The sequence below is a fragment of the Danio rerio genome, chromosome 12 (assembly GCF_049306965.1).
Source record: "Danio rerio strain Tuebingen ecotype United States chromosome 12, GRCz12tu, whole genome shotgun sequence".
Lineage (NCBI taxonomy): Eukaryota > Metazoa > Chordata > Actinopteri > Cypriniformes > Danionidae > Danio > Danio rerio.
The window spans coordinates 17,185,960-17,474,317 of NC_133187.1; the positions used below are offsets into that span (position 1 = coordinate 17,185,960).

General features: G+C 36.8%; 3 protein-coding genes across 15 annotated transcripts; all 3 read left to right on the forward strand.

Annotated features, from left to right (window-relative positions):
* The first annotated feature begins 14,122 nt into the window (after positions 1–14,122).
* On the forward strand, positions 14,123–58,901 carry plcd3b (phospholipase C, delta 3b). Of its 4 annotated transcripts, none has more exons than XM_073918324.1 (16): positions 14,123–14,245; positions 17,643–17,729; positions 18,738–18,905; positions 28,889–29,117; positions 30,619–30,748; positions 31,328–31,553; positions 34,420–34,621; positions 35,088–35,229; positions 49,906–50,058; positions 51,934–52,056; positions 52,878–53,028; positions 53,380–53,496; positions 53,591–53,769; positions 55,252–55,387; positions 57,259–57,408; positions 57,491–58,901. In XM_073918324.1, the coding sequence occupies exons 2-16, from the start codon at positions 17,660–17,662 to the stop codon at positions 57,622–57,624; spliced, it is 2,310 nt and encodes a 769-aa protein (XP_073774425.1). In that variant the 5' UTR covers positions 14,123–14,245; positions 17,643–17,659; the 3' UTR covers positions 57,625–58,901. The 4 variants fall into 4 exon arrangements, with proteins under 4 accessions (XP_073774425.1, XP_073774424.1, XP_005156186.1 ...); XM_073918323.1 differs by lacking the exon at positions 14,123–14,245 and adding an exon at positions 17,201–17,567; XM_005156129.6 differs by lacking the exon at positions 14,123–14,245 and having other exon boundaries at positions 17,201–17,729.
* A 2,556-nt stretch (positions 58,902–61,457) lies between these two features.
* Positions 61,458–116,767, forward strand: nmt1b (N-myristoyltransferase 1b). Of its 5 annotated transcripts, none has more exons than NM_001162849.1 (12): positions 61,458–61,563; positions 61,640–61,748; positions 61,850–61,994; positions 62,069–62,187; positions 64,100–64,197; positions 64,285–64,401; positions 64,485–64,655; positions 64,758–64,866; positions 68,395–68,565; positions 68,655–68,822; positions 70,450–70,587; positions 70,667–70,792. In NM_001162849.1, the coding sequence occupies exons 1-12, from the start codon at positions 61,514–61,516 to the stop codon at positions 70,685–70,687; spliced, it is 1,416 nt and encodes a 471-aa protein (NP_001156321.1). In that variant the 5' UTR covers positions 61,458–61,513; the 3' UTR covers positions 70,688–70,792. The 5 variants fall into 5 exon arrangements, 4 of the variants coding, with proteins under 4 accessions (NP_001156321.1, XP_073773807.1, XP_073773808.1 ...); XR_012387635.1 differs by having other exon boundaries at positions 61,472–61,563; positions 64,485–64,651; positions 70,667–70,793; XM_073917706.1 differs by lacking the exon at positions 70,667–70,792 and adding an exon at positions 116,252–116,767 and having other exon boundaries at positions 61,472–61,563.
* Positions 84,923–218,183, forward strand: svild (supervillin d). Of its 6 annotated transcripts, none has more exons than XM_021480277.2 (27): positions 84,923–85,185; positions 135,226–135,260; positions 149,865–149,917; positions 152,594–152,673; positions 162,608–162,752; positions 165,970–166,412; positions 168,270–168,405; positions 179,712–179,859; positions 180,058–180,141; positions 180,265–180,345; positions 180,436–180,619; positions 186,184–186,356; positions 186,619–186,774; positions 186,846–186,982; positions 189,396–189,543; positions 192,944–193,089; positions 193,221–193,396; positions 195,031–195,172; positions 195,253–195,550; positions 197,522–197,779; positions 197,870–198,077; positions 198,189–198,322; positions 200,786–200,941; positions 203,131–203,274; positions 212,865–212,977; positions 214,253–214,408; positions 217,515–218,183. In XM_021480277.2, exons 3-27 carry the CDS (start codon positions 149,900–149,902, stop codon positions 217,599–217,601), a joined length of 3,951 nt encoding a protein of 1,316 aa, XP_021335952.1. In that variant the 5' UTR covers positions 84,923–85,185; positions 135,226–135,260; positions 149,865–149,899; the 3' UTR covers positions 217,602–218,183. The 6 variants fall into 6 exon arrangements, with proteins under 6 accessions (XP_021335952.1, XP_073774420.1, XP_073774419.1 ...); XM_073918319.1 differs by having other exon boundaries at positions 195,034–195,172; XM_073918318.1 differs by lacking the exon at positions 84,923–85,185 and adding an exon at positions 116,252–116,767 and having other exon boundaries at positions 195,034–195,172.
* The last annotated feature ends 70,175 nt before the right edge of the window (positions 218,184–288,358 follow it).

Sequence of the window (288,358 nt, forward strand, 5' to 3'; positions counted from 1 at the left end):
CGCGCTAACCAGGCAGGCAGAGCTCTCGCTAATGGACTCATCGCTACAATCGCTGACGTACCAGCAGTGGGGCAGCGCGGAGTGGGTGTGCTGATCCGGGAAGCTCGCGGGTCCCACGGAAAAGCTGGAGGTGAGATATTTGCTCTCACTCCAAACCCAAGCTCCGGAGGGGAGGCTCGAGGGGTGGGAGAAAGGAGACCGTCCTCCCAGCGCTCGTGAGCCACTGGCGAAACGCACCGAATCTGCAAGCTAGAAAGCATAGCGTCCCAGACTGGCAGATTTCGGGCTGTCACATCTGGGGAAGTGAAAAGTGCCCTTTCATAATGTTTTCATGGCAGTAAAAAGTGCCGTTGGAAATGGGGCCCCGCCCTCCAGCGGGGAAAGAGCAAGTTCCCTCTTCTCCAGATGGCCTGTCCCAGGGGCGCTTCGCGGTCCGTTGCCGGACTTAGCGGCGTTCTGGGCAGGGGGGCTGCCTGCTTCCGAGGTGCCCGACGCGCTCGCTTCGCCGGAGGCGTGTGCGGGGGCGGAGCAGCTCTCGTAGGCGGGCGCCTTCGGCGAGGAGCAGGTATGAATGGCACGGCGGGCGGAGCGGGCTACGGACCGCCGATAAGACATCACCCACCAACTGCTCTCTCACCGCCTTGAATTCCTGGGTGAATTCACAGACAGTGTCGCCGAACCTGGCTGGGGATATGGGGAAGTCAAGAAAGCGGACTTTGTCGACTTTGCGCATATCAGCCAGGGGTGGCGCTCCTGGACCACTAATGTGGACATAGTCCTCCCCAACGCACACGCAGCGGACTCAGTAGTCCGAAGAGCTAAGTCTGCGGCGGTGCGAAGCTCGTAAGCCTGGGTTGGACCCACCCTCGTGCTGCTCGGCCAGCGCCTGCGCTTGGTAGCGCTGGTAGGTGGCTATCGCATGCAAGGCGGAAGCAGCCTGGCCCGCAGCTATGTAAGCTCTAGCTCCGAGGGAGGTAGATAACTTACAGGCTTTGGATGGGAGACGAGGCGGACCCCGCCAAGAAGAGGCGCCGCGCGGATTTACCGCCATCGCGCACTCAACCTGAGGAATCGCCACATACCCCCTGGCTGTTTCACCGTCAAGAGTGGTTAGGGTGGAGGAACACGCAGCACGAGCAGAAAAAAGTGCTTTACAAGACCGCGTGAGCCTACTGTGCACCTCCGGGAAGAAGGGAACGCCCCTCTAGTCGGTCCGGCCGCGGAGCTGGGGGATAAACCATCTCCAACCCACGGCCGAAGCAGCCCGGGAAAGCACGGCTAACATGTCCGTTTCAGGATCCGTAGTGACAGCGCTCACCAGCCCGAAGGGGGCGAGCGGGTCTGGATCATCATCGGACAATGAAAGCCCACCCTCCGATGCCGCGGTGGACATCTGGTCTCCGGTGTCATCGGGCGTAAGGGCTACCATCTGTTAGACGGATCGCTTCCCCCGCCCGAAGCTTGGATAGAGCGCTTAGAGGAGCGGGAGGTCCGCGGGCCCGTGGGCGACGGATTATCTCTCGCTGAAACCCTCAGATCTGCCCGAGTGCCCGCTGCAGAGCAGGGGACAACTGGGGTGGTTCACCCTTTTGCAAAGGCTAACCGCGATCTTGCGCAACAGTCATGGCATCGCAATGACGACATGAACTGCCCGCGAGCAGCGCATTAACATGCTGGACCCCCAGACATGCAACGCAGTGCCCGCGCCCATCATCCGAGGACAGGAAACCACCGCATCCAGAAACGCACAGTCGGAGCGCCGTCCTGATAAGGACGTGCTGCACGACTGTGTTGCTCTTTCTGTGAAGTTTGCAACTTTATACGCACCGCTCTGGAGGACCGGACCCAAAGAACGCCAGGCAAGGGAGAAACCCAGCTCGACCGTCTGCCACTGCGTGTACACACTCTGGACCGGGAGAATGCTCTCGTTCGCTCAGAATCGCTGGTCACAGCAGGAGGAACCCTCATCGACTCGATCAGAAAGTCTCTGAAGCGAAAAGGATAGCGTCTGCTGGTGCCAGGTGAGCTTATATACTCAGTTGATTGCTTATGCCGCTCACCTGCGCAGGCTTGCGCTGCCAATTCATTCTTAATTGGCCCGTTCAATACTCTTTCAGACGAGTAGCTTCTGAACCGAACCTCCCAATGCGTGGATTTTACAATCAAATCCACTTATAGTGCTGAAGTTCCCCCCGAAGGGGAACTGCAATTTTGTGTATCCCTGACACATTTGGAGTTGTGGAAAACTGTGATGTGCTGTCTGTCCTTGACACATTCGTCCTGTATCAAAACTGACCATTATTTTATTCTACTCATTCGAAATGGACACTTTATAGTCATCTGAAGAGTAATAACGCCCCATTAATCCAGATCACTGCAGTAACAAGTCTTCATATGAGGTATGCATATAGTATGTGATGTCCTGTAAAAGAAATGACTGTTCTTTTTTCTACTTATTAGAAATGAGGTGTTTGTAGCAATCTAAAAGGTAACAATGTCCCAATTCTCCAAAACGATGCAGTAACAAGTCTTCGTCTGAGATATGCATATAGCATTGCATGTCCTGTACGACTGATCAATGTTTTCTTCTACTTAGTAGAAATTGGGTCATTATAGAACTTTCTGCAGTAAGAAGTCTTCATATGTACAAGAACTGATGATTTTATGTACTTATTAGAAATTGGGTGTTTATATCCATCTGAAAAGTAATAATGTCCCAATTCTCCAAAAAACTGAAGTAACAAGTGTTCATGTGAAGTACGCTTATAATATAGGATGTCCTGCATAAGAGCTGACCATTGTTTTCTTCTACTTACAAGAAATTGGGTCTTTGAAACACTTTAAATTATGTTAAACCTCATTTCTCAAAAACCCTGCTGTAATAAGGTTTTTATGTGAAGTAAACATTTAGTATGGGAAGTCCTGTACCATAAATAATCATTGTTTTTTTATACTTTTTAGAAATGGGGTCTTTATAACATTTTGAATTATAATAATACTCAATTGTTCAGTAAAAAGGTTCCATGTGAAGTACAGATATAGTATGGGATGTCATGTATAAAAACTGACATTGTTTTTTTTTTTCAACTTATTTGAATTGGGGTCTTTATAACACTTTATAATATGTTAATACCTAATTTTTCCAAAACACTGGAGTAAAAAGGTTTCAGGTCAAGTACACACATAGTATGGGATGTCCTGAATAAGAACTAACCACTGTTTTTTTTCTAATTATTTGAAATGCGGTCTTTATAGCACTTTATAATATTTTAATACCCAATTTCTCCAAAACGCTGCAGTAAAAAGGTTTCATGTCAAGTGCAGAAAGTATAGGATGTCCTGTATAAGAACTGACCATTGTTTTTTCTACTTATTTGAAATGGGGTTTTTATATTACTTTATATTATTATGTTAATACCCCATTTCTCCAAAACAGTGCAGTAAAAAGGTTTCATGTGAAGTACACACGTAGTATGGGATGTCCTGTATAAGAACTGACCATTGTTTTTTTCTACTTATTAAAAATGTTTTTTTTTATAGAACTTTATATGTTAAAACCCCGTGTCTCCAAATGATGCAGTAAAAAGGCTTTTTGTGAAGTGCACATATAGTATGGGATGTCCTGTATAAGAACTAACCATTATTTTTTTCTACTTATTTGAAATGTGGTCTTTATTGCACTTTATATTAGGTTAATACCCCATTTCTTTAAAATGCTGCAGTAAAAAGGTTTCATGTGAAGTACATATATAGTATTGGATGTCCTGTATGAGAACTGACCAATGTTTTCTTTTTTACTTATTTAAAATTGGGTTTTTATATCACCTTATTTTATGCAAATATCACATTTCTTCTAAACAGTGCAGTGAGAAGTTTTTATGTCGAAGACGCATATAGTATGGCATGTCCTGTTTTAGAACTGACCAATGTTTTTTTCTGCTTATTTGAAATGCGGTTCTTATAGCACTTTATAATATGTTAATACCCGATTTTTTAAAATGCGGCAGTAAAAAGGTTTCCTGTTAAGTACACAAAGTATAGGATGTCCTGTAAAAGAACTGACCATTGTTTTTTCTCCTTATTTGAAATGAGGTTTTTATATCACTTTATAGTATGTTAATACCCCATTACTCCAAAACAATGCCGTAAGAAGGTTTAATGTGAAGTACACGTACAGTATGAAATGTCCTGTATAAGACCTGACCATTGTTTTTTTCTACTTATTTAAAATAAAGTCTTTATAGTACTTTATATTATGTTAATACCTCGTTTCTCACACATTGTCACGAAATGGGGAATGATCACAAAATGCAAAAAATCCAAGTGCAGCAATTTATTATAACAAAGACTAAGGTTTCCAAAAGACAAAGGTTTCCAAACTTAAACAGAACTAAAGCAGGATGCAAATCTAGTCCAAACAAGAGAACAGGCAAAAATCCAAAAACGAGTAAATACAAAAACAGGGTAGGATTGCTAAAGAGTGCTAACGAAAACAAACACAAAACAGGAATCCAAGAATTATCAAAATACAAAAACTAGATGACCAGACAAACATACCAAATGTGAGGAGCTAACAAAATCCTAAGGCAACTAAAACAGAGGACAAGAGGGTTTATAAAGACAGGACTAAATTAACAAACACAAAACAGCTGTAACATAACACAATCAGTAATACAAAGGATTATGGGAAATGAAGTGAAACTACAAAACAAACTAGTGCCCTCAAGTGTCCAAACTAGGGCACTGCAACAGGTGTGACACACATAGATTAGAATGTCCTGTATAAGATCTGACCATTGTTTTTTTCAACTTATTTGAAATGGGGGCTTTATAGTACTTTTTTCAGTAAATACCCCGTTTCTCCAAAATGCTGCAGTAAAAAGGTTTCATGTGAAGTACATATATAGTATGGGATGTCCTGTATAAGAACTGACCATTGTTTTTTTCTACTTATTTGAAATGGGGTTTTTACACCACTTTATATTATGTTAATACCTCATTTCTCCAAAGCAGTGCTGTAAGAATGTTTAATGTGATGTAAACACATAGTATGGAAAGTCCTGTACAAGAACTGACCATTGTTTTTTCTACTTATTTGAAATAGGGTCTTTATAGCACTTTATATTATGTTAATACCCCATTTCTCCAAAATGCTGCAGTAAATAGGTTTCATGTGAAGTACAGATATAGTATGGGATGTCCTGTATAAGAACTGACAATTGTTTTTTTCTCTACTTATTTAAATTGGGGTATTTATAACACTTTGAAATATAATAATATACAATTTCTCCAAAACACTGCAGTAATAAGGTTTCATGTGAAGTTCACACATAGTATGGGATGTGCTGTATAAGAACTGACCATTGTTATTTTTCTACTTATTTAAAATGCGGTCTTTATATTATTTTATATTATGTTAATACCCCGTCTCTTTAAAATGCTGCAGTAAAAAGGTTTCATGTGAAGTACATATATAGCATGGGATGTCCTGTATAAGAACTGACTATTGTTTTTTTCTTATTATTAGAAATGGGGTCTTTATAGCACTTTATATTATGTTAATACCCCCTTTCTCCAAAATGCTGCAGTAAAAAGGTTTCATGTGAAGTACACATATAGTATGGTATGTCCTGTATAAGAACTGACCATTGTTTTTTTCTACTTATTTGAAATAGGGTCTTTATAGCACTTTATATTGGCTAAATACCCAGTTTCTCCAAAATGCTGCAGTAAAAAGGTTTCATGTGAAGTACATATATAGTATGGGACGTCCTGTATAAGAACTGACCATTGTTTTTTTCTACTTATTTGAAATGGGGTCTTTAAAGCACTTTATATTATGTTAATACCCCCTTTCTCCAAAATGCTGCATTAAAAAGGTTTCATGTGAAGTACACATATAGTATGGTATGTCCTGTATTAGAACTGACCATTGTTTTTTTTCTACTTATTTGAAATGCGGTCTTTATAGCACTTTATATTATGTTAATACCCCTTTCTCCAAAACGCTGCAGTAAATAGATTTCATGTGAAGTACAGATATAGTATGGGATGTCCTGTATAAGAACTGACCATTGTCTTTTTCTACTTATTTGAAATGGGGTCTTTATAGCACTTTATATTGGCTTAATACCTCGTTTCTCCAAAATGCTGCAGTAAAAAGGTTTCATGTGAAGTACATATATAGTATGGTATGTCATGTATAAGAACTGACCATTGTCTTTTTCTACTTATTTGAAATGGGGTCTTTAAAGCACTTTATATCATGCTAATACCCCCTTTCTCCAAAATGCTGCAGTAAAAAGGTTTCATGTGAAGTACACATATAGTATGGTGTGTCCTGTATAAGAACTGACCATTGTTTTTTTCTACTTATTTGAAATGCGGTCTTTATAGCACTTTATATTATGTTAATACCCCCTTTCTCCAAAATGCTGCAGTAAAAAGGTTTCATGTGAAGTACACATATAGTATGGTATGTCCTGTATAAGAACTGACTATTGTTTTTTTCTACTTTTTTGAAATGCGGTCTTTATAGCACTTTATATTAGGTCATTACCCCAATTCTCCAAAACAGTGCAGTAAAAAGTTTTTATGTGAAGTACACAAAAAGTATTGAATGTCCTGAATAAGAACTGACCATTGTTTCTTTCTACTTATTGGAAATGGGGTCTTTATAGTACTTTATATTATGTTAATACCCCATTTCTCCAAAACAGTGCAGTAAGAAAGTTTCATGTCAAGTACATAGTATGGGATGTCCTATGTAAGAACTGACCATTGTTTTTTTCTACTTATTGGAAATGGGCTCTTTATAGCACTTTATCATATGTTAATACTCTGTTTCCCAAAAACGCTGCAGTAAAAATGTTTCATGTAAAGTGCACATATAGTATGAAATGTCCTGTATAAGAACTGACCATTGTTTTTTTCTACTTATTTAAAATAAACTCTTTATAGTACTTTATATTATGTTAATACCCCGTTTCTTTAAAATGCTGCAGTAAAAAGCTTTTATGTGAAGGACACACATAGATTAGGATGTCCTGTATAAGATCTGACCATTGTTTTTTTCTACTTATTTGAATGGGGGTATTTATAGTACTTTTTCTATGTAATACCCTGTTTCTCCAAAATGCTGCAGTAAAAAGGTTTCATGTGAAGTACACATATAGTATGGGATATCCTGTATAACAACTGACAATTGTTTTTTCTACTTATTTGAAATGGGTTTTTTATATCACTTTATATTATGATGTTATTACCCCGCTTCTCCAAAACAGTGCAGTAAGAAGTTTTCATGTGAGGTACACATATAGTATGGGATGTCCTGTATAACAACTGACAAATGTTTTTTCCTTCTTATTTAAAATGCGGTCTTTATAGTACTTTATATTAGGTTAATATCCCGTTTCTTTAAAATGCTGCAGCAAAAAGATTTCATGTGAAGTACACACATAGATTAGCATGTCCTGTATAGGATCTGACCATTGTTTTTTTCTACTTATTTGAAATGGGGTTTTTATACAACTTTATGTTATGTTAATACCTTATTTCTCCAAAACAGTGCAGTAAGAATGTTTCATGTGATGTACACACAAAATATGGAATGTCTTGTACAAAAACTGACCATTGTTTTTTTTCTACTTATTTGAAATGGGGTCTTTATAGCACTTTATATTATCTTAATACCCCATTTCTCTAAAATGCTGCTGTAAATAGGTTTCATGTGAAGTACAGATATAGTATGGGATGTCATGTATATTAACTGACCATTGTTTTTTTACTTATTTAAATTGGGGTCTTTATAACACTTTGAAATATAATATTATACAATTTCTCCAAAACACTGCAGTAATAAGGTTTCATGTGAAGTCCACACACAGCATGGGATGTCCTGTGTAAGAACTGACCATTGTTTTTTTCTACTTATTTAAAATGCGGTCTTTATATTATTTTATATTATGTTAATACCCCGTCTCTTTAAACTGCTGCAGTAAAAAGGTTTCTCGTGAAGTACATGTATAGTATGGGATGTCCTGTATAAGAACTGACCATTGTTTTTTTCTACTTATTTAAAATGCGGTCTTTACAGTATTTTATATTATGTTAATACCCCGTCTCTTTAAAATGCTGCAGTAAAAAGGTTTCATGTGAAGTACATATCTAGTATGGGATGTCCTTTATAAGAACTGACCATTGTTTTTTTCTACTTATTTGAAATGGGGTCTTTATAGCACTTTATTTTATGTTAATACCCCATTTCTCTAAAATGCTGCAGTAAAAAGGTTTCATGTAAAGTAGAGATATTGTATGGGATGTCCTGTATAATAACTGACCATTGTTTTTTTCTACTTATTTAAATTGGGGTCTTTATAACACTTTTAAATATAATATTAAACAATTTCTCCAAAACACTGCAGTAATAAGGTTTCATGTGAAGTCCACACATAGTATGGGATGTCCTGTGTAAGAACTGACCATTGTTTTTTTCTACTTATTTAAAATGCGGTCTTTATTGTATTTTATATTATGTTAATACCCCGTCTCTTTAAAATGCTGCAGTAAAAAGGTTTCATGTGAAGTACATATATAGTATGGGATGTCCTGTGTAAGAACTGACCATTGTTTTTTTCTACTTTTTTAAAATGCGGTCTTTATAGTATTTTATATTATGTTAATACCCCGTCTCTTTAAAATGCTCCAGTAAAAAGGTTTCATGTGAAGTACATATATAGTATGGGATGTCCTGTATAAGAACTGACCAATGTTTTTTTCTACTTATTTAAATTGGGGTCTTTATAACACTTTGAAATATAATAATATACAATTTCTCCAAAACACTGCAGTAATAAGGTTTCATGTGAAGTTCACACATGGTATGGGATGTCCTGTATAAGAACTGACCATTATTTTTTTCTACTTATTAAAAATGGGGTCTTTATAGTATTTTTTATTATGTTAATACCTTGTCTCTTTAAAATGCTGCAGTAAAAAGGTTTCATGTGAAGTCCACACTTAGTATGGGATGTCCTGTGTAAGAACTGACCATTGTTTTTTTCTACTTATTTAAAATGCGGTCTTTATATTATTTTATATTATGTTAATACCCCATCTCTTTAAAATGCTGCAGTAAAAAGGTTTCTCGTAAAGTACATATATAGTATGGGATGTCCTGTATAAGAACTGACCATTGTTTTTTTCTACCTATTTAAAATGCGGTCTTTATATTGTTTTATATTATGTTAATACCCCGTCTCTTTAAAATGCTGCAGTAAAAAGGTTTCTCGTGAAGTACATATATAGTATGGGATGTCCTGTATAAGAACTGACTATTGTTTTTTTCTACTTATTTGAAATGCGGTCTTTATAGTACTTTATAATATGTTAATACCCTGTTTCTCCAAAACGCTTTAGTAAAAAGGTTTCATGTGAAGTACACATATAGTATGGGATGTCCTGTATAAGAACTGACCCTTGTTTTTTCTACTTATTGGAAATGGGCTCTTTATAGCACTATGAATAATGTTAATATCCTGTTTCTCCAAAATGCTGCAGCAAAAAGGTTTCATGTGAAGTACACATATAGTATGGGATGTCCTGTATAAGAACTGACCATTGTTTTTTTCTACTTATTTGAAATGGGGTCTTTATAACGTTTTGAATTACATTAGTAACTTAATACTCCAAAACGCTGCAGTAAAAAGGTTTCATTTGAAGTACAGATATAGTATGGGATGTCCTGTATAAGAAGTGTCCATTGTTTTTTTCTACTTATTAGAAATTGGGATTTTATATCACTTTATAATATGTTAATACCCCGTTTCTCCAAAACGCTAGAGTAAAAAAGATTTCATTTGAAGTGTACATATAGTATGGGATGTCCTGTATAAGAACTGTCTATTGTTTTTTTCTACTTATTAGAAATGGGGTTTTTATGTCACTTTATAATAGGTTAATACCCAGTTTCTCCAAAACGCCACAGTAAAAAAGATTTCATGTGAAGATCACATATAGTATAGTATTTCCTGTATAAGAACTGACCATTTTTTTTCTACTTATTTGAAATGGACTCTTTATAGCACTTTACAATATGTTAATACCCTGTTTCTCCAAAACGCTGCAGTAAAAAGGTTTCATGTGAAGTGCACATATAGTATGGGACGTCCTGTTTAAGAACTGACCATTGTTTTTTTCTACTTATTGGAAACGGGCGCTTTATAGCACTTTATAATATGTCAATACCCCGTTTCTCCAAAACGCTGCAGTAAAAACATTTTTCATGTGAAGTGTACATATAGTATGGTATGTCCTGTATAAGAACTGACCATTGTTTTTTTCTACTTATTAGAAATGGGGGTTTTATGTCACTTTATAATAGGTTAATACCCAGTTTCTCCAAAACGCTGCAGTAAAAAGATTTCATGTGAAATGCACATATAGTATAGGATGTCCTGTATAAGAACTGACCATTGTTTTTTTCTATTTATTAGAAATGGGCTCCTTATAGCACTTTATAATAAATTAATACCCTGTTTCTCCAAAACGCTGCAGTAAAAAGGTTTCATGTGAAGTGCACATAGTATGGGACGTCCTGTTTAAGAACTGACCATTGTTTTTTTCTACTTATTGGAAATGGGCTCTTTATAGCACTATAAAATATGTTAATACCCAGTTTCTTTAAAATGCTGCAGTAAAAAGGTTTCATGTGAAGAGCACATATAGTATGGGATGTCCTGTATAAGAACTGACCATTGTTTTTTTCTACTTATTTGAAATGGGGTCTTTATAGCACTTGATATTAGCTTAATACCCCGTTTCTTCAAAATGCTGCAGTAAAAAGGTTTCATGTGAAGTACATATGTAGTATGGGATGTCATGTATAAGAACTGACCTTTGTCTTTTTGTACTTATTTGAAATGGGGTCTTTATAGCACTTTATATTATGTTAATACCCCCTTTCTCCAAAATGCTGCAGTAAATAGGTTTCATGTGAAGTACACATATAGTATGGTATGTCCTGTATAAGAACTGACTATTGTTTTTTTCTACTTATCTGAAATGCGGTCTTTATAGCACTTTATATTAGGTTATTACCCCGTTTCTCCAAAACAGTGCAGTAAAAAGTTTTTATGTGAAGTACACATATAGTATGTGATGTCCTGAATAAGAACTGACCATTGTTTCTTTCTACTTGTTGGAAATGGGGTCTTTATAGTACTTTATATTATGTTAATACCCCATTTCTCCAAAACAGTGCAGTAAGAAAGTTTCATGTCAAGTACATAGTATGGGATGTCCTATGTAAGAACTGACCATTGTTTTTTCTACTTATTGGAAATGGGCTCTTTATAGCACTTTATCATATGTTTATAGCCTGTTTCCCAAAAACGCTGCAGTAAAAATGTTTCATGTGAAGTGCACATATAGTATGGGATGTCCTGTATAAGAACTGACCATTGTTTTTTTCTACTTATTTGAAAAGGGGTCTTTATAGCACTTTATTTTATGTTAATACCCCATTTCTCTAAAATGCTGCAGTAAAAAGATTTCATGTGAAGTACATATATAATATGGGATGTCCTGTATAAGAACTGACCATTGTTTTTTTCTACTTATTTAAAATGCGGTGTTTATAGTATTTTATATTATGTTAATACCCTGTCTCTTTAAAATGCTGCAGTAAAAAGGTTTCATGTGAAGTACATATATAGTATGGGATGTCCTGTATAAGAACTGACCATTGTTTTTTTCTACTTATTTAAATTGGGGTCTTTATAACACTTTGAAATATAATAATATACAAATTCTCCAAAACACTACAGTAATAAGGTTTCATGTGAAGTTCACACATAGTATGGGATGCCCTGTATAAGAACTGACCATTGTTTTTTTTCTACTTATTTGAAATGGGGTCTTTATAGCACTTTATTTCATGTTAATACCCCATTTCTCTAAAATGCTGCAGTAAATAGGTTTCATGTGAAGTAGAGATATAGTATGGGATGTCGTGTATAATAACTGACCATTGTTTTTTTCTACTTATTTAAATTGTGGTCTTTATAACACTTTGAAATATAATAATATACAATTTCTCCAAAACACTGCAGTAACAAGGTTTCATGTGAAGTTCACACATAGTATGGGATGTCCTATATAAGAACTGACCATTGTTATTTTCTACTTATTAGAAATAGGGTCCTTATAACACTTTAAATCATATTAATACCCCATTTCTCCAAAACAGTGCAGTAAGAAGGTTTAATGTGAAGTACACACATAGTATGAAATGTCCTGTATAAGAACTGACCATTGTTTTTTTCTACTTATTTAAAATAAACTCTTTACAGTACTTTATATTATGTTAATACCCCGTTTTTTTTAAATGCTGCAGTAAAAAGCTTTTATGTGAAGTACACACATAGATTAGCATGTCCTGTAAAAGATCTGACCATTGTTTTTTTTCTACTTATTTGAAAGGGAGTATTTATAGTACTTTTTCTATGTAATACCCTGTTTCTCCAAAATGCTGCAGTAAAAAGGTTTCATGTGAAGTACACATATAGTCTGGGATGTCCTGTGTAAGAACTGACCATTGTTTTTTTCTACTTATTTAAAATGCGGTCTTTATAGTATTTTATATTATGTTAATACCCCGTCTCTTTAAAATGCTGCAGTAAAAAGGTTTTATGTGAAGTACATATAGTATGGGATGTCCTGTATAAGAACTGACCATTGTTTTTTTTCTACTTATTTAAAATGGGGTCTTTATAGCACTTTATTTTATGTTAATACCCCATTTCTCTAAAATGCTGCAGTAAATAGGTTTCATGTGAAGTGGAGATATAGTATGGGATGTCGTGTATAATAACTGACCATTGTTTTTTTCTACTTATTTAAATTGGGGTCTTTATAACACTTTGAAATATAATATTATACAATTTCTCCAAAACACTGCAGTAATAAGGTTTCATGTGAAGTCCACACATAGTATGGGATGTCCTGTGTAAGAACTGACCATTGTTTTTTTCTACTTATTTAAAATGCGGTCTTTATAGTATTTTATATTATGTTAATACCCCGTCTCTTTAAAATGCTGCAGTAAAAAGGTTTCATGTGAAGTACATATATAGTATGGGATGTCCTGTGTAAGAACTGACCATTGTTTTTTCCTACTTATTTGAAATGTAGTCTTTATAGCACTTTTTATTAGGTTATTACCCCGTTTCTCCAAAACAGTGCAGTAAAAAGATTTCATATGAAGTACACATATAGCATGGGATGTTCTGTACAGGAACTGATCATTGTTTTTGTCTACTTATTGGAAATTGGGTCTTTATAACACGGAGTAATGTTAATACCCAATTTCTCCAAAACACTGCAGTAACAAGTCTTTATTTGAAGTTTAGAGTGTGATGTCCTGTATCAGACCTGACTATTGTTTTTTTTCTACATATTTTAAATGAGCATTTTTTGTCCAAATTGCTGAAGTAAAAAGTATTTAGATGTAGTATATATGCAAATAGCATGTGACATCCAGTATCAAACCAGATCAGTCTTTTATTTAACTTATGTCAAACAATGTATTTATGCACTTTAAAGACTTTATAGCTCAATAATAGCACATTTCTCCAAAATGCTGCAGTAAGTTATTATGAGGTATGCATATAATATTGGATGTCCTGTCCATTGTTTTCTTCTGCTCACCTGAATGAGGTCTTTTACATGAGGTATGCATGTACATCCTGTATCAGAACCAAACTGTTGTTTTTCTACTTATTTCTTTATAGCACTTTAAAGTGTGTTAATGGTACATTTCTCCAAAATGCTGCAGTAAAACAGGCTTCATATGATGTATGCTTAGTATTTGACTTCCTGCATCAGATCTTATTGTTGTTCTATTCTACTTATAACAAATAATAAGGTCTTTACAGTCATCTAAAGTGTAATAATGCCCCATATCCCATATACTGAAAGAAGCATACATTTTTAAATCCCCTTTAAATGAAATAAACATATATTTGTAATTCAAACAATGTTTTGTTGGACTACTTTATGATTGTTTTCACTTTCTGAGGTTAGCCACGTTGTATAAAATTGCATTTAACCTTATTTGCAATGTACTGTAGTTGGCTAGGAGAAGTAGAAACGTATTCTGTGTATTTAGAAATCGTATATTTATTCTGTCCGTTTGATCTGCTATAAAATCATTTGAAGCAAAAAGATAAACTTGAGGAAATTAAAGGTAAGCCCAGAAACCAATTTCTTAAAATAACAACAGTCAAACAAAGCTAATAAATTGTTTAATAAAGCATACGTGGGAGGAAAGGGGGATAAACTTATATTTCGTTGTTATCTCTCTGTTCTGGGCGAAATGGATGCTCTCTGGAGCGCTCTCTGTGTGGCTGCTGACATTACCGTAATGATAATAATACGCGCGCGCCGAAATATAAAGCGCGGCTGGCATGACTGTGTTTTTCCGAACCGCGGCTGGCTTGACCGCAGTACCGATCCGATATGGAACAGTTTATAAAAACGGTGCCTGCTCTGCTTGCACAATAAATTTGAGAACTGTGTGCTGTTGTCTTACGCAAAAAGGGATCTTTCACCTCTTGGAGTTTCGGCCAAGAGTTCACTTCCTGGTACAGTCACGTGACAACGTGATATGCTACGTTACGTCAATGTTTTTTTTTTTTTTTTTTTTACAATAAAAAGTATATACTTTTAAGTGTGTGACTGGAGAGTTTGCAATATTTGGGATATGCTGCTTTATTAAGGATCAGTTATGTTGCTTAAATACATGTCCTGTCATTCATCTTGTTATATTATCTACTTTTCCTTTCACTTTTCCACAGAAACAGTAGCATTATTCTGCCATTCGCGGCTCTTTTTATGGAGAAAAAAATACGTGTTTGCATAATTATGCATTCAGGCGTTTGCATAATTATGCATTCAGATGTTAATGACCAAACACGTTTTTTAAATAAATCACGGTTTTGCTGCAGATATAGTATAACACGAAAAACGTGAAATAATGTGTTCCAGAAGGACGAGGGTAGATTTTAACTAAGATACAGCTTTAATAAAACTCGAGCTCCATGTTTGTAGTTTGTAAGACTATAGGCTTTTTTCTGTAAAAGAGTTTCAAAGTTATACTGCATTTCAGTAAACAAAATATATATACATATATAAAAAAAAGGTTTTTGGTTCGGAAATTTACATTTATGTACATAAAATTTTGTTAATAAGATAAGAAGACTAAAGAAATATATTTTGGTTTTATGTTTAAGGTTCTGTTTAGTTTTGCAATTAACCAAACCCAATAAAACATTTTCCCATAAGGAAAAGTCTTTATTAATGTTCTCAATTACAAAAAGGGAAAACTCTTTCAGAAGCAAATTAGAATAACTGCATTGCCCACAATAACAGAAAACATAATAACATTGAAAATTATGCAAAAATTCTCAATCTTTACATAACTTTAACATAAGAGCAAAATACAATATACAAAAATACAATACAAAAATTATAATTAATAAATAAACAAATGGTTTCATAATAAATAAATAGAAATAAAATACCCTATATTTCCCAGTGATGGGTTGCAGCTGGAAGGGCATCCGCTGCGTAAAAAATATGCTGAATAAGTTGGCGGTTCATTCCGCTGTGACGACCCCAGGTTAATAAAGGGGCTAAGCCGAAAAAAGAAAATGAATGAAAATAGTCTAAATGAAGACAAATAAGTAAAATTACTGATGTTTATTAATTTTTAATTTGTTTATCAGGATCCCTATTTGCCACTACCAATGTAGTGGCTATTCTTCGTCAGGTGATTTAGAGATCATTCATTAATTTGAATTTTCAAACACGATGCACTAAGATTTGTTTTCATTCAGAAAGAGAATATTCTGTGACTGTTAAAAATTTGATCTCAACTAAATACCTGTATAGAGATTCAAGTGTATCTGAAGAGTTGGATGCATCAGGGCGATAAGGAAACTCACGCAAACACAGGGAGAACATGCAAACTCCACACAAAAATTCCAACTGACCCAGCCGAGGCTCGAACCGGCGACCTTCTTGCTGTGAGATGGACGTGCTACCAACTGCGACAACGTGCAGCCTTATAGATATAAAAAAAATAAAACAAACGTATCTTTATTAATTAGGCCACATTCTAGAAGCCAGATTCAAGAATTGTGGATTGATCTGTGTATTGAAAATCCTGATTGTGTCTCACATAATGTTTGTGATAGTACAGTTTTTAAACTGAAAGCCAGAGTTTTAGAAAAACTGTGATGGATTGGGCTCCAATATCATGCCATTCCCTAGGCCCAATACCGGTGCTAGATGGAGCATCACTGTCAAGGACTACCAAAGCATTCTGAAAGACCATGTGCACCCAGTGGTTCAAACATTGTATCCTGAAGGTGGTTGCGTGTATCAGGATAATAATGCACCTACACACACAGCAAAACTAGTGACAGATTGGTTTGATGAACATGAAAGAGAAGCTGAACATCTCCCATGGCCTGCAGATCTTAAGCATTTTGAGGTATTTTGGGGAAATGTTTAAACTTAACATCATTTAAACAAATTGTTTAAACTTATGAGCCTGTTATGTTATTTTTAACAAGCTTTTTTTTTTTTACTCAACTTCACAAGGATAAAAGTGCCCGTAGTTAAAGAACTGCCCTTTTACAGTTGCTTTAATTTTGATAATTTTTTTTTTTTTTTGCATAACAAAATAGGCCTACTGTTATTATCTTAAAAAATAGACTAAAGACAGATCAGTGTTGTAAAGGTTGAACAAATAAAAAATGACCTTGGTTTGGTTTGAAGAAGAAATCGTGATATGTCATTTAACTTGATTAAATTCCTCTGCCCTAGCTCGCATCTTATTTTTATTTTATTTTATTTTTTTGCATCTTTCCCTCGAATCCTGAGGTGGTGGAGCTAAGACACGAGAAAAGGAAGCAAGGAAAGGAAACTTAGCATTTGCAAATTGAGAAGCTTTTTACAGTCTATGTTGAGAAGCAACGTAGATGTTCAGCCAGCTCCTTGTGGGAGGAGGGGGAGAAAGAGCTCCTTCGATTGACTTGTTTTTAAAGTCAAGATCGCTAGAGGGAGACATTTTGTTAATCCTGATTTCTCTGCACAAAATCGTCCGCTTAAAAAGCTGCCTGTAACGTTAGTCAACATACATTGCGGGTCTGATCAGCCAAGTTGCTGTAAATTGTCGGCGAGCCAGCCTGCGTATTGAAATAAAGATGAAGTTTTCGCTAATTTAACCTTAATTATTGATAATTCGTTCAAGGCTTCCGATTCAGATATGACAAGATAGAGTCTTCGCAAGGATTGTAAATCTGTGCGTTATAGCGTTAACGTTATAGCTTTTAATCTGAGGACGATTCTGTGGTTTTATTTTTTGTTGGTTAAATTTGGTGTAGTCAACAACCGGAGCCAATGAAACGTTACGTAGCCTAATGTCGTCGGGACATCTGCGTTTTAATGTGCTCAGTATAGGCTGTCCGTTTTCTGACAAAGGCTATATACTAACGTAAACGGTACAGAGCACAGTGCCAGACACCAAAGGCTGTAGATATACAGACAGTCATATCTTTACGTATTTTTATATATAGAACCCCTAGACTGCGCCATGTTGAGAAAGAAGAAGACTGAAGCCGGGATGTCCCAACTTAAACCAGACAATCCTCTAATAAAAATGGGTAAGACATTTATCTTTTCTTCTTATTTTTGTTTCTTCTTTCTTTATTTGATTTATTTCTTCTTCTTCTTCTTCTTCTTCTTCTTCTTCTTCTTCTTCTTCTTCTTCATAATAATAATAATAAATAATTATTATTGTTGTTATTATTATTATTATTATCATCGTATTTTTACGATTCGTTATGACATTTTCTTTAGGTTGAATAGAATTTTTTACACACACACATACATATTTGGAGAGATATATTTTTAGTTTTCTTCGACAATTTCTTTGTGTTTTGGTAGTTTGCCCAAAACTGAAAATTCTCTCATCATCAACTCATCCTTAAGTGGTTTCAAACATGTATGAGTTTCTTTCTCTCATCAAATATTAAATAAGATACTGTAAAGAAAGCTGAAATCTGCAATCATGAATTCCATAAGCTTTTTTTCCTACTATGGAAGTCAACGGCTGTTTTTTTTTTTTCAAAATATTTGATTTTGTGTTCAACAGAAAAAAGAAACCCATAAAGGTTTATAATTCTTGATCGAGAGTAAATAGTCATGATGAGTTCATAATGTGTGTGCTTTATTTATGTATTCTGTTTTAGTTTTTTTTCTCTTGGTCTGCTGTGATATAGCCTGTATTTACCCAAATTGGGGGATTCCTTTTTGTTATAGCCTGAAGCATTGTGTTATGGGGATCAACCACACATTTTTTTTATTGACCAATTTATTGTTATGGTGAATAAAAAATATATTTTTATAATATTTGTTGACTGATTGTGTTGTTATGGTGTAAAGTGTATATTAATTACATCATATTTTATGGCTTATGTAGACTTTAAAATAAATGTTTAAGAAATACCTCAATACCTCAAATAGTTGTGTCTTTCCCTGAAATGAGTCTTTTAATGTCATAGTTAAGCAGATGTAAAATATCTGCCCTCCTCTCCTTTGTGGACTCGCACTAAATCTAGAAAATCTTTTTAGAATATCACAGTCTTCATTCTTATTCTCAAACCTTGCAGGAGTTCAAGACGATGAGGATGTTAAGATGATGCTACAGGGCTCCTCTGTGACGAAGGTGCGTTCTCCACGCTGGAAGAGGAAACGAATGCTAAAGCTGATGAATGATGGGGTTACAGTCTGGTGTGAATCCAACAAGGCCACCAGCAGAGCCAAATCTCAGCAGTCATGTGAGTTGTCACTCTTAACATTAAAGATATTTAGATATAGATATATTTAAAGCGTTTCTACCAATTGTATGTAATGTTTGAGGATGTTAAAATATATTTTTTTTCATAAAGCTGTAAGAGTGCAGATCATAAATGATGTTCTATTCTGTATGACCCCCTCCTGGTAAGCACACTTTCTAATTATGGCTGTCTAAACAGGGATGATCTAGGTCTACTCCTAGCAGCATTGACAATCATTATAGGGCTGGTATATTTGTAGTTCAAATGGTGGGTTTCTCTAAGCTTTACTTTACACTCTAATTACAGCCTGTGACTAGGTGGGAAGAGAAAAACTCTCCGCTTTCTAGTTTTCTCTATATAGTTTACATGAATAATTACCATTGCCCTATATAGCAGCTGTGCACATGGCTTAAATTAGATGGCTTTTAGTTAGAAAGATCATGTTTTGTGTGATGTGGCTGAGACCGTGTATATATTTCCCCAAGTTGAATAACCTCTAGCTACAGCATATGCAGCCACTCTTTCCACATACATACATTAAAAAATATGGGTGGGGGCAAGTACATGGTGCAAATGAATATTTTACTTCGGAATTTAATTCAGTAGAGCGGTATTTTCTGTAGTGCACTACATATTATTTTCATTGCTTTTAGTGTTTATGCTAGTGATTTTTTCAGGGTTCTTTTGGTGTAACAATTCACAATGTAAAACAAAACTTTTTTCATTACACTTTTTTTCTCTCACAGTTTGTAATAAGATAAAGTTTAAGTAAAGATTATGTAATATTTTGCTATTTCCCAGACAAAATTCAGAGAAATTCTCAGATAAATGTATCTGTAAAAATGTAATATCTTAAATTTTAAATAATAAAAAAACTAACTTGAAATGTTAAATGCAAAAAAAAAAAAAAACGTGACGTCTTTAAGTGTTCATCAATAATTCAAGAGAAAGACTTGGTTCCAACCAATTAGCACACTCTATTGTTATGATAACTTTGAAGACCTTTTACAATGTTCAGATGACAAAGACGCCACAATGTGTTGCCAACCGTAATTAAAACAAGTGGAATAAGAAGAATAAGAATAATTTGGAGACATGGGTTATCGGTGTTGTGTTTATAAATGTGCCGCAACTAAGATTTTGTTTTCATTTCCTTGCTATGAGAGCGCAGCATGTGGACCCATATGTGTGGATTACAGTGATCTGCTAACACGCAACAAAAATATGTTTGTTAGAAACATTCTTTATCTGAGAGCTTTTTGCATGGTGAAATCCAGATGCCACTCGTCTTCTTTAAAAAAAAAAAAAACGCAGTTCCAGTTTGTGTTGAATGTCCTGTCTCTACGGACTTGGTAAGTCTGTGATCAGTGTTCTTTGTTTATGTTTATTCAGATGGCAAAGCTAGTTAGTATCATCAGCACTACACTTTTAGTCTTCTATTTAAGCTGTATAGAAGTGACTTGAAAAATATCTTGTAAAATATTATTTACTGTCATCATGACAAAGATAAAAGAAATCAGTTATTAGAAACTAGTTATTAAAACTATTATGTTTAGAAATGTGTTGAAAAAAATATTTTCTTCATTAAACAGAAATTAGGGAATAAAATAAACAGGGGGGCTAATAATTCTGACTCGCCAACACAGGTTGGAAGGTCTCCTTGCCATCATATGATCTTTAGCTCCCTCCAAGTCAGCACTCTGGCTGGACCACTGCAAAACATTAATGGTTTTGTCTGCTAACCATTTCTTTACCACTTTTACTGTGTTTGGATCATTGTTGTGCTCAAATGTCCACTGGTGCCCAAGGCCAAGTTTGTCTAAAGCCTGTTCATTCATTTATTTTTCTTTAGCTTAGTCCCTCATTTATCACCATTATCTTAGTACCTTATTTATCATTTATTACTTTATTTATCAAACCTCAAACTATTCCAGCAAATGTTTTACGCAGCGGATGCCTTTCCAGCCGCAACCCAGAACTAGGAAACAAATTTTATTAGAATTTAAAATGATTTTACTTTTTCTCAATTTTTGTGTCAATGTTTAGCTTTTCACTTCTCTCTACATCTTTTGAAATTATAATACCTAAAGATTTAACTTTAATTTTAACTGAAATATAATAAAGTGAGGTCAAAGAGTGCTCATGCCTGGCCATAAATTAACATTTAGATGTATTTAATTGTAAACCTTTTTTGAAAAGCATTTTTGAAAAGCATTCAATTAACTTAAGTGCTAAGGGGATTTGTGGTCTTTAAAAAAAAAAAGTCGTAGCGTCTCAGTTTGACTAATCATAAGATTGTGTTTCACAAAATTAATTCTTGCAATATTTTCATTTTAATATGACTATGTAATTAGATACATCGATACGAATCACAAAAGTCTTTAAATGATTCCTTAACTTTGGGGATACATTTGTTTACTTTTATAAAGAAAATGTCAGAGTCATCTTTGGAGTAAAATGACATGTATATGTTTGAGTAGAACTGTAATATCACGTTTGCAATTATATTTTCATCTGAACTTTCAACTTGATTTATTGTCAAACTCCCCATAGCATTTCTTTCTTGACGTCTTTTTTCAAGATTACAAAAGTATGAATTATTTTTTCCCTTACCTCCATCCAATTTGCTCTTGATCTTACATATGCACCCTTTGTCTGTCCTACGTAAACTTTATCTAATAAAGACTGTAAATGAAGTTTTTTTCTGTTTAATCTTGTGTAATAATTTAAGTTCTTTTTCTATTAAATTTTTTTTTTTTAATCTAATTCATACGCTATAGAATATTCCCCAATTTAGAATCGTAAAAAATTCAATTTAAAACCGCTAGACATGCATTTACTACCAATCTTCATTATATCTTCTTAATCTGCTCAAAATTATTATCTTGGGATAAAAGCTCAGAATTAAATTTCCAATATACTTTTGAGTAGTGAGAATCGATTTTTTGTTTTAAATTTAGCACAATTTATTACAAAAATGATTGGTTAACAGCGCACTGGAGATAGAACAATTATACACATTTGAAGACAGTGTCAGTGCCGAGCCAATAGTCAATTCTTGATCTAGACCCTACGTTCCGTTTTCCCCAAGTGAATTGTCTAATTCCAGAATTCCGTGTTCTCCAGATATCAATCAAGAGATTTGGAGAGCAAAAATTTTGAACTAAATTATTGAGATGAGAGAACTTGTGCTTTGCTAGATCTCTATCTGGCATTAAATTAAAATCCCCTCAAGTTAAAAGAAATTCTGTGGGATAGGTGATTTTTTAGTTGAGCAGAGTAAATCTTTATGCAGGTTTTTATACTTGTTATGAAAATAAGGAAGTGTTTATCTAAATTAAGAACAATTATTAACCAATGTCCAATAGCGTCAGCTTTGTAAAAAAATATTTTATCAGGACATTTAAATAGCAACTCTTGTGGAGTGATTTGTGTGATAACCAAAAAAAAATATCATCATGTCATTGATTATGCCAGAACAGAGCATTCACAGCTAATGAGTGGTTATTTTTCCTATAATTTAATTGTTTAGACCCCTACTGTTTAAAGATGAAAATGAGAGATTTGATAATAATGAGAACATTACAACAAAAATAACAAAAAACCCTTACCCAAATAATTTGTAAATTGTGTAATGAAATAATGTTTGTACAAAATAACTGTCATGGGTCAGGATTGATCTGGGCTTCTCTTTCTCAATCTGTTGTATGTTTCAGCTGTTGCCTCTTACAATCAGCGCTGGCGCCCATGCATTACTCACCTGTTGCTCTTTTCATTTGATTCTCCCCTGTACACGTACTTGCCCTGTCGTGTGACTCATTGCCAGATTATTGTGATTATTAAAGTTTACAGACACTATGCTGTTTTGCTCTTCCTTAATATTTTGAGTTTTTAACATCTTGTTCAGTCTAGTCCAGTGATACAGTTTATTATTTAACGTGATTGCTCACCTGTGATCTGCGCAGTCACCTGACTGTTGAATCCAGCCTCCACCTTACTCTGCTGCAGGGGTTCTCTCCTCACCCTGCTCCTTCAACCCCTCTCCTCACTAAGGGACCTGAGGGTGAAATTTCTGTTGCCTTATCCAGTCTGCGTTCCCCCATGGGTGGTCGGAGATTAGCAGCTGCCTTTGTTCTTCTTGAAATTTAACAAAACACTCTATTTGAACATTATTTACTCTTCGTTATCTGCCTGAGCCTTGACAATAACAAAAGGAAATAACATTAAAACAAAAAAGTTAACCAAACTGCAAAATATGCCACATCACTTGTCTGTCATCTCACTTGTCCAATGACACTGTTCACATATCTTTTAATTTTCTGAGTTACATTTCCTATTTATGTAAGCAAAATGACCCTGTAATCCAGCTACCTTCCCCTCTTTGCTTGCTTGTTCAATTTTTGTCCATAACACTCTTCTTGCCGCTTTGTCCTTTTTTCGCCAAGTCTTCCGTGAATCTAATCCCACATTTTAGCACACCATTGAGTTTTTTGTTCTCTTTAAGATATCTTCTTTTACTTTTCTTTGTGCAAAGAGAACTTCTCACTTCTCTGGGCCTGTCAGCCTCTTTTTTTTCCCCCACTCAATGCACCACGTCCACCGCCTCGCTTATGTTTGGTGAAAATTCAGGTGTAATCTAAACTAGAAGCTGAATCACATCTTTTTGAATGGATTCACCCAGATTTTCTTTCATTACTTTGATGCGAAGGCACCATCTTCTCTTGTATCTTTCCTTTACTAGAACTTAATTCTTCAAATTGCTATTTTCATTTTCACCTGCTTTTAAAACATTTAACTTTTTCTTTACACTCCTTTACTTCTTCAGCATTCAACTGTACCACATTTGCCACACTTGCGATCATATTGCTATGCTGTTTCAATCGTGTGCTAATGTCTAGGTTCTGCTCATCCACTTTATACCGAGGGCTTTTATTGCTTCTAAAATAGCGATGATACTCCAGCATCAGATAAACTTGCATCCATTTCCAGTAATTTTTTTAGCCTTTTTGAGATTTTAATGGGGTGGAAGGGTCTGAGTAAGTACCCCTTTCTCTGGAGAGCTTAGTCCATCAAGTAACATTGTTCCCCCATACTAGCTAATCAGACAGATTCTAATAGGAAAACATACACAATTTTGAGATAAACAACTTCAGGTATAACAAATTTAGACTTCAAAACCAACGAGATGAAAGTTTATCAATCATTTGAGACAAAACATGGGTCATAGATATGGCACAGCCAAGAAAGATTGACTGCTCAGTCCACCAATTTGCTGGAACTCTCTTTGCATATAAGTTACCGTGCTACAGCACCTGTGGGGAATGGCAGTGATTCCGTATGAGGTCCGACTTTCTCAAGGGCTGACAGTCTGTTTCTGCTTATGTTTATTGATTTTTTTCAATTGGCCTAATTGCTTAATTTAATTTATTAAGTTTAATTTATTTGTTAATTTATGTAAATTTTATGGCTTATTTAAATTCATTATTTTGAAATGTATTTCTTTTGTATGTCTCTTACTGCTTGCTGGTTTAGTCCTCACAGTGTTTATAGGGATTAAATGCTTCTTTTTTTGCGCTAAATGAAGGCTAAATCATTGTCGCTGAACAATTCCATTTTTGTTTCATCTGGCCATAAAACAGAATCAATGTCCAGATAAGCATCTGCAAAGACCAAGCAGGCTTTTGTGTGGCTTCTAAGTGATATCCTCCTTGCTCTCTCTCTGTTTAACCCAGTGTGCAGTGTCTGTTGGACTATTTGCCTTAAAATGTTGCCACCAGCAGAACCCAGATTCATAAGGATGGCCTTGGTGGTGATCCTTGCATTCTTTTTTACCTCTTTCACTATCCTCCTGACCAGCACATGTGCCACTTTTGGCTTCCGACCATGTCCACTAAGAAGTTTACAACATGGAACATTTTTACAATAATACTTTGCACTGTAGCCACTGGAACTTCAAAACATTTAGATATGGTCTTATAACCTGTTCCTAACTTATGAGCAGCCACAATTTGCTGCTTTAAGTCCTGACTAAGCTCTTTTGTCTTGGTATGAAACTTTGGATTTTCCCATAGATTGTGACATTTTGCAAAGGGCATGAATAATTTTGGACATGCCACTTTTTGTTCAAAGGGAACCAAAACCAGGGTGAAGGACCATGCTAGAAGGTAGTGTTTCAGCTCAAGGACTGCCCACTTTAAGGGCCAGGGCCTCCTTCTCTATGGCCTCGTACCTAGTCTCTGCAGAGGAAAGCGTCAGACTCACGTATACCAGCGGGTGCTCCTCTCCCTCGTGGACTTGTGATAGTATGGCATGCAGTTCAGAGCATTGGTCTGGAGGATGAAGGGGCAGTCGAAATCAGGTGCGTGCAGTACCGAAGAAGACGGTAGGTCCTCCTTCAGCTTCTGGATTGCCTGTTCTGCAGCTGGGCTCCACAGTATCTTCTCTGACTACCCCTTATTTGTCTGGTTCGTCAGCAGACTGGCTATGGATAACAAATTGGGAATTAAGAAATCGATCAAATAACAACAGCAGCCTGCCAACCCCAAAAAGGCACATACCTGGTCCTTTTTGGTGGGTCAGGGGGTCTTCTGGAAAGCTTCAACTTTTGTCTGCTGAGGTTGGAACAGCCCCCAGTCAATGTGGTACACCAGGTCCTACACATCTGCGAGCCTGAAATGACATTTCTTGGGGTTGGCTGTGAGTTCATCCCGTCAGAGTTCCAGGAGCATCCTTTACAGATGGGTAAGGTGTTCTTCCCAACACCTCGAGTGGATTACTCCATCTTCCAAATAAGCCGTTACGTATGATTAGTGGGGTCTCAGTAGTATGTCCATAATCCTTTGGAATGTGGCTGGAGCCTCATGCAGGCTGAAGGAAAGGATCCGGTAGTGCCAATGGCCTCCAAGAGTGGTGATATAAGAAATAATTTTTTTCTATAGCTTTGTGTGTCAGAGGTACTTCCCAGAAGCCTTTTGTCAGGTTGAGAGTTAAGAAAACCTGACTCTACCGAATCTTTCCAAGAGCTCATTCACTAAAGGCATTGGCTACCCGTCAACACTAGATGTTTCGTTAAGTTTTCAGAAGTCATTACAGATGAGGAGGGTGCCATCTGGCTATAGCACCATCACATTTGGGCTGGACCACAGACTACAGGATGGTTCAATAACCCCAAACTTCAACAACTTTTCCACCGCTTCCTGTATAGCCAGCCAGCGAGCTTCTCGTACCCGGCCTCTTCCGAACAATGACTCCAGCAGGTGTTGTGATGTCTTATTGAATGACAGAGGACTGCTCGGGCTGTTTACTGAACACATCCTTAAACTGACTGACCAGGGCTTGGAGCTCCGTCTTCTGGGAGAGAGACAGTTGTTCTCCCATGGGTCCCCCATCATCCACAAAGGCAGTCAGCTGTTTCGGTGAAGGGACCCATCGTTTAAGGACATTGAAATTGTACAACTCTTCCTCTTGCCTTTGTCTCGGCTGGCACACACGGAAATTGACCAGCCTAACCTGTTCGTCGATAAGGTAGGGTCCCTCACAGGTGGCCAGAAACTTGGACATTGTCGTGGGGACCAACACAACACCTTATCACCAGGATTCACGTGGCTGGGCATCATAAAGACATCTCTGGGTGCACTGGGCTTTGGAGAGATGTTTTTAAACCAGGAGCATAACTCTGTTGATCATTTGCCTAATGTCCCTTACGTGTTTTATCATGGACCTGTGAAGTTCTGGGTCTTGTTCCCAGGCTTGTCGAGCTACATCTAGGAGAAAGTGGGGCTGGTGGCCGAACAAGAGTTTGAATGGGGTGAAGCCTGTGGAGGCTTGGGGTACCTTATGACGCTGTCTCAGTCACGGCAATTTTCTGCCACTACCTGTTGGAGCATCTTCTTTAAGGTTTGGTTAAACCTTTCATCTAGGCTGTCAGTTTGTGGTTGGTACACTGATGTCCAGAATTGTTTCACTTTGACATGACATGAACGGGGTTTCCTGGTTAGTCAGGATCTCTTAGGGATCTCTTAGGGGATGCCCATCTGGCTGCATACAAGACCGAGCTCCTTTGGTATTGCCTTTGATGTTGCCTTTTTATGTAGGGCCACACTTCTGAGGGTGTTGTCATCTCTCTGAGCTTGTCCAAATGAGCCCTCTGCTGTCACCCGCTGGAACAGATTGTGAAACAGATTAGTTGAGAATTGTGTACACTCACCTTCTCTATCGCTTTTGGTTGCCAAGAGTGCCGGTTGGTGGTCCCATCATGGTTAAGCCTGGGGATAATGGCATCATTTTCCCTTTATTGCTGCTGACAGGATACTTAGAGCTTTGAATCCTGGCCAATCTTGATCAAGGAGGAGGGGGGTGGGAAGAACTATAACCACCCGCACTTCGAGAGACTACACACATGGGCTGGCTGCTATTGGGACCTGTTATGCAGGAACATATCTTGCATGCCAGGTGGAACTGTTCAGTGCACAATAAAACTAGCCAGCCAGGCGTGTGTTAGAGAAGTCCGGGCTCAGAACTACCAGTCTGCTGTCTGGTCTCTCATGGTTCGCCAGTCGTCAGGAGTGGTTCACCCTTCATTTAAGGCCGCTTTCTTTTCTGTATTTCAGGCCAGTGTCGCTTTCGCCAGTACCAACTCCTCCACACTAGGTTTGCCAGACTCGCTGGATTCTTCACCCTCACTGGCCCCCGAAGCCATTGAGGAAGCTCTCGCAGCAATTACTTGATGAAGATTTTTTCAGCAACCTGGGTGATGCTAGGGTTATCGCTGAGGAGCTACGAGTGAGCTAAGATTGGATGGGCTGCTTGAAGGAGCACAGGGGCGCTACCCTCAAAGGACCAGAAATTGAACTGTAGCAGCGCTTACAGGTGATAGCCTCACCCGAGCCAGGACTTCTTGCTTTAGAGCTTTATAGTCATCATTGTGGGTCACTTCTAAAGTATAATAAGCCCTCTGTGACTAGCCAGTTAAAATGGAGCTATCATTTCTACCCAGTCAGCTTTTGACCAGATTGTCTATGTCATCCAGGTTGCTCAGCTTTATGAAAAGGTGATGGAGTGTGGTGCGTGGCTCCAGAAGTAGGTTTTAAGAGGGTATTGTAGGTAACTGGTAGGTATAATACATGGCTGAAGTGAGTCCTTGAGCAAGGCTCCAATCCACCAACTACTTCCTGGGCACTGTAGCAATGGCTGCCCACTGTTCAGAGTGTGTGGGCTTTTATGGGTTAAATGCAGAGAAAAATTCTGAGGGTCACCAAACTTGACCCCAGGTCACAACTTTCCTTTTGTTTTTTTAATTGACTTTTAAACAATGCGAACAATGAAATTTGCTCGATATGTCATTTGCATGTACTGAACTCTTATTATTCTACTATGACTAGGTAGGTATATCCAGTTTTTCATTTCATTGCACCTTTACAGTTATGGTTTTGTTTGTCGAGTGCTATTATTTAGATTAGCCTCTATTTTAAATTTGCATTGATTCAGTTAGTTTAAAGCTGTTCGAAATAATATCTATTCTATAAAACGCTAAAAAGGGTACTTGACTTACAGATGCTGAACTATTAAACATTAGTGTGTCATCTTAAAACTAGTTTTAGCATATTTGTCAATATCCTCATATACCAGAAGACAAATATTTCTTTATTTCTTCATGTTTATTCTTTGTTTGGGCACCTCAGTGCAGACATTATTTATCAAATGCTTTCTGTCTTTGCAACAGTAATAATAAAGATACAAAGGCTTCAGGTCATTTGTGTTAAAAAAAATAAAAATGCTGTTAGCATAGCTAACATTTACTGACATTTTTGTATTTTCGATTTGCTTCAAGTCTGTTTAGTGACCCTATTCACAAAGACTGGAAAAGCAAATGGTCTTGTTGACTTAATCATTGTTTGTTCCTGTTAATATTGACAGTGCTATTTTAAATGTTTGATTAATACAAGCTACATTTGTTGAACCAAAAATCCTTCTTTTCCTCTCAGTCTCTGTAGCAGAGGTGGAGTGTGTACTGGAAGGCTGTAAGTCTGAGACGTTGAGAAACCAGGCCGCCTCACTCCCAGAAGAACAGTGTCTCACCATTGTGTTCAAAGGAGGAAGAAAGAGCTTGGATGTCCAGTGTGACACAACAGAGGAAGCCCAGCACTGGGTCCATGGCATTCGAACCCTCCAGGGCAGAGTCAATAACATGACCCAGAAAGAAAAACTCGACAAATATCCTTCAGCAGCTTATTAAATTCCCTTGAAACCACAATCGCAGTCTATGTGACTCTATAAGACTCCAAGCAGCTCAGGTTTTGATTGACATGCAGCTTTATCATGAATCAAAGCAGTCAAACAAATTAGGGCTTAAATACCAAAAAAGTGCATCCTTGTGAATTGGGCTATTTCAGCATTTCACAATCCCAGTCCTCACACCCCATCGTTCTGCACATTTTGTATGTATCTCTTATGATTTCAGATGTTTGTTCTAATGCAACCATACATGAAACAAGAAGCAGCATATAAATTTCACAAAACTGGGATTTTAGTGCACAATATTTAAATCAGGGTTGCCAGGGTTTCAAAACAAAACTAGCCCACATTTTGCATCACAGTATGCATTATACACAGTTTCTTCTTTGAAAATAACTATTTAATAATAATTACATATATTCTATAATCATTTAAAAAACATCTTAGCAACATCTTACCTTTGACAGCACTACTGGTGTAGTTTCTAAAATGAACAATCAAGATATTAATTCCATTGCAATTTGATGGACTGTTTTCTGTAGATTACTTTTGCAGTTATTAATTAGCAATAGCCTTGGAGAGTCCTGCCAATCTGTTATCATTAGGGTTGGGATTTGAAAATCGATTCTGATTCTGGAATTGGATACTTAGTTTAGGCGTGCATGTTCATACTGCATGATTTTAATTTTCCTTAAGATCACTGTAGTTTTCACACTATATGACTATCTAGGGTTAGATTGCTGCGTGGTTGATCTGCTGTGACAGCAGGATACAAACTGCATGACTACACTAAACAACCGGCGTCAATTTTGATTCACAAATGTACAAGAGAAGCGATAAGATTACATTTAAGACTGGATTATATTTTTAATAAGATGCTGTTCAAATCTGTGCACTCACAATAATTACCAACAAAAGATTATGGAAGAGGATATGTTTGGGAACTTGGTGTTAAAATTCTGATACTTGTTATATAACTAAAATTTAGACTTCTTCTTATTCTTATTGCATATTTAATTTTTCACCTTGCAGTCTGGCAGGACCTTCTACACTTGTGAGCAGTATAACAACTTACATTACACAATATTATTCTTAAATTTACAAATCTGTGCAAAAATAGATATAATATTTATGTAGACAATACAGGTTTTTTAAACATTTTAATACTTTAATTCGTCATTTTTAGAGATATTTGCGTATTGCTGTACATCCCTGCATGTGAATTACATCCCACGCTCTTTAAATAACAAATAAAAACTTTTTTTACTCTATTTCAGGTCTATTTCAGTTGCTTCAAAATAGCAATGTGCCTTAACAAATGGATTTGCTATTTAAACAAAGTAGCAGAAATTGTGAAAATGATACATGTATTAGGTTGAAACTAGCAAAAACACTTGCGCCTTGGATGTCCCCTCATTGCTCCGGGTTTGTGCTAAGACCCTGTGTGTTACCTTTGTTGTATGCCCTTGACTGTTTGAACTTGGATCTATGGCTACCTGAAACAAGCTGACATAAATCATGATGGCAAGATGTCATATGAGGAGGTTCAAGTCCTTTTCAAGCTGGTCAACATAGACCTGAATGAAGAATATGCTGCCAGCCTTTTTAAGGTCAGTATTTATTCCCAGGAACACTTGATTTTTTTGTAATATTTCAAATAAAATAGCTTTAATTATAAAACAAATCTGAAGAATAACAGCACAGCCAACTTGACTGAACTTTGAAGGTTTCCTGTGTTAATTAGTTCAAGTTTTGCTTGAAGCTTGACCTAGTCTATAATAGTATATATATATAATATAATGATATATATCATTGATATTATATCTATCTATCTATCTATCTATCTATCTATCTATCTATCTATCTATCTATCTATCTATCTATCTATCTATCTATCTATCTATCTATCTATCTATATATATATATATATATATATATATATATATATATATATATATATATATATAAAGCAATAATATAAAAAATAGATAATATAAAATAATACATGTCTAAACAGATCAACTATACAAATTAATTTAACATTGAATAAAAGCATGAACACTTAAGAACAAATGCATATATACAGTGTATAGACAGTTTTGAACTGCTATTTATATTGTTATGAAAAGTATTTTTCTTGATGTTAAATTTCAATTCTGTAATCTGCTTTAAATGTCTTTGTGCATTAGAAAAGTGATAAATCAGCAGATGGACGGCTTGAACATGAGGAGATCGAGCTATTTTGCCGTGAGTTGCTACGTCGGCCAGAGTTGGATGCAGTGTTTCAACAGTACTCTGCAAACGGTTGTGTCCTGTCCACTGTGGATTTGCGGGAATTCCTGAAAGATCAGGGCGAGGACCACACCCTTGTACATGCGCAGAGCCTCATCCTCACCTATGAGCTCAATGAATGGGGTATCTTCTATTCACTTTTTGTGTTTTTTTGTATACACAATTCTTGGTAGAAACACTCCAGATCAGTGATGCCCAAGCTATGGCCCATGGTAACCTTTAATTTGGCCCGCCATCCCTTCTAAGAAGAGTGGGAGAATCATGGTTGAGATTTTCAATTCGAATTTCATGTAATATAGCACGTTGTTTGTTTTATTGTTAAATGCTAACTGAAATTAAATGTTTTAATTATATGGCTTAAATTAACCAGATTTTGTTTAAATGTATATTCTGTCATCTGACAATGCAGAGACTTTGAAGTGCAAGTCAAGTCAAATACAGATTCTCATTGTCCTGTGAATTTAACATTGAACTCTACTGTGTTATAAATATGCTTGTTTATGTTTTATAAATTATAATTTAAAAACTTATACTGCATTTTGAAATATAATGAAATAAAGTAGGAAATTACCCATGGCAAATTTAATGTAATCTAGATTGGTACATTAACTATCGGCCCACAGCTTTCAATGATATTTGGTTTTTGGCCCTTTATACGAAAACATTTGGGCAGCCCTGCTCTTGATATTCACTGATAAAAAAGTATACTGGTCTTACATTTTAAAGATGATTTCTTGAATGTTTTCATGATCTTTTTCCATGTTAAAGTACTCTGTGTGCAGAGTTATCAGGCAAGATGTCTTTTTTTGACAGCATGAATTGTATAATTTACCTACAGTGTCCTTGGTCAATCAAACCAAATGCAAAATTCTGACAAACCTGAATATTTAATTAAATAAAAGTGAAGTTTTGGCTTTTAGGGAAATATCTATGTGTGCAAAATTACCGGGCAAATATTAGTGTGCAGAATCATTATGCAACTAAATCAGGGTGTCCATTAATAAGTAAAAGTTAATAAAATCAGTTTAGTGAAATTTATGGCCCTTAAAAGTATTAAAATGTCTTAAATGCTATTTTAAATGACAATAAATTTTGAATCATATTTTTTGCTTAAACCATGTCTAGTTGTTTGAAAAAGTCTCAATTTAATCTGTGAATATCGGGGTGTTGTGTTATGAAATCGATAAAATCTTGCTAGATTTGACATCACACTGCTTTGTTTACTGCAGTAACCAAGGCAAAACTGTTATACCTGCTATTCTATAGGCGCCAACTGCTGGATTAGCATTTTTATTCATTATATGAATAATGTTTCTTACAATCAGTTTTTATTTAAAATACTTTAGACTAAGGGCGTACTTACACTCTGTACAGTTACCTTGAACCAGGTCAAAGCACGCTTGTCCCCCCTCCCGTCTCTCCCGACGGCCCGTACTCACATTACATTCGAGCCTGAGCACGCTTAAGTCATCAATGATGCACTGTTCAGTAAGCGTTCTCGCTCAGCACAGTGGAGATTTCGTTTGATCGCTTTAGTCATGTCAAATATTTCGCCGAACAGATCAGCCACTTTTGACGCTCATAAGCAATCATAAAGTCCTCGTGCTGCAGGAATTAGAAGGTTTGCTGAAGGTGCAGCTGTCGTGCAGTGAGGGTTTTGCGTCTTTAAAAAACTAAAACAGTTTGTGTTCATTGAACAGTGGGAATGATTAATAAATCTGTATCAAACAGTCCCCTTAAAAGTCACGTCTCCCTTTCAGTTTCGGACTCAGGCATGTTTTGTACTCACACACAAGCGTGATTAACTATCTTCAATTATGATTTAGAGCAATACGTCTTATTTACAGTTGTCAGAATTATTAGCCCCCCTTAATTATTAGCCCCTGTTTTTTCCTCAATTTCTTTTTAACATAGAGATTTTTTTCAACACATTTTTAAACATAATAGTTTAGAAAACATAACACTCATTTCTAATAACTGATTTATTTTATCTTTGCCATGATGACAGTCAATAATAATTGACTACATACTTTTCAAGACACTTCTATACAGCTTAAAGTGACATTTAAAGGCTTAACTAGGTTAATTAGGTTGACTGGGCAGGCTAGGGTAATTAGGCAAGTTATTACATAATGACGGTTTGTTCTGTAAACTATCAAAAAAAATTATATAGCTTTAAGGGGCTAATAATTTTGACCTGCTGTTATTCTAGCCGAAATTAAACAAACAAGACTTTTTCCAGAAGAAAAAATATTATCAGACATACTGTGAAAATTTCCTTGCTCTGATAAAATATTTGGGAAATATTTAAAAAAAGAAAAAAAATTAAAAGGGGGCTAAATAATTCTTATATAGTCTTATTTACTATTATGGAAATTTAACTTCTTTGCATTCGTTCATCAAATTTCTTTTTAAGTTAAACTGAGCTGCATTTGCTTCTGTCTTCTTATGTTGACAAACTGCATCTGTGGGATAGGTTAGTAGTATATTGATACAATGCACTTAGTCACAAACAGGCTTTTACTGAATGTTTGTTGCCATAACGCAGAACACATTCATTACACTTAAAAATAAACAAATACCTCAGTTTGCATGGTAAATGCCCTTGAGGTAAAATTTGCACTTCCCCATCAAATGTGTTGTGTGTACCACATCATTCATGCTGACATTTAGCTTAGCACATGTATATGTTACCTCTTCTCAAATGACCTGGCACAGTCTAGAACTTGTAACCTCTTTGTTTATGTTTGTTTGTTTGTTGTTTTTGTCAGAATAGCATGTAAAAGTTCTGCTTTCTCATCTCATTTGCTGTTAAATGGGACACACTCGATTGCGACAGACTAGTATTATTTTTTAGAAATTATGGGGTGTTTTCACCTGAAACTTCACAGACACATTCTGGGTTTGCCTAAGACCCCCCTAAGGGTCTATTATGTTAACATTAAATTTCAGCCTAAATAAATGTATGTATGTAATCTGTCCCATCCAGCCCAGAAGAACCAATTCATGACAGCGAATGGCTTCACCATGTACATGCTGTCTAAGGAGAATGATGTGTATAACCCAGATCACAGAAGAGTATACCAGGACATGAGCCACCCATTAAGTCACTACTTTATCTCCTCATCACACAACACCTACCTCACTAAAGACCAGCTCATCAGTGATAGTAGCGTTCACCCTTACATAAGGTACACAGACACATACACATATTGGTATAACCAAACATTGGGTCAAACACGGACAAACCTAACTTCAGTGATGTTGACGGCTCCCTGGCCATTGGGAAGGAGGAAGAGAACCAATGAATTTAAATGATTTTAATTATGAAAATAAACATAAATCAAACAGGCAGGGACAGCCCCCTAATGGATGGCTGTAGCCTAAATAAAAAGTGAAAGTCAAAGATAAACTTACTCAGACCTAACCCACTTGCTACACTGGGTTAGCAGTGTCATTTAAATTTAACACAGTTATGGGATTGTCCATATTTTACCCAATGTTGGGCTACGACAGCCCATCATTTTTTTTGAGTGTACACATTTACATGCATAGTGGATGAGAACACCTTTTCAGCGAAAGCGTTCATACAGAAATACAGAAATGTCAATATTCAGCAAATACTATAAAAAGTGCTGCTGTTTGTTTGTGGCACAGAGCTCTAAGTCAAGGCTGTCGCTGTGTGGAGCTGGACTGCTGGGATGGAGAAAAGGAGCCAGTTATTTACCATGGACACACCCTCACATCCAAAGTGCCATTTAGTGATGTGGTGAAGATCATCGCTGAATATGCTTTCACGGTGAGCACAGCAGTGATGCATGTAGCCTTACGTCTGTGAATGCTGCTTTATTTATTTATTTATTTGCATCACTTAAATTGATTATAAATGTTTGAGGTTTTTTTAAAATGTGTATGTACTTGCATGGTGGAAGATGGGTAAAGAAATCTATTGGCTTAAGTTTTGCTGGTGATTTTTCAGCACACTAAAAATTACAATTTAGCTATTGTTTAAAACAAGGTTCAAAGTGAGTAAATGCTCTTTAAAACAGCTAAACCTAATTGAGACATTTGCCAAAAGGCCTAAAACTAATGAGACAAATTATGCTTCCCCACACGGGGTGAAGACTACTGTCTCATCAGCAACTCCTGGGCCTGCCCGTGGCTGCGCAGTCTCCTCGCATGGAACCACTACCATTCAAGGTGTTTTAAACAGTTTTATCTGATAGACTGGCACAAATAAGCAGACATAGTCATTCTCATAACGAGTTTCTGAGGTCTCTCACCCTTCCATAAGAATTCGACACTTGTTTTAAAACATTTCACCTGTAACATATTGTAACCTGCATTCTGGAGATAAACATTCCATTTAACATTCCAGAAAACAATCTGGGTGAATCGCCAGGACAATAAAATCACTTGGTGACGAAAAGTCTGGCTTGGTAATCCCTTGGTGACATGTTAACAAGTCTGGGAGACTTCACAGAACCACTCTCTGCCTACTTCAAAAGAACGTGACAGATAAGATAAGAAAAGGAAAAAAAACTCTTTAGCCAACATTCTGCTCACAGACAAGACATTCCTCAAAATTAAACAAAGACATTTATAACCCAAATCTCTTGTTTAATTTCATTTAACTTTTGTAATGTGTACAATACCTGATATAGACTATACACCTTCACGCTTGCAGGCCTTTTTTAAAAGCATCAAGGATGTAAGGATATGGGAACTATGTGATGTACTTGTAGAGTGTTTGGTGTCAATAGAATGCCCTCGACATTTTATAACACATGATGCATAGATCGAGACCATAACTCGCATTGTTTTATTCTTTAAAGCCCTGTATTAAATGCCTGTCCGCATGCTTTAGGCGAGCGCTCAAATTTGCATACGCGCAGCCCAGAGACAAAGGAAGGTTCGCGCGCAAACTTTCCCCTGAAATCATTGGTCAGAATGCTGTACGGGTTGTCACGTGACCCGCAGGTATAAGCACACTTTCCCCCAAACATCTGGGCAGAAAGAGAACGGCTGTTTCTCAATTCCAAGAACGCAGAGAATGGACTTGCGTTCTTGTAGAGTGCGGTCTTGCCAGGTGTCCTCGGAAGAACGAACTCAGGAGAGCGCGAGGGCAGAGAACGCGTCCTTTGAGGAATGGGATGCTGCGTTCTTCCTGATGGTCATGTGACCTTCACGCGTTTTAAATGGAAATTATTTAAACATTACAGCCTTCATACAACGATTTATTGTTTCCCCTTCTCTTCAAAATATATACTTTGCATAAAAACATTATAAATATACTCTGCACAATATAAATAAAACAAATTTTAATACGAATTTCATCAAACAAACACCCTTAATGTGTTTATTCCTTTATTAAGATGTTCATGTTAATGTATACTTACACCGTTTCATTTAGGGAAACTCCTGAGGTAAATAAGTGATATCTCTGAACTTTAATAATAAATCTAAATAAAATGCTGCGCTTCCCACCTCAAGTCGCAATGACTTCTGGGACTTCCAGAGCGAGCTCGCTGCTGAAGTCTGCATCGGTGCGTCCTCGATATCAAGAACACATCCGGGAAGTTTCACGCGTCCTCCGTACTTGCGGTCTTGAGTATTGGAACTGAACTTAGGCAGCTGATGATGACGTTGCACGAGAACACGAGGACGCAAGACCGCTGAAGAACGCATATTGAGAAACAGCCAACGTCCCAAAAAGGAACATCATTGACGGTGGTCCCTTTAAGGGCCACACGGCTCTTCACAGCCGCAAGGACTTTCCCGCCACGTTTTCTTTATTTTCCGGCAAAGTAAATTCAGTTTAAAGTTTGCGATCGTGTTCGTCCGAACTGCATTACAAACTCCACGCATCAAAGGACATCAAGAGTAGTTTTCATCACGACGGAAGAGAGACGCATAAAAGAGACCTCCAGACATGAAAAACCAGGTGATTTTAGTTATGCGACTAAGCTGTGCCCCTTTTATCAAAAAGGTTTTTTTTTTATAACCTTGGTGGTCCGTAATGGTGCGTGTGGAACTGGAAGTTTTGTCACTTTTTACCTGAAATCTCCATTTCCTCGCTTTACTATTTCTCTTTGCTGTTACACGTTCTATAGACCCGATATCTCCGCGTGGTTTACCTTTGTTCTGTGTTAAATGTATGTTTGTGCGTTTGTTTGTTCGTTACGTCTGACTAGTCAATAAATTCCATTAAAATCAAATGAATTGTATTGTTTGCCTCACGAGAAAATGTCACTGAAATACAGATTCCCCTGCCTAGCTATTAAAAGTTGTTTAAAACTTTTGAATGATTAATCTACTTCACAAGAAGTAGCAATTAAATTCCCTTTTTCTAAATGAATAGATTACAGTGTCCGCTCGGAAGAGCGGCGGCTCTGCTTGTGTTCGTTTGGTCAAATTGACAATAAATTGATCCGGAATATTAATGATTAATAATAATTCGTTATTGTTGATAATTAATATTCATAATCTGGGAATCCGCTCGGTCGCGCGAGCATGATCATTTACAATCATATGTTTGTTTGACCAAACTGACTGAAGCTTAAGCCGGAATATTAATAATTAAGAATAAACCGTTATTGTTGATTATTAATATTCATAAAATGAGCTAATTTCATGCTACATATATTGGTGGAGAGAATGCGGGCAGTTTTCCAAACATTTTTCTGTGGAACAAACTTTCCAGTTCATTGTGATTTATTAAGCGCGATATAGAGAAAAAAAGGACCGCGAGAAGCATTTCCTTTCCTTCAAAACTGGGAGGACGAAAATCCTGCTCCAGCCATTCTGTTCACTAAACACAGCAGAGAGCTGCCCGTGTAGAGTGTAACAATTTAAACTGCAGTTCATATATATTTTGAATCGATTTTGCTGAGACGCACGTTCTGCAAATCATTTAAATATATTAGTGTGCCTGTCGGAGGAAAAGACACCTCTCTCAGCGCTTGTAAGACAGTTTGGAAACCCCAAACCTGTCCGTTTAAAAGGCCTTTATAGCTAGAAAACCTCTAGACTATTTCTCCCGTGGTTTCAAACTGTTAGATTAGCTGCCTAACGTTTAACCTCTTTGCTTCGCCGCCGTGCGAAATTAATTTCAGAACTGCTGGACGGTTTTAAATTAATGTATTTCGGGAGCTGCAAGCTTGCCTGTTAACCGCTTTCTGACGAAAGGAATTCTCAGAACCATAAGCGTGTTTTTAAATGGTACCAAAATCTGATATGGATGTGAATTCCCATATTTCAGTTATGTTCGTCCGGACCAAATCTGTGTACAAACGTGCACCGCCTCGAGAGACGTCTCGTATTTTATGTTTGTTTGTCTAATTGTAATGGTCGAATATTATTATCAATGTTACGGCAACATGATATATAATGACCGCTTGTGCGAATCTTAGTGGTTCGCGCTTTGCCTTCGTGAAGTCAGCCGCATACCAAGTTATGAATGAGAACTCCTCCCATTCATAAATCGGCTCTTCGAGCGCTCATTGACTCCTCGTCCACGTAACTCGTGCGCGCGCACGCATGCGTGAATGACGTAGTCACCACCCCAAAGCATAAGATCCGCCTTCAGGAGGCAGAGTTGGTGACGCGGTTTACTTCACAGGGCAAAACCACTCGCTAGCTTCTAACGACTAGCCTTAAAGAAAACTAACCCTTCGCGTCTTAATATTACCAAACTGTTAGCACAAGGCTAACCGGATGCGAAGCGTAACTCGTAACAACTTGCTAGCGGCTAACGCCAGCTAACGTTAATGCTTAAGCAAACCAACCCTTCACATTTTGTAACTAACAAACTTTAGCACAAGGCTAACCGAATGTGAAGTGCAACTCGGAAACATCTCCCCCTGTCTCCTTCTGCTCTCCTCACATCAGTTCCGCCCACCATTGTGTCTCAAGTGGTCAGAAATGGTCAAACAGTTTGGAGTTAATTTGTTTTAATTTCGATTAAGCATTTTATTTTCCCTGTTATCATTTTATCCAAACAATAGTTTAGTTACCTGAGTATAGGTTATTGGTCTGTTTTTATTTCTTTTGGTATTATGAATTATTTTGTTACTTTCAATTTTTTTATTAATTTTCTGCCTTCTGTCTTTTTCATTTTAATACCGTGGTCCAGTTTATTTTGTTATTACTGGATTTTTAATCAAGTTCCCAATAATCTATTCTACACTTAGGTCATGTTTAATTTTAATTTTGTTGGTTTTGCTATTTGGGAAACAGCCTTTAATCTCTCTATTATTATCATTAATAGGCATAATTTTTCTTCCCTTTTGATATCATTCCATCTTTTCCTCATGCCTTATTTATTCCCTCACCTCTTAGGTTATAGGGAAAGTATAACTATATTAGGGCAAGTATTAGTCTGAAGCTAAATTCAGAGCTATCAATCTATAGATCCCACATCCGATCAAAACATGTTGGGCTAACCCATTAATGTTTGTAGATGCCCCTGAATTCTAAGGCACTCTTTCTACTTTTTCTAAGCCGTCCTGTACTGCTTTTACCTATAGGGGATTATTATGATTATTCTTTTAGATTCTTTTATGCCGATTTAATTTTCCTTTAGCCTCCCTCCATCACAGGGTGATAACCTTCTCTATCCATCAGATACTACAGCATACTAAGATTCCTACTCCAACTGGCCCGCCCAGAATAGTAGATCCATAGTACTGCCCGTATCCGGACCCGAGTCCTCTGTGCTTGTGTGGTTAAGTGTACAGGTTATTCAGGTTGCAGATCAAAAGATTGGGTTCATCTGTCTGACATAACTGACCCCTGCTGAAGGATGCGTTAGATACCTTGGCGTTTTGTCTCTCCGGCTTGTGTGGATCACAGTGGCATCAGCAATCGTACTCCAAGAAGCACCATCCGTGTCAACTGGCATACGATCAATCTTGGTTAATTACCCTGTCATGATTCCACACACGTGCCCGCCTGAGTGAGATTGGCCACCTCATTCTACAGGCCTAGAGCGGCACCGGAATCATCAGGCAAAACCCAATTTTGAATCATGCCAGGCGGTCAGTGACTTTCTTGAGTGCTACGTATTGTGCTAAAAGCCTACGCTGTGTGAGTTCACAACCGAGTTACATTATAGGCAAGTGATCTGATAGCGACTGCAGTAGGAGTTGGGGAAAGTCTAGCCAGATAGCACGCTCTTGCGATCTTCATCTGAATGCCTTTCACTCACCACCAAGCGTAAATAGCATGTAAAACCTAGTCTAAACTTAGCCCACTACAGGACTATAAAACGAACGTTTTAGACATGCCCATAGGTTTTGCTATTCTCTCTCTCTCTCTCTCTCTCTCTCCCTCGTTTCTCATCCTTGTCTGTCTTTCAGTTTTATTTTTATTCATATTCACTGATATCCATATTAGTATTTTCTTTCATTTTTCTTTCCCTGTACACTCGTTCGTCCGAGCGAGGTGCCTTTTTTTTTGTCTAACTTATCGTTAGTATTATGCATTTTTGTTATTCAGGTTACTGTTATTTTTATTTACTTAATTATTTTTATTTACTTTGACCTGCTCAGAGACCACGCCATTGAGAACCACCAGGGTCATTTAAATAATTGATTGATAATTTGCACAGCCTGGCGCATGACTAAAAGCCTTGAGGCCAGTACGTAGATACCAACTGTTATCTAGCCACCCAAATTCGACATCCGAATTGTCCGGCCCCCAGTGGATCCTTAGAAGGGCCAACGTCTAGCCGGCTCATACCCCCTAGCTGACAACCCTGTCAGACTAATAATATAGCACAATGCTAACATCCACTCGATTTGGCCATGTGGGTCTCTCTCTCTCTCCCTTGTGATCTCTGTCTCACCCAACAGACCAGCATGTCAAGTGCGCCCAGCCCGCTGCTCACTGGGACCAACTGGAGGCCTGGTTAAGTGCTTAACCCACAACCTCCTGCCCAACGACGCCATGGAGCTGCAGCAGCCAAGCAGAGAACAGCTGGACGTCTGCATTAATCCGCTGAGGGCGAACGACCTAGCCCGGAGCCATGACAGCCAAGCCCAGACTCAACTCTCCAGGGCCCTGACACACCTCACACTTGCACCGGCCAGACCCATAGGAAAGGGTCTCAACCAGCTGGAGCATCGAGCCCAGGACGTCTGCAAGACGACGAGGGAAAAGGACGCCGAACTTCTGGAGCAAATGGACGGACTACACGCACCCCGATGGAGCTACAAGCGGACAACGCACACAAGGAGCGACGAGAGGAGAAAGCCAAAGATGAACTGAGTGTAAAGCTACAAGCTGAAACACTATTGTAAAGAGCAGAACTAAAGACAGTGAAGCTCGGGTCAAAGCCTCTAAAGTCAACGGCTGAGGGCCCGAGCAAAATTCCAACACGGAACCCAACAAAGAGACTTTTAAGCATGAACCTACCAGAGTTCACCCAGAACTGTCACATTTCTACAACCCATGTGACTATCCGAAAAGGGAAGTGCCGCAGTCAGCCCAAAGGCCAAGACTGGATAGACCAGCAGAGGGGGGTGAATCCAACTCATACCGCCCCGCCAGCCAGCATTCCAGCAACGCCCATCAGCAACACAGGGCCAGGACTCCCTCCAATGGGGTCCCCCACGACAGACACCATCTGTCAGCCAAAGACTTTGAACCAGCTGGCCAGGGAAATGCCAACTTTCACCCCAAACCTTGCTGAAGGCGACGACACGCACTCCTAATTTTAAGACATTGACTTTTAGACTTTTACACAGAGGCCAAGTGCCACTCTCTGTGACAAACTGTATCTGCTAAGAATTACTTCGAGCCGTGAGGCAAGAAGTTTCCTGAATCAACAGCGCCGTGCCATCAAAGCAGATTACGAGCCGATGCAAGAGCTCTTACTAGAGTGTTTTACCTGACCCCGTGTCAGAGTAAGGACTGATTGTCGCCATGGGTCTCAAAACAGCCATGAGACCTCACAAGCATACTGCAGTCGACTACACCAACCCTACTTCGAGACAGGAAATGAGCCACGGACGACGGAGGAGTTCACCTTCCAGATCCTCTCTCTCTCAAAAGCCTGCTTTCTGTGGTGAGTCCGCACACGGGCAATGCCCTGCCCCCACGCCCTGACCACCCAACAGCGGCAGAGTTTAGCTCATAAAATCTGTTAAGAACAAAGACTGCTTTGAAAGACTATCAAACACCTACGAGCTACCCTGTCTCAGAATCTCATCCGGAGCTGACTTTAAAAGGCACGTTACTGTTTCCCAGCCGCAAGACTTCCAAACAGTGAGTTAAAGCCTTTCTCCGCCAGCAGAGGACAGCACCGCCAGGAAGGCGCATGTCCCAACACCAGACAGGATGCTCAGAGACACACTGGGACAAACCACTCACCACAAGCAGGCCAAAAGGAGCCTAACAGCAACCAAGGAATGAACAACCTGCAGTAGCTAGGAGCTCAAGCAACCAGCGTCCAGCTAGTTACACGCCAGAGAAAGCCAAAGGTGAAAACCTGACACCAAACAACGGCACGGTGGCGTCATGCAGAACTGCTAAAAAGCTTGAAGGGGCCCTACAGGAAGTCAAGCCAGACTCCTTATGACTAGAGGGGGGTCCAAAACCATTTTCCCCCCTGAACACCTGCTTTCTGCTCCATCCCCGCAGAGTACTGCGAGTCCAACACAAGCTAAAGACTGTGCATCTAACTGCAGCATCACGCTTCCCCCAAGAAGCAGCCAGTGCCACCATGCTTGAAACCTCAGGTACCAGGAAACACTGGTCTGGTTGTCTGTTTACCTCCCGAGCCACGGCCCACCAACCAGCCACACCTGCGTACAAACAACTGCTCAGGCCCCTGCACTTTAACTCTTGGGGAACCTGACCAAAATGGCGTGGCAACAACGCGCTACTTGGCTGTAACCGTGGAGATGAAAGAAAGATGAAAAACGCGCGTCAGCACGGGAGCAGACCTCACATTAATGTCATCTCTCCTGTTTGAGTAACTCAAAGCAAGAACTCAGAGACTAAAACGAACATTTAAATGCCAACCAGGCAGGCTGATGGTGCAAATCATACAGCCAAACTGAGGTTCAACTCACATACATCGCTCCCATTCAAGTAACGACTGTCCCCATGACTGCAGTGCACCCCGTGTACCCGTCGCCAATGGACACATACCTGCTGCTGAATGGTAAAAATCCGCTGGATATGTTTGAACCTCTTTCGAACTTTGAACCCCTTTAAAATCTGGGCCCAAGTGCGAGAACTTGCTCACAGCCGTCAGGTCAACCCCAACAGACTGTCAGGTCACCGAGGTCGCGGGAAACTGCTGGAACCCGCGAGAACCCAAACTCAACAACATAGAGGGGGTCAAGGTCGCTACTCTGCAGCCTTCAAACCAGCTAGCAACCCCAACGCTTGCTGCCCCAGGCCTCAAAGGGCTTAATGTTGAATAACCGGACTGTGAATGACATTGTACTTGCACTGTGAGCAGACAACCCAGCAGCCATCAGCCTCGCACGGTGCGACACTCCGCCTGAACACACCCCCAGACCTGTGTTCAACTCACAAGCATACACATTACTGTCCAAATGCTGAACTCTCACACATGACAACTGCCCACAGCATTTGCACATTGAACTTGAATCGGAACGGCGGATGGTTGACCCATCCTGTCCTAACTCTCACGGCCCCGCCGCACGATGGTCACATCAGAGCTAATAGCCTGATACATCTTCAGGCATATATATAGACACCTTTAACGACCGGTGATAGGCACCCACACTTCTCACAGCCAACCACGATGGCTGTCACCCTCAAGAAGCCCCACTCAGGCCAGACCATGCCAGAGGCCTGCTCTGTCATCATCAAACAAGACTCTGTGGTGCCAGCCTATACAAACAGGTGCTCTATATGGCTCTCCATATGAAAGGCCGAACTCTAAACCACACCTTGGGTTTTTCTTCCAACCAACAACAGAAGGCATAAAACTGGGCCTCAACCTGGAAGCCATACACTAAATTGAACTGTCCTCATGAACAGTATATGTCTTGTGTAATAGCTGCATGGCAACTGACATAAAAATCCCCAAAGACTACCTACTGGGACGATTGGTCAGCTATGAGTTCCATGACTTTGAACTCTTGGGCCAATTAGTGGCCTCACCCTACATGCAACGACACCAGAGGGGAGCTTAGAAAACACAGACTATACTGTTCCATTCCAGCTCGCCACACTCACGTCTGTCTTACCAGTAAACAAAGAACCGGTAGGCAGAAGTGAGCTCACCGAGGACTAACTCCTTGCCGTGTGCCCAGCCACTCGTCACCCCATCACTAACATGGATGAAGACAGGGCACTTTCCTCAACAGAACAGACATGCTGAGGCCACGCAGGATGAGGCCAACCGACAAACGTCAGCACATCCTGTATAACTACCACGGTGCCCTCACTAAAGACTCTTTAGACTGCAAGTCCCACGGACCTTCACATGGCAATATCCAACTCCATGCTGGAAAAAGGACATCGGGCTATGCAACAAAACCTGCTCGGCACCCATCTGGCCCATCCTCAAGCCCAGGGTCAAAAGGGTGCCTGACCATAGAAAGCTAAATCAGCAAATGCCATTGTCACAAAGGCCAATGACACCACTGGAACAGGAAGTGCCCAGAATTCAAGGACCAACCATCTCCTCAACGCTTGATGTGGTCCCCGCCTTCTGGACAATACCTGTACATCCAAATAAGCTAGCTTTCACCTTGAACAACAGACACTAAATGATCATGAGGTGCCCCGTCGGCTAGGCCAACTCACCAGCCGAAAGCAACACCCTCCTGAACAAAGCATATCCCGATGCTTATGTAAGAGGTAACCTCATTTACGTTGATGACATCCTTAATGAAAGTACCACCGTGTCTGGCCACTCAAAGGAGATAGACCATGGCCTGCAACAGTTGACTGTGGCTAGCGCAAAGACTACCGCCTAGCAAGGTCTCTGTACTGAGCGGCTCCCTAAAGGGGTGCAACTACTCCAGACACGTCATTAAGAACTGTTCAAAGACTTCTCGACCCGTGACCACCCTGTCAAAAAAGGGCTGTCCTTCTGTTTGACGGAAGGTCAACAGCTGGCCACGATTGAAGTGAGACAACGTCTGGGCATATGCAAGTAAGACACTCCTTGCGCCAGAAGGCAAATACTAAGACTGTGTAACAACATCGCTCTGCACGGTGGGTGCCATTTCAACAGCTATTCTCCAACTTCTTTGGAGCACTAAAACCATCATAGACACCTGCCACCAACCTGTCACGTTACTGAACAGTCAGCACATCCGGGATGGCATAAAGACGAACGCCAGTACGGCCATGCGGCCGATGGACCCCTAGGGCCACTGTATTGACACTTGTTACACCTTAAGCCACAAATCCACGCTGGGTAACAGCATAGCTGTTTACCAAGACTGTACAACTGACAGACAATTTGCAACGCTGTAGAGGAGGAACCCCAGCCACCTCTGCCAACCTGTCATTCAAGTACTCCCAAGTACTGGGATGAGAATGCGTGCCAAGGTATGCCCACAACCTGTGTCGATGGATGCTCCCACAACCACCGCAGTATGCAGAAATGGCAGCCACCATTGTAACCCTTCAAAGCACAGCAGCCCATGACATCAGAGTGCACTTAGCTGCAGACTCCAACTTGCTAGACTCTGTTTCACGTTCCACCTCCCAGGGGGGAAACAAAAGGCTTCAGAACTGCCCACCACAAGCCTGTGAAACGTCAACACTTTTTCTTCTTCCCAAGTAGGCGACCACAACACTGACAACCACATCATGGTCGTCTACAGAAGAAGATAAGAACAATTCAAACTTTCAGGCACTGACAAGGACCTGAATGACTGGACCGATGCCCTTACCAAGAAGGTGCATCACACGGTGGACCATGGTCACCACCCAACCAAAACCCCGAGATCTGGCAGCTGTAACCGGCAGCCAACAACCCTGCCTAGCCTAGCTGCTACATCCAATCTCACCAGCCCGACAAATGTCGCAAACGACATTGCGACCACGTAGGCATCTGACTCCTCACGTCAGACCAGTTTTATTTTTTACTTTTACTTTGTCTCTTGTTTTGTTAGTTTTCCACCACTCACCCCACCTACCACCCGATCCTTCTGTCTGACCTCAGCTTCAACACAGATGTCACTCAACACCTCCTACATCTTAAAAAACAGGTGCGTGTGAATCCTTTTTGGGTTGTCCCTGAAGACCCCACGACACAACAGTTCGTGCTGCCTCAGAGCCAGAGGGGGGTAATGCTAATGTACTGACCCTGCACACAGCAAAACATGCCCAGGGCGCTGATTCACCGAGCACCACAGCAACAGAGAAACCATCCTCTCATGATCAGACACCCAGATGGATGGGGCGGGACACTTCCATGGGCTCACAAGGAGCAACAATTTTTTTTTTTTTGTGTGTGTGTTTTTCTCTCCTTCGCTTTCTCTTCCCCTTGAACTCATATGCCAGTACACCAAATGGGTAGAGTGTCTCTCAGCACCGACGACACAGCCCAGACCATGGCATATCTTCTGATGATGTAAACAACTTGGACAGAGGCACCCACCCTGCACTACCAACATCATACAGGAAGGGCAAAGACTCCTGGCTGTATACGCTCAGCTGCATAGCAGCCAACCCTCAAACTTACGTATCACAACCAGAGTAACAAACACTGGCCCACAAGCCAGGAAAGGGGGTAGAGACCCTGCAACCGGTGTCACAGTGGAATGCCCAGCCAAGCACAGTCATCACAGACACCACCTACTCTCTCCCCTGTTCCCTCTCTCTCTCTCTCTCTCTCTCTTCCTTTCCTACACAGGATACAGCCACGATCATGTACCTCAGTCTCACCAGAAGACCACTGCAACCTCACAACTATACTCCTCTATCACTCATCTCTGGAAAACTGCGGAACAACTACCACTCCGTGCCTCCCGACAACAGGGAAGCACACATTAACAAGGGCCTCGCCATTCAATAAGATGCAAGCACCAGTGAACAAGTGCACCGCCATACTCCCACGAGCCTTTCAACGGAAAGCTGGGAAAGGAAAGGAACGCCAAGGAGCTGCACCCACGTTGATCGAAATGAAACTCCGTCCAGCTGACTCAGGAACGGACATCGAGGGGCCCTCACTTCCTGCCCAACCAACAAGTTAAGTTAGATCCCAACCAACCGGGTTTTCTCCGAACCACGTTGTTTGGGAAGAGGGGGACTGTAACATATTGTAACCTGCATTCTGGAGATAAACATTCCATTTAACATTCCAGAAAACAATCTGGGTGAATCGCCAGGACAATAAAATCACTTGGTGACGAAAAGTCTGGCTTGGTAATCCCTTGGTGACATGTTAACAAGTCTGGGAGACTTCACAGAACCACTCTCTGCCTACTTCAAAAGAACGTGACAGATAAGATAAGAAAAGGAAAAAAAACTCTTTAGCCAACATTCTGCTCACAGACAAGACATTCCTCAAAATTAAACAAAGACATTTATAACCCAAATCTCTTGTTTAATTTCATTTAACTTTTGTAATGTGTACAATACCTGATATAGACTATACACCTTCACGCTTGCAGGCCTTTTTTAAAAGCATCAAGGATGTAAGGATATGGGAACTATGTGATGTACTTGTAGAGTGTTTGGTGTCAATAGAATGCCCTCGACATTTTATAACACATGATGCATAGATCGAGACCATAACTCGCATTGTTTTATTCTTTAAAGCCCTGTATTAAATGCCTGTCCGCATGCTTTAGGCGAGCGCTCAAATTTGCATACGCGCAGCCCAGAGACAAAGGAAGGTTCGCGCGCAAACTTTCCCCTGAAATCATTGGTCAGAATGCTGTACGGGTTGTCACGTGACCCGCAGGTATAAGCACACTTTCCCCCAAACATCTGGGCAGAAAGAGAACGTCCCAAAAAGGAACATCATTGACGGTGGTCCCTTTAAGGGCCACACGGCTCTTCACAGCCGCAAGGACTTTCCCGCCACGTTTTCTTTATTTTCCGGCAAAGTAAATTCAGTTTAAAGTTTGCGATCGTGTTCGTCCGAACTGCATTACAAACTCCACGCATCAAAGGACATCAAGAGTAGTTTTCATCACGACGGAAGAGAGACGCATAAAAGAGACCTCCAGACATGAAAAACCAGGTGATTTTAGTTATGCGACTAAGCTGTGCCCCTTTTATCAAAAAGGTTTTTTTTTTATAACCTTGGTGGTCCGTAATGGTGCGTGTGGAACTGGAAGTTTTGTCACTTTTTACCTGAAATCTCCATTTCCTCGCTTTACTATTTCTCTTTGCTGTTACACGTTCTATAGACCCGATATCTCCGCGTGGTTTACCTTTGTTCTGTGTTAAATGTATGTTTGTGCGTTTGTTTGTTCGTTACGTCTGACTAGTCAATAAATTCCATTAAAATCAAATGAATTGTATTGTTTGCCTCACGAGAAAATGTCACTGAAATACAGATTCCCCTGCCTAGCTATTAAAAGTTGTTTAAAACTTTTGAATGATTAATCTACTTCACAAGAAGTAGCAATTAAATTCCCTTTTTCTAAATGAATAGATTACAGTGTCCGCTCGGAAGAGCGGCGGCTCTGCTTGTGTTCGTTTGGTCAAATTGACAATAAATTGATCCGGAATATTAATGATTAATAATAATTCGTTATTGTTGATAATTAATATTCATAATCTGGGAATCCGCTCGGTCGCGCGAGCATGATCATTTACAATCATATGTTTGTTTGACCAAACTGACTGAAGCTTAAGCCGGAATATTAATAATTAAGAATAAACCGTTATTGTTGATTATTAATATTCATAAAATGAGCTAATTTCATGCTACACACCTTAGAATTTATTCGTTATTCTTGTTTATCTAGTAGATAACTGACCAACTAAATTTATATTAAAATTAAGATACAGTGACGTGCTTTCATTTTCTCAGTCTCACTTACAGCATTGCCCTTAAATAATGTTACCTATGACAGCAATCATCAGTATTTTTTGAGATTGAAATAAGAATAAGGGATGATGGGGCGGATGTTGCTGGATATTTGCGTACCTTTGTATAAAATCCTGCAGGCACCCCTGGAGCACAGGAAGTGTTTTTTTCACTTTCATCTGACTAAATTATGCATTCATTGGGGTAAATAAAGCAAAGTGTTGGTTGTTTGTCAGACATCTTGGATGTTTAGCTTGAAAAATCTTTTTCTGCATTTTCAAGTGCAAATATATAATAAGGTACAATAAGATTCCTATTATTGTTATATTTAGTGTATTATTTTTAAAGTTAAACATAAATCTTATAAAATGTATGTAAAATATAAATAATTTGCACTAGTCTTCCTTCATTCTTCAAAATAATGTCAAATAAGGGATTAAAAAAAGTAAAATGAAAAAAAAATGCATAATGAAAATGCTTGTTTTCTAGACTTCTCCATATCCTCTTATTCTGTCTCTGGAGAACCACTGCTCTGTGGAGCAACAGACAATCATGGCCCAGCAGTTGCGCTCAATTCTGGGGGACAAACTGCTCAGCAAACCTCTCAATGACAAGCCACTTCAATACCTGCCATCACCAGAGGTAATGCAGTCTGCCTTTTCTAAAGAGAGTTCAGATGTAATCTTAAATTAAAGTGTGAAGTTCGGTAAAGGGGGGTGGGTGGAGTGAGGATCCTTTTGGGGTTTAGGGGTCACTTAGTTCCAGTGAAAGGAACTCTTAATGATTCACCAGGAGCTGTGTGTTTATGTGCAAGTTAGCAATCGAGAGCAAGTGCAAGAAATGGGAGAATGATATAGCAATGTCATTTGTTAGTCAGTGGAAGGAGTGTGGATGGCCAGCAAACAGTGTGATAAAAGTAATTCAGTAATTAGTAAGTTTTAGTATGTAGTAGTAATTTAGTAAGTTATTTTTTACAACCTCATTTTGTGAAAAAAATAGACAAATCAGTTTCCAAAGGGACCATCCAGAATCCATGTGCTACAGATTCAAAAGCAAACATTTGCTATGGTTTGAAGAGCTGTAGGGCAAATGGCGTATGCAATTGGTAGAAATCCTGGGGGAGTTGGAGGAACAGAACGTAAAATTTTATATTAAGATCTTGCACATGCATGAATTGCATCGAAAAACGATATGCTTATAAATGTGCATGGGGAAAAACAGCTTAGCTGAATATTTATTATTTGTTAATAAAATTTAGTAAAATAGTCCCAAATTTTTTCTTGGCCAAATATATAAATTAACTAAATTAAACGCAACCAATATACAGCAAATCGAAAAAGCTTAAGATAATTATTTAGAAAACTGCAAGCACAGGCAGCCTGAAGAATGAACCTTGAAATAAACACTGAATGCAAAATACACAATTGCAACTGCAATTAAGCTATTATCATTAGTGTATTATTATTACTTAGGATATTTTTTTTAATTTTTTTTTTTATTTTTTTTTAAATAAAAGTCTACCTTTACAACTTTGATGCATTCAAACCACTGCAGAAATGTTGTAACCAATTGGTCCATGTCATATACAGTAGGCTACAGAAACATTTCTTAATGAATAGCCTACTATAAATTAAAACCATTAACGTATGCTATATATTTTGTTTTCTCTAGCTTTGGAGACGTAACTTAGATTCTGCTTTTAAATATTACCTTGCAACCTTAGTTGGCTAATGATGGTTTTCCAAAACTTACCCCAGGTCTTGACATCATTTTGGCAGAAAGAGGTTGTCTAATGAAAAATCTCTTTCCCTGGTTTGATTGGAAAATATAGTTGGAGGTCATCAGCATGGCAGTGCTAGTTTATGTTTTGTTTACAGAGTATTGAACCTGACCATTTGCATTTAAAGGCACAGGCTAAAAAAACAGCAACACTTTGCTCTGATTCCAAATTTCTTTCTTTCTGCATTATAATATAATAAAGCGTTTTCTGCATTGTATAATAAATAATCTGATTGGTATTGAAACTTTACAGACACATTCTGGAGACTCCAAAGACTTCCAAAGACCAACCAAGATCTTGTAAAAAGGTTAAAATATGAGTTCGTTAACAAGTAAATGTAAATGTTTTTCTTTTAAATCTATTTCTACAGTGCTTTATAATGTGATTGTGTCAAAGCAGCTTAACAAAAGAGGAAAAAGAATAAAAGCCATAACATTATTTCAGATTTTGAAACACTGGATCATATCAGACGGCGAGCATGTGGTAGAATGCTTGTGTAGTTCCTGTTAAATAAGAACTGATTCAGTCCAGTTAAATTCAAATGTCACTCTTCAAGGACAATACACTGAAGAACAGAGTGAAGGAACCTAAACTACCAATTGATAAAACTGGAGAACAAACCTTGGGATAAAGCAGGCGCAGTTGGGGCCAACAAATCAGATGTTTTTTCTAGATTGTTTTGCATGTTAACTGGAACTGGATTACACAAATGACTATTGTTCTTCTTTTTCTGGCAGGATCTAAAAGGGAAGATTTTGATGAAAGCAAAGAAGATCAAAGTGGAGCAGGACAGCTCCAGCTCCGACTCAAGCTCCTCAGATGATGAATCTAAAGCTGATTGTAAACCTAAACCAGAGAAGGTCAGAATGTGTTTTAGGTCAGAATGTGTTGGTAGAATGTGTCTACCATACTGTAGAGACAAAAAAAAAGTTTAAACATAACCAAATCATTAAACTTAAGTATCTTCACCTTAAAAAAAATCAAGAATCCATATGCTCCAAATACCTCACTTATTTTACAAATTTCCCACATTTGCAGAGCACTTTACAGTTTTTTTTCCCCCTCAGGATCAGATAGTGACCATATTTAGAATATTTTAGCTGTGATTATGGTATGCATTTAACATGGCATTGTTTTGAAATATCACAAAGTTTATTTCCATAATAGTAAGTAGCCATAATAGTAGTAGGAAGTAGCCATCGGAAAATGGGTACACTGTGGGATGGACATTGGTACTAATGGGTCCAAAGTGTGCCAAGAGAATATCTCCCACACCAATACACCACCAGCCTGAACTGTTGGTACAAGGCAGGATAGATCCATGCTATCATGTTGTTGACACCAAATTCTGACCCTACCATTCGAATGTGGCAGTAGAAATCGAGACTGAGACCAGGCAACGTTTTTAAAATCATCTATTGTAAACTATCATTTAAACTATCATTGTAAACTAGCATCTACATACCTGAATGCACTAAGTTGCTGCCATGTGATTAGCTGATTAGAAATTTGCATTACCGAGCGGTTGAACAGGTGTACATAATAAAGTGGCTGGTCAGTGTATATGCTTATACAGTAGTGTCAATGGTTCTAGTGTTCTGTGTGTTTTTGTTTTTCTAGCTGAATCCTATGTCAGCAACTTGACAGTTTTTTTTTTTTTTTTCCTTTTACATTTCCTCAGAGAGACTGTAAGTTGAGTTCTGAACTGTCTGATCTGGTGGTTTATACCTCCAGTGTTGCCTTTAAACAGTTTGATCCATCCGCCAAGAAAGCTCCAAACGAGATGTCCTCTTTCTCTGAGAGTGATGCGCTGAAACTTATCAAAGAATCAGGTACTATATGTAATACTAGGTTTATAACAATTTTGTATAACAATGGAAACTAGATTTAAAACATGTTTTGGAATAAAATTGGTCTGTTCATAATTAATGTTCATATGTTTAAACGACACACATGTAGGAGTTTTTCCATAATTTGGCAAAAAAGCACATAAATACCTTATGTATTCATGAGTGATATTAAAGTGATTTTGATTTGTTTTATTTCCTTTACATATTATTTTTCATATTTTAATAATGCTTTTGTTTCCAAAATTGCAATACAGTGAAGGCATTTTATGTCAAACGAATATTTATGTTTGTGGATGCCAATTTTTTTTTTTAATTTTCTTTGTGTGTGTCTAGGAAAACTGTTTGTACGTCACAACAGTGTTCAACTGAGCCGAATCTATCCATCTGGTCAGAGGGTGCAGTCTTCTAACTACAACCCTCAGGACATGTGGAATGCTGGTTGCCAGATAGGTAAACATTTATTGAAGAAAAATGTGCAGACCATGCAAAAATGTAAAAATGACAGTCCATATTTATAAATGACTGACAAAAAGCTATTTTGCAGTGGCACTGAACTTCCAAACCCAATCTGAAGAGATGGATCTGAACAGAGGCCGTTTCTTAGCAAACGGAAATTGCGGCTATGTGCTAAAACCAAGCTTTATGTGCCAGCCTGATTCAGAGTTTAACCCAGAAAACACTGGGGGAGGTCCTGGCTACAACCCGACACTACTAACTATCAAGGTAAACCATCTAAACAGAGCAGTCTTTGTGAAAACAAAACCTCACATCTGCTGCCTCTCTATTTCCAGCTAGAACAAATTATTTGAAATACTGAAGTTGAGTGCCATAAAGTAAACACATTTGACCTGCAGATATATTTGGGAAAAATAGTCTAAAAATTTAAATGAATCAGTAAAATAGTGGCAGCCTCAATTTCCATGCAGTGTTTTAGAATACATTATCCAGCAAACAGTTTTGTGTTTAATAGATCAGCTTGGCTAAAACGAGGCTAAACTTGGGCTTTTATTGAAAATCTAATAGGCAACTAAGAATAGCCGAGAACTAGACTAGTCGTCAATTAGACAGATTAGACAGACTTTATATGTGTAGTCATTCATTTCTGTTTATTGATGACTAGTCTAGTTTTGGCCTATTCTTAGACGTGACATCTATTAGATTTTCACTGACAGCCCAAGTTTAGCCTCGTTTTAGCCAAGACGGATATGTTTAGATATACACATCTTTTAAAAGCAAAAAAAAAATGCTTGCTGTGTACAGTAGGTTGCAGCAAACACTGTAAAACCTATTGTGATTCACAAGGGTTTCACACTTTTTTTTTTTGTGATTCACAATTTTTTTTTTTGTTTAATTATGCTTATGAATTGCATTTTGGGACCTTGATCTCTGCTCTGTCTGCAGAGTGACTTTTATTGACATTTTAGTAGTTTTAAAATGTATAAGAAATAACATATTAAGAAATAAGTCTGTAAAATAACATAATAAAATGTACTGGCAGTTTATTACAAGGTTTTTGTACCATAATATACATCATCCTCACTTTGAACTTTTAAACAATAAAAGTCACTTTTCCCAATTTTTCAAGGTTAAAATTTATTAGAAGAAAGATCAAAGTCCCATAATGCAATTCCAAAAGCATAAATAAGCAGGGGTAATTAAAAAAAATATAAACATTCAACACAAATTATGGAAAACTGCTAATCTAATAATAATAATTCCCTACATTTATATAGCGCTTTTCTGGGCACTCAAAGCGCTTTACACAATGGTGGGAATCTCCTCATCCACCACCAGTGTGCAGCATCCACCTGGATGACGCGACTTCAGCCATTTTGCACCAGACCGCACACCACACACCGGCTGATTGGTCGAGAGGAGACAGAGGGATGATATGCCAATCATGATATGGGGAGGGTTAGGAGGCCTTGATGGACAGAGGCCAAAGGGCAGATTTGGCCAGGATGCCGGGGTTAAACCCCTACTCTTTTTCGAAGGACATCCTGGGATTTTTAACGACCACAGAGAGTCGGGACCTCGGTTTAACTTCTTATCCGAAAGACGGATGGTCATCTCCCAGCCTGTCCAGCTAAAACCAGGCTGGAAATGGCTGGAACCCATGTACAGATATTGTACATTTTGTACAGATAATGTACAGATATTTTCTATTGTGTGTAAAATCATGTAACCATATTTGTCTCGTTCCAGGTGATTTCAGCCCAGCAGCTGCCTAAACCTGACAAAGAAAAGCTCAGCTCCATTGTGGACCCTCTTGTTTGGGTCCAAATTTACGGGGCTCCCATAGACAACAGCACGAAGAAGACACACCATATTAACAATAATGGTACATAAGCATATTTTTAATGTTCATTTTTTTATTTTTAATTTGTTTAAAGGGGTGGTCCAGAGTGTATTTTTAAGGCTTATTTGTGTTTATGGGGAGCAGTAATGTAAGCTTTTGCTTCATTTGTAAAAAATCACGTTATCTTTCATATATCTTACTTTGATTACATACTACTCGGCTAACATGAAACATCTATCATATTTCCTAGTTCTAAAGCCCTCAAGTGGCTGTGATTGGTCATCTAACATAATGTGCTGTGATTTGTGGATCAGCTCCACTTCCCCAGGAAGCGACATGCTTTTACTAGCACACACTTTGCCATTGTGGAAATACATTGTCAGTCAGAGTAGCTGTTAGCCGTATCAGTTTAAGCCTGAATCAGACAGAAAATGAAGAGGACACAGCTGAACCTCACGTCTGCTCTCTAAAATAAAATCTAACAAGTGTCTTTCACATATATTCAGAATAAGCATGTGTAAGTATTATGAAATGTTCACATATCTTTTGTGAGATTGTTATTTAATATGCACTTGAACACAGCACCTTATAACAATACAATGCAATACCTTCCCTGCTGAAAAATTCAGCCTAAACCAGCCTAGGAAGGTTAACTGGTTTTAGCTGGTCGACCAGCCTGGTTTTAGAGGGGTTTGGCCACTTCCAGGCTTGTTTTCATCCATTTCAGCCTGGTCTTAGCTGGTCAGACTGGAAAGTGACCAGCTAAAACCGTTTAAAACCAGCTTGACCATCCTGGTTTAAGCTGGACATAGCTGGTTTTGGCTGGGCTCCCGACCTGGCTAGGCTGATCAAGCTGGTTTTAGCTGGTCATCTCCCAGCCTGTCCAGCTAGTAGTCCTGGAAGTGTTTTTTTTTTCAGAAAACCCCTCTAAAACCAGGCTGGTCGACCAACTATAACCAGCCAACCATCCTAGGCTGGTTAAGGCTGGATTTTTCAGCAGGGTTCTCATACGCATTTGTACACAGCACCTTCTATTTATATCAAATCTGTAGAGCTTTTTGTCTTATTGCGTCTTTGTGTAATGTTTGTCATCTTTTCTCATATTGAGCCAAAACAAATTCCTTGTGTGTGTAAAGCACATTTGGCAATAAAAACTATTCTGATTCTGTTTCTAAGATGTAGAACGCAGGGAAAATGGCCACATAGAGAGACACAGCAGCTCTGGCAAAGTTTGTGGGTGTTTACATCAGTTTTATGGATAATTATGAATTTGTAGCCATATTGTTAACAATGTCAATCAGCATTTCCTGTAGTTTACATCCTTGTTTACATCCTCACTACCATTAACACTAAAAACTATGTGTGTAATAGATCAATTTTAACAATTTTAACTTGCAATCTACAGCTTCGTCTATCATGGTTGGAGCTTCTAAACGAATTCTGCTGAAACGAATCCAGCACTGAACTGGGAGAGATTCTTGAAGCTGTCCTTTGTCAAATGCTAGCTATATTTTTTAACATAATTCATGTGTACTTTGGAAGCCAAAATACAGAAACAGAAGAATCTTTTGAATAGTAGCGTTTGGACATCATTTTAGCTTTCTCTGCTATAACATTACAGCGCCTTTGGCCACGCCCCTTCGCTGTGCGTGGTGTATGCCAAACCATGAAGGGTTTATGATTTCATTAACCCAGATGTATTTTTTGTAGTCCCCAAACTTCATACACTGTAGGCTTTGCTAAGCTAACTCTGTAAAAGTCGGTATGTCTCCCTTTGCATTGAACTTTGCCCATCTTACATTCAGAGTGTTGTATATGTTCACACAACTACATTACACATCAACTAAAGTTTAAAATAGGATTTCCACCCCTTTAGAATGTTAATTTTATTTTTTTTATGTTTTCATCCTCAGGGTTTAACCCTAGATGGGACTGTACCTTTAAGTTCCAGCTTCATGTGCCAGAGCTGGTGTTAATCCGCTTTATGGTCGAGGACCATGACTACACCACCAGGAATGATTTTCTTGGCCAGTTTACACTTCCGTTCCCAAGCTTGCGGACAGGTACATCTTTTGTTGATTCTTTACTGAACACAGATTGTTCTATGGAAAATGCACATGCTTATTTGCAACATCTGTGCTTTAGGTTACAGGCACGTGCGCCTTTTGAATGCAGATGGCTGTAGCATATCGCCCTCCAGTCTCTTCATTCATGTCAAAATCACACCTGGATTCAGCAGCCCCACAAGAAAAGTAGTCGCACATAGTGCCCGAGAATAAAGCATGCGTTTCAATCATCAAGAACATCTTTTTTACCAACTTTGTAACCAAAAACTACGTGAGAGCTATATGTTATGAACTATGTATTATTTGTATTATTTTGAACTATGTATTATTATCTGCATATCCCAAAGGTATCCCAAATGACAGGACTTTACATGCACCAGTCTATGTAGCATCTTGCAAGTTATCATTTCTCAACAAAAATGACTTTCTATGCAGCTACTGAAAGTGAAGAACCGACTCAGACATGAAGCATACTTGAAGATGGTGTTGACAATCGCTGAGCTGAGCCAGTGCAATTAAAATGTACTCAGTATAATAAGGAAAACTGCTGCACTTATGTCAACACAAAGACAAGAAAATGTGATTTGACTTTTTGTACATGCCATACTGCCATGACAAAATCTCTGCAACTCTTTTAACTTTTATTTTTCAATATGTTTAACCTTTATAGCTTTTAACTTGAAATTGATATATTTATCACATATTTACATAACAGTTCATTGTAAACTTTTTATTTTGCAAAATAGTTAGTGTTAGTCTGATAAGAATGACTTTAAAATGCTATGAATTGCTTATTTTGAAATATACTGTAAGCATATCCGCTTGTTAAGTTGTGACGTTTGGAATACTGTTTTCGGGTCCAAGACGCTAATCATTTGAATTGAGAAAATATTAGTTTATGATTACTTTTTAGTCATATCTCACATTAAAGTGAAATTTATATAAAATCTTGGTGTACACAACAGTCTTTGGACTTGCTGTGTAATGTGAAGTGGAATGCTGACAAGGGAGATGCGGATCTAAAAGCAGGTTTATTTAATAGAGATGATCAGGCAAGCAACGGTCACAATCAGGAGCAAACTGATGTATACAGGCAATCCAGAGTCATAGTCAAATACACAGGCGATTGGTCAGTACAGACAACATAAACAAACAAGGCGAGGGGAAACAAGATGTAATGTTCGAAAAACTGATAAACAAGACTCAGCAACGTCAGAGTGAACTGTATATATGTGAGTGTAATCAGTCTATGAGCAGCTTCAGCTGTGTGAGTAATCAAAATTCACTTTGTAAATATTTATTATTTCCATTATTACCTAGTCTCCCTGTACAGTTTAATATAGCGCTTGGACCTGGAAGCTGCTTCACTTGACGTCACACTTAGCCACATAGGCCATTGTTGCATTTATATAAAGGGAATCAATGCCAAATGTTCTGTCATACAGCTGTTAATAAAGCCATGTTAAATAAATTGTTTAAGGCTACAAATGTAAGCGAGACCCTGAGAAGTCTCACTGAAAACAACAAAAAGCCATCAAATGACAGAAAGTTGTCAGTAGCAAAGGATTTTTTTCAAGCTCATAGCCAGGGGTTTAAGAACCCCACTGCCAATGGGCTTACATGACCTCCCTCTACCTGTTTTTGACTGCCATTCCATCAAAATTATTTATTAAAAATAGTATATAACTGCTAAGAAGGCTTGCGAGTCTGGTCACTCCAACTTCACAGCAAGCGAAACTTGCTTACTACCGCTTATTCAAACACTTATTTTAATGAGTTCGGCATTGAGCTGTGCAATAAAACATACATACTGTTTAATAAATACACACGATTGGCTCAAATTTATAAAGTGTAACTCTGCTAATTATATCTTTGACTATACTTCTCCCCTCCCTCACATAAAATTACCTTACACTGTGTATATATATATATATATATATATATATATATATATATATATATATATATATATATGAATAAATACATAATTTGACTGAACAGAAAGTGTAATAATATAACTTGCATTTCATTGTAGACAATATTTAAACAAAATAGTCCGGTCAACTTCATTTCATTTGTAAATATACATCCTTTCCTGTCATTCAGACCTGCAACACATTGCAAGGAAAGTTGGCACAGGAACAGTTTAGGGCTTGTAATCAGGTAAATTGTTTAAATTATGTGATTTGAAACAGGGGATGTCAACAGGTGATTGTAATTATGATGTGGTACAAAAGCAGCATCCAAGAAAGGTCTAGTTATTCACGGGTAAAGATGGGCTGAGAATGACCAGTTTGCCAACAATTTACATAAGGAAATTATTGAAATATTTAAAAACTATTTTATCCAAAGAAACATAGGAAGGATTAGATTATTTTACCTTTAGCAGAGTATAGAAAAATTTAAAAAGTTTCAACGAATCTGGAGAAATTTCAGTGTAAAATACAAGCGCAAAAGCCTAAGCTGAACAATCATTATCTCTGATCCCTCAGGCGGCACTGCATTAACAACTGTCATTCATCCAAGCGATATCACCACATGGACTCAGGACTACTTAGGCATACCTTTGTCAAACACCATAATACATAGTAACATCCACAAAAACCAGCTGCACTGAAGGAAGGTCTTTGTTAACAGTGTCCAGAAGGTGCAACAATTTTATAAAATTCATCTGGGATGAATCATCACACAGTGGAAACATATACTGTGGACCGATGGATAAGTATTTTTTTTTTGGGGGGGGGAGAGAGAAATGGATGCTGTGTGCTCCAGACCAAAGAAAAAAGGATCATCCATACTGTTACCAGCAACAAGTCCAAAAGCCAGTGTCTGTGATGTATGGGGTTGTAACTTGTAATTCTGTGATGGCACCATTAATGCTGAAAAGTAAATAGAGATTTTTTAGCACAATATGCTGCCTTATTTTCCAGGGACGCCCATCCATATCTCAACAAGACAATGCAAAACCACATTGTGAACTCATTACAAAGTCCTGACTGCAGAGGAAGAGGATACAGGTATTTGACTGGCCTGTTTACAATCCTGACTTGTCTCCAATAGAGAATGTGTGGTGCAATTTGAAGTCCAAAATGAGACAATGAAGACCTCATAATGTTGCACACCTCAAGACTTGTTTTTTTAGAAAAAAAATCGGACAAAATTGCACCTGAATCACTTGGTGTCTTCGGTTCCTAAACATTTTTAAGTTGTGAAAAGAAATGGCAAAACTGGTAAATGCTTTACTGTTCCAATTTAATTAGAATACGTGTTTATTATGAAAAAAGCAATAAAGATTATGAGGAACACATTAAATAATGTTTGATGTATTGTCTGTAATAAACTACGAGCCAAACTGAATTTAGAAATCACTACTTTTTTTTTTTTTTTTTGTGTTTCCTATACTGTCCCAATACTGTTTTTTCTGATTTGGAGTTGTATATCATGCATTGACAGAAAAGATTTTTAATCGTTTCTTCAAAATGACTAAAGACTCAAGTGGACATACAAGAGACACACTCAAAATAAAAATAAAAAAATAAAAAAATTGGAGGAACTCTTAATTTAATTAAGGGCAGGATTTCCATCAACTACGTTTGTTTACCAACTAAAAAACTAATTACACAACTAAATACATTTGAAAAAATGTGAATTACACACTGTAAACAAATACACACGGCAAAAATACACACAATTCATTAGAGTTAGGATAACATGAAGGATTCAAGTTAACTTATTAGTGCATTTGTATTTTTACTTAACTTATTTAACTCAAAGGTCTGATAATATCATTTATACCTATTATTTGTCGTAAATTCAGAAGTCTTTTAGTTTTATTTGAAGTTATCTTAAACAAACTAAAAGTTACATATATTTCTGAAGCATGGAGCAATGTAAAAGTTGAAGTCTGACAGTTTAAACTCTTCTTTTAGAGGCTTGGAGATTAGTCTAAATGCGTACTGCACTATAAGATAAGTATGAGGGTGTGGAGTGCAGCTGATTGGTGGTTACTCATGGGGGGAGGCCGGGGTGTCTACCTACTGCCTTCACTGCAAATTAAGATAAGCTTCTACACCCATAACCACTGAGCTGACTGATCACAACAATGGCTGCTCCAATGTCCACAAACTCTTTAATGGCTAAGCAGAATGTTCTGTAAGTGATCTGTTCATTCTTTTTTTGGGATTTGTTACATTTATGCCTTATTTTAAAGTGTATTGGTTGTATTCAGTGCAGAGAGCTCCGAGGAAAACAAAGAAGCTGAAGGCAAAAAGAAGAAGGCAAAGAAAAACAGGGAGCAGGCATGGGCTAAAGAGGGGCCACGTGACCCCTTTGAAATGGTAACTGACACTTGGTGAAATCATTAGGAATAATGATGATTTTTGTGTGTGTTGAGTGTGTTAATATTTAACATGTCAAATCTGCACAAATGTATCCCTAGCTTGACTCTTTACCCGAGGAGAAGCAACAGGAAATTCAGAAAGCACTGCACCTGTTTTCTTTAGGTCAGGGGCTTCCAAAGAACCTACAAGAGGCTCGTAGACACACATACCGGTTTTGGGATACCCAGCCAGTGCCTAAGATAGGTATGATGCACAGTGCAAAATCTAGAAAGTACCAAAACTCTGCATATCTACAAAATATATTCATGCTCTTTTAGATGAAAAAGTGACATCATGTGGGCCAATTGAATCAGAGTGGCCAAAAGTCAGAGAAGAGTCATATTCCCTTCCACAAGGATTTGTTTGGGACACACTTAACCTAACCAACCAGGATCAGGTGAGCAAGAGATCTTTGTAAACAAACATGGTCCCAAAATGACTAAATGTACCCAGGTGAAAAAAAAAATTTAATTAAATGCAATTAAAATATACTTAAATACCCGCAAATACATTTTTAGTACATTGTTTTTTTTGTGTTAAATAAAAGTTTGATGGTTTTACACTATAAATATACTAATTAAATGTTTGTTTATACTTCAGTAGGACTTTAGTACACTTGACAAAAGTATACTAAATACCAGTAATACTTAAATAATTTTTTAGTGTACTACAATAAAGTACACTAAAGAAAAAAAAAACATCCAAAAGAGTTTTATTAGTGTGTTTTTCAAAAGTGTGCTTTAAATGCTTTAAACATTAGCTGATTTTTAGTACACTGTTTACATACTAATCCTAAGTTTAAAAAAAGTGAATATATATAAAATCTATTAGTAATGTATTGTAGTAGAAGTCCATTTTTCCAAAAGTTGTACTTAAGTACACTTAATGTGAATGCAATATTATCACTAACACTTAAATTGATTTTGAATGTGGTAATTTTAAGTTTACATAAAATTGACTTTATTAAAAATCTATTAGTAATGTATTGTAGTAGTAGTACATTTTCCCAAAATGTCTTTACATTTCATATATGTGTTGTAATGTTGCATCTTTTTTTTTTTTTATAATTTTGTGTTCTCAGTTTTTGCTAAGTTTTTGTTCCCTCCCATAAGGTATTTTTGGACTTGTGGTTTATTGCACAAAAAGATTAAAGTGTTTTGATGAAGCACAGATGCTGTTTTTTTTTTTTTTTTGTACCCCCAGTATTCCTTCAAAATATATTCTTTAAATAAATGTTTAGTATGTTAAAAGCACATTTTAGATCAGCTTCATGGTGTCTTATAATAGCACAGTGGAGTACACTTAGATGTACTTAAGTTTATCTTAAAATGTACTTAATACAAATTTTTAGTACATTAAATACAAAATGAGTTTGTGAAAATAGAGCACTTTTAATACAGTATTTTGCACACTTTTTTTTTACAATTTGTATATTCTTTTAATATATTACTATTATACTTTAAATTAGTCATAAATATATTTAATTGTTTAAAAGTAGGGTTCAAGTGTATTTCTAGTTGTAACTAAATATATATTTTAAAATACAGATATAGTATGTTAAAAGCACATTTTAGTTCAATTTTAGGGTGTCTCAAAATAGCACAGTTGAGTACACTTAGATGGTATTACGTTTATCTGAACATATACTTAATACAAGTATCTTTTAGTACATTAAGTATAAAATTAGTGCAGGAAAAAAGAGCACTTTTAGTTCATTACTGAAAAGTGTATTAAGTATACTTAAATAAGGTGCATTTTAGTGCCCCCCCCCCCCCCCTTTTTTTTTTTTTTTTACCTGGGTACACACACAATAAAAAAAGTCTTTTGCTGCTTGTTCAAACTACAGTATGCTTAAAATGGGTTGAAACAACAAAATACTTAATTGTTTTGTATGATTTTATTCTTTTATGTTGAATCTAGTTATACATTCATTCATTTTCTTGTCAGGTTAGTCCACTAACAGCACTAACAGTGCCAGTTATCACAAAAATACAATAAAATGTCTAACAGTGTACATTACATTAAAAAAATCATTACGTCTATGGGAAGTCTCCATAAAAGCTTTACGTGTGTGTGTGTGTGTGTGTGTGTGTGTGTGTGTGTGTGTGTGTGTGTGTGTGTGTGTGTGTGTCAGTGTAATATTTGGAAGTAAATAGTCAGATATTATGCTTTGGATAATAATGAAGAAAAGAGGTTATAATTAAAAAGAGAAAAATACATTTTAGCATTTTAGCTGTCTGCCAGTTGGGAACTACTCCAGAAAAGACGAACAGTTATCTGTATCCTTATCTGTCTCTGTACAATTGTAGCTGAGAGAATTGACGGACTTTCTTAATGAAAACTACATGGAGGAGGAGGTGGAAGATAACAGACCCCGCCCTCACTACTCTCCACAGTTCTTGCTCTGGTACAGTATGCTTTATCTCTTCATGTGTATATTTACATTAGTATTCGACACAAAACAGCTGATCTTATCATTTCTCCTTATGTTTAGGGCTCTTTGTCCTCCTGGGTGGCAGTCATGTTGGCATTGTGGAGTCAGAGTAGACTCCAATCAGAAACTTGTAGGATTCATAAGTGCTATTCCTGCTACTATTAAAACATTTGATATGTAAGTGCAAAATGTTCTTAGCCAGTTGCAATAATTCAATATGTCTAGTTGATTCAAATGACATTTTTTTAAATGCTCCACAGAGAGTTAAAGATGGTAGAGGCGAACTTCCTGTGCGTGCACAAAAAACTTCGCTCAAAAAGACTGGCACCAGTCCTCATCAAGGAGCTCACTAGACGGGTCCATCAGCTGGGTATATCTCAAGCAGTTTACAGCACCAGTGCGGTCCTGCCAAAGCCTATTGCGAGCTGTAGGTATGACACACATAATACAAATTTTTCTTTATTTTTCTCACAGACTTTTATTTGAGTTCTTGTTTTAAATTAAATTACGTATTCATCCATGGTTGTTTACAGGTACTGGCACAGATCGTTAAACACACGCAAGCTGATTGAGCTCAATTTTTCTTCTCTCACCCGTAATATGACATTGCAGCGGGCTCTCAAGCTGAATCGGCTTCCTGAGGTCAGACTGCCCTCCTGATGTTTTTCAGAATCTTTTGTGAATTTGTTGTCTTTATGTTTTTAATCCAATACCCAAAGGATTATTACCATTAATACATAAATATAAAATAAAATAAAAATCTATTATAATTTTTAAATCACAACATTTTACACACAAAAGAACTAAGGCCAAATCCTTGTCAACTTAAACAAAATGCAATTTTTTTACATAGACATGGACACATAAACATACACATACACATACACATCTGTCACCAGCAATATAGCTAATCTGCTTGTGTTTACATGACTTTGGTCAGATAATAAGTTTCAGTTTAGGTGTGTTTAATCTTGTTAAACTATAGCCAATAGCATGATGACATACTGGATCAGGTCCAAAATATAGTGGACATGTATGTGCAAGTGGTTGTTGCTAGAAATGAGAATCGTTTATGTTAATTAATAAAAGTGCTGTATGCAAGTCTTTCGGCCCTATCATACACCTGGCGAAGTGTGGCGCAAGGCGCGATGCAATAGTTGTTTGCTAGTTTCAGCTTAGCGCATGAGTCGTTTTGACGTTTTTCTCCATGCTGTTTAAAAAGCAAATGCATGTGTGCCCATAGGCATTCTGGTCTAAAAAGGAAGGCGTTCTGAGGCGCACTGCTGGCGCTTTGCTATTTTGAGAAACTATAATAAATTTTTAATAGACCAAAACAAAGCCGGTCTATTGTCCAGCGGAAACTGCAGATCGCGTTAGTTAAGGGCCTCGCTTACACACTGCTCAATACAGAAAAGTTGTTGAGCAATACGCAAATATCTTTACATGTGAAAAAGAATTAAAATGTTCAGGATATATATAGGATATAATAAGGATATATATAGGAATAAATATAAAGGATTAAAATATTATTAAAATATTACAAAACATATTATTTTCTAGCCTACATAAATTTAAAAACCACTGCCTTCATGCCTTCTTCATCTCGGGGGCTTTTTCAGTTCATTCATAACAATTTGCTTTTGCATTTATGTTATCATTACTAGCAGTATTATTTGTTAAATCCATATTTATATTTGTTTTATTAAAAACAAGCTTAGATTTTTCCACCTGTCAGGTTTTAGACCATATGGGCATAGCATGTGTATTTGGATATAATTCAGTTTTTTGACCACACTTCGTTATTATTGTTCGTTTATTCGTTTGCTACAAATTAGAACTGAATTTAGAAATATTTTGAAACAAATCTTTGCGCTCAACAAACAAAATTAATTATTTATAGGCAAATGGATGACTGTGTGTACAAGAAGTTTCCCTATCCATGAGAGTGAAAGTGAAAGTTAATAATAAGGAGGCTCATCTCTCATTCTTGCGCTGTAGATGCTCTGTTTAACTGTTTTCTTGCTAGTGAAATGCTCAGTTTCTCCACTTACAAAGTTTGTCACGTAAATAGCAAATATGCTATCGCGCGACGCAACTGACTCTTAAAGGGAATGGGAGATGAGACTCTGATTGGATTATTCTCAAAACAGAACTCATTAAGAAAAAGAACTCATTAAGAAAATAAGCTCAACTCTTTTAGACTATGCGCCACGGCGCAAAATGGATTTTTCCGTCCTTATATTAACAAAGTGGATTCTGACACACCCTTGACACAGCCCTGCGCATTGCACTTTGCGCATGGATCGTCAAAATAGAGCCCCTTATGTTATGGAACAAAACCCATACATAATCAAGAGAAATGTTTTTCCAATAGGTTCATATTTATTATCACCTGTATTTTTCAGATGTTACTAACCGCCAACCTGATTTCACCAAGCAGGACACGTTCCTGGATTACCATCTATGTTGATCCTGGAACCTTACAATCAGCCAATCAGAATACATATATCGTTTATGTTTAGGTTTAGGCTTACAGTTAAGTTTATGCACTACTTCATGATTGTTTATACCTCTCTGATTTGGAGAATAATTTACAGTTATGGTTGGGTTTAGGGATAGGGAATAGGTATGACTTACACTTTCCAACAGAAAGGATTTTCCAGGTTTAATTTACAGTAGATGTTAATCCAGGATTGCATCGTACTTGGCAAAATCATGGTATTTTCAATGAGCCTGGGTTGAAAAATCTGATGACATAGCTTCTGTTTAGAGACACATGAAAAATTCCAATGACTTTTCACATCCTTTAAAGAGCACCTATGGTGAAAAATCTACATTTCAAGCTGTTTGGACAGACATGTGTGTATATATAATGTATAGACTGTCATATTGGGGTGATATAAACACACACAGTCCTTTTTTTTCAATTTAACAACATAAAATACGGTGGACCAATTGGAGCGGTTTTCAGACCGACCGCAACTTTACGTAGGAGAGCGGTCCCCCCGCCCACCAATATTGATTGACAGCCTCGCGTCACGATCATATTCTCAGTTTCTTGTTTCACATCCACCATTTTCAGCGTGTGAGACAAAACGATATCACTAAAGAAACACCCTTGCTCTATTTTTAGATGAAAGGCTCAACACAAGATCAATATTCTCCACATTATCGCTCTAATCGGAATTATTGCTTGTACCTTTTGCTTGGCACGGCGCAGTGCATTTCGGAGTTCTGGGCATGGGTTTCTGTCGGGGTGCACGCGGCTGAGCTTTGGGTTGGCGGCTCGACGGACGATTTGGGACACTTCATGTTTCTGCTGCACCACTGAGAGTGTCTGGTGTGCTGTGTCACGGCGCATTTGCTGCCTCAGTCAAAGTTAATTATTTCAGCTCGGCACTTGTACACCAAGACTATACAAACTATACAAAGACACAAATGATTTTGTACTCTCTGCTTGGTCTGTGGGCGAGGCAGTGGTGCAGTAGGTAGTGCTGTCGCCTCACAGCAAGAAGGTCGCTGGGTCGCTGGTTCGAACCTCGGCTCAGTTGGCGTTTCTGTGTGGAGTTTACATGTTTTCCCAGCCTTCTTATGGTTTTTCTCTGGGTGCTCCGGGTTCATGTGGTACAGGTGAATTGGGTGAGTTTGTGTGTGAATGTGTGTGTGGGTATTTCCCAGAGATGGGTTGTGGCTGGAAGGGCATCCGCTGCGTAAACACTTGCTAATTCATTCCGCTGTGGCAACCCCGGATTAATAAAGGGACTAAGTTGACAACAAAATGAATGAATGAATTAATGCTTGGTCTGTGGCCGAGTCGTACATGTACGGCTGAATGCTGATCCTAGCTTAGCTTAGCTTCTTTCTCTCTCTGTCTGCCTGCCTGTCTGTTGCAAACACAGATCGTGGGAGCTTTTGGCTCCGCCCTCTTGTTATGTTGGGAGGGAAGCCGAAACTAACTTTCATGTGAAGCAACACACCCCTAAAACAGCAAACTGTGTAAACGCCCCCAAGACAACACTTTTTAACGCATTATAATAAAAACATCTGAACTGTGTGTTGAACTGAACCTAAACTGGCACACTCAGAAGAACCATAATATTAATATTAAATCATAAAAAAGGGGTAAACTATGTGCCCTTTAATCTTATACTCTTTTATCTACAACTATAGATAACGAAAACCACAGGCCTTCGCCCCATGACTTCACAGGATGTGCCGGTTGTTCATGATCTTCTAAAGGAACATTTCAAAGTTTTCAGTCTGTCTACTGTTCTGACCCTGGAGGATGTTGAGCACTGGCTTCTCCCACAAGATGGTGTTATTGACACTTATGTTGTGGAGGTAAGTGTGATTGCTTTATGTGTCAACCATTTCATTCAAACATTTACCTGCCATGTGTTGCATTAATGCCAATCATATTATGAATGCAGAGCATCGATGAGACAGTAACCGACATGGTGAGTTTCTACACACTTTACTCCATGGCTCAGGACCATCAAGTGCATAAAGTCTTGAAGGCAGCCTATGTTGTCTACTGCATCACCAAAGCCACTCCACTTCTGCAGCTAATGGAAGATGTCCTTGTCATTTGTAAAGCAGTAAGTCAACGGATATACATTTCAATAAATATTTAATATAAATATCTACCATAAATATTTTGACATCAACAGAATTCTAACATTTTTGGCTCCATACACAAACACAATGGATTTGAAATGAAACAAACAAGATGTGCTTTAACTGCAGACTATCAGCTTTAATTTGAGGGGAATTACATGCAAATCAGGTGAACAGTGTAGGAATAACAACTTTTTCCATGTGTGCCTCCCACTTGTTAAGGGTATAAAAATAATTGTAATAATAATAATAAATCAAACTTTTACTTTTTGCTACTTGCAAATCTTTTGCAGTCAAAAGTCTGAAAGTCAGCCTGAGATCTGGAATACATAGACATCACCAGACGCTGGGTTTCATTCCTGGTGGTGCTCTGCCAGGCCTCTACAGCAATTGTCTTCAGTTCCTGCTTGTTCTTTAGGTATTTTTCTCTCCGGTTTTGTCTTTGGCAAGTGAAATGCATGCTCAATCGGATTTAGGTCAGGTGATTGACTTGCCATTGAATAAAATTCCATTTCTTTCTTCTTTGGTTGCTTTTGCAGTATATTTTGGGTCATTCTCCATCTGCACTGTAAAGCGCCGTCCGATGAGTTCTGAAGCATTAGGCTTAATATGAGCAAAAGATATTGCCTGAAACACTTTAGCATTTGTCCTGCTGCTTTACTCAGCAGTCACAGCATCAATAAATACAAGAGAACCAGTTCCATTGACAGCCATTCATGCCACGCCATGCCACTACTACCACCATGCTTAACTGCTTGATCCTAAGCAGTTCCTTTCCTTGACCATACTCTTCTCTTCCCATCACTCTGGTTCAAGTTGATCTTGGTCTCATCTGTCAATAACATGTTTTTTCCAGCACTGTAAAGGCTTTTTTAGAACTCTAATCTGGCCTTCCTGTTTTTGAGGATCACCAATGGTTAATATATTGTGGTGAATCCTCTGTTTTCACTCTGGTGTAGTCTTCTCTTGATTGTTGACTTTGACACACATACACCTACGTCCTGGACAGTGTTCTTGATGTGGCCAACTGTTGTGAAGGGTGTTTTCTTCACCAGGGAAAGAATTCTTTGGTCGTCCACCAGAGCTGTTTTCTGTGGTCTACCGTGGTCTTCGTGTTGTTGAACTTTCTGGTACTGGTGTGTTTTTCTTTTTAAGAATGTTCCAAACAGTTATTTTGGCTACGCCTAATGGTTTTAATGTTGATCTCTCTGATCTCTGGACCTTTTATCTGCTCATTGTAATTGGGATAATGATGGAAGAACACACATGGCCATGGAACAGCTTAGAAGCCAATTGTCCAATTACTTTTGGACCCTTAACAAGTGGGAGGCACATATGCAAACTGTTGTAATTCCTACATCGTTCATCTGATTTGAATGTAAATACCCTCAAATGAAAGCTGACAGTCTGCAGTTAAAGCACATCTTCATATAATTTCCTAATCTATTCTGTTGGTGTATAGAACCAAAAATGTTAGAGTTGTGTCAATGTAACTGTATGTTAATAGCAACACAATGCAGCTGATCTGTCGCAAACAAGATTTATAATGCTTCTTTTAAATGTGTTGTTTGATATGATCACCTGACTTGTCAAACTCTCTCTATCCAGAAGGGGTTTGATGTGTTCTCTGCACTTGACATAATGAACAATAAAGCCTTTTTGGAGCCGCTTAAGTTCAGAATGGGCGATGTACACATGCAGTATTACCTCTACAACTGGAGATGCCCGGATATTACATCCAATAAGGTAATCAAACAGACTTTTTGAAGATCTAAAAAAAATGTGATGGGTTTAATAAATGCATACTCTTTATACCATATTTCAGGTTGGTTTTTTGCTGAAGTAATGGAAGTTTACATCAAGACAAGAGTGAGCAGTGAAAATACATAAGCAGAAATGTCGCACACATTTGTTACATAATAATACCAGATAAATATTTTGCAACCTTAAAATTTGCATGCGTGTGTTTATTTTTTTTTATAAATAACATTAATGGATTTTTTCATTATGTTTTTATGTGTCTGTAAAAAAGTTAACATCAACCTGGTCCCTGAGAAAAAAGAGGCGGAGAACCGATGAACTTTTTATAAGTTTTAATGATAAAAATAAAACAAACAGACAGCAGCTCCTCACGGAGACTGCCGTCAAACTGAAAGAAAAAGTAAAACATAAAATGTCCGGGCCCGGTCCTCTCTCAGCTTCCTTTGCCATCGTTCCTCCTCTTATAGACAAATTACCATATTTGTAAATATTCAGGATAAAAAAAACGGGAGCGCTAGCATTTTCAGCAAGGGAATTACATCTGATGCGGTATAGAGTTTGTTGTTATCTTAAAGATAAGTTGTATTGATTGCATTATTTACATAATGCTTTTAGGGTATTATAACAGTTTGTCACCCAGTGATAAGCACAGTTATTCTGCAAAATTAACGTTAAAGTGAGCGGTGTTTGTCTGACAGGTCCAATTGCGATAGTCCCCTCCCAATGGATATTGGATGAGACGAAATGGCCAAGCATACAGCCCAAAATATAAAACTATCTCATTGAAACTCCAAGTGTTTTTACAAGAGAAAAGCTGAAGACCTACAAGTCTTTGGATGCCAATAATTTAGTTCTGCGTGGTCATGTGCAAGAAATAATGTTTCATGATTACCAGATTCAAAACTTTGTAGAGCTAAAAACCGAGGTTCTGCCTAGCCAAAGACAAGAAAAAAAGACGGAGCTATACAAGGCCTGGGTAATCACCAACAAGCAAAACTACTGCATTCGGACAGGGAACTACACCTGTATGGCAGGGTATGTGAACTTACATAATTACATTTCATTCTAAGCATTCAGTTTCTGCAGTTTAACTAACCTTATTTAACTGTTTTTGCTGAAACCATTGCTGCAGTCAAAAACGAGTAATGTGTATGATTCAGCATAACTTCATCACTCCAGCTCCGTTTTAGCCAAAGGCATTAAAAGCAGTGTGGTGTACGGTGAAAGTTAAGTTTTCTATTTTTGGACTTTCAAATTTGGCATCCTACTGCCCAACACGACATGTTTACTATTGCAACCGGTCTCTTTTTGCAACCGTGTGATGGTCATGTGTGACCAAAATCATGTGTGATGTAGGTTGGTAATTCCTCTATAGTACAGAGCTCCTTCCGTGGGATTCCAGGCCGGTGTGTGTCACAGTTATTTCACATCCTTCACTTATGCAGCGGCCTCGTTCCGTTACCCGCGCCCTCACCACAGTGTTGTACAGACATTTAGTAAATCTGTAATGTGTGGAGCAAAAGAAAACAGGTAGGTATGGAGATCTCACATGCATACTGATTTAATAAGCAAAATCATCAGGAATAAGGAAACACCAGAATCAGTTTTTTTTTTTACCAGTAGGTTGTTTGTTTTCCTTTCATGGAAATGAAGACCAGTAATAGTAAAATAATGCACCACAGTGAGTAATTCAACATCTTGTGTACACATTCCCGTTAATAGTAACAGTACATGTATAAACAAATCTTGTGCTATATGGAATAAATCATTTGAACTAAAAGTACAACTGAAGGAGAAATGTATGACTTTTCAGGTATTACATATTATGTGAATGTGTTATGTGAATGTTTTGTGAAAATTCAAGTCTGGCAAAGAAAAACCAAGAAAAGAAACCAAAACACCCTCCAAAAATTGTGATATGGTAAAAGCATTTGTCCGCCAGTCGATTTTCTCTTCTATTTTGCTTTTGAAAACACTATCGGTTGGATTTTAGGGAAGGGGCAGGGTCAGTATGTAGCAAGGTGATATACTGTATATGCAAAACTTTTGGATGCATCAGAGAAGGACATGTAAATGGCACAAATAAGCAAATCGTGGTCCATATTTAAGACTGTCAAAAATGAACATGACAATGGATTTGTGAAAAAAGCTGCAGGAAGATGTTGCCTCAGAATTGTATTTTTTGCTACCTAAAATCATAGTCCTGGGCACGTATTTACAATGAGCCTTGGTTGTCCATTTAGAAACACTGTGCAGCATTCCAGAGCTGCTTACAATTTTTTCATTCTTCATTGACTGTGCAGGAACAAGGAAATACATTGCTGTATGCAAATAATCTATCCACAAAACAACTAGAAGTTTGTAAAAACATGAGTTTAAGTGTATCATGTCTGCCTGTTTAGCTGTATACCTCTTTTTTCCTTTTTTTAAACATTGGAAAAAACCACTTCTATTTTCTATTTTTCAGCCCTGGTCAGATGCCGTGATTTTTATTATTTGTTAGGAAAGTCACTATATCAGATTATGCACTTTTTTTTTTTCTTGATAAAATCTTGTCTTGTCATGTATAACAAATATGCCAGAATACACGTTCCTTCACATGACGTCTACGACGAGCGTTAATTCCCAAAGTAGTCACAAGTGTTGCTATAACAATATTCCTCATCTCATTTCAAATCTTTATATAAATCTTTTTTAATCTTAATAAAGACAGATGCTTGTTGCCTAGGGATGTAAAGATTCACCTGACTCACGATTCGATTCATGATACTAATCTCACAATTTAGTCAAAATTTTTTAACAAAATTATTTTAAACAAATTTAAGGTGAAGAGCCCTTTCATTTTTTTTTCGTAAATGCTGCACTTTTTTTCCTAATATGATATATTTTCTGCTATAACTAAATTGCTATTATAAAAAAAAAGAGAATAATTCAAGCTAAAAAATACTTATTAATATAAACAAACTAGAACTGTGACTGTGCTGTGATTTTACATTATTAAAAATAAATATCAGTATATCTGTTTATTTATTTATTTTTTTGGCATAAGCTGAGGTCTTTGCACATTTACAGTCTCCTGCTGATGAAAAAAAAAAAAAAAAACTTTCACTGGACCAGAGATGGCTAGTGTGGAAAAGTAAGCCATTTCTAATCCAGAGAGCAGGGTGTACAAAAGTGGTCAATAGGCCCTCTGCTCAAGAGGACTGGCGACAGGCATTAAATACTGATAATAAAATTACCAATTAAAAAGTGGAATAGAGACAGGAGTTGAACATGATTATGAAGGTGAATAATTAATAGTACTTCTACAACTAATTAGTATAAGTGAAGTTTAATTTTAAACTAATTTCGAGAAGTGCATGTGCTCATGATTGACCCAGCTGGTCCACATTAGCTGATTATGATCCTCCAATCAAAGGATCCCAAATCACTATATATATATATATATATATATATATATATATATATATATATATATATATATATATATATATATATATATATATATCCTCATTTCCTTTCTACAACTATCTTCGTCTGGAAAAAAAAAACCCTCCTCCCCTTCTTCCTCCTTTATACAGAATGGGCGGCATGGTGGCCCAGTGACTAGCACTGTTGCCTCACAGCAAGAATACCAATGGTGTTGGGTCCTCGCTGAGCCATCTGGTATTTCTGTGTGGAGTTTGCATGTTCTCCCCGTGTCCGCGTGGGTTTCCCCCGGGTTCCCCGGTTTCCTCCCACCATCCAAATGTGCTCTATATTATAGATAAAAGAAGCCTAAACCTTTTTTATATTGTCTTACTCTCTGGAAGTTCGCCTTGGCCTCAGCAGCGGGGGAGTTTGAGATAGACCTGAGCTCAATCTCCACTCGCCCTGCAAAAGGGTGGGAGCCCTTGGCTCGAGGATCCCTTGGGCTCAGGGCTCTCTCCCGGGACAGCATGCCAAACAAGCTATGTATAAATCATGAGCTAAGTGTGAACTTGAAGTGTCAGTGTGAGACAATTAAGAAGAGATAATCTTGAGCATTTTTAAATATTCAATAATAAGCTAATTGTTAAAAAAGGATTAATTAATTTAAAAAATTAATTAAAAAAGGAAAGGGTAAAACAGTCTAATACCCGTTTCTGTAACAGAACAACTTTCTCATTCAGTATGAAAAACATCTTCACACTTTTACTATAAAAACACTGATGCACTGTGTGATATATATAACTCTCCCCAGAGTTAGATAGCGGAGCTGCAAATAATCTGGTTTGCATGGTTTGGCTTATCAAGTTTATTTGTATTTAGACATCTGACAGTTTTTGTTATCTCTGGCACTCTTCACCACTGTCATTTTACTATAGACTGTAAAAGATATAGATGTAGCGTTCACCCATAGGTTATGAAATCCAGGCATAAAACTGTATGACAGTGTTTCAGATGACTGTTGTAGAGCCTACAGCTAATCAATTAGTCAGATACTGGAGTGCTTTCAAGTTTCTAAAGAAAAATATAAATGGTCACAGCGTCTCACAGTTGTCATGAAGGGTAATATTGGCTATATGTACCAAACCATTCTTTGTACCTGGCTGTAAAGACATTTTTTTCTGCTGTAAAGTTGGCCATTTTAACAGTGGGCTCAATAAAAATCTGCTCTATTATGGGGCCAGGACTAATGGAATTTCGATGAATTGCAGTTTCACTTTGCCTACTTCCATATTGGCTTCACAAAGGAGAGCAGAAGTTTTTTTTTCTTTTATTGATCAAACATGGGAGTACAGAGTTGTACATAAAACAGTATACAAGGGAATTAGGTCCCACTTTATATTAATTGGCCTTGACTAATATGTACTTACACAGGAATTATTAGTTTGTTACAATGTACCAATAGACCAATTACCAACCTACGTCACACATGATGTCACACGGGTCCCCGGTTGCTAAAAAAAAGGACAGGTTGCAATGGGAAAAATGTTGTTTTGTGCGATAGGATGCCAAATTCGAGTCCAAAAATAGGAAAAGTAACATTTACCGTACACCAGATACTACTTTATTACCGACTGCAGACGTCTATGGCTAAATAGGAGCTGAATTAAGTGAGGAGCTAATTAGAAATGCTGGACTCTGCAGTTCTCATGTCATATCAGGTAGGCTAAGTTCACGCTATGCTGAATCATACACATCACTCGTTTTTGATTGCAGAAATTATTTCAATAAAAACAGTTACATATGGTGAATTAAACTGCGGACACTGAATGCTAAGAATGAAACATGAAAGTTACGTTTATTGAAGTAAAGTTGGTTTTATATTCACACATTCATTGAGTGACAACTTGTGACAAACTCCCTATATTGTTTACCACTGCACTTTAAATATTCGGTCTGAAATAACCTGCAAGTGTGACTTGAAAACAACAATAACACAGTTTATTGACTGTGAACAATGTTGTACTTTGATAGTCATTGGCTGCTAATAAGATTTCGCTATTTAGAGTTTGCAAATAATACTTTCATGAAATTATATTGTTAAGGAGAAAGTCTAAATGTGCGAATATAAAACCGACTTTACCTCGTTCACATATCCTGCTGTACAGGTGCAGTTCGCTGTCAGAATGCAGTCGTTTTGCGTGTTGGTGATTAATTACCCAGGCCTTGTATAACATTAACTCCATCTTCTTTCCTTGTCTTTGGCTAAGCAGAAACTCGGTTTTTAGCTCTACATAGTGTTGAATCTGGTCATCATGGAGCAATATTTCTTGCACATGACCACACAGAACATCATTGTTGGCATCCAAAGACTTGTAGACCTTTATCTTCTCTCTTGTAAAATCATGCTGGATGCTTGGTCATTTCGTCTTATCCAATGTCCATTGGGTGGGTGCTATCGCAAATGGACCTGTCAGATAAACGCTGCTCACTTTAATGTTAATTTTGCCGAATCACTGTGCTTATCACTGGGCGCTGAGCTGTTATATGCTGAAAGCATTATGTAAATAATATATATAATGTGTAATCAATTTATCTTATTTCTAAGACAACAACAAATTCTACACAGCATCTGATGTCATTCCCTTGCTGTAAATGCTGGCGCTCCCGGTTTTTTTCTGCCACCTCCCTGTGCGCGCATCCTGAATGTTTACAAACATGGTAATTGGTCTATTGTGTAAATAAATGTATTTACTGTGTACTTATGCTTGATTAAATACATGTATGTAATTACATCTGTAATTAACTTTTGTAATTACATTTGTAAATACACTGTTGACCATCCCTTACACCTTAACCTACCCTTAAACCTACCCATGCCACCAAGCCTGCCACCAACCTCTATCCCAACTCAAAAGCAACACAAGTGTTTTCAAATACATTATAAACACAGTAAGTACATTGTATTTATTTTTTTTGATGTAAGTACATAGTAGTTAAGGACCGGGTTAAAGCTAAAGTTGGACCGGGAATTATCAACAAAAATTAATCGCGTACATAAAGTATTTTTTCCAGCAGTTGAGATGTCTTCAAAGCTTTGGTATTACTTTGTATAGAAGTGAGGGAATCATAAAAAAAGTTTTAAATCAATGAAGAATAGTTTACAATTGGGTAGTCAGCATACATTTTGTTTTGTGGATGTGATACTTTCCAAATAAATAAGAATTTAAGTTATTTTGTCCATTTCCAGTAGTAAACAGTTGCAATCCATAAAAAAAAAAAAAAAAAAAAAAATCATAAGCTCAGTTATATTGATAAATTTATAAAACATTTCAAAAAGTAGTAAGGAAACTTGAGACCAAAACCGTTTTGTGCTACTGCAACTGAAAATTAAATGAAGAATTGTTTCCGGTTTCATTTTACAAAAACAACACAAGGGTGAAAAACCTTCCTTAAACTTACTAAAAAAATCATTGCATGGATAATATCTATGTAATATTTTAACTTTTGTTTTTTTTAATTTATTAGGAATTATGTATTTTGTAATATCTGACCAGATTTTTGGAGAAAAAAAGAATGAAGGGAATGCTTGTTTGCATTTAACCATTGCCACTGGAGGAACACTTTTATCTGCAGTAAGGATATTCCTAATATAATTGTTATAAAATTCTTTATCCATGATAGAAAGGCCCTTAATAGTAAGCTCTGGGTGAGAGCCAGTTACATGGTTATATATTTTTGCGGTTTTAATAAGGGTAAGTACTTTCGGGGAGATACAATGAACACATTTTATTTCATTCAAAGTAATTTTTAAACCAAAAGTGTTAATAAATTCATTGTAATTATATAAGTCCCTACACGATTTAATAAGTCTGTAACAAAAATTAATCCTATTTAACACAATCAATCCAAATTATGCTATGTTATGCTTTTAAATCAGTTTCCATGTATTCAAGGCTTGTTAATCCTCATTCTGATATATTTCAAATTATTATTATTTTTTTAACATACTCTGTTTTGCCTCTCCAAATAAAACTAAATAAAACTTTGTCAATTGTGGTACACATCTTAAAAGCTACATAACGGGACAGTGCAGGGTATACAAGTCTGGAAATACCGGCTTTTGAGATCAGCACTCTACCTTGAACCGATAAATTCCTTTGCAATTAAAGATATTTTTTGTCTTTTGTAAAAGTTGTCTGTAATCTGTTCTGAGATTGATTTACTAACTACAATACCTAAATATCAAACTGCTATTTTAACTTGTATTTCCGCTATACTTAAATCGTCTATTTGGTGTATAGCCATTATTTCACTTTTAGATTAATTAGCTAACGGACCTGATGCATCAGAGAACAGCTTAAAAGCCTTCAAAATAACTGGGACCTGATCTTTATTTTTTTTAAGAATAAACAGGTGTCATCTGCAAGCTGACTGATAGTTAATGTGGTGCCTCCTATTTCAATACCTTTAATTTGGGAAAGATGTACAGTATAAAGATTTAAGGTTTCTGCAACTAATAAAAATGGTGAAATTGGGCACCCTTGTTTAATGCCGCTTGCATTTTACTCTGCCGCCCCACCTTTTGCTCGCCGCTTTTGTCCAACCTCAATGCCCATCTATCAGACGTCTGTCAGACATTGGATTTGGATTGCCATACCTGTCTAATAAATGTCAGTATTTGACATCAATATGACGTTGGTTTAAGACGTTGACTTGACGTTGGATTTTGGTCATTTTCACAACCTTAATTCAACCAAGTATCGATGTCATTTCACATCCGTATTGGACATCAAAATAACGGTGTCTTTAGACACTGGCTAGATGTTGAATTTTAGTCAATTGACATCACAACCTAAATCTAACCTAATACTAATGTTTATGACGTTGTGTGTCTGCTGGGCAATAACTAACTGCACTACAGAATGTTATGTTTACACACATGCACAAATTACATGTAAATGCATCAGCTTTTTACAGTGTAATACTCACTACTCTTGAGTACTTATAAAAGGGCTACTTTTTACTCATACTTTAAGTAATATTTACAGCAGATACTTTTACTCCACTTGCACTACATCTTAAGGCAAGTAATTGTACTTTTACTTAAGTATGATTTTTCAGTACTCTTTCCACCACTGGTTGTAGTGAACTATGCTACATCACACAAGAAGAAATGATTGAATCTTGAAAACAAATGCCCATAACACCCTACACATCAAGACAATTGTGACAAATTCATGTGATCTGAACTGAGCTTTAAAGTACAATGGTTATACTTTGGGTCAATTTTGAGCTGCCAGCTATAAAACATTTTTACATCACAAAATACAATCTTGCTAAAAACGTTTTACACTTATGTCGGGACTTTTAGGATTAGAAAATATTGTGACCTTAGAATTATAAGTTTCTATCTGATATTTTTGTCAAAATTGAGTAATTGACATATTCTTGATAAATGAAAACTTAATTACATTATGGGATGTCTTTTTATAAGTTGTTCACCTTTCAAGACTTTTTTATTCAAAAAAACAAATGTTACACTTATACTGTTTGCTATGGAATGCGAAAACTTTAAAGCTCATTATCTCAAAATCATTCAGAACTCAGATAGAACCTTATAATTCCAAGGTGACAATATACTTAGTCAAAAAAGAGTGATACCCACTGCCTATTATTGATGAAACACTCCACACTGCAAACCACAGAGTTGTCAGAAAGATGAGGTTGTTTCTTCATGCAAAAATAAAATGGAAGATTAAAATTTAAAATAGATTCTTTTTTTTTAAAGGGTTACTGAAAGCAGGTCATTTTTGACTTCACAGACGAATGGTGTACAATTCTAAGACAACACAAGGGTTAAGTAATGAAAATGAATGTGCACCTGTGGATGGATTATGGAATTTTAGAAACCACTTGACAATTCCGAGCGACACAGTGGCGCAGTAGGTAGTGCTGTCGCCTCATAGCAAGAAGGTTGCTGGTTCGAACATCGGCTCAGTTGGCATTTCTGTGTGGAGTTTGCAGGTTCTCCCTGCATTCGCATGGGTTTCTTCCGGGTGCTCGGTTACCCCCACAGTCCAAAGACATGCGGTACAGGTGAATTGGGTAGGCTAAATTGTCAGTAGTGTGTGTGTGTGTGTGTGTGTGTGTGTGTGTGTGTGTGTGTGTGTGTGTGTGTGTGTGTGTGTGTGTGTGTGTGTGTGTGTGTGTGTGTGTGTGTGTGTGTGTGTGTGTGTGTGTATGTTTTCCAGAGATGGGTTGCGGCTGAAAGGGCATCCGCTGCGTAAAAATGTGCTGGATAAGTTGGCGGTTCATTTCACTGTGGCGACCCCGGATTAATAAAGAGACTAAGCCGACAAGAAAATGTATTAATGAATGAATGACAATTCCCAGTTTCTCTGGATTTATTAATTATTTGTTTGAGCAAGGAATTGATATTTGTTTAATTCTATAAAGGTCTGATGAAATTTCTTTTTAAATTTGAATTAAAAATATTGTAATGCCTCTCTCAGAACATAACAAATGGTCAGAGTAACAACTGCTTTCATTTGTTAAATAAGTGTTATTTCACCAAACACTGCAAGTATAACTTTTCTGATGCTAAAGATGTAAGTTTTATATTCCTGTAGTATTTGCCATTTTGTTGCATTAATTCACTAATTCATCAATTTTCCTTTGGCTTAGACTCTGATTTATCAGGGGTTATATACCGGCAACTATTTCAGCATATGTTTTCTGCCGTGGATGCCCTTCCAGCTGCAACCCAGTACTGGGAAACACCCATACACTCTTAAAGTCACACTCATACATTATGGCTGTTCATTCATTTTCTTTCGGCTTGGTCCCTTTATTAATCAGGGCTCACTTATTTACACACATACACTACTGCCAATTTAGTTTTTTTATTTTACTTATAGCACATGTCTTTAGACTGTGAGGCCTTCCAGCAGCCTTCTTGCAGTGAGGCTACAGTGCTTACCACTGAGCTACTGTGCCGCCCATATTATTTCAGTAATGTGTGATGTTGCTGTCATATTTTTTCTTGTAGTATTTACACAAAATTTAGTTTCTCATTATATAATATTCCAGTAATATTCTTGCAGTAATGTGTGGTATTGTCATATTTCTGCTGTAATTACCACAGGGTTTTGTTTGTTATAAAATATTCCTATATTTTTTTCTTGTGGTAATTATTTGTTGTACTTTAGACATATATCTGTAGTATTTGCCACAGGATTTTGTTATGGCATGTATTATTCTTAGTGTAGTAGTGTTTACCATGTCACACAATACAGAGAATTCAATTGCAGTTTTATTTTTTTTTTTAAAGCAAAAAGTTAATTCATGACATGGAGGGGCAAACAACGCTAAAACATAAAAATAAGGTTCTGTTGTACTGTTTACAAACCATGTAAACAGAACTAAATCTAAACTCATCTGAAACAAACAAACAAGCAAACTGAGAAAAGTCTTACAAAATCAGTAACTATGAGAAAGGTACAAAGGATTATGGGAGCTAAAGTCCAGTCAACACAACAACAAAAAGCATTCAAATTGATGCCCTCTCGTGTTCATAAGAGGGCACTACATCCGTTGACGCAGCTTTTTCGCCTGTGTTACAATTTTTTTTTTTACAGTCATTGTACAAAACCATTGTACAAAACAATCATAGATATTTTACATAATATATGGATATATGTAAATATCTATGCAAAACAATGAGTTACAATATTATCGACCTCTGTAGCACCAGTATGCTAAATAATACAGAAGAGGTGTAAAAGTAATACTACATATTTCCATTTAATTATTATATTACAAACATTTCAACTAAATCCTGTGGTAAATACAACTGAAAGATAAAAACAACACCACACATTACAGGAATATTACTTACAAACCTTACCTTTATAGCTAAATAATGTGGTACAGTAATATACCACACATTACCACAAGAATATTGCACAACTACTAGCCTACATACTATATCAAAATGGTGAGGTAAATATTACAGAAATATGACAGTAATACCACACATCACTGCAAGAAAACTACAGGAATATTGTTTAACAAAATATTGTGTTAAGTATAACAGAAATATCAGTGCAAGAATATGCCTACTGCATAAAAATGACAGGAATTTTAAAGGAAGGCAATAATACCACACATTAAAACATTACAGGAACATTAACTACAGTATAACAAAATCATATAGTAAATATTACAGAAATATCACAGTAGTGCCACACATCACCACAAGAAAATTACGGAAATATTACGTACATGCAACAAAACTGTTGTGTAAATATTACAGTAATATGACGAATATGTGCACTTTACCACAAAAAAACTACACATTAGGCTATACCACATGAAAATTACAACTGTATAACACAAAATATAACAGTAATACATTACAGCAGAAATCTTTAACAAAAAAAGACCATTAACATGTGGTAACACCATTGTAGGTAGCCTAAGGTTCTTGTAATATTCTTGTTGTAATGTGCTGTTTTACCAAACAAAAACAGCAATAATTGATGATTCGGGATCTAGCCAATACCTAATTGCCACTTTTAAGAAGGCAAATTGAAAATTGAAAAGGTCCAGCCCTCCACCACTACTTATATTTCATCTCTTACAGCAGTGATTTTTAAACTTTTTACACCAAGCACCACCTCAGAAGTCCCAGAGTCTCTACAAGTACCACCTAATGACCAGCATCAAAATAGTGTAGTAGGCCTAAATAATCAGCAACTGCTCTGCACAGTTCAAAAAACAAGGCAAATTTATGCATAAAAATTATGTTTATTATCGTTAGCCACTTTAAAAATTACAAAAAGTTTGAACATTATCCCTGCTTATTTAAATTAAAATGTGCTTTTAAAAGTTGATCAAAAATGTACTGATAAATTAAATGCTGTACTTAAAGGTAAAGTATTAATATATTGTAGCCAAGATTTCCAACGGGTTGAGATGTAACATTATATAAAAAAATAATTTTATTTAACATTAAGCTTTCAGTGTAATTTGTGTGTCTCTGTGTTACAAAAATGAATAAAATATGCAAATGTGAATCACCTTCAACAGATGAACACTATTTGTGTATGCAGGCTTCATAACCCCAAAGAGGTCAAATACTTAACTTAAACTACTTTGACTTTCTCTTTCAAGAGCTGTATATGAAATCTGTGATATGAAATCATATACAGTAGTAAATACAGTTTTAAATCTGCGTGTGGTAGGTGGTAATGGGAGTGGCATGGGGGTTACCCTAAGCGAAAATTTACTGTGGTGCCCCCACAAGGGACAAAAACACACAAACATATGTATATAAACATGTATGTATGATTGTATGTATGTATGTATGTATGTATGTATGTATGTATGTATTTATTTATTTATTTATTTATTTATTTATATAAAAGAGCATAAAACAGTCAAAATTATACTTAAATATTAAATTATTTACATCATAAAATAACAGTTTACATAAAAATAAACACTGGCATGTGTCCTACAGAAGTATTCCCAATTTTAAACATTAATAAAAGGTATGAAATAAAACCCTCTATCCAATCAACTTTCTAAACATTTGTGCCACACAATGGATATTTAGACACATCTCTGCACTTAGCACTTTAACAGTTTGAACTAAGGACATTCTTTACACAACTGCATAAAGCACATTTAACACAAATCCTCCTTCATCCACTCAATGTGCACTAAAGAAATTCTGTGTAATGCACAACGAACATTTAACAGGTTTTTTATTTCATTTTTTGACATTCAACAGGTATCTGCTGCAGACAGTTCAAACATCAACTGCTACGTGCAGTGTACATTAAAAACGCAGGGTGGTGCCATAACATTGGCACCGTGTACTGTAGGAAAACCAGGTCAAGACAAAAAATGTACTTACATTAAATATTACTTTTCTATGTCTATGTGTATTTGGAAATATTTGTTAATATATGTTTACATGTGTAACACCTATGGCCCTGAGAGACACATTTGTTTCCTTCCTCCCTATTTAACCTACAAAACTATTTAAAAACAAATATTATTTTCACTTTTTTTTTCATTCTAAAAAAACCCCGATAAATCTACAAATAGTATTGAAACAGCACCAACCACTTAAATTGTTTAGTACTTAAAAAGGCATTTCAGTAAATTTTTAGAATTGTAATAATTTTATTCATGCAACTTCTATAATTTTCTAACATAATAAACTAAACTGCAATACAGTGTCCAACGTTGGACGTAGGATATTATCATCCAGAATCTGTTTCAACAGTAAACATGCATGCATGTTTCTCACAAACCATGCTATGATATCCTTAGGCTACATAACTTATAACAACATGCCAGTTTTAGGAAGCTATAACTATTATTTTTATTTTTACATAACGTAATGAATTAGCAATTAAAATAGTAATAGAAAGACCCTTCTAAAGGCTCGAAACAGACGAGGAGTGAACCCGGGACAGCACTTGTTTCATGGTCAGGGTAGATTTTTCCCGTTTGGAATGCATGCAGAGACTGTAGCACACGCGCATGCTTGGGAAACGTAAAACTCCACCCAGTATTAAATCAATTCCTGAACCGACTCGTTCTTTAGTTAAATCATCTAGTCTTGACAAGCATAAATACCATTATAAACTATATATTGCACAGTAACTGAACTCACTTTATGACTGAAGAAAAATTGTTTTTTAAAGTTTTCAGTAGATATATGGACATATAGAGTAAAGCGATAGACTAATGTAACAATTGTATATGATTCAACTGAAGCAGTTCAAAAGATTCGAGTCAATGGAGTAAATCAAACTCCCCATCCACTATTGGTGTGGGCAGGGGGCGGGATCTCAACTTTGAAACACACGGCTGACAAACGCATTACTTGAGCAGCCTTTCACAGGCATTACTGTGGTTTAGTTCGACTTTCTATTAGTAGTTTAGTATAAACAGGAAGACAGTTTAATGCCGACAGAAAGTATTGTGTCAATCGCTGACCAAAAGCTTACGTGCGGTGGAACCCCCACAATGTATTTGTGTTATTCCACGCTTCTTTTTTATTGGTAAAATACGGCGGAGCTGTCTATGCTGGTGTCCAGTGACTCGCGCTGTTTATCGGATAGCATCTGTTTTGATTCAGCGAAATATAATCAGGTGAGTACTGATTGTCCGTTCATGTTTCTCAGGCTATTTTATTCACAACAAGATGTTTAGTTAAACAATATTGTCAATCTACTTAAAAACACGGAAAAATGTCAGATCTGTTGTGACCAGTTAATGGGCGTAGTGTTGCTTAATTCAACTGAAAAACCAAAGGTCTCCTTTGAAAGGTTCCCTGTGGATTCAAGGTCTGGCTGAAATCTGCAAATATTTTGCTCAAGTTTTAATCTGGTTTGTTTAGGATTTTTTTTCTTTTTCTTATTTCTTTGTTTATAGATCAGATTAAATGTCCCCATCCCCTTAAAGCATATATGTATTTTCATTTAGTGATCAATTTGTGCAATTTTCTAATGAAATTGGCAACCTTGTTGTAAGTCAATTCATGTTTATTAAATAAACAAAGTAACAAACAGCTTTAGTTAGAGGTCTGATGTTTAACAAATACTCCAAAAAGCACCTTTAGCAGTCTGCAAAGACATTGCAATTGAAGTAAAGTAAAACAAGGGGGAATTATTGTGTTACTGTGTCATTAACAACTGCATGCTTTAAGCTTGCTCAGAGTAAAATTCTAAAAAGTCCTACATTTGTCAAAATTGTAGATTGATGGTATTTTGCTCCTTCTACACTTAAGAATAAATGTCGCTTATAAATGTTAAAAATGTTATTATACTCCAATTCTAATTAATTTAAAAGTGCTAGAGACGATAACCTAGTTTGGTGTAGCATGATGACTTTGACATGTTCAAAGTAAAACCCCATTCTCACCAACATTAAAATATATATGTGGTTGAATGTAATGTAAATATGAACAAGTGGAATACATTTAAATATTAACTAACACTAACATTAGAAGATCTGCTATTGTTGAGTATTGCAATGGGAATATTTCTTATGATATAACACTTTTCTAGAAAAATAATATTTTTATTAGCTAATATGTTTAAACAATTTATTTAATATTTGATAAACAGGTAAAATATAAATTTTTAGATCTAATAATTCTAATTCAGAAAAAACGATGAAAACCTCAGAAGGTATTCTGACTCTGATTGCCAGTTTTCATTTTTGTTGTTTTGACTTCTGCTATAGTATTTTGTTTCAAATCTGGGTTCACCTCTGGGCAGCTCCAGACAATAACAGAATAGCAACCACTGGGGAGGTGGACATAAAGATGCTAAGGTTCCATCTGATCTGGTCAAATTTAAATAAGCAACCAATACATAAAGTAAATATAATGTATCACACTTCTGTGATGCATATATTATCCACAATGAATGTAATAATAATAAAAAAATCATTATTATTGGATTATAAAAGTTTTAAACTTTTTTTTTTTTTTTTTGAAGAATTTAATTGCAAAATGCTCCTTGTGGACTGTTGATTTGTAATATGGATACTCTGGTATCTCTTTGGTGTTGTTCTCTTTGCATTGGCTTGGCTTTCTTTGGAGTTTTGTTGTGCAGTATAAGGCCACATTCACACAAAACCAGAAAATGTGCATAAAGTCCTGCAAAAGATCAGATAAGGAAAGTAGCTTATCTGATCTGTTGCATGATTTCATGCGCATTTTGACAGTTAAGCTGGTTCTAGTAAACCTCCAGTATGTGTTCAGATGGAGCAGCATTTACTACACAGAGTCGTTGGTCACTGATTAGAAAAAAAAAAAATTGTTAATTCTGTTGAATTGGTCGAAAATGATATTGAGATAATATTCTGTGATAATGACAGCTGTTTGTGTCTCTTCTCAGTGAACTATAACTCTGTGGAGTAAATGCTTCATATGAAGTTACCACATTTAAGAACATAATTTTTCTCCAAACTTGCTTCATAAATTCAGTTGAGCATTTGAAATAAATGCTAAGTTGTAAGATACATGAAATAATAATAACATTAATTAAAAAAACAGTTTTGTCTTTATAAGTCATTCTGAATCAATAAAAACAGTTAAATCTTTTGTTTATTCAGAAGCCGCTATGGGGTTTTACTGGGTTTCTTTGTGTTTCTTCAGGTATTTAGAGTTTCTGTGAAAATGCCCTTCTACTTCAGAGGAGATTAGCTGCCGATCACACCAAGCTTTTTTGACAAAAATGTTTAGGACAAATGATGTACATGACAAATGATGTTTGATATTAAGTTCAGTAGCACAACAAATGCTATAGCTGCCTTTGTTGTAACGTGATGTTTGACTAGGGTCAGGATGTAGGTGGGCTGATGACATTTTTGTTTCACAAAATACACAAATAGGCTTTTTACATGAAAATGCTACGGATGCTGTTTTCAGATTTATCAATAATTTAAAGTTACAGTTAAATCACTTAAAGTTACAGTTACAATCATTTAAAGTTACAGTAATCAAGTAAGGTATAATTTACATCCAGCTGGTTGTTATCATTAATAAATAGCATAAATTCCAAATGAGTGATCAGGGTAAAATAATCTGGCAATTTACACTATAGCAGTTGATGAATATTGGTCAACCAATAGATCCCTGCCAAGGTATTTACTAATATTTTGATTTGTTAAAAAAACCCATCAATATTGCCCAACTTCTTTTCATGTGACTTATGTTTTTAAAATAGACTATGACACTGTACAACACATGTATGCTTTCTCTTTTAAGATTAGCCACTCAGATGTGAAACCAGCCCCTGACAGTAGGGCTGAGCGAAATGGCCTTTTTAAAGGGTATCGTGAAGTGCTTTATATATGCACTTTTATTCTATGTTTGATATAATCTCATCCGAAACACGAAAAGAGGGTGGGACACTTTTCCACTTCACATTTGAAAACGACTGTTGAAAACCGCCCCCTTGTGGCAGTTGCACAGAATTTTCAATTTTGTCGTGCACCATGCATGGGAGAGAATAAAGGAGTGCAAAAGCAAGTGCCTTTATTCTCCATGCGTTCACCATGGTTGAATGAATAGTAGAAACTCATAGACTGCTAACAATTTTGGAGGGAATGTGGAGACAACATAAAAAATATATTTTTTATTACTCATTTATGAATAGAAATATTTTTTTAATAGACTTTTTTTCTCATTAAAAAAAATTATATAAAAATTGCTATTTCTCATCTCACGCACATGGACCTGCTTGGACAATACTGCAATGCATTACATCCGGTCTGCTGGTAGCATATGGCCTAGTCGTAGTTGTTCAAATATTTTCAGGGATCTGCAGCTCAAATAAGATCCGAATTTCCGCATACGGACATGATCGGAATTCCCGGACTACTCTACATTGGAAATGAATGAGTTCCACTCTGTTGCTTGTTGTTTGTTGTGTGCAGTGGAAAGGTGGTCCAGTGTGCAGCAAAGTCTGCAGCCGGAGTCACCAGAGTTGCATGCAAAATTCTGTTGGACAGCATTGCAAAATGGGGTGGGATAAAAAAACAACTTAATGGATTAAATTTCTATACAAGGGATATCTCACACATTCACCTGATACAAAATCACAGGTCAGAGTTCAAGCTTGAACTTTGAAAAATAGCGACATGCGACTTTGCTTGAGCCTGCATTTCCGGTCTTCAGCATTTGTGTGCGTATGAATAGAAGTCAATGGTGCAAAAAAGTGCAGTGTGACTTTAGCTTTATTCAAACATGGTGTGACACATCAGGGGGGTTTCCAGAAAACAGGTTATGTGACATAGTTAGGTAAGAAATTCAAATTCTGTCATCATTTACTCACCCATCACTTGATGAAAACCTATTTGAGTTTCTTTTTTGTGTTAATTACAAAATAATATATTTTGTAAAATACTGGTTTTTGCAACCCATTAAATTTCTTATTTTTTATAATACGGAAGTTGATGGGTCCCAGCAACCAGCATTCTTTAAATATCTTTTTTGCGTTCAAAAGAAGAAAGAAAACAACGTAAACGTTTGAAAACCTTTGATTGAGAATAAATAATGAGTCAGTTTTATTTTTTGAGTTAACTATCTTGTTAAGAATTAGGGGATAACTTTCAACTTTCCAACTTTCAGGGTATGCAAGTAGCCATCGCAATATATGGAATACGGATCAGTTGATGTAGATTGCTGCTCTAGTTTCGGTGTTATGTTTTGCGCTAACATGCTCTGGGTTAACCACAACACTTACTCCCAGAAGTGGTTTTGGAATTGACATACCTTGAGTAAGTAGGTTTAGGTTTAATCAACTGAGAGTTTAGCAGAGAATGACAGATGTGATATTAATAAATTTAAAATGAAAGGTATTCTACATATATCTTAATTGATAAATCAAATAATTGGACAAATGATTCATGAGGAAATATTATAAATCTATTAAAAAATGACATCTTTGTTTTCTTTTTAGAAAAAAAGCTATTATCTAGTTTTATTATTTAAACTGAATATCATAATATCTAATCAACTTAACCCTAAACCACTTAGTGTAGGTGCAGCTTAACATTCAAAATACAAAAATATACAAGAAAATGAATGTAATTTACTACAACCTATAACTTGTCTACGAAAACGACTTCCCATGGCTTTTCATATTTACGAAACATTCTATGAGTAATAAAGAATTTTGTGTTTTTCCATCTCAATAATGAGATAAGTCTTTATATATCCTTGTTTTTGAGTTCGTTCTTTCAAACAGATAGAAAAAAACACCTGTTCACATTTTGCTAAATGTTTTTAGGAATACTGTTTTTATTTATTTATTTATTTATTTATTTATTTATTTACTTACTTATTTATTTATTCCTACTTTGACATTTAGAACTGAACATAATAACTTTAATTCTGCATATATGATGTCATTATTGCTGTTTTTTTGTGTTAATTTTGCTCACAAACAAGCTCTTTATGCAGCACAGCAAATATAGACTTCTTGTGGAAATAATAGCTGTTTTGCTGCAGACGCATGCTCCTGGAACTGCATTCAGTTTGAAAGCTGTAACATTAACCTATGATAGTAACCTATTAACGTAGGTGTGAAAAAATATGGGTCCCACATGCACTTAAGATGTAGTACGTGTGAAACAGGCATTAGTTTAAGTGTTCCCAAGTTTGGGAAAGTTTTTGCAGTTTTTTTTTGGAAGGACTTTTCTTCTCTGCCATGTGCTGTTTTCATTCTGCAGCTTCTGTGTTTATATCACCTGTCCAGAGCGGGCTGTGCTTCACAAATGATGGTCACAGGATAACAGTTCTCTATGTGTAATTAAAGGCACAGCAAAGCTTTTTAATTTGCCTCAAAGATTTTAGAATTTGAGATTCTTGAATGTATGTTTACCTCAAAATCATTCAATGATCAACACTTTAGTCCACAATTATTTTACTGTCTTTCTCTTGTCTTTATCACAGGATTTATCCGCATCATTTGCATTGCTTACTTCATTCATAAACTCTCTTCCTAGTAAATACCAAGTAATTGCAGCTAAGTATCTATTGAAATATTAATTTTGGGACAATAGGTCCGCAGCAATAAATGTTAAAAAAGCACCTCAATAGTTTTTTTAATATACAGTATGTTTTAATAAATATGCAGTTTGTCTCCTATTTTATGTTACTACATGTATTATTAGTCCCATATTAGCCAGATTGATTTCTCAAAAACGGCATCTACATCAGCCACTAGAAATCCCATGTCGGTTGATCACTACTAAGGGCCAGCAGCAGACCTTAGAATTAGCAATTGTTTTTGTTTTCCCTATACACCAGAGCTGCTAGATTACACTATGTCGTATTGACACGCAACAAGGCACTGTAGTATGCCAGGCTTCCCACATTACTTAAAAGTACTTGAATTACAAGTTTGAATTTGCTTCAATGAAATTTGAAATAAAATTTATTTATGGTGTCATATCACATATTATAATGTGCTGTTGTTAAAAAAGTAAAAATAATACATTTTACATTTAAAAGTGTTTTAAAAAGATGTATAATAATAATAAAAATTAAGGGTGTCACGATCCTCCAAATCCTCGATTCGATTACATTTTCGATTCTTAAGTCACGATTCAATTATGAATAATTAATTAATTGATAACGAATTAATTATTTGTAGCCTACCGTTTAAACTACCTTACCTGCATGGACTTTGTTTTACCCAAAACCAAATCATACAGTAAATGAATAAAGGTAAGTTACACACATAATTACCAAAATCTATCTATTAAAATATTCAAAACTATCAAAGAAACGTTGGCTAGAATTCTGCATTTTAGGCTTAAATTATAGAGAGACATATGTTATATATAGCAGATGAACCGAGACTGCATCAGATCGCGAAGCAGATCAATGATGGTCATTTCCGCACTGACAGCTCAAGAACAAAACAACTGGCATACTACAACATATATTTGTGTTTAATTTAATTTAACAATCATAAGATTAAAACATGAAAAAATGATCAGATAGTAACTTCGGTCAATTTTCCTGTTGGATAAATCGAGATCAGGCTGGATAAACAGCTCTCGGTAATATTTCAGCATGCTTTTATTTCGCATTTACCGGTAAGAATGACATCTCGCCCTGCTCATCATTCTCACGATCATAATACACTGTGATATAACCTGGGTCGTTAGTTCGTTGCTGTTCGTTGCTGTTCGTTGCTCGGACTGATTGATTTGGCGCGGATGCGAGCGCAACTGCTGGAACAAAACCAAACAGCCAAACAAACCGCGCTAACGGGAGAAACGAGACAGATTCCGTAACAAACGTCTATGTATAAAAGCACTGTAAGATTGTATTTGCACACAATTGACAGACAGTCGCAGCACGCAGCTCTGGCTCGATCTGGCATGCAACAAGGCAGCACTGTACACTGACCCGAGCGTCTTGCACGCTGACCCCGGGCCATCGGGCAGTCCTTATTGTCGACCCCTGAAAGTTTAAGTCCTGTCGACGGTTCTCCTGTGTCTGCACAGTTGACCAAGCACTTCAACAAGCCTGTTTTTCCCGCTTGGCAAGCCAAGCTAATCGAAATTGAACATAAATTTCGATCGATAGGCCTATTACAGGTGTAAACCTAACCTACACTGGTCTAACTGTTCAGTTCGGTTACCATTATCATGTCATCGATTCGTTTTAATTAGATATCTCGGTGCATTGACGATGCTTTCCATCCACAACACAAGAACTGTTGAATAAGAAAAAAACAAACATTTATACAGTATATTATTTGTAATACCATTGTGTCCTTTAATACAAGCAGTTGGATTTATGAACTGTACCTTTAATTTTACCTGCTCAAAAAAACACTCTTTTCGTTTCAAACATAAGTCAAAAATCACATAAGACCTCATAAGCATTAATAGCAAAAAACTAATTTAAATATTATTTCGTCTGCTTTTGGAGAGTTTTAGAGCATGTTCTTACATCCCTATGATTGGTCATCGCACTCATACGATCAACAGAAAGGGCTGCGACTCTAAAACTGTCAGCGCAGTTCACCGATGAGTGACGCGTACACTGGAAAATCTGCAGTAACAGTCTATATGCGTGCATTATCTATCAATCTATTTATCTATTTATCTATCTATCTATCTATCTATCTATCTATCTATCTATCTATCTATCTATCTATCTATCTATCTATCTATCTATCTATCTATCTATCTATCTATCTATCTATCTATCTATCTATCTATCTATCTATCTATCTATCTATCTATCTAGGTTAAGGATAACAATCCTAAATAAATATTTTTAGCAGCAATTACAGCCTCAGGTCTTTTTGATTATGATGCTACAAGCTTGGCACACCTGTCTTTTGGAAATTTTTGCCCATTTCTCTTTGCAGTGCCTCTCAAGCTCTATCAGGTTGGATGGGAAGCAACAGAGTACAGCCATTTTCATTTCCCTCCAGAGATGTTCAATAGGATTTAGGTCTGGGCTCTAGCTGGACCACTCAAAGACATTCACGGAGTTGTCGTGAAGCCACTTCATTGAAGTTGGCGCTGTGCTTTGGGTCATTGTCCGGCTGAAAGATGAACCGTCGCCCCAGTCTGAGGTCAAGAGCTCTCAGGTTTTCATTCAGTATGTCTGTACATTGCGGCATTCATATTTCCCTCTATCCTGACAAGTATTCCAGTTCCCGCTGCTTCAAAACATCCCCACAGCATGATGCTGCCACCACCATGCTTCACTTTAGGGATGGTATTAGCCTAGCTAGCTTTGGTATTAGGTCTATATGGAAGTAGCTCCTGTTTTAGTTGATAAATTGCCATTGGAGGTTGATATGCAGCTCCTGATCTGAGACTGGTGTTGTGGTGTACAGAGCTGCAGACTTGCAAATTGTTATGCGGGGTACATGCGCATCGTACATCATCACGGCACTATATCATTGATATCGTAAAAGTGTATACCGCCATTACCATGGAAGAAATGATATGTCACACCCCACCCTCTCGAATAGTATAAGTTATTACATAGTAATAACTATGTGTCACAAAATGCACAACATTAGCACAATATTTCCAAAAAAAAAAAAAAAGTGATCAACAGTGACTCCCAACATCTCTTTCTGTCTGTTCATCTTCCTTGATCTACTTCTCTATTTCCTGGCCTGTGATAATAGTCAGTAATAATGTGTTAGGAAGTTCTACACTGTAAATATTTACACAGGTTTGAGGGTTGAGGGGGCTGATGCTGTTTAGGATCAGGACATCTTGTAGACCTTGTACCAGCAAGCAATTTCGTCTCTGTAAAAGATGTCAAATGACTTGGCTAAAACAATACCAAATTTGGCCTGCCTGTGAAAATCGAATGACTCTGGATGTCTATTATTAAACATACAATTGCTTGGTGGGTTTCTAGTTATTATTAAATTCTTTTCCCCAGTTTCAATTGCTATTTTTCCATCCAAAGATGCTAATTAAATGAATGTGCAAAACCAGAAATATTGCAATATAGATTTTCGAATAAAGCAGCATTTCAATCCAGTGAGTCAAAGAGAACAAAATCATCACTTCCTGAGAAAGTAACGACAAATATCGAAAAAAAAATTGGAAGGTATTGACCTTATTCTAAAATGCGGAAGTTCGTCTGTTTTCGTGATTGTTTTAGAACTTCAGATTCAGTCGCCTATGGTAGAAATGACTAGGAATAATAAACGGCAGAAAATGGTCAAGCTACTTGCTCTACAAACAAATGTTTGCATTACTATACAGGCCAAGTAGAATGTTATAATAAGAAAATATCAGTTTGCAACATCAAACAGCAAAACAAGCAGTTTTTAATGTCTAAAAATGAATGGAAGTGAATTAGACTGGAAGTCTCGGGCCAAAACATTCAAATGGCTGTGCCCGCTCATCGGCGAAGAATAAAGTGAATAAGCTGCATGCATCTTTTTCGAAAAATAAAAATAACAATACTAATACTACTACTACTACTACTACTATTAATAATAATAATAATAACAATAATAATAATAATAATAATAATAAAATAAATGATTTGCACCTCAAAACATGACACAGACACTGAAGTAGTGAGACACAGTTCTAGGAGGTAATAATACTTAACCACTGCGATGACAGACTTTGGTTAAGGCATATTTAGAATGGCCAAAACAATATTTTAGATGTTTTACAATTTTGTCAGCCTTCTGGCTTGTCCATTAATGCTGTTCTTTGCACCTATTTTTATCATCACATGATCTCTTATAATTAAAACACGTGATTTTTTTTATGCACATTTTCTTTCTTATTAAATAATAAAAAGTTCAATCTACTTAGTTGTGCGCATGCGTTTTTTCCTTCAAGCATTTTTTATGCAGTAGTTCAAGATGTGCATAAAATTTGGACGGAACAGAATCCTAGCTACTGATAGAGCTTAAGGCAAAGCTAAGACTGAAATGCCTGTTTGAGCTGTCTAAAAATGACTAGCACTTACACTTTAATGCCATAGGTTTGTGTCAAGATGTGCACCATTAATATTCTTTTCTAAGGCTCATTTTACAGAAGCTGCTTAAATACCCTAATTTACCTAAAACCTTGTCCTGGCTTAAACTAAGCCCTCTCTTCGAAAATGAGGTTTAAGTAATAATAATATGAAATCAGTGGAGTGAAGAAATGTGCAAAACATGCAACAGATTTATTTATTTTTTTTAGATGACTCAACGACTTGGCCATTCATTGTTAAGTTTATGTATATTTAGGATTTATTTTTAAGTTTCTTAAATATAAAATAATATATATTTTTAAAAACAAACATTATTTTTTGTTTATTTAATGAAACTGTTCATTTACATTCTTAGGTAATGATTGAATGTTTTATTAGCTTAAATGAACAAATACTCTTTACTGGAATTATTGTCCTTAAAAAATACAAAGACTGAAAACCTTTGTGCTTTGAGCAAATTTTAATCAATATTAGCTTACAAAATTACTTTTATAATAAGGAATATGCTTTGTCATATTACATTTGATTAAACATTTATATTGTATTTCTATTTCCTATCCAACTATAGTAGAAACCTAAGAAGTGAACTCTCTCTAAGCTGTTAGTTTTTTGACTTCTTTATTTGTTCTATTTTATTGTTGGCCATTTATTTGTCTTTAATATTTACATTTTTAATTATTGTATACTTTTAATTGATCTCTGACAAGAGCTGTGCTGCATATGCATATTTTAAGCATTTATTGCTAAAGCACACTGAACAAAACTCTACAATGCAGTCAAAAGCATTTTTTAAAGAAATGAGTTGATTGATGACTGTTTGACCACCCTGCCCTTCCCTGATGTCAAAGGTACTAGTTATGGGTCTTGAGTTTCATAATGCCCTCCCTGAGTGATTCAGAGCCTGTGAACATCAGGGTCATGCTGATTACATTGTGATTATGAAATGCAGGATATGCTGTCTTGTAATTTTTTATTTATTTGTTTCTGCTAGAAATACACTTCCCTATCTCAGTTGTAACATGCTTAACAGATGGTTTTGTTCCCATGTTCTGTAAATTAAACATCATTTATTCTGATGTCATAATGTCGTTTACAGCTGTATGCAGATCTATCATTATGGATCAGTGCTTTTGTAGAGTGCTGCTGTGTAAATCTCAACTTTTTTAGCCATCTGCATTTAACCCAATGACTTTGCAAACGTTCCCTGCTGTGTTGACAGTTATATGTGAAACAATATACATTTCCATAAATACCTGAGCTTGTTTACATCTGAACTTTTAGCAGATTACATTATACCACAGATGCTATGCTTACAGAATTACCATTTCAGGAAAACATACATTTCATTTCTCTTTCTCATTCTTCTGCTCTCTGGTTTTGAGATACCCCATATGGGGGAAAAGAACATGACATTTATTTCCTGACTGATGTTTTTTTGTTTTTTTTTTTCATTTCAAGGATGCAGCGATTTATAGATTTTGGTTGTAAGATTATAGTCTTAGGAGTAATCAGGGTTTCACGGTTATCACGTTTATTTTGCAATCATTAATTTCAATAAACTACTAGTTTATAAAATCACATGAAAACTCCTTATTTATTTTATTTATTTATACGCCATATTATGCCAGAGTTGTCTTTTAAAGGTAATTTAAATCTGTAGTCCTTGGGCAGAAAGTCGTAAAAAGTTTAACAATTAAAAAAAAAGAGAAGTACAATATTTACATACAGTGCAATATACAATACATCATAATCAATAAAATCAAATCAGCGCATGCATGTTTGATTATCTTTAAGCCAAGTATTAAGAACAGAAAGTGGTACTCTCTCTAAAATACACTGATACTTTATTCAATCTTTTTGCTGCTCTGACTGATTATCCAAAAACAGTTCTCTTGAATTTAACTGAACAATCAACTCTAACTGATGACCTAGTTTTGCACATTGACAATTGCACATTGTTTGAGAGGAGGTGGTGGTGCAAGATCATTAAATATTTTATACATCAAATGCACATCAGCATAAAATAAGAAATTATCGAATGGTAGTAATTTTTTGTTGTTCAATACAGTAATGATAGCTCCTTGGCTTTTAGCAAAAATGTTACAGTTTGTTTATAGATGATATACGATGGTTTTAATGTTGTAATGTTCGTGTGGGACCAGCTTAAAGCACAATAAGATAAATGAGGGAAAATCATTGTATTCATAAAAAGTTAAGCAGCAGCCGTAGATAATTGATGCCTGATGTTTCAATAAATCTTCAGGCTTGCTCTAGCACTTTTGGAAAGCTTCTTAATGTATGTTGTTTTATTTAATTTAAATTAGATTCAATAATTATACCTAACTATTTATAATGATCAACAATATTTATTACTTCTCCATTAACTAAAATATCTGAACAATTCTCCTCATTTTTCTTGGAAAAAAAAGAAAACATCCCCACAGTTTTATATTTTTAAGTGTTATTTATTGCTGCTCATTAACTATAATACAGCACAAACTAATAATAATAAAACCAATAGTCCATTTCTCTTTGGACTCAAAAATAAGTGGAAAAAAGTTTTTAGGATGTAAACATAAGCAATATTTTACACTGAAAATAAATGACAGAGCAACGAATAAAGAAAAAAATAACAATAAATAAAAATAGTATTTGTTTAATGTAAATCTAATCATATTAGTTCAGTATTTCCCTTTTTAAGAGAACAATTGTAGTCAAAGGCTGCTGAACCTCTGTCTGAAAGGCACCTTTGATCAACCATATCATCAACTTGTTTGGTATTTTCATTTTGTATCGTTTTCTCATTTTGGAGTACCTTAGAAATGTGTATATTTCATACAAAATGCGAAGCTGATTGGTCAGTTTTTGTTATGTTACTTGTGGTGCACTCATGCCATTCTTTCAACTAGACGCACCTGGAAAGCATGATCGTGTCCTGCTTCATGTGCACCGCATACACGTCACTTCCAATATGTGTGCGACAAAATAAATAACTAATTTGGCGCGCAAAAGATGCGACATGATCTGCCCTGAATAGCCTCAGCCATAGTTATTCCAGTGTATGTGCGTATTAGCCTCAGTGTGCATGCTTGGAACTTTAAATAGCTCACAGTTGGCATAACTTTTAGTTGCAGCAGTTTTGTTCCGTGCAGAAACGCGGTGTTGAGAAGTCTTTACGATTATTTTACCATGACGAATTAAAGCGCGGTTAATAGTCAAATCGGTTAATGGTTGCATCCCTATTTGTTAGACAACTCATAGACCTTTTTCCCTGTTCTAAATTGTTGGAAGTAGGACTGTGCGATTAATCGCAATCGAATTGCAATCGCGATTTGAAACATTGCGATTAGCTTAACACATGATTATTTTACTTCCCCCCCCACCCAGAGTAAATAAGTGACTGCAGTCTGTGTTACTTAATAGCCTTACTAGTCAATTGAGTGAGCACACTTTCATTCTGCCCAATCAGAATTAAGCAATTGAACTATGCGAAACATCCACAATAAAAAGCAAAAAAACAGTAAAGCACAAAGTAGTGGGATGATAGCATCTGCTGCCTCAGAAGCATAAATGGACAAATTATTGTCAAAGAAAAACAGCACCTCAGTAATGTGGAAATATCTTTGTTTTAAAGTCACAGACACCAAACAAATCCTGGCCATTTGTAAGAGCTGTCGGAGAATTGTTGCCACAGCGTCAGGAAATACAACCAGCACCTAAAAAAGGACCAAAGGCGGCTATGAGGAGCATCTTGCTAAAGTCTACCAAAATTATTGCCAGTAACACTCAATCTAGTAGCAACCAAAGTACAATTTTATAGTTGTTTGCTAATATAAGTTGATAACTTCATTTCTTTTTTTACCGAAAGCTCACTGCATTTTAGCAGTACACTCTTAAAAAAAAAAGGTTCCTAGAGGTTCTATATAGAACGTTGGGGTTCTATACTTGCCAGTAGAACCTTTTACCCAAAAAATGGTTTGTTTTTGATTCATAACATAATTATCTAGTAAAGATTATAAGATAATTATAAGCTATAACACAGATATACAAAGCTTTTTGAGTCAAAACCTAATAAAATGAATGCTGTGGTCAAAAACGTTATCAGTGTACAGTATTGTGAGATTTTTTTCATTTAGGTTTGCACAACTTATATTTTATATATACTTAATATTTAACATTTAAAAAAAATATTTTGTGAAATAAATAAAATAACCAGTTTATTTATTTAGACTGTGCAGTACCATGTTTTTATGATTTAATAATTTATTTCAAACTAATTATCATCGTCGTGGACAGGTGGTGAAGAGCCTCGAGAGTGACGGTTAATTTTTCGAAAGGAGAAGTCCACCACAGCTTCATCATTCACACAATAATTATATATATATATATATATATATATATATATATATATATATATATATATATATATATATATATATATATATATACTTAAAGGTTTAATATTTCAAATACATTTAGCCTGCATTTTTGTGTCCTTTATAAATAACACCTGATCTTTCATCTATGGATTATTAAAATATGTTTGGCTTTAAAAGGTTTTAATAATATCCAGGGATGGACTGGCCATAGGGAGAACTGGGACCTTTCCCGGTGGCCTGATGGTCAATCTAGCCTGCCACAGTGACTCTGGCCTGCCGCGCGTACACAGACTCGGTGCGGGCACGAGTGCTGCACTGCTACCTAAATGAAGAACCCTTAAATGGTTCTAAATAGAACCATCAAACTTGAATTTGAAGAACCATTTGGGGTTCTATGTAATGAACCCTTAAAATGGTTTTATTTAGAACCTTTTGGGGTTCCATATATGAAGCGCTTGATAGAACCATTTTTGGTTCTATATAGAACCGTTTCTTTTAAGAGTGTAAGAAGCTGCAATACAGATTTTTGAGCTGAAGCTTAACTACAAAATTACACAGCAAATCGAAATCGCAATATTAAAAATTTGATATTTTCCCCAAATTGCACAGCCCTTGTTGAAAGTTTTCTCTTTTTTTTTTTTTTACCAACATTTATATGAATTTATGTATGTATTATATAATTTTTGCATTAAATGACAAAAAACGAATTAATGATTGTGTGGGGTGTTTCTCTAATGCAGCATCTATGGGGTGGGAAATTTGACGTTACTCTCTTCTGGCTGCCTGTATAGGTCTCACAATTTATTTATTTTTTCTGAGAGTCTTGATAACATCATCGTAAAGTTTTTCCATTTACTTCTTCAGCAAATTGGATTGTGAAAAGAAAATTGTTGTACTCTCCCATTCACTGCTCTCTAAGTTTACCCAACTATGACGACTTCTGCTACTGAGAAACCCGGAAATGAGAAAAGCGTCCATTGTACTCTATCTCTTCTCTCTCTCTCTCTCTCTCTCTCTCTCTCTCTCTCTCTCTCTCTCTCTCTCTCTCTCTCTCTCTCTCTCTCTCTCTCTCTCTCTCTCTCTCTCTCTCTCTCTCTCTCTCTCTCTCTCTTTCCCACACTCTAGCCTATTCTCACCAGTTTTCAGACTTGGAAAAGTTAAGTGTGTGCTGAGTCAGCTGGGAAACCCATCAGTAAAGCTAATGAACTGGAATACCGGGATAAATCATTCTGGCTTGGCTGAGTTGAAGTCCACCTAACTCATGTAGCCCTGTATACTATTAGCGTAGATCTGAATTAAAACAAGACCTGCCATCTTTATTCTGCTGTTGTAGCCTGTCATAATTCATTACCAAATCTGCGTGTGCTTATCCACTGGAAAATAATCTGACATGGGTTTGCAATCACTCTAAGAAATGAACGTGAACACAGAAACAATATGCCCTAATGAGGTGAAAAACATTGAGTTTGTGCATTTTTTTTTTCTACTGCTGGCTCGTCAGGCATTGTAGTGAACAGAGCTGTACCCTAAAAGGACAGAACTGTCAGCTGGTGTTTCGACTTTTAATTTAGACTCAAGGTTCCATGGGTCCAAGGCATGTTCAAAGGACCTGCTATCTGGTCTGAGACACTTAAGCTGATGGTCCATGGCTCCAAGCCATCAGTTGGCTGAAGTCAGGTCAACATTAGCAACAGTTCACCTATTCCAGCGTTAGGCTTGGGAAATAACCGTTTTCAAGGTATACTGTGGTTTGGAAATTCAAGGTTTTAAAACCGCCAAAATGTTCTGCTATACCATTCCTATGGTAAATGTAAGATTTTTATTTATGTTTTGGCTTTGTTTTTTTTTGTTTTTTAAAAACGATATCTCCGGAAGAAAATATATCCAGAGATGCAATATTAAATAGTAAAGAAGTCAGTGTTTTAGAAACACTTAAGTGTTTTCAGTTGAAGTTGAGTGCAAATGCTCGTGCAGTGCATTATGGGATTGTAATGATACATTTTCACTACAGTGTGAAATTTGCTCTCTGTGCTGCTGGCAATGCCACAACGCCACGGCTCTCCCTCGCGAAGCAAGTACTGAAGTAACTGAAACTACAATTCATCGAAATTCTGCTAGTCCTAGCTCCATAATAGAGCAGATTTCTATTGACCCCAATGTTAAAATGGCCAAGTTTACAGCAGAAAAAAAGGTGTCTACGGCCTGGTACAAAAAAATGGTATTGGTGTATTTAACTAATAATGCTGAGGAGGTGACTCTTTTTTTTTATAACTCATCCTTTTTTTTTTATTAAGTTATATTAAGTCTGCATAATTAAGGGCTTGGCCACTTGAGTGATAGCTAGGTCTCGCTATGATTAGCCTCTAAACTCTGCATATTTATCACATTTTTGTTTTGTTTTATGTGGCTTTACACAGTAAACTGCCTTTTGGAACTATTTCCTACAAAGATCAGATAATATGGCATGCTGTGTGCACTTAATTGTGTTCACAAACCATTTAAGTGGCCTGCGGTTCACAGGTGAGTGAAATTATATATATAATTATAATATATAAATATAATATAATTATATATTATATAATTTTATACCATCTCTATAAATGTATTTGTTTATTTAAGATGATTTATTATTTTCTTTCTAACTTGAATGCTCTCCAGAGCCTGATAGATTGATTACCTGTAGGCTATCTGCTAGCGTTGTCATCAGTCATCTGAAGCGTTGTCATACAGTGTTATTCCTGGATTTCATAAATAACCTTGCATTTACTAACACAGACTATATCTGAAGTATTTGAAAAAAAATTAGCATTTTCCTTCTGTTGAAAAAACATCATAGGAACAATGCTTAGCAACTCAATGAATTACAACAGTGTTTTTAAAAGACTAAACACTATATTGATACAGTACACAACCAAGCACAAGTGGTCAGAACACGAAGGAATAATGAAGTATTAAGCAATTCTCCCAAAGAAAAGCCTGTTTAAGCAAAATGCTAGCAGGCGTCTGTAGCTCCCCTCATGTTTTGCCTCTTTGTTCATTTTGTTAACCCCAAGTAGGTGCGATGACATGCGAGCAAAATGGCGACAGTTGGCCAAGCATACTTGTAGCTTAAATTGCGCTTTTTACAATCATATGAGTGATGTCATGGAGACTGCGTTTATATCTTTTACAGTCTATGGTCTGTGCACATTTATCACATGTGCAGTTTAATAGCTACATTGAAGAAATGATTAGTAAATAAACCCACAGGCACACATGGTGCAAAGGTGTGAAGGAAAACATTCTCATAGTAAGTGATTTCAGCAGAGTAGTCCAGTTGACCAAACATTTGTGGTCACACTTTACAATAAGGTTCATTAGTTAATGTTAATTAAGGCATTTATTAACATGAACAAACAACGAACAATACATTTACTACAGTATTTGTTCATGTTAGTTAGCATTAGTTAATGAAAATACAGTTGTTCATTGTTAGTTCATGTTAACTCACAGTGCATTAACTAATGTCAACAAGCATGGACTTGGATGTTAATAATGCATTAGTAAATGTTCAATTATAATTATTAAATGCTGTGTTGTGGTGTTCATGATTAGTTCATGTTAGTAAAAGCATTAACTAATGAACCTTATTGTAAAGTGTGACCACATTTGTAAACATACGTTTACGTCTTGCCTTGCCTACTTTTCACAGCAATTGTTTTTTTTTCATCTTTATTCCTATAGCGCTTTTACGATTGTGTCAAAGCAGCTTTACTTGGAAGTTTGTAGTGGATTGAAACCGTGTCAGTTCAGCTTTCAGAGTTTAAGTTCAGTTCAGTTTAGTTGAGTTCCGTTCAGTGTGGTTTAATATTCACTGCTGAAAGTCCAAACCGCAAATCCATCGATACGCAGCTCTACAAGTCCCGAAACATGCAAGCCAGTGGTGACAGCGGCGAGGAAAAGACTTTTGTCAAAAGTAAAGGATAAAAAACCTTGAGAGAAACCAGGCTCAGTTGGGCATGACCATTTATCTTATGGCCAAATGTCTTGTGTAGAGGTGCAGTCTAGGCGACAGAGGCTGAAGAACGCTGGACATCAACGAAAACTCATCTGTCCCTGGATTCTCATAGGAATCAGACTCCTGCTCCCCTCTCCTCCATGTCCTTCATGACCACCACAGCAGCTGCTCAGGATAGGGCCTGGTCCGGGATTATGGAAACCTTGAGATCATCTCTTCACAGGTCTTGGATCACATCAGTGGCACTGCATAATCTCTGGGGGCCTTGGGATGAGTATCCCCAGTTGGAAATAGAGAATAAAGAGAATAATTAGTGTAGGTGCTTTTCATAGTGTATATAAATGAGATGTAAAGACCACATTCAAGCATCATGCTGCTATGTGATGCACTGAGTGTATGCTTTACTAAAAAGGTTTTTAATCTAGTTTTGAATTGCGAGAATGTGTCTGAGCCTCAGATATTATCAGGTAGGTTATTCCAGAGTTTAGGAGCCATAAATGAGAAGGCTCGACCTCCTTTACTTGACTTTGCTGTTCTAGGTACTGCCAGAAGCCCTGAGTTTTAAGATCTCAAAGAGCGGGTTGGATTATAGTGAGACAGAAATTTGGTAAGATAAACAGGAGCTAGACTATTTAATGCTTTATAGGTAAGAAACATGATTTTATAATCAGTATGAAACTCAACAGGCAGCCAGTGTAAGGAGGATACAATTTGGGTGATATGATCATATTATCTAGACCTGGTAAGAACTCTGTCAGCTGCATTTTGTATTAGCTGAAGATGGTTAATAGAGGATGCTGGGCAACCAGTGAACAGAGCATTACACTAAAAGGTAGGCTGCTGCTGTGCGTTTTGTTGCTTGACATTTCCATAAAGCCAACCAATACATAACCTTTCTGATGCTCTTGGCTGTTCCCAACATTTTCTCTGTTCTGCTGTCAATCCTATAATGCACTGCAGAAAGAAAACATGACAGCAAAGTTAATCTGCAGTCCAGTGGAAGCTGATTTGCCATGCGGTTGTTTTGGGATTTAAATATATTTAATTTGCAGGTAGTTTTAATCTAACTGACCCAATTGCCAAAAACATTGTAATATGTGTAGTGAGAATAATATTGTTGCTTTTGGTGAAGGAACTGAATATGAATTCATCAATATGCATTAAATAATTTATTCTAAGCCATCTGTAAAATGTAGCTGTTATTTGTTGTAGATGTTCAGTAATTTCATTTGTAACCAAAGAAAAAAATTTTAATGTTGTGAGATTCTTTCAAAAAAAAAGAAGCTTCTCAAAATTTATTTTATAAAATAGATCAATTATTCTTATGAAATGTACTTATTATAAATAAACTGTTAAATAAAAACAATTACTATGAATCTTTCCTCAGGAGCACTAGAAATGTGGCCTGGCTTGTACTCTTCTAAGTATAAGCCAGGCCACAGGTCTGGTGCTGAATTTGTTGTGTACTCTTTCATGCCTAAGACACATCTTAGCCTATGCAGTTGTCGGATAATGTTATTGGATTATGGGCTGATGATGCATGCTGGGCTTCATCTCCACACGGCCTGAGCCCCAGCGATTACTCTTGATCACATACTCGCTAATAGACACATTTTCACTATTTAAAACATACATTTCGCTGGTAGGTTTTAGTTCTTTATTTCTTTCCCAATGATATGATTTTGCTTGTAGAAGTTAAACAGAAGGATAAATGATTGATCTAGATAAAACCTATGGCTTAATGAATATCTTAAGAGTGTCAAAATACTGACTAGAAAATAGAGATGCATTAATTACAATTTTGTCGTCCAATTTTTTTTTTTGTGAAAAGAGTTTTGCCACTTTTTGTTTTCTTCTTTTAAGAACTATATTTATATTTACTACTACTAATAATAATACAAAAATAAATCATAATAACAATAAACATCACAGTTTTCTCCAAACTGCATTAACAATAGAAAAAAAACACAATATTCCTATAGTATTTTTTATAGCTTTTTAGTCCAAAGAAGAGTACACTATGTATTGTTAATTAATAATTGCATAGCTTTGTGTTATTGTTTTATACTTAGGCAACAATTCAGTTAACTTGATCAATTTGTGTTGAGACAACATGAAGCAGTTGTATGGAATGCAGCATTTTTTACATACTTATTATATACTTAGCATTTTTTCTACTTATTTTTATCTTATTTATTTTTATCTTGTGTCGGTAAAGGGTTTACTGACAACTTCAACCGACATGCCTGATGTTTTCTTTCTCTAAACATGATTATAACTGATATGTATAGCAGAATTATTTCCTCTCCAGCAAACATAAAATAAAAAAAAAAGCTCTCATCTGGGATTCTGTGCTCAAAGCATCCGCTGACTGCCTACAGGTCAGATGTCCGCATACGCTGCGGCGCATGCCAGAGTGAGTGTGTGGTCATGTCACATGATGATCGTTTTCAGCGGTAAAGTGTAGACTGTAGAAACGCTAGGTGAAATGTTAGTGTGGACGTAGATCGTTAACTAAAACGTATTCATGTAAATGGGGCCTTAGTTAAAGACTTTTCATTAATTCCCTAAACAATCATATCAGCTTGTGTAAGTCTGTCACATTGTGGTTGTCAGATATGGGTTTTTTAATGGATGATGGCAATGTTGAGACATTAGTTTGGCCAGTAGACTGAAAGGACGCCAATATAATACAGTAGTCCCTCTCTATAACGCGGTTCACCATTCTCAGCCTTGCAGTTCCACAATTTTTGTGCAATTTGACATCCTTATTTATTTATTTATTTTTTTTATTAGCGCATTGTGTTCTGCATCCTGATTGGCTGTAGACCATTGTCAATCAATCTCCACCATGTGTCCTAAAGAGTGCGTGCGTGTGTGTGTGTATATGTATGTATATATATATATATATATGTGTATATGTATGTATATGTATATATATATATATATATATACACACACACACACACACACACACACACACACACATTATATTTACACAAAACCAGCTGGATCTTTGTAAACTTTAGTGATATAAGATACATTATACACAAAACATTATATTTTGTACTTATTCTCTTTTATCTTTTTAGATGTTGGTCTGAATCGAATCGTTCATCTTGTAATGCGCACTGAACCGAAAGTCTCATACCAAACGGTTCAATACGAATACGGGTATCGTTATTTATAACATATATATTTATATCTTAAAAATGCATTTTGGTTAACAATATTATTTATTTGCTATTTCATATTTTTGATATTATTTGATTATTAGTCTCAATGACTTATTGCTGCTTATTGACCTTATTCTCAAATGCGGAAGTGTGCCTGTTTTCGCGATTGTCTTAGAACTTCCGTTTCAGTCGCCTATGGGAGAAATGACAAGGAATAATAAACGGCAAAAAGCGGTCAAACTACTTGCTCTACAAACAAATGTTTGCATGACTATACAGACCAAGTAGAATAATACAACAAGGAAATATCAGTTTGCAACATCAAACAGCAAAACGAGCAGTTTTTAATGTCTAAAAATGAATGGAAGTGAATGAGACCGGAAGTCTTGTGCCAAAAAGATTCAAATGGCAGCCGCCTCTCGTCTGCTGAGAATAAGATCAATTGAAGCTTAAAAAGAACTAATATAGTCCATGAGACATTTATTGTATCTTATATCACTAAAGTTTACAAAGATCCAGCTGGTTTTGTTAAATAAACATGTATGTCCCAGTTTGTTTGTTTGCTTGTCAGATTTATTGTAAATAATATGACGCCTTTATGACACCTTACACTAGATGTCAGTTTACTTATTGTTAAAATAATAATTGCAATATTATCATAGATTATGGATATCACACTCCCCTAATCACAAAAGATAAGGCTGTCTGACCAATCAATGTAGAGCAGGTCCTCAGAAAGAAAGAACGAATCTTCGAAAACATTTCAAGACCCTTTGTCAAATAAGGTGATGTGAACTCCATATTATAAGAAAATTATTTCAGAAGCATATAATTAATATTTTTAGTTTATATTTTTCTTGTATGCATGGACAAATCCAAAAACAAGTTCAGAATCTTTAAAATGGTTTAAAGGAATGCTTCAGTTTTTATTTATTTATTTATTTAAATCCCATGTTTCTCAAAGGAGAGTTGTCTGAGTAGTGTATACCCTGCGGTATGGTTCATCCCACATCTGACTGTATTCTATCCAGATAAATTCATTATAACATCTGGTTAAATTTATTATAATAACAGATTTGCGATTTTCTAATGAATGTTTAGTAGTTGTGTTATAATAAATAAACCGAAAAGCAGATGGGAATTTGTTAGGGAAGCTAGATCCTATCACAATGATTGCATGTTAAGGCTGAGTGAACACGCAGCCTTTGGTGTGCATTAATACTAGATGAAAAAATTTGATTTCTCTTATACCACATCCTTTTTGAATGTGCTAGGACTTTAAGTGAAACATCAACTTACAGTTTAGTTGTATGATGCGGCCACTATAATAATGCTTAAAGAAAGTGTTATTTGAAGTAAAGTGGAAGGGAAAATGTCTGTGGATTTAGTCAGTGTCAGGGGAAATCTGCTGTTGAAAGATGTCCAACTTCTTTCCCGCTGCTTTATCCTACAAAAAAGGATGAGGAAGGCTTAACTGTTAAATGTGGTTATACTGTACAATGTTGTAAATAATTTATATTCCTAAATATTATGTTTAATGCAGAGCTGATAGCTGTACTTGGCTAGTGTGTGGGTTAATATAGTTCATAAATCAAAGGTCAGAAACATCCAGGCAGTTCTTTAGGTCTTTATTTTGTACAATTTTGCAAATACTTGATGTTTATTTAGTTTTTCTTTAGTGTGTTTTAAAGGGATACTATTTTGAACAAGGTTGATAAGCAGACAATTGACAGTGCTCATTGACTTCCATACTATTTTTTTGTTTCGTACTATGGAATTCAACTACCTTTTCATTTATTATTAGCACTTTGGGGAGTTTTTACCACATAGAACCCAGAGGTTATGTTTTTACAAAGTGTTTTAATATTTCAAATATTATAAAGTATTTGTTCAACTCTTGCAATCTTTTGAAAGAATTTCTAATGCCTTTGGCTTTGCTTGTCCGTACAAGCACTGATTATTTGGTTGTGCAACTTAAGGAAAGGGAGCGAGCTGTTTGCACTTATAATAAAAAAGCCAAATGGCTTCTGACTGTTTTTCTTCTGATGTCCTGCTATTGTTAATCGGGGTCTTTTGTACTTTAATCTGTCTTTTATGACCTTTTAAAAACAATTTTTGTCTTACAGCGTGCTTTATTGTAAATGTTGTAAAACTGTCTGCTTCAACAACCCTCATTCAAACTCTGTTGTCTATTAAATCTCCAGCATTTTAAATATTTTGATTATATATGTTTTACATGTTATATAGCTCTATATGTGTGTTCCTCTTTTTATAATGTTAAATTTCATAGTATCCATAGATAGCAGTTTTCTGTCATCTTCTTTCTTAATGGAAACATGCAATTCTGGGAATTGTACATTAACTCCAGTGTTGCAGTTCTTCACAGGAGAAACTTTCATGAAGTCTCTTATTGAAACAGAAAGAGCCTCTTCAAGGTTATTATATAACAACTCTCAATTGCGCGTTCAGACCTGAAGTCTATCTTTTGTGCTAAATCTTCTGCTTATTTCCAATTGAGTCCCTTGCGTACATTGTGTAATTTAGAGATTAAATGGATTCATTCCAATCTCTTGACAATAATAATGTCTACCAAGCCTGCAATGCACTGTGGAGGAACACAGTCAATTCTTCCAGTGCTGTTTCTCCAAGGGAAATGTTTAAAAGTTGCTTACCTTTTTCCACATGCATAATTAAAGGTACAATAGGTGATTATCTTCAGAAACCAGAAGTTTTATGTTGTGCTGGTTGATGGTCTCTTCACATTCCTATAGTAATGATTAAAGTAAATTATTTAAATGTGTTTATAAGTATCTTTTTATTATTGATAAGGCATAAAACAAAACAAAACAAAAAGTTAATCCAATTAAATATTGTCGGACCGACAAATAACTCAATTACAACAGGTATCTCAAACTGTCAACAAATTTAAATTTGAATTTCTGCAAAGCCTCTTAGGAAAATGACATTATTCTGTTGAAAACAACTATCTGAAGGATGACACCTTATGTAGATTGTGTTCTTGTTTATGAATAGGTTTATATGCACGGTAGTGTTGTTCAGCCACTTAAAACATTCAACAAAAGATTGCCTATTTTCAAGTTCATGAAGTACCTTTTACAGCACCGATAATATAGTTGGTTAAATAGACCGGAGCATTCGTTTAGTTGTTAAAGTGAAAAAGGAGATGAAAACAAACAATGCACTCGTTGTCTTGGTAACGTAAACATAACTGTAGTGTAAAGAGATGACCTGATATTTCTGTTTTTAGCACTCCTTTTTTCTGATCTAATTTTTATATAGTTTACCAACAAAACATAAGTAAATGTGCTCTTCCAACTAACCAGCTTTGCTGAGGTGAAGTTTGATGTATATTCACACATTTGTTCATTTTTGAACAGTGACAGCCTGTGACACATTTTTGGGGAATTATAATTTCTGCACCCACTGGCCCGTCAACAACTACGCTTGATAAAGTGCATGTGTCCATTAGGATTGGGCGGCATCTAAATTTTGATATCATCAAACCTCCCTATTTTACCCTGGTATTCGGTATTACCGTGCATAATAAAAAAAAATGACGTAAGGCTCAGACAGTGTCACTAAACCATTCAGAAGCTGAATACCGTATATGCGACCTTAGGTTCGCGGTCACCTGTTTGTCTTGTTTGTGTTAGAGATCTGCACAGGATGCTTTCTCTCATACGTATATAAGAGACATACGTGTCAACATCCACGCGGTTGCGCGCGTGCTTGCTCGCTCGGGAGCGATGTTGTTAGACCGCGCGCCCGCTCCCTTTCAAATTAGACCTGAGTTACCAACCGCTCCCGCACTTTATTCGGAAATTCATTTCCGCACAGCAAAAAATCTGGTCAGACCTATAGTTTGTATTTACCACATCTCCCTTCTTTAGATCCTCCAGTATACCATATTACCGCCCAAGCCTAGTGTTTTCTAAGAGGTGAATGACATGATCTAGTGTTATATCTAATCAGTCCGCATTCACGATTTCATGACCCAAGGAGGCGTGGCTTTGGACGACAGGGGAGGATCGTAAAATTTCAAAGCTTTTATGCTAATGCTAGCATTCTGACAGATCACCTACTGCACCCCCCCACCCCGTCTGCAAATTCCTTTCACAGTTAGCCACATCAAGGTCAATGCATGAACCATCATCTCTACTACTTTCTACACTTCCTCCTGACAAATCATTTATTTCTTCATAGTGCACATCATTTACTTCATCTTCCTGTATTTGGTCATCGCAAGCTTCTTCCTTACCAGCAGCACTACAACCTGGAACTACATTATCATTAACAATATTGACAGAAACATTTTGTTTAAGGCTGCACAATATAGCGTTTCAGCATCAATATCAAATGTGTGCGTTCACAATAGTCACATCGCAACCTCTGCAATGTGGAGTTGGGATTATTATAGTTGATCAGCAATAAAGAAAGCACAGTGTTATTTTACATAAAATTTGATTATTCAATAATAGGGCCAGGACAAAATATCGATGATGGTTTATTGTGATAATTACACCCGCGACACATTATTGGTGTAGTAAAGTATCGATATTTATTTAAAGGTACAAATGATCTGAACTAATTCATCAGCCCTGCAACAGTGGCAACAGTATGAGGTGGCGCTTCCTGTAGTGTTAGATCAAGCTCATATCAATGTTGCAATTTTACAAAATGTATGTGCTTTTAATAAAAATGCATCATATATATTTTTAACAATTTTTTTAGGGGGTTTTCCCCTTTATTATGATAGGACAGTACGAATTTTAGACATTGGGAGCAGAGTGAAGGGAAGGATCGACAAAGGACCTTGAGTCGGGAATCGAACTCTGGCCGCTGTGAGCACATTTGTGCTATATGTCAGTGCAGTACCACTTTCTGCTATATATAGCAGAAAAAAGCCCTAATTTGGTCTTTCACCAATGTTGGGATCTTTCGTTTCAGTTTGTGTGAGTAGGCCCTTGTTATACATTATGTCTTTTGTGTGGACATTTGTGTGAATGCTTTAGTCTAATATCATTGAAAGCACTGTAAAATCTTTGTAGTGTACACTATATGAGCTCTGTCAATGAGACAAACAAAAAGACACATCAAGCGTTTCATTGGTAGAGTTAAAAAACGTTTCCGATTGTTTTCTGAATGTTGTCTCGTTTCAGTGCCTAATTCTTCGCCTACAAGGGGCGCAGCCATTTGAATCTTTTTGGCTCGAGACTTCTGGTCTCATTCCCTTCCATTTATTTTTAGACATTATCTTTAATATCTTATAGACATATTCTTAAATACCACCTAATCATTTTTTAATGATGATTTCATTATTAAAAATGGGAAAACATTAGAGACTATAAATTTTGATTTCTGGACTGACAATGGTGTGATGGGCCAGCCTTATCCAACGAGGAAATGTAAGTATTTTACGTTTTTTCAGTTTAGTGGCCAATTTGTACGAATTCGTATGAGTTCAATCGAACATAAATGTACGATTTTAAAAAGGAGGCGTGGCACACAACCCCACCCTTTACCCCAACCGTCATTGGGTGATGAGCAAATTGTACTAAATTGTACGAATAAGATCATATGAATTTATACGAATTATCCACTAAATAAAAACAGTTACGAATTGCCGTGAGATTTCATTGGACGGGCATGGTTCATTAATCCAAATGCTGCTTTCAAATGCAGAAGCAAGACTTTTAACCTCACATGTGCTAAACTTCACGTGTCACGTTGATCATTGTATGGCCTCCTTAAAGATGTTTTTGCAAATGCCTCATATCTTAAAGGGTTCTACCCTTGATTGTGAAAAAAAATGTTTGGCTTGGTCTAAGCAGTCCTTTATAGGTAATAGCAAGACGCATGCTATAGACCCCTAGATGACCTGAAAAATGACATGCATTTCTAATCATAGAGCTTACGCGAGCCTCTGGTAGGATTTGCTCCCTTGGAAGGAAACTTGTTCCTTAATTGTTTCAGTTGTTTTTGGCATTTACGGTCTTGTTCAATTACATCATGATTTTTCTTAAGGTCCTAGATAATGCATTATTGTTATTTATTATTTTGTTTTTCAGATTTCATAAATTAGAGAACAAAATAAAAAGATGCACTTAGGTTCAACATTATTTGTTCTTTAGACATTCCTCTTTAAAAGAAAAAAAAAAACTGTAACTGTTTACTCAGGAAGCCATATTGTAATTCTTGGATGTTAGAAAGTGAACCATGTAGTTCTTTTAGATTTAAGATACCAAAAGCAGCAGTTAAGTGTCAACATCTAAAAATCTATTCATATGTTTAATGCTTAGATTTCGTTATATAGATTTTGTGTCCCCGATCCAGCCTTAGACTAGTGTAACTAAGTTGTTAACCCATAACTACTTGTGGTATTTATGCCTTTATCTTCTGATCTGTGTATAGTGTTTCTCACACCCTCCTCCCGTCCGTCTTTTACTTTTCCCCATGATCATTTCATTAATTCAATTTCAGTCTTCAAAGGCATTCTCCTTGTTCTCTTTTGTACTCTATAGCGAACCCGTTTACCTCCCTTTTTGTTTCCATTTCTGCCTTTCTCCCTCTTGTCCTTGCTTTGTGTGAGGCTATTAGCTATAAACATGAGGTTTCAGTCCCAGATGTGGCTCATTAACCTCAGCACCCCAAAGCACGAATCCAGGAGGGCTCTGCTAACTTCCCTTCACCAGATTGTAATTCTTTCTTCATATCAACAACATCTGCACCCCCATTTCTTACAGTAGTGTGTATAAACGTACACACATGCTTTTTGCTTGCATGGACAGGCATTTAGAGTGGGTATATAAATATAACTGAATAATCGATAACAATTATTTAAACTAAACAATAGTACCAGCTAAAAATTAACATTTATTTTTTTTTATCCACAAATTGTGCAGCTTTTACATTACTTAAAATGAACGCAATTCATTTTAAAATTACAAACAGTGCAATTTGGTAACACCGCAAATGATTAAAAAAGAATTTAACATGTCTCAATCAAGAAAAAGTTTGGAGCACATATTTGATGCATAAGAAGTTAAAATGCACACCTATAAATCCATTACTTACTAAAAGAAAATAGCCTTATAAACTACTGTTTATAGCAATGAGAGTATTACAAGAAGTTATGTTATTAAATGTTCATGTTAAAAAATAAATTAAGTTATTTTTATTCTAATAATTCCAGCTAGATTTTAGTGAAATTGCAATTTTGCCAAATAACACAGAACTTTCAGTTGTTATATGTAAAATGGCCTAAATACATGCAAGACTATTCCAATATTTTGCTCAACTCCACCATCTCGCATCTGTATATATTTTAGCTGTTGTGACATGACTGCATTGATCGCTCACACCCCCACACATCATTAATCGTGTTGTAGCTACTTTAGGATATGCATAATATACGGGAGCGCTCATGCGTCTTCGGTCCTGTCAGATCACGCACTCTCATTCTCATACAGCAGAGAGTGGCTGTGTGCAACTCCATCCTGCGCGATTTAGAGAGCAGAAATTCGTAAACGCATGACCAAGTAGAGAAATAAATAACACGCTGTTGTGTAAATAAAATATTACTTACAGCTATTTACCTTGTTTATTAAAAGAAGTTGGGATCTGGCTCAATATATGAAATATAATTAACTTGACCTCGCTGGGAGGGTGGGGTGCCCCTCCTAATATAATGGTAGGGGAAACACTGCCTGGTGTCTATAAAGTTTCACCTCAAAATGCCCTTCAGATAATTTATTACACTGTTAGAAATGTTAGTCTGGGTGAAGGTACTCTCAGAAATGAAGATATGGGAGCTGTCACTGGGGCAGTATCTTTTCAAGAGGTACCTATTTGTACTTAGGGTCATTTATGGTATGACAAATGTACATAAAAGTACCAAAAATACACCTACATGTATAATGTACCTTTATAGTATTGTTATGGGTTTTATATCATCACAACTTTGCATAGTGTCTGTTTGTTGACGCAGAAAATGAACACAGTTTATTATATCTTCACCTTGACGAATATGACGTTATGATTTAAATTGAGAAGGATCCATATAGAAAGTATCTGTGAGATTCTTTACTTAGACACATTCAATGTGGAGCTGACTAGCAAACAATATTAGAGCAGGTCAGTTGTGGCATCACACTCTACCATTTCTCCAAACAGCTTGTCTGAGAGACTGCTTTTTGATATTTGGAGATAAAAAAAACCTTTTTAAAATTAAAATACGTTGGTTGTACACACACACTGCCAACAAACCTTTATGTATAAATTGACGCATTGAAGTCACATCATTCTGAACCAGAGATATACATAAGTGCTTTATGCTCCTCTGTACTGGAGACACATTGGAGTCTTGAGTCACACTGATAACCTATTTCTTTATATCACAACTATCATGTCTTTTTTATTTTTAAAATGGCTGCATGATACATTTAAATTAAACATTATAATTTTATTTTCAACAATTTGTATTTTATTTATGTGTTTATATGTCTACACAATTAATTGGTACTGAATTAGTTTGTTAATTACATGTATTTTGTTATTTGATATTTCTTGCAAATTTGTTGTTATTACATTGGTTGCTCCTTTCCACAAGTTCAAGGTTGCTTTACAAAAGATTAATGTACACAATAAACAACACAAAATAAAAAAAAAAACACCACAAATTTTTTTTTTCAGCAGAAATGCATTTAAAATTAATGTTTAAAGCCAATGATAATTGAAGATAGACAGAGTGAGGGAATAGTGTGAATTAAGTAGATTGTGTCTACCATTTAAACAAGTGAGCATCATTTCAATTTACAGAGTTGTAGATTATTTTTACAATGATCAAGTAAAAACTTGACATTTCTGAACCTCAAGTTTTTCAAAATATGAATAAACAACAATGCACTCACTTTTAAGCCATAACTATACATGACATCTACTCTCTTTGGTTCAGTGCCAGGTCAAACATTCATCTGAATGTCTACGGTGTGCATACTTGCAAGGGGTAATACCTGTATTGTTGTCATTTCTGAATAAGATTGCGTGGGTGTTTGGTTTTGGATTAATTGCGCAACTCTGCTTGCTTATGTTGAATGGATTGTTTATTAATGTCACTCGAAATTCTCCATCATATTTTTCTGCCTCTGTTTGTTTTGTGTGTATGTGTCTTACATCATGAGCAGTTCTTTTTAAAAAGACTGTTGAGTTAAAAGAACATTTGTGCACTTTGTGATCTCTTGATTTTGTTAACTTTAGCTGCACTGTCTAGTTTATGAGCACAGACATTCCTTTTAGAATGCAGTGTATGTAGTCAGTAGACAGTATTGTGACTCAGTAGTTGGAGAAACAGAAAGTATTGTGTGCATTTTGGTGCTAATCTCTCTCTCTTTTTCTCAATCTATCTTGTTATCATTCTCTGGGGCTGTTCAGGGTAATATGAGAGTCGTAGCAATGTGGGCTGGAGTCCTATGTGTTTTCTTTCAGTGTTAGAGTGTAGTGTGTTAGTGATTATGACATTGTTTTATGTACACTCGCAAATATCCTGTTTTCTATTTTGTTTCATTCAGTGATTAAACAAAGATGCTTTTTTAAAATTCAGGAACAGGCGACTAATTTTGTTTATCTCTTTCAACAGTGGAATGTTATCCGCAAACTCATTGTCCACTAGTAAGTGAGCTGGAACGCCCACTGTCACTGTCATTCATTGGAACAGTGGATTTCCGTGTTGTAGGTTATATCAGTCAAAAAAACAAAAAACAAAACAAAACTTGTAACTGGAGTAAGAGAGCATGGATGCCTTGGACTCTTTGCAAAGCTCATCTCTGGATGCCAAAGCTGAACGTATTGCCCGCTACAAGGCTGAAAGAAGACGGATGCTGGCTGAAAGATATGCAAACTTGGAGGAGAATACATCTATATACACACAGAGGGAAAGACATCAGGAAAGTACAGACACGTCAAATGTCGCGCCCAGCTTGGAGACGAAAATGTTGGATGTTTCTTCTGGACTGAGTCACCACAGTAAAGAGAGTGGAGTTTTGAGCGAGCAAGGAGACAGGAGCAATTCTAAGGAAAACACCAATGCCTTGTCATCCCATGACATCTTAATTACTCATGAAGACCAACCAGCAAGGTCACGTCAACAACACAGGTAAGGTAGAATCTGAGAGTGTATCCTGTTTGACCATTTACAAAATTGTACAGAATGTTCACTGCTTAGTAAGTTCAATGTGAGGGCAGCATTTAGTTGTTAAGAACTCTTCCTAGTCAGCGAGATTGAGGTCTATGCCAGGACACGTCCTGCTGTTTTGACATTTGAGCTTTTTGTTTTGGTTTGAACTTACAGAAGTTCAGTTAGTGTGGAGTGTATCTCATTTCTGGGAATTTACATGGAGATTTTAAATGTGCAGAGCTTCCAAAAAGTATAAGCAGACTTGCAAAACCAGCATTTTAAAATAAAATAAAATAAAAAAAAAATGTAAAAAAATTTATTAACATGTATCATGTATTATGCTTTGAGCACACCTTCCCAGATGAGAGTCGCACACGTCTGACAGGTCACTAAGGATCTTCTTCTGGATTTCGTCTTGCTATATTTGTTAAACATGATATTTAATTAATATTTACTCTGTCTGATGACTCATTAGTATTTCAAATCTATTACTTGTTCTTAGGTAACACGTTTTGGCTGAGCAAAAAGATAATACAATAATTTATTTAGCCACATACACTGACTCTGCACATTTGACTGATTGCTTGCCTTTATTGTAACCTAGGCTATAAACTTATTGTATACTTTTATAATTACCATTATTGATTATTCATTCATTCATTCATTTTCTTGTCGGCTTAGTCCCTTTATTAATCCGGGGCCGCCACAGCAGAATGAACCGCCAACTTATCCAGCAAGTTTTTACGCAGCGGATGCCTTTCCAGCTGCAACCCATCTCTGGGAAACATCCACACACACATTCACACACACTCACACACTACGGACAATTTAACCTACCCAATTCACCTGTACCACATGTCTTTGGACTGTGGGGGAAACCGGAGCACCCGAAGAAAACCCACGCGAAGGCAGGGAGAACATGCAAACTCCACACAGAAATGCCAACTGAGCCGAGGTTTGAACCAGCGATCCAGCGACCTTCTTGCTGTGAGGCGACAGCACTACCTACTACGCCACTGCCTCGCCCCATTATTGATTATTAAAACTGATATTTAGCAGAAGAGACAGGGCATGCTTAAATATGCATACAGTACTAAAAAAGGTCGTATAAATATTTAGCTACACGATACCTTAACATTTTTAGTGTCTGTTAAGTTGTTAATACATACCCTACCCTTAATGGCAACCCTTCTGTTTTTCCCGGGATTCTCACGTATTTTACAGTTCTATCCCGCTATCATCTCTTAAAGGGTATGTTCCCGTATTTCTCCCGTAATTTCAATCTTTCAACGAAGGGTGGCAATAATATAAGCAACACGTACTGCCGAACCACCCCTTACTCTTAAATGCGAGTCTGTTTTGTGCTTTCGTTTTAGTTAGACATGAAAACACTTTGACATACATGTAAAAACGGCACAATTCTTTTTCATTACAGGTGCCATCACCCCTTCTATGCAATTCTTAAAACAGTCATTAAGCAGTGTGTTACTGTTAGCTGACACGCTCCATAGTGATAAATAGATGCTGTTTCCCAAATGGATTCTGTTCACACCATTTGAAGATGAGTGCAAGTCTGGGTTTTGGGTGCGTGTTTGAACAGACAAATACCCATATAATAATAATAATAATAATAATAATACCAACATCTAAAGATGTCGATCTTGGTAGAAAAAAATAATTTTGTCCTAAATCAGCATAAAAAGTTAGGAAAGCATTCTAATGCTTTAATTATAATGTTAGATGTGTGCATTTTTAAAGTGCCACCTCTGTTATTTAATGTAATCAAATGAAAAGTCTTTGGTGGGTGCCATATCCTTTATTTTCATATTATAGTCAGTATAGTTAATATCAAAATGATAACAAGCAGTTTTTTTTTATATCATGCATTTATTTTATTGTTAAGATAGTGAAACAACGTAGCCAGGATGGTGCAAATTATGTTTTAAAGTCCATTTGAAGATTGACTGTGTCTTCTGGAGTTTGTTTTCCATATCAAACTTGCGAAGTCTAAACTTGCAAAGAAAGGATGGAAGACTTAACTATTAATATACAGATAAAGCCCCAATCAGATGTCTGCAGTCACGCCTCCATTTTTAGATGTCTCCATTTTTGCCCATCCACACTGGTACGGAGCAGCAGCATTTTTGTATCAGAATCAATTTTGTCCTTAATTTTAGTTTTATTGTTGAAGTCATCTACCTCTTGATAAGGTTTGTTAACTTTTGTCTGATGTGCTGCTGCAGGCCTGACAATTGTAATAATTGTACTTTTTTCAATTAACAAAATTAATATAAATAAAAATATTACAAAGGCAGATTTCTAAATGATTTTGATTGAAGTTCTTTAATATGACTACTTGATTTCCTAGAAAGGATGTGTAAGAACTAACCATGACTTTTTTTTTTTTTTTAAGGATTTAATCCACATTAAAATTAGAGTGGGGTGTTTACATTCTGTTCATTCTCAGTCTGAGCCTTTACACGCCAAACCAGCTCATCCTGTCCTGGCATGTTACTATTTAGTCTTTAATTGTCTGTTTTGTAAAGGTCACTGGCTTATCTGGGTCATGTAGGGTATGTGTTATAGTGAAAGTAAACTTGGACATGACTTTAAATACCAATGACATGGGAAAAGTTTGAGATGATGATGAAGCTGCTATGGTAGTCTTTATCTATACAAGTATGTTTGAGGTCAATGCGATTGTGTGCAGCTGCAGCAGATGTGTTGACTGTTATTTGATCTGACGACAGCATCATTCTGCGTTGGGTCTGTGGACACCGAGCCTAATTTAACTCTTTGTTTGTTATTCAACAGTTGATATTTCTGATTGCTATATTGTGCTGCTTAATGACTGGTTGTAGTCATAGCTGCTTTGTTTCACAACAAGAGGAAAGAGAGAAAGAGATTTTTTCTGACTTTGACTTTTCCATAGATGTGTTTTTTATGTATTTTTTTATTTATGTATTTATTTTTTAGCTCCTCTACAGCTTTTACACTTAATACCCATAATATTTTGTACCATGGAAGCCTTTTTAAAATACTCAACGATACCAGTCAAAAGACTAACTTAATTTATTTATTCATCTTAATCCAAAATTAGGCTTTACTTATTTTTTATTTATATATATTTTTCCAAATTTAATGCGTTTCTACATCCATTACTACCAAGGCATGGGGAAAATGTTATCAGGAGCCTGAGGCAATGAATTCAGGAGACACAATATCAGCGTTCCTCACAATCTCCCACGTCCCCCACAATATTCATTGAAGCTAGTCTCTTTCCTTGTTTTGAAGCCTGTTTTGAAACTAGTTTCCTTGAACATTTTAGAAAAAAAAATCTCTATTATCTCTACAGCTGCATGTGAAAGGTAAGATTAGTCCTACAGTCTCATGCCCCATTCACACGGGGCATCAGCATCAATGCTTCTCGTTCACTTTGAATAAGTGACATCAGGCGTTGCCGAACTGCATTGTAGATCTGTTGGCGCCGCCTCGGAGGCGCTACTCGCTGCAGAAGTTGGGACTAGCTCAACTTTTCAAGCGCTGACCAAAGCGTCAGCCATTCAGATCGCTGTATGCAAATACACCAGCTAGACAGTGGCCTATTGCTGACTGAATTTCATTGGCTGACGCTGCTATGAAAATCGTGTTAGCCCCAACTTCATTGATGCTGAAGCCCCGTGTGAATGGGGCGTCATGGGTAAGTTAATAGCTTGCCACAGCAATTTGAGCAAACATGTAAAAGGTATTGTAGAAGATAAGGAATGCTTCTTGTCCACTGAGCTAGTGTAAAGTTTACTGGATATGTGGTTACTAAAATCAGCTTTATCAAGGAAAACAGCAAGCAACTCTATTAATTTCTGAGTTGCAGAAAGGATTCAGGTCATGGTGTACCCCGACTTGGCCTGTAAACTTGTAAAATACTTTACTTGTATTATCATTTATTCTACTATATAGGGCTGTGAAATTTATCAAAATCCAGTTTTAATTACAATTTAGATTCTTTGATCAAGATAAAAGAGGTGTGACGAGATATGTACTCCATGATAGAGATGCGCGGTTGGCGGTTATAGCCGCGGACTCCGCGGATAAACCGCGGATCGGGCGGATGACGTTACGAAAAAATAATATTTTAATTAAATTCGGGCAGGTGGTGGGCGGTTGTACTGTTTTTATAGGCATAGCTGGCGCACCAACGAAAAAGCCTAGGACTGACTTCACAGAATGGGAGAAGGAATCGGATACACTAATTCTGGATGAAGTACAGAAGTATTCCTCTACAAACTTCCGTATAGACGGATCAGCAGAGGAAAATCTACTTCCTTTTGGGAGAAATAAGGCCAGGCATTCCCACGACTACAGCACCTTTTCAAGAGAATTCTATGCATTTCAGCAACAAGTGCTGCGAGCGAGCGCTCCTTCAGTGCAGCAGGGCGCATTATAGTGGCTATGCAGGCGCTCTCGTCTGAATCCTGACACTGTAGATGCTATTTTAATCCTGCATTGTGCCAAGAAAAAAATCAAACTAGACCTAAGGTCAGGCATATTAAACCAATTAGCCTATGTTATTTAGGCTACACATATGTTCAATATAAACTTTTGAGTTCGGTCAGCTGATAATTTTACGTTCATATTGGTTTAGCCTATTCTTTTCTAGACATGTTGGCCTCGCTTTTACGTTCCGAGGCTAAGGTTATTTTGCCAGAATTTCTTTGTCGCAACTGGCGTAGTATTTCGTTATGCTTCAAGTTTGAGAGGAATGGGGATAATTCTAAGTCCATGGGTTATTGGACCACTTGTCATACATGCACTTAGCCTGGTCAGACTTTATGTTCGCTCAACATAATCGCTTTTCTAATTTAATTTCTAATTGTGTGGGTGACTGAGCCTACAAGGCTTAGGCACGATATGACGTTTTTATTAAAAAAAATTTCAACTGTTTGCCAAAGCATGCGACTATAGCCTATGCCTACATTAAGATATTTATGTTAATATTTTTTACTGCCTGTTGTTTCTTTTGGCATATAAAATAGGTATTGTCTGATAGAGATATAAATAAAGGTTCATCTTGTCGCAGAACTGGTGTTGTTTCCGATTTCTACAAGCTCAATAACATCCACAGCAAAAAATAAATAAATAAATAAATAAAAAAAATAGTTGAAAAACTGTGCCCATTAATTAGATGTGCAAGGCAATCAGGTACGTTTTTGGGGTTGCTATGGACAACTACAAATGTAAACATTATTAGGCTATAATGTACTGTAAATGACTTATTATTCTATCTATTTACTAAAAAATAAAGTGAAATAGGCATTTAGTAGTAGGCTAAATAGCAGCATGTTGAAATGATGTGTCAATGCGTTTTCTATTAGGCTACAATAAAAAAAGTTGTATAGTACAGTGCGTTTAATTTAGGCTATTTATTTACTTTTGTCCCTGTGCGCCGATTGGAGACAGAGTTCACTGCTGATATTCTGAGAGCTTGGGTGCTTCTCATTTCTTATTTGTGCATCCTCGTTTCCTTTCCTTGCTTTCTTTCCTCGTGTTTCCACCCCACCGGGACACGAGGGAAGGACGCAAGGAAAATACTCAAGGACCGAAGAATCGAATCAAGTGAAAAGACACGTCCTCGTATCTTTAGCGTCACTTCAAAGCGTCGTCAATTAATGACTTGCACGTTTGGATTAACTGCATGTCTACATTAAAGTCATTCTCTATTCTATAATGATCAATAAAGAAACATTCATTTAATAATAAAAAAGTAATAAGCCATTCAAATAAAGAGCCCAATCAGCAGATGGCGGGCGGGTGCGGTTTTAAAAATTGGTCAAAAATGTTACGGTGGATGGATGGTGGACGGATGATGAAATAATAGCCCATCCGCGCATCTCTACTCCATGAGACGAGATGTGACACTAAATTGTGTTCACGAGAATGAGACAAGACAAGATTTTTACAGTATTTTAAGAAACCTTCAATGATGAAATATGAATAGAAAATAGTTTTGTTTAACTGAAAAAACCATGTTGTGCAAAACTAGGGACTTTTATAAATCAACTAGTAATGAATGTTATTTGACTTCTATTTTAATGAATTCTATGCTGTAAAGGACATGCAAGCACTGAAAATGTCCTTTCCACTAATTGAACTTAAAAAAAATGTATGTAATTTTTGATATTTCATTTTCAATTTTTCATCAGTTTTGCTTTCATTCAGCAAGATTTCATTCATGCTCCTGTGACAATATCTGAGCTACTGGGTGCGAATGAAGTAAGGACTGATTTAAAAAGAGTTGTTTAAATGTAATTTGATACAGCACACTGAATGAAAAGAACTTCTTTTCCCAGACATACAGTGGCCGAGAGAGCTTAACGTGCTGCAATTTCAGAAAACGCATGCAATTATAAAAAAACCCCAGCAAATTAAGAAAAGACCTTCATACATTTGACAGCACACTTGGTGTAAATCCTTACATACATATAAAAAAACGTGCTGCATTTTTACACAACGCAAACAAATTAATGAAAATGCAAACAACTTACGAAAATGTGCTGCATTTTCTCACAACACTTGCAAAAACAATGGAACAACAGAAATGTTCTTCACCCAAAAACATGACGGACGCTGCTGTGACTTGCTCAGTGCAGTTGTAGGTGATCTTAAAGTGAGTTTTTTGTTTGTTTATTAAAAATTCTTATTCCTTTGTCTTTTTAAATTTTTTTAGCATAAGCAACCATGACCTAAATAGCAGAGTCTGTCGCGTTTTACGATACTCTTGAAATAGCTTTATATATTGTCTTTAGGGAATATAGTATAGAATATATAGTGCCTCCCTCCTTTCAAAACGCTTTACGTTTGCTTTTCATTTGATGCACTAGAGCTTAACCACTTTCACTGGCATAGCAATGATAAAACAAAACACTATTGGCTGTTTTTAATAAGGGGGAGGAGCCACACTATGTCCCACCCTCTCTTCGTGTTTGGTTGGTTTGATCAAACATCGAAAAAAATTTAATTTTGAAGCACTTCTTGGAAGCCTTTAAAGCAACGTTACAATATATTCCTGCTGATGACTGTTTTAATAATTTTTAGTCAAACAAAAAAAAACATGCACAAAATCACTCACTGCTCTTGACTGAACGATGTTTGTAGCTTAAAAAAACAAGTCAAGTTTAATTCTTACAGTGAAGATGTTTAAAGCAGAGTTTGTTTCATTGGTTTATTTTTATTCTATTGCATTTTTTTTCCATAATTGTGAAACATTTTTGCTAAGTCTGTTAATTCTTAATTCTGCTTCAGTATCTTTGAAATATATAGGTGTACCATCAACCTTATCTAGAGGGTCAAATACGCTGTATATCTCAAACTTTTTGGTTAATGATAATAGTTGTAAATAATCGGAATTACAGTTATGACCAAAATAATAGTGAATATGATTTTTCCATAATCAAGCTGCCCTACTACTGAAAATTGAGTTATCAGAGGCAAGAGAGCAATGGTTTCCAATTGTAGCTCTGCATACTGTAGTTTTGCTCCAACCACCTTCAACTCACACCTGCTTAATGGTCTCTTGTAGTCTTGAACACCTTGATTAGTTGGATCAGCTGTGCTTGATTAGGGTTCAGCAAAACGGTACAGAGTTGCGGCCCTCCAGGGATTGTGTTCGAGACCCATGCAAGAGAAAGACCGAAAACTGACTATAAACAGACCTGCTCCTAACGTTTATCCATACTGGCAGGCTTTAGAAAGCTGGTCCATATGGTGTGTGTATGTATGTTTATAGAAATGTGGATAGATGGATGTTTCAAGCCCCCACCTACTATGTCCTCTGAAGTCCAATGTTTTCGTTTACTATGTTTTATTTTACAGTATTATTGAATGACCTTCACAAACTTCCTATTCCATTTTCCTCTTGTATTTCTTTCATTTTATTTCTGTTGGCCAGAATGAGAGCATCCCTGTCCTTTGCCCTATCTCAGAAACCTGACACATGGTCAGGTTCAAGGCCCCAGTCCCAAACGTTGTTTGGAAGGATGTTTATAACATTCCTGTGGCAAGGGATAGTTCTAGCAATTACAGGAATTGGCTTTGGCCAGTCTTCTGTGAGGAGAGTCAGGGTTTTATTTTCAGTAGTTCCACTAAAAATGTTTTTTTTTTTTTTTATCATTGTTAATAAATTTTAAATTGTTAATAAAAACCAACCATGTTGGTTCAATGCTGTATTCTGTGTCTCCCCATAGAACACAAAGATGTTAGCAATTCGTGGTGATCATATACTGTTATGTTCCAAAAAGGAACAAAAAAGCTGCCTAAAAGGGGTCCATTTGAAGTAGCATAATTTTGATCAACTAAAAGCTAGTATGTTTCTCATACGTTGACATTCATCCCATTTGTTTGTAAATATGAACTTATGAGTAATGAACTTACAAACCTGAAAGTATTAATATTCTTAATATCCTTATAGATTTAAGAAGTGTACTGTAATAACCTAATTTATTAATATGCTAATAAATGTGCTCTGACATACATGGATGCAATGTGGCACTCAAACAACATCATGGATGAGCTCTTTGACATTATTTTGTAGTGCATATTTTACTGCAAATTCTACATTTTGTATACACAATTCAAGTACACTTTTTTTCCACAGTACTAGGGTTGGAACATTGCAGATTGTTATTTTTTGGTTTTAGTGTCAGTGTTTCAGTACGGTTCAGTATGACTTATGTGAGGTGTTTCTAATGCAGCATCTGTGGACGTGATGGTACATTTAAATTTTTTTTTCTCTTCTGGCTGCCATCATTAGTCTCACACTCCACCCTCCCCCCCTTTCTCAGAGAGTCTTGAGCAAATAAGTTCAAAAACAAAAACAAAAAACAAATATATGCATTTTTTTCCCACTTTCCCATTCACTGCACTCTTAAGTTTACTATGATGACTTCTGCTGCTGAAAAAACTGTGATGTGCTATGTGAAAAGCGTCCATTGGTCTTAATTTACTTTTACCATTAAGAAGCAAGACCTTTTCAGATGATTGTGTCTCAGTGAGGTTCATCGTCATCAAAGCAGACAGCCTGATGGTTTATGCCTCATTGGTCACCATTGTGCTCAAGAAGAATTCCGGACGTCATTCAGGGATGTAATTGTTGACCTACCTAGGCTATGAGGAAGCCGTTGACGATATGGTCTATGAAATCGCTTTGAATGGGTGTGCAGCTCTGCACTTTTTCTGCTTCCACATTTGCATGTAACGACTTTGTACATTATAAATAAAGCCACAAGATGTACATTTATTATTATCCTCCGCAAGTCATCTGTTCTGATGTCTTCATTTATTCAGTGCTACAGCCTAGCACCTGCAATTTAATACCTGAAAGTTTTGTGGGTTTAGATTTAAAGTGCACCTAGTTTACCCCTTTATCAAGATTTAGGATACGTCTTTTGTGTCTCCACAATGTGTCTGTAAATTTTCAGCTCAAAATTATTTATTATACTTATTTCTGAATGTGAGAAATATAAGCTGCAAGGTTACCGTAGCTGTTTTCATTGCCTGTTCCTTTAATGCAAATTAGCTGGTTCTTCCTGCCCATCATTCCCACTTGTGTGTATACCCATAGAGATCTCTCTGTATTGCTCTGATGTGGGTAGCCTTCTCAACGCTATGGGTATCCTTAAGTTTTTAACGGTATTACTACTTTTATCGATACCACTTTTCGGTTCAGTACTTTAACGGTTCTCTTATCGGTACTTTTTTTAGTTTTTGTTTATGAAACAAAAAAACTAATTGAACACATTTAATAACACTTTGTTTTATTATTATGTTTTTAATGTAAAATAAAACCAAACCAATAATTGTTGAACAAATAAATTATTTTTTTTCCTGTAAAAGAATGTACAATGGTTGAAGGAAAAACACCATTCTTCTGGAAATAAATCAATATGTTTGCCTAACCTGGCAGAAGTCCTTTCATGGTTTATTGTGCTCCCTGCAGTTAAAAATACCCTCTTTGAGTTGCAAAATGCAGTTAAATGAGATAATGTTTATGATTTTTCATTAACGCATTCACATAAATGAGTTAACAGTGTTTTGGGAGTTAACTGTATTTTTAATACAGTTTTGGAGCATCTTGCAATGTAAAAATAAGCAATTAAAAAAAATTTTTTTTTGATAAGCATGTTATTATTAGGCTATTCATAGGCTTTTTTCTAAATACAGCTGATGTGAAAGCATTTTTAATGTTTAAGATTTATTTAGGCTACTGCAGAAAAACACACCGTTTTCATTGTAACCGAATGTGTGTGTTCCTTCAACTATTAATATTATACTAATTTAGGTGATTGACTACTAACATAATGATGTGGATGATGTAACGTTACTGATAGTAGCTAAGCAGTCAAAAACTTTTCGTTTGTCTTTCTGCAGTTAATGCACTTTTAAAAGATACTTTTACTAGATTGCTTGCTTATACAAGAAAACAACTTGTTGCGCTTGTTGCAACGAGCATTGTCGCTGTCCACTCGGGAAATACAACTTGTTTGGTTCACTCCGCAAGCTTACAATGTGTGTGTTGTGAGCTATCTGTGTGTGCTTATCGTGAGCCTCCGCTGAGTACGTGCGCACAGCCGAGAAGTGTGAAGGCTTTTGTACTTTATATGCTTACCAGAAACACAAGCATTTTTCTTGTGAGGTTGGCAACTGTGCAGACAAATATCAAATATGGCAAATTGGAAAAGGTTGGTCAACTAAATTATGCAACTGTATTTAATGTTTAATAGGCAATAAATCTCCAGTATCAATAGCAGAACTGTTTATGTCAGAACTTATTGATTTGTCTGTCTTTTCTTATTTAGCACCGATAGTCACTGATAAAGTACTGAGTTTCGGTACCCATCTCTACTTACCGCTTATATAAACAGCATAGTGACAGACAAGAATGAATAAGAGCTACCTTACTACAGTAATAACTTTCCCAGCAGTTATTTGATGCATTTGTTGTAGAGTTATTTCAAGCCTTTATGCAACGATGAGTCACACATAATGTCAATGTTACAAAGTTTGCGTGCACACACACAGAAAAACACACACACGTTTGCACTGTTTTTGCATGGCAACTGCAATGTTTGCTTTAGGGTTTTTTCCAGCTGTGGCGGCAGGTCTTTTACACAAATCTACCAACTACCTATGGTGCTGTTTCAGGGACATATGGGGAAATGTGGTGGGCGCAGTATTACACGTCATGATCACATTTATGAAACTTTAATACGAGCATGCCAATCTTTGCTTGCGCGTCAATTTCCTCTGCTCGGGCACAAAATCTCTTGCACGCCCTCAAACCTGCTGCTCAAGCTCAGATCATGTTGTAGGCTCTCATTAAACACTGCTGAAGTGTGATTTAGTACGTTTATGTAGTGCGTATGTCTCCAGCATTTATTAGATTTGCTAGGAATATTTATGAATGTCTCCAATAGACCAACAGATCGGTATTAATGCGCCCTGGAGTAAAATGAAACGGCAATAAACTCCAGCAAGATAACGTTAAAGTCTTTGTATGCAGAATCGAAGACCTTTATCCATAAATGAAGTATAATAATGGAAACTGAAAGCTACCATACCTTTCATCTCAACTGAAAGCTACATCCTGTTTGCTGACCTCACGCATCGCGCACCTGTCAGTCAGTCAGTACATTACCTTTAAGTGTTTAACAAACAGCACACATTACTACTACGGTAACAGAAAAGTTCGCACTGTTATAATTCACTTACCTTTTAATGGGTCTTGGTGCGCTTATAACCCGCTTTTAAAAACAACAACAACAATGAATGAATGTTTTGAATTAATAAGAAGCTGTAATGTAGCCGTGGCGGGATGAATTTTGGTGTGGCACCCAACCATGGCAGAATAAATGTAGCGGAAACCATGAACTGTGACAGGATACACATTAATATCCAGTGCTGTATAGATATCTGTTATGTTAATGTACAAAATAAACCTGATTTAAGTCCACAAACTGAAATTGAAGCATCTTCTTTTGTAATTGTAATGACAATATGTGCTGTGTTGATAAATTAAATAGGGGTTTTACTGTTTTTCTCTTTATTACAAACATGCACATGCATTAAAAATGTCTTTAACTTGTAAAACTCATTCTTGAGGTACAGCTGATCACAGAGATCTAAACAGATCTTTTAAACCCAGTTGCTTTGCAAGTCCTATCTTGTGGATATGATTATATGCATTACTATGATGTCATATTAATACACGACTGTCAATTAATTTGGTGGGCGGGGAAATCACACTTCTACGTCACGTTGCGATGGGCCTTAATATTGCAGGCATTTGATTTCTATTTTAACATCAGGAAATTTAAAGAAAAGATATTGTGTTTCTATTACTCCAATGACTGTGGGCACAATATACCTACACACAGTTCTGTCCAAATGGCTTACAAAGGGGACTTTCAACATAGGTGCCCTTTAAGGTTTAAAAGTTTAGACGAATGAAAGGGAAAGTGATAAACTCTTTTTAGTATCTATAATTTTTTTTATGGTGGAATGTTAAAATATATAGCCTACTCAACTCAATAGGACTTCATAGTTTAAGGCATTTTAAAGGTTTATTGACAAGGTTGGAATAAACAGTCTACTAAATTACTGAAAAAAAAAAAATTCTGTGTACACAAGAGAACTAACCAGGTTAGTGGCGCCATCTAGCAACTGTGTGTGGATCTGTACCGACATTGAGGGAAAAGTACAAAGTATAAACCTATTAAATATTACTTCTGTATCTATTAAACTGCTGAACATTTAAACTGAGAAAACAAAAACTGAAACAAACTTAAATTGTGTGGTCAATTTCAAATGTTTATATAAATAATATTCGTTCATTTATTTTCTTTTTGGCTTAGTCCTTTTATTAATCTGGGGTAGCCACAGCGGAATGAACCACCAACTTATACGGCATATGTTTTATACAGCGAATGCCTTTCCAGCCACAACCCATCACTGGGATGTATCAACACACACTCATTCACACACATACACTACGGTCAATTTTAGCATACCCAATTCACTGGTACCACATGTCTTTGAACTGTGGGGTAAACCAGAGCGCCCGGAGGAAACCCACGTAAACATGGGGAGAACATGCAAACTCCACACAGAAATGCCAACTGACCCAGCTGAGGCTAGAACCAGTTACCTTCATGCTGTGAGGCGAACGTGCTACCCATTACACCGTTGCGTCGCCATAATTAATATTATTTATTATTATTTTTAGAACTATTATTCATTATTTAAAAACACACAAACACACATGCATATAGTGTTTGTCTTTTTCTTTTTTTGTCCTCTGATCACATGCCTGATTAAGAGCTTGATTAGCTTGTTTAGTTGTGTTTGTTGGAGCTACTGTACACTCTGCAGGACATCGGCCTTCTAGGAACAAGTTTGGTGACCCCAGTTTACACTCTCATTCTTGTCATAAAATGTGCATTCCTCAAACTGCACCTTTGTGTTCTATCAGCTCAATCTGCATCAGCTCTCATCAGCATTCTTTAGCTGATAGAGCTGAATGGCCCCAGTACAAATGTTTGAATTTGGCTCGGGACATTCCTAAGGATGTGTAATTTAATTACTTGACTTAATACTACCTAAAATACTTATACATGTGGACACTAGAAACGAAGTTCTTTAGTGTGTGTCAAACATAAACATTTTGTTTTGTTAAAGAAATGTAATGCTTCAAACGTTCATATTAATGACACCACATTTCATACATATTGTATATTTACAAATTTATTATTTAATAGTTTCTTAGGCATGTGCAATTCTTGAACAAATCGTAATTTTTTTGTTCAAAATTTAAAAACAGGATATTTAAAATTTATGAATGATAAAAATATACAGTGTAGACTAAACCCAGTTATGTATACATATTTATTTCTTTATTTGAGAATATGCAGCCTTTTTGTGTCATAGAAAATGTAGGCTTTTATATCAAGCTCTTGATAGAAGCAGGACGTTACATAAGAGAACCTTGCACACCTGTTACACTTCCAGGAATGGTAAACTGCTTTTGCGAGAGGACAACAAACAAAGAATATAGATATGCACACCTGGACCGTATCAGTTATGTGCGAAACAAGCTTTCTGAATAATGACAGCCCACATGTGGGATCATCTTCTCATTCTTGTTCTCGCTATGTTTTCATCTAATTTCTTTTACTAGCTTTTTTAACTCTTTATTTTTGTCTGTCATGCTGCTTTTTGATTATAAGATCAAACTAATAAACGGTCATGGGCATATTATAAACTTTAGTGACAACAAGCAAGCACTGGCTCAATGGAGCCACTGACAATCATGTCTGCTGTCCCAAGCAAATCTCATGCTGGCCCTGAGGCCAATGGGCCATTGAGCAATTAATCAGTTTATAGCGGGCTATATTTTATACATTTAATTATAAGAATCCTCCAGGCACTGGTACTGGTACTAGATGAGCTATTACAGTAAATAAATATGGTATGTTTATTAGGGCTGCACAATTCTGGCAAAAATGTGAATCACATTTTTTTTTTTGCTGATCAGTGTAAAATAAAGGTTATTTATTTTATTTATGTGTGGGTCTACTGTTTACATTTACATTTAGTCATTTAGCAGACGCTTTTATCCAAAGCGACTTACAAATGAGGACAAGGAAGCAATTTACACAACCAAGAGCAACAATGAATAAGTGCTATAAGCAAGTTTCAGGTCTGTAAAGTCTAAGAAGGGAAGTATTAGTAGTATTAGTATTTTTTTTTTTTGTACAGTTAGTGTGATATTCAGAGAGGCAATTGCAGATTAGGAAGTGTAGTGGAGACTAAATAGTTGAGTTTTTAGTCGTTTCTTGAAAGTAGCGAGTGACTCTGCTGTTCTGATGCAGTTAGGGAGTTCATTCCACCAACTGGGCAGATTGAGCGTGAGCGTTCGCAAAAGTGATTTCTTCCCCCTTTGGGATGGAACCACGAGGCGACGTTCATTCACAGAACGCAAGTTTCTGGAGGGCACATAGATCTGCAGAAGCGAGAGCAGATAAGGAGGAGCAAGGCCAGAAGTCACTTTGTAGGCAAACATCAGAGCTTTGAATTTGATGCGAGCAGCAACTGGCAGCCAGTGCAAACGGAGTAGCAGCGGAGTGACATGTGCTCGTTTAGGTTCATTGAAGACCACTCGTGCTGCTGCATTCTGGAGCAGTTGAAGAGGCTTGATAGAGTTAGCTGGAGGCCCAGCTAGTAGAGAGTTACAGTAATCCAGTTTGGAGAGAACAAGAGCTTGAACAAGGAGTTGAGCTGCATGTTCAGATAAGAAGGGTCGGATCTTTCTGATGTTATAGAGTGTGAATCTGCACGATCGAGCAGTTCTAGAGATGTGGTCAGAGAAGTTTAGTTGGTCATCAATCGTTACTCCAAGGCTTTTCACCATTTTGGATGCAGTAATGGTTGCCCCGTCCATCTGGATTGAAAAGTTATGGTGTAGAGTCGAGTTGGCAGAAACTATAAGCATTTCCGTTTTTGCGAGGTTCAGCTGAAGATGATGATCTTTCATCCAGTGTGAAATATCCAACAGGCAGGCTGAAATGCGAGCTGGAACCGAGGGATCATCAGGATGAAAAGAGAGGTATAGCTGGGTATCATCAGCATAGCAGTGGTAGGAGAATCCATGTCTCTGGATGACTGGTCCTAGAGATGATGTGTAGATGGAGAAGAGAAGTGGCCCAAGAACAGAGCCTTGAGGTACCCCAGTGTTTAGATGCTGTAGGTTGGACACCTCACCCCTCCAAGACACCCTGAATGATCTGTCAGTGAGGTAAGATTGCTTAAAATGCAAAATTTTGTATAGTTATTATGGTGGACTTGAACAGACTTACAATACAGTATGTCCTAATGTTAATTCACAGTAAAATTATGACATCAGAAAATAACTATTCATAATTTTAAAGTTGATTTATTATTTTTAAGACATGCTTGTCATTTGTCATTGACAACATTTATTAGACCATTTGCTTTCACTGGTAAAATTATAATTTTGTCATTATCAGATTCCTTCTTGCATTATTTTCAACATTATAGGCAGGTTGTTATACTGACACAGTAAGCATTTATTTTCATGCACAACACTATATGTTTGCTATGAAAGAAAAACATATCAAATGCTTGTCATAATCATAACTGTAAAATGCGATATGATCATTGATGTGCGCACAGGTTTCACTTTCACTTCCGAGTGCGGCTCATGGCTGCTGTCACTGTGAGAAAAAACACATACATGCAAATCAAACCTCGTGCACGGCCCGGCCCTCCAACGATCGCTCTGTGCAACAAACTGAACGCTACTTACAACTTCATTACCTGTTATTCACAGCCTATGCAGGTTCTGCTAAAGTAGGCATCATTGGGTATGCATGTGCGCATTATGGTAGTATTCAAACAGTCAGTGATTTTGTGGCCGCGAATACATCATTGCATGAAGACAGAAATTACATTTTTGGGTGAATTATACCTTGTAAATACAGTATGTGACACTTTTAACACCATTTGAAGGTGTCAATGTGAAGACTTGTGCAACTGCCTTGCTTTTCACCTTGAAAATATAATTGGCTGAATAGTAGAAAAGCTGATCGTGTGAAGGGTCGAATCGAAATTGTGATCTTTATTCAATTAATCGTGCAGCCCTAATGTTTATACTTCCTTTATTTATCTTGCACAGAATGTTGCCGTGTTCAAATTTGGTTTCTGAGTTTAGAGCTGGGTGATTATTCAAAAAGTAATCAAAATGGACAATTATAATCAATCACATTTTTCCAGAGCAAGTTTTATTTTTAAATTTATTTATTTATTTATTTATCTATTTTTTCGATTATTTTCCCTACCGCGTGTGGAGTCACGGGACCCAGCTCTGTAAATGAGCTGCGCACCTCTTAAAAAAATTTAACTACACGCCATGGTGACGCATAGCACAGGCTTAGTGATTGGCCGGTTTGATAGCGGTTACGAGAGTGGGCGGTGCAATTTAATTTAAGTTTTTCAATTTTGATGTTCAAAAAATAAGCCTAGGTAGTAGATGTGTGTGTCTCCTTCAATTATTTTAAAATCAAGTAATGCACTCTACATTCAGAACTCTCTAACTTGTAATATGTGAGCATATTTACTGTACAACTTGTCAGTGTATGAGGGCAAAAAATAAAAATAAAATAAACAATAATCGTTCATTAATTTTAATCAAGTTAAAATGTGCAATTAATTGAGATTTTGATTTTAGGCCAAATCACCCAGCCCTAGCTGAGCTTATATTTTTCTATCAGCCTGCTACGTGATATTTAGTAACAAAGACAAATAGTGTACTAATTTAATCCTAAGTTGGCAAAGTGACGAAGGCTCACACATAGTCTAGTTCACTAGTTTTAAGCCATTCGGCAAGATAGCCCAGGCATTTATATAGGCAAGGTCCAGGTCTCCATAGATGAACATAGAAAGCATGCAATATTATTGCCCATGATAGTAAAAAAAAAATATTGTTAATGGGTTTGCTTGTTATGGGCCGTGTTTGTTTCATTTGTCTATTTCAGTCAACTCGTGTAGATAAATGAAGCTTTAAAGTTTTGTTTTGTCTTCATGTTTCGCTGCCTTGTTTAGGGTGTTACATGCTTATTATTTTTGCAGCAGTGTGTTAAATTCTCAGACTTCATATCTGTGAATAAACTGGCAGTAGTAAGTCTCAGTTCTGCCAAAAAAAAACAAAAACAAAGCAGCTGCAGCATAGCAGATTTATTTAAATGTTGTTATAAGTTTAAACGTTGCCTTGTACATATTTATTTTCAAATTAAATCTCTGTCACTGTAAATTATGTAAAATTTTACAAACAATATTTTAATATTTTTATTTCAAATCAACCCAATAAATGCATGACCCATCCTGCATGACTCTAAAAAATGTAGAATCACTTTACGGGTTTTAGACTGGTCTGTTGTTAGTGAGCAATTCCACAGAAGCATTTTTTTGCACTACAGAAACACTATTGTTGTTTTAAAAACACTTAGGGGACGCTTCTCCAACTGTCAGAGCTTTTTAAAAATAGCAAGTGCTTAAATTCACGTTCAATGACTAGCTACACTTCCAGCATTTTAAAAACGTGCACTTTCATGCTCTTAGCCCTTGCTTTACTTGAAAAATGCTGGACAAAAGGGTAGCATTTTTTTATGTACAGTGTGTGCTTTCTCAGATGTTTATCTTCTATTAAGTACCCATCTTTATCTGAATTGAGCAGGACAAAAAAAAGTGCTGTGAGGGGCAGCAAAGTGGGCATAAGAGCATCAGATGAAGCTGTGCCATGTTTTTCTTTTTTATTTGCTTTTCACATGTCAATTCATGAGCTCATTATTTGATTTTTCTTTCTCACACAGTCCATTGGAAGCAGAAGAAACCCAGAAGCCACAGGGTAAGTCTCTTTTATTGCTTTCATTGGTTTCAAAGAGCTCCTTTGTGAAACATCCTCTTGCCTCCATTTTGCCACACTCTCTTATAAGAGTGAGCAGAGATATGTTGGTGTCCTCTCATGCATCTGGAGAGCATGTACTAAAGAATGTACTAAGAATGTAATACGAATGTAAATGTAATAAAGTGAGACTGCCTAAATGATTTTAGGAATTAGATTCTCTCAATTTAATTGAACAATGTCGAAATTGAAAGCTATATATATCCATCCATTCATTTATTCATTCATTTTCTTTTCGGCTTAGTCCCTTTATTAATCCAGGGTCGCCACAGCGGAATGAACCGCCAACTTATTCAGCACGTTATTATGCAGCGGATGCCATTTTATCCGCAACCCATCTCTTGGAAACATCCACACACACTCATTCACACAGATACACTACTGACAATTTAGCCTACCCAATTCGCCTGAACCACATGTCTTTGGACTGTGGGGGAAACCAGAGCACCCGGAGTAAACCCACGCAAATGCAGGGAGAACATGCTGCATTGCTGGGTTTCTTTTGTTTTTTTTCAATGGTGACTATTGTTTTGGGTTGTTAGCTCCATGCTTTCTAGCATTTAATGGTGCATCAGGACACTCAACACCCACCCCCCATCATTATTATTAAAATCCCCATTTTAAATTTCAAACAGTGGCTGTTTCTCAATTCCAAGAATGCATAGAACGGCCTTGCGTTTTTGTAGAGACCGGTCTTGCCAGGTTAGCTCAGAAGAGCGAACTTAAGAGACTACGAGAACAGAACTCGTCCTCTGAGAAATAAGATGCTGCGTTCTTCCTGATGGTCACATAACCTTAAAATATTTATAACAGAAAATTATGTAAACATAACAGCATTCATACAACAATTTACTGTTTTTTCCTAATGCACTAAAACCATACAAATATACTTTGCACATTACGAATAAAACAGACTTTAATACGAATTTCAGCAAATAAACATCGTTAATGTGTTTACTAAGATTTTATGTTAATGTTTACTTTCACTGTCTCATTTAGGGAAACTAGAGATGAATAAGTTATATTTCTGATCTTGTATCTGTAAAAATTGCTGCACTTTTCACTTCCTATATTTGGCCGCAATGACTTATGGACATCTTGAGCGAGTTTTGCGCTCAAGTTTGCCTCTTTGATATCAAGAAAACTAAGGAACTTTCAAGGAACTTTCATGCATCCTCCGTTCTTGTGGTCTTGAGTTTTGGAACTGCAGTTGATGATGACATTACATGAGAACTCAAGGATGCAAGATCGCTAATGAACGCATACTGAGAAACAGCCAGTTTTTTCCAGTCTACTAGCTTGAACATAAACCACTTTCTATCATACATGAATGTTTTTTTATTAGGGCACATGTTGTTTGTTCATAATCTGTATCACCTGGAAAGGATTTAAATGCAAATTTCTACAAGTTTTTTAAGGATTTCGTGCTTGAGGTCCTTAATGAGTTTAAGTAAAGTGCCATCGTGGAGATATTTCATGTTGCCCCGCCACAGACAAAACTTTAAAATGCCCTGTGCTTCTGTGTCTGAGGTAAGGTAGAAAGAATTTCTGTGTCAGCTGTGCTTGTGGAGTCATTAAGTGTTTCCACTACATAAACTGGTGGACGCTTGTATAGGGCTGCTCGATGATGGGAAAAATCATAACCACGATTATTTTTGTCATAATTGTAATAACGATTGTTCAAATGATTATCCCTTTTGTGAATTTTTTTAATATATAAATATTTCCCAAATGATGTTTAACAGAGGAATTTTTTACAGTATTTCCTATAATGTTTTTTTAAATAAAAGCAGGTTTAAAAGGTTTTTTAAAAACCTATTTTAATAGCTCAATATTATTAGCCCCCTTAAGCAATATATATTTTTGATTGTCTGCAGAAAAAAACTACTGTTATACAATGACTTGCATAATTACACTAGTAATTAAGTAATTAAGTAAATAAGTAATTAAGCCTTTAATGTCACTTTAAGCTGAATACTAGTATCTTGAAAAATATCTAATAAAATATAATGTTCTGTCATCATAGCAAAGATAAAAGAATTCAGTTATTAGAAATTAGTTAATAAATCTGTTATGTTTAAACTGCATCTTCACTGTAAGAAAAAATCTTTAGCTACAAAAGTCCTTCAGTCAAGAGCAGTGAGGGATTTTCTCCATTTGTTGTTTGATTAATAATAAAAACAGGCGGCAGCAGGAATATTGCGAGCTGTCACTTTCAGAATAGTGCAGCACTGATAAATGGTTTCTCTTTCACATGTCTTTGATTTTCAACACCAGGCTCTGACATAAATATGCATGTATTTGACCATTAAAGCGCTCACATTAAGAAGGCGTTAGATGTGTGTGCTCTGCTCATCTCCGATCCTGTTTGGACACCCAAGAGCATGTGCTCTTTTTCACTTTTAAAAATATTAATTATGCACCTGTGCTGCAAACGTTGCATTACAGCACATGCTTTTAGTCATTTTCACGTGGAACTGACCTTTGCAGAGCAACAAATGTAAAAAAAAAACTGAAAAGGGGGCGGTATATGATGGAATAATCGTTTATCTCGATTAAAGCTGTACCATTACAATGTATGCGTTTGCTTCTAAAAGTCCAAAGTCCATATTAAAATTAATATATTTTCTTTTTGAACCCATTGGTGAGAACCACCCTGTGACAGTCTTTGTACTTTTATTTCAGAGTGCAAATTGCATTTTATTATTACATGTATTTTTTAACTATTTTCCCAAGCATATATAACTACAACTGCAAGAAATTATCAGAATTCGGTGCATACTTTCAGTATTATCTTTTCTTAAAATGACCCAATCTAATCCTGGTTTTATGAATAAAGCCTGCTCTAGAGCAGGTTTGAGCTACCAGAACTGTTGCTATGACAACAACTCTTGGAGGAGTTTTGAAGAACGATCCTGGATCGTGTCAAATCGTCAATTACCAAATGTAGCTAATGGAGTATTCAGACTCCTGGTTTTTCCCTGTAGAATGACAGTACAAACTACTGCCTCCTGTGGGTATGGAAAGACAAATACTGTCAAGCAGGTGCAGAACGCACATGCTCATTACAGTCAGTTGGTGTCTGTTTGGTGTGTTTTGGTGCAGCTTTTTAGACCAGATGCAACCAGCATGAGGCCCCAAAACAATCCTTTTATTTTTGCTGTTGCCACTAGTGCTTTGTTCACACTGCAAGGTTTAGTACACATTTAAAAAAAAAAATAAAAATGTGACATTTCTTGTGTGAATTAATCACACGTGTGCAAAAGCACAGCAATGCACAGCATAAACTTTTCAATTATGTACACTGCATACTGTACCATGTGAGCTAAGCAAGTTGTCAGATTATTTACAATTTTTACAAACAACTGCAGTGTATTTTATGAGCTATAAATGAAGTTTTATAAACAAATTTTAAGAGGAGCACGTGATATGATTGGTTTCAGCTGGTCTCGCATCAATAATCATTACTAGTTGATTCAGATATTATTGCCAGACTAATCAGATGAATTTTAGCCTCCAAATAAATAAACCCATTCATCCCACTTACTTTACTTATTTTTGTTTTGAAGAATCCCACCATTTCCTCCTTTACTGGGGGATCCCTCGAGACCTTCCTGATATTGAACACCCTGCCCTCGGCTCAAGTATCCCCGGGTTTTCTTCCGGAACAGCATGCCAAGTCTGCAAATTGTATCAAGCAATCGCTAAGAGTGCTACCATATTTGTTTGAGTTCTCACTATATCTGCATTTAATTACCTCCACCATCACAGATAATGCAGCAAGAACAGTATTCAATTGGGATTCTTTCTAATAAAAATGCTGTTGAATGTGGTAAAAGGAAAAAGATGTGACCAGTGCAGATTTAACTTTGTCTATTTCAGTTGTGGGTTTGACAAATTAATTTAAGTCAAGTCGCGATAGTATCATCCTCTGATGTTTGAGAGGCAATGTTAGTGCCAGTTCTTTTAGTTGCTGCAATGGGTGAAATGGTGCTTTGGTATCAGTCTGAAATCACAGAATGTTGATTGCCGCAATACCCTGTGCTCTATTGTTTTGCAACTTAAATCATGAATAGACTCGTCTTTATATTTCGAAGGAACAGCCAATTCTACTTTGCCCGTAAACAACATCAGAAATTCCCATGTGCTGTACAATCACCAGAATATACTGTAATAGTAGCAGCCTAAGTAAAGTCCAGTTTTCCTGGCTATTGCCACAAATTGTTCCTTTACTTCTAAAACTCTTTAAGATTGGCTTTGGTTATTTGGTTTTGTTAGAAAAAAATCTAAAAGCAGAAGTCCTGATCGCATGGTTGACTAAATCAAGAGGTATGCATTTCTTATCTGCCATAGCTTAAGGGACAGAGCTTAATGGGTACAACACCTTCACCTGTGTTTTAAATGTTTTCTTTTTCGTTTTTTTATATATAATCACAGACATTACAGTAGGCTATTATCGTTCGCGTTATCATTGATCTGCAACTATAATTAAATCCTGTTCATAAAAAAGTTAGAAAATAACATTTATTTATACATAAGTATTTATGAAAATAAAGCATGTTTTATAATTATTGATAGGACAGTAGAGAGTATAGACAGGAAAGCATGGGGAGCAAAGAATGGGTAGGATTAGCATGGGATATTGAGGCGGGAATTAAACTTGGGTCACCGTGAACACCGGAGTGCCACGTGTAGACACACTAACCACTACACTACTGGCACCAACTCAAGTGTTTGTTTAATAAGAAGTGCTTCTCATATGATATTTGAACCAAAAGCAAGAATGATTTCGACTAGGGTTGGGCGATGTTGACCAATTTGGCATCATACCCCTGCTGAAAAGTCCAGCTTAAACCAGCCTAGATTGGTTGGCTGGTTTTAGCTGGTCAACCAGCCTGGTATTAGAGGGGTTTTGGCCATTTCCAGGCTGGTTTCCAGCCGTTGCCAGCCTGGTCTTAGCTGATCAGGCTGGAAAATGATCAGCTAAAACCAACTTGACCAGCCTGGTTTAAGGTGGTCATAGCTGGTGTTGGCTGGGCTCCCAGCCTGGCTAGGCTGATCAAGTTGGTTTTAGCTGGTCATCTCCCAGCCTGATCAGCTAAGACCAGGCTGGCAACGGCTGGAAACCAGCCTGGTGGTTGTTAAATATTCATTAATTCATAACAAATTAATTAGCTGTACCCTACAGTTTTCACTACCTGACCCACATGGTGTTTGCTTTACCCATAACCAAATCATAAATAAATAAACTCACAAACAAATGACCACCTGTCAATCACTTTTTTTCTGGGGGGTCTTGCATGAATAGGGCACCGTGATCTGTGTCGTTAAAATAGCTTTTTCCACCACTGGTGGAGGAGAAGAGAGTTTGGTTGGAGTTCACTGTAGTGCATACATTTTCTTTGTTTTGACTACAAAATCCTCACCATGTGCGCAATTTTAGGAGACATTTATATGAGAATGCATCTTTGCACCTAAAAACGTCAAACACAGCACTCAGGAACAGATTGAAACAGTTGTTATGTGAACTAGCTGAAGTAAAAAAAAGCGCTCAATGCTTGCCTCGCCTTTGTGCTCTTCTTATTGGCTCTCTACTCTAGAACTGAATGCGAATGATTGGTTAATATCAGCCATCAATCACACAAGCTGCGTCCCAAATCGCATACTTATGCACTATTCTGCGCCATTTTGTAGTATAAATAGTGTAAGTAGTGTGTTCACACTGAAAACTCTAAAAATAATAAGTGCACTTTAATTCCCCGGATGATGCACTCATTCAGCCGCTAAAATGAAGTGCGTAATGATGGACACTTCATGCACTTAACGACCGCAGGTTTGCTTACGTAGCGGAAGGGGCGGAGCTATCGGACGCACATGTTGAATAACTTTATTTATTTTGGATTGTGAAAGCAAAATTCTCCCACGAGAGTGATTATAGCTCCTCCCAATGATGAATGCGGAAATACTCACGGCAGGTATTGTTTGATAATTCGGCCATTTTTTTCACTGATTTGGCAACCGTCAAACATCATTAGGGAAACGGTTTGAATTTCCGCTTAGTAAAAAAACATTAGTGTGCCATTTGGGATGCCACTACATACATGTACTATCCTGTTGAGTGTGTAAGTGTATAAGTACATAGTGCATGAGTGCATAGTGTATAGTGTGCCATTTGGGACGCAGCTGTCAATGCCTTCTGACCTCAGATGACAGTAGCTACTAGCGCGAAAATGTGAATTGCTGATGATGGGAGAATGAAAATAACACTGAAAGATTTACCTACAGTTACTAATAATGGCACATCATATTAGTGATCATGTGCTGAATGTTAATCCCTTATTTACACTTTTCCAAGAGTGGATAAAAGACTTCCAGTGTTTTAAATATACTATGAAAATGACTAAAGCCATTCACTGTAATGTCTGTGGGACGGGGTTTGCAGGTAACAGCGTTTGCCACTGAATTCACACATTTCAAGCGCGAGAGGTACTGTATAGTCCTTCAATTAATCTTCACAATGCTGTCAGCCGTGCAAGCGGCAGCTTTATGTATCATTAAACATAGCTCATAAGAAGAACTTTACTGCTATTAAGATAACATGTAAATAATAAGTTACATATCAATATAAACGTGGGCCGGGGCGATGGATCGCAATGCTGGCTCAGCATCGTGAAGTTTGTTGACCATCATTCGTCTATCGGCACAACCCTAATGTCGACTGCAACTTTCTGTCGAACATCATGCCTACCAAAAGGGTACCATTGGTACCATTTGTAAGTGGAGACACAAGTCTGATATAGGTGACCCGTACTGTATTACTTAGTGGAAACGAGGCTTTAAAGGTGTCAACTTTGGTTTGCTAAACTGCATCTTTTTTAGCCATGCAAAAGCGTCAGAATTTTTCCACAGTAAAGCTCTCTCTCTCAAGAGAAATCTACCAGAGAGTTTGCACAAAGTTTGACACAAGCCACAAATATTGTTTTGCTTTGTTTTACTTTTTTGGACTCTCAAAGGAATGGTTACTGTACTTGCGGTATGTGATTCAACAAGGACCATATCACCTAAAAATCTTGTTTCTACAGACTACAAAGTCACCACAACTCGAGTGTCCCTATAAAAAAAATCTACTAAAATACCTGATTACCAATAATCAGATTTTGATAAGATTAAGACAATACTCTAATTAAGAGTCTGCCATGTAAACAGGCATTTTTGATAACCTTAATCAGACTGAAGTCAAATCAAATTAAACAGAAATCGAATTAAGACACATCAAATAAGTTACACGATAGTCCATACATACACGACTGTTTGACACTATTCTTTGCACCTACAAAGTCAGTGAAGGACCACCGACACATGCATTGCAAAATGAGGCCCCCCCTATGCATCGTGCGGTATCAAATTCTGTTAAAACACACAATTTCCATTTTTTCATTTTTGCATCAAATAGCTCATTTGTCTAAGAGGGCATGCATATAAAAGTATCCTGAATTAAAGTGAAAGTGGCAAACTGCAGTTAAAGTCAACAAATTAAAAAATAAAAACCTTAAATTGCATGAAACTCTGGTGGAAATGTGAATAGCGTGGTGACACAATGACGTTAATCGAATTATGTAACATGTAAAACGAGATCATGAAATGAATGCAACTCATGTAAACACCTAATCCTATTATTGTCTTATTCAGATCAAGGCAAATCATTCCATAGTCATTATGTAAAAGTATGTCACAGTTTCCTTCATTTTTAGTCTTGTATTGTTCTTCTTAAAAAACTCCAGTAGGTTAAGGATTATTGTTGCTTTTAGAAATGTCTGTGTTATTCCCAAAGCAGTCCAGTACCAAAACCATAACTATTTCATTTGACAAATTACCCGGTGAAAATTAAGGTGTGATATACATTTACCAGTGTGCTCTAGGGATGTTAATTATGACCACTCTTGCCATGTTGTTATTGGAAAGTTGGTTTGGGGCAAGCTGGTGTATGAAAGTGAAAACAGCAGCTTTCCACTGTCTGGCCAGTGCTTACAGCGAGCCAGGAATCATGCTGCATTTCCATCAGAGGAGTGATGGCTGGTCTCTTAATACTGTTGAGTTTTCGATGAGACGGAGTGCACACAACAGAGTTGTACATGTTTTTACTGCAGCATCTTTTTTGAAATATTAAAGGGGTGGTCCAGAGTGTATTTTTTAGGCTTGGTTGTGTTTATAAGATGCAAAGCAATGTGTGCTCAAGCTTCCTTTGTAAAAACAAATCACATTATTTTTTTCATATATTTGACTAGGGCTGCACAATTAATTAAAAAAAAAGATCACAAACTCGATTCGACCCTACACACAATCTTAATACAGCTTTTCTACGATTCAGCCAATTATATTTTCAAGTTCAGGAGAGAAGCATAAGTCTTTACAGCGACATGGACACCTCTAAATGACGTTAAAAGTGTCACATACTGTATTTATAAGGTATCATTCACTCTAAAATGTAATTTCTGTCTTAATGTAATGATGTAGTTGTGGCTACTACCAAGAGGGCGCGGTCATGCCCACGCATACCCGCCAATGATGCCTACTTTAGTGAACAGAACCTGCATAGGCTATGAATAACATCTAATGAAGTTGTAAATAATGTTCAATTTGTTACACAGAGCGATCGTTTTGAAGTCGCCTGGGAAGTATAATTTGCATGTGTTTGTTAATTTTCTCACAGCGACTGCAGCCATGAGCCACACTTTAAAAGTAAAAGTCAAACATCATTTTAAATGGCCATATCGCATTTTAGAGTTTTGATTACAACAAGAATTTGATACGTTTTTTTCTTTAACAGCGAACACAAAGGTTTGTGCATAAAAAAAAATCTTTTACAGTGTCAGTTTAATTTATTCTAGTTTATATAATGCTAAATAAAATTGGAATAGAGAATGTGATAATGACAAATGTCTCATTTTATCATTGAATAAAATTGTCTCATAATGTTGTTAATGACAAATGACAAGCCTATTTCTCAAACACAATAATTTAACTGCAAAACCATGCAGTTGAATTCCGATGTGAGTTACATTCCGATGTCATCTTTTGACTGTGAATTACCAATTAGGACATATATAAAGTCTGTTCCAGTCCACCATTCCAAGTCTATGCAAAATTGAGCATTTTACAAACAGTAGACCTACACACAGGCCTAATATTGCTGTTTAACCAAATGTTTGTAAATTGACAATAATAATAGCCTACTTATATTAGGGATACAACAATACAGTTAGCCTACGGTTCAATACATACCTTGGTTTTTTAACACGTTTTTTGGTTCGGTTCAGTTCTCATGGCTTGACGTGTTTTTTTTTTTTGTTTTTTTTTTATTCTATAGGCAATAGGAACAGTAAGAGATTAAAGAGAAAAAAAATAAAAATGATTTATTGCAATACTCATTATGTTTTATTTAAAAGCCAAGAAAAGTACACTAGTTCCTTCATATTAATCTTTATTATACATCTACAGAATCGTGAGAAAATCGTGATCTTGATTTTAAGCAAACTAATTGTGATTCTCATTTTAGCCAGAATCGTGCAGCTCTATATCTGACTCTGATTATATACTGCTACTCAGCTAACATGAAAACTGCATCTTTTGCGAGTTTGTTGTTTGAGATGTAGAATGCAGGGAAAGCGGTCGCATAGAGAGACGCTGCAGTGCTGAAGATTGTGGGTGTTTACAGCGATTTTCAAATGCTAGAGCTATACATTTGCTTTTTAAAATTCTCTGGAGCATAATTAAAATTAAATTGTAAGCATTTCTCTTTGTGTCATGCCATTTGGAAGCCCAAATACATAAATAGAACAAGCTCTGTGGAAAAGCAGCATTTGGACAGCATTTTAGCCTTCTCTGCTATAACATTACAGCACCTCTGGGCATGCTCCTTTTCTGCGTGTGGTGAATGTGCGTAACCTGAAGCGTTTGTAATTTCACTTACCTAAATGTAATTTTTTTTTAGTTTCTAAACTTCGTTCGCTGTAGGCCTTGCTAAGCTAACTCTGTAAAAGCCAATTTCTTACTTTGCATTGAACTTTGAGCATATTACATTCAGAGATGTTGTTTATGTTCACACAGCTACTGTACATTACAAATCAACTAAAGTTTAAAATATGATATCGTAGTGGACCACCCCTTTTTAAAGAGTTTCAGCACATCTGGTGCATTATGAAACAAATTCTGACACTGACTGATGCATTTTGAGCTGAAACTGCTTTCAAATATCTGTAAAAAATTAAGAGCTGTTGGAGGAAGATGATTGCTCTAGTGTTTAATCATGATTATTGCTTGCTTTATTCAAACAATTGCTCAAAAAATTATACAATTTAAGATCAACTAAGCAAAATATGTTTACCATTTTAAATTAAAATATTCAGCAAGCAACATATTTCCATGAGTCCTTTCTCATGCTGCATAATGTAAATGAGAATGTGTTTAGACCTTGCAAATAACATAATAATATAATAGTTTAGACATTAAAAAAGCGTTTCAATCTCAAACATCATTTACCAATCAGACTTTAATCTTTTATTTTACACTCTCACTGTCTATGACAAAAGCTGACTGTTTATCAAAGCAAAATTTGAAAACATTAAACCTAATTTAAATAAAACACAAACATATGAGTTAATAACACTCCTTTCAAAATATCATTGATGTCAGATGAGTTGAATGATCTTTCTTATTTGTATTAAAGTAATTGAAGTAATATAAAATGACAAAAGCTTAATGTCTTTATTACTGACAACATTGATGTGTACAATTCAGTGGGGGGAAAAAAGCCTCAAAGATGTGCAAATGCACACAGCCAGCCAGTTCTCCTGAAAGCTTGTTCAGTTTAAAGTGTGTGATAGTTAAGAGTAGATCCAGATCCCCAAAGGAATTCAGGGAATTGAGTTTCCTTGTTCAACACTTTTATCTGGGATGTTTTACAAAATAGACGAGGCGTTACTTGAGTACTTGGTTGCAGTGAAATGTTAGCTTAAATTAGTAAATGAACAATATATAGGAAGTTTTTTATGCTTATTTGTTTGATCAAAATGGTATTACAAATTAAATCAAATTTAAATAAGGATTTTATATTTTGATATGATGTGAAGTGAAATGATTCAGTTTGATTAAGTAGGTAGTACTTCAGAGCCGAGAGTCATGTGACTGCTTTGTAATAGGCTGTTCAAGGAAAACATTTGCTTTGTGGAATGTTTCTGGTGTTATCCACTCTAATGATTCATTCACATTTAAATCATAACATGCCATAAAGTAAATGGGGTAATTTTGCATTTATGATGCCTTACTGGATGAGCAGATTTAAATGTAACCACAGCTACATGTGAGAACAGCCACATTTCTCTTAATGTGAAATTAAGATTACTCTTACCAGATCTGAAAGCGGCCCTTAAAGCAATACCCTTGCTTTAGGAGTTGGTCTGGATCACAGCGTTTTATTCTAGAGCCTTCATTTGTGCAGAGTGCTTTGCAGGCCCGATTGGCTAATCGGGAGGACCGGGAGAATTCCCGGTGGGCCAGTCCGTTTTTTGGCCGCGAGGGCCGGTGTCCCTAGTTCCAGAATCGGTTGCTCTCAGCAGTCACACTTTTTAAAAATTATTTATTTATTTACTTGAACACAGCCTTCTTATTCATTATTTTACCGCAGCTCTGCTCTTTTTATCTATTTTCTCGTAGCCTCGTGAGCAGGATGCAGGTTAATCATGATATAACTGGATAAGTCGTCATTAAAGATACAGCTGATGTGGTACAGTGGTTAGTACGTTAGATTATGATGTGGCCAACCTGGGTTCGGTCCTTGTCTGAGTAACATTTTTTTTTTTTCATTTTTATTGTTAAGACATAATACTGTAAGGGTTGTTGAACATTTGAAGTTCTAAAAGTGCTGTTTTCTCAAAAAAAGACGTGATAGTGTCATTAGAAACTGATTTGGAAATGACCTTATTTTAATATAGTCAGTGGTGAACTGAGGTGGGCTGGTCTGAGGCTTGAAACTCCAGGGCTGAAAAAGAGTCCCACTCCGGCCCTGGTGCTTTGTGATTAGGTCATTTGTTCGAATGTGTGAACTCTGCTGATTTTAGCATTTATCTACATCATTAATTAGTTGTACACTTGTCTTGTCACTGAAGTTTTATTATAAAATCTGAATGAAAGCAATTTGGCTGAAAATGTACAGAAATACATTGAGTTTTTGTGCACAAAGATCAAATCCAAGACAAACATCAGCACTTGTTTATTTTAAGACTTTAGACCTTTTATATGACTTGCAGTTTGGAGCAATAATCAAATGAATCTTTTGTTATAATAGCCATTGCTCATTATTTTGAAACTCATAGGTGTCGAAAGTGAACACAATGTGAATGTGATGAGTAGATGCTTGTATGAATTAAGAGTCCACATAAAGAACACCATCTGCAGAACCATCTGGTGTGGGCCAGTGTGATGTCTTAACCAGATTTTATGTGACATGCTGACTGTTCCCTCCCTCTCCCCCTGCTTCTGATTTAGTTTGTTGAATATGCAGAATGCCAGATGAGTAGAATGTCTGAATACTAAGTATTGTTAATACAATAGGTAAAAGAATCTGGCATGATCTTCTGTATAAATTGCGATTCAACCAATCTGAACATGGTTAAAAATGAGCAGGGATCAGGCGATAATAAACAAATTCAAGATAAAGAGGTTGCAAATACCTCAACTTTTTTCAACCTGGCATGATGTGGCCAGGTGTAAACAGCCCATAACAGATTCATTTCACAGCTATATTAATTATAAAATATGTTTTGCATAATTCGCATTAAATAATGGTACAGTTAAAATGGCAATTGTCCGCATAGCCAAATTATGATATGCCATTTTTTCCAAAAACTTTTTTTTTTACTCTTAAAAAACATGTATATCTATTACTACAACATCAAGAACATACAGTGACGAGTAATGTTGCAGCTCCTCTCCTGTAGTGAGCTCAGAGCAGATGTTCTTCATAACACAGGGTTTCTGTGGGGTCTTAAAAAGTCTTAAAAAGTTTGAAATCATCTCAATAAAACTTTAAACTTTTTCTTTAAAAAGCAAACTTTTAACTTTATCATAATAATTTGATTATTTTCCTTACAATAACATTTCTTTAAAAGTTCACCATATTTACTGCTGAGGACACCGATGTGGACAGATTATTGTCCAAGGATTTAATTTAATATAGTTAAGCTTTTAAAACATTTGTTTATTTTTTTTATAAATAAAGTTTATGTTAGGAAAAAGTGTATGGATACAAGTAGAGCTTGCTTGCTTTTACACAATATTTAAAATATTAAGCTAAGAAATAAAATCAAAAATATTTTAATTGTTCAATATTAATGTATTGTATTATTAAATGTAATAAATTATTTTTTTCTGATAGGTCAAATAAAAATCTTTTTCATTTGGGCCATTTGAAAAATTCCTTAGCCTTTAACACTTTATAAGTCTAAAATTTCTTAGCATGTAGAATCAATGTCATACCTAAGTAAACAAATTAAGTCAAGAGGAAATTACAGCTGGCTATAATTTCTTTACATATTTCCAAACAATATAAATTTGTGTGAGTGATTGAGTGAGTGAGTGTGTGATCCTTTACTGACAGCCGCCTGGGTGGATCTTGTCGGAAAATATGGCAAAAAGTCCCACATGACGGTATTAGTTTGATTGCGTTGTTTAATTGCGAAATGCGGAAGTTTTTTTCTTTCCATTTGGCGTGCATTATTATTAAATTCCATAACACCATCACCACACCAGTCCTTATTCCTTACTTGCTTCTAATACCCCAGTTTTTCACGAGTGCATGAATGATATGTTTAAGAGTTAAAGTGAAACTGCCGAACTGCGGTTAAAGTTAGGCATCAAGCTAATTTGATTTAGAAGGACACTTTTTTTTGTCAGACAGCTCACTGGTCAGGTATACATCCGCTCTAAACTATCAAGGTCATCATAGCTTGCGTAGAATAGACACAGCTCCCAACCCAACTTTGAGAATAGATTAACTGCGATATATTTTTTTTTTTATCAGGTGATATAAGTCTAGCGTTAACGCTGATAACAGCCCACCACAAATATTTTATATGTTTATAAATAAAGCATATTTAATAACATATTTAATTTTCTGAATGTCACATAGCTCATAAACTATTGTTTCATGTCTTCTTTTTTTCAGAATTGATTTTACCATGCTTTCACTCAACAGCTGTTTTTTTTAATTGTCATTTTTGTATAGTCATAAACTCTACTATAGTAAGATGGCAGTATTTTGTGTTTGTAAACTGTTCAAGTTGCATCACTTGTCAGTTCGCATTTTCAAAAGTGATTTTTTATTTACATTTCAAAATGAAAGCAAACAGCTGAAATAATCCTGCTTTTGGCAGAACTTCACTCAGTATATCTGAAATTGTGTGCAATATTAGTCTGTCATGTAGGTTGGAGCATGTGTGTTCAGTATGTGTTTGTGCATGCTCTTACATTCCTGTGTACATGTGTTGACAGATGATGGGAAAGCAGAAGATGACATCAAAACTGATATGACATCTCATTTAAAAGTAAGTGCCCTTTACCTGTAAGCACTGTGATGCTCATATGATCTCTTATTCTGTCTCTCATTCTCATGTTTTAATTAAAGTGGAAAAATATCTAGAGTTTTAAGGTTATAGAGAGAAGAGTGATTCTGCAGTTGGTTTGTATAATCTGTATAATGTTTTGACTGTCTGTCTTGAGGTAGATACTTACTTAAAAAAGCAACACATCCACTCTATAAAAGATACTGTTGTTCATTATGCAAAACATACAAATGAAAACAGGAAAATTCTGTTTGCACACTAATTTATTAACTAAATAATGGGAATTGGCTTGTCAGTATTCAGCACAGGCATGAGCTGCGCACAAGCTCAGTTTTTAATATATATAAATGATCTTACATGCTGTTCAAAATGACCAAAATAGCTTAAGCTCAACTTTAAGTGTTCCTTACCAAGAAGAGAATTGAATCTCTGATGTTTCTTTGATAAGTGCTTAAAAACATTCCCCTGATGTAACATTGTGTGCTGTATGTGTGTCTGTGAGGGACAAAGAGAGAATATTTGGAGAAATAGACATTGAATTCAGAAAAGTATGCTCTAATCCTTTTATCTTTAGCTTTCACTGTGAAGTTTGTAGCACATTTTTTTAACTTGTATATAAATGATACTAGTGTGAGCAAAAATGAAATTAAAATATTTTAAACACTTAAAGACATAAAGACAGTCACTTGATTCATTTTTATAATGCTTTAGCCATTTGCAATAAATTATTGAAATTAAGAATTAAAACCCATTGAAACAGGAACTTGCTGCTACCTACTGTTTTGAATTAGTTTCATAAGATAAGAAAGATAAGAAGTTTGGTGAGTAAAAATCATAGTGCACCTTCCCATACTTAAGTCTCCACATCAAAGTTCCTGATAGCAAAGAAGATCAAGCTGCTCCAGGATTGGCCAGCCCAGTCACCAGGCATAAACATTATTGAGCATGTCTGGGGTAAGATGGAGGCGGAGGCATTGAAGATGAATCCAAAAAATCTAGATGAATTCTGGAAGTTCTGCAAGAACGCTTTGCCATTCCTGATGAATTTATTATGTTATTTGAGTCATTGCAGAGATGTATGGATGTAATTGTCCAAGCTCATGGGAGTCATACACAATATTAATTATTTTTTCACTGCACCATGACTTTTTATTCCTCACTGTACAGTATTTCTGTTAAGTGATGAGACTTTTGTCTAAGCAAAGTCAGATCTTACTGTCCTAAATAAATAATAAAATATCAAGCCTGAACATATTTTGTTTTGCTAAAATAAGTGAAATCTATAGCCCTTTGCCTTTCATACACATTTTTTTTTTTTTTTTACTTTTTTTAACTTGTTAACTACTTAATTTAAACTAGCTAAAAAAACACAAGTCTTGAGATTTTATTGGGACAACTTAATTTTTTTATGTTCAATCCGCATAAATTAAAAGTTAAAAGTGTTAATTTAACTTGATCGATTTGTGTTGGGACAACATGAAGGAGTTGTGTGGAACCCTGCATTTTTACAGTGTATAAGCCACGTCTGATACCAAATAGTCAAGCTATAATTTGTTATTCCAAAAACTTGGATAGATACGAAAGTGTATGTGACAAATAAAGGCCTGATTTTTGATTTGATGACAAGACCTTTGTCAGGTAGTGTATACTGTATATGATCATGGTGTACATAGTTGTGCTAAAGTTTGCTCACCCCTTACAGAATCTGTTTCTAATTGTATTTTTAAAAATCATGTAAAAATGCATGCTACTTTTTAGTACTGTTCTAAAATATATTTTACAAAAAAGATGTTTGCATATAATTCACAAGACAAGACTGTATCTGTAGTAAAAGACATGACTCTAGTCAAAATGCATGCACAGCCCTTCAGGTGATACTTTTCCTGACAAGATTTGTATATAATCAGTGGTAGTATTAAGAAAATTACTTTTATGTGTCCTATGTACAGAAAGAACATTTAGGATCCACGTTCTGATGATAATGTACTTGGTTATGTCATAGAAAAGAACTTTTTTTCTGTTTGTAAAAACATTATTATTATTTTTTTTTATTTATTTATTTATTTATTTATTTATAAATTTTGTTTGTAAAACTCAGAATCTTAGAACTTAGAGGTTTAACCTGATTTGAATTATTTAGTCCAACTGGTTCACAGAGATCTGCTTGATTTACCAAAGAAATGGTTAGAATTAAAATGATTGTAAACAATTAATCGTCATATATTGATGAACTTTTCAAATGTTGCTTGTAAAGAATGCTATTTTTTATAACATAGGACTTTAAACACTGCATTTTATATGATTGTCACCATTAAATGTTCATTATAATATTAGTTCACGGCCAATTTCTTTTCAAGCTTTGAGTAAAGAGCATTTGAAAATACTTTGACCTCTGTGCCCCACCTAAAGCCCTTTTCTCCTATCAGCCTCATTTAATCTTAAGATAGCAGCTTTACCCAGGCTGTGTGTGTGTGCGCGCACAACTAGACCCCTGCAGCCCCAGGCTTTGTGAAAAAAAGGCTTTCAATAGCTAATTGTGCAATTCTGAATGGAGCATCACAAGACAAATAGTTTGATGTAGAGAAAGTACCCTTGGTTTTTCTCATTCAGCTTTAAAGTGCATTTATTCACTTCATTTTCTCCCCCTTTGGCCACCAGGGACTAGAGAAGGCAGATATCTTGGCCACCCCTAAGAACCAAGCAGAGGAAATCAGTGAGAAGGGAACAGATTTCACCAGGTAAAGTTTTTATTTTTATTATTATTATTATTATTATTATTATTGTTGTTGTTGTTATTATTATTATTATTATTATTATTGTTATTATTATCAGGACTTGACATTAACATTCGCCAAATGCAGGTAGATTTGAGCTGTGGTGGGTTAGACAGCCGCTCACACTGGCCACTTTGATTATTGTTTGTCAGTGTCCTTGCAAATGTAATCTTAGAATCGAGAAGCAGCAATAACTGTTTGCTTGAGCAAAAGAAAGCAGGTGAATGAGAGGATGATCCAGCGCACGGTGAGACACTCACTGATGAGGGCTTTAGTGTCGCGTGCACAGCTTATGTGATGCATGTGAGTTTTTAAAAAGTGTGCACACTCTCATTTCCTTGCATTAAGAAACCGTCCCTACAACGCAACTGGTGCGATTGTTTCTCTTTAAAATAGACAGGAAAAACCTCAATGCTCGTGTACTCACAATCATGCTGCTTTCAAGAGCTTGAGATTCTTTTTTAGGCACCAGCGGTTGCCACTTTTGCTTTAACCATTTTTTGAACAGATTATTAATGGGCCTAAGGTTTACCTTGTCCGCTTGATCATTCTTTCATTAGTGCACATGGCATGTTTTTCACCTGATTTCTTTTGCTCACAGTTATTTTTGTTAATATGTTTTTATTATCATCCTTTTCAATAGCATTGCTTTAATAGGAGACTAACTTCCCATTTATCTATAGTCAACTGGTGATCCCGGACCTTTAGTCTTAGATGCATGAGAATAATTATTTTTAAATGTCAGTTGTTTAATATTTTTTTTCTTGGATAGAAAGTGCATGTATACAGCTATATTTTGCTTGTTTTTACACATTATTTAAATTTTGTGGCAAGGAAATATTATAGTGTGGTGTGGCTAGAGAAAAACCTTAGTGTCAAGCCCTGAAAAGTTATGTAAAAGTAACTATATATGTATATAAAAAAAAATGAAATAAAACTAAATGCAATGTGACGCTATGAAACCACAGCCCAAATGCTCATGCTCACTGAACAAAGTCATACAAATTACAAAAAAGGGAAATGAGCGAGGAGGCATGTGGACAACACAAAATTGAAATCAAGTAATTTTAGCGTGCCAAAGTCAAGTTAATGGATATAAAATATATTTTCCCAACAACAAAATTGTGGCTTGTGAAAATGGCAAGTGGCTAGTAACGTTGGAAATCTAAAAATCAAAATAAAAAAAGTGAACTTCAAGCCCTGATTACTATTATTATTATTATTATTATTATTATTATTATTATTATTATTATTATTATTATTATTATTATTATCATTATCATTATTATTATTGTTGTTATTTTTGTCTAATCTTTTGGGTTTAGTTCAGCCATAAATGAATATTCTGTCCTTACAATGTAAGTCAATAGGAACCAGTGTTGCTGAATTTTGAACACTTTGGCTTTTATTGGAAAAATATACATATTCCAGCCTTGAAATGATGAAAAAAAAAATGCAAGCAGTACAGGTTTAGCTCAAAGTATGTCTGAGTAAAATGTATTTGTTTGGATCAACTATCCCTTTCATTTGCCTATATTCCATCTCAGATGATCCAGCAAGCCTAGGTTTAGGAGTTAGTAATCCTCTGTGCTGGTTTAGTTTTGTTTCCTGCCAGGAGGCAGTGAGTCATAGCAGATGAATGCAAAAAGCCTGTCAGATAAGCATCTCTGTGAAGCCTGCTGACTGTGTGTGTGTGTGCTTGTGTGTGTTATGTGTCTGTTTTTCAACTTTAATGATAAGCTTTCCAGAAGGTAAACTAGTGGTTTAAAGCATGACATGTTTCTGAGGTTGTTATGTGTTTATGTGTGGGTGGCGCATTCACATGCTTCTAGACATAGTGAGGCTGATATATTAAATGTGGAGGTCTGCTTCTTATTACACTAAAGAACAGACATCTGCTACCCTTCACCGGATGGCTGCATCATGACCAAGCACTCAGTATTACCAACCTTGTCTGGACTTCATGAATATCTCATGCGAAATAAGGAAAAAACACTTTCAAAACACGGGCTTCTGGAACAGATATTTCACTAAAGCCGCTGTTGTAAGGGCTGGTGTTATGGATTTGATAGGGTGTTACTGTACAAAAGACAGACATGTTACTGTACAAAAAAACAGATTTGGCTTTTTGTCAGAACATTTAGATTCAAGATTTCTGGATGTCACCTCGTTTGGCTCCATTCTCACAGCACGATATGCATGTAAGTGTACATGTGTGTTTAACTTATATTGTGAGATACAGTGAGTTAAGTATAGTAAAAGCTCATAGTCAAAAAGAAAATCTAATTTATGTATTGATCTTTTTTGGTCCCACGTTTTATTAACTATGTACTTCCATCAAAAAAAAAAAAAAAAAAAAAAAAAAAAAAAAAAAAAAAAAATATATATATATATATATATATATATATATATATATATATATATATATATATATATATAAAATGGTACTTACTGTGTTCCTAATGTATTGCAGAACTTGCACTCTTGAGGTGGGATACGGGTAGGGTTAAGGACGGGTTTGGTGATATGGATAGGTTAAGGCCCCGTTTACACTAGTGCGTTTTAGTTTTAAAACAGCGTTGTAGAATAAAAACGATCCGCGTCCACACTCGCGTTTTACCCAGCGTTTCTGAACAGCTCTCCGTCCACACCAAAACGCTGAAAACGCACATCACGTGACCACACACACACTCTTGGGCAAGCGCTCCAGCATTTCTACCCAGATGAGAGCTCTGCTTGTCGGACTGCTCATCAAGCATCTACCGCTGGATCTAATCTCGCTATATTTGCTAAACGTGATATTTCATTCATGTTGTTGTCTTTATCTAACGACATAGGCCAATTCCCTGACTTTGATCATTGGAATCTATTAAGTTACTTGTTCACGGGTAACATGTTTTGGTTAAGCGCAAAGATAAGTTAATGATTAATCCAGGTACATTGACTGATCGCTTGCCTTTATTTCCTACAATGTATAAACTTATTGTATGTTATACTTTTAAAATTATCGATTATTAAAACTGATATTCAGCAAAAGAGAGGGTGCGTTTCGTATTTTCACTGAAATTGAAAGGAGGCAGTTGTTATCGGCTCCGTTTTGTTATAAATATCCACACAGTGAAGATGACGCTCATATATGCAGCACGGCGCCTCAACATTTCTGCTGTCTGTTAAGTTGCTAATATTAAAAAGAAAATAGGCAGTTCCTTAAATCATGTTTACATTTTATTGTTGAGAAAGTGAAACAACGTAGCCAAGGTGATGTGAATGAAGTTATAAAGTACACTGTTCCCTTTGAAGATTTACCCGTGTCCTCGGTATGTTTTCCATATCAAACTGAGAAGGGGGAGACTGCAGCCTTGATCAAACTTGCGAAGTCTGAACTTACAAGAAGATGATGCGAGACTCAACTGTGTGTGGGCTACTTAATATTGAGGAAAAGCCCCAATCAGATAGGCGAACGTTTGCAGTCTTTCCCCATCCACACTGAGACGGAGCAGCAGCGTTTTAGAATGAAAACGGCCTCTCCAGCGTTTTCAAAAAGCTCAGTTTTCGGCGCTCGAGAACTCCGGCGTAGTGTGGACGGATGGCGTAACCGTAGCAAAACTTATGCGTTTTCAAACTAAAACGCACTAGTGTAAACGGGGCCTAAGGCTTTAGGGGTTTTCAGCCTTTTAGCACCTAACCCATCCCCCCACCCCAGTTTGGCTAATTTCACTCACACCTAAACCCCCCTCCCACGAACCAAAATTATAATGCATGTGCAAACATCATTCACATATGCTTGCTGCGTTTAAAGTGCGTAGCATTAATTACATTGAAACAAAAATATATAGCTTACTTGACTCAGTGTGATGGCTGAGGCTGTTTCAATGACAACATGATTGATCATCTTCCAATGTCAATAAGTGTGAACCACAGCATACTTGCTCTTGATGTTCGCAAAGCCCTGATGGTGTGGTTGAGTCGAACTTTGAGTACGTATACATGTGCAACAATACTTTAGATTTTAATACAATTAATACAATTAAGAAAATACTCTGATTAAGAGTCTACCATGTAAACAGTCAATTTTTGATCACCTTAATCCCACTAAAGTCATAACTAAACTAAACAGAAATGGAATTAAGATGTGGAGTATGCATAATGTAGGACTTTAGCAACACTCTTCCACCAGTCTTTATTTCTTATTTGCATCCAATTGCAATGCAGTTTGTTACAGGGGCATAAATAAAATGTTCATGAGTGAAAGTGAAACTCTGCCTTAGGACGCAACCTTCAAAAAGCACTTCAAGTAAACAACTTAATTATATTATTGTCTATTATGGCAAATAACTAGATTAGTGATGTCCATGTAGGCATAGTCAGTAGTTTCTTCAAAGTAAGTGAAAGATCCAGATGGACATCCTGCTGATTTGATTCAGAAAGGCACTTTTTGTCAGACAACCCACCGGATTTACTTTCATTTAGAGTCATTAATTAATTTTAAAAAGCACCTTATCCATTTTATTTGTGTATATTTTTACTCGAACGCATTAACTCTACAGGTGCTTAATAGTTAGCTGTGGAGGAGCTAACATTAATCAAATTCACTCTAGTGAATGCATAAAAATCGTCATCATAATTTACTCGAGTGCACGCCTCAAATTCTTGCTCCCCCCTTTATAGGTGCTGGCGCCCCACAGTTTGAAAACTCCTGGGATATGCTATAGGATGTGTCAACATTGTAATTACAGAAATTATTTACAGATGTTATTGCAGACAGGTATTTAATCAATCATAAGTGTGTAAAAACATTTTTACACAGTAAGTACATTGTAATAAATGATTAATTTCAGTATAAGTACATATTATTTAATGACACCTAATATAACCTATATTTTTTAATTTAGAAATTTTTGTTACACTAGAAGTTAAGCAAGAATCCACAAAGATGGCAGTACAAATGTGTGTGTTTGTAGTCTCTGGTCAAGTGTAGATGCAAGATATATAGTTTATAGACACATTTTGGGTTAAAAAGGGTTTTTATTTTTTGTGTATGCGGTAAATGTTTCTGGTTCATTGGCACACAGTGAACTGCAGTTTTGAGATCTTGAAAGTCTGCTCATTTTCTGGGTGTAAAGCAGGGGTCTCAAATTGTTCTGGCCAGCTGCTGTTCTCAGTTGGAGAGTTGTGTCTCAAACTGTTTAGAGCCACACTGTTTTAAAAAAAGAAGTTACATTTAATGTAAAATACTAGCACCTGTGGTTACCAGAATTTTACTGTGAAATAGATTGTAGCAAACCTTAGTTTTACAGAAGTGTTTAAATGTACTGTAAAAACACAATTTTTATTAACTAATACAATGTTAATTTACAAGCCTTTGAGTTAACTCATTTTATTTGCAAACGACTGCACTTAAATGGACCAACCCTCATTTGGTTATGAACCTATATTTATAACATGTAAATAAAGTGAGCATACACTGTAAAAAAAAAAAAAAGTATGACAAAACTCATGACTACAAATGTTTTTTTTGCTACTTTACCTTATTTTAATAAGTTTTAACTACGTGTTTAAAGTTGAAAAGTTTACATGTGATTGTTTAGTTAGTTTGATTGATAAAAGTTCATTTGATTCAACTTAAAAAAAAGGCAGGAATAATTTTTCACAGTGTCTTTAGTTTTTAATATATTGCCGTATGCTTTAGTCAATTTCGACAAACATATACTGACTAGGGCTGCATAAGTTTGTTGAAATTGCAGTATTACAAGATAGTTTGAATAGCACTATTTCTTGCTTTTCTGTTGAGACTATCAGTAATCAGCAGGGCCAGACGGAATCTGTGGATGTTTTTTGCTATTTCTGCGGAGAATTTTGGTAAAAATCTGCGGATTTCTGCGGATTTACTTTGGGAGTATCCAGCGGAGTATCGTAACTAAAACCTTAATTTATTAAATAAAAGGTCATAAATTACTGAATAAAAACAGAATAAATTCAGATTTACACATTTACTCAAGTAAATAAACAGCATTAACGATGGGCTAAAAATTTGCAGAAATCTGTGGAATTCTGCGGAAAATCTGCGGAATTCTGCCCGCGCAGATTCCTTGTGGGCCTAGTAATCAGGTACATGAATTGAATAATCACCTTTATTATCTTAGCTTTGTATCATTCATTCATTCATTAATTAATTTTCTTTTTAGGTTAGTCCCTTTATTATTCTGGGGTCGCCACAGCGGAATGAACCGCTAACATATCCATATCGTCATCTTACAAGGTTCTATCTAACATTTTCGTCAAAATGTAGTTATTGACATATTCTTATTAAATGACAGGTTATTTACATTATGGGATGTTTTTTTTTATATAAGTTGTTTACATTAAGAGACTTTTTATTTAAAACAAATGTTACACACATACTGTTTGCTATGGAATGCAAAAACTTTGAAGCTCAATATCTCAGAATCATTCAGAACACAGATAGAACCTTATAATTCCAAGGTGACAAAATGTTTTACACAGTGGATGGCCTTGCTGCTGTAACCCATTAGTGGGAACACCCATCCTCACTCAATCATACACTTACAATACAGACAATCTAGCTTACCTAATTCACCTACAGCACATGTCTTTGGACTTGTGGGGGAAACCGGAGCATCCGGAGGAAACTCGCACGAACACTGGGAGAACATTAAAACTTGAGACAGAAATGCAAACTGAACCAGCCGAGGTTTGAACCAGCAACCTTCTTGTGGTGAGGCTATCATTGCACCACTGTGTCGCCTAATTTTTGTCTCATTTCTAGTTTAAATATCTAAAAATTATCTGCCAGTGGGGCAACTAAAATAATCCAAAGGATATTGAGTGAGTGAGAGTGAGTGAGGTAGTGAGTGAGTGAGTGAGTGAGTGAGTGAATGAATGAGGATTGAGCATTGATGAACAATAGTTAGCAACCAAAGAGAAAACAGAAAGAGAAACAAAAACAGAGGAAATCAATTGAATGAAATCAACTAAAAAAAGCAAACATTAAATCTAAGTGGTTTAAAAACTCCACAAACAGCATTATCAGGTACACGTGTTAATTACCACTGTAGCTATGTTTCCATCCAAAGATGCAAAGTAAATTTACAGGCAATATTACAAGATGTGCAAATAAAGCAGCGTTTCCATCCAAGTAGTCAAATCGAGCAAAATCGTCACTTCGTGATTAACTGACGGAAAATAGCAAAAGTAAAAATTAAATTTGATGTGGTAGGAAAATCTGCGTCAATATGTTCTTTTCTATTTATTAAATAACTTTTGCCTCAGAAGACAGTATGCCAACATGCAATAAATGCATGTTGACGTTTGAAGGTCTCAGACATGGAGCACAGATGTTCTTGACAGTTCTGGAGGGAATTAATAACATAATAACAATAATACTGAAATGGTTAAGGCGTTTTAGGATGATGAAAACGACATTTCCCATGTTTCACAATGTGTTCAGCCTGCTGGTGTATCCATTCACACAAACACTTTTATCATCACATGATCTCTTATAACAAAACCACATGACATTTTTTAATGTGCATACTGGAATTTGTTTGGTAAATGTATTTCCATCGTAGTTTATGTGCATTTTTTCCTATCAAATGAAAGTTCATTCTACTCAGTTATGCCCATACGTTTTTTATACGCATTTTCAAAACTTATACACATCATGGAGTTTCCATTTACCGATTTAAAAATAAAATAAAATAAAAAATTATGTTCATATCCAAAATGTTAATATCATATATTAATGTTCATATCCAAAATGCGCATAGCAATAGGTTGATGGAAATGTATCTAGCGAGTTATTTTTGTCACAATATTGATATATTGTGATCTGGTGAATGATTGGTTTGTACGTTATTACCACAGCAAATGAATCTGGAGCTCAAGCTTTCTGTCATATTAAGAAATATGCAAAAAAAAAAAAAAAAACGTATGAACTGAAACCTTTGTTTACAACAGAGAGTTAGGATGTGTGTTAACAAGTATACTTTTAGTTTGCATCAGATCTACCAATAATAAGTCATTGTGCGATAGAAAGCTTGAGTAGTTTGGCTCATACTGTACTTGGTTTACACCGTTATTAATATGTTGCAATGATGCATTATTATGTTGCAATCAGTATTAGAAAAAAATTACAGTGTAAGCAGGGGGGATATGCATATGCTTTACAGTGTTCCGCTGTTAAGCATATGCATAGTTCATCTGCAGTTATACAACATAATGTAGTGTCTCCTGTACCTGCTTTTTCATCTAGATTTTGGATGGCCTGAGGGTAAATAAATGCACTTCAAACTTTCCCCACAAACACAACCTGAATAGGACATTTCTTAATTTAGACTTTTTTTTTTTTTAAGTTTGCCACACTCTTTAAATGACACAATTGTGTTACAAGTGTGTGATTGCTACACATCAACTGTTTTTTTTTTTTTTTTGGAGTTCGTTGTGTAAAGTGTGCAGGAAGTTATATTTAAATTAGCAACTATATACATTTTCTCTTTTCCATTTGTCATGCACTTTGATATCTTTAACAGTTTGGATCTCTTTAAACAGTATAAATGAATATTAATGTGGCGGTTGTAAATGTGTGTGGTTTTGGGTGTGCACGCTTTCAATATGATTTACATTTTCTTTTCAGCTAGTCTGAGGTAATAGTGTAGATTATAAGTTTGTGTTTGTGTGAGAGTTGAGTGTTGAATGTGCAGAATTTGAACCTAATGCTCTTGTTTTATTTACTGTGTTTGGCAGCAGACATTGCTATGAGTCACCCTACAGAGTAAACATTCACAGTGATTAACTTGATGTAATGCAACATGATTCCTCACACTGCAATAGCTATCTGAATAGTCGTTTTGTTATCCCCTAATCACCACTAATTGCAACTGCTCAGGTTTCTGGATAAATACAGTAGATCATTGATTTTTAGTAGTGATGTGCCGTTATCAGCTTTAACGTGCTGTGTTAACGTGAGACTCTTATCACGCGATAAAAATATATTGTCGTTAATCTATTCTTAAAGTTGGTTTGGGAGCTGGGTCTGTTCTACGCAAGCTATGATGACTTTCACCTTGATATTTTAGTGTGGATGTATACCTGACCGGTGAGCCGTTTGACTAAAAAGTGCCCTTTGAATCAAATCAGCAGGATGCCTGATTACAACAGTTTTATTTTAACTTGGAAACAATTAATTCATGCCGCTGTGACAAACTGGGGTTTTAGATGCAAATAAGGAGAAAGAAAAAAAGAAAAAAAACGTCCGCATTTCACAATGTGTGTGTGCGTGTGTGTGCGGTCCTTTACTGACAGCCGCATGTGTATATCTTGTCAGAAAATATGGCGAAAAGTCTTACTCAACAGTAATAGTTTGAATGCGGTGTTTATTTCAATAATGCCACTAATATATGCATGCTTCACGCCCTAACTTCATTTCTGTTTAGTTCAGTTATGTGACTTTAGTTAGCTTAAGGTAATCATAAATCACTGTTTTGGGCTTATTTAGGCGGACAGTTCAAAATTCATGTTTAACTTAATAAACAGTTAGTAAACACAAGTACATCTTATTGAACAGCATTTATTTTCATCCACAATTATCATAGTAGATCATTTTCTCAAGCAGTTTGTGATGCATTTTGGAAACAGGAGATGAGCCCCTGGTCTAATGCGCCACCTGGCTTGAGAAACTCGTTCTCAAAGACTTATTATTTGGATAGCAGACATATTCTGAATGTCTTTGGCAGAATTCGAATGAGCTATTTTAATCTAGATTAATTCCTAGATTAATTTAGATTAATTAAAATAATCTATGCCCACCTATAATTTTTACAGAATTTTTTTTATCAATAATAAAATGTGATATTTACCAAAGCATGCATGCTCTCTGCAGCTATTCCTCTTCAGACAAGAGTGAGGAAAATGCCAAAGAAAGAAAGAATTTCAAACAGGATGAGAAGATCTCCCACTTCCAGTCTTTCACTGCAGGACAGGAGGATGCAAGCAACAAGGATGTTGGGAATGCAAGAGATCAAATGGTAAGCAGTTATTGTACACATCAGTCATTGTACGCAACCTAAATTAAAGATGATTTTAAAATCTGTCTACTCTACTTAGTAGTTTACTACACTTTCAGAAATTAAGGTACAGGAATTGTCACTGGGGCAGGGCCTTTTAAAAAGGTACATTTATGTAGCTGAAGGGTCCATAATGGTACCTCAAAGATACTTTTTAGTAGGGGTGTCAAAATTAATTGTTTCTTCAGTGCACAGCGATGCAGATGGGGACAATTTGATATCAGTTCAGTAATAGGTCATAACTGGCTATTATGAACTGACGTCAATTTTCTCCTATGCGCGATGTCGCAGTAGAATACTATGGCGAAGAAGCGAGGGCAAGTAAATAAAACACTCCTACCACTTAAAAGGTAGATAATTATGTAGAATTCAGCTGCTTGTGAGTTTGCTGGAAAGTCTTTCATTGACACAGAAGAAGGCACAGCACACTAGCCGCTATTTCACTACTAGAGAGAAATGCTGTAAAAATCCATCTATGCCTTTCACTTTAAACATTTGACCCGCTGGCGTGTTTGTGAGGTTACTTTTCCTCCCCTCTTGGCTGTTAAAGCTATACTTGTGGATCCAGACACGAGCATGCCTGTTGTGCAAGTTTTTTCCACTGTGTATGGATTACCTGTAATTACCGCATTACGCACATATGGATTGTAACTGTGGCTGTTCTTCCCGCGTCACTCATCTGTTCAGTGGGTGAAGGCAATGACCCATCATAGTGATGTAAGGGCTCAAAAAGCAGGTGGGATCCATGGCATGAGAATCATAACCGAACCGAACAGTGAGAGCAGTGTAGGTTCACACCCCTACTTTTTAGGTTTATTTGAGTATTAATATGTCATTCACACTAGTAACAATCACACAGTGTGAACTATCAGAGTCCCATCAGATACCCATCAGATGTTTGGCATGCTAAATATCTGGAGTTGTCGCTGAATTAAAATCATGCCATGTTAAATGTGTTCTGATTGAAATAACACTGGCTTTTACCTACGATTACCTACCTCCAGTCTGGGTATCTGCAGGCCAGCGGTAGGTTGGGGAATAAGTTAAAGTGCTTATTTTAGGTCTATTTGTACCCAAGAAATGGAGGAAAAACTAGGTGAAAATTGTCAGGAGCACCCGTGTCAGTTTAACATGTCATCTGAGCAATATCAGAACCGGGCCGAAAAAAAGAAAAAAGTTTGAGAGAAATTGTGAATTCAAAAAATGAGCAAAATAAGTACATTTTCTACCCCACTAAAGACTTATTTCTCATTATTATGTAGGTAATAACAAAAGTTATACTACATGACCTCAAATTGTTTTCATGTCAATTCACATGTGCGTTTGGTTGTTAGACGTGGTTTGCGTACCGAGACAAAGTTGCTGGCGATTCTTCCTATTTTATTGTCATGCAGTGTGAAACCTCCTGTCGCTGTTGCAGTGTAAACACAGCACTGACAGAACGCTACCCCAGATAGTCAAGCAGTGTGAAAACATCTGTAACGTGACTACTTTGATAATCATGCAGTTTAAACTCGGCATAAATCATCACAGAACTAGAAGCCACATGTACATGCTCTCTTTTTACTACAAAAATAAGCTCAAAACTATGTATTAGTTTAGCAGTCTTTATTGTGAAGTTCTGTTAAAAGAACAGTTGGATTGTGTTTCTTGTTTCACTTGCACAGCCAATATGTCACAAAACAAGGCACTAATTATTTTATTACAATCAGTTTTAACACAATGGTGTTTTTGAAATTAATATAAAATTTGTATTGTTTTATCTTAGAATATTACTTTTTTAGATTACTCTTTTGACAGAAGCTTAAAGATGTCCTACAAAGAAAATCTGGGTATAGGTTGTTTTCAATCACATAGTTCTGGTGATGTGTGAAATTCAGATGGAGGACAGGAAGAAAAAAACTGATAAGGAGACACAGAGGAATGTCCATATTTTTGCAATTCAAACCATATTTCAAAGGAGATATAAATAGAAAATAACCACATATGTTGGGCATGATAATTATGTAAGAGGGCCGAGTTTTCTACTCAGCTAAAATATTTTTGCCTGTCATCAAGGTGGTAAATACTGTATAAGCTATTACGTGACATAAAAATACTATAGTAGCCTAAATACTATAGTATTTGGAAGCTTACTATAGATTATTACTTGAATTAAAGAGCCTCTGTTATGCATTAAAAAGAGTCATATTTTAGTTTTAGTTCAGGTTGATATACATGCAAGGTCAAAAAACACTTTCATTGTCTTATAACAGGCATTTGAAATACTCACCAAGGCTTATCAACAATTTTGAAGTAGTCAAAGAGCAGAGTGTATGTGTGAGACCAATGCAGGAGTGCATTAAAGCAATGCAGTTTGACACCAGCATATTGCTCTATTCTTAACCAGAAGTAAAAACATCGACACACATTCGAAATTAATCCACACAGGGGCAAAAGCTGAACTAGTTTGAAACTTGACGCCACATGTGTATAGGAACAGCTGACGGTGGGCATAGCAACGACAAATGGCAGTGGATCGCAAGCTCACAAATGTTTTTAAATCTGTAAACAAAGCAGCATGCATCACATATTCAGTGTGGCTTTAGACACGATATGAGAATATAGAGCGTTAACCAGATACAGGACAAGCGGTTACAAGTAAAAAAAATACAATTAAATACATATTTTGCAAGCTAGAGAAAACAAGGAGGCAACCATTTTAATCACACGCACTTACACTTGTGAAATGGAGGAAGAAACTGGTCCATGAACTGTGTAAAGCACTGACTCTTCAAAGCCTCATCTTTGGGTAGGGAAAATAACACAAACTTTCTCCTTACACTTCAGAGCACAGTGTCTATGAGACTTAATTCACCCTTTGCTGCAGTATTATCTTGTTCTTTCCCTGTTAAGTTTGCGTAAATGTTTTTCTGGGTTTGAAACAAAACACAGGCACATTGGAGGTAACATGTCAGGAGGCAATGGAGTCCAACATGCACAGCGTTCCAGTGAATGCAAACAATATAAGAGAAGAAATCTTTAGGAAAAAAGTTGTTAGTTTTGTTGGACACATCATGCATCTGCTTTATATTAGGGAGAACAACTTTACTCCAAAAAAAAAAAAAAAAAATTAAAGACTGAATGTATTTTTGTTCCTTTATTTATTTGGCCTTAATCCTTTACTTATGTACTTTAGGCTAAAGAGAATGACCAGAAAGCAAGAGAGAAACATTTTGTGCACATGGAGGACTCGAGCATTTTCCCTGGAGTTCTGAATGTGGACAAAGAGCCCACAGCTGCCACGCCACTTCTGCAGAGACAGGACTCAGGTCAGCGCAGTATTAAAGGCATCCTAAAGAAGAGCCGTTCAACCAGTCTGGATTTAGAACCTGGTGAACAAGAGCGAACCACTATCTGCAAGGAGCTGACTGTTGTTGATGGAAATGAAGAAAAAAATGAAGAGGATGAGGAGGACCGAGAGGAAAGGAGGCTGCAGAGAGAGGAAAGCAGCTCAAGTGAGACTCCTCGCTCTCCTTCTCCAGATACAGTGGACAAATCACCTTCCCTTTCCCAGTCTGAAGATGGTGAGGAGCTAGACAGCAGCCTGGATGGGAGCACAAGTTCCTCTCTCAAAGAGAGGTAAAATGAGTCTTAAAAATGTTTTTATATTTTGTTACCTGTTTTCTTGATAAGTGCATTGGAGATTGGGAAAAGTCGTTTTAATGTTGAAAAGCACGCTAAAGGGACTGTTTACCCTAAAATGAATATTCTGTCATCATTTATTCACCCTTCACTTGTTCCAAACATTTTTGACATTCTTTCTTTTGTTGAACACAAGATGATTGTTTGAAATGCTGAAAACCTGACTTCCTTAGTATTTATTTTTCCCACTATGGACATCATTGTTTATAGGTGTTCAGTATTCTTCAGAATATCTTCTTTTGTGTTCAACAGAAGAAAGTCAGAAAAGATTAGAGCCACTTGAGGGTGAGTAAATAGTGAGTCAATTTATTAAAATGTTTAGGTGAACAATCCCTTTAAAGGCTTTTAAAATGTGTAGGTTTGTTTGTAAGTTTCAACTTAAAGGTGCAGTTTGTAAGTTTGACGCCCAGTGGTTGAACTAGGTACTGCATTACTGGATTAAAACAAATGCAAGCGCAGGTTACCAGATTGATGACTAACAGGAGTGAGTCTGACTGTCTAGCCTAAAGGGTCCTGGAGGGCTGGTGTCCTGAAGAGTTTAGCTCCAACTCTAATCAAACACACTTGAATTAGCTAATCAAGCTCTTTTAAGGGACTGTTTCATATGGGTTTATTAATTATTCTTACTGTTAAATAAATGTAAGCTGTCATAGTTTATTAAAGACGCAAACCCCTCACTGACAAGAAAACTGCACACTTTCAGCAAACTTCCTAATTCCTGCAGCACGAGGACTTTATGATTGTTTATATTTGGGGGGGGGGGGGGGGGGGGGGGGGGAAGCATGCTAAGGCAACTGTACATATTGTGAGTATGCCCAAAGATCACCTTAGGTACACCTCATGTGCTTTATTCAATGTTCAATGCTAACAATGTGAGTTTGAATGACATTTTACATGACTTTTTTTTTTGCCATATACTGAAAGCAGCAGCTGATAATTCTATCAGAAGGGAGTGAGACAAGTCAGATACTATAGACCATTTGATTGGTCAGAAAATTCAATCAGAACCTGAAATATTTAGTGATGTAAAAAATTGTTGATTAAGTTAGGCTGATTAGTTTTTCACAACTACAAGCTTTGAAGGTTTATATCTTTAAATGCGAGTTTTGTCTTTCTTTTTGAGCACACTAGCATATAGATACCCTTAAGACTCACATACTGATAATAACATCTAAAAAACTTTATTTTAATTTCATGGGGACTTTAAGCTAAAGCAGTTAAACATGACACTAGGAACACCAGGGTCATGAAAAAATTATAACTAAAAAAATTTACATAAATGCTTTGTGAGATGCTAATTAGTTTTATCTAAACTATAACTCACTACGTGATAAATTACTAAAATTCAAGACACAGGATCAAAAATTGCCTATATCTGTTTGTTTCTCAAATTAGTTCCATGAAGCAAAACGTTCTGAATCACACGACTGTTGCTTTCTATATATTTATTTATATATTAATAAATAAAATCTAATGCAACATTTCAAATGTAACAGGCTTTTGTCACAGAATAACTTTACTGATCGATAATCTAACAATTAAATTTAATATGCAATTAATTTCTAATTTATTTATTCAATTGACACATCATGAAATTATTTAGATCAAATGTTTGAAAAAAATAATAAAAGTATGGATATCTTAACCTTCACCTCCTGCATACACTAACTTTGTTTTTAAGATTGCCCACCTTTAAATGAACCCTGTACAAGTCTTATAATGGATAAAACTTGTTAAGTGAAAAGTTTACTTTCAGTGTCAGTTTCTATTACATGTTTTCTCTACTTTGGGCAGGCTGGCAGAGTTCAAGAGTGATGAAATTGATTGTCGGGGCAAGCTGAAGACTAATAAGCTCACCAATGTGGTCCAGACATCCCTGGCTAACCGTTACTCCCAGCTGCAGGAAAGTGAGAATGCCTGGAAGAAGAAGGTACTTATCCATTTTTTTGTAGTTGCAGGTTCCTGTCAATACCAAAGACAAATAGGTTTCATTAGCCCGTTGAAACTCTTCTAAAGTTCAGTTGCTGAGTGCATTATGGCTTTCATTCAGTGTCAGTGTTGGTTGTTGTGTGTGTGGGGTGGAGACAGCTTCAAACAATGGACTGCAGAGGAAGCTCTTTTGAAATGAGGAGCTGTTTGTGGGATGCGAAATCCACAGGGACAGCTGAGGCAGGAAGTGTTTCTAATGCTGATCCAGCTGAAAAGTCTGTAAGGCTGTAAGCACAAAAAGATTTTCACTTTTTTCCAGAATCAATTCCAGTAATCTGATCAGCATATCCATCTAAATGCAATCCCATTACAAACAGTTGCACCAATGTTGAGAAATGATTCTGCATCAATTGTCAGATTTTCCTAATGCACTGCAATTTTATCTTTTGAATCAATTTTGTAATTAGTTTTGACCTACTGATGGCTGATACTGATTCACTCTATCCCACAAATTATGATCCACCCCCGCCTCATTCCCACCTCCCACATGCGCTCTTCATCTTTTATAAAGAGCACTGTGGTCACTTTTGCATAGTGCCTTGGAGAGCCAAGAATCACCTCTGGCTGTACTCAGCTTGCTTCCAATTCCTTTTACATACCACTTAAACCTAAAATATCATTATTAAAGTTAGGAAATGTTTATACAAATTACTGAAGTGTTCCAATTAGGCTGTTTTCATAAATCTTGTAGCATACTAGGTGCAAGTACATTTGACTATGTGCATGAGTCTGCAGAATGTATAAGTGTCATTTTTTCCATGTTCATTTCTGTGTATGGCTAAACAATAATCAAGAGTGCTATCTGCTGTTTAAAATAGCAAAGCTAAGAATCATTCCAGGCAGAATCATGGTGCTTTTTTGAAAATGTATTAATTCAATCAATTTATAACCCTAGTCTACAAATAATCATGGTTTACTCGAGTTATTTAAAAAGCCTGGAAATTAAGTCTGAAATCTTAATATCTTGATTTTTAAGACCCAAATACAGTGCATGTGGAAAGTATTCATAGCGCTTCACTTTTACAATTTTATTTTATTCTAAAATTAATTAAATTCATTGATTTCCTCAAAATTCTACACACAATACCCTATAATGACAATGTGAAAAAAGATTTGTTGAAATTGTTGCAAATTTATAAAAACTAAAAAACCTGAAAAATCACATGTACATAAGTACTCACTACCTTTGCCGTAAAGCTCTAAATTGAGCTTAGGTACATTCTGTTTCCTCTGATCATTCTTGAGATGTTTCAGCAACTTGAGTTCACCTGTGGTAAATTCAGTTGATTGGACATGATTTGAAAAGGCTGTCCATATAAGGTCCCAGGGTTGACAGTGCATGTCAAAGCACAAACCAAGCATGAAGACAAAGGAATTGTCTGTAGACCTCAGAGACAGGATTGTCTCCAGGCACAAGGCTGGGGAAAGTTACATAAAAATCTTCTGCTGCTCTGAAAGTTTCAATAAGCACAATGGCCTCCATTATCCGTAAGTGAAAGATGTTTGAAACCACCAGGACTCTTCCTAGAGCTGACCGGCCATCTAAGCTGAGTGATCGGGGAAAAGGGTCTTAGTCAGGGAGGTGATCAATAACCCGATGGTCACTTAGTCTGAGCTTCAGCGTTCTTCTGTGGATAGAGGAGAAACTTACAGAAGGACAACCATCTGTGCAGATATCCACCATTCAGGCCTGTATGGTAGAGTGGCCAGACGGAAGCCACTGAATTCCCACCTGAAATTTGCCAAAAAGCCTCTGAAGGACTCTCCGACTATAAGAAACAAAATTCTCTGGTTTGATGAGACTAAAATTGAACTCTTTGGAGTGAATGCCAGTTTGGTGAAAATCAGGCACCGCTCATCAACAGGCTAATAACATCCCTACATTGAAGCATGGTGGTGGCAGCATCATGCTGTTGGGATGTTTTTCAGCAGCAGGAACAGGAAGACTGGTCAGGATAGAGGGAAAGATGAATGCAGCAATGTACAGAAACATCCTGAATGAAAACCAGTTTCAGAGTGCTCTTGACCTCAGAATGGGGCGACGGTTCATCTTCCAGCAGAACAATGACCCAAAGCACACCGCCAAAATATCAATGGTGTGGATTCCCAACAACTTCCTGAATGTCCTTGCGTGGCCCAGCCAGAGCCCAGACCTAAATCCTTCTGAACATCTCTAGAGAGATCTGAAAATGGCTGTACATTTGATGTTTTTTAACTGGTCATTATTAATATTTTTGTTAGGTGAGAGATTAAATCTGATAGACAGATACAGATATTTAATTTATTAAAGTATTTTATAGTTGTTATGTGTAATACGTTTTACACACATAATATTCTAAATAGTAGTGAAAACTTTGGTTCATTGTTAAAGCTAAACTCTTCCAAATGGTACTCCTGAAGGAACAGGGATTAGTGTCCATATTCTACTGTACCATTTCGCAAGAAAATATCTGCTTAAAGATACAAAAATATTGTTACCTGTATGCAAAATTATACCTCTGAAGTCCAAATAAAGCTCTCCCGTGATTTTTTTTCCTTTTTTAATTAATTAATAATTTTCCTTTTTTTAAATAATTAATTAATCCTTTTAAATGTTTTTTAAATATAAAATTTTCACTGTAGTTCCCATGATATTGTTTCTTCTGAGCAAAGTCTTTTTTTTTTTTAGTTAGATTGGAATAAATGCCGTTTTTTTCATTCATTTTTTTTTAATACATCGAAAGGTCCTTATCAAAATTACTTTGCAGTTTTAAGCTGAACACTAATATCTTGCAAAGTGCAATAGTTAAAACATTCTCTTCTAAGCAATTTATAGTTATATAAAAAATGAAAAGTATGCAATTCTTATGTCAGGGTTGCACATCACCAACACATTCACAGTGTTTCCCACAGGTCTGAAATATACTTGCATTGGTAGCCAGATTGAAACACATCCTTTACCCATGGCATAAAAATGTTTAACTACATGTGACAAGTTTAGGTTGCTTTATTGGCATGACATTTAGTACAGTATTGCCAAAGCATTTTAGATATGTATAAAATATGTAATATATTAACATCATCAAATTAAGAACATACACAGCAAATAAGAAATAAATTACAATAAAATGTGTAGATTATTTAAATAAGGCAAATGAGTTGATTGACCATTTCTAATGGTGTACAGATATTTTGCAGCCAGTTTAGATGTTGTTTCGTTTTCTCTGAGTATTTAGTAAGTTTTTTTTTAATTGTTTAGATTAAAGAATCTATTATTTTAATTTGCTCTCGGTCAGCTGTAAAGACAAGTAGAAAGTATTCTTTAACAAAAGAATAGTGCAAAAATGCAACAAATTTAAAAAGCAAAAGCCGACTTCCTTACATTTTAGAAACACCGTCCAGATGCATTTTAAAGCCTGAAAAAGGTGCATCTCTTTGGTTCTCTGCAGAGCACTTGAGACTGAGGTCTGTTGTTGACTGTTTTCATGCACACACAAAGTTCAATACAAAATGTGTAGGGCACAAGATTTTCCACTGGTTAATTAAAAGGTTGTTTGGTTATCTTTGGCGGATATGAAAAAGTGTGAAAGGATGATAATATTTGTTAAAAAACACATCAAATATTTATTTGTCATCAAATATACTTGGGCGATCGGCTTCATCCATTTACTGCTGCTTCCTGTCCTCAGCTTGTGGCAGGCCTTTATCAAGCACACATAATGGTTTGCTTCAGCTTCTCTTCTACTGACAGAATGTTCCAATAATTTATTTTACATGAAACAGAGCTTAATGCCAAAAGTTTCAGTCTCCCACTGAGCGTTGCTGGACCTGGTCAGTATGAGAGCCTCATTTTTTGTATTTGTCAAATGATTCAGTAGATGATGAGGATCAGGGATTGTCATGTTGCCCCTTTTCAGATCAGATTAAATTACAAAGAAAGTCATTCTGCACTCCCAAGCATGGGTCAGTTTCTCTTTTGTTTTTCATTATTCTCTCACTTGCTCTGTCTCACACTTTGTGAGTGCTCACTGGAGGCTGTTTAAAAGTGTGAGCTCAGCTAAAGCAGAGCCGAATGAAAACATTTGACGGCAGTTACATTTTATGGGAAACCTGCTTGGGAACCGTTTCAATGACCTCAGCCTAGTTTCTCTCTCTCTCTCTCTCTCTCTCTCTCTCTCTCTCTCTCTCTCTCTCTCTCTCTCTCTCTCTCTCTTTTTCTCTTTCACACTCTTTAAATCTCTCTTTCTTTGTTCAGTACCCCTGGAGGGGCTCCTAGCTTTGCACCTCTTCAGTCATGAGTCTGACCTCCAGGCACACCATTCTAATAACTATTCGAGAACTTTGGATTGTCATTAAACTTCTATAATGAACAGTTTGTTTGGTGAGCTCTTGGCTCTTTGTGGGTTTTCGTTTGAGTTGTTTGAGATTTAAAATGGCTGCTGTATTTATATTTTACATTTTCTTATTTCTACTCCTCTGCACTGATTTACATCCCTAACAGGTGAATCTCACAAAAAATAAAAAATAAAATAAAATAAAAAACGTTAAGTGCCTGGGTCATTCTTTACTCTAGATTTTTTATTATTATAATACTTGTATTAAATTAATAGCAATTGTAAATTTTTTCTTTATTTTCTTTATAGCTTTTAGGCCATCAATCAATGCTAACACTATGTATTAACTACACATGATGCAACACAGATAAAGCAATAAAATATATATTTTTCATGTTAAAACGAGTTATCTCCTAACCATGTGAAAGCGACAAACTAAATTTCTCTTTCAGAAACTCTTTCTATTTTGGCAACGTCGCACCAAAACAACAGCTTAAACTAATGACAATCATCACCTCAGAAACATATTATATGCGTTATTTCTGGTTAAATGACACTAATGGGAGTTTGAAAAGCATTTTAAGTGACATTTATTGCCATACTGAAAGCAGCAGCAATCAGCTGACCTCAGATTTTGAAAATAATATAGCTAGCAAACCGTTTGAAAATGAAAGTCAGAACTGTGACTCAACAACTTCAGTCACTCAGCCAATGTACTTTTAGTAATGTTAAAGGTGCAGTATGTACGTTTGACACCCAGTGGTTGAATTAGGTATTGCACTGCTGGATCAAAACAAACACAAGCGCAGGTTGCCAGATTGAGAACAGGAGCAAGTGATTTAAACAGTGTTCTTTATAAAAACAATGACACCCGATAGAGGGAATATTTTTTCATATTAAAAGGAGCTTTCATCCTAACCAACACCTGATATTGATATATTAGAAGTGACTTATATTTTGTGAACAACAGAAAACTGACTATTACCACCTCAGGTACACCTCATGTGCTTTCTTTAGTGTTAAATGCTAACAATCTGAGTTTGAATGCCATTTTACATGACATTTATTGCAATATACTGAAAGCAGCAGCAGGTCATCTCAGATCTTGAAAATTAAATAAACAGTTTGTAATTGAACTTTAGAACTGAACACGGATGAATGATTCAGCATGTACAGTTAATAATGTTAAAGAGGTTAGTATTTATTAAATATATAATTTCTTCTGAATGCCTGTATTTACATTTCTGTTGTGTTTCTTCTGGTGCAAACAGCCAAATTTCTTATCACATCTTGTCACAAAGCGTGTTGTTAAGACACGCGGTTTCAATGTAACCTGCTCAACTAATGTTAATGTTAGTAATATTTATACCGTTTGCTAATTATTAACCTCATGTGGAACTGAATCTGTCTCATTTCAGACTCTGCTACTGTCCACTGGAGGTTACATTTCAGTCACAGACGCATGGTTTTAGAGCCTTTCTAAATAAAAGAATGGAATACGAGGTTTTCCACCAAGGCAACCCAGGGTGCTGAAATATAATAGGCTAAACTGATGTTGGGCAGGTTAAAATGACCAAAACAAAGACAGTGTTCCGGCACAGAAAACACATTTTGAAAGCAGAATACCTTACTTCAACATTGTTTTTCAGATAAACAAGTATGTTCACTTGGCATGTTTCTTAAATATTTGCAAACATATTGTGGTATTTTTTAATACTTTAGAAGAGTCAAAAACTTACATACAGCACCTTTAATTAGGTTAAATATGATCTAACTAGAAATACCATTTAACATTACACTTAACATTTCATTTGGAGTGCACACTGTAAAATGTTTCACGTTGGTTTCACAACTTACAAACTCAACTTCACCAGCTGCCATAAAAAAGTGAGTCAATTCAACTTGGAAAGATTCTGTGTTTCAATGTAAGATGTTGAGTTTATAAAAAAAAAATAAAGCCATATAGAACATTTTGAGGGATGTAAAAAAAAAAACAATGGTTATAACATATTTCCTGTTTTACATTTTTTATTTATTTACATGTAGCTTCCAAAAACCAAAAGAAAAGAGCAACATATTGATAAATAATGTTATGATAGTTGTTTTAACTTTAAGCTACAGTATGATTGAATTGCCTCTTATTACAGTTATGAAATTCTGTATTAACAAGCAGGAAATGTTTATGGACTAATGACACGACCACACTGAAATGATCTAAGTTTTTTTAAACTTCTGCAATATATGGGAAAACATGGTATTTTTTCTATTTGAATTGTGACCCAGTCATTTCTTTTGTGACCTCCACCTAAGTGTATTCGGAATGACCTTTTGATCGCTCTTTACTCCCTCTGTCATTTCCTTCTTCACCTCAGGCACCTGTCCTATCTCCTCTGCTTTCCCTATCTGCCTCAGCATAGTTTGTAGAGCCCCTCTCCCAGGTGAGTAACACTGTACAATGTATTTTGTTTGTTTTTTGTTTTGTTTTGGTCTTTTTTGGTGAATTATGGATTTTTCGTTGTGTTTAATCAAATAATCACAGCATATGGTTCAAAATAATCTTATTCATTCATGCTTGAAACGTACACACACAAAAAATAATCTAAAAAAACAAAAACTGTGAAATCCACAACAACAAAATATATTACTATAGCATGTTTAACAACAACACATGTTGAGCAAGGTGCTTTAAACTTTTAAAAATGACAAAAAAAAAAAATAATAAATACTGGGTAAAAACACACGCTTTACTGAACAATATACCAACTCTGTCCCTAAGAGCAGTTGTAAAAAATGTAACATAAAATTAAAAAAACAAGGATTCATATCAGGTAAAATAAACATTGTATGGATGCCTTGAATCTGTTTTCTATCAAAAAAAAAAAAAGGCAATAAAAGTATTAAAAATGTTTAGGAGTTTACCCATAAATTGTCTCTCCACACACTTACGTACACTTAAGACACATCCCAAATGGCACACTATACACTATGAACTTATACACTATGTACTTACGCACTTACATACTCAACAGCATAGTATATGAATCTAGTGCCATCTCAAATATAACACTAATGGTTGTTTACTAAACGCATTCAAAGCGTTTCACAGATGATGTTTGATGGTTGCCAAATAAGTGAAACTAATGACCAAACTATCAAATAATACCTGTCTTGAGTATAACCACATTCAGCATCAGAGAGCAGCATAACCACTCTCGTAGTAGAATTTTGCTGTCATTATTCGAAATAAAGTAATTAAACTTAAGTGCCTGATAGCTCCACCCCTTCTGCAACATGATCAAAACTGTGGCTGTTGAGTGCGTCTAACAGTCCAGACTTCTTATTAATGGTTCAATAAGTGGAGCATCCGGGAATTTAAAATGCACTTAATCTACTCAGAATATAAAGAATATTTCAGTGTGAACACACTACTTACACTATTTATACAACTAGATGACATAGAATTGTGCATAAGTATGCCATTTGGGATGCACCTTAACACTTCCCTATAGTGTCTGTGTGTTGTGTGTGTGTTGTGTGTGTGTTGTGTGTTGTGTGTTGTGTGTGTGTGAGTGTGAGTGTGAGTGTGTGTGTGTGTGTGTGTGTGTGTGAGTGTGTAAATGTGAAACGATTTTGTAATAATGATTTCAGCTTGACTTGGCAGCTCTGTCAGTTCTGTCAGTATCTATCTTTAGATATACGGTAACTAACGCTCTGTGTCCTGAGTTCCTTGTAAGAATGCTGTCTTCCTGTGTGGCTTTAGGGTTAGTATTCCAGCTCCTTCCACCCCACAGCACCGGAAACTCTCCTGAAATGATTGGCTTAAAAGCTTTATGACTTTTGGCACATATAAAGGGGCTGGGAACATGTCAGATATTATTCATCCACAGGGCTCTGAACATTAAATTCCAGAATTTACAAGGGCCTTTTTTTTCCCCCACTTAGGCACAGAAAGGGACACCTGTGATGACCGCATGCTCCAGATGTGAATAGGCAGTAAGCAATATGAGTCTTTAAGCCAGCTGTCTAGTAGTTCAGTTTCTGTCCTATTCCACTCTGAGGACTCATTTTTAGTCTTTGTTGTCAGAATCCAATAAATTCAGTGGATTCCGGATATATGAGTGGCTTATGGATAATGTAAGATGGATTTTGAAACTTGTCTGAGCTATTTTTTTTCTGGAGAATCTGATATTACTAAATCGTATTTGTCATTTTTGCTTTTTTTTAGTGTTTTTTACAAAACACTTTGTTATTTATAAATCGAGCCTTGGTACTTACTGTATATGGGTGACTCGAGTTTGAATATAAATTTGGCAACGTGTGTTCTCACTCTACTGGTTTAACAATAGAGCTATATACACTGACAAAAGTCTTGTCATCAATCCCAGTTGTAAGAGCAACAAATAATAACTTGACCTCTAAATGATCATTTGGGAAAGTGGCAGAAGGTAAATTTTTCTGATGAATCATCTGTTGAACTGCATCCCAATCATCACAAATACTGCAGGAGACCTACTGGACCCAAGATTCTCAGAGAAATCAGTCATGTTTGGTGAAGGAAAAATCATAGTTTGGGGTTACATTATGTATGGGGGCCTGTGAGAGATCTTCAGAGTGGATGGCAACATCAACAGCTTGAGGTAGCTTTACTGTTCATCATTGTGCACAAGAAGGAGCAGTAACTGCTTTGTTCCAGACACCATTCATGGATGTAATTTTAGATCTACTAGGCTACTATATATAATATAATGATATTGTGTACTTCTATTAAGTGCGCATATGACTAAGCCGCTGATAATATACAAGATTTGAGAATTTGAATGTGGGCTCGCCTGTGCACGCTCTCACATTTGCGCGTCATGACCATGTGCACTCTATGTACATTATAAATAAAGCAGCAGGATGCACATTTGTTATTATCCTCTGCAAGTCATCTGTCCTTGTGCTACAGCCTAGCATTTATTCAGGGTGGAATGTTAAAGTATATAAAGCTGCTCATTTCAACATGACTTAATATTTTTACTGTTCAAATCATTGACTGAGCAGTAGTTTATTTATAGAATAAACGTGGAATATAGAGTCTACTAACTTAAAGGAAAAATTATATTCTGTGGACACAAGAGCACTAAATTGAGTCAGTGGCATCATTTAGTGGCAGTGTGTGGATCTGTCCCTTTATTGAGGTACAAAGTAGGCGATAATAAACGTATTAATTTTATTACTTATGTGTCTATTAAACTGCTCAACAGTTAAACTGATAAAAAATAAAACTTAATTGTGTGGCTAATATTAAGCATTTAAATAAAGATTATTATTATTTATCGTTTTCTTTTTTTGTCCTTGGCTGATCACATGCCTGATACTTCAGCCTCCACACAGGTCAAGGTGTTCCAGGATTGGCCACCCCAGTCACAAGATATGAACATAATTGGTTCATGTCTGGGGTAAGATGGAGGAGGAGGCATTGAAGATGAATCCAAAAGATCTTGATAAACTCTAGGAGTGCTGTAAGAATGCTTTCTTTGCAATTCTAGATGACTTTACTAATAAGTTATTTGAGTCATTGCAGAAATGTGTGGATGCTCAGGCTTATGGGAGTCATACACAACATTAATTCTATTTCCACTGCACCATGACTTTATATTCTATACTGTACATTATTTCTGTTAAGTGACAAGACTTTTGTCTAAGCAAAGTCAGACCTTACTGTCCAAATTAAATAATTAAAAAACAAGGCATGGTAATATTTTATTTTGGTAAAATATGCGAAATCTAGAGGCCTTTGCCTTTCATATAAGCCACACATGATAAACTAGAACAGTGGTCACCAAACTTGTTCCTGGAGGGCCGGTGTCCTGGAGGAAAAACACCAGAACAAGCTAATCAAGGTATTACTAGGTATACTTGAAACATCCAGGCAGGTGTGTTGAGGCAAGTTGGAGCTAAACCCTGCAGGGACACCGGCCCTCCAGGAACAAGATTGATGACCCCTGAACTAGAACTTAAGTTATTATTTGTTGTTCTTAAAACTTGGATAGGCAACAGGACATTTGTCAGGTTTTATATATTTATCTGGCTATAACATCTGGGACTGATTGACTGACTGATTTATTGATTGGTTGATTTATTTGATTCACTGACTGACTGAAAGCAGCCATCTATCAGATTCAGCACATACCAGGATTGACCTAGCACACTTTACTGCCAGTACAGCAGAAATGCTGGTCGTTATGTCGTTAGTTTTTTTATTATTGGCTTGACACTGATGTACTGGTGCTTATGACAAAACTAATCCACTCTCTAAGTGGACTCGAGTGGATAAGACGTTTGAAAGCAGTTAAATATATTTGACATGTTGAACAGCTTCAAATTGCACTTCAGTTCTTGCATCAGCCCCACATTTAAATTCTCTCTGTGGTCTTATGTTATTTATCCACATGCTGGTCCATCTAATTAAAATTCCCTTTAGAACATGATGGCTGAAGTGAATAACCCTCTTGTGCTATTTGTCTGTTTAATGATCCAGCCATTTCAGGCCCTGCAAATTCTTTGGAAAGATATTTGTAGCTTGTGTGTGAACACTATAAATCTTGCAAAGGACTGACTGGAACCGCCTGAGCAAGACAAAGAAGAATGTTTTTCTTGATTGTCAGTAGATTGGAGACCAACACACACATGTGTGGTTCTAAATGGTTGTAATTGTTATTGCTCCTAAAAGGTGAAGCTTATGGTGTTTTATTTTGATAAGTGCACATTCCCTTGCCTCATATTACAATGTCAGTTTACTTGTCTTCATTTCTTAGTCGGATGATATTTAGGTGCCCTAGTCTGTATACATGGTTTTAACATGTAGTTGTTGTTTTTATTCAGGAAAATACTCTGAAGATACTCAGACTGAATCAGATTCAAGTTTCCTCTCTTCTCTTATTCCCTTTAGAAATCTTCTGCAGATGTGGAACCAAAGATGTCCTTGGCTGAGCGAATGAAGATCTTACAGGAGAAGGAGGAACAATGGAAAGTTAAAGGCAAAGGAGCTTCTAATGACTCCACACAATTCTCTGTTGCTGGCCGTATGGCTAAAAGAGGTGAGAAACTAATTAGTCTCTGGTTTGTCACCAAAGATTATTATGTGGTGTGCACAAACTTATCTCACTGCACAAAGCATGTTAAACTTTTTACGTTACATTATCAGGATCTCTGAAAATGGAACATCGGGTTTCAGTGTGCATTCTGTTGCTCAAGCTGTGATGCATTTTCATGTTGACACATCTGTTTCCTATCAGGCTTGGTGTCACCCAGCAGAGAGGATGTTCCCATCATCCTCAGCAAAAAAGCCTGCAGCAGCACACCAGTCAAACCACTGGAAGGTATCAGTTGCTGTCATTTTCTTTGACCTTTGTTTAAGTACTCACATGCCACAATGATATATTGCTGAGGCTGTTGTCTATACAAGTGGTTTTCTTTCATGTGTGGAAACATCTCCTGGGCAGAAATCTCCACGCGTCCTGATGCTGAGGGAGATAAAAGACTGGACAAACTGGAGTCATTTTTGGACAAACTTCATAATAAAGGTTATTTATTAAAATTGCTTCATTAACAATGTGTTTCTACATATTGAAACAGTTTTCAGTGATCTGCTTTTCTTTTTGCTTAATATGCAGGCAGTTTGGGCACAAAGAACTCCACAATCGAGGTGATGGAGGAGAAAGAAAAAGAGGTGATGACCTTTGATGACGAGGAGACTTTTGGACGTTTTTACAAATGCTTATCACCCACTGCTCTGAGCTCCAGTGTCCTGCTGGATGAGGAAGAAGACTTCAGCATTATTCAGTCCAACACGCCCAAGTGAGAAAGGGTTTTTATCTGATTTTTGTGCTATATAATAAAATATGCATTTATTAAAGGTGTTTTACATATCAACTGGATCTCTGTATGAACTATTCTTGAACAACTCTTGGGCTTAAAATATTAAATAAATTATAGGCTGCAACTTGGCCTAAACACCATACACTTTTTTTTTTTTTGGTTTCATCAGACACCAAGAACAGCTCTAAGAGTAAAGTTTGATGTCAAGTTGGGTGCTGGCTTAACAAAGCTTTGAAACACTTTTGAGAAAGTTGAAAGTTTGAAGCTAGCATGTGAGGTATTCTGCTAGAATGCTTTGCTAAATTTAGGACAAAACCTAGCTAGTGATAAAATGCCCCTTCATGGAAGTCTATGAGAATTTGTATTGTGTTTGAAAGTCTGATATGGCAATTGCATAAGTTGGATCAAATAAAAACACACACAGTTAGAGAACACACCAATCGAGCTTTATGCGTTGAGAGGCGCCTCTTTTGAATGGTTTACTAACAGACGCGAGCGTTTTGTGCGCTGCTTATGCATTTTAACTGCCTGCTGTTAAAATGTGTTTTTTCGTCCTTGCGCCGTGCGCTCTCAGTTCAAAAAAAGTCAACTCTGAGCGGAAAAAGCATGTTACTTCATGTCACTCACGTCTTTTTCATTCTCCAATCAAAGGAAAGCAGAGGCGGGGTTTCCGTTGAGGTGCCTGCAGTGTTTGTGACAACAACGGAGACTTTTGAAGATGAAGGAGAGACTTGTGGTTTTGGGTTATCCAGAGCTGTATGATTTCACAAATCATGAATATCACAATATTATTAATTATTACAATTAATATCAACAGCAACATTCTCAAAAAATATCCAGCTGATTCAGTCGTTGCCTAGCGACATAAAGCGCACCGTGCTCTTTTTTTCTTGACAACAAAAAGCCAGTGAGGTGCACCTCGCGTTTTTGGAACCTATATGCACGTTCAGTGTGATCGGCCTCTTAAGGTGTTTGCTGAATTTGGTGTTGTGGCTTGAATGCTGTAGGAAAAGAAAAATAGGAGCTAACGGGTGTGTATATACGTATACACAACCCCAAATCAGAAAAAGTTGAAACACTATGGAAAATGCAAATAAATAGAAAAGTAGTGTTATATTTGACTTGTATTTCATTGATATAAACACAAAATACATTATTTCCTATCATTTAGACCTGCAACACATTCCAAAAAAGTGTGGACTTGAGCAACTTAGGGCTAATAATCAGGTAAATTACTTAAATAATGATGTGATTTGAAACAACATGTCAACATGTGATTCTGATTAGAATTTGCTACAAAAGCAGCATCCAAAAAAATTTCCACAATACATACAGCTAGTTACATCCACAAATGCAAGTTAAAACTGTACTGTGCCAAAAGGAAGCCATATGTTAACAATGTCCAGAAGCACCGTCGACTTCGCTGGGCTCGGAGGCATCTGGGTTGGACCACTGCAGGTGGAAACTTGTACTGTGGTCAAATGAATCAGTATTTAGGGTACATTTTTGGATAAATTGATGCCATTTAGTCCAGACCAAAGAAGAAAAAAATCCTCCAGACTGTTACCAGCAGCAAGTCCAAAAGCCAGTATCATGGTATGGGGTTGTGTCAGTGCCCTTGGCAAAGATAACTTACACTTCTGTGGTGGCACCATTATTGCTGAAATGTACATAGAGATTTTGGAGCACTATAAGCTGCCTTCTTTTCTAGTGTTAGGGTTAGTGTTAGTAAATGTTGGACTATGATTAATCTAAGCCTTGTATGTCACATCAAGCACTGCCTAAATGTCTGATGCACATGACGCACTATTCTGGAAACTCTTCAGCAGATCCTCAGTCATCCTCAGATTAGTTTAAATATACAGGATTTCTGTGAGTTAAGTTTGCACAATCTTATCCAATCTTCCTGGAAATAAGTTTGATTGGATTCCAACCCAAAAAAATACATTTACGTTGTAGCTATGTCTTGTACAACATGGCAACGTCGCCACTTACATGCTCGATACATTGTTACAACGTAGAAATGTAAGACGTGAGAAGGCTGTAGCAACATTGTCTGTTGACATTCAGCAACCATGAGACAACGTTCTTACTATACGTAAAAATGCTTTTTTCCTCGCAGTTTATCAACACTGCTTAGAATACAGGATAAGCAGTAATAATGGTCCAGTATTGCTTAATATTAAATATTGTTCATTCTTTTTTCCTTTTTAATTTAACAACTGCATGTGTAGGCTTTGAAGTGTAAAAATGCCACTCAAATGAATATAATTAAACTTTATTATATATTTTACAACATTTAATACATATAGTACACATCCAGTTACAAGCAAACAGTATAAAATAAAGTTTAGATTATATTAAATAATCAACTTTAATTAAACTCAAAGTTAAATTAAAATGTAAATTGAGAAAGTAAACAAACAAGAAAAGTAAACAAGAAAGCATTAAAATATTAAATAGTTAATTAATTAAAATGCAAACAGAAGACCGGGAAGCGCAGCCGAAGACTAGTGTAGTTGTTGGTACGGAGAAAGCAGTCAGAGAAAGAACCACTGATGACTTATTTATCAAGAAGAAATAAAGCAATACTTACGTCTCCTCTGTCGTTGTTGAATGGCGCCAAATGGTCTGTTGAAATTTAAACGGATTCATTGATGACGAGTAAATGTTGTACAGTGGTCGTCCATGCCGCCTAGGCATAACCTAAAGTCACAGCCATTTATATGACAACATTATGACACCATTGTGACAACCTTCGGCAACAATGTAAATCCTCAATGTTTTTACAAGGTTGGTACAACGTTATAGGAAGGTCTTTACGTTGAGGCAACGTTGTGTGTTTGTTGGGAAAGCTGTGATGTTTACACTGATTACAGTGCTTATTCTAGACGTATGTTACATGCAGTATTCTTAGAATTCTTAGTTAAATTTCTGGGTGTGTCAGTAAAAATGTCTTCTTAGACATTCTTGAATTAGTGATTTATTGCCTGCCCACCCCTAGTTAAAAGGCCTAAATAGTAGAATTGCAATTAGATAGATGCAGCTGTTGAAGTTGCTTTTGTCAGATAGAATTATAATTGAACCTAGTTTAGCCACAACCCATAATTCAAGTAGCTGGAGCTCTGGAGCTGCTTAACCACTTTTCCGCTATCAGACTAAATGCTTCTGATTTGCTTTCCTTTTTGTGCCAGTCTAAGCCAGTCACCACGGATACGGTTTCATTTTCTATGATGGCACTGATAACGAAGCTCTTTGGAATATAATACAGTCATTGTGTAAGTCCTTGCTTTGGTAACACAAATGTTATGTAAATAGTGATTTGGATTATGATCAGATATGTCTGTTTTTAAAAGTAATTTTTATCTGATGATTACTTTGTTAAATTACAAAAAAAAAAAAAAAAAAAAACAAGTAGTGCACTATTACTTAGCCTGTTATGAAGAAGCTGGTAGCCTGGCAACATTTCTCACACTCTGCCAGCACAGTTGTTCCTACCATGCTGTTCCAGGCTCACATGAAAATACAATTGGAGCTCCACCACTTAGGGTAAAATTATTCCAATTTGACCTGGCATTTGCTCAATTTGTTGAAATATTTTTGTTTGAAAATGTAAATATGATTAGTTTACTATTTGTATTCACACATCACAGCTCCTGCATTCATCCTCGAAAGCATATTTTTGTTTGCTGTGTGATAATCATTAATATTAATGACCCTTCCAAATAAGGTAAAAGCAGACCATTTTGAATGTTTCATCAGAATTTTTTTTTCACTTAACCTATACGACATACCTTCTATGTAAATATCAAAGAACAATTTAATTTGATATATGCAGTCTGTGGAACCTATAAGATGTGGTGCTATTGGTAAATGAGTAGTAGAGAGTAAGGCCCAATCCCAATTCTACCCCTTAGCCCTTCCCCTTCCCCCTCGTTTTGCGCGTTTACTTCTAGGGCTGGGGGTGTCCCAATTCTCTTTAACTTGAAGGCATTGGGCTAAAGGAAAGGGGTAAATGCCCCTTCAAATGAAGATTTTTCAAGACCACACTCGAAACCAAGGTGTAAGAAAATTTCCCAGAACACACCAGCCACAACAGTAGAATCACTGCACCCGGAAATAAGGAGATCCACAAATTAGTATTTTTTGTCATTTTTATGAATTTTTACAACAAACAAGCATGTTTTGACATTTTCATAACTGTGTACTTGTTTTACCGTCATGCTTTAAAAAAAAAAGATAAAATAAAACCCGCTAAATTTTGCAATCTATAATCCATAATCATAACTCTTGTATAGCAGTTCCACAACATTCTGACACTCGATGAGACTCGGACACCCTGTCAGTAATGTCTAGTGGCTGAGAATGGGCTTTTTACAGTGTCTGCTATAATGTTAATGCTGTTTTTGGTGTGTTTACACAGATGAATATGGCCCCTGTGGAAATGCACAGTACAATTACGATCTTATTGCCACATTATATCATTATGATAACATAATATATGCCTTCAGTGATCTCCTGAAGATAAATACCAAAAAATTCCACAACTTATATAATAATATTGTTCAACAATAATATAACTACAACAGTCGCGATCGTGATCTTATATGAAGCAAGAGATCACAATGACATATGATGATGTGTGCGGGTGCTGTAGTGCTGTCCCAATTCTTAGGGGCAAACTTTGAAGCCCTTCCCCTTAACCCTTGGTTGTAATGGCCAAGGGGAAGGGGTAGGGGTACAAAAATTTAATTGGGATTGGGCCTAAGTTGTTCCCAGTGTCCAATGAAGGCCATGAGGATAGCAAAAATGTTACCTGTTTTTAAAGTAGACCTGTTATGCAGCCATACTATAGAGGTAAAAAAAACACAGTGTTTTTTTATGTACACTGTAAAACCCAAAAATTTAAGATAACTCAAACCATTTGAGGAAACCGATTGCAACAAACCATTTAAATTAGTCCCAATGAGTACTGTGAAACTAGTCCACATACATAAACAATGCATTTTGAGCACGGTAAAACCCAATAAATTAAGAGAACTCAAACCAACTGAGTACTGTAAAACCAAAAGAGTTAAGCCAACTTAAACCGTTTGAGGAAAACGATTGCTACAAACCATTTGACTACACAAAACAACTAATCTATGTAGTACTGTGAATTTACTCTATTTAAGTTGAAGTAATGAGGTATTTAATTAACTCATCACCTTCAACACAGTTCAAAACTCTTTTTAAATGAGTAGAATTAACTTTCAGTAAATTTTCAGTTAACTACACTCATGATTTCATTTGATAAAGTTGACTGATGGGATTTACAGTGTATAAAATTCTCATACATTAGAAGCAGTGTTTAAAAACACTCTGTTCCAGATTTCCCTTAATTGTGAAATCATGGTAGCTGTAAGCCCCACCCATGACTGGTTAAAATCTGTACCTATTAGCATAGATCAGTAAGAATTTGTGCATGACTGTGTGGGGTCACAAACTTTTCGAAAGCTAAACAGTCATAGGCCAGTAATGGATGCATTCTTTGTCAACTTTAGACTGGCATCTGCAGTTGAGGAACACAAGCGTTCAGTGCGGCCATGCAGACGAGCCAAGAGCTCAAGAAACCCTCTTCGTGCCCTGGCAGCACGAGATGACCTTAGGCAGACTTACACTGAGCAGAGACTCAATGTGGCCTCGGTGGAGACCAAAAGAATACAAATGGAGCGGAGTAAGTTTCTTTTACGATTTGTGTTGAATTCATGGAATATTTGTATTACATTTGCTTCAGCTTTGGAATGGCAGTCCTTTAATGATGACAGCTTAAGTGAAATATGCTTAGCCACGTCCCTCCAATTACGTCAACCATTTATTGTTTTTTATCAAAGAAACAGCTATGTTTGCTAATGTAAAATCAGCTAATGTTGATGTTGCACAAATGAAAACTGTTATTTAGATTTTGAAATGCTTTTGGTTTTTGTAAATGTTTTTAGTGGCCAAACACTCAAATTTGGCAGACACAGCTTTGGCAGGTCTGGCCAGTAAAGAAAACTTCAAGAAAGTCAACCTACGAAGTGTGAAGTCAACAGAGGTAGTGACTAACAACGGTGCTGTGCCTTTCCACAAGCTCATGCTCATCCACATTAAAGGTATAGAGGTCAGTACAAGTTTGTACTTGATGTACATGTTCTGCTTTTAACACTGCTATTAATTTATGCAGGCCGCAGACATGTTCAGGTGCGTCTGGTTGAACCGACAGCCAACTCTCTGAACAGTGGAGACTGCTACTTGCTCATCACCCCCAAACAGTGTTTCTTCTGGAGTGGAGAATTTGCAAACGTCATAGAAAAAGCAAAGGTAATAACAAAAATTAGGTGAAAAAAGCATACTTGGATTTACAAATGACAATGTAATAAATGAGAACAAGTAACATTCAACATTGTTGTAATATTATGTATGTAATCGTGTAATCTATTTAATTGGCCTTAATGTCCATGTTTTTTAAATTTTTAATTTCTAATAGCTGTAATCTGAAAAGTTAATCAAAGGCGGCAACACCAAGGCTCCAAAAATACAAATTTATTAAATTAAAAAGGCTGACACAGAGCGTGTAACGTTTCGAGCCACCCAGCTCTTTATCAGATGATGAAGAGCTGTCAGATGATGAAGAGCCGGGTGGCTCGAAACGTTACACCCTCTTTGTCAGCCTTTTTAATTTAATAAATTTGTATTTTTGGAGCCTTGGTGTCTTTTGATTAACATTTAATTAGCTCTTTTTTGCACTTTTTGGCTGAGCACCCAGTTAAGAGGGATGTGCGTGCTTTTGTACAGTTTTTTGTAATATGAAAAACACAGTTTGTACAAAAGGATTTTTTTCAAACATTCGACTGAAGTTAAATCAATTTATTATATATGGTATTTCCACATGTTTTCAGGTGTACTGTTGCATGATCTGTCACTACAAAGGATTGTAGGTCACTGAGAAGCTACACCAACCGCTGTCAGTATTTCAAAATAATTATCTGTGATTGGATTATTTTATGGCAGCGTAGGTAGTTTATGGCAGTAGGTAGTGCTGTCGCCTCACAGCACAAAGGTCACTGGTTCGAGCCTCGGCTGGGTCAGTTGGCATTTCTGTGTGAAGTTTGCATGTTCTCCCTAAGTTTGTGTGGGTTTCCACCGGGTGCTCCGGTTTCCCACACAGTCCAAAGACGTACGGTACAGGTGAATTGGGTAGGCTAAATTGTCTGTAGTGTATGAGTGTGATTGAGTAAGTGTGGATGTTTCCCAGAGATGGGCTGCGGCTGGAAAGGCATCCGCTGCGTAAAAAAAAATGCTGGATAAGTTGGCGGTTGATACCGCTGTGGCGACCCCGGATTAATAAAGGGACTAAGCCAAAAAGAAAACTAATGATAAATAATAAACTAATAATAAATGAATGGACTATTTTATGATTACAGTATAATACATACAATATTTGCGTTGCTTTCCACGAACTATGGGTCTGTGTTATAAATGGTGCTCTATCCATTACTTTACACTAGCTATGTTTCCATTCGCCTATTTCTTATGCACATTTTTAAATATTGCATAAAAAATGCTTGATGGAAATGCCAAGATGCTCATGAACAAGATGTTGTAACAGTACTGTAACAGATGTTGTACTGTAACAGTTTTATCCAATAAGAGAAAATGGTACGACTTTTTACTTTGATGGCCCTTATTGCAAATTTTGCTGACTAAAAGTTGCAGTTACATGTTAACTAATTAGTTCTCATTTGAATATTAGTAGTTTGCCTGCTTAAAATCTGCTGAGACTATTTCTTTAGCACATTTAATTGACTATAAGAAACTTTGCAAGTACATGTCAATTTACACTAAATCCAACCTAACAGTCTACTTATAATCTAATAAGAATTAGTTGGCATGTACTAGATGCAATGCTATTTAAATTTAACAAAATGCATTAAAGGGACCATCAGTCAAGTTATTACAAAAAAAATGTGAATAAACTATGATGGAGACACAAAAATGGGTGCGATGGAGCAGCATTAATGTACAAATCAGCGGATTGACCATGTTGTAAAACATCTGAAATGTTGTTTTGGTTATTGTAAAATCCCTTAGCCAATGTTTGTCATTAAAGTATTATTACCTGCTTCCTGTACTGTCTTGAACGGCTGCTCAAAGCCACTACGTGTTAACTGTTTTGACTGTGTCTTCTGAAACACAAGTTATTTATTATAACCTGCAATTTCCATTTTTCCCTCTCTTTGATTGACTCATTGTATAGAAACACTTATATAAATAAATAGATTTATATGTATATATATATGCGTGTGTATGTTTGTATGTTTGTATGTTTGTATGTATGTATGTATGTATGTATGTATGTATGTATGTATGGTGTTGTAGTTGGGATGCTTTAGAAACTATTTGGTTGGAGAATCTGATAAAAAGGTGAAGCTCAAGGAAATGCTATGAGAGACTAATGTTTTGAAATGCATGAATCTTAATGCAAATTATGTCCTTTTTTTGAGCATGAGCATGCTACTTTATAGATGACCGTAAAAGTACTCATACTCCGAAAAAGTTAGTTTTGATTGCAGGGGTTCTATTTTAATTACGCTAATATCACAATAATACAATAGAGTTGTAGATCCATAGTTAACTGTAAAAAAAAAAAAAATACAGTAGAATATTTTTCTTGAATGTATTTATTTATTTTTTTAAGCATTAACCAATTCTATATTATTTATGTCTATTTCAGGGCTCAGAGATGGCTCAGTACATCCAGACGAAGAGAGATCTGGGTTGCAAAGCTTCACAGGTCACGGTGCTGGAAGAGGGAATCAACACAGACAACCGTTTGGCCAAAGAGTTCTGGAGTCTGCTGGGTGGAAAGACTGACTACAGAGGTGCAGGCACTTACAAAAATGCATATTCTGCCAGTCCGTGCACATGGAGGACAGATGTTAAAATGACAACCTTTCCCTACATAAATACACTCGCTCATTAGATTTTTATATACAAACCATTGACCCTAAGTCAGAATTAACTCATGTTATGTAATCATTTGGATTATTTGCTAGACTTGCCAAGAATTTCATTAGAATAGGTAAAACTATTTAAAAGCTATTATTCTTGCATTATTATACTATTATCATGAAATTCCATTATAAATCTTGGTCAGAAATTGGAAGCGTGTCAAACATGTTCCTTTGACTTATCGACTTTACACTTTTCTATAAAGTATACTAATTTAAAATGCATGTGACTTCTTTTTTCAAGAGAACACTACTTTTTTAAATTGTATGTATGTTTTTAATCTGAACCTGTGGTCTTTGGTGGATTTGGATTTATAAAATGCTAATGAAAGAAATTCAAACTTTAAAGTAAAAAATAAAACAAAAAAACTTCCAGTTACAGTAACTTATATGCAGAAACAACTCGCTTGTGAACTTGCACTAGAGATGGAGGACACGTATGGTGTATTGTTTAACAAAATGCTACATGAGCTTATCCGGGGAATGAAGTATGCAATTTAGCTGTCTACAAAGATTTGTTAGGGTTTAAAATGTTTCAGTAGTGTGTTATGATTGTCAGCAATCTTGCTGTAAGATGTCATTATCTGTTGAAGCACTCTGTAGAAACTAATGTGTGTAGAGCAGAGAAAGAAATCTAAATAATTGTTTACAGTTGGTTTTGGTCTGGATGGTACTCTTGTGGAACTGCTTATAGGCTTTAGTATAATCTGCAGGGTTACCCACTTCCATAATATGTTTTGTTTCCTGCAGGAAATCGACACTGTGCAGCAACTAGGGAGGTTAACAAAACTGCATAAAGAGACCAAGTGCATTTTTATGGGACAAACACACAAAAACACCTCCCACAAAAAAACAAAACACACATACACACTAACGGTCAAACGTTTGGAGTCAGTAGGATAATAATTATTATTATTAATATGTATAATATCATCATCATCATCATTATTATTATTTTTATTATTATTATTATTATTTTATTTTTATTATTATTATTATTATTATTATTATTATTATTAATGGTATTAGTTATAAAAGCAGTAATGACTGGAGTAATAGTTTTATTTGAAACTACATTCAATAGGAAAGCATTTTTTTATTTTATTTAAATAAATTTTATTATATTAAATTTAATAAATATAAAAAAAGTACATTTCATAAATGCCTTATTGATTAATAGAATAGTTAAAAAAAATAAAAAACATGGAAAAAAAACTGACCCCGAACTTTTGACAAGTAGTGAATACATTATCTCACTGGGCCCTCTCATCAATCCTACACCCGGCGCAAGATGTGCTTGGTGTGTTGTATTGCTATTTTCAGTCCAATGCAACCCTAATTTTCCTGTTTTGCACTACAATGTTTAAATAGCAAATCCATTTGCATTACTTTGTAGACTCATGGGTGTGCTGGTTTATGAAGGAGGTGTGTTAAGGTTCATTGTTGGTTCGTTGTTAATTTAAGGAACTTAAATAGACTGCGCCATTGACCAGCTGAAAGCTGCTCTAAAGTCCAAAGCAGAGCATGTTAGTTGTGTACCTTAAACACCTAACAATTCTCAATACACACAAGATGTACAGCAATACACATTATCTTTACAAATGAAAAATAATTCCAGGATTAAAATATTACAAACATTATTAATTTCTAAATAAATATAAAAAAGCAACCTCCATGTATTCTTTATCTCGGGGGGAATTTTGTATAATGTTATTATTCTTAGTAGTATATTATTATATGTATATTTATATTTATTTTAATAAAAACAAGTTTAAATTTGCCCACCTGTTGGCTTTTGGACCATATGGGGCATAAGAATAGTATGTGTGTTTGGCTATAACTCAGTTTTTTGACCACACTTTGTTATTATTGTTTATTTATTACTTTGCTAGAAATTAGAACTAAATTTAGAAATACTTTTGAAACAAATATTTGCGCTTAACAAATTAAATTAAATATGTAGGCTAATTGATGTCTTTAGTAAAGTGCGTACAAGACTGTTTCCTTATCCACGAAAGTAAAGGAGTAAAGAGTAAAATTAAAATAAAGAGAAAGTAAAAAGGCAGAATGAAGGAGGGTCGTTCTATATCCTCGTGCTGCAAATGGTCTGTTTAACTGTTTTCTAGCTAGTGAAGCATTCAGTTGTTCCACTTACAAATTCTGCCCAGTAAATAGTAAAAGTGCCGTAGCGTGACACAACTGACACTGTTTTTTTATGATTTTCTATTATACATATTGGTTTAATACATGTTATGCCCAAAACACACCCATTACTCTTGAAGAGAATAAGCACAACCCTTTCTGACCAAGCACAACCCTTCCTGTATTTTTCCTTACTTAAAATAGCAAAAGTTTATTCGGATATGCCCTTAATGCTTTTGCGCTAAGTGTTTTAGACTTTGTGCCTAGATTGTTAAAATAGAGCCCATTCAAACCCAAAATCATTAATGAATACAATCATGATACAGTATTTACTTTATGAATTTATTTAGAAAATACCTTATGTACCTCTATCTAATAATTAGCAGAAAACGTTATTTTGTCATTTAGGCTTGTCACAATAATCTGTGTATAATAATTTTTGGAGGCACAATATGTACTGCCCATCAAGCTTACATAAAAAATGAATGCCTTAAACATTTTAGCAGATTGTGCAGCCTCTGTTATCTCATAAGCAAGCTCAAGTAATAGCTAAACAAATGGGATTTTTCACCCTTTGCTGAAAATGACATTCAAATTGTCAAAATGACATACCTTCACAAACAATGTTAAAGCTATTTTATAAGAATGTGTACATTCTACATCACCGGTGTCAAGTTTATTATTAAAGATTATATTATAGAATTGAAACAGACTAAACAATAAAAAAATGTTTTGTGACTTTCAGTGGTATACAATGTTCTTAAAATGACAATAATATCACTTCTGTGTAATTCTGTGACAATACATGGTAGGCATATCGATGCTGAGTGAAACGCATGCTCACAGAGCCCCCCTGTCTTAGTCACTATGTCAAATGCAGTTCGGTTTACCATTGTAATGCTAGTAAATAGTCAAATATACACAGTATTTTTTTATTCCAAAATGTCTGTGCTCACATAAACATAGTAGGTTAAGTCTTGATTGAAAGTAAGCAGTTGTGGTTAAATTCTGATGTGTAGCATTATATTAGCTGCAAGCATTAAGTTTGCATACTCTTGTAATCTAAACAAATCAAGTCAGCAAGTGATTCGCTGTAGTTTCACACTTGTGTGTGTCTTGTGTTTTACAGGTGCAGGGGAGCCGGGGGAAGATGAACTCTACGAGAGTGCTATAATAGAGTCAAACTGTGTTTATAGGCTGGTGGAGGATAAGTTGGTTCCATATGATGAGGCCTGGGCATCCATCCCTAGTGTGTCTATGCTCAACTCTAAAGAGGTGTGACGTTTATAGCCTCTTTTGTGGCCTTCTGTGCTTTTGTGGTCGTTCATTAGTAAACTACACACGTGTTTGTGGTAAACTGTGCTTGTTTCAATTCAGCTGAACTCTACATGTGCTGTATGTGACAGGCTCTGGTGTTTGACTTTGGTAGCGAAGTGTACGTCTGGACAGGAAAGGATGTTCCTTTGAGTGACAGGAAGGTGGCAGTACAGCTGGGCAAACAGATCTGGAGTGGCGCGTACGACTACAGCACATGTAGAGTCAACCCCCTTGATCCCTCTTCAGCCAATAAAGACAATGCTAAGTGAGTGGCATCTTCAATCTTTGTAATTACAGCTTGTATTGGTGATCTACGTGGTGTTTTAGTACGTTTATTAGCTGATTGGTGTTTTGTAGGCCATATTTCTTGTTATTTTCTTGAGCCTTAAGAGTGGTTTATAAAGCTCTCGAAAAGCAATGAACTCAAATAAATCTCAGTAAACTTTATTTATCAAAATTGGTCATGGAGAATCACTACCCTGGTAAGTTTAGCTTAAACTCTGATCAAACGGACCAGTCCAGAGAGCTTGCTCAGGTGTCTATGAGTAGGATTGTACCAACACTCAACAGGGCAGAGGTCCTATAGAATTAGAGGTGAAGAGCTCTGGATTAAAACCAGGACATGATGCAAGTTCCTTACAACCACAATGCTGCCCTCAAGTGGTACAGTATGATTAAATGATATCTTAAATGTTAAACACAACACATTTTATAAACTGTTTTTTTTTTTTTTTTTTTTTTTTTTTTTTTTTTTTTTTTTTTTTTTTTAACAGTTTAACTGAATGTGAATTGTTAAACAAACAGTGAATATAAATGCATGGTATATTAAATCATTTATAGTTTTCATTTTAAGTAAATGGCTTAGTTCAGTTAGTATGGCAAGATCTTGTAAGACTGCCAGACACTGAAAACTTTTTTTCTTACTTGTTTTGTCTTGTTTCTAGTCCAGAAATCTAAAAATTCTTAAATCAAGAAGCTTTTTCTAGACAAACAAAAAGGCTGTCTTGTTTCAAGGAACAACATGCCAAAACTAAGTGAGCTTTCAAGCAAAATTATCTTGTTTTTCTCTTTGACACATTGATTATTTTGCTTACCGCACATTGTTTTGGCCTTTTTTTTTCTTAAAGCAAGACGATATTTTTTGTTTGTCTAAAAAATGCCACTTTATTGGACTAAAGTAAGAAAATCATTTTGTGCAGTGCAGTCATTTTGGTTAAGTCAAAAACTTCGGAATTTTTAGAATTGGTAAAAATTCCCAAACACAGGTGTGTCAAGCATGTGGCATGATTTTCAAAAAGACTTGAGGCTGTAATAGCTGCCAAAGGTGCATCAACAAAGTATTGAGCAAATGCTGTGAATACTTGTGTACATGTGATTATTCTGTTTTTTTTTTTTTTTTTTTTTACAATTTTTTAAACAATTTCAAAAAATATTTGTTCACATTGTCATGATGGGGCATTGTGTGTATAATGTTGAGGATATAAATCAATTTCATCCATTTTGGAATAAGGGTGTAACATAAAAAATGTGGAAAAAGTGAAGCACCATGAATACATCCGGGTGCACTGTACATTCACAAATAATGTTAAAGCCATTTTACAAAGATGTGTACATCCTACATCAGCGGTGTTAAATTTTATTTTAGGACATAAAATTTTTTTAACATTATATTATAGAATCTGAGTAACCTTAACAATGGAAACATTTTATTTATTTTTTTCCTTTTGGTTAAGTCAGAAACTAAAATATGAGTAACTTTACAATTTGCACTGGTATGTCTGTTTATGTGTATGCAGTTGAAAAGGTGAAATAGAAATATGTGTTCTCAGTTTGACTTTAGTCTATGTATATTTGATTTAGACTCAAGAATTTTGCACCTTTTGTGTCTGTGTTTTGAAGCAGACAGGGAGAGGGCAGGCCAAGTTGGGCCTTGTTTGGCCGGCTGTCAGAACACAACGAAACTGCTCTGTTCCGAGAGAAGTTTCTAGATTGGGCAGAAAGGAAACCCCCCAAAGATGAACCTGTGGTGGAGGAGGTGAAGGTAATAGATAGTGGCAGCCTTGATAACTTTCTTCTCTCTTTTGAAAATATAATAAAGAGTATTCTCTCTTTCACCTCTAGAATTCAGTACATCAGTTCCTTCCTACTTGTGACTCCGAACTGAGGCCGTGTGACGTCAAACAGATGCTGGCGGGTGTGCCGTTACCTGTGAAGATGCTATTGGAGGGTGTGGATGTGCAGAGAGGTCACGGATTGGTCTTTTCTGAAGACGGACGGCAGGCTGAACTGGCCACAATTGCTGTAGACGCATGGCACATTCGAGAGTTCGATGATTTTGAGATCCCGCCAGAGAGCGTAGGTCAGCTGCACGAGGGGGACACTTACGTCATCAGATGGAAGTACTCAGTTACTAATGTCGGTGAGTGATACAGGGAACAGTGATCATATAATTGTCACACTTTACTTGAAGGTTTCATTAGTTAATGTACTTACTAACATGAGCTAGTCACGAACAATACTTGTACAGCATTTATTAATCATATATTGACATGTACTAATGCGTTATTAAAATCCAAATGCTTGTTAATGAGTTATGAGTGGACATGAACTAACAATGGACAACGTTATTGCTTTTGACTAACATTTAAAGGAGAATGAATACTGTAATAAATGGTTTGATCATATTAGTAAATACATTAACATCAACTACTGGAACCGTATTGTACAGTCTTAATGATGTAATGCTACTTTGAAGCTTTGTGCACTTTTTAGGGGTCATATATATATATATATATATATATATATATATATATATATATATATATATATATATATGTAGAAGAATGAACTTCTAATATGAATGAAGAATGAATGAATTAAGAAACTCTAAACCCACTATTGGCTTTAATGCACACGTTGGAATCCAGAAAAAAAGCCTTTAAGCTCTGTGGATGAAATTCAACAAACCTGTTTAGAAGGAAAAGGGTCACAAGTTCACTATTTGTACAGGCAAAGACATTGATCCGATGATGTAATGAAATTCAACACTACAGCAACTTAGAATTGGCTTTACAACATGTTACAATTAAGTCACATGGTTGAGAGTTAGATGGTTATCATTTAGTTAAATACAAAATCCTACTTGCTGAGAGAATAAGAGAGAATGAAGTATTTATGTGTCTATATTAAAGTTTTCAAATCTGTAAAACAAAACCGCGAAAATTTTGATTCAGGTTTTTTTTCTCAATGACTCTTTATGATATACATACATGTGGCAGAGCTGCTGCTTTATAAAAAGACGTGCCCAGGTGAAGGATGTCCATATATATACAGGCCTGTTGCCAAGAGGGCTTCGGGTTGGTTCGAAAGACCCACCCCACTGACTAAGTCCAAAATTTGGCTTTACATGTGCCCGTTTGTCCCATTTTTGACTGCTATGCCAACATAAATGATGATAATTAGCGAATGAAGAAGGCTTTAAGACAAATTTAATTTTGTCTGATTTATTATTCACCCTGTTTTTTTTTTTTTTGCTCAATTTTTTGTGAAACGGAGTGATTTTTTTTTTGTAACACATTTCTAAACATAATAGTTTTAATAATTAATCTCTAATAACAGATTTATTTTATCTTTGCCATATTATTTTACTAGACAGCATTCAAGACACTTCTATACAGCTTAAAGTGATATTTAAAGCCTTAACTATGTTAATTAGGTTAACTAGGCAGATTCGGGTAATTAGGCAAGTTATTTTATAAAGATGGTTTGTTCTGTAGACAGATGAGAAAAAAATAGCTTAAAATGGTTTATAATATTGACCTTAAAATGTTTTTAAAAAAATAAAATATTTATCCTAGCCGAAATAAAACAAGACCTTCTCCAGAAAAAAAAGAAGAAGAAAAGAAATATATATATATATATATTTTCACAGTGTGTCTTATAATATATATATATATATATATATATATATATATATATATATATATATATATATATATATATATATATATATATACAATAATTTTTTTTTTTAATATTTCCCAAATTATGTTTAACAGAGCAAGGAAATTTTCACAGTATGTCTGATAATAATATATATATATATATATATATATATATATATATATATATATATATATATATATATATATATATATATATATATATATATATATATATATATATTATCAGACATACTGTGAAAATTTCCTTGCTCTGTTAAACATAATTTGGGAAATATTAAAAAAAAAATTCAAAGGAGGGCTAATATATCTGACTTCAGCTGTATATCATAATGTGAAAACAGAACAGCTGCAGCAGATGTATCAACTGTAAAAGCAGCATTATTTGATTAAAGAGGGCTTGAAAATTTGATCATACGTTTTCACAGTGGGTAAGAGACAAAAGCCTGGTGAACTGAGTACAGCTGGCCCAGGAAGGGAGCGTACAGCGTGCTTCTTCTGGCAGGGCCGTCACTCCAGTGTAAGTGGCCGCGGCACGTCTGCCCTCATGACTGTTGAGCTGGGCAACAACAAAGGGGCGCAAGTCCTGGTCACACAAGGGAAAGAGCCACCCTGCTTCCTCCAGCTCTTCCTCGGAGGGCTAGTCATCCACAAAGGCTGCAGGGAGGGTAGTTCTACCAACACAGGTAACAAATACAGATTAAGCATATTTGACCTATTTAATCACTTATACGAGTTGCAAGTTTTTGGTGTGTATGTTTTTTTTTGCCATTCAGGAGACTGGCGTTTGTTCTGTGTGCGTGGAGAGACAAAGATGGAAGGTTCATTGGTTGAAGTTGAGTGCTGTAGTGCCAGCCTGCGCTCCCGTGCTAGCTTGTTGCTGCTTGGTGTGCAAAATGGACAGCTTTACCTTTGGCATGGCTGTAAATCTCATCCTGGTACACGGGAAGTGGGAAAGAGGACCGTGGAGCGCCTCACTCAAACGTGAGCAGAGTTTTAGAATTATCCATAGCCTGACGCTTTTTCTACGCAAATACAGTAAATGTGATTACCGTATGATGATTTTTTTTTTTTATATATATTAATGTTTTACAGTTGTCCTCGTGAGATGGGTTTGAACAGTAATAGCAGTTTGAAAGTGAATGAGATGGAAGAGGGAACTGAGTCCAAGGAATTTTGGGATGCTCTTGGCAACCAGGACAGGAAAGCATACGACTGCATGCTGGAAGGTACAAAAGAAACTGTTTCTTTTTAAAACATCCCTGTTTTTTTGTTATGAATTGGTTTTACATTACAACAGACACATGAATAGTATCTTATGATGCCATGACAATTCCATATCTAGTATGCTTGCTGCAAACATACATTATATTGGCAACAGTTTTTACTTCCATGGCAACAGGGGTATATAAAATACATTCTAAAGACCAGCGCAATCTGATGAAGCCCTACTAAGAAGACGATGTGTAACATGGTCTTAAATGAGGTTGGTGTTGTGTTCTCGTTCTTTTCGTGTGCGCATTTGAATGCGCATAACTCGGGCAACTTAATCAAACGTTGATTTGAACTTTTAGAAACAAAACTTATGGGAGAGTTGTTGTTTAATTTTATTGGTGATTCAAAATGTATTATGTAATCATTAGCTTGGCAAACAGTTTTGGAGGGTTTAAGGTTTCCCCATTCATACTGAATGCCCAACTGTCCAAAAGGTGTTTTAAATATGGCCGTTCAATGAAATGACAAGCCATAAAGGGACTTTGGTCTTAGCCAGCTTCCTTGCTCCTGAGGTCGTTCATGAGTAGGTTGTGTGCATGAATTCAGGCACTAGTAAGGACAGTGATGAACTTGGTTTACTACACATTAAAAACACATGAGCTAAGAACATCCTCATTTTACATCATCAATTTTTACGTTACGTTTACATTTATAGTTATATAATTCAAATTTATATAGTTTCCTATAGCAACATTTTAGCCAATAAAAGTTATAAATGTTTGCTAAATTGTTCCTAGCCTATCAGCTATGTTAAAAAATAAAGCAAGAAAGAAAACATCTCTTGTTTAACGTTACGTTTAGATGATATTGGTCACGTGATTCATACTTCCATTTTTCCGATTTTCACGGTCCATTGTGAGACTTTTTAGGGTACTAATGTTTCAGTGCACTTGAAGAGTTTTGTTATTGACAGCTCTTAAAATGACTGACACCATGATCAGAGCTCTGACCACTCAACAAGGGTGCTGACTGAGATGCACCCTGTGTCTGCAAACATTTGTGAAAGAATGGGTCACTCAGTGAGTCAAGCTTGGTTTGCCACCTGTGTAATAAATCCATTTGTGATATTTCCACAGCACTAAATAGTCCACATTCAACTGTTAGTAGTATAACAAAGTGGAAACAACAGCAACTCGCCATGTAAAATGTAAAGACCATGTAAAATCACAGAGCGGAGTCACCACATGCTGAGACGCACATTATGTGCAGAAGCCGCCAACTTTGTGCAGAGTCAATAGCTACATTCTGCCAAACTTTGTGTGGATTAGCTCAAAAATACTGCATTGGGAGCTTAATGGAATGGATTTCATTTGCCAAGCAGCTGCATCTTAGCTATACATCACTAAGTGCAATGCAAGTATCAGATGAAGTTGTGTAAAGCGTGCCAACACTGGACTCTGGAGTGATTAATCATGTTTCTTTGTCCGGCAATTTGATGGACAAGTCTGGGCTTGGTGGTTGCTGGGAAAACAGTCAAGTGTAAAGTTTGGTGGTTGTTTTTTAGGGGCCTCATAGTTCTATAGAAAGGAACACTCAATGCTTTAACATACCAAAACATGTTGGACAATTTCATTCTCTCATGTTTGTGGGAACAGTTTGGGGATGGCCCCTCAGTGCAGTCCTGACCTCAACCTGACAGAACACATTTGGAATGATTTGGAGACTGCGAGCCAGGCCTTCCTCCCCAACATCAGTGCCTGACCTCATAAATGAACTTCAAGAAGAATGGTCAAAAATTCCAGTAAACACACTCTTAAACCTTGTGGACAGCCTTCCCAGAAGAGTTAAAGCTGTTCTACTTGCAAAGGGTGGGATGTGTCCATATTAAAACCCACAGATTAAGATTTGGTTAAATCAGATAAAGTTCATGAGTGTCTAAAAGCAGATGTTCTAAAACGTTTGCCAATTTAGAGTAACAAGATGCTGTTGGTATCCACAACAAAACCTCATTTATGACTGATTTCAAACATTCTATACAGGCAGCAACTTTGCTTCTTTAAAAAAAGGTGTTAAACAGTATCTCAGTAAATATACAGCAGGTTTTAATAGAGGTTCTTTAGTAGCCCACACAGACTTGGGTAAACTAACCAGTAATTTCAGTAGAGTTGTTTGTTAGCATAAGCATGGTAAAAAATGTGTGATTTTTCTGTCAAATCTAAAATTAATTTTCTTTTTTAATATCAAGACACAAATCATATTTAGTTGAAGTCGATTGTTAGCATGTTGCTCTGCTTTTTAATTAGTAAACTTGACTTACTGATTTTAACACTGTTTGCCGTTAGCTTGCTGCTATGCTAAAACCCCAATGTGTGAACAAGTAACAAAGTATTAGAAAAATGTCACTTTTAATTTGATCTATTTACTCCAATTACTGCATCAGCTATATTTATTTGCTATACTTCTTTGTTTGTTTGCAGATCCAGGGAAGTATAACTTCACACCACGTCTTTTCCTTCTAAGTGCCAGTGGTGGAACTTTTCAGGGAGAGGAGATATTTGGGCCTGCTCAAGTGACAGGAACCATCATGGCCATGCCTTTCCTGCAGGAGAACTTGTATTCAGCCCCTCAACCTGGTACATATTAATGTTTCTCACACTTAAATGAAGAGTTCAGATGCAAAAGCTGCTAAATGGCACTTCCGCCAAAAATGAGATAATGACATTGAGCGAATGCTTTAGGCACGTAGTACACCATCAAGAAATAGTTTTGAAATCACAACGTCAGTCATTCAGAAATAACAGTTTGTTGGCAAAAGCCTATAAATGCCACCTGCCTTTGGCAGCAAAAATGCTATTTCCCGAGAACCAATCAGAAAGCACAAATTGAATCATGTGTTTTCAATGTAGCAGTGTGCTGACAAGCCGAATTTTATGAGGAGATGTTTTATTCTGCTTTAGGTTTAAATTTTACAAGATGGAGTTTGATGAACTGCATGAGCCTGTCTGACTGTCACTGAATGGCTAATGAAAACGTCCATTACCATCCCTTGAAATATTATTTTATATCACGGATGCTATGACATGATATAAACAGAAGAGATGAAAAAGAGGAGTTACGAACAAGACCTTGAGTATGTTGAGGATGAATGAAAGCTTCTAAAAGGGTCTGATAGACATCTCTTTTTTGCACAGTAGCCTACTCTGGGTTTTATTTGCAAATGTAAGCTAATTTTAAAGATAAATATAATGTATAAACTATACATTATTTATTTTACTTAATACAATATGTCTGATAAGCTTTTTATATAAATTGACATTGCACAGATATTGATGTGTCTCTGTTTTGCCCTGTTCTACTTGCAGTACACCAAAATATTTGAATCGATAATATTTTTAAAGTATTTTTTTAGTATATTTTTCACATAGCATGTAATGATAGTGGTGCACATACGTAATTTTTTTTTTTTCCGCTTTATTTTAATGTTAACACACTTCAGAATGTTTTGCACAGTGTTCGCGTGGGTTTCTTGCAGGTGCACAGTTTCCCCCACAAGTCCAAAAACATGTGGCATAGGTGAATTGGGTAAGCTAAATTGTCCATAGTGTATGTATTTGAATGAGTGTTTTTGGATTCACAGTGATGGGTTGTAGCTGGAAGGGCATTCACTGCGTAAAACATGCTAGATAAGAGGGTGGTTCATTCCGCTGTGGCGACACTAGATTAGTAAAGAGACTAAGGTGAAAAGAAAATGAATGAATGTTTTGCACTGTAGCCTACATTTTACACTGCATTATTTGAATCTAAAAGTCTTAGTTTACAATGTTTACATTTTTCTACTTACATTAAATCTCAAATATCAGAAATGATGAAAGATCATTAAGATTTTATTAATGTCTATTTTAATGTTATTGACTTAATGCATTTCCCAGAGATGGGTTGTGGCTGAAAGGGCATCCGCTGCGTAAAAACTTGCTGGATAAGTTGGCGGTTCATTCTGCTGTGGCGACCCCGGATTAATAAAGGGACAAAGCCGACAAGAAAATGAAAGAATGAATGACTTAATGCACTTACTTGACAGATTTCGTTAATTAATTTTTCTCCGGCTTAGTCCCTGATTTATCAAGCTTTGCCACAGTGGAATGAACCGCCACTTACTTGACAGAGTTATGTATTTTTGATTTTAGGTGGTTTGTGTAACGTGTTTTATGTTTGGTAAAATAATTGTACTTGTATCTTTAGTGATTTTTAACTATTTTTAACTAATTAAAATGTCTTGTCCCAATGAGTGGATTTAGAGGTTTTTGCAACAACAACAAAAAAAAAGCACAAGTGGATTTAGCTGGTTTTGATGCAAAAAAAAATCTACCTTGTTAAAAACCAGATTAAGAATTGTCTTAAGTGACATTTATGACAAAAAGCTATTTTATTTACCAGCTAATAACCTTATCATTATCTATAAAATGAAACTTCTGAACCTAATCAGAGGAGCCTGAGAGATGCTTATTTACAAGAAAATAGGTCTGATGGATTTAGAGGGTTTTCCATCTAAACTCTTCAAATTGTCAATCTTATGTTATCAATAAACATATTTGACGCTGCTCATATTATAACTGGGGGTTAACTGTTAATCCTGGGTACATTGTGCTAACCCTGCTCAAGAGTCATTTTAAAAGTGATGTTTAAAATGACCATAATCTAAGCTTAAGCGCAGTGTGAACAGCCTAAATGTCATTATACATGAATGTACAATGTGCAAGATGTGAAACAACAAGAATTTGTGAGTATATGCCAATACTTGCTCTATCTGGCTTATCCTTTGCAGCTCTGTTCTTGGTGGATAACAGGATGGAAGTATACCTGTGGCAAGGACTACAACCAGATGATACAGAATTAACTGGCTCTGCCAAAATCCGCTGGGACAGTGAGAGGAAGTGTGCAATGGAGACAACACTACAGTACTGTCAAGGTTAGTAGGTGGGATCTTCACTTTGGGCAGAGGTCAGGAAATCAGTTCCTGCACTATGAATTTGGGAAGTTCATGTCAGTCCATTCCAGCTGGCAGATATCCAACAGCCATAGCTGAATTGGTCATCTGGGTGTGCCGCTGTACTGTGTGGGCCTATTGTTACTGTAAATATGTCTTATAAAGAATGGATGATAGTAAATTTACTACTACTGGCCCACACAGAAAGCTCAAATTTTAATGTGATTTATTTGATTTAATCCATAATGTAATTCCTAAAGATATTGTTTTTAACATACATTTTGTATATAAATCATTACATAAGTGAAAGCTTGGGTTAGATCACACTCTTTACGCCAGATAAATATGATCTAGCACCGGACGCCAGATCCTGTCAGAAAATGTCTGTTTTACTGGGTATCCAGACAACAAGCCAGAATCCTATCAAAATAGGAGTTGACTGAGAAAGCTAGAGAGGAGCAGAAGCAGGAGACCAAGTAATGATGATAAAGAAAGAGAAGAGTTTATTGTATAGTCTTAGTTGCATATGTTTTAATGCCTCGCTTTGATTATGATAAATCCAACAATTGTTAATATACCACAAGCAACAGCAATGGAAATTACTGCTTCACAACATTGTCCAGAGACAATACAGACCTTGAAATGGAAATATTCTCTTATCTCTTACTCATGAAAACAAGTGTTGCTTGAATCTACACAGTCATAATATTATAACAATATGAAATAATAGTAAAGCAATAAGTATAGGAAAATATTAATAATAAAATATAAAAACATAATAAAATGACAAATAACAATAATTAAATCATTAACTAATGATCAATAAAATGATGTGATGGTAAGTATATAAATGAATAATGATCATATGATTAAATAAAATGATTAAATTAAGAATAAATAAATATAAACATAAAAGGTAAAACAACAGTAATGAATAGTGGTTTTCTTGCGACAACACATACACACACACACACACACACACACACACACACACACAAGTTTGCAACAAGGATTCTCAGATTATTAGTTAGATTTTTCAATTATGATAGATTACAGACAATTCTTTAGTAATTTTACCAGTCTTAAAATTTGGAAAATGACTCTCAAAACTTAATGTGGGGTAGTTGTTGCTAAAAAAAAATTACTTGCTCTTTGCTAAACTGATTCATGTCAGAAAGATCCGTCTCAGTCTATCCCTACTCATTGCATTACTCGATGCATAAACTATTTAGTAGCAATATACAAAAAGGAGCATTACCACTGTTACTTGTACCGCCGCTGGTCTATACGAGTAAGAACGTGTTTTTAAGTATGGCCGTAGTTTGCGACTGTGCCACCAGGGGAAGCAAAGGGCCGGGATGCAGACGGACAGAAATAGGGTATATGCCGAGCTAGTGCTGTTGCCATGCTGATACACTTTCGGTGACCTGTTATTGTGAACTTTTTCTCATTTTATACGGTTTCTTATACAGCATTGATGTTGTTATATGATTAAAATACATTCAGTTAAATAAACTTTAGCATTTATTTAGTTGCTCAAGCGTAAAACGAGACAAAAAGCCGTTTACTCGCACGCACCCGTCAGAATCGGCAGGCTAACACAGAAGCTCTATTGAATATACTGCGGTAAAATAAATGCTCATGTAATAAAGATATGGCGTGGGAAATGTAATTTATTGCAGTGCTTCTTGTACCATCTGAGACCCACTTTAAATCGGATATCACTCAGCTAGTGGAGATCGCTGATTTTTAAAGAAAACAGACCTTAAACGCACCGGATTTTGCATTGGCATTCAATTCGCCGGAAGCGCTTAACCCAGGTTAATGGCAAATTTAAAGTAATATTAGCATGCTTCGGCATATACCCCATAGCCATGGCCGGAGCAAGCTGAACTGCCGCTCTAGGCAAAGGACGATCACGCTGCCCTCAACCCCAATGTAAAAACAAAAGTGACCGGTTCTGAAAATGAAGTGAGGTGTCGCGGACCTCTATTCTGTCGCCCTATGCTGAAATAACTGAGGACGCGAGGGTGTCGCGGACCTCTAATCTGCCGCCCTACGCACGGATTTATCTGAGGACACGTGGGTGCTGATGGAGGAGTCGCTGCCCTCTAGATTCTGTCACCTATGCGCGAATATATCTGAGGACGCGGTGGTGAGGGAGGTGTCGCGGACATAACCGAAGACGCGGGTGGTAAGGGGGGTGTTGCGGACGCCGCCCTCTCTATACTGCCACCCTAGGTCGCCTCTATGGATGCGCCGGCCCTGCCCATAGCCTATACCAGGGCTATTTGGCGGCCCGCAAGGCAATTTGTTCCAGCCCTCCAAACAGTGTGACCAAGACATCAAAGATATATTTAAATCAGTAGAAAAATGTCTTATATAGTTATGAATGAATATGAATGCGCAGAGCGTGAGTAAAAACATCTCACGCCGTAGCATGCAATAGAAGCAAAAGATGTTACAAATCTTTTATTACAAATTGTTAAAATATCGCAGATGATAACAACATTTAATTTAACTACTTACCTAATATGAAGCTTAAATTTATATAATCGTGAAACCATGATTATTCTTCAGACTATATAATCGTTCAACCAAAATCTATAATTGTTGCATCCATAATTGTTATGCAGTTTAAAACATAGCATATAAATGTGTTTGAATGTAAAATAAGTCTACTTAAACAATACAATGCTTTTGTTGTGCAATACAACATTTGAATGTTTGTAAAAAGAAAAAAAACCTATTAGACAATGCACTGATATGTACTTTCAAAATACAATATATTAACATTTTAATGTAGAAAAATACATTGTGGGTGTCTTAAGGAGCAAAAATAAAACATATGGTATCTCATGTGCTGTTGTGCCATTACTCATGATGCAAGTCATATTTTGGGATGCTTTTCATGAACTGGCTCCCATGACAAACTAATTGAATAGCCCTGGTGTCACACAACCAGAAATCGCTGGTTCTCACACGAACTCTCAGGACTACACTTCCGCATTCCCCAGGACTACACATTCATACATGCACTTCTCCCAGACACGCACGCCTGCTCATTCATCTACCCTGATTACAATCACCAGCTGCATCTTGTCAGAGACTGATACAAACCATTCATAAGCCACTCTTTCACCCTTCCAGGTTGCCGAGTCTTGTTTACCCAGTGTGACATTACAACGCGTTTCCCTGTCTTATTTCTCCGTGTTTGAACCTAGCCTTGTATCCTTGTCATCCTGCATAGCCGCCTGCCTTTCGACCTTTTGCCTGTTTAACATTTATGATTCTGGACTGCCTTAATATACCCGTTTGCACCTGTATGACCACTGCTTGCCTGACGCTGAATAAACCTGCATATTGGATCTTACCTCCAGTTGTCTTTGTCACTCCACCCAGTCGTTACACCTGGCCTATACAGTAAGTGTACATACTCTGCTACTTGTAAATGAAGACGAAACAATAAAACAAAGCATTATAATTCCTTAGTTAATTATTAAAATACGTATGTGTAACTTAAAAACTAAATTTATTATCATTGTAAACTTATGTGAAAAGAGGATTCATTTTGGATAGTAGAATTAAAAAAATAAAAGGCAACTAAAATGAAGGGACTAACATACATACAAATAAGTAGGTGTAAATAAATATATTAATTAATTATTAAATTAATAAATAAATAAAGCAGTGTTTTAGCCTAAATATATACTGAACAGTGTTATTTTAAAGCGATAGGACTAAGACTAAGAATAAATAAGCTTTATCATTTACAGTTTATTTACATTTTCATTGTTCATTATATTTTACTATCTCATTTTATGTTTCAATTACTGTACATAAATAATAAACTAAAAATTAAATAGATCTCAGTAATTATTTATTTAAAGACATTACCAGCGAAACACTGAGAAACAGCCCGGCGCTATTTTTATATAGACCTACTACAATTTAAAAGAAGGCTGCTAAGTGGGCTATATTATTTTAATTCTAGCCTATATTGTTTTCATTTATTTCTTCTGTCTCTGTGTATGCCTCGTTCATTCTTTCGCTTTCTTTTCGGCTTAAGAAGGTCGCACACCAGTTGCCCCGCTCGGCGGCGCGCCGCGCAGCACCATGCATTTTAGAATTCTAAACATAGGTTTCTATCAGGATACACACACCGGCGCCGCAAGTCAGCGGCTGTCGGCGGCGCCCGTCCACGGCTCAGGACGCAGTTCATTTTTTAGCCGCGCCACAAAGCGCCATCTGATTAGTTTCATGTTAAATATCATTCGGATGTGTGCATCAGGTGTGTGATACTTTAAACTGTCATATGCGCGCCTTGTCGTGGCGCCAAGCGGCGCTTCTGGTGTGCGACCTGCTTTAGTCCCTTTATTAATCCAGGGTCGCCACAGCAGAATGAACCGCCAACTTATCCTGTTTTTTACGCAGCGCATGCCCTTTCAGCTGTATCCCATCTCTGGGAAACATTCACTCACACTCATTTACACTCATACACTACGGACAATTTAGCCTACTCATTTCATCTGTATCGCATGTTTTTGGACTTGTGGGGGAAACTGGAGCACCCGGAGGAAACCCACGTGAATGCAGGGAGAACATGCAAACTCCATACAGAAACGCCAACTGACTCAGCTGAGGCGCGAACCAGCGACCTTCTTGATGTGAGGCAACAGCACTACCTACTGCGACACTGCGTCGCCCTGTTTGCCTCATGTAATGCTTACTTTAATAATTCCTAATGATCTACTTTGAACAACAACCATTCATTCATTAATTTATTTTCTTTTCGGCTTGGTCCTTTTATTAATCTAGGGTCGCCACAGTGGACTGAACCGCCAACTTATCCAGCACGTTATTATGCAGCAGATGTCCTTCCAGCAGCAACCCATCTCTGGGAAACATCCACACACACTTATTCACACTCATACACTACAGACAATTTAGCTTACCCAATTCACCTGCACAAAATGTATTTGGGCTGTGGTGGAAACCGGAGCACCCGGAGGAACGGCAACGGGAGAACATGCAAACTCCACACAGAAATGCCTACTAACCCAGACTCAAACCAGTGACCTTCTTGCTGTGAGGCGACAGCACTACCTACTGTGCCACTGCGTCACCAACAACCATGAATCTAGTAATTTTACCACTGCTACTTACTTAATGATAGACATGTTGCTCATGTGTGAATGCAAGACTTTTACACGTCATATTTCCTTTGATGGATCATAATATTCTACCTTCATTCGGATCGGTATTCCATGATGACTAATGTCCACATTAGTGCTTTCAGACAGTGATGTGGGCAGTAGTTTCCATCACTACAGTCCCTGCAGACTCTGGAGGAAGTGCTGGAAATCCGGTAAAGTTAAGGCAGTTCTCTAAGCAACAGGAAAACTGTGCAGATAAATTTCAATTCCAGCTTATCCTGTCTATTCACGATTCCTCCCGCTTTCTTGTGCAGCATTTGCTTTAGGTTTATGTCTATGTAATTAACATAAAGGAAACATGAGAGAAGCAAAGACTTAAACCCTATAAAGTCATTCAACACTGTATATGTTCAAAATAAACACAACTCTGTTCAAATCTTTTAAGCAATAGTATATTTTTCGAATATATATTTTTGTTCTATCAGCCAGCTTTGTAGGCCTACTGAATTGATTACACTGCATACATATATTAGATACATTTACAGAGCTTTGATTATAAAGCTAAGCATTTTAAGGCTATTTATCTAAAGACAGATTATTGGAAGGTTTAGAGCAATAGATTATATGCATTTCAGTAGTCTGTACTAGTCTTATATACTGTACCACTCTGTTATGGGAATATAATTCCTTTACATTCCTTCACCAAATTACTATACAAGTAAAAGTGAGCTGCATTTTGTTTTGTATTCTCCCATAAATCAGATTATAACCGGCCATAAAGGCTGATATATCAAGTAGCTGAAAACAGTAAATAATCAGAGCATTTATATGCATCTGTTTAGCAATTTGTACAACCTTATATACAACCTTGTGATAATGTGGGTCACACACTCAGATTCACAGCACTGCGTCTAAAATCAGGATTGATACTTTTGCCAGGCTCAGCAGATTTTTTTTTCCTGTAATTTCCATCTAGTTCATACAACATATTTTCCGACTCATGCTCTCTCTCCACTGGTGGACACATCTGAGCTGAATTTTACTGTGCGCAGTTTACAAAGAGCAGTGAAATGTAGATGTGCAATGTAGAGACAGAAAAGACATGCCCTCATGGAAAGATAAAAAAATGACACAAGGCTATTTTTTTTTTTGTTTGTTTAATAAAATAACCAAGTATAGACCTGTTCTGTGGGATGGGAACCTTAAATGACTTCTGTTGTGATCTAGTGCTAGAAAATAAGATTAAATAACTTGACTTTCAAGGGTGGTAAACGGTGCTATTGGGGCACCCTCTAATATAATGGAAGAAGAAACTCATATGGTTGACAAAGTTAGATTCTTCTCTTCTCACATCTATTTTCATCAGTTTTTGTTTGTGGAAGATGGACATCCAATAAATACAGACTCACATCACTTCATAGAAAGGTATCGATGAACATATTAATCATTCTAAGGAGACGGACTTTGTTTATACTTGACTAAAACTTTACAGCAGGGGTCTCAAACTGCCGGCCCACGTTCCTCCCTCCAAATATAATGAGATTTGGCCCAACAAAACATGTATTTTTGAATCACTATCATTGTTGTGCAGTCACATATAGACACTTGTGGTTTTTACCTCTACCTACTGGCCATTTAAAATACTGGACTATCTATTCGGGTTACTTTCGGATTCTCTCAACGTGCAGTCAAGAGTAACGCACATGCAGATTATTTCTGCGGTTGATTTAAACGTTGAAATATATGTTCGTAAGTGCTCTATTTTTACTAAATCTCTATTTTTGTAAATATTCAAGGGTCATTTGATTATTATCGGTATTTTGTTGTACAAATACCTCTTCGTGGCTTACACATTATGCTGGAGGTGTAATTATGATCATTTTGCTAATATTCGATTCAAATGGTGTCATTAATAGATTTTCCTAATATGCATATTAAGATTTGTAAAAAAAAAAAAGTGCATTAGGAAAATTTTACTGCTGGCTGAATTGAACATGTTAAAGTAAAAGTGGATATACTCAAACTTTCCCCCTCATTGTTGTAGTTTTTTGATAAAGAATGATATTGAGACGAACAATTGCAAGTAAAGTCAACAAAGTCCACCCAAACTCTTTTCTGCTGTCTTACGCTATCTGTTAAACTTTTGATTAAGCAACACTCAATTATAACATTATTATTATTAATATTATTATTACTATCATGCCTATTATTAAATTGTAGTATTTTCATAGCATATTAAACTACCACTTCAATACAGCATGTACAACAAGAAACAAAAAGGAGCTTTGATACTCTAGGGAAGAATGTCTGAGTTCATCAATTACATCAGGTTTCCACTTTTTTCTTGTGCTTGAATGTTAAAACGGCCCTTTGATGAATTGTCAGTGACTGATATGGCCAATCTGAGTTTGAGACCCCTGCTTTAGAGAGCAACATGAATTGTATATTGAAAGAATTAGACTTTTGCCAGTCTCGCTTGAATCCTATACTAATGGTGGATAATCTGGATGGTTATACAGTAACAAATACAGTGCATATACTTTCAAGTTAAACATACATCTTTCTGCAATGCCCTAACTGGTTCTGACAATTGTTTTGTGCAGTACATATTTACATCCTAAACATAAAACATCTTAAATCTTGAAGCACAAAATTGCCTTTTTTATAATAACCTAGTATTATATCAAATAGTATGTTCGATGTTTAAGTGCAATCTTTTAATAAGGACGGACCTTAAGTCATTTGAAATATACACCAAAAGTAAGCCAAAACTCATTCAACTATACAAATCTAAAGTTTAGGTTGATATTCTGAAGCCAAACAGTATATTTTGGCCATCCACTTTCTACATCTCACTGTGTTTTCGTTTTATTCTTTCCTTTTCCGTCAGTTGGTGGAGCTCTGGTTTCTTGCCACTGTCACTGTGGTTTAGTTGGGGACAGTAGAGCTGCTCTACAGTGATTCACATCCTTCAATAATGACACTTGCATTGAACTGAACTGATTCATCACTAGAACAAAGCAACAACAAAATTAGCTTAGGGACTGAATTTGACTAATAAACTGAACTTGTTTTTAAAACTGATGAAACTTCATTCCAATTAATGCCTGTTTTCTTTATAAATCTGCTTTTGACTTAATTTTAATTTTATGAAGCGTTATAGAAATAAGGGTGACTTGACATGACAGTCCTCGTGACAGTTTTCGCCCTTTGTAGCTAAAATAAACAAAATACAGTATAAGATTACCTTCCTGCTTAAATGCATTGCATCTATTATCCCGAGATACACTGCATTCATCATTCTTAGTATTTTAATATTAGAATAACATGAAAGAACTTTAAAGATGTGAAACCTACCTTATTCAAATAACAATACATTTATCAGAAATATCCCAGGTAGCACAATCTTAATGTCAACTTGCACTGGTTGCCTCATAGATTTTATAATTCAACTTGGTTTCTTTGGCATGGTTAGGTTCCTGTTTGGTGGATGGTCAAGCTAAATTTTATTACTAATGGAACTTGTTGTAAAAAGCAGATTTCCAGCTTTTTTTTTTTTAATGAATAAATCAAACGTGAATTGACAATGGATCAAATCGTGATCTGGAATAGTTTCTGTGAATTTTAAGGCTTAAATGACAAGACTGACTTGGAGAAATATTGTAAGGATTATCAACTACAGCTATGCCAACCGTGTGACCAATTTCAACCCAAGGGTGGGATGAACACAATTTCACATGAGGGAAACAGAAAGAATGTGACTATGGCATCCTTTTGCTTAGCAAAACACTCTAAAAAAATTTAAGGGATAGTTCACTCAAAAATGAAAATGTCTTGGTCTTTTTGAATTTGTGAATTGTACCATAAAGTAGTCTATTCATTTATTTTGTTTGTTTTTATCTCCACTAACAGAAAACTCTCAGTAGATTTTTTTGAAAAAAGTGTGTTATGCTTAAAGGTATGATGCATGAGACTTTGACATGGAAATAATAATAATAATAATAAAAAAGTGGTTTTATTTTTGATCTCAGTATATGAACTAGTGGGATAAGGTGTGAATGTACAAGCTTATAATTTGAATAATTCAACTGAAAAGTAAATTGTTTTCTGTTTACTCACCCTAGTTTTTTTTAAAGCCATTTGATTTTTGTTTAGCCTCAGTCACGATTCACTTTTGTTGAAAAGGTACACAAAAGATAACTGTGAATGGTGATGACTTCTTTTGTGATTCATGAAAATAAATTAAGTCACAGTTGTTGTTGTTTATTAACACAAGGCTAAGAACAAAGAGTTTTCATGTGTAAAGCTATCATGTAAAATCAGAAAATATGTTTGTATTCTTTATGTATAATGTAGATTAATGCATATTTTATTGCTTTGCTAAGTAATGACGTATTTTATGTGCTTGTTTTTCAGAGAAAAACTCCAGACGGCCTCCTCAAGCTTACCTGATCCTGGCTGGTGCAGAGCCACTCACCTTTACCAACATCTTTCCTTACTGGGAGAAAGACCCAAGTATTAAAGTGCAGGTATGAGCCACCACATTTAGCTTTCAGAACACCAGAGATGTGAAGCATAGCTTGTAGTAAACGCCCACTGGTGTGTTAGCTAACAATTTTGCATATTAAAACATTTTCAAAATTTCACAAGGATCCACACCAGTATAAACATCTATTTGTATGTTTGATGGCCAGTATCCTTTGTGAATAGACAGTGCTGTAGCAGAGGAAAACTGGTGAAAGCTGTGTGGCTAAACCCCTTTAGCATCCTCAGCTCGCCACTTTAAATCTGGCTCAGAGTGAGTCATTGTAAAACCCATAGGGAGTCTCTGTGATTTAAGTTAAAACACTATTAAAATACTATAGAAAGTGATCTATAATCAACACACAAGGTGTGAGACCACATAATTAAAGCAGTTGCTCAGATTTGTTGCTTCAGATCTAATATAGTCAGTACAGCATTGTCTTACTTTATGAAGTGAATGAAAGATCAAGTTCTTACTAACACTGTATGGAACTTCAATAAAAATACAGTCCCTGAACTCTTTCTTAATTCTTGGATCAGAAAGAAGGCTTTGCAAAAGCTTGGACTGGGCAGTCTTTTGTCTTTGTCCCAACTTTGACCTTAGTTTTAATTTGCCTCTCTTCTTATTTACCTATGACATGCACTCATCTGTGTAAAAGCAGCCATTGACCTTTTGTGAGCTGCATTATTATGTTATAAAGTGGCACATTTTACAGCGTGTAGTTTTGACATTTTGGCTTCAAAAAAAGCTGTTTTTAGACTAAGGTTTTGAGATCTGAAACCTGCAGGATGTTTTTATAATGCATTGATCTGTTATATTTAAAAATTAGGTTTGTAATTAGTTAGTGAGGAAAAACAATGACAGTAGTGTCATTATTAATTCACCCTTATGCCATTCCACACACATAAAACATTCATATATCATCGAAAACCCAAAGGAAGATTTGTTTTATTTAAGAATGTGACATATTGTTGTCCCATTGATACTGCTGACACTTAAAAGCATAAAGAAAATATCCTTATAAGTCATGTTTAATCAAGGACACATTGAAAAAACAGTTTGAAGAGATTTCATTTGTCTTTTATTTTATCTAAGAATACTTCTACAAAATAATCTATGTAATTTTATTCTCTGTAGTATTTTTAATGCTGCAGATGAGTTGTTGCTTCATTAATTATTGAATAGACCATTGTGTAAATAATGGTCTATTTCAGTACAACCCGAGATGTTTAAATTTGAAGTCTATGGATAATGAAGCTGTGTTTTGATGTCTGTGCAGGTGGAAGGGGCCCGTAATAAAGTTATTCTGGTTAAAGATGCCCTATCTAAGCTTAGCAGGCAGCAGTACACTGTGGAAGAGCTCACGTCCAAACCCCTGCCAGAGGGAGTGGACCCTCTGCGCCTTGAGTGCTACTTGTCAGATAAAGATTTCCAGGTAATATCCTGCATAAAAATGCTCAAACATGGTCTTTATCAGTTGCTTAAAAACACTAAATGCCAAGATGCTGCACATTCAGATGTTATCATCCAGACTAACAGTACCACATGAAATTTCACTGTGATGAAAGAATGAGAGTTTTTTTTTTTATCCACTTCAAACTTATTGGTTGATTAATGCAATGTACAGTTTGTAGTATGTATGTTTTTCGGAACCTTAACATGCTTGAATACTCTAAAAACTTTAAACACGTGTGGACATTTTTTACTCACAGTTAGCCATTGGCCTGTAAAAGTTTCTAATGGTATGATAACCTTGGATAAAAATATAATTGTTTCACGATATTGTGATTACAGCTCTAAAATATATTCTATTAAAATGTCTGGGTAAAAAAACAAGAATTTTTTTCCGCTTTGAACACAGTGGTCGCATCCAAAATGGCATACTTCCATACTATATACAATGCTAAAAACAGTATGCGAGCTGAGTAGTATGTCTGAATTTATAGAAGTCGAAAAACAGTATGTGAGAAGTACCAGGATAACCTACTACTTCCGGCGAGATTCTGAAATTTGCACCCGATGCACATTACACTATCCAGTGATGCACCATGTGAGAATATGAATGAGTAAAGCGACACAACTGATGCGGATTTTTCATGTGTTGATGACAAAATGTCATCCATAGTAAGTCCAAGCTCTATTCATACTACATAGAACATATTTTCTAGTGGTCGAGTAGTTAATTCAAATGCACTGAATAGTAGGTGATTTCAGCCGAAGCCAAGATATTTTATTTTGAGAAACATTTACATTTAACAGTAACATTGGAACAGTAAACATGTCAGGCTAAATAATTCAAATGCATCATTGACTTCTGCTGTATTCATTGGTTTCAAAAACACAGACTTCTTTACAATTTAAAACCGCATCTTTGGATATCTTTTCTGCTGGAGATACTGCTGTGCAAAAATTAAAAACAAAATGTAAAAAAAGATCTTACATATACTGTAGGAACAGTATAACAAAAAATTTTGGTTTAGTTTTGTAACCTTGACTTTTCCAAACTGTGGTATACCTTGAAAAGGTTATCATCCAAATGCCTACTCACAGTCACCAAAATTCACACAATTCTTGATCTCATTATTAGCCATTATTGGCTCAGCATGGATTTAAGACAAGCTAAATTGTGAGCAGATTGTTGATATCTTGACAAGTTTGGCCATGAGAAGGCAATAAAAAAGGCAAGAAATATGAAACAGAAGGTGTGTAATAATAACTTCTGCATATACAGTAGAAACTGTTAATGATCTGATCTCAGCAGTCTGTTTGTTGGAAGATTTTGATCACATAGATGCGAGCAGTCTGTTTTCAGTCTATATTTATCCAATTTTCTTCAATGCCTGCCAGCTTAATGTCAAAAACTGCAGATACTGCTTAAATAGTGTGGCCATGGCAACGAATCAAACATCACAACAGAGTTGTTGACTAGTCAGACACTGTCAAAAGATCAGACACGTGTGCAGTAGGGGGCTCGCTAATGCCACCTTTCGTCTGAGTTGTAAGGGCATGTTTTTAATTACATTAACAACTCAATAATATTAATATTAAAATGAACAACGTTCTTGTTTAGTCAATTGCTCTGTCCTACAGAAATCCATCTATTTAGATCTAAATGTGAAAAAAAATCTCATACAAAAATAAAGACATTTACCTTTTAAATTCAAACTTCACATGAGTCATTCAAAGTTAACATGAGTATTTTTCCTGAATTTAATTAATTTTTTTTTAAGTTGTAAAAATACTAAATAGTAAAGGTGCATAACTACGGCTTTCCAATAGATGGGGTTATAGAATTAGAAATGTCCTACTAGGCAATGATCCTCCACTCACTCTTCTCCTGGTGTGCGTCACACACTTTCTGAGCTGTAGCACGTTTACGTCATTGCTTGTGTTTTTCATTGCTGTTAGAGGTTGTGCTGGTGCAGTACAGTTTTGCCAAACTGATAACTTTATCTCATTCGTCCATTTTCTTTTCGTCTTAGTCCCTTTGTTAATCTGGGGTCGCCTCAGCAGAATGAACCTCCAATTTATCCAGCACATGTTTTGCACAGCGATGCCATTCCAGCTGCAACCCAACACTGGGAAACACCCATACACCCTTGCATTCACAAACATACACTACGGCCAATTTAGCTTATTCAATTCACCTGTACCCCATGTGTTTGGACTGTAGGGGAAATTGGAGCACCCAGAAGAAACCCACGCAAACGCGGGGAGAACATGCAAACTCCACACAGAAAAGCCAACTGACCCAGCAAGGGCTCGAACCAGGGAACTTCTTGCTGTGAAGCGATGGTGCTATCCACTGCGCCACCACGTTTCCCTTGTTTATTTCATTTTAATAATAATATTATTATTATTTATTTTATTTTTATTTGTTATGTTATTTGTATTTGTATTCAGTGATGTTTAATCATATTAACCTCCTCTCCCACTTGCGATGGCTTCCTGTCACATGAGACAATTATTAGTCTCCAGTTTATTTTTTTCTCCAATTTCTGGCGCAAAGATGTTTTAACACACTTCTAAACATAATAGTTTTAATAAATAATCTCTAATAACTGATTTGTTTTATCTTTGCGATGATGACAGTAAATATTTTACTAGAAACTAGACACTTCTATACAGCTAAACTAGGTTAATTAAATATTTTATAATGATGGTTTGTTCTGTAGAATATTGGGGGAAAAAAATAGCTTAAAGGGGCTAATAATTTTGTTCTTAAAATGGTGTTTAATAAAAATTAAAAACTGCTTTTATTTTAGCCGAAATAAAACAAATGAGACTTCCTTCAGAAGACAAAAATATTATCAGACATACTGTGAAAATTCCTTTGCTCTGTTAAACATCATTTGGGAAATATTTTAAAAAGGAGGAAAAAAATGAAAGGGGGGTAATAATTCTGACTTCAACTGTAGATAGTTCACAAATAAATCAAATATGAATAAATTTTTAGCGACCCTGATGTTGTGTTCATTTTCTAACAGCTTATTTTTCATACTGTGTGCATTTGATGCTGACATATTGTGTCTGTTTTGCAGGGACTCTTGGAGATGACTCGGGATGAATTTAATACGCTTCCAAACTGGAAACAGCTAAATCTGAAAAAGAGCAAAGGTCTCTTTTAAATAAAAGAAATTTGCGTGTACGAATGTGACCTCTTGTATATTCATATTATAGAAATATCTATACTTTTTACAATTTATATATGCACATATATCACCTATATGTAAAGATTTTCAAAAGATGATGTTACCGGATACATCAACACTTTTCTTCACGTTTTAACTTGGCAAAACGTGTACGTTTTGGGAATAGCATAAAGCATTCTGACATAGATCTATATATGCCAAGCTTACATTGTAATAGTGTATCATATTTTTTTATTTTATTTTTTACCGTTTAACTAACTGTGTTGCTATGAACTTAGAATACATTAAACACTAATGCTGACAATTAATGTAGCCAATTGAAAACAAATAGATGCCTTTTGTTAAGTCATTGAGCTTACAAGACTCACAAAAAAATGCTCTTTGATTCATAATTTGAGCTTATATCAAGTGCACTGCTGCCACTGGAACGAATGACAAAATTTAAAATTGTGATATTTTTAAAGTAACAGACAACAAAGGATGAATGTGTGTTGTATTATGCTAGCAAAGCATGTACTATATCAGCTATTGCTTGATAATAAATTCACTTCAAAATCATACCACTTGGTGTCACTGTCCTTTGCTTATATTCATTGTCTGGCTTATTTTTTATTTTTAAGCTGTCATTTCTGTAAAGCATTTTACAGGTTTGCTATTTCAGATCTGTGTTTATTACTATTTGTATCAGTACACTAGCCTAAGTCTTGTCGTCGGTCCCCGGTTTAAGAACAACAAATAATAACTTGACTTCTAGTTGATCATTATAAAAAGTGGTAGAAGAGAGATATTTTAGATGAATCATTTGTTGAACTGCATCCCAATCATCACAAATACTGCTAAAGACCTATTGGAGCCCGCATGGACCCAAGATTCTCATAGAACTACGTCAAGTTTGGTGAAGTAAAAATTGTGGTTTGGGGTTAAATTCAGTTTGGAAAATCTACATTTTGGATGGCAACATGCACAGCTTTATGTATCAAAACATTTGTGTTGCCCATTACATTACAAACCACAGGAGAGGGCAAACTCATTCAGCAGGATAGCGCTCCCTCTCATACTTCAGCCTCCACATCAAAGTTCCTGAAAGCAAAGAAGGTCAAGGTGCTAAAGGAGAGGCCAACCCAGTCAACCGTCATGGACATTATTGAGCATATCTGGGGTAAGATGGAAAATCCAAAGAATCTGGATGAACACTGGGAGTCCTGCAAGAATACTTTCTTTGCCATAAACTATATGTTATGATAAGTCATAAACAATATTCATTCTTGTTCCACTGCACCATGACTTTATATTCTATACTGTATATGAATTATTTTAAGTGACAGGAGTTTTGCATAAGCAAAGTCAGACCTTACTATACCAATTAAATAATTAAAAATCAAGACATGATCATATTTTATATTGGTAAAATAAGCAAAATCTCGAGGCCTTTGTTTTTGATATTAGCCACATCTGATACTAAATGGTCAACTAAGTTATTAGTCAAGTTATTATTTGTTGTTCCTAAAATTTGCATTGCCGACAAGACGTTTGCCAGGTAATGTAGTATACACCAGTATTTACATTGTTTGACGGCAATTGCTTTATTAAAAATACAGTAAAACCGCAATATTGTAATTATTTTGTACTGTGGTGTCAATAAATTACTGAGCCTTCAATGCGACATAATCTTTTAAAAATAAAGGGATTTCATTTAAGAAGCGTGCTGAGTGCTACAGTTAGTTATTGTCCTTTGAAAAGCTGTGTTGGAATGTCTAAAAGTTTACCTAATTTAATTAATTATATTTCAGCACCCCAGGTTGCCTTGGTGGACAACAGTGCATTTCTTTTCAGTTATGAAGGCTGTCTCTGTGTAAAAACGTGACCTCCGGTGGTCAACCTTAGGAATGTGATGCAGGGTTGAAGTTATGGAAATCCACATAAGAGTTTTTTTTATTTTTTATTTTTTTTTTTGTTTTTTGTGACAAACAATAAAAAATAGAGACATTAGCTGAGCAGTTTACAGCGTAATCCAATAGGTTCACTCCAAACGCGAGCATCACATCACTCTAGTTTACTCACAACATTTTTTTCACCTCAAGCTAATTTCCAATATGTTTGTGGCAAATATGCTACACATTTTGCTTCAATTGCAACACACTGCCTTTATTTGTGCATTTTTATTAACTTTGCATAATCTACTTTTGTGAGTGCTTAATTTTGCTTGCTCCTAATACCTAATTAAAAAGTGAATTGGCTCACTATCTGTGTGTGCACCCATCTGAGGATGGGCTGAGTGAAAAAGAAAAATCCAAAATTTTGATTTTGAACTGAAGTAACATTATTATCAGTGTTAGGGTAACGCATTTGTATTACAAATAATCAAGTTACATAATAATCATTTTCTAACTTACTAGTAAAATAACACATTACTTAAAATTATTAGTAATATTTGAGTTACATAAAAAAATTATGTAAGTTACTTTTTAGTTAAATTAATTAACATAGTTAAACTGAATCATGCAATCAATGGAGAGGGGTCTGACGCAGTGCAACCTGAGCTGCATCCATGCGCTCAACTCTACCCCTCACAGTGACGTCACTAGCTCCATTGAGTGCATTGTGTCTGACATTGCATCACTGAGATATGCAGTCTCAGCTTGCAACATCAAGGCTACTTCCAGATACTATTGATTCTGTGGGAATAGACAAATCAATATGGCAGGCCAGAGCCTTACATTTTTGCAATGTAAGTATTCTTATCATTTTAAACACATTGAAAGAAAATGAAAAAGATATTGTCTTTATGAACAATGATTTGGCTTAAATATTATACCAAAAAGTACTGACACTGCTTCAAAACTGCTAGTTGATTTAAACTTTAAATAAGATGTATACTACATGTATAGCTCTGGGATCAGGACCTTCTAAGAAGATAACAGTACCCTAAATTGTTGTTATTTTTTATATGTGTGTTTTTTAACAGTAAATGAAGGTGTAAGTTATACATTGTGTTGTTCATTGCAGAGCTCCAGTCTTGAAAACGATCAAGTCTCACCCAGGTAAGAAAAAGTTATGCCAAAATAATCAGAATTTTTTACTGTAAAAAGTAACGAAGTAACGCAATTTGTTTGTTTTTTGAGTAACTGAATAGTCTAAAGCATTACTTTAACAAGTAACTTTCCCCAACACTGGTTCTAATCAGTGTTGAAAGTAATGCATTACAAGTAAGGCGAGTTACGTATTAATATTATTTTTCTAATATTAGTAACGAGTAAAGTAATACATTCCAAAAATTAAGCTATAATATTTGAGTTACTTTTTTAATAATGTAACGCAAGTTAATTTTTAGTTGAATTAGTTAGCTTTTACAAAATAAATTGCTGAATTTAAATGAAAATAGCCACACTGAATCACACAGTCAGGTAGAGAATGTGTTATTATTTTGAATGCATCGAAGAAAAGGAAAATGGGATCGTCTCAATGGACAGTGAGTTTGTTTTACTTAAGGCAAATAGTACAAAGGTAGTAAAACACTTTGCTTTAAACTTTCAATAATATGTATATACGCCATGTATAGCTCTGGGGTCAGGAAGTTCACAGATTACATTATCCTAAAATATATTTTTATGTGTTTTTAAAGGTGAATGGAGGTATAGGTTATGCAGTGTGTTGTTAAATGCAGAGTTCCTCTATTAAAAAAAGAAAGAAAGAAATTCTGAAAGAGGTCAAGCATCAGCCAATTAAAGTAATGTAAAAGTAACTTAAAAGTAAAGTAACACATTACCTACCGTAAAAAGTAACTAATGCAACTCCTTTTTTAGGAAGTAACTCAATATTGTAATGGATTACTTCCTGGATTACTTCCTTTTCCCAACACTGCTTATAATAACAAATAATACTGTACCTAAGCAGGTTAGAGCCTTCTATTGAATAATTACTTCATGGACGATGACGTTTAAGCTGGTGTCAAGTTATTTAACCTTAAAATCATGCAGAGAGTAAATACTCATTTTTATAAATAATCATGTTGCAAGACATCCTGTGGTCATCAGAAAATGTTAATCTGTTTCAGAAAGGTCAAATTGGCATATTGACATTCAAGCAAAGAACACATCTAATATTGCAGAAACTACTAAAATTGTCAAGATTTGAGAAAAGCAATGTAAGAAAACTGTAAGGAAAGTGGAGAACCTCATCTTTAAGAAAGAAAAGTGGTCGGAAAAAAATTCTTTATTGATCTACATGGGCTATTGCTGAAATCAAACTGTAAAATAAAAACACAGTAGAACTCAAGTCTAAGTTTATTATTGGTTTAATGTTAGTGAAAGAACGTATTTCCACACACACACACACACACACACACAAACACACAATTTAAAGGGAACCACAGGGACTGGGAGTAAACAGCTGTGTAGCCTTCAGAAAACCACTTATCACTGGGGCTAATAATAATTTAAAAAAAGGCTTCAATTTCCTAGGGAGCATAGGGATTGGATCTGGAGCAACAGAAAAAGGTCATGTGTTGCAGATTTACCCTGTTTCAGTGATGGGTATATCAGGGTAAGAGGAGAGGCAGATGAAGCGATGTGCCCATCATGCCTACCATACAAGCCTGTGTGTGCAAAATAAATATGATATCGCAGAAGAATTATGTAATGATGCCATAGTGAAATCATGCCGTAATCAAAGCTAAAGGCGGTCCGACAAAAATATTGGAATTTTCTTTTTCTGAAAAGGCAGTGTATAACATGTCTTAACTGTTGCTTTTTTATTTATTGTATCTCTCCTGTCTGATTAGATATGCTGTATATATGCAGTATACACTCATTAGACATTTTATTAGGTACACCTGTCCAACTGCTTGTTAACAGACATCTTCTGCAGTTTAAACCGAGCATCTGAATGGGGAAGAAAGGTGATTTAAGTTACTTTGAAGTTACTTTATTGCATGGTTGTTGGTGCCAGACGGACTGGACTGTATTTCAGAAACTGCTGATCTACTGGGATTTTCACGCACAACCATCTCTAGGATTTACAGGGAATGGTCTGAAAGAGATAAAATATCCAGTAAGCAAATCGTCACCTTAAAATTATACGGTTCTATCTGACATTTTTGTCAAAATTTAGTTATTGGCATAATCTTATTAAATGACAACTTATTTTACAATATGGTATTTTTTAATAAGTTGTTTAACTTTTAAGACTTTTTATTTAGAAAACAAATGTTACACACATACTGTTTGCTATGCAATGCAAAAACTCTGAAGCTCAATATCTCAAAATCCTTCAGAACGCAGATAGAACCTTATAATTTCAAGGTGACAAAATGCCTTGTTGATGCCAGAGGTCAGAGGAGAATGACCAGATTGGTTCCAGCTGATAGAAAGGCAACAGTAACTCAATTAACCACTCGTTACAACCAAGGTATGCAGAAGAGCATCTCTGAATGCACAACATATCAACTCTTGAGGCGGACCACACCGGGTGCCAATTCTGTCAGCTAAAAACAGGAAACTGAGGCTACAATTCACACAAGCTCACCAAAATTGGACAGTAGATGATTGACAAAAGTTGCCTGGTCTGACGAGTCTCGATTTCTGCTGCGACATTCCGAAGGTAGGGTCAGAATTTGGCGTCAACATGTAACCCGCCGGTCCCACACCACCCAACCCGCTCCGGGCTGGGACCGAACCGGCATGAACCGGCACTTCTGCATGGGAGTCAGTTGCTCTACCAAGGAGGCTAAAGACCATGGCCTCTAGCGTCTGTCGCTAGAGCACCTTTAGAGGTCAGAGGAGTGAGGTTTACCTGCACAGCACACACTAGCTGGCCTCCGTTACAAACAGCATGAAAGCATGCATCCATCCAGCCTTGTATCAACGGTTCAGACTGGTGGTGATGGTGGTGTAATGGTGTGGGGGATAATTTCTTAGCACTCTTTGCCCATTAGTAGCAATTGATCATTGTGTCAATTCCACAGCCTACCTGAACATTGTTGCTAATCATGTCCATCCTTTCAGACAGGTTTCTTGAACGTACTGTAACAATAAGATCACTGTACTTAAATGGCCTCCACAGTCACCAGAGCTCAATCCGATAGAGCACCTTTGGAATGTGGTGGAACGGGAGATTCTGATCATGGATCTGCAGCTGTGTGATGCTTTCATGTCAAAACAAACAAAAATCTCAAATGAATATTTCCAGTACAGCTTGTTGAATCTATGCCTCAAAGGATTAAGGCAGTTCTGAAGGCAAAAGAGGGTCCAACCTCGTACTAATAAGGTGTACCTATCAAGTTGGCCAGTGTATGTATGCAATACCTCTTTTTTTCTCCCCCACTTCACCACATAACAACCACAAACTGAATGTGCCTCACACAGGTGAGTTGGCTTGACAAACCACCTGTAAAAACACTTCTCTCTCCATATATAAAACACTCCTTAATCTAGCACCAAATTCTTTGATCACTAACAGCTCCTTTGTATAATTAGCACTTCTTGTGTGTACTGACTAATCATTTTGAATTGCTGAACTCCACTGTAAGTTGCTTGCTTTGGACGAAAGCATCCACTAAATGTAATTGCATGTTCTTGGGTTGTCTTTATGTAGAAGAGCAGCTTGACGATTTTGCTGAACATCTGCTTGGGGTGAGTAAATGATGATGTATTTATTTTTAATTAGTATTACATAAATGTTACATTATTGTGTGTGTGTGTGTGTGTGTGTGTGTGTGTGTGTGTGTGTGTGTGTGTGTGTGTGTGTGTGTGTGTGTGTGTGTGTGTGTGTGTGTGTGTGTGTGTGTGTGTGTGTGTGTGTGTGTTTCCCAGAGAGGCTGGAAGGGCATCTGCTGCGTAAAAAACTTGCTGGATAAGTTGGCGGTTCATTCCGCTGTGGCGACCCCAGATAAATAAAGGGACTAAGCCAACAAGAAAATGAATGAATGAATGAATGAATTTATTTGTATTGTGGACTATTTTGTAAATGTTTACCTGCTCACTTCTTTTCACTTTTAACACAACAGTGAACTGAAATATTCTTTTGGTGGTCATTTCTGAGTCAGTTTTATAACATTTAACAAACAATTTGTGCAAAAAATATGCATCAAATCAATTTATTAGGTCACTTTCCTCAAGGCTGTAAGTATTACATGTTTGGTTAAATAAACAATTTATTTAATTAAATAAATAATAAAAATTTCATACATGTGTTTTACTGAAAGTTGACTCGCCCATTTCAAGACACTGAAAGTTTATTTTTTTCCAAAAATTTAAAATATTCTTTCAATAATTATTATTTTTTGAACGTGTGTGTGTGCGTGTGTGTGTGTATGTGTTATATATATATATATATATATATATATATATATATATATATATATATATATATATATGTGTGTGTGTGTGTGTGTGTGTGTGTGTGTGTGTGTGTGTGTGTGTGTGTGTGTGTGTGTGTGTGTGTGAATGTGCGTGTGTTTGCGTGTGTGTGCGTGTGTGTGTGGTGTGTATGTGTGTGTGTGTGTGTGTGTGTGTGTGTGTGTGTGATTTTGTAGTTTCTTTTGGCCATTCAGGTGGCATCTTCTGTCTGGAGCATCAGGCCAATCTCCTGCTGTCAAGAATCAGGTGGTTTGCCTTGGTCGGGCATCTCAGCTGAGACCTGTCCACTATGGGTGACCCTGCCGGTAGCTGTGAAGTACCAGTGGCGTAGCTCTCAGCATCACTGATGCACACAAGCCCTCACAGCACGTCAAGCTGCAAACCGTGTGAGGGACCCTAACCTACCCTAACCCAACAGCCAACACTAACAACTAACAACCACTAATGTGCCAAAAACCACTCAGAGGACACCAGCAACACGCAAGAAACTAGACAACCTTGCTAAACGCATGTCAACATCCAACAAACCATCCAAAAGAACCCAACAACCTGAGAGCCGAATATCAGCAGCACTGACCGTCACCAAAACATCCAGCAATGTGATAAAACTTGAATGAAAAGTTAAATTTGATGTCATGCAAACTTATTCTATAACTATATACAATATATACAGTATGTACATACGTGCCCTCTTGATCCTTCATCTGGCACTTGTATGGCTCAGTGCCTGGGCTTCTTCCTCCGAGGCTCCTTGGGCAGTGGCTCTTTGCTGATGTCCACCCTGAATCTAGGAGCGACGCTGGACTCGGACCTGCTCTCTGTGATGATCACAAGTCCATCTGGTTGCTCGGTCTCCTCCAGTGCAGGCCGGTCCAGCTTCTCCCAGAGCCGCTGCTTGATCTCGAGTCCTTGCTGAAGACTGTATCGGCTAGCGCGTCTCTTCTTGGTGGAGCCCATCACACTGAAGTAGATGTGCTGAAAGTCCTGCACACTCCGACCGTGGATGGAAAGGGGCTCCTCCTGTGGACACTCAACCGCTGAGGAGACTGATGCTGCGGAACGGAGGACAGGTAGAACAGCCGCGTTCCTCAGGTACCTCTCTTCCAGGGAAGTGTCCGACGAGCTGCAGGTGTCCGGCCTGGCCGCCGCTGCTGGCTCCTCAGAGGAAGAGACGCGCTCCAGCAGGAAGTCCTTCAGGTGCCCGGGGCGCGTCCTGGTTCTTCTCGAGCGCCGCAGAGTCATCACGAACAACTTCAAACACTTCTCAAACTGCTGAAACTTTGCCAAGGGAGATTTGTGCAGAAGTTTGTAGCGCGATGATCAGCACTGATTACTTTATAGACAGTGGTGTGGATGTTTAAACCAATTTAAGTTGCCATGGTGACAGAATGACGAGACTCACTTAAATGTAAACAATAATTGATTTCAGCGTTAAGTCAATTAGAGCAGCAAAAGCTGTGTGTTTACAGTACAGTATTTGTTAAATGTTACTAAATACAGAAAATATCTTAATAATCATGCATTACCATAGAAGCCCCATATACCTAAAAATAAATATTGTCACCGTTTTTCTTTATTATATTTTTACTTTTGAACTCTCGTTTCCACGTCAGAAGTCTGCTCACGTTAGCAGTGGCATGGCAGCCCCTTCAATAGTGCGTGTGTGTGTAATGTTTATGTGTTTCCTCATTATCAATAACCAAGCAAGTGCATGATATTTAGTGATAATTACTTTATTCAGTGTCTCACAAAAAATAGTATTTTAACATGTGTTCTCAAGGGACAACACTATTGATCTTATTCTGCAATGCGCTTCTGATTCAGTTCCTTATAGGAGAAAGGACTATGAATAATAAAAGGCAGAAAGCGGTCAAACTACTAGTGTGTGTATATGACTATACAGACAAAGTAGAATGATATAATAATAAAATATCAGAGCATCGAGCAGCACAATGGGCTGTTTTAACCTCTAAAAATGTAAAAAGCGGCAGTAAAATTATTAATAGTTTATTGATTCTGAAAATATTTAGTGATCCATGATAAATTTGTCATTTAATAAAGGAATCACAACTCTTAGTTGTATACCCCTTAAACCCAAAATATTTGCTTAAAGTGTTTTATTTTTTACTATTTATTTATTTATTTATTTATTTATTTGTTTGTTTATTTATTTAAAAATTTAGTTACATTTGTTTTATTTAGTATTTTGGTTTGATGTTATATTTAATGATGCTAATAATGAATGGTCTTTATTTATAATAATGATAATGATCCCATTTAAATACAGTTGTGGCAGAAGAAATGAGACCAAGGACTTTCTCTGAATTTATGGGTTTAAGTTAAATGTTATAGGCATTTTATTCTCTAAAGGTCTGATAACATTTCTTCAACATTTCAAATAAAAATATTGTCATTTAGAGCATTTTTAATCAGCCACTGTCAGAAAAATGAACTGTGACTGAAAAGCAAGGATAGTAAACTGACTACTGTAACTCCTCTAAAGCTACTGTAAAACATTAGTATCGTGTTGACTAAAAATGAGCATGTCTGAAATCCTGATATTAGTCTATACAATACTTCTAATTTACAAAATAAAACAATAATAATGACAAATTACCAGAGAAATTTACAATATCTAAAATTATTTAAATCTATTTTTTAAAATTTTGACAAGTTTTTTTTTAGGAAAAACCCACTATCTATTAAGCTAACTTTTTAAAGAAGTCTCTTCTGCTCGCCAAACCTGCATTTGCTCCAAAGCACAGCAAAAACAGTCCAATTATTATTATTATTATTATTATTATTATTATTATTATCACTATTATTATTATCATTACTATTATTATCAATATTTACTAGCATTTGATTAGTTTTTTTTAGGATTCTTTGATGATTAAAATATTCAAATAGCTGATGAACCTGAAATAAAAAAGCTTTTGTAGCATTATATTACAATATTAAATAGCTTGGAGCAAGCACAATTATTTACTTTTTTCTTTTTTTTTTTAAATGAACAGTTTTATTTAACTTGAGCAAATGTGATGATAAAGTCATTTAAAATGTCTTGCATGTTTAATTCTGATAAATGCAGTTCTTCTGAAATTTCTAGTTATCAAAGAAAGCTGAAAATCTTCTCCCTGTAAGCCTGTCCGCTCTGCCCACCAGGATGTAGATGTCTGTCTGAAGGACTGCAGTCCCACCTGAAAGAAGAAGAACAGGATGCTAAACTACTTAGAAATAGAAATGAATTCATGTGTAAAGTACTGACTATCGTGACCTCAGTTCAGATGAATACAGTAATTTGACCTTATTTTATTGCGCATGTCATGTAAATGTGTTACATCTACTGGGATGAACGAGTTAAACAAATATGTCACCCAAAAATAAAAATCCTCCCATAAACATTTATACACCTGACCTGACTCTGACTTGAGGGTATACTGTATGATGGAGTAAATGTTGGGGTAATTTTCATTTTCGGGTGAATTATTCTTTTAAGCCAAAGTTGTCAATAGACCCTTTTCACATTTCTGTCGTCATAGTAGGGAAAACTTAGAGCGCAGTGAATGAGAGAGTGAGTACAACAAATAACTTAATAAAATAATAAAAGACAAACTCCACAATGGTGTTATAAAGACTTTCAGAAAAGGAAAAAAACTAGTGTGGGACTGATGACAGCAGCCAGAGGAGAGAATAACGTTAATTTTACTCTCAGCCTCGTAGACGCTGCATTGGAAACACATTGCACAAGCGGTAATTCCTTTTTTGTAATTCGAAGCAAGATGATATGATACATTCATAAACACATATAAATGTTCATATGTTTTTTTAAAAAAAAAATCAAAATGTTAAAAACTTTTAAAGATTTCAGATGCCTAAGACAGCTAAACACGTCAGGCTTGTGAAAAGGGTACAGTAGTATCAGAAAGCTATCAGTAAATCACTGTGATGTGTTTTGTGTCTGCTGTGTTGTAACTGATATAGTGTATGTTACACTTTATATCCGCATAACTTATTGCTTTAAACAAATAAGACTTTACCTAGAAGAAAAAATATTATAGGAAATACTGTGAAAAATCTGGATAATTGAATAATTTTGAATTCATTTTACAAAGAAGGCATTTTAGTTGGCTATGTGTGAAACAGGCTTAATCCAAAGGTAACCAAAAGCTTGTTTAAAAGCACTGAGTGACAGTGAATAAGTACCCACCTGGTGCTGCATCAGTGTTGAGTTGAGTGCAGGAGAGATGAGATCCAGTCTCTGGCCTGCAGGTACTCTAGAAGCCCGGCAGCAGCAGCAGGACTTCCCAAAGTACAGCTCTCCACCAACTGATCAATTCAAGTCAGGTTTATTTGTACAGCACTTTTTACAATAATTATTTCAGCTTTACAAAAGGTGCACATTACTGCATTACAATCAGATTAAGTCAAAAAAGTGGGCCTCAGCAACCCTGCAGGTAGGCCACGATATGACCTCTCAATATTATACTATAACTTTTTGGATTTCATTATAGTATGCTATATTAAATTGATCGAAGTCATGCGCTTTCTCCTGTTCTCTAATTGATCACTTCAAACTCAAAACAAGCGCACAAACAGCTTGATCGCATCTGCAACTACTTTACGCATGTCTGTTCAATCCGAAACTATGCGGGAAGTGAAAGTGAAAGTCTCTCTTTGTGTATTTTTTGTGAACTATTTAATACATCTGCATAGTTGTCTAAATTAATGTCCTGTGAGTGTTTAATAAGAGACGCGCACCACAGGAGGATCTAGTAAGGCTCAATGCATGTTTCTACCATAGAATGTAAAATAAACTTGGATATGAGCTTCAGACCAATAATATCCTGCAATCTCAACTGGCATCAGATCGACTCGTTTCAACAGATTTAGGGTGTTTAACTTTATTTTACATTTATCTGTATAGTTTGATATATTTAATTAGTAGATTTTCAGTCAGTACAGTTTAAAGTAGAAGCTGTTCTTTTGCAGTCTCCCTGTTGATTTGTGGTTCTCTTTGAATCTGTGTATGTTTTTTAAAAAATAAATTAAATTATATATATTATAAGTTTAGTTGTCTATAAATGTATATATATAAATAAATGTAATTTTATATACAACCTATAATATATCTAATTTTATTTATTTTTAATATAGTTTATTTTTCCCTCAATTTCTGTTTAACAGAGAGCGGATTTTTTTCAATGCAATACATATGTTTTAATAAATAATTTCTAAGAACTGATTTATTTTATCCTTGCCACGATGACAGTAAATAATATTTGACTAGATATTTTTCAAGACACTTCTTTACAGCCTAAAGTGACATTTAAAGGCTTAACTAGCTTAATTAGGTTAACTAGGCGGGTTAGTGTTATTAGGCAAGTTACTGTACAACGATGGTTTGTTCTGTAGACTATCGAGAAAAAAAGTAGGTTAAAGGGGCTAATATTTTTGTCCCTAAAAATGGTGTTTAAAAAAATAAAAACTGCTTTTATTTTAGCCAAAATAAAACAAATATGACTTTTTAGAGAAGAAATAATATTATCAGACATACTGTGAAAATGTGAAAATATATATAAAATGCTGATAATAAAAAATAATAAAAGGCACAAAAAATGTATAATATATATTTGTTAAAATAATATAATATATTATTTGTTGATAAATAAATGTTTAAATAAAAAAAAATGTAAATGTTAAAAATTTTAGAGAAAATGTCAGACAGGTGGGCCTTCAAAAACTGATCGGAGAAAGAAGCGGGGCCCGAAGTGAAAAAGGTTGAGAACCCCTGCTATAGGTGATGTCTATGTGTCCATGTTTAATGAAGTTTATCTGTGTATTAAGTGTATGTGTTGTTCAAAGTCCTTGATGGTTGGCTTCATCTCTTCGTATGTGCTGTCCTTGATGGTTGGCATTGTCTCTTCACAGGTTTTGGATCCCATAATGGCGCTGCACGATCTCTAGAGTTCTCGGGATGGGTGTACCCAGGTGGAAAAAGAGAACAAAGAATATAATTAGTGTAGCTGCTCTTCATAGTGTATTTAAACAACAGATATTAATGTCAATGTGAAAATGAAGTGCTATACATAAACATTATATGAACAGACATAAAAACAAACATATAAAGCATATTTGTATTTCTAACAAAATGCCTGGTGCATTAAGAGAGGAGAGTGTCCAACAGGCGGTCTGTCGAGCCCACTCACCTGCATGGAGCACATTCATGCATAATACCATTATGTGATTATGTGATGCATTAAGAGTATGCTTTACTGGGGTTGGGAGTGAGCGACGTATCTGAGTAAAGGCTGATTTATACTTCTGCATCAAACACCGGCATATGCTACGGTGCTGACGCATAGCCCTTCGACGTGGCCGCGGCCATCACTGACGTGCACCGCTCAAAATAATGTAACTACACATCGCAACAACGCGTAGTGCAAGCTCTGTGATTGGTCAGCTTGGTATTGCTGACGAGTCGGGGCGGGACCGAGAGACGTGCGAATAGCGCGAACCCAATGTAGCGATTGTTTACAAGTGTGTAGTCCCGTGAAGGAGCTCTGCATAGAAAGTTTTGTTTTGTGTTTACCTCATAGTTAAAGTTGCTGCACGTCCACCGGTTGCTGCCTCAAAATGAGCGAGTTTGAGCCACTTGTACATCCCGGAAGTGTTCAGGAAAAGCAAAAAAGCAGCGAAGAAACTCGACACAGAGGAACATTTACACCTCACTGCCAACTAGCGTTTCGGAAGTGTTAATGCAGACCAACAGAGACAGCTCTCAGAAGTATAAATGCACAGCTGCGCGCTTTGCCTGCGCCGGGAGTTACGCCGGTCACTTGACGCAGAAGTATAAACCAGGCTTCAGGGCGTGTGCGCGCAAGACGTACCTGAAGAGCGGTGGGGGTGAGTTGCGTGCGACATACCTCAAGAGTGGTGGGGGTGAGTTGCGCTTGACATACTGAAAGAGCTGGGAGGGATGCGGTGGAAAGAAGTGTGCAACGTATTTGAGGACTGGGTCAGAGACTTTGATTCATTTGCGGGCATCCAGGACTATGCATTTGCGGGATACTCCCGAACTTCCGGGAGGCTTGGGATGTCTGCATTACAGTAATCCAGCCTAGAAGTCATAAAAGCATGAACTAGCTTTTCTGCATCTGAGATGGATAGTATGCTTCTTAACTTAGCAATATTTCTCAGATGAAAAAAGACATGGGAGATTTGGTTTTCAAAAGTTAAGTTGCTGTCTAATGTAACACCCAGATTTTTTTTAGTAGAGGTAACGCTAACTTTGTTGGTCATCCAGTCTTTAACATCTTTAAAACACTTAGTTAGCTTAAACAGTTCAGACATCTCATCAGGTTTAGTTGAAATACATAATTTAGTATCATCTGCATAGCAGTGAAAGCTGATCCAGTGTCTTCTAATAATGTCTCCCAGGGTTGGCATGTATATTGTAAACAGCAAAGGGCCTAAAACTGATCCTTGAGGCACCCCATTCTTTACTAGCCTGACTTGTGAAAGCTGTCCATTTATTTAAGCAGTTCTGAGTTGAATGTGGTTGGAGCTAAACTATGCAGAGCTGTGGCCCTCAAGGAATTGAGTTTAAGACCACTGACTTAAGCCATTGTAAAGCCTGTCCCTGGACACCTGTAGATTTTATGCGATCTATGATGATATTGTGATCAATGATGTTAAATCCAGCCCTGAGATCAAGTAAAACTAGTAATGAGATGCAGCATCAGGCAGCTAAAAGTGAACTGTTGGTTATTTTTACTAACGCTGTTTCTGTACTGTGATAAGGTCTTAAACACTTCAAAAATTGTCCATTTGCAGATAGCAGCATAATTGGGCAGAAATGGCTTGTTCCAGTATTTTCAGGATAGAGCTCAGGATAGCAGGTACCTTAAAAGAAACATCCTAAACATGAGCACCAGGAAAGCAGTGGGTGCTTCCATTGTTACCTTTATGGATGCAGTGAGGACGTGACGAACGATGGAATTGCCAATCCGCTTGTTAAGTGTGACGTCACGCGAAGCGGCTTCCAGGTCCAAGCGCTCTATTCAACTGAATGGGGAGACTCATGAAATGGTAATAATAAATGTTTACAAAGCGATTTAAGGCTTTCGAAAATCACAATCGCAGTATATATGTCCATGCCTAATATCCGATGGCCAAAAAGTAATTATTTTTTCATAAATTGTTAAAATTTTGGTATTTGTAATGCCGCTGTTGTGAAGAGTCAGACGGCATTGAATCCATTTGCAAGCTTTATTGAAAGCACACATACAAGCAACAACAAGGGGCAAACCAGGAATCAGAGTGAAGTACAGGCTAGAGTTCAAGGCAGGCAGATATCTTACTTGGTCTGAATAACAGGCTGGGGTTCGGGGCAGGCAGATGTCTTTCTTAGTCGTTGAGTCAGGCAAAGGGTCAAAACACAGATCAAACAGAGAAGTGGAGTAGGAATCGCTCAGTAATGACAGCAGGGCAAATCAAGACTTCACAATGAACCAGAGCGTGAGTGTGGTATATGTGCACTGGGATGATGAGAGGCACCTGGACCGCAATTAGTGACAGGTAGAAGGGCTTATGGGATTTTGAGTCCGTGAGTCGAATTGGAATTCGGGCGATGGATCCCTCTGGTGGTGCACGAGAGGATTGGCATCGCCCTCATTTACAACAGAACCCCCCTCCTGCGAGCGGCTCCTGAAGCGAGAATGCACCTGACGCCGGGGTCTACCGCGCTGTCGTGGGGGCTGGTTTCTCCGGGAACCTTTGATGAAACTCTTTTGAGAGTTGGGTCTAGAATATCTCTAGCATTCACCCAGGATCGTCCCTTTGGACCATACCCTTCCCAGTCCACCAGATATTGGAGGGCGCCACCCCGGCGTCGAGAATCCAGCACTTCTTAAACGAGATAGGCTTCTTCGCCCTCGATCATAACAGGTGAGGGGGTCCTTGTTTCCGATCCTTCCTCAACCTCCTCCTCTCGTGGACCACCAGCGGGTTTAAGTAATGACATATGGAAAGTGGGAGAAATACGAAAAATGATTAAGCAAAGCCAAGCGGAAAGACACTGGAGTAATTTGACGTAAAATTTTGAATGGCCCTACATACCTGGGACTGAGTTTGCGGCAAGGTAACCTCAGACCAAGATCCCATGTTGACAACCACACCCACTCCCCTGGATGATACGTGGGTCCCTTGCGCCGATGGCGATTTGCCTGGATCTCTCTCCTCCTAACGGCCCTCATGACATGTCTGTGTGCCTGATTCCAAACATCCTCGCTCCGTTGTAACCAATCCGTGACAGCTGGTAACTCAGTGGGTTCTCCAGACCATGGGAACACCGGTGGTTGATAACCAAGAATGCACTTAAATGGAGTGATACCTGTAGCTGGTTTTATCAATGAGTTCTGTGCATACTCCGCCCACATGAGGTAACGGCTCCACTCATTCTGCTGCTGATGACAGTAGGAACGCAGGAAGCGAATCACCTCTTGATTCAATCGTTTAGTTTGACCGTTAGATTGAGGATGATACCCTGAAGTAAGGCTAACGTTAATATTGAGGTTCTTGCAGAGAGCGGTCCATACCCGAGAAGTGAATTGAGATCCCCGGTCAGATACAATATCATTAGGTAAGCCATAGATTCGAAATACTTGGTTGCACAGAGCCTCTGCTGTCTCAAAGGCGGAAGGTAGTTTGGGTAATGGAATCAGCCGACAAGCCTTGGAGAAGCGATCGACTACCGTTAGAATGACCGTGTTGTTCTGGGAAACAGGGAGATCAGTAATGAAGTCCACTGCTATGTGGGACCAGGGGCGCTGCGGAACAGGTAACGGTTGTAATAGGCCAGCAGGGGTTTGATGAGATGCCTTCGTCGTTTGACAAACATTACAGTTCTGAACGTAATTGATCACATCCTTAGTGAGAGAAGGCCACCAGAAGCGTGATTTGACTATCTCCAATGTTGCCGTAATGCCTGGATGCCCAGAGCTGGGAGTGTCATGAACGTGTGTAAGTAGTCGTGAACGTATATCATTGGGTACAAAGGTTAGATGAGCTGGACAATCTGCTGGAGGGTTATTCTCTCGGTTCGCCTCTTGAATTTCGGTAAGTATGTCCCACTGCACTGGAGCCACTAATAATTTGGTAGGGAGAATCGTTTTAATTGCTAATGGTGGGTTTGTCCTCTTTTAGCCTGGATAGCGCATCTGCCTTACCATTCTTGCTCCCTGGTCTGTATGTAACAATAAAATTGAATCTGGTAAAGAATAAAGCCCAAGGAGCTTGCCTGGGATTTAGATGTTTGGCCGAGCGGAGATATTCCAGATTCTTATGGTCTGTCAGAATGGTGAATTGATGGTTAGCCCCCTCCAGCCAGTGTCGCCACTCTTCCAGAGCTAATTTCATTGCCAATAATTCGCGATTTCCAACATCATAATTTCCTTCTGCGCTGGTCAATTTACGGGAGAAAAAGGCGCATGGATACATTTTAGGTGGTTGACCCTGGCGTTGGGATAACACCGCCCCGACTCCTGTGCTGGATGCATCCACTTCCACTACAAAAGGTAGATTTGGGTTGGGGTGACAGAGAATAGGAGCCGTGATGAATCGGGTCTTGAGATCTGTAAAAGCTTGACTTGCTTCGGAGGACCAGGATAATTTGTGGGAGTTTCTTTTGGTCATGGCAGTTAACGGAGCTGCTATGGAGCTAAAGCCTCTGAAAACCATCTATTAAAGTTAGCAAAGCCCAGAAATCGTTGTAGCTCCTTGAGATTTTGGGGTAAAGGCCATTGTTGTACTGCCTGAACTTTCGCATCGTCCATCGCAATCCCCTCTGCACAGATGACATAGCCCAAAAAGGCGATCTGTGTCTGGTGAAACTCACATTTCTCTAGTTTGGCGTATAGTTGATGTTGAATCATACGTTGTAACACTTTACGCACATGCCTGACATGTTCTTCCATGTTGTTTGAGTAGATAAGGATGTCGTCAATGTAAATGATCACCCAGCGGTCCAGCATATCTCAAAAGACATCGTTCATGAAGGATTGGAACACAGACGGACAGTTTGCCAGGCCGAAGGGCATTACCTTGTATTCATAGTGCCCCCTAGTGGTGGAAAACGCAGTCTTCCACTTGTCACCGGCACGGATTCTAAAAAGATTATATGCACTGCGTAAATCAAGCTTGGTGTAATATTTGGCCTGTCTTAATTGTTCAAGGGCAGGAGGTATGAGAGGCAATGGGTAATGGAACTTAACGGTAATCTCATTGAGCCCTCGGTAATCAATACAGGGACGTAAACTGCCATCCTTCTTTTTGACAAAGAAGAACCCAGCTGATGCAGGGGATGTCGATGGTCGGATGAAACCTTTAGCCAGTTCCTCTTCAATATATTCAGACATAGCCTTATGTTCTGGTTGTGACAGGGGAAATATTCGACCCTTCGGAGGAATTGAGCAGGGGATTAATTCAATGGCACAGTCATTTGACCGATGCAGAGGAAGTTGAGTAGCTTTTTGTTGACTAAGAGCTTTGTGTAGGTTGTGGTACTCGATGGGGATTTGTTCATCATCTGGTGCAGACAGAATGTTAGTGATTAGCAACGGGATCCTATGAATGGGCCGAATACAATGCTTCATGCATGACTCACTCCATTGAAGAATCTGTCCATCCCTCCATAAAATATGAGGATCATGTCGACGTAACCATGGCCAACCCCAAGACAAGTAAATGATTGATTGACTGAGTCAATAATGTAGAATTGTACCTCTTCATTGTGTAAAATGCCAACTTGTAATTGTAATTTATTAGTTATCATGCAGATGCGTCCTTCACCCACAGGACGACCATCTAATGCTTCCACTGCAAGACAGGAGTCACATGAGCTGAGAGATAATTCATGATATAATGCAAACTTTTTGGCAATAAAATTTCCAGCAGAACCAGAATCGACCAGAGCAGTGGTATTAATCATTCTTTTACCATACGTAATTGTTACAGGAATAAATACACTGAATAATGATGGAACATTAGAGGAACTCACCGATTGAGACGGTGTGGGAGGTTGTACAAGGCATGTGGATTTTATGTGCCCCGCTTGGCCGCAGTAAAGGCAGAGATGATTTTGTAATCGGTGCCTTCTTTCTTCCTGGGTTAAGCGTGTGAAACCAAGTTGCATGGGTTCATCAGAGGGTGGATCGAGAGAAACTTGAGACATGGTGCGAGCCGTTCTTCGGCTGCGAATTAGATGATCAAGACGGATGGTAAGTTCAATGAGTTCATTCAGATTTTTTCCCTCATCACGGCAAGCCAATTCGGATTGTAAAGTGGCTGTTAATCCCCGTCTGAATAGAGTCTTTAACGTATCTTCAACCCAGTTGGTTTGTGCAGCGAGAGTGCGAAATGACAAGGCATACTCTGCAGCTGTGTTGCGCCCCTGAATAAGAGTAAGTAACTGTTCACCGGGGCTTCTTCCCTCTGCTGGATGTTCAAATACTTCGCGGAACTGTTTAAAGAAATTTTCGAACGTGGGGTAATTACTTTCATCATCCTTCCATATCGCTGTAGCCCATTCCAGTGCTTTACCCGTTAACAGATTGCATACAAAAGCCACCCGGCTAGTATCAGTGGGATATAATGCGGGTTGTTGATTAACAAACAGTTTGCATTGTAAGAGAAAGCCTTTGCAGCGAAAAGCTAATCGGGGACTTACGGTAGCTGGAACACTGGAGACAGTCGTTGGCTGAGGAGTTGTCATGGTGGCAGACGGGGAAACTGCAGGATTGGGATCGAGGAGTTGTTGCATAGCTCTCACCAGTTCCTCCGTGAGGAATGTTAAATGAGTAAGTTGTTGATGGTGAGTGGCTAGCTGTGTAGTTTGAGCGGAAAGTTCAGTAGAGACCTGTGCTAAAGCTGCTGTATTCTGTATTGGCGAAGTCTTCTGTTGTGAAGAGTCAGACGGCATTGAATCCATTTGCAAGCTTTATTGAAAGCACACATACAAGCAACAACAAGGGGCAAACCAGGAATCAGAGTGAAGTACAGGCTACAGTTCAAGCCAGGCAGATATCTTACTTGGTCGGAATAACAGGCTGGGGTTCGGGGCAGGCAGATGTCTTTCTTAGTCGTTGAGTCAGGCAAAGGGTCAAAACACAGATCAAACAGAGAAGTGGAGTAGGAATCGCTCAGTAATGACAGCAGGGAAAATCAAGACTTTGCAATGAACCAGAGCGTGAGTGTGGTATATATGCGCTGGGATGATGAGAGGCACCTGGACCGCAATTAGTGACAGGTAGAAGGGCTTATGGGATTTTGAGTCCGTGAGTCGAATTAGAATTCGGGCGATGGGTCCCTCTGGTGGTGCACGAGAGGATTGGCATCGCCCTCATTTACAACAGCAGCAAGCCCAGAGACTGTTGTGTACACTATGATTTTATATAAAATCAACTTTAATGTGTGATAGGAATAAAATGTGATCATAAACAAATGATTTCTCCACTCAAATGAGTGGCGGCTTGGACCCGGAAACAGTAATACATACGTCACAAACACGTCATCACTTAACAAGTGGATGATTGCGACGCCACGTCCCATCTCGTGGAGGGGGCAAATCGGTTCTTTGTGGGGATCCCGAAAACTGGAGGCAGCAGCGGAGGAGAGCCCCTGCACCAGGTCCTGTCTCATGTTGCGTCACTGCTGCACCCAGGGGCCTGTGCTGGAGTAAACCACACCTGAGTGTGCCGCATCCCTTGTGCGCTGGGCCTGGATAGAGAAACACAAGGGGTTGAGGCGGATGGAGTGTTGAGATTGTATCACACACTTAACTTAGATAAGCGAGCAGCAGCTCATGAGACATCAAGCTAGGCCCATTGTTCCCATAGCTATGCCCGCTTCATCTCGAGGTCACAGATCTGTGCTTCCACTGCCTCCAGCTCCAGCTCCAACACCTCCACCAATGCTTCTCCTGCACACAAAGATGGACACAAAAGCGGAATTATTCAGGGTGAAGAGCCAAGACTATAAAAACTAGGTCAATAGTACTATATAGTAATAACTAATAACAGTGGCGAGGCTACATAAGGGCCAGGGTGGCACTGGCACATTCAGATTAAGGGTGGCGCAGAGAGACAAAAATATTTTAAAGCTTAAAATTCTTTATTGAAAACATGTAACGAATGTAAGGTGGAATATAAATGATATTGAATGTCGATGATTAACAGCATCCTTTAGTTATTCTTAGTTTGTCAATCAAATTTAAAGTCCCCCTACTATTGCACAAAATGGAACTGTCCAACTGTTGCACTTTATGCTGATGAGCGCTTTTGTTTTTGACTTGATTTGATTGAGCTCAAAATTAGCTCTTTAATGCGCGTGATTAGTTTGAAATATTTAACACGTTTAAAAAAAAAAAAACGCAAATAACACAGTTATTCTGTAGTAGCCGACGTTTTGGGTTGAGGGCAGCGCGGTTGTCATTTGCCTAGCATCAGTTAAGCTTTCTCTGGCCCTGCGTGGGTTTACTGTGCAAAGAAATTTAGATTAGACCAAGGACACACTTTTAGAAGGAAAGTTTCAGTATAAAACAATTAATGTTGCATCACCAGGTGATCTTGCGTTTCCTCCAGAGTTTGATGCAATTTTGGGTGTTTCATTTTTAATCTTTAGAGTCTAACTGCAGTTCAGCAGTTCACTCTCATTCACAGTCCACTTAGAATCCAACATGGAAATCATTTTTGTTTGTTATTGGCATTGATTATTTTGAAATTCAAATATCACTTCCATGCCTTTGTTTTATTTCTGTAATAAATATGCCGTTTTGTGATTAATCATGATTAATTACAAAAAAAAGTGTGATTAATTACATTTTTTTATCATTTGAAAGGACATTTATTGATCTTATTTGCAGAAGAGTAGTATCAGAATCAGTTTAAAAATGAGAGGGTGCTCGCTGCAGAGCCATTTGAGGAGAGCTGAGCTCCAGCAAGGGGGAGCATGAGCTGTCGCTCCTCCTCCTGTAAGCTGTTTTAATGCGTACACCAACCCCACCCCTAACCCTACCCCCAGTGACATCACACGTAGAAGAAGTGCAAAAAAAGGTGGAGCTCAAGCTTAAGCTCCCCCTCGCTGGAGCTCAGCTCTCCTCAAATGGCTCTGCAGCGAGCACCACTTGTTAAAAATGCTTATATGGGCACTTAAGTGTAAATGTATTGTTTACAATTTTATATTTTTGCTTAAATTTTTAGATGATATTATATGTGCAATTGAATTTATGGTAATTTATTTTAAAAATTCTACTTGTAATAATATATATAAGGCACCTAGTGTCTGAGAGTAACCCAATATGATTCTCTGTGTTTCCTGTACATGTGGTTAAATTGACAATAAAGCTGACTTTGACTTATTTGATATTTATATGTTTATTGCTGAACGACAAGGTTAGTGTTCTACTTACCTCATGACAAAGTGAATGATTTCAGATTCTCTGCACATTTTGCAATTTATTAATTTAAAAATGAGGATTAATACTCAAAATTGTCACTTGTTAAGTCAATGACCACATTATCAATTATCATAAATATAAGAAACTAGTGATTATACTGTACACTTAGTTTAAGAGTGGACACTAAGGCCCAATCCTATTTCAGCAAGGTCCACTTATTTGGACATTTCTGGCCTCGCTCCTCACTAATAGTAGTAGTAATATAGTAAATAAAAATACTTCAAGCAAAGTTAATACAACAAATACAAATCAACAATCATTTAGGATTGTCTAGGCAGTTAAACATTATTCAGCAACACAATTTAAATCACCACCGTATAATAATAATAATAATAATCCTGTATCGTTTTCATTGAGTAAATATTTATATAATGTACAATTAATCTTTAAGCTGTACACATTTAATTTGTTATGTCCAAATGGATTCAATTTGCTGGAAATGCTTACACAGTCACAGGCCTTAAAAACACATGCAAATAATAAACATTTAGTATTTAAAGTTTAAATGACTCCAGAATGTTGTTAACTAATGTCTGGTCAACTATTATCCCAACTACATTGCAGATGCCTGCAATTTGACTATTACGGACTTGCACATTGCGATATCGATGATACAACGACATATTGTGCAGTCCTATTGTAAATTAGATCAAATTAACTTTTTTGAAAAAGTACTGAGAATTGCATTAAACATGACCTTAATAGTCACATAAGATATTTAGTGTGTCTTAATGAATGCATGTTTTAAAGACAGCAGTTTACCTCTTTGTTTGAATAATTCAGTTGCTTGACAGAATCATCTCATTCATTAGACTTTACTACCAACTACTGGAAGATTTAGATTCTTATTTTCAGGATTATTCTCAGTTAAAAAATATATATTTTTTATATTAAAATGCAATTAAAACACAATAAACTATATTCTTTGAAATAAAGGAATAGTTCACACAGAAAATAATTTCGTCATAATTTACACACTTTTGTGCCATTTAAATTTGTATGAATTTATTTGAGGGGCGACACAGTGGCGCAGTGGGTGGCACGTTCACCTCACAGCAAGAAGGTCGCTGGTTCGATCCTCGGCTCAGTTGGCGTTTCTGTGTATTGAGTTTGCATGTTCTCCCTACGTTCACGTGGGTTTCCTCCAGGTACTCCGGTTTCCCCCACAGTCCAAAGACGTGGTACAGGTGAATTGGGTAGGCTAAATTGTGTGTGTGTGTGTGTGTGTGTGTGTGTGTTTCCCAGAGATGGGTTGTGGCTGGAAGGGCATCCACTGCGTAAAACCTTGCTGGATAAGTTGGCGGTTCATTCCGCTGTAGCGACCCTGGATTAATATCGGGACTAATCCGACAAGAAAATGAATGAATGATTGAATGAATTTATTTGTATTGTGGACTATTTTTGTAAATGTTTACCTGCTCACTTCTTTTCACTTTTAACAGAACAAACAGTGAACTGAAATATTCTTTCGGTGGTCATTTCTGAGTCAGTTTTATAACATTTAACATAAAATAAATTTTCTAGGTCACTTTCCTCAGGGCTGTAAGTATTACATGTTTGGTTAAATAAACAATTTATTTGATTAAATAAATAAGGAAATTTCATACATGTGTTTTACTGAAAGTTGACTCGCCCATTTCAAGACACTGAAAAGAACATTTTTTTCCAAAAATGTAAAATATTCTTTCAATTAATTATATTTTTTGAACTGGTGTGTGTGTGTTCATATATATGGGTGATTCTCACGAAAACGTAGTTTAAAAATTTTCAAACATGAATTTTTAAAAAATGTTTAAATTAAATTTTGGTTTTGCAGATAATTGAAACAAAGTCTGGAGCATTTGTCAACATTAATTTAAAAATATATACACATCATTTAGTACCTTTTTGAGCATAATTTCCAAAACAAGTAATAAAAAATCTCATTACCGCAACAGTCTGCTAAATTGATTCTTACAAAAAAGCAAATTCATTTAGAAATGTTTTAAAAAGGGATTATTAACAGTGGGAGTTATTTGAGATTCTGCAATAACGTTTATTTTTAAATTAACAGGGTTTTTTTATTTTTATTGTTTTTTCTTATTACCGAAACACCGTACATTTTTTACAACACTTTTTTAAATGTATTTTGATAAAACCTGATGTGTTTTCAAAATAATGTGGCTAACCTGAAAGGACATAATTTATAGATTATGCACATGCATTGACAAGCAAACGATTAAAAAATATTAATAAAATATCACTTAAGGAACATTGGTTGCGGTAATGATAAATAGGTTGCAGAATTCAGGTTAATCATTTCAACATTGATTTTAAGTATATTATTAGATTTTGTTAAACATTTAATGTAGAATATTAGTGCTTTAAAACATAACTTTAATTTCAAAGAAAAATGTCCACTTGCTTGGATAAACTGAAATAAATCATCATCCTCACTAGATAGTGTGGTCTCTAGTACAGCTTTAACCCTCTGGTGTCCCTTGTTTGGGAATCAAATTTGTGGGCTTAGCCAGTTAAAAAGGGATGAACAACTAAAGTACCCACAGTTTTTTTAGCTTATTATATTTAGCTAAAATGATATAGCAATCATTTTTATGTAGTACATGGTTTCCGCTACATTCATTCTTCCATGGCGGGACGCCACGCCAAAATTCATCCCGCCACAGCTACATTACAGCTTCTCATTCAAAACATTTCATTGTTTTAATAGTAGGTGATACTCGCACCAAAACGTACTAAACGGTAAGTGAATTATAACAGTGCAAACTTTTTTGTAACCATAGTAGTGCTGTGCATCATTTGTTTACCCTTAAAGTTATGTGCTGACTGTCTGACTGACAGGTGCATGATGCGTGAGGCCAGCAAATACGATGTATAGCCGTTTCACTTGAATTCAGGACACATTAATATCGCTTTGTAGGTCTATTAGAGACATTCACAAATATTCCTAGAAAATCTAATAAATGCTAGAGACATAAACGCACTAAATGGCACTTCAGCAGCGGTTATTTGAGAGCGCACAAGAAGATCTGCATGCTCTTGAAGTGGCTTATATTTGAGGGGGTGTGCAAGAAGAAGGGGATGTGCACGAGCAGAGGAAATCGGCATTGAAGCAAAGAGATCCCCATGCTTTAGGCTATTACATAAATGCGATCTTGACTTCTAATACTGCGGTTACGACATTTGTCATTGAAATAACGCCACAGGTTGTTGATAGATTTGTGTAAAAGGCCTGCCGCCACAGCTGGAAAAAATCCTAGCAGAAACACTGTAATATTTTTATTATTTTGAATTTTGTTTGGGGGGATTGTAGTAAAAATTTATATTTATGCAGTAATTAACATACATTTCCCCAATTGAAAACAATGGAATTTTTGTAATTTTTATTTTCAATTAAGTTTAAATTAGTGCTGTATTTCTGAGTAGGGTCTGTCTGCGGACTGCAAGACAGGGGCATAACATGAAGGGGGCATAACTTGTAGTAGAGGCAGAATTTAAAGTCATGGAGACCCACATGTCACTCTATGTTCTCGGCATGATGGCGATGTACCCATCAGTTATTAACATCTACACCTACTCCACACCTAAACCTAACCATCACAGTGATTAACGCCTATACCAACAACAACCCTAAACCCAACCGTATACTTCATACTTGTTGTGCTTAAAGTCGTAACCGAGTTGCTAAATGAATGAATATAATAATATATCAAATTAATCGGGTGTGGATAAATTTGGTGAAAACTCATGAAAACATTTGGTGAAAATGATCTCTTGTAAGTATTTCTACCATCTTGCCAACAAAATCTCATTGTGACATCTCACATGGTTCAATGGGAACTCCATTACTGCAAATTGCGCCTCTCTAACTTACTACAAGTCACGCACCTTCATGCTACGCCTTGCAGTCCAGACAGATACACTTGGTATTTCCAGGTAAAGTAAAGACTGCCATTTAAAAACAAATTCAAAAAGAAGATTAGCACCCTCTGGTCATGCAATGACATGGTGCAAACACTAGGTTCTAGTATTACTATCTCCACAATGCTGCTTGGGAATTCCTTTCTAGAGAAGCTAAAATACTTCTTTCTGACAGGGTTTCGATATTTGTTGTTTAACAAAGTAATTTGAGGTGTAAAGTTTTGTATTTTGATTACCGTAAAAACTACATATGGCTATAAAGAGACTACACAAAAGGCTTAACATTTTGTATGATGAAGTGTTTGTTTTTCCCACTTAGCATCTTTTTTCAGAATCATGGTGATTTAGTATTTTTGCAAACAAAATATTTTATAAATGTTCATATTTGACATATTTGGTTATTTTCTCTTTCTCACTCGTGGCTCTATTTTGACTATCCATGCGCAAAATGCAAAGCGCAAACGCATTCAGGGCGTGTCAGAATCCACTTTTGCTAATATAAGGATAGAAAAATCCGCTTTGCGTCGTAATGCATGATCTAATGGGGAAACCTTTTATGCACAGACATCAATTAGCCTGTAAATAATTAATTTTGTTTGTTAAGCGCAAATATTTGTTTCAAAACTATTTCTAAATTCAGTTCTAATTTCCAGCAAACGAATAAATGAACAATAATAATGAAGTGTGTTCAAAAACCTGAGTTATATCCTAATACACATGCTGTTCTCATATGGTCTGAAACATGACAGGTGGGCAAATCTAAGCTTGTTTTTAATAAAACAAATATAAATATGTAGATAATAATTAATACTGCTAATAATAATAACATTATACAAAAGCAAATTATTATGAATGAACTGAAAAAGCCTCCCGAGATGAAGAAGGCATGAAAGTAGGGTTTTTATATTTATGTAGGCTAAAAAAATAATATGTTTTGTAATATTTTACAATTTACTTTGTTCTGGTCTATTGAAAAATCTATTATAGTTTCTCAAAATAGCACCGCGCCAGCAATGCTCCTCAGAACGCCTTCCTTTTTAGAGCAGAACGCCTAAGGGCGCAAATATGAGCGCAAATGCATTTGCTATTTAAACAGCGTGGCGCAAAACCTCAAAACGACTCCTGCACCAAGCTGAAACTAGCAAACAACAATTGCGTCACGCCTTTCCCCACATTTCGCCAGCTCTGTGTGTGTATGTTTGTGTGCGTGTATGTGCATTTGTACACTGCGTGTGTGCAGATCAAAACTAAATTATTAACTTAAATGATTAGATTTCCTAACACTGTAGTGTTTCTTTGAGTAATTAAACCTGCTATGCCATCTCCAAATCTAACCTCTCTCTTTCTTTTCTTCTATACTCCTCACGTAGTTCTGGGTTGCTGTACATTTTTTTCCAACCTGGCTTTTGCTGAAGATTTTATTTTTTTCATTGCTGACTGTTTAAAATGAAACAAATCAAAGCAAAATATAAACAGTTAGTATATTTTAAAATTAACATTAAATTCAAAAGAGTTATTTGAATTAAAATGCAATTTTACTTAAAATCTCATTTCATGTTTTGCAAATAATAGGGAAGCTATGAGGATTTTTAAAAAAAAAATCTCAGTGCATATAATTAAGACTTTAAAAAAATTTGTTTTCATAAAAATTTGCAAATCTAACAATTATGTTATTGTAGAAAACTTCCTGTTTCGGTAATGATAATCAAAAAGTTGTGTAACCATTTTTACAGGAGAAAATTTTACATTAAACTGGAAAAATATAAAAGATTTTCTTTCCTGGCAGTCATCTTACAGTTTTTTAGGATTGCTTACACACTAAAATTAAAAGTAGTACACTATTAGCAAAACCTTACACACAAGTATCAAAACATCAGCCCATATTTGCACAACTATAAGCACATTGTCAACTTAACACTTGTTGCAAAACTCTACACACAGTGATTTGCAAAACACTAAACACACTTAACATACATTACACACTAAAATCTATCATGAAGTCACTTCATTGCAATACCAAAGCACGGACTGTCAAATTACTGCACCGTCCAACCAATTGGTACAACACAGTCGTCAGGTGTGCTAACACTTGTTTGATTTATTGTAGACACATCAATCAGGTGTTTAAGCACTATAAAATGCCAGTTTCAATGAAAACCATCAGGTCTCAATATCAACACTGGCACACACAATAAAAAAAAAACATATTCAAATGAAGCAAATTTATGGAGTGCCTTTCGAGCACAATTTCGAAAGGGTGAAAAGGCTGTGGCATGATTATGCAGAGGTATATATTCACATTAGCAATGTGATCTTGCATACTGTCTCATAATCTTTTACTGTACTGTAATACTAGATCTACACTGAACTACACAATTTTGCCTGACACTGTTCTACGGGTAGTTTTACGAATGGATGGAGAGGAGGTCTAGCATGAGTTCGCTTGCGTAGATGATGGTGTGTTCAACCTGACGAGAACACGGAGTAGAAGAAACATCATTGGCCACAGGGCTATAGTCAATGTCCCAGGGCAACGTGGGGAAAATATACAGTAACACTGTGCAGCCATTACAAAGAATGGGGTCCTCCACTGCCATGATCATATGGACCCTTACAACACAGCACATATACTTACATTCTTGGACCAATTGCACAACATAACAGCAGCAAATAAAATCAATCATACACAATACATTGTTGTTTGGGACAATGTGTCTTTCCACCGTTCTGCTCTGGTTCAGAACTGGTTTTAGCAACATCCACATTTTACCGTCCTATATCTTCCACCATACTCTCCATTCCTCAACCCTATTGAAGAGTTTTTCTCTGCATAGTGGTGGAAAGTATATGATCTTTGTCTCCAAGCTGAGGTACCCCTCATCCAAGCCATGGAGGAGGCCTGTGACCAGATGGAGGTAGCAGCAATACAAGATTCTACATTCAAGACATTTCTTTCCAAGGTGTCTTGCTAAGGACAACATTGCAATTGATAATTCTCATGCCAGATCCAGATAGGCGAAGAGACAATGTCTAACTTACAGTTCAATATGTAAAGTGACATGTTCCAGTACTTTGAATATTCATGTAAACATGCTGGACATGTTGAGGAATAAATGAGTTTCTTCATGGTGCAACATTGTTCTTGAGTAGTGTTTGGTGAATTACAGTTTTTCTTGTTTGCTTTGACCTGGTTAAAGAAACTAGGTTCCACTTCATTTTCATTTTCACTATCCCAGCAGAGCAGAAGACAGGTCTTGCAAATTTGTAAACCTTTTCTCATTGGGTTGACACATTTTCCTAACCATTTTTCAAAACAGTTAACACAGATGTCATTCAAGCAGTCCAAACTCCATTGTTTTAGCTATGGTAACCAAACAGAAACCATCTATTCCTAACCATTAGACACTACCAAGATCAGTTTGAATTCACTGAAGTAGCGATTTGAAACTCCTACACTCAGGTCTTCAACTAGCAATCAGTCTGCAAACCTTATATAAATGGTGGAAGGTCTGTGTTGTTCTGTGCCAGCATGGATGGAGGAGGTCAATAGTGGCTATGTCCTATACTCCCAAAAGATTTGACCGTACATTGGTTTAAATGTGTTTACAGTTTTTTACAATGGCTATGGCACTTTTATCTATACATTTAACAAGTTTTCTAAACTCTTAACACAGTTAGCACAACATCCGTCTTCGTGGGCTATACAATTAACACATTTCTTGTTGTTTTGACACAAAATGCATCCAGTTAACACAAATTTAAAATGCTTTAACTTCTTTTACACACAAGCACAACCAAGAACAAAACAATGTAATTTTACAGTCAAATTTACAAATGCTTTAACGCAGTATGTCAGAACAGATAACACCATGTTCTAAACAGAAATTATATAGGATAAAGTCAAAGTGAACACCTGTTTTAATTGTGAATTGAAACACAAATATATTCCCTGTATTTTATTCAATTGCCAATGAGAAACAGCATATTGCGGTTATATAAATAAATAAATAAATGTGTATATATATATTTCTTTATTTATTTATATAACCGCAATATGCTGTTTCTCATTGGCAACTGAAGAAAAAAAACATATATATATATATATATATATATATATATATATATATATATATATATATATATATATATATATAAACCGTAATATGAGTCTTTCATATATATATATATATATATATATAAACCGTAATATGAGTCTTTCATATATATATATATATATATATATATATATATATATATATATATATATATATATATATATATATATGACAGCTGATTCCCATCTAGAAAGCACACTCATGTCTTGTTTTGGTTTTTCCAATCACATGATCATATGTTCTAATAGAGGATTCTTGAGGTTTTTGAAAGGAACAGTGAGCGCATCAAAGAACTCTGTCACCAATACGTCTATGTAAGATTATGCAATACAGTCATTACTGTACTATACACAGTGTGTTTTGCAGTAAACTACTCTTTAAACCTGGAGTTCATTAGTACATACAGTACATATACAGTACAGCATTTGCATACACTGTGTCTAATTACTTTCAGAGAGTCATGAAGTTAGAGGCCAGTCAAGTACCACGTGAAATTTTCAATGTTGACAAGGCTGGGGATGTCGCCGTAGGAAAAACATAATAGGCCAAAGGGCCACAGTTACCGTGCCGGGCCACAGAAGATATCAAGTATAATGTGGATGAGAACATGTGGCAAAAGACCGGGCAGTATAGAAGAATACTTTGTTATTTTATTATAATTGTGGTGCTTTTTCTGTTTGCAGTGATGTCCTTCTGCAAAAAAAGTCTGTACTGCAGAAATTCTGTGTCTGTATTTTTTTTACATAAACTGTAAATTTTTATAAAGCATTTTTTTTTCTTCGTTTTGTATAGAATTTTTGCCGTAAACGAAAGAAAATGCATTCATTTATATCCAACGAAACAAAACTGTAACGAGACTTCAAATATAAGGGCAGAGCTGACACATAAACTAATGGAGTTTCTGTAATGTCAGCTGATGATAGTGTTTTTATTGTCAGTGTGTTCTGATTGACTGAATGTTTATGTTGGAAGAGAACATGTGTTTGTGTTTTGAACAATAATTTCATTTTGAAACATGATTGCAGTGTTTTGTTAGACATGGTGTAGTGTGTTCGTTTATTATTGTATTTTGAAAAGTAGTTTGGAGGTTTCGTTTATAATGTGTGATTTTGAACATAAAATTAACTGTTTTGCCAGTTGTGTATTTTAGGTGTGTTGCTGCGTTAAGAATTTAGCAAACTTGTTAAATGTATTGAAAAAAGTGTCATAGCCATTGTAAAAAACTGTAATATTTACAGTATTTTATTACTTTTGTCTGTTTTTACAGTATTTTAGTTTTCAGCCACAGTTTAAAAATTGTCATGAATTCAATATAAATTTAATCAAAGCATTTCTTATTCTGGATCCAATTCTTTGCAAAAAGGCAAATTTGACGGCCCAAATAGAAAGACAACAAATGGCATTGGCAATAGGCTACAATGACAAGCAATGGTGGTCCACTGACTTCTATATTTTGTATTTTGTTGTCCTTTGTGTAATGATTAATTGAAAGAGCTCATATATCTGTTTGCAAGTTGTGTTGTTTGAAGGTAAAACTAGCTTTTGTTTCATATTTTAAATGTTTTGACACGATATGTGCCTTTTGCAAGCAAAATGTGTCATTTTGACCATGAGTGCTGCTGTTTAGGCCTGTGTGTCTACTGTTTTGAAAAGGTGGAGTTTCAGTTGACAACTGCATCCAAGCAATCAAGAAAAACTGTAACTTTATATTTGTACTTTGTTGATGGTAGCCTACTCTAATCATAGGGAAGCAGAAGTGCTAAAAGTGTTTTAGGTTTATCACAGCAGTGTGTAACTCTTGCAAACAGTGTATAGTAAATGTGAAAATGTGTGTTTCTTATGGTAAAAAAGTGTGGTTTTTAAACATAAGTGTATAGTTTTTACAAGAGTGTTTAATTATGCAAAGGATCTGTAGTGTTTTGCTAATTGGGTGTGTGGTTGTGCTAATTGTGTGTACTGTTTTGAAAACACGGGCCCTATTTTGAAAATCGTGCTTAAGCAATCCAAAAAAACTGTAAAACAACTGGCCCATGTGCTTCTTTATACAAAATTAAACTTTATTTAAACTCTTTATGTGTGTTTAAACAGCACTTTAAAATGGTTGCGGAGGATGAGAACATCTGTCACGGACACCTAATTTTTCATTTTTTTCTAATTGTCATTATACATGAATATTCTGTAAACTATTTGCTTTGTCATGTAAGATAATCTATTAAAACAACTCATTTGTTTTTATTCAAAAATTTTATGCTAATTTGTTTAAATTACAACATAACACACATTCAAACATGCATGGACACGTTTCGGTAATGAGACTTTCAGTAGAAAATGCAGTAAAATGATTAAAATAAATAAATTATGTTGAAATTACACATTGTGCTTCGTAGAGAACAGCGTTGTCTTTATTATAATGTTTTTTTGTTAACAAATTACTAAGTTTTATATTTAAAATCTTAAGTGCCACGTTGTTTTACTGGTTTTATGAGAATAACCTATATTTATATATATATATATATATATATATATATATATATATATATATATATATATGTGTGTAAAATATATATATATATATATATATATATATATATATATATATATATATATATATATATATATATATATGTATGTGTGTGCGTGTGTGTATGTGTGTGTGTGTTTGTGTGTGTGTGTGTGGTGTGTATGTGTGCGTGTGTGTGTGTGTGTGCGTGTGTGTGTGTTTGTGTGTGTGATTTTGTAGTTTCTTTTGGCCATTCAGGTGGCATCTTCTGTCTGGAGCATCAGGCCAATCTCCTGCTGTCAAGAATCAGGTGGTTTGCCTTGGTCGGGCATCTCAGCTGAGACCTGTCCACTATGGGTGACCCTACCGGTAGCTGTGAAGTACCAGTGGCGTAGCTCTCAGCATCACTGATGCACACAAGCCCTCACAGCACGTCAAGCTGCAAACCGTGTGAGGGACCCTAACCTACCCTAACCCAACAGCCAACACTAACAACTAACAACCACTAATGTGCCAAAAACCACTCAGAGGAGACCAGCAACACGCAAGAAACCACCTAGACAACCTTGCTAAACGCATGTCAACATCCAACAAACCATCCAAAAGAACCCAACAACCTGAGAGCCGAATATCAGCAGCACTGACCGTCACCAAAACATCCAGCAATGTGATAAAACTTGAATGAAAAGTTAAATTTGATGTCATGCAAACTTATTCTATAACTATATACAATATATACAGTATGTACATACGTGCCCTCTTGATCCTTCATCTGGCACTTGTATGGCTCAGTGCCTGGGCTTCTTCCTCCGAGGCTCCTTGGGCAGTGGCTCTTTGCTGATGTCCACCCTGAATCTAGGAGCGACGCTGGACTCGGACCTGCTCTCTGTGATGATCACAAGTCCATCTGGTTGCTCGGTCTCCTCCAGTGCAGGCCGGTCCAGCTTCTCCCAGAGCCGCTGCTTGATCTCGAGTCCTTGCTGAAGACTGTATCGGCTAGCGCGTCTCTTCTTGGTGGAGCCCATCACACTGAAGTAGATGTGCTGAAAGTCCTGCACACTCCGACCGTGGATGGAAAGGGGCTCCTCCTGTGGACACTCAACCGCTGAGGAGACTGATGCTGCGGAACGGAGGACAGGTAGAACAGCCGCGTTCCTCAGGTACCTCTCTTCCAGGGAAGTGTCCGACGAGCTGCAGGTGTCCGGCCTGGCCGCCGCTGCTGGCTCCTCAGAGGAAGAGACGCGCTCCAGCAGGAAGTCCTTCAGGTGCCCGGGGCGCGTCCTGGTTCTTCTCGAGCGCCGCAGAGTCATCACGAACAACTTCAAACACTTCTCAAACTGCTGAAACTTTGCCAAGGGAGATTTGTGCAGAAGTTTGTAGCGCGATGATCAGCACTGATTACTTTATAGACAGTGGTGTGGATGTTTAAACCAATTTAAGTTGCCATGGTGACAGAATGACGAGACTCACTTAAATGTAAACAATAATTGATTTCAGCGTTAAGTCAATTAGAGCAGCAAAAGCTGTGTGTTTACAGTACAGTATTTGTTAAATGTTACTAAATACAGAAAATATCTTAATAATCATGCATTACCATAGAAGCCCCATATACCTAAAAATAAATATTGTCACCGTTTTTCTTTATTATATTTTTACTTTTGAACTCTCGTTTCCACGTCAGAAGTCTGCTCACGTTAGCAGTGGCATGGCAGCCCCTTCAATAGTGCGTGTGTGTGTAATGTTTATGTGTTTCCTCATTATCAATAACCAAGCAAGTGCATGATATTTAGTGATAATTACTTTATTCAGTGTCTCACAAAAAATAGTATTTTAACATGTGTTCTCAAGGGACAACACTATTGATCTTATTCTGCAATGCGCTTCTGATTCAGTTCCTTATAGGAGAAAGGACTATGAATAATAAAAGGCAGAAAGCGGTCAAACTACTAGTGTGTGTATATGACTATACAGACAAAGTAGAATGATATAATAATAAAATATCAGAGCATCGAGCAGCACAATGGGCTGTTTTAACCTCTAAAAATGTAAAAAGCGGCAGTAAAATTATTAATAGTTTATTGATTCTGAAAATATTTAGTGATCCATGATAAATTTGTCATTTAATAAAGGAATCACAACTCTTAGTTGTATACCCCTTAAACCCAAAATATTTGCTTAAAGTGTTTTATTTTTTACTATTTATTTATTTATTTATTTATTTATTTATTTATTTATTTATTTATTTATTTATTTATTTATTTATTTGTTTGTTTATTTATTTAAAAATTTAGTTACATTTGTTTTATTTAGTATTTTGGTTTGATGTTATATTTAATGATGCTAATAATGAATGGTCTTTATTTATAATAATGATAATGATCCCATTTAAATACAGTTGTGGCAGAAGAAATGAGACCAAGGACTTTCTCTGAATTTATGGGTTTAAGTTAAATGTTATAGGCATTTTATTCTCTAAAGGTCTGATAACATTTCTTCAACATTTCAAATAAAAATATTGTCATTTAGAGCATTTTTAATCAGCCACTGTCAGAAAAATGAACTGTGACTGAAAAGCAAGGATAGTAAACTGACTACTGTAACTCCTCTAAAGCTACTGTAAAACATTAGTATCGTGTTGACTAAAAATGAGCATGTCTGAAATCCTGATACTAGTCTATACAATACTTCTAATTTACAAAATAAAACAATAATAATGACAAATTACCAGAGAAATTTACAATATCTAAAATTATTTAAATCTATTTTTTTAAATTTTGACAAGTTTTTTTTAGGAAAAACCCACTATCTATTAAGCTAACTTTTTAAAGAAGTCTCTTCTGCTCGCCAAACCTGCATTTGCTCCAAAGCACAGCAAAAACAGTCCAATTATTATTATTATTATTATTATTATTATTATTATTATTATTATTATTATTATCACTATTATTATTATCATTACTATTATTATCAATATTTACTAGCATTTGATTAGTTTTTTTTAGGATTCTTTGATGATTAAAATATTCAAATAGCTGATGAACCTGAAATAAAAAAGCTTTTGTAGCATTATATTACAATATTAAATAGCTTGGAGCAAGCACAATTATTTACTTTTTTCTTTTTTTTTTTTAAATGAACAGTTTTATTTAACTTGAGCAAATGTGATGATAAAGTCATTTAAAATGTCTTGCATGTTTAATTCTGATAAATGCAGTTCTTCGGAAATTTCTAGTTATCAAAGAAAGCTGAAAATCTTCTCCCTGTAAGCCTGTCCGCTCTGCCCACCAGGATGTAGATGTCTGTCTGAAGGACTGCAGTCCCACCTGAAAGAAGAAGAGCAGGATGCTAAACTACTTAGAAATAGAAATGAATTCATGTGTAAAGTACTGACTATCGTGACCTCAGTTCAGATGAATACAGTAATTTGACCTTATTTTATTGCGCATGTCATGTAAATGTGTTACATCTACTGGGATGAACGAGTTAAACAAATATGTCACCCAAAAATAAAAATCCCCCCATAAACATTTATACACCTGACCTGACTCTGACTTGAGGGTATACTGTATGATGGAGTAAATGTTGGGGTAATTTTCATTTTCGGGTGAATTATTCTTTTAAGCCAAAGTTGTCAATAGACCCTTTTCACATTTCTGTCGTCATAGTAGGGAAAACTTAGAGCGCAGTGAATGAGAGAGTGAGTACAACAAATAACTTAATAAAATAATAAAAGACAAACTCCACAATGGTGTTATAAAGACTTTCAGAAAAGGAAAAAAACTAGTGTGGGACTGATGACAGCAGCCAGAGGAGAGAATAACGTTAATTTTACTCTCAGCCTCGTAGACGCTGCATTGGAAGCACATTGCACAAGCGGTAATTCCTTTTTTGTAATTCGAAGCAAGATGATATGATACATTCATAAACACATATAAATGTTCATATGTTTTTTAAAAAAAAAAATCAAAATGTTAAAAACTTTTAAAGATTTCAGATGCCTAAGACAGCTAAACACGTCAGGCTTGTGAAAAGGGTACAGTAGTATCAGAAAGCTATCAGTAAATCGCTGTGATGTGTTTTGTGTCTGCTGTGTTGTAACTGATATAGTGTATGTTACACTTTATATCCGCATAACTTATTGCTTTAAACAAATAAGACTTTACCCAGAAGAAGAAATATTATAGGAAATACTGTGAAAAATCTGGATAATTGAATAATTTTTAATTCATTTTACAATGAAGGCATTTTAGTTGGCTATGTGTGAAACAGGCTTAATCCAAAGGTAACCAAAAGCTTGTTTAAAAGGACTGAGTGACAGTGAATAAGTACCCACCTGGTGCTGCATCAGTGTTGAGTTGAGTGCAGGTGAGAAGAGATCCAGTCTCTGGCCTGCAGGTACTCTAGAAGCCCGGCAGCAGCAGCAGGACTTCCCAAAGTACAGCTCTCCACCAACTGATCAATTCAAGTCAGGTTTATTTGTACAGCACTTTTTACAATAATTATTTCAGCTTTACAAAAGGTGCACATTACTGCATTACAATCAGATTAAGTCAAAAAAAGTGGGCCTCAGCAGCCCTGCAGGTAGGCCACGATATGACCTCTCAATATTATACTATAACTTTTTGGATTTCATTATAGTATGCTATATTAAAATGATCGAAGTCATGCGCTTTCTCCTGTTCTCTAATTGATCACTTCAAACTCAAAACAAGCGCACAAACAGCTTGATCGCATCTGCAACTACTTTACGCATGTCTGTTCAATCCCAAACAATGCGGGAAGTGAAAGTGAAAGTCTCTCTTTGTGTATTTTTTTGTGAACTATTTAATACATCTGCATAGTTGTCTAAATTAATGTCCTGTGAGTGTTTAATAAGAGACGCGCACCAAAGGAGGATCTAGCAAGGCTCAATGCATGTTTCTACCATAGAATGTAAAATAAACTTGGACATGAGCTTCAGACCAATAATATCCTGCAATCTCAACTGGCATCAGATCGACTCGTTTCAACAGATTTAGGGTGTTTAACTTTATTTTACATTTATCTGTATAGTTTTGATATATTTAATTAGTAGATTTTCAGTCAGTACAGTTTAAAGTAGAAGCTGTTCTTTTGCAGTCTCCCTGTTGATTTGTGGTTCTCTTTGAATCTGTGTATGTTTTTAAAAAAATAAATAAAATTATATATAAGTTTAGTTGTCTATAAATGTATATATATAAATAAATGTAATTTTATATACAACCTATAATATATCTTATTTTATTTATTTTTAATATAGTTTATTTTTCCCTCAATTTCTGTTTAACAGAGAGCAGATTTTTTTCAATGCAATACATATGTTTTAATAAATAATTTCTAAGAACTGATTTATTTTATCCTTGCCACGATGACAGTAAATAATATTTGACTAGATATTTTTCAAGATACTTCTATACAGCTTAAAGTGACATTTAAAGGCTTAATTAGGTTAACTAGGCAGGTTAGTGTTATTAGGCAAGTTATTGTACAACAATGGTTTGTTCTGTAGACTATCGAGAAAAAAAGTAGGTTAAAGGGGCTAATATTTTTGTCCCTAAAAATGGTGTTTAAAAAATTAAAAACTGCTTTTATTTTAGCCAAAATAAAACAAATATGACTTTTTAGAGAAGAAAAAATATTATCAGACATACTGTGAAAATGTGAAAATATATATAAAATGCTGATAATAAAAAATAATAGAAGGCACAACAAATGTATAATATATATTTGTTAAAATAATATAATATATTATTTGTTGATAAATAAAAGTTTAAATGAAAAAAATGTAAATGTTAAACATTTTAGAGAAAATGTCAGAGAGGTGGGCCTTCAAAAACTGATCGGAGAAAGAAGCGGGGCCCGAAGTGTAAAAGGTTGAGAACCCCTGCTATAGGTGATGTCTATGTGTCCATGTTTAATGAAGTGTATCTGTGTATTAAGTGTATGTGTTGTTCAAAGTCCTTAATGGTTGGCTTCATCTCTTCGTATGTGCTGTCCTTGATGGTTGGCATTGTCTCTTCACAGGTTTTGGATCCCATAATGGCGCTGCACGATCTCTAGAGTTCTTGGGATGGGTGACCCCAGGTGGAAAAAGAGAACAAAGAAAATAATTAGCGTAGCTGCTCTTCATAGTGTATTTAAACAACAGATATTAATGTCAATGTGAAAATGAAGTGCTATACATAAACATTATATGAACAGACATAAAAACAAACATATAAAGCATATTTGTATTTCTAACAAAATGCCTGGTGCATTAAGAGAGGAGAGTGTCCAACAGGCGGTCTGTCGAGCCCACTCACCTGCATGGAGCACATTCATGCATAATACCATTATGTGATGCATTAAGAGTATGCTATACTGGGGTTGGGAGTGAGCGACGTATCTGAGTAAAGGCTGATTTATACTTCTGCATCAAACACCGGCATATGCTACGGTGCTGACGCATAGCCCTTCGACGTGGCCGTGGCCGTCACTGACGTGCACCTATCAAAATAATGTAACTACACGTCGCAACAACGTGTAGTGCAAGCTCTGTGATTGGTCAGCTTGGTATTGCTGACTAGTCGGGGCGGGACCGAGAGCCGCGCGAATAGCGCGAACCCAATGTAGCGATTGTTTACAAGTGTGTTGTCCTGTGAAGGAGCTCTGCATAGAAAGTTTTGTTTTGTGTTTACCTCATAGTTAAAGTTGCTGCACGTCCGCCGGTTGCTGCCTCAAAATGAGCGAGTTTGAGCCACTTGTACATCCCGGAAGTGTTCAGGAAAAGCAAAAAAGCAGCAAAGAAACTCAACACAGAGGAACATTTACACCTCACTGCCAACTAGCGTTTCGGAAGTGTTAATGAAGACCAACAGAGACAGCGCGCAGAAGTATAAATGCACAGCTGCGCGAGTTGCCTGCGCCGTGAGTTACGCCAGTCACTTGACGCAGAAGTATAAACCAGGCTTCAGGGCGTGTTCGCGCAAGACGTACCTGAAGAGCGGTGGGGGTGAGTTGCGTGCGACATACCTCAAGAGCGGTGGGGGTGAGTTGCGCTTGTCATACTGAAAGAGCTGGGAGGGATGCGGTGGAGAGGAGTGTGCAACGTATTTAAGGACTGGGTCAGAGACTTTGATTCATTTGCGGGCATCCAGGACTATGCATTTGCGGGATACTCCCGAACATCCGGGAGGCTTGGGATGTCTGCATTACAGTAATCCAGCCTAGAAGTCATAAAAGCATGAACTAGCTTTTCTGCATCTGAGATGGATAGTATGCTTCTTAACTTAGCAATATTTCTCAGATGAAAAAAGACATGGGAGATTTGGTTTTCAAAAGTTAAGTTGCTGTCTAATGTAACACCCAGATTTTTTTTAGTAGAGGTAACGCTAACTTTGTTGGTCATCCAGTCTTTAACATCTTTAAAACACTTAGTTAGCTTAAACAGTTCAGACATCTCATCAGGTTTAGTTGAAATATATAATTTAGTATCATCTGCATAGCAGTGAAAGCTGATCCAGTGTCTTCTAATAATGTCTCCCAGGGTTGGCATGTATATTGTAAACAGCAAAGGGCCTAAAACTGATCCTTGAGGCACCCCCTTCTTTACTAGCCTGACTTGTGAAAGCTGTCCATTTATTTAAGCAGTTCTGAGTTGAATGTGGTTGGAGCTAAACTATGCAGAGCTGTGGCCCTCAAGGAATTGAGTTTAAGACCACTGACTTAAGCCATCGTAAAGCCTGTCCCTGGACACCTGTAGATTTTATGCGATCTATGACGATATTGTGATCAATGATGTTAAATGCAGCCCTGAGATCAAGTAAAACTAGTAATGAGATGCAGCATCAGGCAGCTAAAAGTGAACTGTTGGTTATTTTTACTAACGCTGTTTCTGTACTGTGATAAGGTCTTAAACACTTCAAAAATTGTCCATTTGCAGATAGCAGCATAATTGGGCAGAAATGGCTTGTTCCAGTATTTTCAGGATTGAGCTCAGGATAGCAGGTACCTTAAAAGAAACATCCTAAACATGAGCACCAGGAAAGCAGTGGGTGCTTCCATTGTTACCTTTATGGATGCAGTGAGGACGTGACGAACGATGGAATTGCCAATCCGCTTGTTAAGTGTGACGTCACGCGAAGCGGCTTCCGGGTCCAAGCGCTCTATTCAACTGAATGGGGAGACTCATGAAATGGTAATAATAAATGTTTACAAAGCGATTTAAGGCTTTCGAAAATCACAATCGCAGTATATATGTCCATGCCTAATATCCGATGGCCAGAAAGTGATTTTTTTTTATAAATTGTTAAAATTTTTTGGTATTTGTTATGCAGCTGTTGTGAAGAGTCAGACGGCATTGAATCCATTTGCAAGCTTTATTGAAAGCACACATACAAGCAACAACAAGGGGCAAACCAGGAATCAGAGTGAAGTACAGGCTAGAGTTCAAGGCAGGCAGATATCTTACTTGGTCAGAATAACAGGCTGGGGTTCGGGGCAGGCAGATGTCTTTCTTAGTCGTTGAGTCAGGCAAAGGGTCAAAACACAGATCAAACAGAGAAGTGGAGTAGGAATCGCTCAGTAATGACAGCAGGGCAAATCAAGACTTCGCAATGAACCACAGCGTGAGTGTGGTATATATGCGCTGGGATGATGAGAGGCAACTGGACCGCAATTAGTGACAGGTAGAAGGGCTTATGGGATTTTGAGTCCGTGAGTCGAATTGGAATTCGGGCGATGGATCCCTCTGGTGGTGCACTAGAGGATTGGCATCGCCCTCATTTACAACAGAACCCCCCTCCTGCGAGCGGCTCCTGAAACGAGAATGCACCTGACGCCGGGGTCTACCGCGCTGTCGTGGGGGCTGGTTTCTCCGGGAACCTTTGATGAAACTCTTTGTGAGAGTTGGGTCTAGAATATCTCTAGCATTCACCCAGGATCGTTCCTCTGGACCATACCCTTTCCAGTCCACCAGATATTGGAGGGCGCCACCCCGGTGTCGAGAATCCAGCACTTCTTAAACGAGATAGGCTTCTTCGCCCTCGATCATAACAGGTGAGGGGGTCCTTGTTTCCGATCCTTCCTCAGCCTCCTCCTCTCGTGGACCACCAGCGGGTTTAAGTAATGACATATGGAAAGTGGGAGAAATACGAAAAATGATTAAGCAAAGCCAAGCGGAAAAACACTGGAGTAATTTGACGTAAAATTTTGAATGGCCCTACATACCTGGGACTGAGTTTGCGGCAAGGTAACCTCAGACCAAGATCCCGTGTTGACAACCACACCCACTGCCCTGGATGATACGTGGGTCCCTTGCGCCGATGGCGATTTGCCTGGATTTCTCTCCTCCTAACGGCCCTCATGACATGTCTGTGTGCCTGATTCCAAACATCCTCGCTCCGTTGTAACCAATCCGTGACAGCTGGTAACTCAGTGGGTTCTCCAGACCATGGGAACACTGGTGGTTGATAACCAAGAATGCACTTAAATGGAGTGATACCTGTAGCTGGTTTTATCAATGAGTTCTGTGCATACTCCGCCCACATGAGGTAACGGCTTCACTCATTCTGCTGCTGATGACAGTAGGAACGCAGGAAGCGAATCACCTCTTGATTCAATCGTTTAGTTTGACCGTTAGATTGAGGATGATACCCTGAAGTAAGGCTAACGTTAATATTGAGGTTCTTGCAGAGAGCGGTCCATACCCGAGAAGTGAATTGAGATCCCCGGTCAGATACAATATCATCAGGTAAGCCAAAGATTCGAAATACTTGGTTGCACAGAGCCTCTGCTGTCTCAAAGGCGGAAGGTAGTTTGGGTAATGGAATCAGCCGACAAGCCTTGGAGAAGCGATCGACTACCGTTAGAATGACCGTGTTGTTCTGGGAAACAGGGAGATCAGTAATGAAGTCCACTGCTATGTGGGACCAGGGGCGCTGCGGAACAGGTAACGGTTGTAATAGGCCAGCAGGGGTTTGATGAGATGTCTTCGTCGTTTGACAAACATTACAGTTCTGAACGTAATTAATCACATCCTTAGTGAGAGAAGGCCACCAGAAGCGTGATCTCCAATGTTGCCGTAATGCTTGGATGCCCAGAGCTGGGAGTGTCATGAACGTGTGTAAGTAGTCGTGAACGTATATCATTGGGTACAAAGGTTAGATGAGCTGGACAATCTGCTGGAGGGATATTCTCTCAATTCGCCTCTTGAATTTTGGTAAGTATGTCCCACTGCACTGGAGCCACTAATAATTTGGTAGGGAGAATCGTTTTAATCGCTAATGGTGGGTTTGTCCTCTTTTAGCCTGGATAGCGCATCTGCCTTACCATTCTTGCTCCCTGGTCTGTATGTAACGATAAAATTGAATCTGGTAAAGAATAAAGCCCAAGGAGCTTGCCTGGGATTTAGACGTTTGGCCGAGCGGAGATATTCCAGATTCTTATGGTCTGTCAGAATGGTGAATTGATGGTTAGCCCCCTCCAGCCAGTGTCGCCACTCTTCCAGAGCTAATTTAATTGCCAATAATTCGCGATTTCCAACATCATAATTTCCTTCTGTGCTGGTCAATTTACGGGAGAAAAAGGCGCATGGATACATTTTAGGTGGTTGACCCTGGCGTTGGGATAACACCGCCCCGACTCCTGTGCTAGTTGCATCCACTTCCACTACAAAAGGTAGATTTGGGTTGGGGTGACAGAGAATAGGAGCCGTGATGAATCGGGTCTTGAGATCTGTAAAAGCTTGACGTGCTTCGGAGGACCAGGATAATTTGTGGGAGTTTCTTTTGGTCATGGCAGTTAACGGAGCTGCTATGGAGCTAAAGCCTCTGAAAACCATCTATTAAAGTTAGCAAAGCCCAGAAATCGTTGTAGCTCCTTGAGATTTTGGGGTAAAGGCCATTGTTGTACTGCCTGAACTTTCGCATCGTCCATCGCAATCCCCTCTGCACAGATGACATAGCCCAAAAAGGCTATCTGTGTCTGGTGAAACTCACATTTCTCTAGTTTGGCGTATAGTTGATGTTGAATCATACGTTGTAACACTTTACGCACATGCCTGACATGTTCTTCCATGTTGTTTGAGTAGATAAGGATGTCGTCGATGTAAATGATCACCCAGCGGTCCAGCATATCTCAAAAGACATCGTTCATGAAGGATTGGAACACAGATGGACAGTTTGCCAGGCCGAAGGGCATTACCTTGTACTCATAGTGCCCCCTAGTGGTGGAAAACGCAGTCTTCCACTCGTCACCGGCACGGATTCTAAAAAGATTATATGCACTGCGTAAATCAAGCTTGGTGTAATATTTGGCCTGTCTTAATTGTTCAAGGGCAGGAGGTATGAGAGGCAATGGGTAATGGAACTTAACGGTAATCTCATTGAGCCCTCGGTAATCAATACAGGGACATAAACTGCCATCCTTCTTTTTTACAAAGAAGAACCCAGCTGATGCAGGGGATGTCGATGGTCGGATGAAACCTTTGGCCAGTCCCTCTTCAATATATTCAGACATAGCCTTATGTTCTGGTTGTGACAGGGGAAATATTCGACCCTTCGGAGGAATTGAGCAGGGGATTAATTCAATGGCACAGTCATTTGACCGATGCAGAGGAAGTTGAGTAGCTTTTTGTTGACTAAAAGCTTTGTGTAGGTTGTGGTACTCGAAGGGGATTTGTTCATCATCTGGTGCAGACAGAATGTTAGTGATTCGCAACGGGATCCTATGAATGGGCCGAATACAATGCTTCATGCATGACTCACTCCATTGAAGAATCTGTCCATCCCTCCATGAAATATGAGGATCATGTCGACGTAACCTCGGCCAACCCCAAGACAAGTAAATGATTGATTAACTGAGTCAATAATGTAGAATTGTACCTCTTCATTGTGTAAAATGCCAACTTGTAATTGTAATTTATTAGTTATCATGCGGATGCGTCCTTCACCCACAGGACGACCATCTAATGCTTCCACTGCAAGACAGGATTCACATGAGCTGAGAGATAATTCATGATATAATGCAAACTTTTTGGCAATAAAATTTCCAGCAGAACCAGAATCGACCAGAGCAGTGGTATTAATCATTCTTTTACCATACGTAATTGTTACAGGAATAAATACACTGAATAATGATGGAACATCAGAGGAACTCACCGATTGAGACAGTGTGGGAGGTTGTACAAGGCATGTGGATTTCATGTGCCCCGCTTGGCCGCAGTAAAGGCAGAGATGATTTGTAATCGGTGCCTTCTTTCTTCCTGGGTTAAGCGTGTGAAACCAAGTTGCATGGGTTCATCAGAGGGTGGATCGAGAGAAACTTGAGACATGGTGCGAGCCGTTCTTCGGCTGCGAATTAGATGATCAAGACAGATGGTAAGTTCAATAAGTTCATTCAGATTTTTTCCCTCGTCACGGCAAGCCAATTCGGATTGTAAAGTGGCTGTTAATCCCCGTCTGAATAGAGTCTTTAACGTATCTTCAACCCAGTTGGTTTGTGCAGCGAGAGTGCGAAATGACAAGGCATACTCTGCAGCTGTGTTGCTCCCCTGAATAAGAGTAAGTAACTGTTCACCGGGGCTTCTTCCCTCTGCTGGATGTTCAAATACTTCGCGGAACTGTTTAAAGAAATTTTCGAACGTGGGGTAATTACTTTCATCATCCTTCCATATCGCTGTAGCCCATTCCAGTGCTTTACCCGTTAACAGATTGCATACAAAAGCCACCCGGCTAGTATCAGTGGGATATAATGCGGGTTGTTGATTAACAAACAGTTTGCATTGTAAGAGAAAGCCTTTGCAGCGAAAAGCTAATCGGGGACTTACGGTAGCTGGAACACTGGAGACAGTCGTTGGCTGAGGAGTTGTCATGGTGGCAGACGGGGAAACTGCAGGATTGGGATCGAGGAGTTGTTGCATAGCTCTCACCAGTTCCTCCGTGAGGAATGTTAAATGAGTAAGTTGTTGATGATGAGTGGCTAGCTGTGTAGCTTGAGCGGAAAGTTCAGTAGAGACCTGTGCTAAAGCTGCTGTATTCTGTATTGGCGAAGTCTTCTGTTGTGAAGAGTCAGACGGCATTGAATCCATTTGCAAGCTTTATTGAAAGCACACATACAAGCAACAACAAGGGGCAAACCAGGAATCAGAGTGAAGTACAGGCTACAGTTCAAGCCAGGCAGATATCTTACTTGGTCGGAATAACAGGCTGGGGTTCAGGGCAGGCAGATGTCTTTCTTAGTCGTTGAGTCAGGCAAAGGGTCAAAACACAGATCAAAAAGTGGAGTAGGAATTGCTCAGTAATGACAGCAGGGCAAATCAAGACTTCGCAATGAACCAGAGCGTGAGTGTGGTATATATGCGCTGGGATGATGAGAGGCACCTGGACCGCAATTAGTGACAGGTAGAAGGGCTTATGGGATTTTGAGTCCGTGAGTCGAATTAGAATTCGGGCGATGGGTCCCTCTGGTGGTGCACGAGAGGATTGGCATCGCCCTCATTTACAACAGCAGCAAGCCCAGAGACTGTTGTGTACACTATGATTTTATATAAAATCAACTTTAATGTGTGATAGGAATAAAATGTGATCATAAACGAATGATTTCTCCACTCAAATGAGTGGTGGCTTGGACCCGGAAACAGTAATACATACGTCACAAACACGTCATCACTTAACAAGTGGATGATTGCGACGCCACGTCCCATCTCGTGGAGGGGGCAAATTGGTTCTTTGTGGGGATCCCGAACACTGGAGGCAGCAGCGGAGGAGAGCCCCTGCACCAGGTCCTGTCTCATGTTGCGTCACTGCTGCACCCAGGGGCCTGAGCTGGAGTAAACCACACCTGAGTGTGCCGCATCCCTGGTGCGCTGGGCCTGGATGGAGAAACACAAGGGGTTGAGGCGGATGGAGTGTTGAGATTGTATCACACACTTAACTTAGATAAGTGAGCAGCAGCTTGGGAGACGTCAAGCAAAGCCCATTGTTCCCAGAGCTATGCCCGCTTCATCTCGAGGTCACAGATCTGTGCTTCCAATGCCCCCAGCTCCAGCTCCAACACCTCCACCAATGCTTCTCCTGCACACAAAGATGGACACAAAAGCGGAATTATTCAGGGTGAAGAGCCAAGACTATAAAAACTAGGTCAATACTACTATATAGTAATAACTAATAACAGTGGCGAGGCTACATAAGGGCCAGGGTGGCACTGGCACATTCAGATTAAGGGTGGCCCAGTGAGACAAAAATATTTTAAAGCTTAAAATTCTTTATTGAAAACATGTAACGAATGTAAGGTGGAATATAAATGATATTGAATGTCGATGATTGACAGAGTCCTTTAGTTATTCTTAGTTTGTCAATCAAATTTAAAGTCCCCCTACTATTGCACAAAATGGAACTGTCTAACTGTTGCACTTTATGCTGATGAGTGCTTTTGTTTTTGACTTGATTTGATTGAGCTCCAAATTAGCTTGTTAATGCGCATGATTAGTTTGAAATATTTAACACGCTTAAAAAAAAAACGCAAATAACACAGTTATTCTGTAATAACCGACGTGTGTTCAGGGATGGTGGGTGCATAAAGGCGACCTAGGCGGTCCTTACTTTCATCTGCAAACGGGTAACTTTTGGGTTGAGGGCAGCGCGGTTGTCATTTGCCTAGCATCAGTTGAGCTTTCTCTGGCCCTGCGTGGGTTTACTGTGCAAAAAAATTTAGATTAGACCAAGGACACACTTTTAGAAGGAAAGTTTCAGTATAAAACAATTAATGTCGCATCACCAGGCTATCTTGCGTTTCCTCCAGAGTTTGATGCAATTTTGGGTGTTTCATTTTTAATCTTTAGAGTCTAACTGCAGTTCAGCAGTTCACTCTCATTCACAGTCCACTTAGAATCCAACATGGAAATCATTTTTGTTTGTTATTGGCATTGATTATTTTGAAATTCAAATATCACTTCCATGCCTTTGTTTTATTTCTGTAATAAATATGCCGTTTTGTGATTAATCATGATTAATTACAAAAAAAGTGTGATTAATTACATTAATTTTTTTATCATTTGAAAGGACATTTATTGATCTTATTTGCAGAAGAGTAGTATCAGAATCAGTTTAAAAATGCTTATATGGGCACTTAAGTGTAAATGTATTGTTTACAATTTTTTTTATTTTTGATTACATTTTTAGATGATATTATATGTGCAATTGAATTTATGGTAATTTATTTTAAAAATTCTACTTGTAATATTATATGTAAGGCACCTAGTGTCTGAGAGTAACCCAATATGATTCTCTGTGTTTCCTGTACATGTGGTTAAATTGACAATAAAGCTGACTTTGACTTATATTTATATGTTTATTGCTGAACGACAAGGTTAGTGTTCTACTTACCTCATGACAAAGTGAATGATTTCAGATTCTCTGCACATTTTGCAATTTATTAATTTAAAAATGAGGATTAATACTCAAAATTGTCACTTGTTAAGTCAATGACCACATTATCAATTATCATAAATATAAGAAACTAGTGATTATACTGTACACTTAGTTTAAGAGTAGGCACTAAGGCCCAATCCTATTTCAGTTATTTTGACATTTCTGGCCTCGCTCCTCACTAATAGTAGTAGTAATATAGTAAATAAAAATACTTCAAGCAAAGTTAATACAACAAATACAAATCAACAATCATTTAGGATTGTCTAGGCAGTTAAACATTATTCAGCAACACAATTTAAATCACCACCGTATAATAATAATAATAATAATCCTGTATCGTTTTCATTGAGTAAATATTTATATAATGTACAATTAATCTTTAAGCTGTACACATTTAATTTGCTATGTCCAAATGGCTTCAATTTGCTAGAAATGGTTACACAGTCACAGGCCTTAAAAACACATGCAAATAATAAACATTTAGTATTTAAAGTTTAAATGACTCCAGAATGTTGTTAACTAATGTCTGGTCAACTATTATCCCAACTACATTGCAGATACCTGCAATTTGACTTGCACATTGCGACATCGATGATACAACGACATATTGTGCAGTCCTATTGTAAATTAGATCAAATTAACTTTTTTGAAAAAGTACTGAGAATTGCAAAAAACATGACCTTAATAGTCACATAAGATATTTAGTGTGTCTTAATGAATGCATGTTTTAAAGACAGCAGTTTACCTCTTTGTTTGAATAATTCAGTTGTTTGACCGAATCATCTCATTCATTAGACTTTACTACCACCTACTGGAAGATTTAGATTCTTATTTTCAGGATTATTCTCATTTAAAAATATATATATATTTTTTATATTAAAATGCAATTAAAACACAATAAACTATATTCTTTGAAATAAAGGAATAGTTCACACAGAAAATAATTTCTTCAAAATTGACACACTTTTGTGCCATTTAAATTTGTATGAATTTATTTGAGAGGCGACACAGTGGCGCAGTGGGTGGCACGTTCACCTCACAGCAAGAAGGTCGCTGGTTCGATCCTCAGCTCAGTTGGCGTTTCTGAGTGTAGAGTTTGCATGTTCTCTCTACGTTCGCGTGGGTTTCCTCCGGGTACTCCGGTTTCCCCCAAAGACGTGGTACAGGTGAATTGGGTAGGCTAAATTGTCCGTTGTGTGTGTGTGTGTGTGTGTGTGTGTGTGTGTGGATGTTTGGGTTGTGGCTGGAAGGGCATCCACTGCGTAAAAACTTGCTGGATAAGTTGGCGGTTCATTCCGCTGTAGCGACCCTGGATTAATAAAGGGACTAAGCCGACAAGAAAATGAATGAATGAATGAATGAATTTATTTGTATTGTGGACTATTTTTGTAAATTTTTACCTGCTCACTTCTTTTCACTTTTAACAGGACAGTGAACTGAAATCTTTTTTCGGTGGTCATTTCTGAGTCAGTTTTATAACATTTAACATCAAATCAATTTATTAGGTCACTTTCCTTAGGGCTGTAAGTATTACATGTTTGGTTAAATAAACAATTTATTTGATTAAATAAATAAGGAAATTTCATACATGTGTTTTACTGAAAGTTGACTCGCCCATTTCAAGACACTGAAAAGTAATTTTTTTTCCAAAAATGTAAAATATTCTTTCAATTAATTATATTTTTTGAACTGGTGTGTGTGTGTTCATATATATGGGTGATTCTCACGAAAACGTAGTTTAAAAATTTTCAAACATGAATTTTTAAAAAATGTTTAAATTAAATTTTGGTTTTGCAGATAATTGAAACAAAGTCTGGAGCATTTGTCAACATTAATTTAAAAATATATACACATCATTTAGTACCTTTTTGAGCATAATTTCCAAAACAAGTAATAAAAAATCTCATTACCGCAACAGTCTGCTAAATTGATTCTTACAAAAAAGCAAATTCATTTAGAAATTTTTTAAAAAGGGATTATTAACAGTGGGAGTTATTTGAGATTCTGCAATAACGTTTATTTTTAAATTAACAGGGTTTTTTATTTTTACTGTTTTTTCTTATTACCGAAACACCGTACATTTTTTACAACACTTTTTTTAAATGTATTTTGATAAAACCTGATCTGTTTTCAAAATAATGTGGCTAACCTGAAAAGACATAATTTATAGATTATGCACATGCATTGAAAAGCAAACGATTAAAAAATATTAATAAAATATCACTTAAGGAACATTGGTTGTGGTAATGATAAATAGGTTGCAGAATTCAGGTTAATCATTTCAACATGGATTTTAAGTATATTATTAGATTTTGTTAAACATTTAATGTAGAATATTAGTGCTTTAAAACATAACTTTAATTTCAAAGAAAAATGTCCACTTGCTTGGATAAACTGAAATAAATCATCATTCTCACTAGATAGTGTGGTCTCTAGTACAGCTTTAACCCTCTGGTGTCCCTTGTTTGGGAATCAAATTTGTGGGCTTAGCCAGTTAAAAAGGGATGAACAACTAAAGTACCCACAGTTTTTTTTAGCTTATTATATTTAGCTAAAATGATGTAGCAATCATTTTTATGTAGTACATGGTTTCCGCTACATTCATTCTTCCATGGCGGGACGCCACGCCAAAATTCATCCCGCCACAGCTACATTACAGCTTCTCATTCAAAACATTTCATTGTTTTAATAGCAGGTGATACTTGCACCAAAACTTACTAAACGGTAAGTGAATTATAACAGTGCAAACTTTGTTGTAACCATAGTAGTGCTGTGCATCATTTGTTTACCCTTAAAGTTATGTGCTGACTGTCTGACTGACAGGTGCATGATGCGTGAGGCCAGTAAATACGATGTATAGCCGTTTCACTTGAATTCAGGACACATTAATATCGCTTTGTAGGTCTATTAGAGACATTCATAAATATTCCTAGAAAATCTAATAAATGCTAGAGACATAAACGCACTAAATGGCACTTCAGCAGCGGTTATTTGAGAGCGCACAAGAAGATCTGCATGCTCTTGAAGTGGCTTATATTTGAGGGGGTGTGCAAGAAGAAGGGGATGTGCACGAGCAGAGGAAATCGGCATACAAGCAAAGAGATCCCCATGCTGTAGGATATTACATAAATGCGATCTTGACTTCTAATACTGCGCTTAAGACATTTGTCATTGAAATAACGCCACAGGTTGTTGATAGATTTGTGTAAAAGGCCTGCCGCCACAGCTGGAAAAAATCCTAGCGGAAACAGTGTAATATTTTTATTATTTTGAATTTTGTTTGGGGGGATTGTAGTAAAAATGTATATTTATGCAGTAATGAACATACATTTCCCCAATTGAAAACAATGGAATTTTTGTAATTTTTATTTTCAATTAAGTTTAAATTAGTGCTGTATTTCTGAGTAGAGTCTGTCTGCGGACTGCAAGACAGGGGCATAACATGAAGGGGGCATAACTTGTAGTAGAGGCAGAATTTAAAGTCATGGAGACCCACATGTCACTCTATGTTGTCGGCATGATGGCGATGTACCCATCAGTTATTAACATCTACTGTACACCTACTCCACACTTAAACCCAACCATCACAGTGATTAACGCCTATACCTACCACAACCCTAAACCCAACCGTATACTTCATACTTGTTGTGCTCAAAGTTGTAACTGAGTTGCTAAATGAATGAATATAATAATATATCAAATTAATTGTGTGTGGATAAATTTGGAGAAAACTCATGAAAACATTTGGTGAAAATGATCTCTTGTAAGTATTTCTACCATCTTGCCAACAAAATCTCGTTGTGACATCTCACATGGTTCAATGGGATCACCATTACTGCAAATTGCGCCTCTCTAACTTACTTCAAGTCACGCACCTTCATGTTACGCCTATCTTGCAGTCCACAGACAGATACACTTGGTATTTCCAGGTAAAGTAAAGACTGCCATTTAAAAACAAATTCAAAAAGAAGATTAGCACCCTCTGGTCATGCAATGACATGGTGCAAACACTAGGTTCTAGTATTACTATCTCTACAATGCTGCTTGGGAATTCCTATTTTGGAATTTTGGAACTCTATTTTGACGGTCCATGCACAAAATGCAAAGCGCAGGGCGCAAACGCATTCAGGGCGTGTCAGAATCCACTTTTGCTAATATAAGGATGGAAAATCCACACACGCACACACACACACACACACACACACACACACACACACACACACACACACACACACACACACACACATATATATATATATATATATATATATATATATATATATGTGTGTGTGTGTGTGTGTGTGTGTGTGTGTGTGTGTGTGCGTGTGTGTGTGTGTGTGTGTGTAGTGTTTGTGTGTGTGTGTGGTGTGTGTGTGTGCGTGTGTGTGTGTGCGTGTGTGTTTTTGTGTGTGATTTTGTAGTTTCTTTTGGCCATTCAGGTGACATCTTCTGTCTGGAGCATCAGGCCAATCTCCTGCAGTCAAGAATCAGGTGGTTTGCCTTGGTCGGGCATCTCAGCTGAGACCTGTCCACTATGGGTGACCCTACCGGTAGCTGTGAAGTACCAGTGGCGTAGCTCTCAGCATCACTGATGCACACAAGCCCTCACAGCACGTCAAGCTGCAAACCGTGTGAGGGACCCTAACCTACCCTAACCCAACAGCCAACACTAACAACTAACAACCACTAATGTGCCAAAAACAACTCAGATGAGACCAGCAACACGCAAGAAACCGCCTAGACAACCTTGCTAAACGCATGTCAACATCCAACAAACCATTCAAAAGAACCCAACAACCTGAGAGCCGAATATCAGCAGCACTGACCGTCACCAAAACATCCAGCAATGTGATAAAACTTGAATGAAAAGTTAAATTTGATGTCATGCAAACTTATTCTATAACTATATACAATATATACAGTATGTACATACGTGCCCTTGATCCTTCATCTGGCACTTGTATGGCTCAGTGCCTGAGCTTCTTCCTCCGGGGCTCCTTGGGCAGTGGCTCTTTGCTGATGTCCACCCTGAATCTAGGAGCGACGCTGGACTCGGACCTGCTCTCTGTGATGATCACACGTCCATCTGGTTGCTCGGTCTCCTCCAGTGCAGGCCGGTCCAGCTTCTCCCAGAGCCGCTGCTTGATCTCGAGTCCTTGCTGAAGACTGTATCGGCTAGCGCGTCTCTTCTTGGTGGAGCCCATCACACTGAAGTAGATGTGCTGAAAGTCCTGCACACTCCGACCGTGGATGGAGAGGGGCTCCTCCTGTGGACACTCACCCGCTGAGGAGACTGATGCTGCGGAACGGAGGACAGGAAGAACAGCCGCGTTCCTCAGGTACCTCTCCTCCAGGGAAGTGTCCGACGAGCTGCAGGTGTCCGGCCTGGCCGCCGCTGCTGGCTCCTCAGAGGAAGAGACGCGCTCCAGCAGGAAGTCCTTCAGGTGCCCAGGGCGCATCCTGGTTCTTCTCGAGCGCCGCAGAGTCATCACGAACAACTTCAAACACTTCTCAAACTGCTGAAACTTTGCCAAGGGAGATTTGTGCAGAAGTTTGTAGCGCGATGATCAGCAATGGTTACTTTATAGACAGTGGTGTGGATGTTTAAACCAATTCAAGTTGCCATGGTGACAGAATGACGAGACTCACTTAAATGTAAACAATAATTGATTTCAGCGTTAAGTCAATTAGAGCAGCAAAAGCTGTGTGTTTACAGTACAGTATTTGTTAAATGTTACTAAATACAGAAAATATCTTAATAATCATGCATTACCATAGATGCCCCATATACCTAAAAAATAAATATTGTCCCCGTTTTTCTTTATTATATTTTTACTTTTGAACTTCGTCATTTCCACGTCAGAAGTCTGCTCACGTTAGCAGTGGCATGGCAGCCCCTTCAATAGTGCGTGTGTGTGTGGTGATGTGACCCGTTTATATAATCACTTTTTAAGGACTTAAATAAATGTATACGTCCTTAAAACATTGGTAATTAGTTCCAAAACACTACCTTACAATAGCCACAGCAGGGGTGGGCTGGGTTGTGTTAACCTGTGAATGTGTAAAATTTCAGTTTAAGACTGATGGTGTGTGTGTGTGTGTGTGTGTGTGTGTGTGTGTGTGTGTGTGTGTGTGTGTGTGTGTGTGTGTGTGTGTGTGTGTGTGTGTGTGTGTGTCCCACATAGCAAAATTTCTCTGGCCCAGCTCTGGCCCACACAATCAGGTTTTGCTTGGCCCACATGCCGCTGTGAATTACGGTACATGACTGGACCAAATCTGGCTTCCAGACAAGGGCCAAACACAGACCATATCTGGGCCAAGTCTCAGCCAATTTAATAACTCATAACTGGGCCTGAACTGGGCCAGAAAGGTTGGTGTGTCACGATTGCAATGAAATTAATAAACCTATGAAGCGTTGTGCTTTAGGCACACTATGGGGCTTGTTTTTTCTCAGTGACCTGATTGGTAGAATTGATTTATTTAATCAAAAATTATTTTTATGTATTTTAAATGTGGGTCAAGACTGGCCAAACTCATGTGGCCCACAATCAATTTTTAAAATCTGGGCCAAATACTACGTTTTACATCTGGCCCAAATCTTGTGTGCCGTATTATAGACGGTGCCACCTCTGCCAAACCCAGGCCATGGTTGGCCCACATGCTGTATGCCAGTGCCGGATGAATGCCTGATGTCCCAGTTTTATGCCAAATCTGGGCCAGAATTCTTTGCTACTAGGGGTGTGTTTCTGATCTTGTTGACTGTTGTGTATATTGTGCGTTCAGCTGGAGGGCTTACTGTGCTGGGTTCTGTCAGGAGCGCTGGGTCTCTCTCTGGTCCTCTCCTTCATTCTGGTTCCTCTTCCGTGTTTTTCATTCGAGCCGAGCCTATATGGCATGTTTTTTATGTGTTTATGTTTCCTCATTATCAATAACCAAGCAAGTGATATTTAGTAATAATTACTTTATTCAGTGTCTCACAAAAATTAGTTTTTTAACATGTGTTCTCAAGGGACAACACTATTGATCTTATTCTGCAATGCGCTTCTGATTCAGTTCCTTATAGGAGAAATGACTATGAATTATAAAAGGCAGAAAGCGGTCAAACTACTAGTGTGTGTATATGACTATACAGACAAAGTAGAATGATATAATAATAAAATATAAGTTTATAAGTATAAAATACGTTTATTGATTCTGAAAATATTTAGTGATCCATACATAAATTTGTCATTTAATAAAGGAATCACAACTCTTAGTTGTACCCCTTAAGCCCAAAATATTTGCTTAAAGTGTTTTATTTTTTACTATTTGTTTATTTAAATTTTAGTTACATTTGTTTTATTTAGTATTTTGGTTTGATGTTATATTTAATGATGCTAATAATGAATGGTCTTTATTTATAATAATGATAATAATCCCATTTAAATACAGTTGTAGCAGAAGAAATAAGAGACCAAGGACTTTCTCTGGATTTATGGGTTTAAGTTAAATGTTATAGGCATTTTATTCTCTAAAGGTCTGATAACATTTCTTCAACATTTCAAATAAAAATATTGTCATTTAGAGCATTTTTAATCAGCCACTGTCAGAAAAATGATCTGTGACTGAAAAGCAAGGATAGTAAACTGACTACTGTAACTCCTCTAAAGCTACTGTAAAACATTAGTATCGTGTTTACTAAAATGAGCATGTCTGAAATCCTGATACTATACTATACTTCTAATTTACAAAATAAAACAATAATAATGACAAATTACCAGAGAAATTTACAATATCTAAAATTATTTAAATCTTTTTTTTTTTTTTATATTTTGACAATCAATTTTTTATAGGAAAAACCCACAATCTATTAAGCTAACTTTTTAAAGAAGTCTCTTCTACTCGCCAAACCTGCATTTGCTCCAAATAGCTGATAAACCTGAAATAAAAAAGCTTTTGTAGCATTATATTACAATATTAAATAGCTTGGAGCAAGCAGAATTATTGACTTTTTTCTTTTTTTAAATGAACAGTTTTATGCACAATAAAGTCATTTAAAATGTCTTGCATGTTTAATTCTGATAAATGCAGTTCTTCTGAAATTTCTAGTTATCAAAGAAAGCTGAAAATCTTCTCCCTGTAAGCCTGTCCGCTCTGCCCACCAGGATGTAGATGTCTGTCTGAAGGACTGCAGTCCCACCTGAAAGAAGAAGAACAGGATGCTAAACTACTTAGAAATAGAAATGAATTCATGTGTAAAGTACTGACTATCGTGACCTCAGTTCAGATGAATACAGTAATTTGACCTTATTTTATTGCGCGCATGTCATGTAAATGTGTTACATCTACTGGGATGAACGAGTTAAACAAATATGTCACCCAAAAATAAAAATCCCCCCATAAACATTTATACACCTGACCTGACTCTGACTTGAGGGTATACTGTATGATGGAGTAAATGTTGGGGTAATTTTCATTTTCGGGTGAACTATTCTTTTAAGCCAAAGTTGTCAATAGACCCTTTTCACATTTCTGTCGTCATAGTAGGGAAAACTTAGAGCGCAGTGAATGAGAGAGTGAGTACAACAAATAACTTAATAAAATAATAAAAGACAAACTCCACAATGATGTTATAAAGACTTTTAGAAAAGGAAAAAAACTAGTGTGGGACTGATGACAGCAGCCAGAGGAGAGAAAAACGTTAATTTTACCCTCAGCCTTGTACGCTGCATTGGAAACACATTGCACAAGCGGTAATTCCTTTTTTGTAATTAGAAGCAAGATGATATGATACATTCATAAACACATATAAATGTTCATATGTTTTTTTAAAAATTAAAATGTTAAAAACTTTTAAGGATTTCAGATGCTGAAGACAGCTAAACACGTCAGGCTTGAGAAAAGGGTACAGTAGTAACAGAAAGCTATCAGTAAATCGTTGTGATGTGTTTTGTGTCTGCTGTGTTGTCCAACAGAGGGTTCCAGAAACTGGCGGATGGTTTTTGAAGGTGTCTGTCGCTTTTAAGATGGCCAGCCATTCTGGATCAAACTCAAGCTTCTGGTAGGAGTTTCCTACACAATCTGCAATGACAAAACAACAGAATCTACTTCTGGATCTCACTAAACATGCGGAATGATGGGAACAGCAGGAATCGAGTGCAGGTGAGAAGAGATCCAGTCTCTGGCCTGCAGGTGCTCTAGAAGCCCGGCAGCAGCAGCAGGACTTCCCAAAGCACAGCTCTCCACCAACTGATCAATTCAAGTCAGGTTTATTTGTACAGCACTTTTTACAATAATTATTTCAAATCAGCTTTACAAAAGGTGCACATTACTGCATTACAATCAGATTAAGTCAAAGTAACAATCAAATGTATGTTATTGTATACAGACATAGTTATCGTGCAATATTATAGCATATAGGTCAGGGATTCTCAACCAAAGGGCCGTGGCCCACTAGTGGGCCTAAGCAACCCTGCAGGTAGGCCACGATATGACCTCTCAATATTATACTATAACTTTTTGGATTTCATTATAGTATGCTATATTAAAAAGTTCTCTAATTGATCACTTCAAACTCAAAACAAGCGCACAAACAGCTTGATCGCATCTGCAACTACTTTACGCATGTCTGTTTAATCCCAAACTATGCGGGAAGTGAAAGTGAAAGTCTCTCTTTGTGTATTTTTTGTGAACTATTTAATACATCTGCATAGTTGTCTAAATTAATGTCCTGTGAGTGTTTAATAAGAGACGCGCACCACAGGAGGATCTAGTAAGGCTCAATGCATGTTTCTAACATAGAATGTAAAATAAACTTGGACATGAGCTTCAGACCAATAATATCCTGCAATCTCAACTGGCATCAGATCGACTCGTTTCAACAGATTTAGGGTGTTTAACTTTATTTTACATTTATCTGTATAGTTTTGATTTATTTAACTAGTAGATTTTCAGTCAGTACAGTTTAAAGTAGAAGCTGTTATTTTGCAGTCTCCCTGTTGATTTGTGGTTCTCTTTGAATCTGTGTATGTTTTTAAAAAAATAAATAAAATTATATATATTATAAGTTTAGTTGTCTAAAAAATTATATGTATATATATAAATAAATGTAATTTTATATACAACCTATAATATATATAATTTTATTTATTTTTAACAGTTTATTTTTTCCCCAATTTCTGTTTAACAGAGAGCAGATTTTTTTCAATGCATTTCTAAACATAAGTTTTAATAAATGATTTCTAAGAACTGATTTATTTTATCTTTGCCATGATGACAGTAAATAATATTTGACTAGATATTTTTCAAGACACTTTTATACAGCTTAAAGTGACATTTAAAGGCTTAATTAGGTTAACTAGGCAGGTTAGTGTTATTAGGCAAGTCATTGTACAACGATAGTTTGTTCTGTAGACTATCGAGAAAAAAAGTAGGTTAAAGGGGCTAATAATTTTGTCCCTAAAAATGGTGTTTAAAAAATTAAAAACTGCTTTTATTTAAGCCAAAATAGAACAAATACGACTTTTTAGAGAAGAAAAAATATTATCAGACATACTGTGAAAATATATATAAAATGCTGATAATAAAAAATAATAGAAGGCACAACAAATGTATAATATATATTTGTTAAAATAATATAATATATTAGTTGTTGATAAATAAAAGTTTAAATGAAAAAAATGTCAATTTTTTAAAATTTTAGAGAAAATGTCAGACAGGTGGGCCTTCAAAAACTGATCGGAGAAAGAAGCGGGGCCCGAAGTGAAAAAGGTTGAGAACCCCTGCTATAGGTGATGTCTATGTGTCCATGTTTAATGAAGTGTATCTGTGTATTAAGTGTATGTGTTGTTCAAAGTCCTTGATGGTTGGCTTCATCTCTTCGTATGTGCTGTCCTTTATGGTTGGCATTGTCTCTTCCCAGGTTTTGGATCCCGTAATGCCGCTGCACGATCTCTAGAGTTCTCGGGATGGGTGACCCTGAAGTGCTATACATAAACATTATATGAACAGACATAAAAACAAACATATAAAGCATATTTGTATTTCTAACAAAATGCCTGGTGCATTAAGAGAGGAGAGTGTCCAACAGGCGGTCTGTCGAGCCCACTCACCTGCATGGAGCACATTCATGCATAATACCATTATGTGATTATGTGATGCATTAAGAGTATGCTTTACTGGGGTTGGGAGTGAGCGACGTATCTGAGTAAAGGCTGATTTATACTTCTGTGTCAAACACCGGCGTATGCTACGGTGCTGACGCATAGCCCTTCGCCGTGGCCGTCGCCGTCACTGACGTGCACCTCTCAAAAAATGTCACTACACGTCGCAACAACGCATAGTGCAAGCTCTGTGACTGGTCGGCTTGGTAGCGCTGACTAGTCGGGGCGGGACCGAGAGCCGCGCGAATAGCGCAAACCCAATGTAGCGATTGTTTACAAGTGTGTAGTCCCGTGAAGGAGCTCCGCATAGAAAGTTTTGTTTTGTGTTTACCTCATAGTTAAAGTTGATGCACGTCCGCCGGTTGCTGCCTCAAAATGAGCGAGTTTGAGCCACTTGTACATCCCGGAAGTGTTCAGGAAAAGCAAAAAAGCAGCGAAGAAACTCGACACAGAGGAACATTTACACCTCACTGCCAACTAGCGTTTTGGAAGTGTTAATGCAGACCAACAGAGACAGCGCGCAGAAGTATAAATGCACAGCTGTGCGCGTTGCCTGCGCCGTGAGTTATGCCGGTCACTTGACGCAGAAGTATAAACCAGGCTTCAGGGCGTGTGCGCACGAGACGCACCTGAAGAGTGGTGGGGGTGAGTTGTGTGCAACATACCTCAAGAGCGGTGGGGGTGAGTTGCGCTTGTCATACTGAAAGAGCTGGGAGGGATGCGGTGGACAGGAGTGTGCAACATATTTAAGGACTGGGTCAGAGACTTTGATTCATTTGCGGGCATCCAGGACTATGCATTTGCGGGATACTCCCGAACTTCCGGGAGGCTTGGGATGTCTGCATTACAGTAATCCAGCCTAGAAGTCATAAAAGCATGAACTAGCTTTTCTGCATCTGAGATGGATAGTATGCTTCTTAACTTAGCAATATTTCTCAGATGAAAAAAGACATGGGAGATTTGGTTTTCAAAAGTTAAGTTGCTGTCTAATATAACACCCAGATTTTTTTTAGTAGAGGTAACGCTAACTTTGTTGGTCATCCAGTCTTTAACATCTTTAAAACACTTAGTTAGCTTAAACAGTTCAGACATCTCATCAGGTTTAGTTGAAATATATAATTTAGTATCATCTGCATAGCAGTGAAAGCTGATCCAGTGTCTTCTAATAATGTCTCCCAGGGTTGGCATGTATATTGTAAACAGCAAAGGGCCTAAAACTGATCCTTGAGGCACCCCATTCTTTACTAGCCTGACTTGTGAAAGCTGTCCATTTATTTAAGCAGTTCTGAGTTGAATGTGGTTGGAGCTAAACTATGCAGAGCTGTGGCCCTCTAGCAATTGAGTTTGAGACCACTGACTTAAACCATTGTAAAGCCTGTCCCTGGACACCTGTAGATTTTATGCGATCTATGACGATATTGTGATCAATGATGTTAAATGCAGCCCTGAGATCAAGTAAAACTAGTAATAGGGGATACAGCATCAGGCAGCTAAAAGTGAACTGTTGGTTATTTTCACTAACGCTGTTTCTGTACTGTGATAAGGTCTTAAACACTTCAAAAATTGTCCATTTGCAGATAGCAGCATAATTGGGCAGAAATGGCTTGTTCCAGTATTTTCAGGATAGAGCTCAGGATAGCAGGTACCTTAAAAGAAACATCCTAAACATGAGCACCAGGAAAGCAGTGGGTGCTTACATTGTTACCTTTATGGATGCAGTGAGGACGTGACGAACGATGGAATTGCCAATCCGCTTGTTAAGTGTGACGTCACGCGAAGCGGCTTCTGGGTCCAAGCGCTCTATTCAACTGAATGGGGAGACTCATGAAATGGTAATAATAAACGTTTACAAAGCGATTTAAGGCTTTCGAAAATCACAATCGCAGTATATATGTCCATGCCTAATATCCGATGGCCAGAAAGTGATTATTTTTTTATAAATTGTTAAAATTTTGGTATTTGTTATGCAGCTGTTGTAAAGAGTCAGACGGCATTGAATCCATTAGCAAGCTTTATTGAAAGCACACATACAAGCAACAACAAGGGGCAAACCAGGAATCAGAGTGAAGTACAGGCTAGAGTTCAAGGCAGGCAGATATCTTACTTGGTCGGAATAACAGGCTGTGGTTCGGGGCAGGCAGATGTCTTTCTTAATCGTTAAGTCAGGCAAAGGGTCAAAACACAGATCAAACAGAGAAGTGGAGTAGGAATCGCTCAGTAATGACAGCAGGGCCAATCAAGACTTCGCAATGAACCAGAGCGTGAGTGTGGTATATATGCGCTGGGATGATGAGAGGCACCTGGACATCCCTCTGGTGGTGCACGAGAGGATTGGCATCGCCCTTATTTACAACAGAAACCCCCTCCTGCGAGCGGCTCCTGACGCGAGAATGCATCTGACGCCGGGGTCTACCGCGCTGTCGGGGGGCTGGTTTCTCCGGGAACCTTTGATGAAACTCTTCTGTGAGAGTTGGGTGTAGAATATCTCTAGCATTTACCCAGGATCGTTCCTCTGGACCATACCCTTCCCAGTCCACCAGATATTAGAGGGCGCCACCCCGGCGTCGAGAATCCAGCACTTCTCGAATGAAATAGGCTTCATCGCCCTCGATCATAACAGGTGAGGGGGTCCTTGTTTCTGATCCTTCCTCAACCTCCTCCTCTCGTGGACCACCAGCGGGTTTAAGTAATGACATATGGAAAGTGGGAAAAATACGAAAATGATTAAGCAAAGCCAACTGGAAAGACACTGGAGTAATTTGACGTAAAATTTTGAATGGCCCTACATACCTGGGACTGAGTTTACGGCAAGGTAACCTCACCCTGACAACCACACCCACTGCCCTGGATGATACGTGGGTACCTGGCGCCGATGGCGATTTGCCTGGATCTCTCTCCTAACGGCCCTCATGACATGTCTGTGTGCCTGATTCCAAACATCCTCGCTCAGTTGTAACCAATCCGTGACAGCTGGTAACTCAGTGGGTTCTCCAGACCATGGGAACACCGGTGGTTGATAACCAAGAATGCACTTAAATGGAGTGATACCTGTAGCTGGTTTTATCAATGAGTTCAGTGCATACTCTGCCCACATGAGGTAACGGCTCCACTCATTCTGCTGCTGATGACAGTAGGAACGCAGGAAGCGAGTCACCTCTTGATTCAATCGTTCAGTTTGACCGTTAGATTGAGGATGATACCCTGAAGTAAGGCTAACGTTAATATTGAGGTTCTTACAGAGAGCGGTCCATACCTGAGAAGTGAATTGAGATCCCCGGTCAGATACAATATCATCAGGTAAGCCAAAGATTTGAAATACTTGGTTGCACAGAGCCTCTGCTGTATCACAGGCGGAAGGTAGTTTTGGTAATGGAATCAGCCGACAAGCCTTGGAGAAGCGATCGACTACCGTTAGAATGACCGTGTTGTTCTAGGAAACAGGGAGATCAGTAATGAAGTCCACTGCTATGTGGGACCAGGGGCGCTGCGGAACAGGTAACGGTTGTAATAGGCCAGCAGGGGTTTGATGAGATGCCTTCGTCGTTTGACAAACATTACAATCTGCTGTAGGGTTAATCTCTCGGTTCGCCTCTTGAATTTCGGTAAGTATGTCCCACTGCACTGGAGCCACTAATAATTTGGTAGGGACAATCGTTTTATCGCTAATAATGGGTTTGTCCTCTGTTAGCCTGGATAGCGCATCTGCCTTACCATTCTTGCTCCCTGGTCTGTATGTAACGATGAAATTGAATCTGGTAAAGAATAAAGCCCAAGGAGCTTGCCTGGGATTTAGACGTTTGGCCGAGCGGAGATATTCCAGATTCTTATGGTCTGTCAGAATGGTGAATTGATGGTTAGCCCCCTCCAGCCAGTGTCGCCACTCTTCCAGAGCTAATTTCATTGGCAATAATTTGCGATTTCCAACATCATAATTTCCTTCTGCGCTGGTCAATTTACGGGAGAAAAAGGCGCATGGATACATTTTAGGTGGTTGACCCTGGCATTGGGATAACACCGCCCCGCCTCCTGTGCTGGATGCATCCACTTCCACTACAAAAGGTAGATCTGGGTTGGGGTGACCGAGAATAGAAGCCATGATGAATCGGGTCTTGAGATCTGTAAAAGCTTGACGTGCTTCGGATGACCAGGATAATTTGTGGGAGTTTCTTTTGGTCATGGCAGTTAACGGAGCTGCTATGGAGCTAAAGCCTCTGATAAACCGTCTATAAAAGTTAGCAAAGCCCAGAAATTGTTGTAGCTCCTTGAGATTTTGGGGTAAAGGCCATTGTTGTACTGCCTGAACTTTTGCATCGTCCATCGCAATCCCCTCCGCACTGATGACATAGCCCAAAAAGGCGATCTGTGTCTGGTGAAACTCACATTTCTCTAGTTTGGCGTATAGTTGATGTTGAATCATATGTTGTAACACTTTACGCACATGCCTGACATGTCCTTCCATGTTGTTTGAGTAGATAAGGATGTCGTCGATGTAAATGATCACCCAGCGGTCCAGCATATCTCAAAAGACATCGTTCATGAAGGATTGGAACACAGACGGACAGTTTGCCAGGCCAAAGGGCATTACCGTGTACTCATAGTGCCCCCTAGTGGTGGAAAACGCAATCTTCCACTCGTCACCGGCACGGATTCTGATAAGATTATATGCACTGCGTAAATCAAACTTGGTGAAATATTTGGCCTGTCTTAATTGTTCAAGGGCAGGAGGTACAAGAGACAATGGGTAACGGAACTTAACGGTAATCTCATTGAGCCCTCGGTAATCAATAAAGGGACGTAAACTGCCATCCTTCTTTTTTACAAAAAAGAACCCAGCTGATGCAGGGGATGTCGATGGTCGGATGAAACCTTTGGCCAGTCCCTCTTCAATATATTCAGACATAGCCTTATGTTCTGGTTGTGACAGGGTAAATATTCGACCCTTCGGAGGAATTGAGCCGGGGATTAATTCAATGGCACAGTCATTTGACCGATGCGGAGGAAGTTGAGTAGCTTTTTTGTTGACTAAAAGCTTTGTGTAGGTCGTGGTACTAGATGGGGATTTGTTCATCATCTGGTGCAGACAGAATGTTAGTGATTCGCAACGGGATCCTATGAATGGGCCGAATACAATGCTTCATGCATGACTCACTCCATTGAAGAATCTGTCCATCCCTCCATGAAATATGAGGATCATGTCGATGTAACCATGGCAACCCCAAGACAAGTAAATGAATAACTGAGTCAATAATGTAGAATTGTACCTCTTCATTGTGTAAAACGGCAACTTGTAATTGTAATTTATTAGTTATCATGTGGATGCGTCCTTCACCCACAGGACAACCATCTAATGCTTCCACTGCAAGACAGGAGTCACATGAGCTGAGAGATAATTCATGATATAATGCAAACTTTTTGGCAAAAAAAATTTCCAGCAGAACCAGAATCGACCAGAGCAGTGGTATTAATCAATCTTTTACCATACGTAATTGTTACAGGAATAAATACACTGAATAACATTAGAGGAACTCACCGATTGAGACGGTGTGGGAGGTCGTACGAGGCATGTGGATTTCATGTGCCCCGCTTGGCCGCAGTAAAGGCAGAGATGATTTTGTAATCGGTGCCGTCTTTCTTCCTGGGTTAAGCGTGTGAAGTTGCATGGGTTCATCAGAGGGTGGATCGAGAGAAACTTGAGACATGGTGCAAGCTGTTCTTCGGCTGCGAATTAGATGATCAAGACGGATGGTAAGTTCAATGAGTTCGTTCAGATCTTTTCCCTCGTCACGGCAAGCCAATTTGGATTGTAAAGTGGCTGTTAATCCCCGTCTGAATAGAGTCTTTAACGTATCTTCAACCCAGTTGGTTTGTGCAGCGAGAGTGCGAAATGACAAGGCATACTCTGCAGCTGTGTTGCGCCCCTGAATAAGAGTAAGTAACTGTTCACCGGGGCTTCTTCCGTCTGCTGGATGTTCAAATACTTCGCGGAACTGTTTAAGAAAATTTTCGAACGTGGGGTAATTACTTTCATCATCCTTCCATATCGCTGTAGCCCATTCCAGTGCTTTACCCGTTAACAGATTGCATACAAAAGCCACCCGGCTAGTATCAGTGGGAAATAATGCGGGTTGTTGATTAACAAACAGTTTGCATTGTAAGAGAAAGCTCTTGCAGCGAGACGGTGAACCATCAAATCTAATCGGGGACTTACGGTAGCTGGAACACTGGAGACAGTCGTTGGCTGAGGGGTTGTCATGGTGGCAGACGGGGAAACTGCAGGATTGGGATGGCGGAGTTGTTGCATAGCTCTCACCAGTTCCTCCGTGAGGGATGTTAAATGAGTAAGTTGTTGATGGTGAGTGGCTAGCTGTGTAGCTTGAGCGGAAAGTTCAGTAGAGACCTGTGCTAAAGCTGCTGGATTCTGTATTGGCGAAGTCTTCTGTTGTGAAGAGTCAGACGGCATTGAATCCATTTGCAAGCTTTATTGAAAGCACACATACAAGCAACAACAAGCGGCAAACCAGGAATCAGAGTGAAGTACAGGCTACTGTTCAAGCCAGGCAGATATCTTACTTGGTCGAAATAACAGGCTGGGGTTTGGGGCAGGCAGATGTCTTTCTTAGTCGTTGAGTCAGGCAAAGGGTCAAAACACAGATCAAACAGAGAAGTGGAGTAGGAATCGCTCAGTAATGACAGCAGGGCAATCAAGACTTCGCAATGAACCAGAGCGTGAGTGTGGTATATTTGCGCTGGGATGATGAGAGGCACCTGGACCGCAATTAGTGACAGGTAGAAGGGCTTATGGGATTTTGAGTCCGTGAGTCGAATTAGAATTCGGGCGATGGGTCCCTCTGGTGGTGCACGAGAGGATTGGCATCGCCCTCATTTACAACAGCAGCAAGCCCAGAGACTGTTGTGTACAATATGATTTTATATAAAATCAACTTTAATGTGTGATAGGAATAAAATGTGATCATAAACGAATGATTTCTCCACTCAAATGAGTGGCGACTTGGACTCGGAAACAGTATTACATACGTCATAAACACGTCATCACTTAACAAGCGGATGATTGCGACGCCACGTCCCATCTCGTGGAGGGGGCAAATTGATCCTTTGTGGGGATCCCGAACACTGGAGGCAGCAGCGGAGGAGAGCCCCTGCACCAGGTCCTGTCTCATGTTGCTACACTGCTGCACCCAGGGGCCTGTGCTGGAGTAAACCACACCTGAGTTTGCCGCATCCCTGGTGCGCTGGGCCTGGACAGAGAAACACAAGGGGTTGAGGCGGATGGAGTGTTGAGGTTGTATCACACACTTAACTTAGATAAGCGAGCAGCAGCTCATGAGACATCAAGCTAGGCCCATTGTTCCCATAGCTATGCCCTCTTCATCTCGAGGTCACAGATCTGTGCTTCCAATGCCTCCAGCTCCAGCTCCAACACCTCCACCAATGCTTCTCCTGCACACAAAGATGGACACAAAAGCGGAATTATTCAGGGTGAAGAGCCAAGACTATAAAAACTAGGTCAATAGTACTATATAGTAATAACTAATAACAGTGGCGAGGCTACATAAGGGCCAGGGTGGCACTGGCACATTCAGATTAAGGGTTGCCCAGTGAGACAAAAATATTTTAAAGCTTAAAATTCTTTATTGAAAACATGTAACGAATGTAAGGTGGAATATAAATGATATTGAATGTCGATGATTAACAGCATTCTTTAGTTATTCTTAGTTTGTCAATCAAATTTAAAGTCCCCCTACTATTGCACAAAATGGAACTGTCCAACTGTTGCACTTTATGCTGATGAGTGCTTTTGTTTTTGACTTGATTTGATTGAGCTCAAAATTAGCTCGTTAATGCGCATGATTAGTTTGAAATATTTAACACGCTTAAAAAAAAAACGCAAATAACACAGTTATTCTGTAGTAACCGACGTGTGTTCAGGGATGGTGGGTGCATAAAGGCGACCTAGGCGGTCCTTACTTTCATCTGCAAACAGGTTACTTTTGGGTTGAGGGCAGCGCGGTTGTCATTTGCCTAGCATCAGTTAAGCTTTCTCTGGCCCTGCGTGGGTTTACTGTGCAAAGAAATTTAGATTAGACCAAGGACACACTTTTAGAAGGAAAGTTTCAGTATAAAACAATTAATGTCGCATCACCAGGCTATCTTGTGTTTCCTCCAGAGTTTGATGCAATTTTGGGTGTTTCATTTTTAATCTTTAGAGTCTAACTGCAGTTCAGCAGTTCACTCTCATTCACAGTCCACTTAGAATCCAACATGGAAATCATTTTTGTTTGTTATTGGCATTGATTATTTTGAAATTCAAATATCACTTCCATGCCTTTGTTTTACTTCTGTAATAAATATGCCGTTTTGTGATTAATCATGATTAATTACAAAAAAAAGTGTGATTAATTACATTAATTTTTTTTATCATTTGAAATGACATTTATTGATCTTATTTGCAGAAGAGTAGTATCAGAATCAGTTTAAAAATGCTTATACGGGCACTTAAGTGTAAATGTATTGTTTACAATTTTATATTTTTGCTTAAATTTTTAGATGATATTATATGTGCAATTGAATTTATGGTAATTTATTTTAAAAATTCTACTTGTAATATTATATGTAAGGCACCTAGGGTCTGAGAGTAACCCAATATGATTCTCTGTGTTTCCTGTACATGTGGTTAAATTGACAATAAAGCTAACTTTGACTTATATTTATATGTTTATTGCTGAACGACAAGGTTAGTGTTCTACTTACCTCATGACAAAGTGAATGATTTCAGATTCTCTGCACATTTTGCAATTTATTCATTTAAAAATGAGGATTAATACTCAAAATTGTCACTTGTTAAGTCAATGACCACATTATCAATTATCATAAATATAAGAAACACTTAGTTTAAGAGTAGGCACTAAGGCCCAATCCTATTTCAGCAAGGTCCACTTATTTGGACATTTCTGGCCTCGCTCCTCACTAATAGTTGTAGTAATATAGTAAATAAAAATACTTCAAGCAAAGTTAATACAACAAATACAAATCAACAATCATTTAGGATTGTCTAGGCAGTTAAACATTATTCAGCAACACAATTTAAATCACCACCGTATAATAATAATAATAATAATCCTGTATCTTTTTCATTGAGTAAATATTTATATAATGTACAATTAATCTTTAAGCTGTACACATTTAATTTGCTATGTCCAAATGGCTTCAATTTGCTAGAAATGCTTACACAGTCACAGGCCTTAAAAACACATGCAAATAATAAACATTTAGTATTTAAAGTTTAAATGACTCCAGAATGTTGTTAACTAATGTCTGGTCAACTATTATCCCAACTACATTGCAGATGCCTGCAATTTGATTATTACGGACTTGCACATTGCGATATCGATGATACAACGACATATTGTGCAGTCCTATTGTAAATTAGATCAAATTAACTTTTTTGAAAAAGTACTGAGAATTGCATTAAACATGACCTTAGTAGTCACATAAGATATTTAGTGTGTCTTAATGAATGCATGTTTTAAAGACAGCAGTTTACCTCTTTGTTTGAATAATTCAGTTGTTTGACCGAATCATCTCATTCATTAGACTTTACTACCACCTACTGGAAGATTTAGATTCTTATTTTCAGGATTATTCTCATTTAAAAATATATATATATTTTTTATATTAAAATGCAATTAAAACACAATAAACTATATTCTTTGAAATAAAGGAATAGTTCACACAGAAAATAATTTCTTCAAAATTTACACACTTTTGTGCCATTTAAATTTGTATGAATTTATTTGAGAGGCGACACAGTGGCGCAGTGGGTGGCACGTTCACCTCACAGCAAGAAGGTCGCTGGTTCGATCCTCGGCTCAGTTGGCGTTTCTGTGTGTGGAGTTTTTATGTTCTCCCTACGTTCGTGTGGGTTTCCTCCAGGTACCCCGGTTTCCCCCACAGTCCAAAGACATGTGGTACAGGTGAATTGGGTAGGCTAAATTGTCCGTTGTGTGTGTGTGTGTGTGGATGTTTCCCAGAGATGGGTTGCGGCTGGAAGGGCATCCACTGCGTAAAACCTTGCTGGATAAGTTGGCGGTTCATTCCGCTGTAGCGACCCTGGATTAATAAAGGGACTAAGCCGACAAGAAAATGAATGAATGAATGAATGAATTTATTTGTATTGTGGACTATTTTTGTAAATTTTTACCTGCTCACTTCTTTTCACTTTTAACAGGACAGTGAACTGAAATATTCTTTCGGTGGTCATTTCTGAGTCAGTTTTATAACATTTAACATAAAATTTGTGCAAAAAATTTGCATTAAATCAATTTATTAGGTCACTTTCCTTAGGGCTGTAAGTATTACATGTTTGGTTAAATAAACAATTTATTTGATTAAATAAATAAGGAAATTTCATACATGTGTTTTACTGAAAGTTGACTCGCCCATTTTAAGACACTGAAAAGTAAATTTTTTTCCAAAAATGTAAAATATTCTTTCAATTAATTATATTTTTTGAACTGGTGTGTGTGTGTTCATATATATGGGTGATTCTCACGAAAACGTAGTTTAAAAATTTTCAAACATGAATTTTTAAAAAATGTTTAAATTAAATTTTGGTTTTGCAGATAATTGAAACAAAGTCTGGAGCATTTGTCAACATTAATTTAAAAATATATACACATCATTTAGTACCTTTTTGAGCATAATTTCCAAAACAAGTAATAAAAAATCTCATTACCGCAACAGG

Coding starts and splice junctions, on each gene's coding strand:
- nmt1b (XM_073917706.1), top strand. CDS start 61,514: ATGGCTGCTCCAATGTCCACAAACTCTTTAATGGCTAAGCAGAATGTT. Junction 64,402..64,484: donor ACTATTAAAACATTTGATAT/GTAAGTGCAAAA, acceptor AATGCTCCACAG/AGAGTTAAAGATGGTAGAGG. Junction 64,656..64,757: donor AAGCCTATTGCGAGCTGTAG/GTATGACACACA, acceptor GGTTGTTTACAG/GTACTGGCACAGATCGTTAA.
- plcd3b (XM_073918324.1), top strand. CDS start 17,660: ATGTTGAGAAAGAAGAAGACTGAAGCCGGGATGTCCCAACTTAAACCA. Junction 18,906..28,888: donor AGCCAAATCTCAGCAGTCAT/GTGAGTTGTCAC, acceptor TTTTCCTCTCAG/TCTCTGTAGCAGAGGTGGAG. Junction 53,497..53,590: donor GAATGCTGGTTGCCAGATAG/GTAAACATTTAT, acceptor GCTATTTTGCAG/TGGCACTGAACTTCCAAACC.
- svild (XM_073918317.1), top strand. CDS start 116,406: ATGGATGCCTTGGACTCTTTGCAAAGCTCATCTCTGGATGCCAAAGCT. Junction 186,983..189,395: donor ACGTCATAGAAAAAGCAAAG/GTAATAACAAAA, acceptor TGTCTATTTCAG/GGCTCAGAGATGGCTCAGTA. Junction 195,173..195,252: donor CTGTGGTGGAGGAGGTGAAG/GTAATAGATAGT, acceptor TTTCACCTCTAG/AATTCAGTACATCAGTTCCT.